Source organism: Silurus meridionalis, chromosome 1 (genome assembly GCF_014805685.1).
Source record: "Silurus meridionalis isolate SWU-2019-XX chromosome 1, ASM1480568v1, whole genome shotgun sequence".
Taxonomy (NCBI): domain Eukaryota; kingdom Metazoa; phylum Chordata; class Actinopteri; order Siluriformes; family Siluridae; genus Silurus; species Silurus meridionalis.
In genome coordinates, this window is record NC_060884.1 from 27,384,672 (window position 1) to 27,673,029 (window position 288,358).

General features: G+C 36.8%; 11 protein-coding genes across 13 annotated transcripts; 4 read left to right on the forward strand and 7 right to left on the reverse strand.

The window, feature by feature from the left end:
• Positions 1-56,850: 56,850 nt before the first annotated feature.
• LOC124382748 (tetraspanin-1) lies at positions 56,851-82,076 on the forward strand. The gene is made up of 10 exons (XM_046844959.1): positions 56,851-56,913; positions 65,689-65,921; positions 70,201-70,263; positions 77,220-77,429; positions 77,634-77,784; positions 79,032-79,117; positions 79,696-79,794; positions 80,155-80,298; positions 81,768-81,851; positions 81,955-82,076. The coding sequence occupies exons 2-10, from the start codon at positions 65,898-65,900 to the stop codon at positions 82,012-82,014; spliced, it is 921 nt and encodes a 306-aa protein (XP_046700915.1). The 5' UTR covers positions 56,851-56,913; positions 65,689-65,897; the 3' UTR covers positions 82,015-82,076.
• A 4,948-nt stretch (positions 82,077-87,024) lies between these two features.
• pomgnt1 (protein O-linked mannose N-acetylglucosaminyltransferase 1 (beta 1,2-)) lies at positions 87,025-98,236 on the reverse strand. The gene is made up of 22 exons (XM_046858543.1): positions 98,062-98,236; positions 96,510-96,660; positions 96,317-96,419; positions 95,299-95,414; positions 94,987-95,052; positions 94,195-94,308; positions 93,991-94,108; positions 93,530-93,628; positions 93,291-93,418; positions 93,084-93,154; positions 92,897-92,972; positions 91,946-92,029; positions 91,802-91,843; positions 91,649-91,707; positions 91,365-91,437; positions 90,181-90,309; positions 89,951-90,076; positions 89,248-89,312; positions 89,121-89,165; positions 88,851-88,986; positions 88,127-88,236; positions 87,025-88,046 (listed from the first exon to the last, which is right to left on the reverse strand). The coding sequence occupies exons 2-22, from the start codon at positions 96,627-96,629 to the stop codon at positions 87,965-87,967; spliced, it is 1,962 nt and encodes a 653-aa protein (XP_046714499.1). The 5' UTR covers positions 96,630-96,660; positions 98,062-98,236; the 3' UTR covers positions 87,025-87,964.
• A 2,103-nt stretch (positions 98,237-100,339) lies between these two features.
• Positions 100,340-107,068, reverse strand: prpf38a (pre-mRNA processing factor 38A). Its single transcript, XM_046851933.1, has 10 exons — positions 106,828-107,068; positions 105,259-105,418; positions 102,718-102,839; positions 102,494-102,579; positions 102,300-102,413; positions 101,776-101,882; positions 101,538-101,564; positions 100,865-100,986; positions 100,563-100,611; positions 100,340-100,452 (listed from the first exon to the last, which is right to left on the reverse strand). Exons 1-10 carry the CDS (start codon positions 106,955-106,957, stop codon positions 100,416-100,418), a joined length of 954 nt encoding a protein of 317 aa, XP_046707889.1. The 5' UTR covers positions 106,958-107,068; the 3' UTR covers positions 100,340-100,415.
• An 813-nt stretch (positions 107,069-107,881) lies between these two features.
• On the forward strand, positions 107,882-124,879 carry orc1 (origin recognition complex, subunit 1). Its single transcript, XM_046860984.1, has 19 exons — positions 107,882-108,082; positions 108,748-108,850; positions 108,961-109,088; positions 110,229-110,401; positions 110,906-111,284; positions 114,088-114,322; positions 114,663-114,785; positions 115,040-115,102; positions 115,470-115,568; positions 115,665-115,899; positions 116,488-116,594; positions 116,952-117,053; positions 117,150-117,321; positions 117,438-117,545; positions 119,084-119,233; positions 119,353-119,472; positions 119,928-120,094; positions 120,266-120,353; positions 124,346-124,879. Exons 2-19 carry the CDS (start codon positions 108,753-108,755, stop codon positions 124,538-124,540), a joined length of 2,742 nt encoding a protein of 913 aa, XP_046716940.1. The 5' UTR covers positions 107,882-108,082; positions 108,748-108,752; the 3' UTR covers positions 124,541-124,879.
• Positions 124,880-126,283: 1,404 nt separating this feature from the next.
• Positions 126,284-137,924, reverse strand: mpl (MPL proto-oncogene, thrombopoietin receptor). Its single transcript, XM_046860874.1, has 12 exons — positions 137,713-137,924; positions 136,781-136,904; positions 136,236-136,414; positions 136,008-136,162; positions 135,277-135,430; positions 129,149-129,254; positions 128,888-129,051; positions 127,677-127,819; positions 127,369-127,528; positions 127,202-127,283; positions 127,003-127,090; positions 126,284-126,750 (listed from the first exon to the last, which is right to left on the reverse strand). The coding sequence occupies exons 1-12, from the start codon at positions 137,792-137,794 to the stop codon at positions 126,307-126,309; spliced, it is 1,881 nt and encodes a 626-aa protein (XP_046716830.1). The 5' UTR covers positions 137,795-137,924; the 3' UTR covers positions 126,284-126,306.
• Positions 137,925-139,956: 2,032 nt separating this feature from the next.
• tie1 (tyrosine kinase with immunoglobulin-like and EGF-like domains 1) lies at positions 139,957-157,566 on the reverse strand. The gene is made up of 22 exons (XM_046856061.1): positions 157,294-157,566; positions 155,235-155,525; positions 155,028-155,138; positions 153,151-153,306; positions 152,920-153,051; positions 152,638-152,778; positions 152,046-152,174; positions 151,801-151,946; positions 151,479-151,623; positions 150,687-150,845; positions 150,441-150,578; positions 149,440-149,730; positions 149,072-149,262; positions 148,695-148,905; positions 148,468-148,578; positions 147,779-147,969; positions 147,444-147,557; positions 146,997-147,067; positions 144,241-144,281; positions 142,674-142,770; positions 142,470-142,569; positions 139,957-141,292 (listed from the first exon to the last, which is right to left on the reverse strand). Exons 1-22 carry the CDS (start codon positions 157,334-157,336, stop codon positions 141,221-141,223), a joined length of 3,081 nt encoding a protein of 1,026 aa, XP_046712017.1. The 5' UTR covers positions 157,337-157,566; the 3' UTR covers positions 139,957-141,220.
• Positions 157,567-174,426: 16,860 nt separating this feature from the next.
• On the forward strand, positions 174,427-182,695 carry c1h1orf210 (chromosome 1 C1orf210 homolog). Of its 2 annotated transcripts, none has more exons than XM_046851544.1 (5): positions 174,427-174,568; positions 176,921-177,038; positions 179,773-180,181; positions 180,284-180,367; positions 180,484-182,695. In XM_046851544.1, exons 2-5 carry the CDS (start codon positions 176,934-176,936, stop codon positions 180,882-180,884), a joined length of 999 nt encoding a protein of 332 aa, XP_046707500.1. In that variant the 5' UTR covers positions 174,427-174,568; positions 176,921-176,933; the 3' UTR covers positions 180,885-182,695. The 2 variants fall into 2 exon arrangements, with proteins under 2 accessions (XP_046707500.1, XP_046707585.1); XM_046851629.1 differs by lacking the exon at positions 174,427-174,568 and adding an exon at positions 174,599-175,108.
• Positions 182,696-184,412: 1,717 nt separating this feature from the next.
• On the forward strand, positions 184,413-207,902 carry ap1m3 (adaptor related protein complex 1 subunit mu 3). The gene is made up of 12 exons (XM_046857514.1): positions 184,413-184,823; positions 192,832-192,988; positions 193,093-193,160; positions 193,780-193,910; positions 195,786-195,933; positions 198,028-198,154; positions 202,878-203,020; positions 203,123-203,194; positions 203,670-203,828; positions 205,530-205,655; positions 206,821-206,896; positions 207,519-207,902. The coding sequence occupies exons 1-12, from the start codon at positions 184,782-184,784 to the stop codon at positions 207,539-207,541; spliced, it is 1,272 nt and encodes a 423-aa protein (XP_046713470.1). The 5' UTR covers positions 184,413-184,781; the 3' UTR covers positions 207,542-207,902.
• Positions 207,903-212,859: 4,957 nt separating this feature from the next.
• On the reverse strand, positions 212,860-221,613 carry LOC124391048 (transmembrane protein 125). Of its 2 annotated transcripts, none has more exons than XM_046857335.1 (3): positions 221,369-221,613; positions 216,968-217,324; positions 212,860-214,280 (listed from the first exon to the last, which is right to left on the reverse strand). In XM_046857335.1, exon 3 carries the CDS (start codon positions 214,219-214,221, stop codon positions 213,547-213,549), a length of 675 nt encoding a protein of 224 aa, XP_046713291.1. In that variant the 5' UTR covers positions 214,222-214,280; positions 216,968-217,324; positions 221,369-221,613; the 3' UTR covers positions 212,860-213,546. The 2 variants fall into 2 exon arrangements, with proteins under 2 accessions (XP_046713291.1, XP_046713302.1); XM_046857346.1 differs by lacking the exon at positions 221,369-221,613 and adding an exon at positions 221,200-221,347.
• A 9,025-nt stretch (positions 221,614-230,638) lies between these two features.
• On the reverse strand, positions 230,639-234,874 carry fam183a (family with sequence similarity 183 member A). The gene is made up of 5 exons (XM_046853792.1): positions 234,672-234,874; positions 233,822-233,881; positions 232,167-232,270; positions 231,917-232,032; positions 230,639-231,809 (listed from the first exon to the last, which is right to left on the reverse strand). Exons 1-4 carry the CDS (start codon positions 234,808-234,810, stop codon positions 231,922-231,924), a joined length of 414 nt encoding a protein of 137 aa, XP_046709748.1. The 5' UTR covers positions 234,811-234,874; the 3' UTR covers positions 230,639-231,809; positions 231,917-231,921.
• Positions 234,875-266,035: 31,161 nt separating this feature from the next.
• dmrt2b (doublesex and mab-3 related transcription factor 2b) lies at positions 266,036-268,475 on the reverse strand. Its single transcript, XM_046854163.1, has 3 exons — positions 267,779-268,475; positions 267,266-267,362; positions 266,036-266,818 (listed from the first exon to the last, which is right to left on the reverse strand). The coding sequence occupies exons 1-3, from the start codon at positions 268,115-268,117 to the stop codon at positions 266,094-266,096; spliced, it is 1,161 nt and encodes a 386-aa protein (XP_046710119.1). The 5' UTR covers positions 268,118-268,475; the 3' UTR covers positions 266,036-266,093.
• Positions 268,476-288,358: the final 19,883 nt, after the last annotated feature.

A 288,358-nucleotide genomic window follows, 5' to 3' on the forward strand; every position in this document is an offset into this window, starting at 1 on the left:
TAGCCCAATTTCCACCGGTACCCTGTCGGCTAACGATACCTGTGGCGGTCGTTGTTAACCCGGGCCTCGACCGATCCGGTATGAAATTCTCATTTGTGATCCGCATATTTGATTTGGCACGTTTTACGCTGGATGCCCTTCCTAACGCAACCCTCCCCATTTACCCGGCTTGGGACCGCACTAAGAGTGCACTGGCTTGTGCCTCCCTAATGGCTGGGTTATATATATATATATATATATATATATATATATATATATATATATATATATATATATATATATATACACACACACACACACACACACACACACACACACACACACACACACACACACACACACACACACGCACACACACACACACACAGGTTTTCTTTTTCTTATTCATCCTTCTTTATATTTTTTCTCAAGGCCACTAATTATTTTTTATTTAATGCTAACGGACTACATTTCCCAGACACGTCTTTTTTTTAGCACCTAATTTACGTTTACCAATAATTACCACTTATATACTGTATATATCTCACTGTTTAATGCACTCTTTTATTCTCATACAGTAGGTTTTTCGAATTCATTTTTGTTCCATTGTTCAGGCTATGGTCTTGGTTTCTTTGTGTAATCCTTTTGTCTTTGGGTTTAATTTTGTGTATTATCTACATTTACATTTTATTACAAAATCTCTGCACTTGAATTCGTCTAACATTTTTTTACATGACACTTGATCTGTTCTCTTGTCTGCTGCAATGCCTGAGGCTTGCATTGGGATTGAGGTGAAGTTTGATAAGTCAAGACTGAAGTAAAATTCTATTTGGAAAAGAATTCTGGTGAGTTTTTTCCTCACTGACTCTGGAGCGTACTGCACTCCCCACACAGCACTGATTTACTATATAGTATCTGCAAATGCCTAAGCTCTTAAAGCACTCACTGTGGGCTACTAAAATGCCTGAGGGACAGATCAGTGAGCAGTAATAATTTTGTTTGAAAATAGATTGAAAGTAGAGATTGCCAACTTTTAAAGTTGCTCCCAGCTATGCCTTACTATAATTCCCTTTCAATGTTTATGAACACACACGCTCAGATGAACACTGAGAATATCAGATGCATTGAGAAACACATTTCGTTTCAACTGCTTGTTTTCCTACTTTAGGTACAGTACATACTGAATGTTCTTTAATTAATCCAGTACTGTGAGAACACACTGTATCTGGAACAAGATGCCAGGGATTGGACAGCAAAATAGCACAACACCCACCCACACCCACACCCACACTAAGGACATGATGCTTGAGCAGACAGAAATGCTCAGCAAATTCACCTGCATTTTGTACACACAAGTGTGCTGATTGCTGATATCATAAATAACATTAACGTATGTGATGCAATCTACAGTGTAATAATCCTGTTTACGTATTTTCCTTGCAGTGTCCCACTTGACTGCAATTTCAATATTGTACAGGCAGTCGTTGACTTACGACCTATGCAACTTACGACCACGGCGTACGACAGTAAGAAACAAAATGGTGTAGAGATGATACAAAGGGCTTAAAATGAACAAAGAAAATGATGATAGTATAACAATAATGCAAGAAAATTATGATAAAATACTACTTAAAGATCATTTCAAAGTAATGTACATATAGCCTACTCTACTTACGACCAAATCGTGTTACGACCGGTCTGTCGGAATCAATCGTGGTTGAAAGTCGACCACCTGTATATGTTAATTTGTAATTGGTTTCTGATAACCCTCATTGACTTTTTTATATTTACACCAGCTCATTTACCATCTACTGTATCTCAGTGACATTTTGCCACTCAATCTAGCATTTCTAAAAGTTACTTTCTCTGCTTTTGTTTTTCAATTTTCCTCTTCTCTAGTGTTGTATAAACTGGCCGAGGAGCCACCGAATAGTTGGATAAGTGAAAAAAAAAAGCATTGAGGAGGAATGTAAGTAGATGTAATCAGACAAGAAAGAGAGCAAATAAATGTACTTTATTAATCAAAAAAATATTTTAGACTAGATGAAGCTAACCATACAGTCATCTGCAAATTGTGAAAACTATAAAAGAAAATACATAGCTATAAAGAAATACATAGCTTTGTGAAATAGCCATTACTTATAGGCCATAGGTTACACATGACTATCCAACATAATCTAATAACAGAGTGAGATCTGCAGTGCTTTGAAGCACAAAAAAATGCCAGACTAGCTTCTGAATGCTAAGGCTGGAGAAGAACATGAGAAGAACATATAGTATTCAGAGACATTGCTGTGGACATTACACCTATTCTAAAAAAGGTACTGATTGAAGTACAAGGACTTGCTACACTTATTTTAGTGGAGGTGCCACACTGTCCACACAAATAGCTATTGCCCTTGACAGATCTGCAAATGCAGTTTTAGCCTGTGTTCATTTAAAATGTCATTATTTGTTGCCTGTATCAGTTCATGCGTTCTTTGCTAAATCAGTTTTGGTTTTACTATGGAAATAAATATCTCAATTACTTTTCTAAACAACAAGTGAACTAGTAAAAATGAACATTCCTACAGACCTTCTATTTTACCCTTCATTTTGGATTGCCTCTCTATTGCCTCTCTATTGCACTCTTTACCTGATGTTCAGCCTTTCAGTCTTAGGCCATGGGCTTGTCTTCTGAATTGGATTGCTAATAAACACACATATCCATCTGGCTCTTCTTTTTGACATGCTATATCCACAGTGTCACCTCCTAGCATAAAAACAATATCTTCTCACAGTGTGTTGTGACTCCTCATGCTCTAATTGGAGCCCTCAGGGTGGCTTCAGATGCTGGCAGGCTTTAATCATGGGTCTTAACTAAAGTTCTGTGACAGCTAGAAGATTGGTTCAACCCAGCAGAGGTCAAGGCATCACTGGTGGGACTGGGGTATAATGTTTGAGAAATCTGAAAAGATCCTCTCTGTAGTTATAAAGAACTATAAGGTAGAGAATAGTTACATTTATGATCATTCATTTGGCAAAATTCAGAATCAGAATTAGATTTATTGGCCTGTTGACACACACAAGGAATTTGGTTAGTGACTCTCAAAAGTACGGACATAAATAACACTATACATTTAGCTTGGATTATACAAGACAAAACAGACAAGTCAGAACAGATTATACAAGACAATACAGACAATTGATAATGATATATCAATAATGGCTGCAACACAATTAGTTTGGTTTTAGGTGATTTTTCTGAACATCTCAAAGCTTGTGTCATAAACAGTAACACTGAGTAATGAGTCTATGTCTATGTGTCAATTAAATTACAAAATAAATTGCTAAAACTTTAAGTAATAATGTATATAGAATTTATAATGGAAATGCTCCAACCTGAAATGCAATAAGTAGAATTGCACACCAACTGTACTGTTTTTTTTATTTATAAAATAAGGGTAAATAAATAAAAGGTCTTGTTTATGTCTCATGGGCAAAGTTATTGAAATAAAGGTTTTATTGGGTTGTGGTGAATCTATCCAGGGAACACAGGGTGTGAGGTGGGAATGCACCTTAAATAGAACACCAGTACATCTCAGGCCACCATTCATACATACTTCCACACACATTCACACCTAGTGGCAATCCACCTACATATGAATGTTTTTGGGAGGTGGGAGAAAACCAGGAGAACCCACACAAACCCGAAGCAGACTCGTTGTGAACAGGCAAAACTCTCCACAGACACTTGCCTCGCTCAGGATTGAACATTGGCAATTTAAAATGATTTGTTTTCACTCACTTCCATGCCAGATTATGATTTTGCTCATGGCAGCTTATCCAGCTTTCTCAGAAAGGCCTGTTATTCAGAAACTGGGCCAGTGTAAATTCTCATTAGACACGTGTGTATGTCTGTGTGTATATACGGAGTAACAACGAATTAGAGCGAAAGAGAACGATTATTCATTGCCTTTCCCATCACGTACACAGCCAAGCACAGAGGGTGAACAAAAGGACAGATTGATCATAAAAATGGAGAGGAGACATAAACACTCTGTAAGAAGGGTCACCTACTGCTTACAGCTCTACCGGCAAAAAGTGGTTACCCAATCAAAATAAAGATTATAGAAAGCAATGAATTTCATGAAAGCACCAAAGAATGACTGAGGTTTCCAGGTTCAGAGGATGAAAGGGGACAGCTGGAGACTGCACATGATGTCATCGCAGATGAGAGGTAAACAAAAGGTTGTAAAGGACAGGACGTTCGACACAAGGGGACCAGCCACAGATGCTGCGCCTGTTGCTTTGAAGCAGTGCCAGGCATGTTCAGCATGCTACCTGTCACTTTACCATCCTGACATCACCACACGCAAGTCAATCCACACCAATTCTGAATATTCAACAGATAGACAACGTCCTAAATATCTTTAATGAAGTCATTGACATGCACCTATCAGGAACGTGGTCCTGCTGATAAATGGTGCACGGTCAGGATTATCATTTCATGAGCATATGTTTCTCCCAGCAAGGGAGAGAATCAAGCTATGGGCTGTCTGGTACAGAGAATAACTGGGGATTTTGAACTGGTGTCATGTACCAGAATATTTAAATATTGACACAAGTGCTACAGTCATTGTCTTAAAATTCATGCACAGTGCTGCGAAAGGTAGAGCATGGAAAGGAAAAAGCTATTTTTATGGTTCTGCTCGAAGAGGAAGAGGTGTGAGGGTGTATATATTAAAAGGGATGACTGGCAGAGTGATATGATAATTCACTTGAAATTATTGTAGAAAATTCAATGCACGTCTCACTTTTTCCAGTTGGAAAAGCAAAAATCTGCCTGAGCCAAATAAGTAAATAGGCAATCTTTATGATCCATTTGGACCTGGAGTTCACTAAAAGTACAAGTATGTGTTGAATGCAATCTGAACACTCCAGATAAGAGCCTGGTAATTACATTTAAAATAATGTATGTCCTGGCAATTAAAGTGGTACCTACCTGTGGTTTTTAAACCCTGAAGCTTTAATGTTTAGTTAAGCAAAAATTAGTCCTTGGAAAAAACTGTAAATTTGAATAGTCAGAACAACAAATTATTGGTCAGATGATTAAGCACATGCTCTCCTGTGCCACTATTTGATAGGTTAACACCTCCGGGATAAATTGGAACACTGACTGTACCCTGGGTCACATCACCTTACTTTGAGTTACCTGATTTTACAAATGCTCCATAAATCAGTGGGTATATATATATATATATATATATATATATATATATATATATATATATATATATATATATATATATATAAATGTATATGTATATATATCAGTGGTGGGCTGTCAGGGACAACAAGGCCTTCTCTGCTGGCCCAAACATTATCAGAAGCACTGACCTACGTTTACAACCTAAATATTTAGGTATAAACTGTCTAATATTTGTTACATGAAATAGTTTTAATTTATCCTCAACAGTTCATTCTCTTCATTTCGTAGCATTTCTCTTGGCTGCACTGCTTCCAGTACGTGTATTTGGATGTTAGAATTTTTGTCCAATCAGATTTCAGCCTCTATGTGCTGCCATGTCAATCTAATCTGCCCAGGGACTTCACACTCAGTAGTGCTGGCCCATGTACCTTAGTCCATATTAGCAATGTTTCTTTAACCAATCAGATTTCAAATTCGCCTCGTAGGATATAGCGTCAACATTTTTCCGTCCTCTGATTGATTGGTTAGAGGTAAACTGTTACAGCCAAGTTTGACTAGCAAAACACGTCTTTAGCGATCTGCACACATATACATCAGAGTTAGACTTTTTTTCTGACCACAATGGCTGACAATGGTCTCGGACATACTTAAAATCCATTTTCAAGGTGAGCTTTTTCAGAAAAAAAAAAATATATATATGTATATATGTATGTATATTGTCCAAAAATATATATATAAATATTGCATATTGCTCTGATATTCATTGTCAGCTGTGAGGCCTTTCCAATCAATACACTTTTCCACAAGTGAACTTTAATCAAGGTATGAAAACATCTCAGCAATGATTAGGATTATTATTATTAAGATATCAATTGGTAGGCACTTGAGCTAATTTTTAATTGTGGTTGCAAAGGGTCTGGATATTTTTGCATTTGTGATATATTGTGTAATTAAATTACAGACCCTTCTAGCATTGTGTGCAGATTAATTCGAAAAAAAATATCTATTTGAACGATTGTAGTATCAGGCTGCAGCATAACAAAATATAAAAAAGTGAAGGGGGTCTGAATACTTTCCGAATGCACTGTGCATATGTATATATGGTCACAGTTTCACAGGCTTTCTCAGGACAATAACATTAAGGTCAGTTACTCACCAGGCATATGATTAAAAAACTACTCTGAATGAATTTCAGTAATGCTAATTAGAAATGGTGTGTTGTAAAGACAATGAGGAACTTACTCCTGGGTGTTTTAAAAGGTTAAAATCTTCTCATATCCTTATCCAAGTCTTAAGTAGATCCTCACATGCACGAATATTTACATCTCGGTTGAGAGGAATGGCTGAACTCCTTTTAATTAAGAGCTTGATTTTGGTTGCTCTGCATAATACATCAGCAACCTTGTAGACCCACAACACATGTTGTGCCAGTAGTGAATTATAATTTTGTTGGAAAACAAGCTTTCATTCATGCACATATATACTGCCAGCGAACATTGACAAGTGATTCCCTTTGCTCATGCACACACATACCTACTGCTCATTAGGATAAGTGCAGCTCTCGTCATGTAGCGTTGCCAAATATTGTCACGCTACACCCACACACATGCTCCCTCTTTTTTCTCCTCCCTCGCTCTCTGATTCCTCTGCCTGACACACTTTCATCCACTGCCTCTATCTCTCATCGTGGCCAATTATACTCACAACCCAAATGCACAGCAAGAATGACAGCAGGGATAAACATAATCAAACCGAATATTCCAAGTGCTCTTTTTTTATTAATTTATGAACGACATGCATTGCCAGCAGCTCTGTGACATTTATCACAACACAAATAAATAAATAAATTCAAGAATCATTGTCAGTATACTCTGATGCACTTTATATAGCCAAATCAATATGGAAACACAAAGAAGAGCATAAAGCAGACATAAGTCCTAGAGGCATAGCTTGAGGTAATATCCGAGCAACAGCATTAGAGCTGACAGCAATAAGATAAAAAGAAAGCATCGCATCGCTTTATATTTATGTGGTGAAATGTCGGCAGTTGCCGGTATTATCGCTGAATGCGTTTTCAGGACAAAGCTTTTGTGGTATAGTCCACAGCAGTACACGAGATAATCAAATCAACGACCGGCATGAAGCCTGAGTCGTTGCGTGAACAGGGATCAATCCAAACCAAATCTAATCTTCCTATTTCTCTCTCTCTCTCTTACTCTTTCTCTCTTTGTGTCTCAGGGGAAGGTAATAAACCTGTAATCCGGGAGGTCATTCCCACCTCTATCACATCAAGCTTGCAGAAGTAGAGGCGAAAGTCGTTCTGCACTGATAGCGCTGTGATCGACATCAATGTCCCCAATGGCTCCAGACTTTCCATTTCCATTGGCTCATTTCCTAATTCAGAATGACAATATAGCAAAATCAGATGCAGCATTACTTCGATACTGTATAATGAACACTGTATTCATGTCTCACATAATTTCTCTCTCTCTCTCTCTCTCTCTCTCTCTCTCTCTCTGTCTGTCTGTCTTTCTACGCATGCTTATCCTTAAATATCAGTAGTTCTTACCCCTTTTGCTCTCCAGACCTGCCTAATCCCTCCTGATGCCCAACTTCTTGGAGTTGTCATCACTTGGAAACCTTGAAAATGGCCCAATATGGACAGCATAAAGATTCATGAGATGACTATGGATTATGCCACTCAGAAAACCATGAAGATGGATTTTTGGAATTTGCAATTCCAAGAATTTTTTGGAATTCATCAGTAAATAGTCCATTCCGCTAATGGTTATGCAAATGCACAATATAGTATAAAATATAAAAAGGAAACATTTCAATCATTCACATCTGGTATCATGCAGATAAGGCTGAGTTTCCTTTTAAGGTCTGGCTCCTCTATTTAATATGATCATTTTATTACCTTTTTAGGTTTACAGAAGAAATAAAGATAAAAAAATACTTCATAATCATAGAGAATCGGTTCCATATACAGCTCTTAACAAAGACCAAAGGAATTGCAGTAAAACAAATAAATGAATGAATGACTGGAAAAAATGTATATATGATGTATATTTCAAATGAACAAAATAAACAATGTTAGTGGCTGTTATAATACACTGCTATGCACAAGTAAATATAGATATAAACGTATAATACTTTATATTCATAAACACACATTAAAGATAGAGCAAATATGGAACACAGAATATGCCTTTATATATCTTTAAAAGCCCATTTGTTACTCCTAACATGAACATGTTAAACTGACATTTCATTTTCCCACTAGTACTTTTAATTTAGTCCCTGGAGCTGATTCCTTCAAGGTCATTAAAATGCTAAAAGTCTACATGCTATAACCATTTCCCATCATGCTACAGTTATTCACATCTCCTCCATTAATGCAATACATTTCCCCCTTTACCCATCCACTGTGCCTTTCTGCCTGCCTGCCTGCCTGTCAGCATCCACCCCAGAGACCTTCTACCCTTCTAGAGAATTCTTTAAGCCTCAGTCACTGGTGTGAAGGCCAAAGAGGGCAGATCGAGAAGACGTTCACCATCTCTCAACAGAGAGAGAGAGAGAGAGATACGTTTCAACTCATTCTCTCAGTCTTTAGAGCTTTGGCTAATGAGCAGCGATGTCACCCGCTGTGCTCATATCCCAATTAGCTTTGTCTCTGCTTCAAATAAAGAGCAATCTCTGTTTAGTGGAAACTATGAAAAGGTTCATGAAAGGTCCCTAGAAGGTTACAGAGTACTAAAGATCTCAGCTGGTGTAGAGTCTCATTATGAAAACACTAATGACCCATCACGACCAGAGAAGACGTTTTATTTCAGTTTTTATTTCAGTTTCAGGTTCAGTCAAGTGTCTCAGCAGGGATAACACCGCAAAGAATCAATAAGGTCACTAGAAACTGTCAGATAAAGGAAAACGCCATATGTGGCTTGGACTGACTGTATTTCTTTTGCCATTCTTTTCCTCTCTTTTCTCCATGTAGGAAACTTCCAAAGTGGAAGTTTTTAATGTGAACATTTGAAAGTTATTAAACGGTTCACTTTCCCTTTTTGCCCTCTTTTCGTTTTCTTTTCTAGTTCAATCCACACATTATATAAAACATATACTGTATTTAAAAAACAGGAGCTGTAATATTTTTTTAATGCTGTTGGTTCAAATTTCTCAGGAGACTTCGCTGCACCAGGAGCACAGATTAAAAACCAGCTGTGCATCGATGTTTGCAAAAATGCAATTAATCCTCATTTATCTCATTACCTCATTACTTGATTTACTTAAAGAACTGTAATGAACACGTAGCCAAATAATAAATTACCTTGTCTCCTTATGCCTGTTTATCTTACAAAAAGACTTTATTACCCTTTGTGTTTAGAAAGAAACTCGATTATTGACAAAATGTTTTTTTTCCGCATTATATTGGAGCCGATGTCAGGATGCAAAACTGACCAGAAAATGACCAATAATTGAGAAAAGATAAGCATCAGTACGCCAATGCACACAGTATGAATGGACTCTCTGGAGCTTTGATTGATGTAATGTCCTGCTACTATTCAGTGCTTGTCTTTGCAGTCACTGATCGGAAAGAGTCATTTTTAGCGATAAGGTGGAACGCATGAATTTTTTTCACCTCATGTTTCACCGCCGTTATTATTTCAGCAGAGATTTCCCGGTTGACATCATCATCTCTCACAACACAAAAGATCTCAGCTACAGATTGGGCTCTTTGGAATGTGATGATAGATGATTTGTTATGTAAGATATAGCTGAACAAGAATGAGAGAGAGAGAGATAAAGAGAGAGAGAGAGAGAGTGAGAAAGAAAGCAGATACTATCACCAGACAATTTCTCACATCACACATGACATTCTGTGACCTCAGTATTATTAGCTTTTGTTCCATGGTGCTGTTGAATTCTTAAATCTGATTGGCCAGAAGGTATTAATTTTCTATAGCTGACTGTAATTCATGCAGGATGTTCATATTAATGTGTGAGTTCTTGTACATTATACATTTCTATAGTATCAGCTAATTTAGGGGTATTTATATCACAGAAGATGTGCACAATGAAAAAACACAAAAGCTTTTTATTTCAAGCTTTTTTTTTACCTTTATAGATGGAGTCTTCAGTATCAGCATTTTTTAATAAAAGAAGAAGTGACTGTATTCTGTGTAATGAATACTGTAGCTGTTAAAAAATGCTAACAAGAACTAAATTATCCTGAAGATGTTTCCACAACATTAAACATTGCTTTCATAAATATGCATTCATTAATAATAAGGTAAATAATAATTTTATTTGGCAAATTGCAGATTTGTCTGCTTGGCAATCAACATTCAGAGTAAGTATACAACAAAAGGGGCTGTTCTAGTTCAAGTTTATTGCCTGATAATAGAAAGCAGACTCAAAGTAACTTTTAGCTGCAGATGTTTTCTTTATGTTTAATTTAAAATGTATTTAGTCCTAAATGGATTAACATATTTGTATATTTAAACTAAGGGCAGATTTCAATGTAAAATATAACACAAGTTTAATAGTATAATATGTTGTAATGTGAAATATTATGTTTAAAGTAAAATACCCTATTTTAGTATACTATAGTACAAAATTACTGGGATAACTGATTTTTCTAACCATTTTTTGGTTCTTCCCCAAAATATTAACACAACGTTGAAGGCAAAAAAACACAATTGTACAGGATAATAACAGCTTTCAGTGAAACATCTTCCCAGAAAAATTAAGGTTATTATGGTCAGGTGTCGACAGAACATTTGTCAACATAATATTAAAGCTCAACAAAAAGCTAAATTTGTAAATGATGGCAGGGTTTGTTAAACTCATTAAATAAAAAAAGCCTTCATCAAAACTGAGGGACTGTTTAATGAGAATCCACCAAATATAAACTTATCAACTCAAACAGTATGTTATTCATTTATTCATTCTCAGTAACCTCTGTATCCTGGAAATACGTTGTCTTTTTAAAATGTATTTTCTGCAGATATCTCAAACTGCCCTTTTGCCTACCTGTCATGTTAACACAGCAGCCACTGATAGGCTGTGTGTATCTACACTCAGGACTAGTAAGAAATTGTACCCAGAATCTGTCATTTGTGGGGTTTTTTGTGTTTCTTTTGTTTTTTATCAGACCACTGGTGGAAATTTTTCTTAATTGCAGTAAAGAAAATGTAATCCATACACAAACAATAGTAAGATAAAGTGGATTAAAAATATTATGCATTAAAATAATTCAATATTTTTTCTTCTAAAGTGAGGGATTAAACTCAATTATGAATATAAAATAGTATACTTACAAGATCATTTATTTTAGTGTAAATTCATATGAGATGTTATTATCTAGTAATAGCGAATTGTGTGTGTGTGTGTGTGTGTGTGTGTGTGTGCTTTTATATGACTATACTGCATACTCAATGTTTTTGATTAATCTTTACTGTAATAAATCTTAATGAGGGTTTATTTACAACCCTGTGTGTGATTATAAAGAATACATTAAGAAAAATAGAACGTATTGAAAAGCATTTTCGATCCTACTCGTGAATCAAAACAGACATTAAAATGTCTGTCTTTACTGAGCTTTCCCATAAAATATTTATTATTTGTATTTATTTTATTGAGACTGAGCGCTTGCTTGATGAGAATCCACCAAATCTAACCTTATAAAATCAAACAGTATTTCATGCATTTATTCATTCTCAGTCACTGCTTTATCCTTGAAACACTGACATTTTAAAATGGATTTTCACCCAGATATCTGATCTTTATATGTCTGTTTCATTTTATATGTACTCTGTAAATGAACAGATATAAATATTCATATGTGTCGTCTGAGATTGCGTTCATTTAACATTAAATCTAGGGTGAGAATCTGATATAGTATTAGAATAAAATTTTTTACCAATAATGAAATGTTTTGTGTTGTTGCAGGACTTATAATAACTCATTACTGTGCACCTGCACATTCAGGAAGTTATCTAATAGCCAATCATGTGTCAGCAGTACAATGCAAAAAAAAAAAAACATGCAGTTATAGAGGAATATCTTCAGTTACTGTTCACATCAAAGATCAGAATGAAGAAAATGTGTAATCCTTGTGACTGTGGATGTTGTTACCAGAAGAGCTGATCTGAGTACACTCAACCCCCGATAATTCGGAATAATTTGATAGCTCAGGAAATTTGGATTATCTAAAGATTCGCAGGAATCTGGAGCGGGACTGAATGTTCAGGAACGTGCAGGAATGTTTCCATACACATTATTGTATCAAAGTGACATAATGTCTAGATGAATTCACTGAGGTACCATAGGGGCTGCGGGGGTTCTTAGATCTTAGAACGTAACCCCCGCGAGTTCCGGAAGACCACTGTATCTCATTATCTGCTGAGCTCCTAAGATTTTTGCACACACAACAATCTCCAGAGTTTACAGATGCAAGAAACAAAACCATATTACATAAGTTCTATTGGTTCTATATGGGTTCTAACACTTTGTTAATAAGAGAAGTCAGACTTTAGTCAGACTTGTGCCTATGACAGCTCAGTTCTTTGTTCAGAGTAGAGGAACCTGATGTGGTCTTCTGCTGATGTAGTTTATCCGTCTCAAAGTTTGATCTGTTGTGCATGCTTTTCTGCTCACAATGGTCGTAAAGGAATAATATATTTTTTAAAGAAACTAAAGACTTCTTGTTGGCTCAAATTTGTCTTTCTCCTCTGACCTCTCATTATCCACACCATTCTAGAGACTATTGTGTGTGAAATTTTCATGACATCAGCAATTTCTGAAATACTCAATTCAACCTATCTGACGCCAACAACTATGCCATGATTAAGGTCACAGCGATCACACTCTTTCCCCCGTCCTGTATTTGATGTGATCAATAACTGAAGCTCTTGACCTCTATATGCATGATTTTGTACATTGTGCTGCTGCCACATGATTGGCTGATTGGATATCTGCATAAATTACTGTATATATTTATATTTATATATGTCTGGAATTTTCCATTCTCCTTTCCCCTATCTGCTCTCTAAATCATGTTCTGGGCCATGCCACCACTTCAGAGGCTGGCGCCATTACTGAAATTGGGTGTATAAATATTGCATCCATGGCGTAACACTCTGTGTGCTGTGTCTCATATGCAGTATAACCTACTTTGACGCTTCCATTAAATATTTAACTAGTTCACTTCAGGCATGTGGGTGAATGTGTAAGTGTGTGTGAGAGATAGACACATGAAGGGTGTGTAAATGTATAACTCATGAGGGGGGCAGTAGCGGCATGAGCTGTTCATCTCAGGCAGGCTGAAAAGCTTCTACACTCACATCTTATCACATGTTGGTTAGAAAATTAAAAAGAGAGGACTAGAAAATGGCAATAGGAGAGATGGGCTCATTTTTTAATCATTTTGCTGCACACATCTTGCTTCAACACACTCTCTGGCTCTTATTTAAGGTGACTAGTAATGTCCATCACACACAGGACCGGTGGATACAGGAGGGAGAATGGATAAATAAGCAAAGATAGTGCTGTTTAAATAAGCAATTGAAATGTCTGCAGTTTGGAGCAATTTATATTCAGTTTCAATTATAAACACAAGCCAGACTGGGTAAATATAGATAGTTACGGTCAGAATCCAGCATTTTGCATCTGCATACAGACGTGCAAAATTGTTATCCGTCGCATTGCTCAGTAAGAATGTCTGCACAAAGAGTCAGTGATATTTGGATTAGATTTGCTTGAATAACTAGGCTAAGTAAGTTGAGCACCATGCATAAGAAGTTAAGCTTATAAAAATGCAAATAGCTTTGCTTGACAGAAATCCTGTCATAAATAAAATATTTATACATTTCTATATATAAAAAATACTATAAAGAGCTTGGGGAGAAAAGGTTAAATCTATGACCCTTACGCTTTCTTTCCTTCAGAGTAAAATCAGCATGTGCATAAGTCAGGCAATCATAGAGTTCAAAACACAGGTAGACAATGTGTATTTTACATTTGATCAATATGCATATACAGTATATGTCAAAACACAAGTGAGTAGAAACTGAAATGAGGGAACACAAAGGTTTAGAGACGCTGAATGAGACTTTTCAATGAGACAAAGACTCAGGAGAACCTAGGCTAGATTCCCAACGAAGCACATTTCAACGTAAATAAAACAAAAGCGAGGTGCATTTGCTTTATAAGGAAATACGACACACTAAATTATGACAAACTCTTTAATAATGCCGTATTTATTTACATATTTAACCTAGAAAATGAGAAGAAATCCATGGGGAACTCCATGTTTACCTTTTGTTAGCAACAACCAGCTAACCAGCTAACCAGCTAACTGTGAGTAGGTAACACACATTGAAATACTTTATTTAAGCAACACCCTGAAGAGTCTGTGTTATATATTATTGATATGTTTATATGATGCAAGCTGTACATACAGTATTACCCATTTAATATGAAAAAGAAGTGCAACTTTGTTTACTACTGTCGATTTCGCTTGCTGAACTCAGAGTTTTTAGCAGGAATTATTGCTTTCATAGTTTTCTATATGAATAGTCTAGAGTTATGTATTTTAGTTAAACACGTGGTAAAATCTAATAAATAGGCATAAGTATTAAATATCTACAGGTTACTTTAAGATCCATTTCACACAGCTGCATTCTTGATAGTGATTTTTTTTTAAGATAGTTCTTATTGAGCCTTATTTAGCTAATTTGTGTGAATAAAAATCTCTAGTGTGTATTATTTGGCTATTATTAAAGTCATGTAATACATCAAGGTGAACTAGTTATAAGCATCTAATGGGACCTCTTTGTTCCTAACAAGAATTACTTATAAATAATAAAAAGAAAATCCCAGCACACTTCATGAAGAGTTCCTCAAACTCATTATCATGAGGTTAAGGGACCTAAAAGTAGAGAAAACTTGGAGCTGTACTGGGCAGTATGCAGGTATATAACCATTTATTAATATGAATAAGATCATCATTAAATACTTAGGTTTAAATAAATATTTATAAATATTAATAAATGAGATAAAATCACTTTTAAATGAAAGTAATGAGTATTTCTTAAGTCACTTGTGAATTGATCATTAATAATTCATTCATAACTATTTAAATATTTACTTATGAATAGTTTATAATCAAACGTTAAATGCTGAGAGCAACAGAATCGGCTACTTGACTAACGGGCTCAAAAAGCGACAAGATCTGCTTTACATAAGACACATGCTTTGCACAAATAGATAAAAATTACAAACAAGGCATGCTGTTATATGAATAATTATAAATAAATAAATAATCGAAGATATACAGTATATGAAAATTATGTTATATAAATAAATAATCAAAGACAAGGTGTTGTAATGCAGCCTGTCATGAACCGGAGGCACTCAAGTTTATTATTTTCCAAAAACTGCATGTCCCAACATATACAATTTTTCTTATACCACACCTTTTTCCGACAAAGCATTAACACTAGAGAGTGCTTCCAAAAATTAACAATGTGTTAACACAGAAATCTTCTAAGGTTAAATTATTTTTCCACACACTATAGTTTTTTAATTGATTAATTTTTAATCTAAGACCATAGTTAATATATAGGAAATATAGCCTGTATATTATAGATATGAACTTTGCTGTAGAACTCAGAATCAAGAACTCAACAATGCTATGGTATAAAAGCATGTGGTGCATATGAATTTCCATGTTAAGGTGAATTATTGCTCTAACTACAATACTTTAATTCAGGTCTCAGGTCTTATTTGACTGATCGCTAAAGTATGTTGATGTAAATGGTGAGTTCTCCACACACTCTGATGTAAAGTTTGGTGTTCTCCAAGGATCTGTCTTAGGCCCACTGCTTTTTTCTTTTTCTTTATATATGCTGCCTTTTGGTGAAATTATACATAAACATGGTTTTGGCTTTCATTGCTATGCTGATGATACACAGTTGTATAAGTCAGCAAAGCCAGATGAGAAAGATCGGCTTAACAATTTTGAGGATTGTGTAAAGGACATTAGACAGTGGATGCATGATAACTTCCTCCTACTCCACTCGGATAAGAAAGAAACTAGTTAATGCTTCTGTTACATCTAGATTAGACTACTATAATGCTTTACTGTCTGGGTGTTTGAGTAAGTGCATAAATAAGCTTCAGTTAGTTCAGAATGCAGCAGCAAGAGAAAATATGACAACATCACCACCATTTTAATCAGTCTACACTTCCGGGCTTCCCATTAGCTATTTTGCATTGATCATGAATTACTACTAATGACGTATAAATCACTTAATGGTCTCGCGCTGCAGTATCTGAGTGAACTTCTGTACCATTATGACCCCTCACACCTACTTAGATGAAAAGGTGCAGGCTATTTGTTTGTACCTCAAATAATAAAGACTACAGCATGGGGCAGATCTTTCTCTTATAAAGCCCCACAGTTATGGAACAGCCTTCCAATTAGTGTTCGGGACTCAGACACAGTCTCAGTGTTCAAGTCGAGGCTAAAACATATTTACTTAGTCAAGTCTTTTATGAGTAGGCTTTTCTTAGGTAAAGGAACAGATCTGGATGGATAATGGATATAGAGTGTTTGGTGAAGTAGGATATGCTGTTGTCTACTCACTCAGGCGTTCACTCAGGTTTGTTGACGTTGGTGTGGTGGCCTATATTATCCCAGAAATCCCTCATGTCTGTGTTACCTTCTGGCTCTCCCTTTTAGTTATACTGCCATAGCGAGTTTTGCCGGAGTCCCCAACTGCACAGTGTCCTTAACTTTCATACAACAATAAGGACACTTAATAATTCATACCTCTCTCTCTCTCTCTCTCTCTCTCTCTCTCTGCTTTGGTTGAGTTAAACATACTCCTAAGGTAGCTCCTCTCCTCAGATCTTCCCGTTTTGTCACGGCCTGCCTATTGATGGTATTCTCTTCGATTGGAGGCTGGTGATAGTTTTGCATCTATGGCCTGTGGATCCATGAAATAAGGGAGTAACAGAGGAGCTTTAAGGATGGACTTGGACTCTACTTAATCTCAACAGTCTGCTACACTGACACAGGGCTACAGTTTACATCTGATCACCATCACTGCACACCTCTACATTGTTTAGCTGTAATAAATGGACATTTGGTGCCAGCCAGATGAGGATGGGTTCCCTCTTAGATCTGTTTTTCTCAAGATTTTTTCCTTAATCCACTTCAGTGAGTTTTTCCTTGCTACAGTCACCAAACATACACTTATTAAGAAGAATCTTTTTCATTATTACTTACCACATTATCTGTGTGAAGCTGCTTTGAGACAATTGTAAAAGCTTTATATAAATAAAAATAAATTGAATTGAATAAATGTATCAAATGGTCAGAGGAAAGAGACTCCGGCTCTATAGCATTTATGGCCTTCTACAGGGCATCGCGTGATTGCTTCTGTGACATTTAGACCTGTCCTGCAAGTGATCACCCCATAGCTTATTGAACATGTGGTGCTATATATATTTTTTCTAGCTGTCCAATATTCTTACAAGAGGACAATAGAGTATATGATTCATATAAACTCAATAATATTTCACTCCCTATTGTACACTGTGCACTTAAATTACAAGGGCTTCACCTATGACAACATCCGTGACATTTCGTTTCATTGTTAGCGCACAGGTCAGAATGTTCGCCTAAGGTCAAGATAAACATTAAGGCTGACAACGGGTTTCGCTCAAAGCAGTGCTCTTCTGCAGGCCAGGGCCCTGAGGATTCATTCATCTGACAAATCTTGCCGGTTCTGTGAATGAACGATGTAAAAAGCAATAGAAAATAAAAGTGTTGGTGAAGTTTCGATGCTGTGGGAGTCGAGCGGTTTTAATAATGCATCCTTTCTGCAGAGAGCACATGTATGATAGAACAAACAGCTGAATGGCAGTAAATGCTGCTTGCAACAGCATGTGAAGTGCAGAGGAGCAAAGCAAAAAGATGGAATAACCTGAGGGGCCTTTCACACATCTCCCCTACCTCCCTTCAGCCTTTGCATTGTTCTGCACTCTCTGTGCTCAGTGCTGTGAGACGCCTTTCAAGCATTTCTTACAAAGACAAGCAGCATGATGAAAACCAGGCAATATCCGGTCTGTATTGCATTGCTTTTGGAAGCTTTAGTAATATTGTACATGAAAGAGAAGGCTGACTCCTTCAGATGTACATTAGAGCTTTCTTTATCTTATACACCCAGCCTGCTGCTGAAAAAGATTTAAAAGCCAGAGAAACTGGGTCAGGCTTGAGCTGAAAGAGTAGGAGTGAAAGTATGAATTGTCAAGCTGTCAAAAAGCAAAGAAAGACAAGGCAGGCTTCTGTCTTCATGCACAATGTGTCATAAATAAAGGAATCCTTCTTTTTATTCAAAGAATAGCTCCCAAATTCCCGAATTGTGAAACAACAAACCATGTGTAATTGTATTTTATCTACCTGTAAGGTTATTATTTCAAATGATACAAAACAATACACGTTAAAAACATATTCAGCGCATTTGTTGTTATTAACAAACTCTGGGCGTTTTGTTTAGTTTAGTGCAAAAACTTTTTTCATATATTTTTTTCCCAACCTTGATCGCTACATGGTCTCTTGACTTGCCTGTGAACCAAATGAAAACCATACACACTTCCCAGCTCAATGTTTTTTTTGCTTTTTTATTACAGAAACTCTGCACTTAGACTAGCATATGAAACCATTTACAACACCAAACGATCCACAGACAAAGTTGCTATTAAATGATAAGTGGGAAACCAGGAAAATGAAGTTTTTTTTTTTTACCCTTTCAGAGACATAATTTAGCATGACATGATTTAGTGAATTTCCTATGGTTCAGATTAGCATCCTAACATTTCTCATCGCAAAAAATTCTATGGAATCTGTTTGGCCGCATTAACAGCAGTGCTAAAACTCATGGAAAATAAACAGGAATAGCTTGGATAAATTTGCACTGGCATAGGAGGCCTCACTCTCTCACGAACACACGCATACACACACACAAGCACATAAAACAAGTCTTAATACTAAAGTGAAAACAGATGGAAGTCACTTATAAAGTGTGAGAGAGCAAGAGAGAAATTGTTTCTCCTCCTTTCTTAATAAGACTGCAAGTGGTTAATTTATTGTGTTGGCCAGGTGATGCTAATATCCTTATTTTTAAAAGATAAAATCAACTGCCCACAATCTGTAGAATTTTTGCTAAAAACAAATAAATGAACAAACAATAAATTCACTAAGTTGATTAGTTAGTTGCTATTATTATAATTATTATTATTATTATTGAGTAAAATATATAAGAATTGTTTATAAGTTGCTATAAGTCACGTGTCATTCCAGGATGTCACTTTAGTCATTTGGATGGAAATTCTAATTATAATATATTTATATTAAACGGAAGTTGAGATATGTCCAAATTCATCATGCTCCAAGTGTAGGCATGACACAAATCCTGCTATATGGCAATGGTCAGGAGCTGCATCCAATGAATGAGAGAGAGAGAGAGAGAGAGAGAGAGAGAGAGAGAGAGAGAGAGAGAGAGAGAAAGAGAGAAAGAGAGTGAGCAAATAAACTAAACAACAAGCCAAACAAGACTGTAGAAAGAACATTACTTATAATCTTATACTCCAGTACTCACTCTCCAGTGTTCTGTATTGTTTAAAGACTATAATCACACTCTTGATGTCACCCAAATGAGGATGGGTTCCCCTTTTGAGTCTGGTTCCTCTCAAGGTTTCTTCCTCATAACATCTAAGGGAGTTTTTCCTTGCCACAGTCACCACGGCTGCTCATCAGGGATAAATACACACCATTCACCTTAACTGTTGATTTCTGTAAAGCTGCTTTGAGACGATGTCTGTTGTGAAAAGCGCTATAGAAATAAACTTGACTTGACTTGACTTGACTATACAAACATATACTAAACTAAGCCTAGTAATTCACTACATAGGTATATTATAAATTGTTTATAGTAACTCAAGTATGGTTAGATATGTTTGAGCTACTTTACAGCCAGTGATCCAAAGACCATGTAAATAGCCTTACTACCTGATAAGCATATTCAACTGAGAAACTGAAATCAAGAATATTTCCAAGGAGAGCCATGGGTTACTGTACATAAGGAGAGCTTAAGTAGAATTTTGCTGCACTTTGTGACTGCAGTAAGAAGCTGATGTGCCAGCAAAGCCTGCTGGGAAGAAAAAAGTAAGCTCCTTTCCTTTGCAGCATCAGCAACTGAAGCAGGTGGATGAATTGGCTGTTCAGTCCCATGAAAGAGAAATAGTTTGTGCCTTTACTGCAATTTAATGCAGATTAGAAGGCTGGCAGCTCTTATGGGGCAAATTCAAGAGCTGGAGTTCCTGCATGGTTAACTAGAAGCAACTCTTTTTTGGTTTATGTGGCAGCATTGTCAGATTGATGACTTACTGCTCAGATTGAGTAATGTAATAAAACATTAGGACTAGCAACAGTGAATATCTTCAACCTCGATGAAAAATCCTAGTGGAAATCTGGAGATGGTGCAGTGTGCCTCATGAACCAACAGAAGATTTAGTGGCTAATAGAAGATAGGGAGTTTGGCTTCACTACAGAAAAATTGCATGTGCTATTGGTCAGCATATGGCGTCTGCTCTGGGGACAAAAGTTAAATCACGCTGTTGTCAAATCTAACATTCTTGGTTACTGAAATTGTTTTAATTATGGTTACATATTTAAGTTATATCAATAAATAACAATAAACACATCAAACAATCTATACTCGCAGGTGAGGCTGAAACAGACACATAGGAAACCAGCTGTTTGTATTCTTTGGTAAAAAGTTTAATAGGATCCATTGTCTAAAAACGTATTTATTTCTCCAAGGACTGGTGTGAATTTTCTTTTTTATCTGTTTGATCAATTGTTTTTGGCCTTCAATTGACTACCAGTTGTTATTTGACAACAATCAAGAGGTGCTATCTTCCATTAAATGTCATTCAATGTATGCCATGATTTCCTCCTGGGCCACATTTAGGGCAGTGTCACGTTTTGAAATTTATGAAGTGGCAGCATAGAGTTAACCAGATTTTTTTTACTTTATGCTGCTGCAGGTGCTCTGTGGTGAGTTTTAGTGATTCTCATCTACAATAGATTACACAATTAAGATTGTGATTTTGATTCTCAATAAAGTACAAAATGAGAAATTGGTTAATGTCATCCTTTAAAAGCCTAAAGAACAGTATCTACATTTTAAATGCCTCCCATCCTTACTAAAGTATAGTATTTACACTAGTGTGTGTGTGTGTGTGTGTGTTGTTTATTATTGTCTGTTATTGTGCATCAGAGGGATGGGATACAACCTCCCTCCTTTTGATTACTTTGATAAATCTGCCATGTAAGGAAGTAGAATGTAAAGTTTGTATTTATCTACAGCTCTATATTTGAGTGGAGGACTTCCAGGCCACTTGTGTCAATCACATTGATGGAAATTGTTATGGGGATTTTTTATAGGCTACACATAGAGGTCATGGTCACAAGGTGATCACTTTGCTTTTTATATTTAGCAAAGAAACGAGCAAACAGGTGTCCTCCACTTAATTACACTGATGGAAGTATTATTGAAATATATCACCAATGCATGCATACAAAACAGTAAAAAAATATCTAAAACATTTGTCTCTCGATCAGTATTATTTACATTAGAACATTCAGAAGAGACAGAACACATTAAAAATAAAGGCCAATGATTAGATCCCAAGAAAACGTAAGCAGTTTGAAAGTGTTAGGGGTGGATATGTGAGCAAGTATGGAGCACTATGCTCTTCTAACAGTCTTTATAGGGAATATTTTAGCATACTGGGCTGCCTAGATCACTAGTTAATCTCTGAACACTATCCTCATAAAAAATGTCTAGTTCAGCCATGAAACTTTGCCTGTGCTCTGATTGGTTCTTAATGCTTAAACGTGTTTAAGCAGCAGAAGTGTCTAGCAGAAGATCTAGTCAGCAACGCCAAGCCTATAGACAATCCATTCACAAAATGAAATCCTTTTTATTTTTTAATTTGAATAATAGTGCACACTGCGGTCTTACCAACACACATTTTAACCCCAGGAATGCTTATTATTTAAACATTTTTTTTGTTACTGAAAAGCAGAAAGCTAGTCATGCTGTGAAACTGAAGATTATGGGAAAGCTTCTGGAAAAAGCTTTCTTTGTTTATTGTGTTATACATCCCCAGTCCAAAATGTATATATGTATTATAAACATAATCAAAGTAAAAAAAAGCGTAAAAATATAAAAAAAAAAGTAAAAGGTTAATTTTACATATAACAAGTGTTTACTGGTTCAAGTTCACTAAACCATTTGAATCAAATGAGAGATATGTTTTAAAATCAAACCATATTAATGTATATAAGTCCCACTCTTTTGATAGCTAGTTAACACTTTGCTAAACAGACTAGAAAGCCTTTGGATCTGCTATAAGCTGTGAGCACATTTTGGATTACATTTTTCCATCACTGCACTGTCCTACTTGCTTCTCTGTCTGCTTCGTAAACTGGAAGATTTAGTGTATATATCTGAGACAGTGCCTGCTGGCAATGTATACCAAGAGGAATCAATATGGATCAGTGCTGGCAGATTATAGGCTAGCTACTCTTTACTTGACTGAGCACATTTTAAGGCCAACTTCCTTGTTCATATATTACAAGTAAATTCGACATATATTACAAGCATTCAAGTAGAATACTAGACAATAGGAACACATAGACTGAAAAGCATGTTCAAATAGTATATATTATTATATATTATAACATTGGATTAAATGTAAGTCACGTTGGGCTTGTGAGGGATGGTGACAGTTGATCACATATATGTGTTTTGTATAAATAATAATCATAACAGAATAGTCATAAGTCCATTCTGATCCAATGACCTTTTTTTTATCTTGCCATGTGTCCACATGAGGGTTAAGAGCGATGAAGGATTTATAGTCTGTTCCACTCCTAACTTCTTGTGCAGTATTCTACTGATTAAAGGTTTCCAGGAAACCCGGGAATTGGTTTTTAGAAGGGAGACATTATCATTATAGCGACTCTAAGGATCGTAGGAGAAGTGCCTGAAGACAAGAGAAAACTATGGGCATCTGTGTATCAATCTCTCTGTACTGTAGGATGGAAATTGTGTCCAGTGGAGCATGAAATTCTGCCTGTGAAAAGATGAAGGAATTACAGGACAATAGGGAAGAAGAAAAGAATACTGAAAGATTGAAAAAACAGCAAGAGAGTCTCCGGAGAGAAGGATAACAGTGAGCCATGGTTTACCGCCTAATAGAATGTATTTGGCAAAAAAACATTTAATTTAGGCTGAATCCAAGCCTGCGCTGGGGAAAAATAAAGTCTGATGGATCCAGTGCGGCTGTTGTATTTCACTGTCTGTCTGTTCTGTGTTCCTATTTAAAGCGGCATGAGTAATGCAGACCATTTGTCTCACCTGGTAAAGGCCTGTCACAACCTCAATCCAGTATGCAATGAGGCCTGCCTACTGACATTGCTGTTTGTTATGCAGGTCACCATCATAGATCCCTGCAGGGAGCAACAAGAGAGAGAAAGAGAAAGAAAGTCAACAAAACACCATAAACAGAGCAAAGGGGGGGACTAGTAAAATATGATGCAGTGGTCAGTGCTTGCCCTGTACTGTTGACAAAAGGTATTGCTTAATGGAGATGGATTCCAACTGGAGTGGAGATTGGAGACCTACTCAGCTGCCAATTTGATACAGTAGGGAAGCATCTGACTTTGCTTTTAAAATAGAACACCCTGCTGGGTGATGGGTGTTAACAGCTACATAGCAGCAGGAGTCCGAGCAAGGTAGTCCAGGAAAAATACAGCCTGTGTGACAGAGATAGGAATAGAGGCATGTCCATATGCAATTGTTTTAGCTTATAGGATCCTCCTGGAACACTCCCCCTTCCCATTTTGATAGTAGCACCGATCAGTGAAAGTGATGGCTGCTTGCTTGCCTGTAGAAAACTCCAGAGAAATCCCACTGAAGCTGAGGAAAACAGAGGCACTGATGATGATTGAAGATCATGAGGAACACCTGGCCAGGCCACTTTTAATCAAACTACTGCCCTGAAATGTTTTCTGCTGACACTGACGACAGTGGTGTTGAGTATGATAATAATCGTGATAATGCCCACTGGGCATGTGCATTCCCTTGGGAAATGCTGAGACAGTCTGAAAGTCCCAAGGAACACTTTGTCTCAGTGACAGGTAATGCTTGCACTCACAAGTCCTCACACAGATGGAAGAGCACATAGATTTGTCCTGTTATCCCCAGTACTCCGAACTCAAATATGTTCATGTCAGCTTTGCTTAATTACACTCAGAGTATGCTCTTCACATTCAGGAATTGAAGTCTGACACATCCCAAATGCACCAAAATAAGCATGTAGATTTGTACTCCACAAGCAATTATTGTAGGTTTGGGTCTCCAAGAAAGAGAAAATGTAATGCTAATGCATTACATTAGCATTAACATGTTCCATGTTAGGGAAGCGCCATATATATATATATATATATATATATATATATATATATATATATATATATATATATATAATTTTTTCTTTTGTAAAATGCCCCAACCTGCCCAGCCTGACCTCTCCAAGCAAACAACTACAATATCCTATAATCTCTTCTCAACATCTAACCTTTAAAAATATCATATATATTTTTCTGGACTTATAGCTTCTACTAGTGCAGAATGTTTCATAGACAAGGATTTTGATCAACCATGTTCACATTTCAGTCTGTATTTTTTTCCTTTACTTTACCATATTTCATGGTCCTCACTATCATTGTTAGACACTCCATGCAAACTTTTCATAACATAATGTATCTCTTGGCCAAAAAAAACCAAACCGATCTCATAGCATACAGGATGTTTTACTAAATACGTTATATAGTTATATAAGGTTGGTGAAAATCTGACCATCACACCCATATGTCTTTTCTGAACATCAAATTTCCGATTTAATTCTCCATTTACAGAGATAATATAACCTCTATTCTTCTGGTAGGGATTTCCACTAGATTTTGGAGTGTTGCTTTGGGGATATTTGCTCATTCAGTTTTAACAGTGTTTGTGAGATTGGGGTTGATGTCAGTGCTCTGTGTAGGTAACTTGTTTTTTTCTTTTCACACCAATCTTGTCACCAATCTTAATGTTCTTCATGGCAGAACCTGTTTAGGCACCGTAAGGATGATTATTACACCATACAAATACATTTTGTGCAACTGTGCGGTTTATTTTTGTGGCAACAGTTTGCTGAAAAAACACATCTGGGTGTAATTGCCAGATGTTAACAAACTTTTTTCCATATAGTGTATACAGAGTATATAGACTAAATTCAAACCATGTCTGAGAGGCAAATCAGTCCTAAAGAATACCAAGAGGCATTCAATAACATAAGCACCAACTGTCTAACCCTGACCCTGTGGCACTATATCCCCACTGGACTACATATAACAATAATATCTCATGTTTTAAGACATGGATGAATACATTACAGTTCTACAAGCTCAAGGCTTCCCCAAGTGGTATGGGTTTGCGCTTTGTGAATAAAAAAGACAGAGGTCTGCAACCTTTTATTGACTTCTACTAAATTCCACATCACTGTCAAATGTGGATATTCTCTCCCAGCAGTGCTTTTGGGTGTAGACAAATTGAAGGAGGACCGTCGTTTCTCCTTAATTTGAGAAATGCATAAAAAAAACATCAGAAACTGAGGGAATGATAAATGGAAAGCTGCCTGGGGGCAATAAGAAAACCTCACGTTGCCATTAAAACCCATTTAATCTTGCAAACAGTCAGCAATACATCAATAAACAGTTTACATATCAGTCTCATCATTTTTAATCGTAATATCTGAGTCTGTTCTTCAAATCTGTGTGTGAACTTTCATTTCCATTACATTTTAGGTCCATAGGGAATTGCCTGGGAAAAAACTTTTTTTCGGTGATGCCTTTAATGCTCAAGGACTCCAGATGGAATATAGCAAGATCAGTGCATGAAAACCGAGGATGAAACCCCAGAACAATAAAAATGATCAATTACTTGGCTAACCAATTACTTAATCTAAAGCTGTGTTCTAATAAATTGTTGATAGGCCCATTTTGCCCCAACACTATTTGGTAGTGTAGTCTGTTACACAACTTATATATAAAAAATAGTGCATCAGGAACTGATTCAAATGCTTCCGAAACTTCACTTTAAAATCACTTTAACCCAGTTTACAGTGTTTGTTTTTTCAGAGCTGCATCTGGAATAAAATGCATCCACTGAGATTGAGTTATTACATATATGCAGTTATAAATTGACAGCACAAGCAGTTTTTTCCCTATAAACTTAGGTAATTGCCAACAGACTAAAAGGCTTAATTAGGAAATTTCTACGCAACTACAGCAGTTCACACAAGCAAACTAGACAGATCTCATTATTGGCAGAACACAAAAATGTACAAAAGGTTCCACTTCATAAAATGAACACTATTAAATAAGGTATTGAATCTATTTGACAAAGAGAAACTAAAAAAAAAAAAGAACAAAAGCAAGATAGCATGGAACTGAAAGAGTGAACATAAAAATACATTACATAAAATGTAATACAATTCTTCCCTGCAGTGGACTAGAATATATTCTGGCCTCAACAGAGTAATCTATGAATCCACCATGACCCCAACTAAGATAAAGTGTTACTGGAAATGAATAAATGACTGAATTAATCAATATTAAATGTCAGAAAAGTAATTAATTGTAGTAAAATTCCAGGTGGACTCCATTTCACATTTAGTACTGACATCTGCCTGAAAGGAAATACTTCCTTTTTTTGCCAATATTAATTCTTAGGCTTGCATATCATTAGTCACTTTGGAGTACTGAGAGATTTTGTAGGATAGAAGAGGTCTTACCTAAAAAAAACCGAGAGAAAATCGTAATAGATCTGTTCAATAGCGAACTAAAAAAATCAAATCTATTCGAAAAATATAGACGAAGCCTGTTTCAATCCTATTTTTTACTCTGTATAGATAGAGCAAGTAAAAGCAGGCATGGCAAACTAATAAAAAGTATGTTTTCAGATTCAGATGGCACACATAGGATTGCCAGCAGGGCACATGGACTAAGCTGAAAGCCTTGAGAGTGCTTCAAACAGTGCAGACCAAAGCCCCCCAGACTTTTATTCCAGGTTCTAAAGAGCCTTTCCCATCAAGAACTAAGACAGTCCTTTCTATATAACTCAACAGAGCTGAATGTAATGAAACAGGTGGAAACGTGACAACTGGGGCTCCCATGTAAAAAGCTGCAGTAGTGTGTAAGGTGTTTTAATAAGGTTTCAGGCTACCGTGAGGCAGAAATATGCCTTTCACATGAAATATTGTAATATTTTACCTAGCATTGTATTTTCTAATGTTCTAATAAACCTAGTTAAGATAGATTATTACATTTCTAGACATTTCTATAAAGAGCATTTTAATTTTGTTTCCTTCCGTCAAGACATAAATGCTTAAACAATTTAAAATAGAACCAATAGAAAAAAATTATAATTATATATATTATAAAATTATATATATTTATATATAATCTAGAAATGGGTTGAATAAACCTTTACTTGGTTTTGTGTAAATTTAGAATAGGAAATGCTAGATTTACTAAAATACTAGACTACATTTGACTACATTAAAGACATTTTTGCATTATAATTTTTGTTCTTAAGTACTTTTTCCAAAAGATATTGAAAAGTACATGTACTCATAGTTATATGTCAGATATAACCTCTAGCATCTTATCTGTGTTCATGAGTTTCAACTTTGTGTAGTTTTGGTTTGGCCTTGCCAGAACTGAGCTTTGACTTTTCACGTTTGCTCTCATTTCACCTTCCTTTTAGGTTGTGTTTACACTTGCATTTTTTCCAGACACGGGTCCTCAGAATTTGTTTGTATGTTTGGTGAAGTGTGAAAGCAATTTTAAAGCCCAGTTACAGTCTGATCTTATGTTCTCTTGAAAAAAGTGGTCTGGGTCTTACTTTCACTGAACTGTGGCTTGGTTTATATTTGCTTTCAATTCTGTGTGGTAAGCAATTTGATTGATAGAGTCCTTGGTGTGGACAAAAATATTTGGACTAACATGATTTAGTATGTTAATGGGAAATGGTCAGTGCTTGACCTTGCTTTGACCTCTATATCTGTTTTTGGAGGTTCTGCCAAATAAACTGCACTCAAATTCTATTCCGCCCTACACAGCCCAGAAAGAATACATTATAATCTCATGCAATTGTGAGTAGGTGCAGCACTAAAAGAGGTAAAGGCAGAGAAATGCAATATTTTGGATTCTGGATCCAGTCTCAAAAGTATAACTGAAAGTGTTTCTGGGGATTGTGAAATGTGAGAGGTGTGGGCAAGCTGGTAAATCTTTCTGCTTAGCTGGCTTGAATAGGACCGATTTGGGAGAGCAGAACAAAAGCATAGTGTGTTCACATATGGAAACAGCTGGCACCCAGCACAGTTGGCATATAGGCATGTATTTTACTTTCTCACGCACACATCGACAAACACATAAAAAAAATACAAATAAATTTTATATATATATATATATATATATATATATATATATATATATATATATATATATATATATATATATATATATATAGTACACTGGAGGTGTATTTTTTGTAGTTCATATATCCAGCTGTTAAATTTTAACAATAATAAATAAATAAATCCACTGCAGCAGAAATTTGTTAAAAACTTGCTGTAATAATTCAACTCAATTGAATTTTATTACATTTTGGGATTTAATGGACATTGTTTAAAAAAAAGAAATAAGAAAAATAAAAAAGCAGCTTCACAATAAAATAATACATGTATATAGATTACAAATCTACTTTACAAATCAAATTTTAAATGTATAAATTAGTCCCTATATGTTTTCCCTAATGAGCATGCCAGTGGCAACAAGTTTTAGAAAAAAAACCTCCCTGTGAATAAACCTTGAGAGGAGCTAAACTCATCTGGGTGTAACTGAATGTCTATTCATTATAGTTCCATCAATAATGAGGTTTTATATTTTATATTGATCTTTTTTTATAAAAGTAATTTGTGAATTATACATAGCACTTCTAGCAATAGACATAATTCTGAAATTCTGATGTACATTTAGATCCCTAATAAATAAGCCAGAGGTGACAGAGGTATAGCTGAGTCAAAAGCTATTGACTCCAAAGGGAACATATCCTCTCCTGACTAACACCAGATAGTGGGATCATAAATCTTAACTCTTCTATAATGTCAAACAGGACTAATATCTCATGCACTGTTCAGCAGAGATTTGTCCATCACGCTGATATAATCTCATAGTGGATACATTAAATGACAAAGTAAGACTGAGCTTTGTGTTTGTGATGATTTAAAAAGACAAAGTGAATCAGTCTGATAGTGGAACTAAGACATGTCACTACATAGATGGATGACCTGTCCTACTCTGGTTTGATTGCTGTTTAGAGATTCTTTTTATGGAAAATTTTAAGCTAGCTCTTATCCTCAAATCAAAATCGAATCAAATCAGGTTTGTCGAATACACATTAATGCAGAGTATGTAGTCAAATGCTTTTTATTACGGTCCAATACTAAAGAATGTACATGCAAATAAATAGAATATACAAATACAAATAAAATATTTTTTAAATAAAATATTTCCTGTAACTTCTACTATTATATTGGTCATCATGGTGAGATGATATGTGGCTTCAAGGGTTCAGGCATAGCTGGTCGGGTATTGCATTTAAGTGAATGCAAGTGGCCTGTGCATTTGCACACATACACATATACACACATACACGCACACAGAGCCAACAAAATAGTAATTAAGTTAAATCTAAACCAATTTGACACAGTTCATTCTGGACTCTTAAATTGTGCTTGTCTGTGAATGTGGCGCCTTGTCTTACTTTCCCCCAAAGTCCCAAATGCTCAAAGCAAGCCTTTGTTATTATACATCCACACATGTGTACAGTGCAACAAATTTATTTCCTACACATATCCCAGTCTGAAAGGAAGCTGTTGTCAGTCATGGTACATCATCCCTGGAGCAGTTGATGGTTGAGGGTCAGGGTCCTGCAGGGGCAGCTTGGCAGTGCTCAGTGTTTTGATCAGAAACCCTGAGCCTTAAGCACCACTAATTTTTTTCTAAGCCGACTTTACTCTATTTTCTGAGCCACCACTGCACTTTTTCGGAAATTCTTTTGAACAATTAAGAAATAAAGTAAAGCTAATTTTGCTACTAGTGGTCTACACATGAGGGAAGCTGGAAAAAGAACAATAGTTGGGGCCAATGCCTAGTGAAAGATATTCATTTTGCAATATTTCAATATGCACAGTAGAAAGTGAGAAATGAACATAAATTTTTCTGTTTCCATGCACAACACGGAGCAGTAATTATGGCAATTGTTGAAACAGTTGAATTGAAATTTTCTCAATTTTATGCAAATTAGAGATGGTGCAGTGAAGTGAGAAATCCAAATGACTGTCTCAAATAATTCCTCGGATCAATTCCATGGTGCATGCAGTCCAGTGCTTCTCTCTTGTTTTCTGTTTGATGCACAAAATGGAAGGATAAATGAAAAATAATAATTAACTCGTTAATTGGAATTATGAACAAAACCAAAAGTTTACAAGCAGAAGTCAGTGAAGTACACCGTTCCTGTACATATCGCATGTTTAAAAGTAAAAGTACTTATATTTCTACTTCAGCACAAGTACTTGTTTATATCAAAAGCAATAGTAGCAAAATGAAAGACAATTGTCTATGAGAATAATATATAATGAACTCATGCTGTTCAATGTTTCATTCTCCTTTAGAACATAACTTTTTCATGGAGAGAGAGTTCTGTTTTTGCAGACACGCAGTTAGAGAACCCTAACTCCAACCAAACTCTCACCAAGACCGTGGGGTAACGCTTGTGTTCTCGCAACAGGTTATTATTTATCACAATTATGTATTCACTTCAAAGGTCCCCTGGTGGTCTAGTGGTTAAGATGCAGCGCTCTCACCACTGCGGCCCGGGTTCGATCCCCGGTCAGAGAACCATCCCCAGCCACTCTCAGTGCCGGTCCCAAGCCCGGATAAATTGGGGAGGGTTGTGTTAGGAAGGGCATCCAGAGTAAAAAAAACATGTGCCAAATCAAAACTTGCAGAGGATCCGCTGTGGCGACCCCTAACAGAAGAAGCCGAAAGAAAGTTTTTATGTATTCACTTCAAAGTAGAGAGGAATGGTTTTTTTAAATGTCGTGTAAAAAAAAAAGAGAAAATTACACAATTAAGTGCAATGTAAACATAAAATCTAGTTAAAATACTTTATTACTGTTCACTATTGCTTGTAAAGAAGTAGCAGAGATCATTAATGCCTCTATTGAATGAATATAATTAACATAGCTAATTCCCTTAGTCAGCGATGATAGCACAAAACCTGAACCATGTTCAAATGCTTCTCTTCACAGCATGCAAAATGAGTGCAAGTGAATGTACTCAGGTGTTCGCTAAATCCATCTGTACTTAGTCAATAGAGAAAAATCGGATTTGCAGGATGAGGCAAAACCCAGCTGGTGTTGTATTTTTTCCAACACACATGATGGAACACATCTGGCTATCAGGCTTTACAGTAATACGCAGTAAACTACTAGAGACAGAGAGCAAGGGAAGGTCAGTGCGTGATGGGTCACTATGTGTGTGTGCATATGCTAGGAACTGTTATGTGCCACCAGCCACAACATATGGTCATATCCAGACAGTGACTAAATGAGGATTAGTTTTCTGGGTCTACACTGAATGGACAGACATAATACCACAGTGTTCCTTCTCACAAAAGCCACACAGTAACATAGGCTTGAGATGTTTCTTAGTTCTCTGGCTAAACCCACATACATACAGCCTTTCCCTCTCAGTGTCTAGACAAAAAAGGGTTAAGACTGGTTTATGCTTCTATCCCAACAGGTTTCTGATCCATTTAAAACATAAAAAAGCACTTCACAGAGAGGATGGGTTGCTGTGGTTTGGAAAAAAATCACTTCCAAAACTTTAACCTCCAGACAGAATGTCTACCTCCAGGAGAACTAATTTGGAGATGAATACATTTGAGGAGAGGTCTAACATGATGGGTTGTAGCATCAATACAAACAATGATGCTATATTCTAATCCATTTTCAAGAAGCAATGCAGTGACACCAATCCTTTTCAAATCAAAAAGTGGAAAATGTCAATACTTTCAACACTCACAAATTCTCAAATCAGATTGGTCAGAAGGTTTAGGGGCTTGTATAATGAATTCTCATACACATCTATGTAAAATAGTATTAATTGTATGTGCATGTCAAAAATTACTTTGAAAATATATATATTTCTTTAACTTTATATATGTTATGTATAAATAAAAGTATTTAGTATTTAGAATTAGTGTTCTATCTATAGAATAGTGGAAAAAAAAAGGTATTGAAACTAGTTTCTTAAGATAAACAGCTTCAACTAGAACCTCTATCCCATTATCTTATGTTTTCTAAAACGAGGTAAAAAAGTTAAAACTGCAGCTTCCTTGTCATCACCATTTTATTTGAACGGACACCACAATTTTTACTTATTATCCCCCTTCCCCCTTCTCTTCCCTTTCCTTCCCCACACTTGCCTGTTTGAATGACGGCTAGAAAATAGCCAAGATTATAGAACTGTTACTAAAAACCTGGAACATTCCGGTCTTACAGTTTAGGCAGCTCTCCAGAGCATTCTGACAAGCATAAACCAGGCTTAAGGAGATGGAGAAGAACTATGAGCTTTAGCATGTGGGGTCTACAAGGAATCATAACAAACCCAGCCAGGACTTTCCATAAGACTTCTGCAAGGTCTATACCTTAACACATGTTAGTAAATGTGTAGACAAGGGAATTCTTTCAACAAAACAGAACAGCAATGTTTGGTTATCCCCTTAACATATTCATTCCAAGGAAAGTGTCTTAAATTGCAAGAGTTTTGTGAGAAAGGCATACTCCATTTACATTGTTATATTGTTCTAAAAGTTAATTTACCCTTATGTGTATAAATCCTCAGTGTGGGTTATTTGTGCAAATGAGAACACAGCAGTCAGATTCTGGTGTGAACAAAATGGTTCGATTGCTGTGTTAAAGTGATTTGTTTCAGAATCAATCAAGTGCAGTAAATAAATCCAATAAGCTGTGTACGATGGGTTGCTTTTCAGTTTCCTTTTTTTTTCCTTTGCTTTTTTTGTTTAACTGTGTGTAATGTGAAATCCAACCCAACCAAATAGTAAGTGAACCATATTCATTATACCAATTTCTTTCTGATTTGGATTAAAAGAAGGTACCTACAGTATGTCTGGCAAAAGTTGTTGAAGTTCTGAAGCTACAGCCTCTCTACTAGAGTCTAGATCTCTGATATGACTAAGAATGCTCTGTAATTGAATTACGCCCTGTCTCTCTCCTTCTGTTCTGTCTATCCAGGCACACTGTTGATTTCCCATGTGTATCCAGTGTTCCCACTTTTATTGTTATGGCCTATTAAATTTCATGATGGGCCAGCCAAGTTGGGGATAGCATCTGTTCAGTCAGCCGTCCCAGATCGCTATTTTCACCAAGCAAGGTGACAGCTTTTCTGTGCAACTGAATACAATTGCTGAAAAGGTCAGATCAATTTAGGAATCATTCACTGTTCATCATTCCCCCAATGTACTATTCTAGAATGCTTGCCTTTTCCTGCAATATTTTATTAGCCATTGCTAGGCCGTGTTCTGGAGATCTGGGGTGAGAAGTTGAGGCGTGAGGACTAACTGTTTGGACACAGATCGCGTTACCCTGTGCAGCCTGATTTTCTGGGAGTCTCAGCTGTCGCAATCTTTAAAAGCTCACCATGGAGGAGATAGGATGGCTGGATTTAACACTAGATCCATTGTTTGATTAGGCGTTGTGTTGAAAAGACCTCAGAATCCTGGCCATCTCTAGTTATCACTCTCCCTACCCTAAACCCTCCAGGGAGGTATAATTCATGAGTTGAATTAATGAATCTTCCATTTATATGGACCCTCTAATGAAATTAAACCATTTAGCGGCAAAACGTTCACTTTCTGACTCGCATTAACGTTTACAAAGGCTTTCATACTTTACCTACAACGTATATGCAAATGCTTCCATGCCTTTATGTTGTATTAATTCCTTGTATAATTAATTTCCACCTTCGTGACAGGCAATGACAGAGTGAACAGTAGAGCAGAACCCAGTTAATTGTTCGAATACAATGTCTGAATATTATGAATCATTCCCATTATTAACTTCACCAAATGCCAGCCACCTTTGCTATTCAATAGGCAAGTAAAGCCACATTAACGCAATACCTATTTACAAGAAGGCATTGCAGGCAGCTGGTTTAGTAGATAAAGAAGAGAATGTATGTCAGGCACCCTATTTTTTTTTTCATTGCATTTCCTCGTTAACCTCACAGCTGCCAGCTTCCTGTTCTCATGAATTTCAAATGATTAAAGCCAGATTGTAAAAGCAGTATTGTGGCACTTATCAACTCAGGGGAGTTCAGAGGTGAAGAATCAGACAGGACAGCAGGAATCCATGCAGGTACAAAAGGCACACACAGTGCTCAGGTAAAAATGTGTTTCTTAGCTGAGTTAAAGCACAGCAGGCACCTCAGTTGTTGTTTAATTTTCCGCCTAATCGTTGTGACAAATCCTGCCTTGTTTCCGTTGTTTCACATGTTGCCTTATCTAAAAAGTGACTGCAACCACCATGAGGCCTACTTTGAAAAATCCAAAGAGAAAGCAAGTTTTGATCAACTGAGCTTTTTTTTTTTTAGAATACAGCAGCTCCTCAAGCCATTCATGACTTTGTTCATGCAATGATGTCATTGTTTCAGAGAGGAAGACACACAATCGATTCAACTGATTTGTTTTTCATCTCAGCATAGTGCTCCAGTATTGATGTGCAGGCGTTACCACCAGGCTAATTGCTTATACTTTGTACTGGGCACACTTGCTCCCTAAGCAAGCCGATTGCAGAGAATGTCGCCACTCAATTCACACAGGTGAATTAATTGTCTCCAAGGCTGGCAGACTTTAATGTGGTATACACAGTGAAGACGTGAGTGAACAAATCCACTGGGAACTACAACCAGCCTAATGGATGCCAAAAGTAGCGCATTAGCAAGACTTGGTTTACATTAACGTCTTTGATGGATTATTAAGATTCCAGCTGAGGGAGATTTAAAGGTCTGAATATATGCATATATGTGATATTTATGATTCTCCAGTTACAACAGAGGACACACCTGGATGTGATACAGTAATACGACCGACAGCAGATGGGCCTTCAGAGGAACACAGTGTTATCAGTCAAACAAAAGATTCAGTATCCGGATCGCATAAAAATTGATGATTAAATAAAATGTGTCAGTCTATTTAAACAAAAGAGTTGAATGACACATCAGCTGAATTGTAGCAACCTGTCAATTTTATAAACTGTCTATAAATTGATACATTGAATGTAATAAATTTCTTTATAACCCAGCATATGCTTTCTTCTTTCAGGTGAATAAGGAGGTATTATAACAAATGCAGCTGTAAAAACAGCCACTTTACCTATAAAGATAAGAATATAGGTGTGCTTTTCTAACACAGTTGAATGTCATGCTCTGATCAAGATGGTTACTTGCCATAGCCAAATGGAGAATTCAGGGTCTGAATCAATTACACAATGCACACTGTTGCTTAAACTTTACAGCAGATTAAGTTATAACATTTGAATGCTAATAAGATCCTTTGACATTTAGCCCCCCAGAACAAAACTCACTGATTTAATCAGGGACTTGTTCAGCACCAGATAATATTTACCTCACAAGATAAGACCTGAGGGACTGTGGATAATAATCATGATTCACACTATGAATCGGTTGTTTATTGTATAGCCATTGTATTTATTACATAATAATTAAATGCAAATTAAATCAATTAGTAATTGCGGATCTTGGACAATGAATTTTGTACAATTATTCCAGTTTTTATACAACAATAGAGAACATATTGTTTTCTAAACAATATATTGAAATATGTAGAAAATTTCAGTATGTGATTCCTATGCCCCTGCTGAAATCATAAAATATATCATCTCCGTCTCATGGGAAATCACATCTCTTAAAACAATGTGGCGTTTTCCCCGGCTAAATAGCCATGACTCATTCTCATTAGAGATACTTAATAAGAATGAACTCAATAGCCTTAAGGCATAAAGATATATAGGGACACCGTTTTGACTTTAATTATGGTGGAAAACCCAGGCATACCCTAGGCTCAAGTCTAGAAGAGATTTGCTTGCAGTTATGTTTTAACAGTGTAAGGAATCATAATTAGGGCTTACTGAGCAATATTTAAAGCTGCAATTTTCAAATCTCTTAGGAATAATCTATGTGGTGGAAATGAAACCTAGAAGAACGGATAACTTGTTCTGGGTTCTTCATGTCTCAGTGGCCTAATTATCACAATATGATGTGTTTTTAGTTTTTTGTTGGAGTTATTTTTGTGTTTAACTTTTTCTGCATATGACAAAAACGAATGGTAACAGCATTAAAAACAATGTTTCATGACATAAAAAATCTGCTCTATGTGTATTAATAGATCACAGTTTCCCTGAAATTATGACATTTGTGGCAGTATTTTAAATAAATGTATGTATTCAGAGCTCTGATATATCTGTATTTATATTTGGATTTAAACCTAAAATGGGCATGGGAGTGTTTTTTCCACTTTGCTCTTGGAAAAACTGGGAACCCAGGGAAAAAATACTCATGATATAAATGACAGCAGTGTCAGGATGGTCAGGGGTGTTGACAGTTCCTCAAACTCAGATACAGAAAAGGAAGCCTTAATTTGTCACAAACATATTGCAGAACAATGAAATTCTTTTCTTTACTCTAACCCCAGCTTGTTAGGAAGCTCGGGTCAGTGGCAGGTTAGCCAGAGAGGTTTAAGGGCCTTGCTCAAGGGCCCAGTGGTGGCAGCTTGGCAGTGTTGTGGCTTAAACCCCTAGCCTTCTCAATAGTCTCAACTACAAATATTTCAAATGTGCTTACAGTTTATAACTAACCACCCACATGAAAATCTCCAATGTGTGAATATTTTTCTCGCTTTTTGGTTGCATCTCTGGTATGATCATATAGAATTGCTATGCGGGTAAGGCTGAATATGTACAGCTTTGTTTCAAAGCCACTGTCTGAACTCTCTACTTGGCTTTGCTTCTAACCCACCCACCCACTAGCCTGAAACAAAATCTTTAACATGGACCGGCAACTTTGCCATCAAGGTTGGGAAAACACAGTGGGCACTGACATAAAACAGCTTGGCAGACAATCATGGTGTAAACAGCCCAGGGTAATAGCCCCAATCAGCAATAGTTGGGGCTTGGGCTGTGCTTTGAAAATTTTAGACACAGCTGTATGTTCATACCACAATCTGTTTATTTTGCCAGAACTTTACATCTCATCTGTTGTTAGCCTTCCATCCATAAGTAGAAAGAAACAACCTAAAAGACATGGACAATCAAATATTTATAGATGACAAAATCTATGGTCGTGTACATTGTATTAGTTGAGTTATTAGAGCAAAACCTCCAGAAATGTATGTTTAGGCACAATATACACCTTTTTAAACTACTGTAAGATACAAGTATATTACTGATTGAAGTGCTGGCACAGTGGTTACAATGTTGAAGATCAGAAGGTTGTGAGTTCAAATCTACTTGATCATTGAACAAGGTACTTAACCCTAAATTGCTCAGTTGTTTAAATGAGAAAACCATCACTCTGGATAAAGGCACCTGTCAACTGAAATAAATGTAAATGTACTAATCTGTAACCTAATACTTCTTACCAGGATGCTTTAAATTTTACTCAAGCACTCAAAAACTGCTGCTGCAATTAAAAACTGTCCTGCGCTCAATCCAGGATTCACAATATCCTAAACATCCATCCAACACCTATACTGTTTAGACTTTTTGTACACCGCTATTAAAGAGTAATAGCCTCTTTATAATTTATAATCCCGCCGGCCATAAAAGAATAGGCTGCCTATTGAGTCTGCTTCCAATTAAAGTTTCCTCTTCAAGGGAGTTGAGTTCTGTTTCATTGTCACCTCAACAGGGATATAGATTTCTCCAAAGCTGCTTTCTGACAATGTCTATTGTTCGAAGACCTACATAAATTTAAATGGATTTGAATTAAGCATGATTTGTAATTATTAGCATTACTGAGTCATGTGAAAGATAACAATCCATACAATGAGCATAGAGCACAGAGTTTGTGCATTTGAAGTCATAGAGATTTGCTTTCTAAACTGAAATTACATTGGCTTTAATAATAGATCATTAAAATAAGCCATGCATGCCCTCTGCTATAGAGTTTCCTAAAATGAGGGGGTATCACAAGATGAAATGTATTTTAAGAGGGACTTTTTCTGGCAATTTGTATTGTATAGGAACAATAGATCGAGAAACATGTATCTGAAACAGACTTTTATATGCCCATTTTGAACCACATGGTGCAGTGGTTCAATAACCACATTTATTTGGTGTAATCCAATTAAAAAAAATAGGGGTAAATAGTGGAGTGAAACCATGTGAGTGTCAGTCTTGCTTCATGCTGTTGTTGTCAGTAGCAGTGGGCATCGGCAGGGAAAAAAAAAAGGTTAATTGAACTATAATTCGCTGCCAGGGATAGTGCTAGTGCAGAGGTGAGGGAGTGGATGAACAAAGGAAGAGATATGGAGGGGGAGGATTCTTGGCGGGATGACAAATGTGCACTTGCCAGCTATCTGACAGGTAACGTGTGAGTGAGAGAGAGATTGTCTGACAGAAACATTTGCAGGACAGCCTAAGGCAGGATCCAGCCAAGGTTGGAAAGATCTATCCATACACAATAGATGTCTGTATTGAAGATAACTTGAAAGTTTACTTTGTTTATAAATTTGCTGTTTCTTTCCTGACAAAACTACTACTTTATTGGGAAGTGTGTGACCTCTGACCGCTTAACACACACATGAATTATACCCAAGTCATGGTAAAAGCCATGTAGACAAATCACACAGATACTTACTTTTCAACTATTTTGAAAAATGCAGGTACTGGACGTCCTTGGCCGCACATCTGTTCTCAGGATCCTGCAAGGACAGTTATTCTTGGCTAAGAAGAGGCTCTACTAATCCAAAATCACTTGAACTTGCACCAGGAACTGACAGCCTTTGCTAAAATGAAACTTTATTGCGCTTCCCATCAAGCTATGACACACACACAGACACACACACACACACGTCTCTATTGGAATTATGGTGCAACAACTAATTTGACGTGTCAAGGCTCTATTGATGAGACTTACCTTAAATATTTGTATATGATATATTAGATATCAGATTTTACCTATAATGCATTTTTTGGTATTTCATGTTTTTTTGTTGCGTGTCAGTACTGGCTTGTGTGTCATGGTCCTAACCTTCAGCTTGCTTCAATACAGTCAAGGTTATATCCTTTTCAAAGATCAACTGAATTTTTTATTTCGCTGTATCCCCATGAAGCCCTACCCTTGCACTAACAACAAGTACATAAGGAATAAAAGATGACAAGGCATGCTGTTACAGAAAAATAATCAATAATAGGGTAGTGGGATACAAACAGACATGAAGCAGAGTTGCTGTTACCACTCTGATTTTTTATTCCCTATGACAGCATGACTTAAAGCATTCTATAATTTTATACTGCACTAATATTCAGTTATTGCATTTATGGATTACATTTATGAATATTTAATGTTATGATTTGACTGCAAAACAAGTAATTTCCTGTTATCGCTTACATTTTAGCAGCTTTAAACTGTCCCACTCTCGTCAATTTATTTTTTTAATTGAAATTAATAAGAAAATAAATACTTGCAGAAAACAGTAAGGCCTCTTTTTTTCTTTGCAAAAAAACTTGCTGATTGTAAGATAAAGCTAATGCTGGAGGTTTCTTCCATAAATCTCCTTATAGAAAGCTTCACTCTATCGATTATGCTTTTTTCAAATGTGTTTTTCGATTTGTTCTTTATTAGATCTAAGTTTTTGTAGTGCATCTACCACAAAAGTCTGCGTTAGTTTTTGTTAAAAAAACAATATCGCATTAAATGTATCCATTATAATAATCCTCTCGTTTGAATTCCAGCTGCAACTACAGTCAGAGCTGCGGTTTTAGAAACCAATCATCATCTGACCAATCAGATTTGAAATATATAGAATAATATTTAATATCATGACGGATTTTTTGTTTCTATTCAGTAGTTTTTTGCATCTTACACATAGTGTTGCTGATAATGTAAAAAATAAAAAATGAAAGAAAAAAATAGCATGTCAATGTCTTTGTCAAACATTTACCCAAAAAAGCTCACTCAGACCTGCACCAGTAGCCCCACATCTGTCAGTCAAAGATTTGATCAGGACGTCTGATAATGTCAGCAGTCACAGTGCTTCCATATCTGAATTTAAAATGAAGTTTCACGGGGTTCAAATTTACACTATACATCCATCCAGGCGTTAGCTGTTCACTTGGATGACAGGCTCATGACTGTTATTTAATCCTTTTTGTTCTTGGCAGCTCGAACCCCTGACATTTGGGAACAGTGAATTTGCTGACTTAAGAAGTTTGACTCATGTAGTTTGGACTTGCACGTTCTGGTAATGTGAACGCATTTGTCTTTCTGGTTTTCTAGTTTGTTTTTTTTACCCCAAGGTGTGCATGTGCATGAATTAGTGCTTTTTCACTTGTATTCATTTACATTCAGATTCACCTCATTTCCTAGCAGTTGGACCAGAGGTGTTGCTGCGGGAAAGGTTTCAGGTTTAAACACCCTGAAATACGTTATGATAGTTCCAGATGCGTATTCGTGGGTGGCTATCACAAAAAAAATTACAGTGCAACTGATTTTTTACATTACAGAATACCATAGTTTATTGATGTAAATAAATAGTCAATGAAAGCATCATTATCATTATCAATTCTTAAAAATTTTTTTAGCTGCTATGGTGAGAGAAACAATGAACCAATCAGGATCATGCATTCCTCATCTTTCCTTCTAGCAATTAAAGGTCTGCAAAAAAAAAAGTCCAAAATATTATACTGTTTTTATACCAGTAGTGTTTTCTGAAGAATCTAAATTTAAAGTGGGACAAAAATAAGTGGTGTGCATGGGAAGTGTTCAAGAACAGATGAGGACATTGAGGCATTAAGGTTATGTGTCTGTTTCAGTGATGGGAAATAATGTAGCACAAATACTTAATTACTGAAGATTTAATTTTATGGACTTTTTACTTTCATTCGTTACATTTTTTACACAAATATCTGTACGTTTTTTCCTTACATGTTCAAACCAGGCTTGTTACTTTAGTTTTAATATATTGGGTGACACAATCAATATTTTTTCTTCTCATTGCGCAACTTTTTCAGCCCATCAACCCATTTGTTGTTATTGTGTGGATTTTTCACCCTACCAATGGTGTATAATTTCCTGCCTCTCACACACCACAGATGTAGGCTAGTATATGAAGATAACAACAAGCAAGGCAGAAGGCAACAAGAAGTAAGGGGTTATTGTGGATGAGACAAATAGAGTCAGAGATGTAAACATGACTGCGAACAGAGACATTCCTGATCATCATCATCTTTTCTCTGCTTGTGTTCTATATTGTGGTTGTTCAGCCTGGATACATTTATTAGGTAACAACATTTTAAAATATTTTGTATTAATATGATGTGAGGTCCAGGTACCAGCGTGACACTAAAACAGGTAGTAGTAATGACTACTTTTTACTTAAGCACATGTCAGAGCCCAAACGTCTTTAATTTAACTTGAGTGGAAAAAGTGTAGTCAGTACTTCAACTCCTACCAGAGTCTTTTAAGAAATGACTATGAGTGTATTTCTACTTAGTGATGGATGTGTGTACTTTGGCCATCTCTGGTCTGTTCCCAAAAACAAAGGAAAAGGTTTTTCCAATTATTACATTTTTTGGTGAGTGAAGGAAAACAGCTTTACACCGCACTGCCAAAGACAGCATAATTGGACTCATTTATCATGTACTCATGATTAAATGACAAATTCTAGCACCACTAAAATACATGAGCACCTCATAATTACCTTTTTTGTTTTACAGATCACACAGTGATTTTATTGAGCCTAATCCACAATCTGTCACGAATTCCCTCTCAGCATGCAGCGTGACAGGTTCAGCGTTGCAGCTTGAGTGTGACAAATACTGGACATTTTATTTTGAGTGTTTTGGAGACAAGGTGAGGGAGGCACAATTGAGATGGTTTGGACATCTGCAGAGGAGGGACATGGGGTATATTGGTAGGAGAATGCTGAGAATGGAGCCACCAGGAAGGAGGAAAAAAGGAAGTCCAAGGAGGAGGTTTATGGATGTGGTGAGGGAAGACATACAGGTGGTTGATTTTAAACAGGCAGATGTAGAGGACAGGGGGGTATGGAGACGGATGATCCGCTGTGGCGACTCCTAATGGGAGAAGCCGAAAGAAGAAGAGGACGAGGAGTTATAACATGAACTTTTGGTGGGGTTTTTTTGCCTTTTTGCCCCCGACCTGTTATTCGTTTCTTACCCCTCGTTTTTGAGGTGTTCTGTGTTAAGCAAATGCAATATTTCTCCAAAAAGATCTTGCTCCTTTGTCTCTTAGCAAAGTCATATAATGTATTTATGTTATTAAAGCCAAGTTTTGCTTTTCAAGTTTGTGTATTGCATGTTTTTTACCTATGTTTTGTCCCTTGACATTGATGTGGCATATAATCCTTCCCTAATAAACAATACACACTTGAGTTTAGCATGTTACACACTACAAGAGTTAGGAAATCTAAACCGATGTTAAAATGTTCAAGAAAATTTTAAAGACGGATATTATTTCCATCTTTGCCTGTCATTCTGCCTGTATCACCAGTCTCCAAAGCCCCAATTTTACAAGTCCTTCAATCACTCATCTGTGCTAACTTGTCCCGAATCTTAAAACATGTGATATCACAGAATATCACGTTAACAAAATGTGACTTTATATAATATAAAACACAAACTGAATACAAAATAAAAGATTGTGGCAGCATGGTTTGTAGAGCTTGAGTTATGAGCTGAGACATAATTAAAAACTTCACTGTTGGTCATATAAAAAAGACTTACTGCTACATGCAAGCTGCCATGTCTGCAAATTCATCTGTATATACAGACATTCGTTCAGCTCATTGGTTTCCAGAAATCAGGGTTGTGTTTCATATGATAGCATCAGCTTTCACCACACTCATTACTTGACTGTAGGTCATAAATATTTACAATTAAAAAAAAGCAGTGGCCATGACTATACTGTGAGAAAAGTGGAAGGGTTAGTGTTTATATAATTTTATGGTGGTGATGAGATACAGGTGTCCTTAATCAGAAATCTAATCAGGTTGGGAAAGAGGATAGGTTGGCAAGGAGTCTTATGATCGTTCATGTGATTGAACTTGGTGTTAGTCAGCTGGCATAAAAGCAGACTGTGAATTGAAGGGTAGATACTTTTTTTGGGTTCTGGAGCAGGCAAAGGTACTAAAATGACATCAACTAATGATCAGGACATGTTTTGCATGAATCAAATTGATTTAAAAGGAATAAGCACAATGGAGTGAGCTGTTATAGGAAAATAATCTGTGCTTACTGTTCTTAAAATTAGTTTCTTATAACACCAGATAAAAAATGGTTTATTATACCACAGCAATCTGTCAAAAACGTCAATGTTTATTTAATTAATTAACCACATTACTTGAAAAACAAACATATCCTTATGACTCAATTTTGTAAAAAAAAATATATATATCACATTACAATTCTTATTGCTTATAGACATTTTTTTGATACATGATTTGTTTCACAATATATACGGAATAGCTTTGTAATTTTTTTTTAATCAAAATACAATAAAAAACCTGTAAAAAAAAAGTTTAATACTTTGTCCAGAGTTGTGAAGTAATGAAGTACAAAAACCTATTTAATGTACTTAAGTAGATTTTTCTGGTATCAGTACTTTACTACACTATTTAACAACTTTTACTTTAACTCATTACATTTTTACACAAATATCTGTACTTTCTACTTCTTACATTTTCAAACCAGGATAAATTCATTAGGTAACAAAATTTGAAATTATTTTATATTAATATTTTAAATATATTAATATGATGTGAGGTCTAGTTACCAGCGTGACACTAAAACAGGTAGTATTAAGGCTACCTTTTTCTTAAGTATATGTCAGAGCTCAAACTTCTTTATTTGAACTTGAGTGAAAAAGTCAGAACTTTAACTTTTACCAGAGTCTTTTAAAACATAAGTATCTGTACTTCCACGTGAGTGAAGGATGTGTTTACTTTTGCCATATCTGTCTTTGTCAACCACTTACAAACAATTACAATTGCAATTTTTAAAAAAAAAATTGTGATACCAGTCACAACTCAAATTCTCTCATATTAAATGTATATAAATAGAAAATGATTTTCTCCATTAAAAATTAGTTTATTTAGTTTATTAGCCATACATTTGCCTTACCAGCAAGCAATAACGTATTAGAATGATCACATTAATACAACACTGTGCCTTGAATTTCTGCTGGGACTATTGTCAGAACTACCATTGTAGATAATTAATCAAAACCCACTAACCAATCAGCTTCGAGAATACATCACCGCTGTGGTATAATGACCAATTTTAAAATAAATGCAGCAAATGACATTGTACAAATTACTTCATGGTATAATTCTGTACTGTAGACCTTCATCATCACCTTCTCTTACTCAGAAACTCTCAAGGTGTTCTGCTCACTGATTCTCATTTTCTAGTGATTCATATTCATTTTCAAATTCATTTTGATCATAATCAAGGTGTTCCATGGATCTTGTCCTTGGGGAAGGATACAATCTTAACAGACATTCAAACCTGTTAAGGTATCTAATTGCTGCACTTTTTCCCCCGGGCTGTTTAGTCACAGCAGAGAGCAAATTGAGCAATAAGTCATCTAAGATCAGAAACCTGTAGCAGATTTAATGTGTAAAACTGGCTCGGTTGACTTGATTTAGCAATAAATGTACGTTTAAACTTTGCATACAATTTGACATGACAGTAAAAATGTAATCCGAATAAGAAGTAGCAAATATTATTCACACACAAAAAGGAGTGTGTCAAAAAGAATGGAATGAAAACATAATGCACACCTCTATGAGAGAGTTTGAAGTAATAGCAAAGCTCCCATAAGTGGCTCAGCACAATAGTCTTTTTAGAGTCCATCAAACAATCATCGACTTTACACTTTTAAATCACAGATGTAGGAAAACAAAGTTTTATAGGAGATACATAGTGTAACCCATATCAAAAAATGGACAGATTGTAAATGTGAGCAACTCTATAGAGTGACATTTTACAAACTCCACCAATCCACCTGATGGATCCAAGTCTACCAGTATGTTCTTGGGATTGGAAAGAACTGGGGTCTGTGAGATGCTCGTTATTTGAATGCTGTCTTTACAAATCAAGCTTGTAACTAAATAAACACCCTAATACAAGGCCCCATACATGTGTTTCATGTGGTAAAACCTAAATCCACAGTCACAATTAGAAGACTAAAGATTCAATAACAGCTAATGGCCAACAATCACCCTTGCTTCGGTGGATAATCTTGCCTGGATACGGTAGATGTTTACCTAGAAACTGCTGCTATAACCACAAAACCTGTCTGGGACTCTTATTCTCATTTGTACATCATGCACATTCTTTTAACATGGTCAGTAATTTCAGAGTATACAATTGTACAGACTTTATAGCATGCAGTTGTCCATCTGGTTTTAAGCAGAAGACAATCTCTGATTGGAAAATTCATATAATAATTTGGACATTCAGATAATAATCAAGAATGTGATTGTTTAAGTATGAGGCACATTGTAATGTGTGTTCTTTATGGCTGCTACTTTGGCCAGTGCCTTCTTGTAAAAGAGAACATTGAACTCAATTCAATTGAGACTTCCTGGGAAAAAAAAATATGGTTTTCCTAATGCTATATTTTTTTTAAGTGTGTCAACAATGTAGCTTCTCATTACATCCAAATGCAAGAACATTTTCGTTTAATGTTCTGAATGTCAAACATGAACAACTGCCTTTAACACGAGGCAAGTACTATTCCATATCTGTGGATGACATCTTAATAAACATGACAACACTCAGACATTTCAATCGGGAACGATGGGATACTTAAACCTAATTTAGAAAATATGTTTATGTATGACGACTAAATGAAAGACGATAAATGAAAAATGAGGACAGCAGTTCAGAGGGAAAGCAGGGCTGAGTGTGTGCCATCACCGGGCATTAGACAAATCTCATAAGAGCCAGTGATGTGGAGCAGAGGCGATGTGCAATCAATTCCGGCACACTGGCCTGGGGCAGGCTGTTAAGGAGATGGATGGATTGATTTGACTGTCAGTGTAGCAGCTTCTTTGGGGAGACTCCGATGTACACTGTGTCATCTGTTTATGTGGCCTCACATGGCATTGGAGTCAAGTTCACATTTATATGCTCCCTAAATTAAACTGCACCTCCTCTTCCCCTTGGCTGCACACAGCACCAATCTGGGTTTATGTGCGCTGGAATCCCACAGGTCTGCTTCAGCGTGTCGGAAACCAGGCACTGCGGTCCGTTTAGCTTAGCAAGGAATGTTGAACAGCAAATTAGAGCATCATCACGCTGAGGTTGGAGAACTGTGACCCCAAATAAATCAAGCCTGCATCAGCATGAGACTCACTGCCTTAGCTACCTAAGTGAGAGCAGAAAGGACAGTGCTAGCTAAATGCTCTGGAGTCTATTTAAAGCGATTGCAAGTCAATGCAATCTCTATCCATTAACACTCTTGGTGTTCAGGCTTTATTTGAATGATGTCTGTTGCTGTTTATTTGGCAGGGACAGAATTAGCAATCTGTTAGGTTCAGTGTATCTGAATACAGAATGAGCACGGTTTCAACCCTTGAACTCCCAAAGGCTTTTTTTTTGTCCACATTGTCATTCCTCACTAACTATTCAACTACAAACCTTTCATAGGTCTTCATTGCACTTACTGAATAATTCATATAGAGTACGCTGTATAATAAGCAGGAAGTTTAAGAGGCTAAGCATATAAATTTCTGCTCCTTAAGAAGACCTTTTTTATTTATACATAAGTCTAATATGGAAGGTCAGTTGCTGGGTTTCTGTGATAATGAATGTAAAGGTACGTTGTCATGTCCCAGCACTGCTTTAGAGCCGTTAAGCAAGACTCTTTAACTTCCAGTGGGGGACAAATCATAAATTTATTAGCTAGGGCACCAGGCGAGTGCTTTCTGTTCCATGTTTTGCTTCCCTGAAACATTTGCAATGGTAAGTTTGAATCCTAATGTTGCCAGGTAGCCAAGGGCACAAGGACATCTGTAAGCTCATATATGCAGTAGAGGGCATATGGTTCTCTAAGTCCATTCCTTGAGGCTCCTTAGTGCTTTCCTCTAGGTATGAACATACTTCACTTTTGGCAACTTCGTTTTGGTTTCCGTTACATGCAGTAACGGTACAGGAGGAGCTCTGTTTCTGTCTCTCAAACTAAAGACCCTTTTAGATTACCGGATCACACTGGATCACAGTCACACTGGATCAATTTAATATGTACTTCTGTCAATATCCATCCCTTTCTGTGTAATTCGTATATATATATATGTATATGTACATATATATACTTTTATACTTTTTTTTGTTTTTATTTACTTTCTCTTATCTTTATATTCTATTTCTATCTTTCATGTTCACATGTTGGACAGTCGTAAGAAAAGCACTGAAAAACTCTGTATGAATATGTATGTGACAAATAAAATTGAATTTTAGATTAGATTACATTCACTACATGTACAAATTCAAATAAACAGTTAGCATCCAACCAGAAGTGCATAAGTGGCCTGTTTACAATACATAGCAGTAAGTTAAATGAGGGTAGGGTCCATATGTACAGGGATGTGAGTGATTACAGAGATTTCCTCACTGGAACGAATAAGTGGTAGGTAAGTAGGTGCAGTAGGTAATAAGATATGGTATGTATGTGGTATGTACATATCTGAATGTTTGTATGATACAGTATATACAGTACATAAATATGGGTGAAATATACAGTAGTGCAAAGATAAGTTATGGATGGTGCAAAATGTATAGTGGATAAAGTAGTGCAATACTGACAATGCAGTAGGGTATTTGTTGACAAAAGCATTAAATAAAATTGTGAAAAGCATTAAAAAATCTAGAAAAAAAAGTTAAGTTGGGCTTTATTTTCACTCCACAATATGTGGAGACATACAAAGGTACAAAATGTCATGAATCAGACGACCACGGTGCTACATATATAAACATACATGAACAGACATAGGCACTTGGGGGAAAAAACATATAAACAAATGACCTGTATTTTAAACATATACAGCACATCTAAAAAAATATATCATATAAAAGCATATAACCTATATAAATCAACATATACATATATATACCTATATACCAAATGGTCTTCAATAAGGCATATTACATAGTTTGATATGTGACGTTAGTTTGTTTATTCACCAGTGTCACTTTACTTCTTTCCCAATTTACGTTGGTACTGCACCATGTGGATGCATCAAGTACATTTCTGAGGACCTACAAAAGAGATGCACCAAATGAGCAAAAAATAGACACAGAGGAAGTTTTGTGTATGCATTCTTATAGTTAAAATTAGGTATAAATCAGAATGTATGTTGCACTGTGACATGAGAAGCAGGTTTAAAGTATATGGTATCAACATATAGCTAGTATAATGTGTGTTGGAGCGAGTATGTAATGCAGTTGTAGAGATGCTGGTGAGTGGGAACTGGCACATTGTAGATAAAATAGGAGTAGAAGAAAAAGTAGCATAATGTAATAAATTACAGCCAGTTAGCTATGCATACAGAGACAATAAAATTGCCTTTTCTTTAACAAAATGTCTGAGGGAGCACATGTTTGGGACTATGAAAAGTCAGCAAGTCATATATCATATTGAGTTCTTCCCTAATATCACACAAATTATATTAACAATAGGTGTCTGCGTGTCATAAGTAGAAGAGTTACACGATGGCTTAGTTTTGTGCTTTATTTAGTTTAGTTTTTTTACGATTCCACATAATTGTGCTCTTTTTTCTGTGCAACAAAACATAGTGGCATCGCACCATTTTATACAGTGCATATTTACACATGAAATATATATAACAAAAATACCTTTCACATTGCCCACATTAATCATTACAATTATTAAAGATTACTACATTCATTACTCAACCTGATGGTTTATTTGTTTTATTTCCCAATGGCTTTCTTTGTGAAAGCTTACAAAATACAACCTAGGAATGCAAGGAATGCTCTTACTTACAAATCACTGACCCCACTTATAATGTTTTTTAAGCTTCATGAAGCAGAAAAATACATTCAAGGTTAGTCTGAGGTCATTTGAACTCATTATAGCATTCTTATATTACACTGTATAATCGCATGGTTTTTAGAGGATAACATATTTAGAAAAAAATTATATTGAACAGTTTATTTAGCAGCAATACTAAACGCATTACAGTGATTATATAATGTTCCTGAATTGCACATTTCCATTTTAATCTCTTACCTTGCAGTATAAAACATTTTTATATTTTACAGTTTGTAATGTCAGTGTTAGTACATTCATAATAAAGGAGATAAAAAAAAAACATTGAGATGGTGGGAGGGTAAATGGAAAAAAAGCTGATGTAGAGGAGGGGTGAAATTGCAGGTCATTGGTGACCCATGGTATGCTTTGAAAGGTTAAATATTCATTTTTGCCCTCAGGAGTTTTATTATGTACTTCCATCCCCTATTGGCCATTAGTCCCTTGTTAACCCGGTTCCTTGAATGAAGTGAATGACAGCTGATGCTGTTTAGCTTCAGGCACACATGAATGTAGGCAGCTTGGAAAGACATCAGACAAATGTGGGGAACGATTTAAGGCCGTTTAAAGGTTTGATATTTAAAAAAGGTAACTGCAGCCTATAAAAAAAGGGGTTACTTTTTATACTCAAATTATCCTCTCCACATCGTTTTCATTTAAATGCATAATGAATTAAATGCCAATTAAGATTTGCCTACTGAGCTTTTTATTTTACAAGTATGTTTAAAGTATGCTGTGTTTTTTACTGCACACCTGACCACCTTGAGTCGTTTTTCGGTTCTTAAAGAAAGAAGTGTAAAGCTCATTAGAGAATTTTTGAAGTTGCAAATGTTCTATGTGAATGGCAGTAAAAGGCATATACAGACTATACAGTACGTACAAAAAGGTGTCATGGACTTAAAAATATTACTATGTAAACATGTCTAAATGCATTGCTTGGGGCAATTATGGGGCAATGGAGGCTCAACAGTTAGGGTTGGGGGTTTAAGCTTATTGCCAAGCTGCCACTGTTGGACCCTTGAACAAGACCCTTAACCCTATCTGCTCCAGAGGCACCATATGATGTCTGACCCTGTGCTCTGACCCTGAATTAACAAGCTGGGATATGCGAAAAAAAAAGAATTTCATATGTGAAAATATAGTCTTTGTCATCTTTAATTGTACACACATAAAACATACAAGCTTTAATACATTCCCTAACAAAAATATTTATGAGTTTGAAACACCCATGCGTTCTGGTTAGCGTTCACATTCTGTGCATTTTCCACTGGCACAAGAGAAAACAAAGTAAATGAGATTTAAGCAAAGGAGCAAAACCTGTCAGTATGCTTTAACTCGGATCTGAAGCTTTTACATTTTGGATATGGAGCCAGCAGTTTGAGCTTAAAGGCAGATTTGGTGCCCATGTTGCAAATAAACAAAAGGAAAAAGAAGTAGTTCGGAGATATTTAAAAATTTCCACTCACTTACATTCCGGCTGCTTAGCCAGAATATGACTGTATCCAGATTTTGCTCCATATAATAAAATTCCGTGTCAAACATCTAACAGCCTCATAAATACAACCAAAAGCAACATAGATTCAGCAATGCATTCATGTTTCCAGCTACATCCTGTGTTTAGATTAATGTTACTATATATTGTTAATTACTATATTGTCTAAATCAGAAGCAAGGTCAAATAGCAAAGTAGATAATATGAGAACTAAACACTATGCATTAATAATCATTAGACAGGTTTGCTATCGGTTCAGTACTGTGCATTTTAAGCTAGTAGCAAGGTAGCAAAAATTGTTTATAGGACTGTGGTGAGACCTGCGATGTTGTATGGTTTAGAGACAGTGGCATTGAGTAAAAGACAGGAGGTGGAGCTGAAGGTACAGAGGTGAAGATGTTTTCGTTGGGAGTGACGAGGATGGACAGAATTAGAAATTATTTTATTAGAGGGACAGCGCATGTAGGTCGTTTTGGAGACGAGGTGAGGGAGGTGAGATTAAGATGGTTTGGACATGTATGTGAATCCACTGTGTTGTTTTTGTTCATTTTGCTCGCATGGGGGTTTGAATTTAGCGGTAATGTATTATGTGTTAGCAGCCGGAGCAACCCCTTTAAGAAGGTAGTGGATGGAGGTAAGACATGTGACCGAGGGATCATGACATGCATCAAGAGTGAGTCATGGACAGATGTGGCGGAGATGTTCCCAAAATAAAACATCGTTCAGAATCAGATAATAAATAAAACGGTAATAATGTAAGTTATGTATTCTTTCTGTGTGGCCCGGTACCAATTGACCCGGCCCGGGGGTTGGGGATCACTGATCCAGCATCACAATTTAGCCACCGTGCAAATTCGCTCAAATTCTTATGTTTGGTCATTATTTCTGCTTCTTACACATCAACTTAAAAGACAAAATGTTCACTTGCTGCCTAATATATCCCATAAACTGAAATGAAGTCAGTAAAAAAATATGTATAATATGACCATGAGTTTGAGGCCAGTTGCAGTTTCAGATGTGCTCATCCTTTGCATCTAATCCTGTGTCCTCTGTCTTCATTGGTTTGTTACCCTACTGTGTTCATCTATTTTTTGTTAATCCTATAAATCACATTTTAAATTGTCTTCTAACCAGCTTTCTGTTTTCTATCTCCTGTAGAGGAAATACAGCCTGTGCTTTTTAAGCATATGACTTGTAGCTTACTGGCTATAAAGAGGTCACTGAACCTCTAAAAGTTGTGGCGTGTGTGGGTTGTCAGTCTATATTTGAATCTAGTTAGGAGCAGGAAATAATGTGTATGGCTATGGGCTGACCTTCTCTTCAGTGTCTCTGACCTGCCCTGCCATGTCTCATTCATATCATTTGCTATAGACTGTGTATGTATGTATGTGAGAGTGCGTGTGCATGTGTGTGTGTGTGTGTGTGTGTGTGTGTGTGTCTGCAGCTTTTATTTAATAAACTAAAAGAGTAAAAATATTTTATGAGTTGCTCAAGAGATAATGTTGGAGTTAGATTTAAGTTTAGCCTTAGTATTATTTAGCTGTATTAAAAATTAATAATAAATTGTCCTTATGAGGATAGAAAGATGAACGTGTGTTTGTGTGTGTGTGTGTGTGTGTGTGTGTGTGTGTGTGTGTGTGTGTGTGTGTGTGTGTGTGGGGGTTAGAAAGAGAGGGAAATAAAGAGAGAGAGAAGGAGAGAGAGAGAGAGAGAGAGAGAGAGAGAGAGAGAGAGAGAGAGTGATGTATTCCTTCACATCTCTCCCCACTTATTGTTTACACTGTGGCTAATTACCTTGTTTGTCTTTGTAACGCTTGCTTTAACCTGTTGTTATTCTTGCTCCGACAGCACTTTTTCTTTCTCTAGATCATATTTCATTCAATCAGCTCAGCTCCCCCAGCTGTGTGTTCACTTTCTCCTCTTTCACACTATACTATCTCTCTTTCTCTCTCTCTTTCTCAGTCTGTGTGTGGTTCAGTGAGCATGTATCTGACTGGTTCATCCGGTCGCTCACACAAATGTTGCATAACACTGCAGAGCATCTCTTTGGACCGCTCCTCACTTATCCAGTCCACAAAGACAAAGAACACACACATGCATGAATGTATATAATTTTTTTAAATGTCCAAAATATTAATGAATGTATATAATATTTTGGTCTGGATGGTACGTATGATGAACTTGATTTATAACACAGTAATCCAAAATTATTTTTTTTTTGTAGTTCAGACAGTAGTTCAACCTGTTTCACCAGAATACTGTTGCCATGAAGGGGTTTTCTTTTTCTACAACAATGGTAAGGCATGTTGTACGTCTCAAAGTAACATCCACATGAATGCTAAGGCACAAGATGTTTCAACAGAACATTGCCCAGGGCATCTCACATGTACTTCAGTTAAAGTAGAGATGCACTAGGTAAAATATTTCTGCAGCAAAAGTAAAACTGCGCTTTTTTTAAACTTTTCAATAAAAGTATAAAAATATTTGCCTTCAAATGTACTTAATTATCCAAAGTCTGATTTATAATAGCTATAAATGTCCTATTATCATTTTTGTCACAAGACACCAATCGATCAATAGCATGATATTAATGAGTCAGACACTGATTGATATCTATTAAAATTATCATGAACACAAAACCTTCTCAATCACTTTCAAAGAAATTGAGCAAATAAGGGATGTTGTGGCAAGTTAGAGTCAGGGGTTTCCTCCATCATTTATTTTTAAAATGTTCTGCTTGCTGTTGAACTGATGCTGAACTTTATTTTCGTGCTAATTAGATACCACCAAACGGCATTCAAAACAAGTTCAAAACAGACTGCTCTCTACTCTGTACTCTGATTGGTGGCTTGCTGTGTGCTTGATTTTGCAAAATGTAGTAGAGTAAAAAGTAAGATATTTGACTTTGAAATGTAGTGAAGTTAAAGTAAAATATCCCCAAATGCAAATACTCCAGTAAAGTACAAATACCCAAAGAAGCTACTTAAGGACAATAACGAATTACATTCACCGTAATTACGGACTATAAAGCACACCCATATATAAGCCACACCCACTGAATTTTACAAAGATTTTTAATTTGAACATAAATAAGCCGCACCTGTCAATAAGCCTATAAAAGCCTATAAAACTGTCTACACTAAAACTAATGAACTTTACACAGGCTTTAATAAAAGACAGTGTCTGTAACACGGTGTAACAGGTGAAATATGTTGCGCTTCCTTTAAGAGCATAGCGGTATTTTGGGAATAGCCTCCGCCGTATTTTTCCGGTATTACTGCATGTGTGCAAGACGAGGAATATGTCCTTATTATTTTCTGATGCTCATTTCTAAGTTTCTTTGACTAACCCGTAACGCTGTTGCCAAGAAAAATAAAAAAGCACGAGTTTTGGAAACCTGTCTGTGCTTATATGATTTCTGTTGCAACTGGAGTTAGCGAGCTCTCCCTTCACCCAGACTCAACGCGCTACAACGGCTTGTATCTAAACAGTAGCCTACCAAGTAAGTCATTGTTCACTGTCTTCCTCCTTCCTTTCACAACAATTTCTCTCGGGAGTTTATTTTTTGGCATCGTCATGCGTTTAAAAAAAAAAAGTTTTTTCTCCCGATGACGTGCAGCTCAGAACACAGGTGAGGTGCGTTTTTTCGTTTCCGTTCGGAAATTTCATTGGTCTAATGTTATGTCGCTCAGTTTTTTGGCTTGAAGTTTGTGAAACCGGGAAAAACCCAGGAAAAATTCATAAATAAGCCGCTTCATTGTTTAAGCCGCGGCGTTCAAAACGTGGGAAAAAAGTAGCGGCTTATAGTCCGAAAATACGGTACTTTGTTACTTTTCACCCCTGGCAACAATGTTTAGCAGAGATGGTAAAAAATTACACACATCCTTCACTTAATTAGAAGTACTTATAATCATGTTTAAAAAAAAGTACTGATTAGATTTTTCACTCGAGTTAAAGTAAAGTTTTGGCTCTGACATTTACTTAACTAAAAAATTTATAAAACGAAATGGAAAACTGAACCTCACATCATATCAATATATTAATACGAAATAATTAAAAATGTTGTTTCCTAATGAATGTATACAGGCTGAACAAGCACCATATAGAACACAAGGAGAGAAACGATTATGATGATCAGGTGATCAGGAATGTCTCGGTTTGCAGTACTCATCTCCCTCTGTCTCATCCACATTAACCCCATACTTCTTGTTGCCTTCTGCCTTGCTCGTTGTTCTTTTCATTAGCTAGCATACGTCTGTGGTGTGTGAGAGCCAGGAAAGATAAACCAGCGGAAAACGGCACTCAATGAGAAGAAAAAACATTGATCGTGCCACTGAATAGTTTTAAAACTAAAGTAACAAGCCTGGTTTTAAAATGTAAGAAGTAGAAAATACAGATATTTGTGTAAAAAAAAAATGAAAAAGTCTAAAGAAATAAATAATCTAAAATGTCTAAAGAAATAATAATAATTACCCACTCATCTCCAATGGTAAGGTATGTGGTACATCTTATAGTAACATCCACATAAATGCCAAGACAAAGACAAAGTTTTTCAACAGAACATTGCCCAGATAATCACATAGCCTCTGCCGGCACCCTGCACCCTGGCGCTATCTTGTCCCCAGGTTAGTGAAGCACATTAACATGGCTGACCACATAATATAAAAGAAAATGTGATTTATCAGACCAGGCCACATTTTTCCAGTTTTTCCAATTGAACCACAGACCAATTTGTGGCTACACAACCCCTATACACAAGCAAGCTGTAATGCATTGTGTGTTCTGACATCCATCTCACATAGCCATCATTAACTTTTTCGGCAATTTGGTGCTACAGTAGGTCTCAATGGGATTGGAATATACGGGTTAGCCTTCGCTCCCCACATGCATCAATTAACCTTGGCCATTCATGACCCTGTTGCCAGTTCACTGGTTGTTATTCCTTAAAGATGTTCTTACCCAGTAGTCTACCCAGTACAATTTGGACCTGGTTAAAGTAGCCCAAATTCTTATGCTTCCTTATTTTTCCTTTTTCCAACATCTCATCTTTAAGGAACTGACTGTTCACTGGCTGCCTAATATATCCCACCCCTTGACAGGTGCCACTGTAACCAATCAATGTTTTTCACATCAACTGTCAGTGGTTATAATGTTATGGGTGATTGGTGTATAATCACACACACACACACACACACACACACACACACACACACACATATTTGATAAAAAAATAAAATAAATACCACCTAGGCCAGCAGTTCTTTGTGCTCAATGTGCTTTATAGTCTGAGCATCAGTATCACCTTAGTATCACCTTGAGAATGTAGTAAAAATCAGCTGAGCTTTATCACCACCTTACTGGCTTTTTGGAATGGGTCCCACATGCGCCATTCCAAGATTTCCATTGTGTGTGAACACTGAAAACACACAGGGGTAAAATGCATTCTCTACAGCATTGAGAAGCTGTAAAGAAGTACGATGCACAGCGCCACTCTGTGGTCAATTGTGAAAAGGACAAAAACAACAAACAGGTGTGCAGCTCTTTTGTTCCTATCTTGTTGCTTTGGTGAGTGAAAACTGTTCCGTTCCTGACAATAATGTGAGTATGACCAAATGATCTTTAATTTTGAAACCTATATTAGTATTCAAGTATCAAAAAGACTTCTTAAAATCCAATCCTCCCTGTCACACGGCGCACTTTTAGTTAGTTTGAGCTGTTTTTACGAAGGAAAGTAATCTCAGCGGCAAGCAATACAATCTATCAAGATGGCACGATGTCCCAATATACTTCTATCATCAAAGGGTTTGTAAGTTAGAATAATGTTCCCTCTGTTTGTACTCTCGCCATCCATCCATGCTATAATAAATACAAAGCAAATTCAGGAGGGAAAAAAAAGAACAAAAAGAATCACTTCCCCGTAGAAGATCATTAAGCTTGGTTGATTAAGACTTGATTCTGTGGGAGCCCTCAATTTTACACTCAGTGCACATGCAAATTTCCCCATGGTGAAGCAGCGGGTAGGAGGTCTGCTTTCCGCGGTGTGGTCCAGCGCATTTATCAAAGGGCTGAGAGAAAGAGAGAGAGGAGAGAGAGAGAGAGCGAGAAAGAGAGAGAAAGAGAGAGAGAGAGAGAGAGAGAGAGAGAGAGAGAGATTGCAAGTGTAATGAGTCATCCATCCTGAAGATTCATCTAGGGGTAAGACTGGACCTGCAAACCTTATGGCATTGTTTACTAATTTGTCCAGTTTCCTCAGCTTCACTATTATTCTCTTTTAAATATCTGCTTTCCGGTGATTTTAACAAGGAAGTTTGTTACAGCTTCCCTGACTGAGATTAATGGGCCTCAAAAGGAAGCTATAGGATAGCTAGAGCCATAAAAGAAAACAAAGAGAAAGCTCTATCTAGTGTGAACCTTTTTTTATTTATTTTACTTTTTTTTACAGTTTGGCTCCATATGGGAATCTTTTACAGACTAGTTATAGGTAGCTCATGCCTTATTCAATGGTTCAGTGACAACATAGATTGGAAAGGTGAATATATAATAACCCGATGCACTTTGACATTTAATTTGATTTCTTCATATGATGTGTACCATGAAAGGAATTGAACCTGAAAAAAAATCCAAGGTTTGATAGCTCTACTGTGACTAATCATATGGTCTTTCGCACGTGCAGAGTCCATACAGGAAATTTTGCCTCTCTAAAGAATAACTGCATATATCAAGCAAAAAACAGTGATATTAATTCTACACTTTACTAAGAGAGGAAAAAAATGTCTATCTCACATCAGCAACTCGAGCTCAGTATCATAGTCTCCTGGAGCTGTGATGTGACAAGGGTACCTGTTAAAAACTACCGTATGTTTCGGACTATAAGCCACTACTTTTTTCCTACGCTTTGAACCCCGCGGCTTAAACAACAAAGCAGCTAATTTATGAATTTTTCCTGGGTTGTTCCCCGTATTTACAAACTTCAAGCCAAAAAACTGAGCGACAAAACATTAGACCAATGAAATTTCCGAACGGAAACGAAAAAACGCACCTCACCTGTGTTCTGAGCTGCACGACATCGGGAGAAAAAACATTTTTTTTTTAACGCACAACGATGTCAAAAGATAAACTCTTGAGAGAAATAGTTGTGGAAAGGAAGGAGGAAGACAGTGAACAATGACTTTCTTGGTAGGCTACTGTTTAGATACAAGCCGTTGTAGCGTGTTGAGTCAGGGTGAAGGGAGAGCTCGCTAACTCCAGTTGCAACAGAAATCATATAAGCACAGACAGGTTTCCAAAACTCATGCTTTTTATTTTTCTTGGCAACAGCGTTACGGGTTAGTCAAAGAAACTTAGAAATCAGCATCAGAAAATAATAATGACATATTCCTCGGTCTTGCACACATGCAGTAATACTGGAAAAATGCAGTGGCAGGCTATTCCCAAAATACCGCTATGCTCCTAAAGGAAGTGCAACATATTTCACCCGTTACACCGTGTGTAACGTGTCTTTCGTTAAAGCCTGTGTAAAGTACATTAGTGTGGACTAGTGGGTTTATAGACAGGTGTGGCTTATTTATGGTAAAATTAAAAATATTTGTAAAATTCAGTGGGTGCGGCTTATATATGGGTGCGCTTTATAGTCCAGAAATGATGGTACTATGGTCACTACTACTACTTCTACTACTAATCCTGAACCCACAGCTGCACACAAAAGAAAGAAACAACCAGACTTGTATCTGCATTTATACCATAGTCTTATTGAATTCTGAAATCTGATTGGTCAGATGTTGATTTATATTCTACAACATCAACTCATTTGACAATCATTTCAAATGGAATACGGATATCAATTGCTTGTTTTTTTTCTGTAAAACCACTTACAAAGACTTACAGAGCAAGTGGAATTGCAGATACATGTGGAATTTTATCAAATAGTTTTCTATGAGGTGATGTTCATTTCATCGTTTTGGAAGGAAAATCCAGTGTCAGTGCTTTGAATGCTGAAAGGTTTTGAGAAAAGAAAATACTTTCTGGGTTTTGTCATTTCTTGGTAACATGACAAGTTTTTTCAAAAATAAGTATAAATAGATTTCTGATAAGACGTGTAAATTGAAATCTTTGGTCAATTTGCTGTGGTGTAAGAAAACAAAAACATTGGAGCTGCTTCCTCTTTATAAAAATATTCAATTTCAGCATTGTAGCTTTAACTTCCTGCATCACATCATTTTCCTATAAAGGCATGTCCTGTCCTTTTTTACTGCTTACACATTGTCTTACCCAGGCACCCTTTTTGAACAGTAAAGATGAGATTCAAGCTGCATTTTGGCATCCTCTCCGTCTCTCCATATACAATGTTTATTTGATTTATACACTCCAAATAAACCATTCGTCTTCCTAATGACGCACGTGTCACACTAGTCACTGATCTGTTGTCTCTTCCTTAGCACCTGTTCTAGGAAAAGGCAGGACACATAAGGCACTGAGTCAGCAAACAGGCCTGGCGTAGGTCCTCATCCAGAAGGTTGTCCCATGAGTACATGGCAGCCAGACGACATCTCCAAAACACCTCATGTTTCACAGTTACAGCTCGCTCCGAGATTGACTGAGAAATCCGCACTGGCGTCAGTTTGCAAAACAAGCGTACTAATATTTGCCATAAAGCATGCTGAAGGTGTGAGGGAAAGCAGCAAATTGCAGAGCCGGCTGGTGTAATTAGGCTAGTGGGGCTGAGTCATCCCTTTGTTTGAAAGAAAAACGCACAACATGAGGCTTGATTTTGATTTGAACATTTTAATTAAAAACTTATTTAGAACCGAGAACAATAGCAACAACAATGAAACTGATTTATTTCGACAAAAAAAAACAACAACAAATATATATGTGTGATGTCAAGTGATTAATCCATTCTCCCCGATTTGGTAACTTGCCAATTCTCAACCTCCAACCAGCTCTTCCCTATCATATGAAAATGATCAAACAGAGAAGGTGAAGGCAAACACTTGCTTCCTCTGAGACATGTAAAATCCAGCCAAATGGATCATTCTGAACGGCTGCTCATGCTGTCACATGGCAGTGCAACACTCTTGTAGGAGAGCACCATCTGCCCTCTTCCACATACATGAACTGACAGATGCCCACTATTGGCTAGTGAGACAGAGTATGCCATCCTTCCCAACCTGAGTGCACGGCCTCAATCCTCATAATCTGCCAATGATGGGGTGAAGGCTTTTCTCATTACTGTCTTCCAGTAAGTATATTCCTATATGTATTCCTAATAGTTTTATACCTTTGACAAAATCACATGCTATAAGATTCAACAGTTGTAGTACACAAAGTTAGCGATATGCTGTAAAAAAATAAGCAGTATCAAATTGTTTTTTTTGTTAAATACAGTAATATTCATCGAAGAGGAAGTAATGAAGTAGAAGTCTATGGAATTTTACATGCATGTGATGGTACTCAGTATATCATTCATTTCTTTATGTGCAAGGTTGTGTGAAACAATTGGGACCCATCAAGGTCAACCCCTTATGTGTGACAGGGGGAAAAAATGAGGCATTTTCAACTGAAGTGCTAATCCCAGCTAGCACCGGCACTTATGATGAGGCTCATCGGGCTCTGCCGGTGGCATATTTCGCCTTGACGAGTCTCATTTATTAAGCGGAGAGTTTTCGTATGCACCACGTTGGCTGGCAATCACCTTTTCAGCATCCCAATTAACTCCTTCTTAATTGATGTTGGATGTATTAAAGTTAATGAGGCAGCGGTCCATCTGTTGAGTGGAGCAGCGAAGAGGAGATTATCATTGAGAGGGCATGCACACACACAATGCAGCAAAGGAAGGTGGTTTGGGGAAAACGCACAGGAGCACAGAGCACAGAAAAGACAAAGAGATGATGGCGAGCACCTGCCATTGCTCCGGTGTTTTTTCCCCTTCCATTCAAATCTCATGCATTTTTACGACTTTTTACATATCAGTGAGATGGGTCTATATAAAGAAGAGGTATATATGACATGTGATTAATGAAGCCCAGCCAGCTGAGGATGTCCAATAAATAATAAATCTCCATTTTATATACAATCTATATTTTTATAGACACACACACACACACACACACACACACACACACACACACACACACACACACACTCAGTGTGTTGCTTTATATAAAATTTTAATTTGAGATTATAGTGAGGGGAGCAGGAATGCGACCAGTGGAAGCTGTCAAAGTTCATTTCTCTCCAAAATCCACTGTGACTTATCAAAGAAAGGGATTGTAGACCAGCCTGAAGCCATGAGGTTAGTGAGAGTGTGCTTGTGTGCATGTAAGAGAGAGAGTGAGAGAGAGAGAAAGAGAGAGAGAGATAGAAATTTTGTGATAAAGGGCTCACAGCGAGGGAGAAAGAGAGAGAGAGAGAGAGAGAGAGAGAACAAATTCAGTGACTTGTGGTAGTTGTGTGTGTGTGTGTGTGTGTGTGTGTGTGTGTGTGTGTGTGTGTGTGTGTGTGTGTGTGCGCGTGCGTGTGTGTGTGCGTCATAGTGGGAGGACAGCAGAGGAAAATTTTATGATGATGGTTACATGGAGGAGAGACTGGAAGCAGGGGGTAATATAGGAAACGAGGGAGCGTGTGTGTGTGTGTGTGTGTGTGTGTGTGTGTGTGCACGTGTTTGTGTGTATCACTTGACCATGTATAACTGTACACAAAGTTTACAAAGACAGCCTCATGATTGCTGCTGTTTCCTCAGGCCATTCATACGACTTTAATAGAACTTGCAATCCTCTAAGTAGCACGACACACACACACACACACACACACACACACACACATACAAGAGAGAGAGAGAGAGAGAGAGAGAGAGAGAGAGAGAGAGAGAGAGAGAAAGGGAGAGAGAGAGAGAGAGAGAGAGAGAGAGAGAGAGAGAGAGAGAGAGAGAGAGAGAGAGAGAGAGAGAGAGAGAGAGAGAAAGGGAGAGAGAGAGAGAGAGAGAAAGAGAGAGAGAGAGAGAGAGAGAGAGAGAGAGAGAGAGAGAGAGAGAGAGAGAGAGAGAGAGAGAGAGAGAGAGAGAGAGAGAGAGAAATGTTGCTGGTAGCAGATACAGAAATTAGGTGCATATTTAATATGCAATATTTAACATGTCTCCTGACTACCAGGAGGCATCAGCAAGTCCAGGCTTATATTCTTCATTTTCATAACTACATACTTTTGGTTTTAATGTCTCTGTAGTTTTAAATAATTGATAGCTGAATAACTAAATATGTTATAGGCTGAATAACTCAACCATGACATAAAGAATAAAATAAATACCCCTTGCTATTCCAGTGAACCAGAGATGTACTGGTTATATCTGGTTTAGTAAAGTGTTTCAGAAGTAAAGTAGGTGTTTCACATATGCATTACTATTAAATGTCAATTAAGTCTTTACACGTTTCTTTACAGCAAATCACAACAATGTATGGTTGATTATATACCTCTCCCAAGCCTTTGGGTCATGAAAAGCCATTATTCTATTCACTGGTGTTTTAAAAGTCATTTTTTCCCTTCAACTCTGTCTGAACCACTGCTTAACAGAGACAAAGAAGCAGACGAATGAAAGGAATTGGAAAGAATAAAGAAGGTAGAAACGTAAGCGGGATTGCAAAAACGATCAAATTTTACGGTTCAGCTCTCCAGCGCTCTTTCTGTCCACTGAAATAGCAAAACAATTTACACTCATCCTGCACATTAACCTTTCTCAAGCTACAACCTTTCCCAAGCTATCACTTATAAAACCTGAATGAGATGCTCAATGTGCCTGATAAATACAAAATGGAGCAAAGGGCTTAGAAGGAGAGAGGCTAAGAAAAAAGTAAAGTGGAAAATTGAGGATTTAAGGAAGAATAAGGGGAAAAGTGGTCCATGCTTGAATGTGAGGTTGGTATATTTAACCTGCCGATCTGTATGAAATATGGCCACCGGCTGGCGCACCGCTTCAGTGCTCCCGAGGACGTAGTTAACATTTCCGCAGGTAAAAGGAGAGGCGTCGTTAAAGAAACCAAGGATGCTCATCTCAGCACAGCCCAAAGCCATTTATTGCATGAAAGCCTCTATATCCCCATCAATCTGCTTGCCAAGGACCAGAAGGCAATGCAAAACCTTACAGACCACCTCTGACTTAAAGAAAGACACCTGAGGGATAACCTAAAAATCATCATCAGGTTTCAGGTCAATCTTAAATACTTACAAAGGCATGTGTCAATATGACACTAGGACTTTCTAGTGAGTTACCATATCAAAAGCAAAAATTCTTCTTCTCATGATCATCAGAAAATTATATGAAGCTCATATAGAGAAATTTTACATATTTCATAAAGGTAATTGTATTGCCTGAGAAAACGTTTTTTTAACCTGTGATGAATGATTCATGAAAAACAAACCAAGAAGTAAAAAAAATGCTGTATTCATGATGTAATATTTAATATCAATATTTAATCAGTATATATCATATTCATTTGCATAGTTATTCATATGAAACGCACATGAGTTGTTTTGAAGAGAAATTTTATCTGTGTATAAAATGTACCTTTACCTTTAGCTTTCATACATATTTGTATGTTGTCTCTTTCTGTACATATACAAACGCCCTTTACCAGGGCCGTTTCTAGCCTTTTCCGCACCCTAGGCAGATTCCTGTTGTCAACCCCCAATGGTCCGTGCTCCCACCATAATGCTACACCCTCACACCTTACAAATCAATTACAACCTTCAATAAAAGGGGTTAAACACATTTTATAATCATTGCAAAATTGCCTGAGTTCATGTATGTAAGCATATACTATATATTAATCTTCAATAAAAAAATAGATAATGTAAATAGGCGAGGGCAGCGGCAGGGCAGGGCAGGGCAGGGGGCGCTCAATGGTTGCGCCCTAGGTGACCGCATACTTTGCCTATGCCTACAAACGGTGCTTTATTGTCCTCTTGCCCAGAGCTGCAAAAATGGGGTACGCGGCATATGTAGTGCATAGGTGCGCCGCACTGGGGGTGATCTTGCATACCCCTCAGCAAATGTTGCAGTTGCACCCCTGTCCTCCCCTTTATTTGCTATTCTATCTCTGGACTTCCCTAATTTACTACAGTTAATTATGTGCACAAAAAAGTGAACAAGGCATGAAATAACGCAAATAATGCGCTTACAAATTAGAGATGTTCAGATTTATCCTCATATGCATGTTTGGACAATTATTTATTATATAACTTTAAAAACCTCGGCTATTTATCTACTTCTAAAATTGAATGAACAAATGTTCAAAAGCTACAGCAGATTAAAAAAATGGAGACTACAAGGTTAGTGGGCTACCAACAGTGCAATTTGCTCGGCTGCTACAGGTTTCTGGAGATATCCTGTCTCTGTTAACCTCTGGGCAACTGCAGTGCGTGGTTGATTCAGAACTAATAGAAAACCTTATCCTTGGAGCCTTTAGTGTGACTGTAGCATTCATTAGGTATAGTAATGCAGACAAAATGTGCTGGAGTGAATACATTTTTAATGCAATAATCCAGTACTACGATGCAAAAAGATTCATTATGGTTTTTTGCCTTTTCCACGGAGGCTTGAAGTGAATCGCAACCCTGTCCCCACCAAACCTAGCAATGTAGCCATGTGTTTATGCAAATCATTAGTTCAGGATATTATCGCTGAGGATATTGGAATTTGATATAATGTGGCAAATATGCGTCTCTAGAGACTCCGTGGAAAGATTTTCATAAACAGCATTTATTGGAAACATTTACATGCGTATTTGCGAAGGCTTCGTGAAGACGGCCAACTGGCTTATCAAAGCCTTTTATCTACTGCAAGGTTCAACAGTCATCCAGTCTGACGAGCAATGCACTCAGCAAAGGCGCAAAAGCTCCATAACCAAGTATTGGGAGCAAGCCTTGTTCTGAGTTATTGACCAGGACACCTCTTGCACTAAGGAGAAGTAAAAAATTAATATGTGTTTGCTTACAGCTTCTAGTGATGAATTAAGACTCTGAGAAAGAGAACAGAGGTCATGGGGGAGCCTGGGTGATTAGGCATGGTCTCTACAGCATTTGCCTGTTACTATTGTTGCAATTTCTCACCTAAATGGGCCCAGAAGCATGACACGTGGTTACATTACATGTTTACAAACAGTTATTTTATATGATTGCTGTCCATGGCATGAACATTAGGGAGTTAATTCACTGGCACTGAGGTATCTGTGATGCATCTTTTCCCCTACAGCTATTCTTCTATAGCCTTGGATAATGTGCAATAATGAGGCCGATAGTGAGCTTGAGTCGTGATTTAGAGAACACGCTTAAAAGTGCTTCCATGTTTATGGCATCGTAACTTGGATTTTCTGTGGCTTTTTACAGGTTATTTCTTCCTATGACAGCAGGATCACGCTGCGTTGTTTATCTGCTCCGGTCAGGCTGCTTCTGTCTCCATTAAAGCATTTGCAGCTTGCTGCACAGGTTCAGGGCTTGTATCATCACACTAGGCTATAAAAAGAGCCCGGGGAAGAGGAGTTTCATGAGGTGCGGCCACTCTGGAGCTGAGACCACGAGCACGAGATGGATCACCAATGCACCTGCCCTGGAGCAAGCAGGTAATGGGCAATCTAGCCAACCTTGTTATGGCCGTCCATGTTTTACTGGCTCCATCAGCACCACGGAAGCATCGCTGCCTGTTACGGAGATGATGAAAAATGACTAACTGATCATTTCTGCCTACGAATGCACAGCTATGCGTGATTATTATTATCAACTGGTTTTAATACCCTTCTATTCTTCTCAGTGAGATTAAGGACTGGACATTTAATGATGGCATTGCTGAGATTGTCATAACTCATAAAAGGGCTATTAAAAGGTTATTATAGAGAAGGCTGGAGCTTTTATGTGTTTAACTTCAGCATGGAGGCACCAAGCAATCTATCTGAGTTTTTTCCCTGCCTAACTCCTGCCTGTAGGGCCACCACTCTGAGATGTGTGAGTCATATCAATTACTGGCCATTATTACAGGGAGGGTAAATGAGAGGGATATCAGAACAAAGAAGGGAGGGAGAGCGATTGCACATGTTGAAATGCTGCTTGGAAATGATAGAGATAGAGTAGAAGAGAAAAGGTATAGAGAAAGGGGGAATAAAGTGGTCCATAAAGAGTGGCCAATTGGTAGTCTTTTATGGTTCCTCCCAGGATTCAATTGGAGAAGCAGATCTGAGTGAGTACTGCCTGAGAGATGTCCATTTCTGAGCTGGACACAAATTGGCCTATAAATTGGTTTAAATTTGGGCCAAAGGATCTGATTTGGTGCATAAAAGAAAGCATGATTTTTTTTTTCTTTTGAACAAATTAGGCTTGACATGTTGTATATGAACTCTGGTTCGGTGAAACAGTCAGTAGTGTCCACCCCACTGTTCTGTGTATATAAAAAATCCATGTTTACATGGGTTTCCACCCCAAAAAACGTGCAGGTCTGAGGCTTGGCTATGCTTCACTGGGCTAGGGGTGTATGACTGTGCAATATGAACTTTATATGAACTCTAATAATATCAGGTCCACTATAAAAAAAAAATGTAGATGTACTGTTGCTGAATGCAGCATATCTACTGCATGCTTTTTATTTATGATATTTATGATTTTATTTATGGCCTCTGCATGGACCATTCCCTACGGTGGCCCAGAAGTGCAAAACACATTAACAAATCAGAAAACAAATGAACAAATTAGAAAACACTAACAAATCTGAAAACAAAATACCAAATGCAAAAACAAAATAACAAATCCGAAAACACAGCGACAAGTCAGACAAACCGGAAAAGGTAGGTATAGTTTGTGGATGGAACACTTACCGACAAGACACCTGTCATTCAGGATATACAGGAAGTATGAAATCTTATATCTTTGTTTCTCGTACATGGGTAAAGTTCTCCGTTTACTTTCAACTATTTTTTATTTTGATTAGTGCACCTTTAAATATAAGAAAATAACAGAAGTAAACAAAAGCAAGGAGAAAATGTAATTAATTAAAAGCTACTTTGAGGAAGGACATTGATATGCAGTGATGTTGAAGATTCTGCAGTATATCATGACATAATGATTAGTTTGTACACTTTTACACATACGTTCCAACTTTCTCCTGCGCAGACTGTTGTACTTCAGACGCTTTATGGTCTGATATCTATAACTGGCTTTACCCAAAGGTTCCCCATCTAAGAAATTTCACTGTGAAGGACATTATCTTTGCACTTGTAATGAACAATAACAAAGTTATTTGACTTTGAGTTATAAGACTTTCTTGTTAATAATATACTTCTGATGGGAAAAGTTTATATACAAAATCGAAATACTTGAAAGTGAAACCAACGTTTTTTGCTTTTTGTAATTAATTTCTTTCTTTTACAAAAGACCTTAAACTGATTAAAAAGAAAAATGCAATGAACCCTTTGTCCTTTTTAGAAAAATATGATATGTATTTATTTATCTATTTTTTCCCTCTTTCCCTTAAATATATGTGTACATATTTGTATTTTCATGCACCTGTTCTGTGTATTGTAATGTAAATTTTACTTGTTATTGTCACAGTGTTTGTATATGGCTAATTGCTTAATAAAAAAAAAAAAAAAGACTGTTGTACTTTCTGTATATCTTGAATGACAGGTGTCTCGTCCAATGATCAGTAAGTTTCCATTCACAAACTATACCTACCTTTTCCGGTTTGTCTGACTTGTGTTTGTCGTTGTGTTTTCAGATTTGTTATTTTGTTTTTGCATTTGATATTTTGTTTTCAGGTTTGTAAGTGTTTTCTAATTTGTTAATTTTTTTTCTGATTTGTTAATGTGTTTTTGCATTTATTTTGTTTTCAGATTTGTTCATTTGTGTTTGCATTTGTTATTTTGTTTTGGATTTATTTTGTTTTGGATTTATTTTGCTTTCGGATTTGTTATTTTGTTCTCAGATTTGTTATTTTGCTTTCGGATTTGTTATTTTGTTTACGGACTTGTTATTTTGTTTTCAGATTTGTTATTTTGTTCTCAGATTTGTTAATTTGTGTTTGCATTTGTTATTTTGCTTCGGATTTGTTATTTTGTTTTCTGATTTATTTTGTTTTCAGATTTGTTATTTTGTTTTCGGATTTGTTATTTTGTTCTCAGATTTGTTATTTTGCTTTCGGATTTGTTATTTTGTTTACAGACTTGTTATTTTGTTTTCGGATTTGTTATTTTGTTCTCAGATTTGTAAGTGTTTTCTAATTTGTTAATTTGTTTTCTGGTTTGATAATGTGTTTTGCACTTCTCTGCCACCGTACCATTCTTATTTATTCTATTTTTTGGGGTTCTAACACCCAAAATAAGTGCTAAAATATACAAAGATATACAGTGAATGCATTAATATAATGCATTAACATGAATTATTAATATAACAAAACTCCAACCCTTTCCACCACTACCCAGGTTATGTAATACTGTTACCTAATGCATACAAAGTACGCTAACTACTGCAACTACACTATATCAGTAGGCAGTACCAACATCTGGGGAGGGAAAAAAACAACTCTCATGTTTCAACCACAGAAGATAAGCTTGATAAAACACTATAACAACCACCACCACAATTCTGTTCATGTCCTAGAGTTATATCTATACTGGACTAGCATACTATCCAGGGTATATTCACAGCTCTCATTTAGTGTTTCTGGGAAAGTTTCTGGATCCACTGTGATCGTGACTGGAATAAATCGATACTAAAGATGAATAACAGAATCTTGTCTTTTCTAAATCTTTGGAAAGATTCATTAAAAACACGTCACATAAATTTCAGATAACCCCCCCCACAAAACTAAAAAAAAGATATTTGTCGTGCAAATGTTTCTTCTTCTAACAAATCACTGGGAAAAAATCTCTACTCTAGAGCATTCATCTGCTAACCTAAATCATAATACCAATCTTCAATAAAACCTCCAGAGCAGGCCACTTCTTAAGTCTCCCACTGGCTGAGCTGATTATCTCTTTGTTTTGTCTTGAGCATTTTTCATAGAGAAAACTGAACAAAGAAAGACAGCGTCCTACGCAGTGAGAACATCAATCAGCTCCATGAACCCTACACACCACATGAGTGAATTAGTGAAGCATATAGCGCTGTTGGATAAGCTGTACCTGAGTGCGGCAACATTGCCCTCTACAGAGGAAGTAAGAAAACATCACAGAAAGCTGTGGACAATAGAACAAAGGAGCCCCATAGGAAAGGACACAAAGGAATTGAAGGCAGCAGCAAAAAAAAAAAAAAAAAAAAAACCAAACAAAACATGACCTATTAACCATAGATGTTGCATCTAATATTTTAGGCGTAAATGTATTGTTGACAGTAATAACTATGCTTTAATTACAAGCAATCAGTGGTTGTGCATATGATATTTTGTCCTGATTATTAATTCGCATGCATCACACATCACAAATTAATTTTTAATTTTATTTATGTTACCCGTTGCTTTTAGATAGTTCCATCAGGCCATGACAGATGATGACCACTTCTTTCAATGTGGTGATTCAATAGGTGTGTCTTAGCACTGAAGCAGGAAATCAGGCCTCTGACCACTTGGGTGACCTCGATCACAACCTATACCACATCCATTCTACCTATGTTCATCTCTCTCTCTCTCTTTCTCTCTCTCTCTCCTTCTCTCTCTCTTTCTCTCTCTGTCTATTTCCTTCACCTGACTGACCTTCACTCACCTGTGCCACCCGCTGTATCATCGACAATTCCCTAAAAGTAGGTACGTTCATTTATAAAAATTTTATTACGTTTTTTTTTTCCAGTGTTTCACAAACAATCTGTTTCAGTGATTGCGAGTCTGCGCTAAACTTACCTTTATTGTTTTTTTTTTTACAGATAAAAATGGGCTTCTTTGAATTCGCCAAAGTTTTAATGGTTGTGTACAACTTGTTAATCCTGGTAAGCGTGTTGTGTTTTCTCATTAAATGTATGCATGTAAGCGTAAGATGGGAGGGGCGGTGTTGGCATTTAAAAGAGTAATTACATTTCCGTATTTATAACCCGAGATTTTTATGTGACGTGCAAAGTATTAAAGAGATTCAGTTTGTCTGGGAATATGCACACAGTAATTTACACTCCCCGTAATGCAAACATATAACAAAGGCGCTTTCAAACTAGATGTCACAGGCTTGCAGCGAAGTCTATATCGTCAACAAGGCAATTACAGTTTCTTACTTACAGCAATTTTCATCTCATTAAGTTGAAAGCTTCTAATTTTCCCAACTTGGTTTGATAGCTAATAGAGATGAAACTCTGTAATCGCTCGTAGATGCTGTAGAGCAGATGAATCTGCACTCTTACCCATTTTGTATGCTTTAGTTGTTAAGGGTGATTTCATAGAAACCGGGAAGAGGGTTTTTATTTCCCTAAATGCAATTTGTACATGCCATTTTGAGACCAGACCACTGAGCTTGCTGAGGTTTAACTTGGATGGTACTCCACAGGTTTATGTTCTATAAGTTGTCAAATACTTTTTGAATTAGCAATATGTGTATAAATAGAAAAATAGGGGAATACAATGATTTTCTATGTGCTTTATGATATATTGTGATTAGACTTCTTGAGCACTGGACTTGTTAAAAGACTCGGATGATACTGAAGCCAAGTTATTAAAAAAAGGTGCATGTTACTGTATCAATCTATCTTAAATATATTTTAGGAAACTGGAAACTATGCTAATTAGTGGTTACATTTCACATTAATATCAGCAGTGGCATCTTTGCATACCTAGCCTGAGTGCCATTCATGATTGCTGTGAGCTTCTCATAGCCTGTGAGGCCAAATCAATAACAATCTGACTGTAGGATTCTGAAATCTAGAGGTTCAAGTAGTATACGTGGTTTGCTATTATAGTTTAAATTCAATTTCGTTTTGTATACCACTTTATTTGGACATTGTCACTAAGAAGCTTCACAGAAAGATTTATATTTAGACCACTAATAGCGATAGTGCCTCAGAAAAATCTCCAGAGACGAAATGAGTCACTTCCAAATACAAGCCAAATAGCTTCTACTTTCTCAGAAAGCAACTCCCCGGTGAAATTAAGTATAAAACGCATGCCTCAATCGTGCTTTGGAGTCCAAAGATTACAAATTCTCTTTTTTTTGATGTATAGTACTTTCACTTCTATTTCCTGTCCCCTTCAAGCATGGCAGGGTTTCTATTTTTGTCCTTATCATCCAGATCCTGCCCTTTAGGGATCTTCATGGCCTTTTTTCTACTGCTCGGCAAAGGCAGTTCATTCTGTCCTCTGCATTTTGCGCTTTCGTTTTTTCTTCTTCCTTTTGCGTTTACGTTTCCTTTAAACTGATTTACATGTAATATCTTTGACGCAATTTCTCCTTGCACGGCATTCTCCACACATTGTATTTTATTAGAGGTTCGAGCCTGTTTTTCCGGAAAGAAAAGGACAATGCCAAAAAATGAATTTGACAGGCAGCAGGAAACATTTGGAGATAGGAACCTGAGAGTAATATGCCTGTCATATTTGTTTATCCGTGAGCTGTGCTGATTATCAAAAGCAGATGGGGGAAAAATGCCACGTGATATATGCATAAACTATTCTGGAAGCCATGTTAAAATTGGTGTCAGAAATAAGGTACTATGGAGTCATGTATGCTTTATTAGACATGCAGCACAATCAGAGGACCAGCTGTGACAGCTGTGATTGCCGCTGACATAAACTGTCAGGCTTTGGACATGGTTACAGTGGCATGTTTGAACTCACACACTGAGATCAACCCTCTCATTATACCGTATGCTGCTGCTGCAACAAAAATGAAGTAAAATTGATCTAGAGTTCAACATGTCATTTTTGTATATTAATAATACCCACAGAGGTCTAAGTTTGTATTTAAAAATGAGAAAATTATTTATTTAGTGCTCAGTCTTAAAAAGATAGAATGAATATATGCTGAAATTCAATTCTTGCCAGAAAAGTGATTGAGACTAAAGTGCACGATGAACCTCGAACCCTGCAAGACTCTTGAGAAAGAGGTTTTTTATTTCTCGTTTGGGCTTGTGAATGGCCAAATACAAAGCTGATGAGACAAAGGAGCATTGTGTTTATTAATGTAAACACTATGAGGACATTTACAGTTTCCATTCATTCATCCTTAGTAACTGCCTGGTCATGGTAACTGCAGTTTAAATTGGATTCCATCTTCCAGGCAACACCTATTTCAGGATTAAATCTATATACGGGTACAGACACGGATATTTGGAGCACTAATTACATAGAGATACAGATAGTGCCATTGGGTTACACTACTATTGGAAAGGTTAAACCATTATACATGATGCTCCAGGCCTATATACAGAGTGAGAGACTTGTGTGTTTGTTATGCAGGGTTTTTTTATATAAATTAATGACCATTAATTAATGACCCACATGTTGCACATTTGCCTCAGGTTTTGTGGGGAAATAGAATAAGAGAATGGGAAAATGTGAAGGATAAGAGAGGCTGATATTAATGATGATAATGAACTGGGAATGTGAAGGCATAAAATCCCAAATATAAAGAAAGTCTACTACAGACCCAGATGGGACTGTTTTTCAGCTGTGGCTTAGGCAAAATAAGGGAACAATCTGATTAATTAAATACATGTTTTTATCTTATACACTGGTTTAATGAATTACCAAAGAAGAAGGCCAAGTACCTTGAAAGTGAAGAGGAAATTTCATTTGGTTGGGGGCAAACATTTGATATAATTTTTTATATGTATCTAGTACTTGTGTAATACATTATATATTACATAATCATTAAAATATCCTTTAATAAGACATTAACAAGAGGTTTGTATTAATGTGCACATTTCATACTCAACATTTAATAATTAACATTTTTCAATTGCCATTTTTCAATACATATATATTTGCTGTACATATATACACATACAGGGAGTGCAGAATTATTAGGCAAGTTGTATTTTTGAGGATTAATTTTATTTGAGGATTTAATTTGAACAACAACCATGTTCTCAATGAACACAAAAAACTCATTAATATCAAAGCTGAATATTTTTGGAAGTAGTTTTTAGTTTTAGCTATTTTAGGGGGATATCTGTGTGTGCAGGTGACTATTACTGTGCATAATTATTAGGCAACAACAAAAACAAATTCATACCCATTTCAATTATTTATTTTACCAGTGAAACCAATATAACATCTCAACATTCACAAATATACATTTCTGACATTCAAAACCAAACAAAAACAAATCAGTGACCAATATAGCCACCTTTCTTTGCAAGGACACTCAAAAGCCTGCCATCCATGGATTCTGTCAGTGTTTTGATCTGTTCACCATCAACATTGCGTGCAGCAGCAACCACAGCCTCCCAGACACTGTTCAGAGAGGTGTACTGTTTTCCCTCCTTGTAAATCGCACATTTGATGATGGACCACAGGTTCTCAATGGGGTTCAGATCAGGTGAACAAGGAGGCCATATCATTAGATTTTCTTCTTTTATACCCTTTCTTGCCAGCCACGCTGTGGAGTACTTGGACGTGTGTGATGGAGCATTGTCCTGCATGAAAATCATGTTTTCTTGAAGGATGCAGACTTCTTCCTGTACCACTGCTTGAAGAAGGTGTCTTCCAGAAACTGGCAGTAGGACTGGGAGTTCAGCTTGACTCCATCCTCAACCCGAAAAGGCCCCACAAGCTCATCTTTGATGATACCAGCCCAAACCAGTACTCCACCTCCACCTTGCTGGCGTCTGAGTCGGACTGGAGCTCTCTGCCCTTTACCAATCCAGCCACGGGCCCATCCATCTGGCCCATCAAGACTCACTCTCATTTCATCAGTCCATAAAACCTTAGAAAAATCAGTCTTGAGATATTTCTTGGCCCAGTCTTGACGTTTCAGCTTGTGTGTCTTGTTCAGTGGTGGTCGACTTTCTGCCTTTCTTACCTTGGCCATGTCTCTGAGTATTGCACACCTTGTGCTTTTGGGCACTCAGTGATGTTGCAGCTCTGAAATATGGCCAAACTGGTGGCAAGTGGCATCTTGGCAGCTGCACGCTTGACTTTTCTCAGTTCACGGGCAGTTATTTTGCGCCTTGGTTTTCCACACGCTTCTTGCGACCCTGTCGACTATTTTGAATGAAACGCTTGATTGTTCGATGATCACGCTTCAGAAGCTTGGCTATTTTAAGACTGCTGCATCCCTCTGCAATATATCTCACTATTTTTGACTTTTCTGAGCCTGTCAAGTCCTTCTTTTGACCCATTTGCCAAAGGAAAGGAAGTTGCCTAATAATTATGCACACCTGATATAGGGTGTTGATGTCATTAGACCACACCCCTTCTCATTACAGAGATGCACATCACCTAATATGCTTAATTGGTAGTAGGCTTTCCAGCCTATACAGCTTGGAGTAAGACAACATGCATAACGAGGATGATGTGGTCAAAATACTCATTTGCCTAATAATTCTGCACTCCCTGTATATTACATGCTGTACATATTATTTACATTATTATTTGCACAATTGCTACTATTTGCACTTCTGGTAGATGCTGAACTGCATTTTTGTTGATGGGTACCCGTACTATGCAATGACAAAGTTGTCTGTCTGTCTGTCTGTCTGTCTGTCTGTCTGTCTGTCTGTCTGTCTATCTATCTATCTATCTATCTACAGTGCCCTCCACAATTATTGGCACCCCTGTTTAAGATGTGGTCGTGGACTTCTAAAAATTCTCCTTTTTTTTAAAACAACATAGAACCCAAATGCAAAAAAAGAGAAAAATCAAACCTTTCATTTAAGTACATAACTTTGGTGGTAAAAAAAATCATACATTTAGAAAGAAAAAAAAACTTGAAATCATGTGTCCCACAATTATTGGCACCCCTAACAATTCCTCTGAAAAATTTAATTTTTTTTTTTTTTATATATTTTCTGTAGTTGCTAAGGTTGGTCAGGGTATCTAGGGACTTTTAATTAGTAATTCATGATTTCCTGTTTCCCTGGGGTATAAATATGACGTGACACAGAGGCCTAATTCTCTTACCCATTTGTCAACATGGCAAAGACAAGAGAACACACCATTCAAGTAAGGCAGATGTGTGTCGACCTTCATAAGTCAGGCAATGGCTACAAGAAAATAGCCACTCGCCTTAACTTGCCGGTATCTACAGTCAGAGGAATCATTAAGAAGTTTAAAACAACTGGAACAGTGACAAACAAGGCTGGAAGAGGTCCCAAGTTTATCTTGCCACAACGCACAGTGAGGAGGATGGTAAGAGAAGTAAAAATTTCCCAAGCTCACCGTCACAGAATTGCATCAAAGAGTGGCATCTTGGGGTCACAGAGTCTCCAAAACAACCATCAGACGCTCTCTACATGCCAACAAGCTGTTTGGGAGGCATGCAAGGAAAAAGCCTTTTCTTACTAACACTCACAAAAGTAAACGTCTGGAGTTTGCTAAGCGGTACTGGGACTTCAACTGGGATCGTGTGCTTTGGTCAGATGAGACTAAGATTGAGCTTTTTGGCAACAAACACTCTAAGTGGGTCTGGCGTAAAACAAAAGATGAGTATGCCGAAAAGCACCTCATGCCCACCGTGAAGTATGGTGGAGGATCTGTGATGCTGTGGGCCTGTTTCTCTTCCAAAGGCCCTGGGAACCTTGTTAGGGTGCATGGCATTATGAACGCTTTGAAGTACCAGGATATTTTAAATAAAAACCTGATGGCCTCTGCCAGAAAGCTGAAGATGGGTCGTCATTGGGTCTTTCAGCAGGATAATGATCCAAAACATGTGGCAAAATCTACACAAAAGTGGTTCAGCAGTCACAAACTCAAGGTCCTCCCATGGCCATCTCAGTCCCCAGACCTCAACCCAATCGAAAACCTGTGGGGCGAGCTAAAGAGAAGAGTGCATAAGAGAGGACCCAGGACACTGGATGATCTAGAAAGATTGTGCAAAGAAGAATGGTCAAAATCCTCTCTCTGTGTTCTCCAATCTTGTGAAATGTTATAGGAGGAGATTAAGTGCTGTCTTGTTGGCAAAAGGAGGTTGTACAAAGTATTAACATCAGGGGTGCCAATAATTGTGGCACACATGATTTCAAGTTTTTTTTTTCTAAATGTGTGATTTTTACCACCAAAGTAATGTACTTAAATAAAGGTTGGATTTTCTCTTTTTGCATTTGGGTTCTATGTTGTTTAAAAAAAAAAGGAGAATTTTTTGAAGTCCACGACCACATCTTAAACACGGGTGCCAATAATTGTGGAGGGCACTCTATCTATCTATCTATCTATCTATCTATCTATCTATCTATCTATCTATCTATCTATCTAAAAAAAGGTGTTTATTAATATGGTAAACTTGTCTGTAAAGAGACGTTGATTTACTATTTATGGAAGACGTCTTAGCTTTTCGTAACACTCAAGCAAGTTTTTCAGTACAGAAAAGTCCTCAGGAAAGAGTTCTTTCTTTTTTTCTTTCTTTCTTTCTTTCTTTCTTTCTTTCTTTCTTTCTTTCTTTCTTTCTTTCTTTCTTATTGAATTTAAGAGGGAATAAACAAGAAGCTGTCAGATAACTATATACTAGTTAAAGGTATCTAATAATGTTAAAATAATGTATCATTCAATAATGATCAGCTTTGTGATGGTAACAATAAATCCAACTGTTTTTCCACAATTTATTTCTCACAGAACACAGAACTGAGGTTGTAAAAACAGTATCTTAGTGCAGTACAACATAAAATATAACGTCATATATTTATTCTTCATTAGGTGTTGTCCATGTTGTATAATTTGCATGATTAAAACACAATGTTTTCAGTTGCTGCTCAATATTAAAGTAAAATTGTTTAAATTAATATGAGATTTATTATTTTTTTCCCAGGTTGGTGGAGGAGGCTTGATAGCTGTTGGGTTTTGGTTGCGTTTAACTGGAGATGTACTGGGCTCAAACGCACTCGGAGTGTTTTCTATAAACGCCATAAATACCATCAAAGTTGACATATACTTCATTGTTGTTGGAATTATAATGGTCTTGCTGGGATTTTTGGGTTGCTGTGGTGCGAAAAAAGAGAGCAAATGTCTCCTGATAATGGTAATGAAAACCAATCACATGATCAAGCACTGCATATGAAGACTTGATTTTTTAATTTTAATTAAAACATTTTCATTTGGTGATTACTTTTCACCAAATGTAAAGTTCTCCTATGCATTAGCACAATGCCATATGACCTCAGATACCATTAATTACTTGATAGTACTGCCATGCTCATTATAAATCTCCACATTCCCCATACAGTTCTTTTCCATCATCGTCATTATTTTCATCTCAGAGCTGACCCTTGGAATGTTTGCGCTGGCCTATTCTACACATGTAAGTTTTGCTCTGAGGTCACGGCCTCCTCGTGTTCTTTCTGACTTTTCCTGTTACTGCCTATTTTTATTTGCATGTACATGTTTTTTTTTTAATTATTTATTTATTTTACACTATATCCATTTTTTTTCCTTCTGAGCATTATTAAATATGTGGAGTTGGCAGTGGCTCCTGTGCATTCTGCTTCTTAATGACTGTGTGATTGCTCCAAGCTGTGTGCCAGCACTCTCTCTCCCAGCAATTTATTCACCTCTACAACTCAAGTTCAAGCATTTATATGCAAAACAGTCAATTTACATATATTGCTGTGGCCATTTAGTGAAACCTATAATAATTCTGAGTGAGATATGAAAAGCGATTGAGGGAAATAATGCATTTAAATCAAGAAAATAAAACATTTTTAGGCAAATTTGAATCTCATCGGTCAAATGCGATGCTTGGTTTTATTTACGTTCTAATGTCATCAAAGCTATTACATTAAAGTTCGCCCTTTTTTTGTTGTTGTTGCTGTTGATGCAAATAATTCCTTTCCACACAGCATTTTCCCCGAATGAATGACAGCTCATCAGCATATTCAGTTATGCCAAAACTATTCATTAGGAAATGGGAAGGACCTGAGAAGGACATATGTTTGAATTATGGACAGTCTAGGGGAACAGTTACGGGGAACATTAGACATGCACAAGCTCATTTAATGTGCTGTTTGTCACCATCACTGACACCTAAATGTCCATTTATTCATTTCAGTGCCACAAGAAATTGTCGTTTTAATAATGTATGTGCTTGTCTGTAACCGGCTGCGTCTGCTGCATTTTAGATTAATATGGAACGCGAATGCATTACAATATCACTGTAATGTAAATTCGACCAGTATACGCATCTACCTGAACAATCAGTACCGGTTAGAGTGATAAGTCCTGACATGTTTGAATGTATAGTGGCACTGCTCATATTCTCTGCTGCAATCTGACGCTCGAGAATAAATCAGAAACCTAATATGTATAGACAGAGATAAGTGTGAAAAGGCAAATTGGGAACTATTTTGCTCACCTCGTGGGAGCATGCTTCAGTGAAATCGAGCAATAAATTAGCAAAAACATATCACATTGCAATCCTACATTTATATTTTTATTCAGTCTCTCCAACAAACACTATGTTTCTGTATAAGACAACACAGGAATGCAGAACTAAGTTCAAACAGCACTTCTGTATGAGTATTGATTTAATAGAGGCGTCGAGTTTTTTTTGCCTGTATTATTGTTGAATGTCTTTCTCAGCAGGTCTGAGGTATGTGCCAGTTTTGAGTTGCACTCTCCACTTTAGCGCTAGTGATCTCGGCTTTTAGCGGGCTCACTTTCCCAACAGTACTTTGTCCTGCCATCGAAGACGGTGATGGATTAGCCAAGCTGGTGCATAATAACCCTACTGATCTGTGTTCCTCTGCTTTTTTCTTGGGAAACAGAGGGGGGTCTTTTAATTGCAGCTTGTCTGCACGTCCCCCCAGGCATACAGAGGACCACTTGCGATGACCCCCCTCACTTGCTCACTCCCCCAATCCATCCATCTTTCTCACAAAAATGTCATGCATGCCCCCTCCCCATCACTTTAACCAAAGCAGAGCGAGAAACAACAAAGAAAGAGGCAGAGAATTGGCAGTGCATTTTCTGCCAGATTCTGCCTCATCAGTGTATCTGTTTGGATGGCTTTTGCTGCATGAAATGATAATTTGATCTAACATAATTGCTTGAAACCTTCCCTTCCAAATGCATCAATATATATGGAAATTTTCTATGATCGGAACCTACAGGAGATAATCAGGTGCAGTGTTATTGCATGAAGTCTTTATTTGTTTTGGCTGAATACCTATGCAGGCTCTATTGATGGCCGTATAAGAAGCACAATAAGGGAAAATGGGTTAGCATGAATTAAAACAAGCATGCACATCTAGCCTTGTCTGTTTTTTGTTTTTTTTTTACTATTCTTTTAGATTAAAACATTTTTAAGCTCATGGGGCAAACCTGTCCTGCAGGATCAATATGGAAGAGATTTTCACTTCACCAGCCTGTGGAACATGACCATGACGAAGGTAAATCAAGGCTTAATTGCAGAGCATCTTTCACTACAGTGCAGGCATGATTGCAGAGATGCCATTAAACGATCCTGTGCATCACAATGCCTAGGGCACCTCACCTAGAATATATCATTCATATATCTGTAGCACTATTAGATCACCTTTAGGTCAATGTAATGTGGGCGAAGGTAATATATGGGTTAAAAACTGGCTTACTAAATAAACTGCCGAAGGGACTTTGCAATGAGAGTGTAACAAAAATGTACATAGTGCTTTCAGATTGATACCCAGCCATGAAGCCATGAAGCGACACACAAATTAACTACATGTTCCAACTCTAAAACACGTCTTCTCTCCTGTTTTGTTACATGATAGTTGGACTGCTGTGGTTTTAATAACTACACCGACTTCATCGGCTCCTATTATTTGAAGCACTATGGTGAGATTTACCATCCCAGCTGTTGTGAAAACACAACATTCATATGTAATTTGGAGAATGCGCAGAACAGCATGATACCGGTGAGAAAGCACACTGCCAAACTAATTGTATTGCTTGAAAGTCATAATTGCAAAAGTAGCAACAATTTGCCTTATACTGTTTTTTTTTTTTTTTAATCCACACAACACTAAAGTACACTACGTGTACACTATCTTCAAGGAACGCGACATTAGACGGATACTGTTATAGAAAACTATTCAAGAAAATGGTGTGTGGTGTGCATGTTAACAGCATGTTATATCCTCATACAACTCATACAGTTTGGCAACGATTATATTTTTTATTAATTAAATAGTTAGTAATTATTGTTCATAGCTTTATTCAAAATAAACAAGTTCCTTGTTTATTTAAACCGCATACATAGTCAGCATATACTATGTACATCATATATCATACTCGATATTCAACATGGTACCTCATGGCAAAGAACACACTGATAGTTTGAGAATTAGAATTGTTGCTCTCCACAAAGATGGCCTAAGCTATAAGAAGATCAGTAACACCCTGAAACTGAGTTACAGTACAGTGGACAGGGTCATACAGAGGTTTTCACTCGGAACAGACCTCGCAAGGGTCCATCGAATAAGTTGAGTCCTCGTGCTGTGCGTCAGGTGCGAAAACTGGCTTCAAAGAACAGATGCATGAGTGCTGCCGCATTGCTTTAGAAGTTGCAGAAGCAGAAGGTCCACTTGTCAGTGCTCACACCATACGCCACACACTGCAACAAGTCGGTTTGCATAACTGTCGTCTCAGAAAGAAGCCTCTTCTGCTACTGTGAGCTGGTTTACAAGCCTACAAACAGTTTGCTGGAGAAAACCTGTCTAAGAGCATAAATTACTTGTACCATGTCCTGTGGTCTGATGAGACTAAGTTAAACCGGTTTGGCTCAGATGGTGTCCAGCATGTGTGGCAAATCTTTGGTGAGGAGCACCAAGAAAATTGTGTCTTGCCTACAGTCAAGAATGGTGGTGGTATCATCATGTTCTGGGGCTGCATTAGTGTTTATTGAGTTCATTGAGCAAAACATAGATTCCAACATGTACTATGACATAATTAAGCAGAACATGATGCCCTTCCTTTGGCCCTTCCTTTGGTTTCCAACATGAAAACGACCCCAAACACATCGCCAAGATGAACATTGCCCTGCTAAAGAAGCTGAAGGTGATTGAATGGCTAATTATGTCTCCAGACCTAAACCCTATTGAGCACTTCCTCAAGCGGAAGGTGGTGAAGATTAAGCAGCTCTGTGATGTCATTATGGAGGAGTGGAAGAGGATCCCAGCAACAACCTGTGCAGCTCTGGTGAAATGTACATATTTAGTTTTATGACAAGCTAATACACAAAGCACATTCATCACATGGAAATAATCAGAGCTGAAAATTAATAAGCACCTTTATTGTCATGAAGTAACTTTGTATCCAAAATTGTGTATATTTACAAAACTTTAAGACTGGTCATGTTTATAGAACTAGTTTTTTCTTTCTTCAGGGCTGTTTTGCATGGATTTTACGAAGCCTAGATGAAAGACTCTACATTTTGGGAGCAGTTGCAGCAGGGGTTGGTGGTATTGAGGTAAATTTAAAAGCATAATCAAAATTTCTATTAAAATCAAGATAAACAACTTCTTTAAATATACAAAATGTAACCATTGTCTGTGTTCCTTTATGTCCTTTAGACTGGAGCGATGTTTGTGTCCTTGTACCTGTTCTGTTACCTGGACAAAGATGCCAGTTGAGTGAATCAGAATTATACTTCTAGGGGGGAAAAAAAGCTTCCTCAAAAGGTTTTGAATAATTGAGTGTTCTTCACATCATAAAGACCTTTTGGAATTCTCACTGATACAGAAACACTCTGCTGCATGGTTATACAATAACAAAAAGTTCTACCTGGCAGACAAGCCAAAGTATATTTGAGGGTTCTAGATGTAGACTTTTTTCTCAACTGTGTAACTTCAGAGCTGTATAAAAAGTTTCTGTGTGTAGCAGAGTGGGAAAACAATTCAGCTGTCAGTGTAGCTGAATCTAGTCAATCAAAAAAAAATAAAAAGAAACAAAAAAGAAGCTTTCGTTACAAACGTTCTCTGCCTATAAACATACGTTGATGGATTTCCTTTTAAGAGAGCACAAAAATATTTTTTAACCTTGTCCTTTATTTATTTATTTTTAGTCTAAAACCTTGCTAGCAAGTGTGACTTTCCACTTTGATCAAATACAGAAACAGACAAAAATGTGAATTAATTGAATGACGTAAACTTGCACTTAATTGTCAAAATGCCTGTGAGGAGTCTGTACCACAAACAAACTTAAAACACTGTACGAATGTCATTCATTTTTGAGGTAAATATGAGGCCCCAATTATGAATTTCTTAGAAAGTTATATATTTTCAAAACTATATGTAGAACATGATAAAATTTCACACTATGAATGTTATTTGGAAGCTGCCAAACATTTATTAAACAAATGAGTACGAATATTTTAGAAGTCAAAGCTGGTATAAGAACTTACTGTATATATGCATACCACTGATACAATTAGGAATTCATCAAAGTAAGTAGCAATATAAACAAAAATATACACTTAAGACAAGTTTAAACAAACCGACTGAAATCAAAAGATGTGCTCCAACCATGATTTCATCAGTGACTCCACCATTTGCTGAAATTAAGTCCTCACAGACCGTCGCTGTTCTAGCAGTCAGTTTATTTAAGTAATCCAAAGTGATTTCAATTCCTGAACGTTGAATTGGACTTTCAAAATTTAGCAATTTTTTCATCAGTGTAAGATCTACTGATTGCACATCAAATCCATTACAGACAGAATTCCAGCTGATTTTTCTTGAGACATTTTCATGGCATGGTGCTGCAAAATGGAGTGATAGCCTTCCTTGTTCATAACTACTTGTACCCTGTACAAAACCTCCCACTTGCAGCCCCAACACTCCCCCAACACAATGCCATTTCATCCACCATGTTCAACAGATCATGAACTCCTCCAACATCCATCTCTTTTTCTCTGCACCTCAAATAGTCTCCTCCATGATGCGAACACCTTAAACTTAAACTGTCGAGAGAACTTTTTTTATCATGTCAATAGTGTGTTCTTTTGGTGATATAAATCATTTTCCATTATTGGCAAGTCACAGATTATTTTATTATACATTTTTTTTTCTTGTATTTCTTTGAAACTCTGCCTAGAAACAGAACATCCTGGAGTCTCCTATTCACTGTTAAAAAGTTTTGTTTTACAGGGAATATTTAATAAAGCTGCTAGCTGAGGACCTGTGAGGCATCTGTTTCTCAAACTAGCTGCTTTGATGTTTTTTTATGCTTCTGTAAATTTGTGCACGAAGGACTCCGGCTTTTCTTTTTCTCCTGGATAGGGCCAGTTTGTGCTGTTCTATGAAAGAAGTAGTGCACATCTTTGGAAGATAGCTTGAGGTCCTTGGGAATTCCTCACATGCAATAGATTTTATTTCTAAACACAACAACAGACGGGCGAGTTTCTGAGGAATGTGCTTTCTTTTCTGGCCACTGTGGACCATAATAAAAGCTACAAATGCTGATGCTTCAGATACTTGAGCTGCCCAGTGATGTCCAGTTTTATTGCTTCATTAAACAGCACAATGAGTTTCAGCTGTGCTTAAATAATTGCACAAGGGTATTTCTAATGATAACCTTTTAGCATAATGACATTAACTAACACAAAGTATCCTTAGAACACAGGAGCAATATTTCCAAAGAAATAACCTTAGTATGCCTGTGTAGATTTTATTTTATTTTTTTTAAATGAGCTTGATATATTTGAGATATAAAATGAGAATTTTGATCAATCAAATTTTTTGTACTTCAAAAGAATTGCTTTACTTTCAAAATCCAGGCCATTCCGAACTTTTGAAAAGTAATAGGTAGTTGTATATTGTGCACATAAATACATTGTAACAACAGCGAATTCCAAATGTTAAACATTCTCTGCACTTTATGTAAATTATGAACTGAATAATGTTATTGTGCCATTGCAAAATTCATGTATGTTGGAAACAGCTTTAAATGCTACTGTAAAGTTCACATTTTTGTAAAATGAAGCGTGGTATATAATAATAAATTACATTTTCAAAAGGGAACCACTGTCATAACATTATATAACGGGTGTCTGTCCTACGAGGAAACATCACCCATCACATATTTACTGCTTCGATCAATAAACTTCACGCCTGCTCATTATTTTGACATCTGAAGCTTTTTAGATTCACTCATCGAAAGAAAGTCTAGTGGCCATTAATTTTTTAGAACTGCAGTGAAGAAATGTTATATGAAGGAAAGCAGATGAATGATCATAGCTTTCAAATAGAGCAGAGAACATTTGATTTATTGTCTCTATTAGACAATGATGTGTTAAGCAAGCACATATACCGTGTTTGCAAATGACAGGCAGATGTCTAGTGCTTTAAACATAAGATTTTAGATTTAATTCAATTAAATTTGATCTGTATAGCACTTTTTTACAATGGGCATCGTCCCAAAGCAGCTTTGCAGAAATGAATTGCACCTATAAATTTTAGCATCATAAATTATTACCTATAATTTTATGCCAGTGGCGAGAGTGACATGGAAAAAATCTCAGAGATGGTATGAGAAAGACACCTTAAAGAGGAACCAAACTCAAAATGTGAAAATAGATATAAATGCATTTAAATCTGAAACTAATGAATCAAATGCAAAAAACAAAAGCGATAAAGCGCATCATGAGATGTCAATAGACTATAGAATTAGTGGGTGTTGTTCTTCTCGTACTACTGTAAGATTTTCATTTTAAAAACAAAGAATAATAAACGGTAAACTCTACTGTAAATACTAAATAAAGAAATTAAAGAGCAATTGCACAAACATAAAATAACTTTTCGGTAAATGGAAAATATAGAAAATTACTGCAGGGGATGAAATCTTTGATTTTAAATTCTTTAAAGACTCACTGCAGGAAATGCAACACTGAATACTTGCTCATCTGATCTATATCTTAAATCATACATTTTGCTTTTAAGATGGTAAAAAGTGATTTTAATCAATGGTCCTTGAAACCTCAATGCAGATAAATCCACACAACTACATTTACATCTGAAACCGAGATGAGGATGAATTTGCCTGGATTTCAATGCCCACACAATTTCCTATTCAGAACTGATTTGCTTGCGGTGCTTTGTGTTCACCAGAACTGCAATGAGTCACTCTGTTCTTCTGTGTACTCAACTTTCTCCAAACTTCATTTTCAGTATAATAACACCGCAATGAGGGCCTTCAAATAGAAACAACTACAGGAGAGTCTCTATAGAACATCTAGTTAAGTAACAATTAGGGGGAATTTACGGTGTGGAGGTGCAGTAAGTATATTAACAGAAATGTAGATGAATATCCAAAGAGTGAGATGTCATAAGATGTAACAGTGCGGCTAAAATAATGTTTCCCAAGCTAGAATTTTAAAACACAAAAATTAGTTTAATAACTTTTTTTCTTTGCTTAATTATGTTGGATCAACCAAGTAAATTATTAGATAAATAAATTGTCCTGCAATTCAGGGCAAATAAATAAACTGTGCAAAAGGACAAAAACAAAGCGTATTGTAAAACATCCAATTAAAAAAATTATAATAAATTAAAATAAGCACTACTAAACTGTTGAAGGCAAAAAGGTGTTAAATAAAATTTTTTAAAAAGGGTAAATTGTTAAAGAGTAAATAAACTTACTGTAAAAAGTATAAGTATAATAAAAAAAAAATAATAAAAAAATTCAATTTTATTTCTATAGCACTTTCAACAATGGACCTTATAGAAAAAAAAACAGCTTTATACAGATAAACAGGTTATAAAATGTGAACTTATAAATTTTAGTGCCTATAATGCCTATAAGTCTATCCCCTGATGAGCAAGCCGTTGGCGAGAGCGGCACATAAACACTTGATGGTACGAGGGGAAAAAAAAACCCTACGCAGACTAACGCTGACAAAGCTGATCAAGTGTCTTTAACTAGAAAAAATATTCAGACATAATAAAGCAAAAGCTTATAAACTTTTTATTTTATTAAGAAAGTCCACAGCAAAATACAAAACAAAATTCAGAAATATAGAAAATTCAGCAGTGAAATGTTTAAAAGACATGAGGACCAGTGACCTTGAGTCCTTATGAATAAACATATTTTGCAAATGAATATTCAGTGGTCAAACTAAAATATAAATTCAACACTTCCAGTTGTACTGTTTATAATTTAGTGATGAAATGGTTTGAAAACATTGTACAAGTCTCTTACGTTAATAAAAATAACCGTCACGATACAGAAAAACCCTATGAAAGAATTGAGAGTGAAAAGATAAAAGAACATTATCAGTGTATAGTGTTGTATAGACCTGTAGCTGAACTCATCAAAACCATAACGCAAGCTCGAGGGACCTCTGACTAATGCAAGCGTGTTCGATTCGAGATCAGAGAAGAGGTGATGTTTTCTAGCAAACAAGACATACAAGAACTTCCTTCGGTCTGTAAAAAAAAAAAAATGCCTATGGCTACAATACGCATTGATACAAAGACCTGCCAATTCTCCCGTTTGCTAGCTGAAGGCATCTAGATGCAGCCTTGAACTAGAAAACTCCACCTCAGGCAATGATTTGTACTAGATGTTCTCTCTACCAATAATCAACCTCAGGTGATTAATAAATAAAAACACACATGCACCTCTCATCTGAAATGCGGGACTGAAAATATGATTTTTTTTTTAATGCAAAAATATATGCCTATAAAAAAACCTGTAGCACTTTATTTCAGGTTCTTTATAGGTGCTTCATGAGAAATGATATGACGCTACATATGCATTTGAAATCGACAGGTATCAGCTCTCATAAATACTGCTTTCGTATTGACATGTTTGATGGCGTTTAATGACACTTGACTTTAGAATGTCGTCATGACGAGGAACTTTGTAGCGCAGCATTCTTCCAGTAAAGTGACATACTGGTGATGTAACATTGCTCATAACCTTAAATGTTTTATGAATGCAATGTGGCAATATCTTGCTCTGTATTTATTATTGTAATAAGCCCTTAACACTCCGTCACCTCAAATCAAGATGCCAACTTGACGTCAAAATTGATATAATTATCCTTTATAATAGCTGATCTCTCCGAGTATTGATTACCATGTATTTCAACTTACGCCAGTTATCACAAAAGACTTATGTAGCCTTATAAACACCATGTATTAAGTGTCAACAACTAGCTTAACATTGTCAAAATAAATAGACTTAAGTTAAAATTGACATACTGTACAACCTAAAAGTATTCAGTAGTGTTTAAAAATCAGATTCGTTTCCACACGTCTTGCCCACGTTCCTGTTCATAACTTCTATAACAAGTAACAAGGCGCTTTTCACCTAGTATTTGACATGACATGCGTCTCCCATCGCCGTTAGGACACGCAATTTCCCATTAGACAGGAAGAGCTTCTCTACTCACCATTTGCATTTTCCTCACTCGCAATATTTTCTAGTCGGCACAGGCAGCATGTTACAGAGGATGCTCCAGTAGAGAAGCTGTAGCAGCTGTTAGCAGCTTTTGCTGTGGCCTGAAGGCAGAAGGTTCTTTGAGCACAGGCCTAGTGCAAGTGGGACCCTTTGTTTAATGAGACCTGTTCAACTGCAGCTGCTCTAGAGCTGCTCCACAGGGGCCGCCTCGTCTTTAGGTGGTGGCTCCAGGTGAATAGGGGTAACATGGGCAGGCTTCCGAGTGCTGTAGGGGATAAGTAATGTTTGCGAGGTTTACAAACGCAGCTACGAAGATGCCGAAGAAGTAAAGGATGTAGGACTTACGAGTAAGGCGAGATAGGAACAGCTACAACAAGGACGTGGTTTTTCTTTCGGAAGTGCCTCCAGAGGCCTCTGTGATAGCCCCGTACGTCTAGATCCCACACGTGTAGGCACTACAGATAGAGAACACATCTCTCAATCCCCATTCCTTTGTTTGCAAAAGTAGCATGTCTGAGTCACCACTAGAGGTCAGTAAACATCATGAAATATCTGGGTGCATAGTGAAAAGATAATAAATGCAGTGTGCATGTGTGTTGCTTTTTTTCTCAGTTCATAATGTACAATTATTTCAATATACAACTCATTTATAATTTCTTGCCATCTTATTTTTTACTTTGAGTTATTTGGGTTTGTGGTACTCTTGAACAACACACAACAAAATAACTCCTTGACCATAAGTGAACAATCCACCAGTGCCTTCATCAATCATTTCTGGATTTGTTCCTAAAAGTTCATGTGGATCACTACATGCTTTTCAAAAGCAACAAAACTGTGACAGTAAACAGGAATTCAACGGATTTAATGAATGAATTTATTTAATTAAAAAATAAAAGGCAAATCACAAAATAAATAAATGAACACAACACACACAGAGTTTGTGTATTTTGTGCTTGGATTTCCGCCCTATTTTCCACACAGCTATCTATACAGGAGATCTAAATTTTCTTTATTTAGTTTCAAAACTAAAAGTAATATTTTCCACATCATTAATAAAAGAAAGTTGTACCTTGGCCAGTTCAGTCCAGGTGCTTGTGTCCGTCTCCTGCTCCATTTTGATAAACATGACGTAGGTCTTTCCTTCCGTGTCTGGGATGAACGAGTCTTCACATGGGTTCTTGCTGTGATCCAGAACTTCGGCCTCCCTGCAACAATACAAAGCTGATAGTTCAGTATGGTACACGTCATATTTCTTACATGTTTCTCTTAACAGGCCATACATTGAATACAAAAGAGAAAATAACTCGAATGCAACCTTTTATCAAGAAAGTGGATTTACCGTAACAGATTCTGGATCTCTACTTCATAGGCATCTTTCTTCAAGCTATTCATTTAAACATAGAAGCATACAATTACATTTGAGGAAATGGTTTGGCTTTATTTAAACAGCTGAATCTCATACATACCCATCAATATTTCTCATCTGAACATTTGGGACGGTGTTAAACTTGTGTTTCTTAAAATATACTTCCTGCACAGAAAAGCAATGTTACAATACGCATTATTACACATTTGAAGGGCTTTTTGGGAAATTAATAAAAAAAATAAAATAAAAAAAAAAAACACTGATTGTAGTAAATGTTAGAATATTTGGCAACAAATCTTTTACAAAATGGATAAAATATTAGCTTTTTCCCTTTTGAGATTGAATAAAACATTTAATTACAGATTAATTTAAAATAGTTAAAAAAACCTATAGTGCTTATTTATTTTGATAGCAGAATGTCAATTTTATTTATTTATTTAATTTTTTCCCCTCATTTTTGTGTGCCAACCCATTTTAAATGGTTCACATCAATGGTGCTGGGAATTACTTACAATTTTATTTTATATTGCACTGTGCCTTGAATTGTATTTTGCATTAATTGCTGCATACTGCCAATATTGTCTTTGGCATGTGATGCATATGAAAAAAAAAAATGTCATGTTGTAGAAGTTATGCATTATGATTTGTTGACAGAAGGAAATATTTTAAAATAAATGTTAGCAAATTAAAAAAAAAAAAACGAGTATTTAAAATATATACAGTATTAAGCAATTATTATAGTCATTCGTTATTATGTAATAGTTTGCTCGAGCTACAAGCCAACAGCCAAAATCATTACTCACATGGAAGTAACCGTTCATGTTGAGGCCAACGATGCCAAAGTGATACGAGCGGGAAACATCAGGAATTACGCACTCTCTCCCCTTCCTCTGCTCTGGCATGCGCATCCACATATCCCAGTCCCACAGCTACCAGAGAGGAAGCACACATGAATGTATGAAATGAGCTTAATAAGGGTATTGGTTCACTTTTATGGCTAGAACAGATCGACCAAATATGGTTATTTTTGGACCTTCTCAGGGGTAGGCCACTTGGGTTCCAGTTCATCCTTGTAGAGAGTTTTTTTGAGCACCCAGCCCAGACCAGGCATACTCTCCACCCTGTAAAGCAGTGACGGGTCCTCGGCTGTGTGCTCATAGCCCTAAAGACACAAAGGGAAAGAACAGACTGCTTTAGTGTATTATATACATTGCCTTTTAGTAGCATTCAAACAAATTTTAATCCTGATCATCTATCCTGCAAGAACAGCTCTATTCCATTGGACAGTGTGGTGTTTGGCATGGAGCATTAATAAATATCCAATCACGTGTTTTGTCGTTAATTCAAATGCTGAATTGATTCACAATGTGTCTCCATATCTGTCCTGAATTTGGTTATTGTTCTTACTAAGTCACAAAAAGCACTGAAAATGAGGAATTGTGCAACAGTGCTTCTAAAGGCAGTCATTTACATAAGACTCAAGCCCTGAGGAGAATTTGTTTTTGCATTGTAAATAGCTCCTTCTGCTTATCATTCTCGAGCTCGAGAACAGAGGTTTGAATTGCTTGAGAATGTCCTTAAATAGTTTTTTCCTAAATCATTCATAATCAAATGCAACATTCTGTGTATGGTTTTCCACAGGGATCCATACGCTGCGTTCTTCTTTGCTGGTATGTGTTTGAATCAATAACACACAGTGTTCGACATGCACGACTACATATTACACCAATCCTGGTGATATCATGTTGGTTCCAAGTTTAAAGAAGGTTTTTAGTTTATTATTACTGTTATCAGGTTTTTTTTTTTTTTTGGTATCTATACGTTTCAAATTGTTCTCTAAGACTTATGTGTTATGTCTGCAAAAAAAATAATTATTCAGAATAAAAAAAATAATTAACTGAATTAATGCAGTACCTTTTTTCTTCACTTTAAGGCTAAAGACTTATTTATATTTTAAATGCTATACATAAAAGAAATTTTTTTTTATCTATTTTCAAAATTTTTTGTTTTTATTTCTTTCTATTCTCTTGTAGTATTCAACATAACTAATTATTGCAAAGAAAAATAATCATTTTAAATAAATCTAAATAAGAAGCAAACATTGAATTTAGATTAATGTAGCACTGTATGTTTAGTACAGTGTCCAATCAAAAATTATATTTACTGCAACTTGTACACAATATATCCGAAAGACCAAACTATTACTGTTAAACTCACCTGATCATTCCAGGCTGATATGCAATAAATGCTCTCATCTTCATTAAGCAAATGAATGGTCTGACTGAGAAAACTAAAAAAAAAAGAAATTGCCACTTAAATAAAATACATTAATAAATATCAATTGGCATGGCACAGTAATCTTTTATTAATGCTTATGGTTTTTCTCACCAATTGTATAGAATTAAGCAATTTCCTAAATTCAATAGAGGTTGTAACTGTTGGAGTTTGCTGCCCTCTAGTGAGCATGACTGTGTACTACAAACATTACTATGCTTATGTACCTGTAAAAATCTATGGAAATATCCAAATCTTCCTCCAGGACAATTGCAAAATTTGCATCCTGAAATCAACAAGGATAGGTTAAAGCAACAAAACATGCCTACAACTGAACAGAATTTATGATTTGAAACCCTACTAGATAGAATGATCCTCACCGGATGGAGATTGAACGTTGCAGTCAAACTGGCTTTGTAGTGCTATAACAAAATCAATTGTGAAGAAAAATTACTACTCTAAAATTCCTTCAAGAATTCTTTCATTCTGGTATTGTATTAGCATATACAATCCTAATAAATCACCTGGGACACACGGGCATTTTTAATGCTAATGGGTGTGTGCTGAACTCCTTTAAGTCCAAACAATTCCACCACATCCATCGGCTCCTACATTTACAAAGAATTAGTGTGTGAGAACTTTGTAAAAAGTTAGAATTAATTAAAGCTTGAATAGGATCTCGGGAACAGTATAAAATATCTTTATTTATTCAAGTAGCTGTGAGGTATTTAAAAAGAATAATTTCTGAAAAACATTAAAACATCTCTATAATTATTAGATGAACTCTGTTTCGTGGATTTCATATACATTCCTAACAGATAAAATTTAAACAGAAGGTTAATGACATTACAATGACAACCACAGTTATATATCAACTACAGTATTCACTTCCTTTTTTTTTTTAAATGCAGTTTGTATTGTAGAATCAATATGATCCGCTTTGGCGACCCCTAATGGTAGAAGTAGCATATTGTAGCATCAAGAACCCAGCATTCAGGTAACATGTAATTTTATCATTTTTGTGAGACACGTGCATGTTCTTTTTATTAATATGCAATGAACCACATCATTTAACGATTTACTTTGACCGAACAAATGTAAAACTGAACAGATGTTGAGCTTTATTTATACTGAAAAATCCTTAGCGTTTTGAGAGGCACCGTATGATCAGAAATGATTCCCATACTAGCTTCTTTTTTTCAACTTTTTGCTTTAATACTTTAAGCTAACATAAGAACATAAAATCAAACTGTTAGCACTCTAAACATTGAATCCAGAAACCAGAGTTCAAGTCTAGGTATGAAGTTAGCCTTGTCCATCTCCGGGTTTCCCCTTTTGGTATTAATAAAGCTTCAGGTTATCTTTTGAAGCCGTACTCATTTATTTATGAATATTGCTTAATTTTACTCTGAATAAATGTATGTGTAAAGACATCAAATGAGTATCAAATATAAGGAAGACGGAAGAAAGCATACCTCATAATAGCCATCAATAAAAACAGTGATCATTTGTGGGTTCACGCCATGAGAGGACAGGAGAGAGCGCAGCATTCTGCAGACACAGTGCACAACAGTGCTGTTGATTTATCAGACATACATCACCTTTATATATATATAAAAAAAAAAAAAAAAAAATAAAAGCAGGATTGGACTCACTACTGACCTGTAGAGATAGTTTGGTCTGTTCCCTGCAATGACAGCAACTGGGATGTTGTAGACATTATTATTGGGAAGCTAAACAAGACACACAGGGATACATTTACTCTGTGTATATATACAAAATACAATGGGAAGATCTTTGAAATGTTGAAATTTGAACATACTAAAGAAAAAAAAAAAAAAAAAAAAGAATAATTCAGTATGTTCCTACTGGCTCTGGGTTAAATTCTATTGGTGCTGGATCCTTGCAACTGCAGATGCTTCCATAACCCTCCACTTTACTGCAGAAGAGTTTCCTCCTTCGGTTCAGCTCTGTGTCTGCCCAATGACACTCTGCCTCTATACAACACACACACACACACACACAGATGTGCTGTAAATGTACTAATAAATGTTGAACCCTAATAAACCAATGCTGATGATTATCACTGGAAAAGAGCAGGACTGTACCTTCAGGAGCTGTGAGTTGAACCTCAGTCTTCAGCAGTACAGGATCTCCCCAGGTGGAGAGAGCAGGTGATTTTGAGTGCTTTTCCCCATACACCTGACCTAAGAACACAGTTTTAACACATTGTGACTGAATGGGTTTCACTGTTGGTGTGATTTTTGACTCTCCACATTAAACATTTCCAAAAATATAACCATAGTTTTTAATGTAGTGCCCCTAAAAAAAGTAACAATATTCTGAAAAGGTTGTGAAAATCAGCCTATCCACTTTATCTTTTGTATTAAAGAGGTGTTTTACTTAGAAATTGTCTAAAAAAAAAAATTGGCAGAAGAACGTCCTAAGCATTTATGCTTAAAAAAAAGACCTCAAGGTCAACTCTTGTAATTTTTTCAAACAAAAAGTATGTAAAAAGGTTTTAGATTTTGATTCTAAAACATGTCAAGACACTTGTTTTGTGTGTTACCTCCTTTTTTCACAACCAGAGTCCACATGTCTCTCCAGCTAAGAGTAGCAGCCACCTGACTGCCCAGTCCCTTCAAAAGATTCTTGGCAGCATCTTTCAAATGGAAGGTTCCCTCATCCTGATTACAGCACACAGGGCAGCTATTACCACACTACCACACATACTACACATCCAAAAGTCAATTCATAAATATTAAAGGTTGACCTTGATTGTGAAGATTAGGACTCTGCCACGGGTGACCATGTTGAGAAAGAGGATCATGGCTTCATCCTCATGGGGAGAGTAGGTGTCAAACACTCGCTTAGCCATCACATGACCCTGTGCAGGAAGACAAAGAGATTACTGGATATTAAAATAGCTATGTAATAACCAAAAATCTGTACCAATTTAATGCTGAGTGCAAAGATTGGGGATTTTATAAACCCTGATTTTTATGTTTTAATAATTTATCAAAAGAAAGCTTTTTTGTCATTAATATTTAGCTATGTTTGCCTACCTGGATTCCTTTCCATTTTTAACTGTATTTGCTCATGAGCTGTATCTCAAATGGCTTCTTTGAGTCCAATCCATCACTGTACATGCTCATACTACATGCAATGGTTGTTTATTGTACGTTTATCATTTATTATAGTTTACAGCCACCAAGATGGTGCCTGATGGCTGCCTCGTGTGTTGGTATGCTTTGTTTTGTATTGTTTTGTTTGTTAATTATCGGGTTTTCCTAGTTTTTCATATGTTTATATTACAATCCCACCATGACAAATTCCTTTTACATGCAGCCCATGATACTTAATAATAAAGACGACTCTGAAAAACGATGTTTTGTGCCACTGAGAGTATTGCAGTTTATTAATATATGTCTATATGGGATCTAACATGCTACTTTAATTATATTTAAATGTCACTTATAAGACAAACATACAGAGAACACACTTGTTTTTTTTTGTTGTTTTTTTCTCCCCCATCACGTTAAAGAAAAATGTAAACTTTACTTACAGTAGCCTGATTGAGCACTATGACATGTATGCCTCTTCCCTGCTCACGCATCTCGTCCTCCAATACCTGAAGAAAGCAGCCGAAAAACAAATCGATCATTATCTTATACCTACCAGATCACAGCATTTGATCAGCGAGTTCATTTGCACTGTTACTCATCCAGTTACACCACTGTCACAAATTGTAGTTTCTTACTAATTTTCTGATATAACAGATTTTGGGGAAATATTATCTGAACTGAGATGTCTAAAATTCAAAAGATATATAGAGCCAAAAAACAGATAAAAATGCTCTGCAGGAAGAAAAACTCACCGTGGTACCATCCACTGCAACATACACCTTTGAGCGACTAGAGTACACCTCGATGTCTAGCACCTTGCGTCCGCTTGCTGGTCTTTTGGGCGTTTCCATGTTGGCCACGGTTTCATCTGAGGAACAAATAAAATCACAGGTGGAATAAGAAATAAATTCTCACACACACGAAAAATAAATAAATAAATAAACAACACGAAATTGGACGGCATATAGGAAGGTTGTAAAAAATACCAAAATGCACGTAACTAACAAATTTAAAACACTTGGAATAAATAAATAATAGAAATAATTATTTATATATATATAAATAAGAACAGTCATAGTTTTAATACTTTCTATTTACATTTGATGATTCCAAATGTTTTAGCTCCTGTTCTCTTGATTAAATTATAAGAAAGTGATACAGTTCTTCTGTCTATCTTATATCAGAGCTGCTGTTTGTTTACATTTTTCTGCTACTGTGCACCTTATTTTATTTTGTTAGAACAGGTTTCTGGCGGAGCTATTTTGTGTTTTGTGTATTGTCCTGCACTGTTTTGTGTTGTCTTTTTGCACTGTTTGCACCAGTTGCACACATGCACGTTATGTGGCGAGGATCTTTCTACTAGTACTTGGCCCTGTGTTTTTTCTGTTTCTGTTGTTTTATGTTGTTGTATGTAGCACCTGGGTTCTGGAGGAACGTTGTTTCATTTCACTAAGTAGTGCATCAGCTAAATATGGTTGAAATGACAATAAAAGCTTCTTGACTTGACTGTTATACAAAAATAAGTCAACACTTTCTGGCCAATTAGAATCAAGATTGTTATCAGAGCTACGCTATAAAGCTAGATAATGGCTCTGAGATTTCCATACCAACCGCGACCTGAGTTTTTCCTTCTTACCTCAGTGTAAGAAAATGTGTCAAAATCGCTGCCTGTGTTTATCACACATGGTACAGAAGAGGTACAAATTATCTCGTAACACACTGGAGTATTCATCGAAATGTCAAAAACTGACCCAAATATAGTCTACATACCATAATCTGGAGCAGAATCTTCCTCGCTTGCTGCTCTCCTCGTTTCCAAAATTAGTTTGATGTTCACAATTACAGTAATAAACAAAAATAATACAGCACCGCCCTGAGAACACACAAATCATAAAAACTCAAAGCAGAAGCACAAAATGACAATACGATATGAAATGTTTCTCATGTAAATGAAGATGTTTACCTGGCAAATCCGTCGCAGAGCCCGTTTGTTGGTAAGTTTGTATTTCCAGGTAAGGTAAAGGCTACGCTGTTGTCGAGGGATAAAGGGCTTGGCTCGGGGATTCGGGGTCCAGGAGTCCATTATCCCTGTAACTCACTGCCCACTGCTGCTGCTACAGAGGACAAAAAGCACAAAAAAACTATTATTTATGTACAAGTTAAATACTGTTCAAATTGGTGTTATAGGTGAAATGCAAATCTCAGTGGTGCTATGATTGTTTAAGTGTAAATGATGTGTAGGAAATAATACAAAACAGGGCATGCTGTCGCAGGTAAATAAAAAAAATAAAAAACGATTTCCCGATAACAGCAGCACTGCAAACGCACAATGTGGAACTACAAAGGTGAGAAAAGGGAATTGGCGACACGGCGACACTTTCCACACAACCTTTGTGCGGAAAGTGGGCACTTTTATAAATAAGACGCCAGAGAAGTCCAGAGTTTAGAGGGTGGTGCATCAGTAATAATGGTCCATGGGGAAACAGCAGCACTGCAAACGCACAATGTGGAAATACAGAAGGTGAGAAAAGGGAATTGGCGACACGGATAGCACGCACAACCTGTGTGTGGAAAGTGGGCACTTTTATAAATAAGACCCCAGAGAAGTCCATAGTTTAGAGGGCGGTGCGTCAGTAATAATGGTCCATGGGGAAACAGTGTTTCGTATTAAGTTAAATGGACTACACAAATTTTTTGTATTTGAATTGCTCGAGTTACTCGAGGAATCGTTTTAGCCATACATTATATATACACAATATACATATTTATAAATAAACATTTTTGCATTTCATTTGCATTCCTTGCTGTGTGCCTGTACTAGGCAAAACAATATATCTGTTAGAACAGATAAAAAAAACTTTACATATTGAAATCTGTTGTACTTTAAAGTACATAATACATGAAAAATTAATTTATGTAAAGTAACGAAGTAAAAACCCTTGGCTACGGTTCACCGTTGCATCTAATGCTTCTTGTGAAACAAGTTAGTCCCTATTATTGCTTATTTTAGAGTCACAATACACTGATCATCTGTCTTTAAAGTATGAAAATACTGAAGACGTTCGTGTGTATAATTTGTGTTACAAAGCAATGGAACTGGAGACTCCTTCCAGAAAAATATAAAAAACCGTCAGTTTTTAATGAAGTAAAACTTGAATGAATCCAAGTTCAAACATGCGGATTGATACAGACGTGTAATTTGGCTCGAAGCCGGAACTACAGCTGCTGAAACAAAAAACAAAAAAAACCCGACTCAACGCATTCTGACCAATCAGAATGGAGAATTCAACAGCTCCGGTTATAGCAGGATTTTACTGAAGTTCGCGTCTCTTTTTGCATGAAATATGCAAACAGGAGCAAAAAATATAACGCACAATTATTACAACATTATATATGCCACATAAAGACTTTTTCTCTTAATCCGGGTAGCTCACTGCCCCGGTGAGGGAATCTTTGCTAGCTTCCTACCCTTAGCAAGAAAGCAACCTTGTGCATGTAGTTCTAAAAGCGTTTACCTTTCCTCCAGGTTAGGTGTCATCCATCTTCAAAATTATATTTTATTACATTTATAAAGCTTGCTGTCAGCACCTGCGTGGTGCATGCACAAGAATATGGACAGCAAGCGTTATTATTAAAGCTACAATGGCGGCCACGTGTGCTGCTTCCATAATAAAAGTCTAGGAACCGTAAGAGTTCGAAGTGTATTTAATGATTTACACGTTTCTTTGTAATCTACACGTTATCCTCTCTTGGTGAAATATTTTTCGAACAATACTAAATCAGTCCTGGCGTGTGACATTATCCTTTATTATCTGAAATCATACTTGAATGAAATGATATTTGTTTGTAGTCAGTCAATTGTGTTATTGATTTCTTGTGCAATTTCTGTCCTGCTTAAACACTTCAGCTTCATTTAAACTGTAATTTATATCAACAGTCTGTTCAAATGGCTTAAGACCACAATTTGCAGTTCAGCATTTAAGCGTCAATCACTTTAACATGATAAAACTGTATTGAATGGACATTTGGTGTCACCCAGATGAGAAATTGTTCCATTTTGAATCTGGTTCCTCTCAAGGTTTCTTCCTCATACCATCTCAGGGAGTTTTTCCTTGCCACTTTCCCACTGGTTCGCTCATTAAGGTTAAACCTAGGGGCACTAACATATAAATTCATATTATACAACCTATTTATCTCTTTCGGTGATGCAGACTGATCCAAACAAGGACTGCCAGACTCCAGTGTTCTCCTGACAAACACAAAAACTCTATACACACCCTCCCAGATCCATACTGGACTTTTTTACAACTACAACACCCGTGCAATGTTTCTCTGGACAATCACTGCGATGACATAATGTCACTTTCTGACATGTAATCAATTTAGTATTCGTTTTTGTCCTGTTAGGTTCATTTAAATGTACTGTTTGCCCTAAACCAGAAATAAATCCCTTGGATGCTCAGGCAATAGATCTGATTCCAATTATAACATAGGCAATGCTACTAATGCAGCATACAAGTTATTCTTGAGAAAATAACAAACACAAAATGAAAGCAGTTAAAATCTCAAATATTCATTGATAGAATTTAAGAATATGTTTGTCCTCATTTTGTCTTCACTAAACGTTTTATCCTTCTCAGGGTTGGTGTGATGTCCCTCCCAGCAACACATAGGACATGAGAAATATACTGTGTGGACACTTTGACATGTACTTTAACCACTTCATTTAGGACTTATAACTACTGTACATTTTATACACACATACTACCATACTTGCATATTACACATTTAACAGTTGAACCTGCTAGTGAGTAATATTTTCCATACTGTTCATTCTGCACAGAACGTTCCCTTATTCAGTGTATATTGTACATTTTTTATGTAAGTTTTGTGAAGTGTACTACATCAACTATACTTCATATGTTTGGCATGTTTTTGTGAGTTGGGATAAAACCAAAGAAACACACAGACACAGGGAACACATTTAAAACATACAAAAAGACATAGCATAGGCCCAAACCCGGGACAAAACATAATTACTGATCTTTTTTCCAAGAAACCTTATTGCTCATTATTACAGATGCTTTGATAAATCTGCCACTGAACAATATTATGTGTTATGAGGGCATTTTCCCAAAAAATATTTAAAACATTGTTGTTTTAGATCAGGCTATTTCAAGTTTTAAAATACATGTATTGTATTTTCCCAGAATATTAATGCATGCATGTATGGTTATTATTTTGTATTTTTTTATATATATATTTGTTATTACTTTTTATATTACGTGTCTATATAAAAATAAAAATCAGATGCTTTATTTGAATTAGAAGTGTGTAAAATATTGCTATACATCGTTCCTTCATTTCTGGATTCTGTTTACAGTCTGGGGACTGAAAAAGAGTTTTACACACAGCCAGAACACAGCTGCTTTTCCTTAAAGGACAACTTAGATGCATTTTGCTCCATGATTTTGGGTCCATTTCAAGTTTTAAAATAGGAAAAGGGTCAGTTTTAAGGGCAGGCAAGGTCTTTTAATCAGTTTGTAGCAATTGCAATTGACCTTAAATGCAGCAGAAGGCGTTAGAAATTACAAATTGGTAGTCGTAAAAAAAATAATAAAAAAACTACCATGTAATTGATTAAAAAAAAAACGTTGTATTTGCTACTTTAAATGTAACATGAGGTAAGTGAGAATTAACATAAATCTATGCTGATTCATAATTTCACAACAGATAAACCTGAACCATCAACTGTTTGAGGAGGATAGAAATAAGAATGATGCGAATAAAAGGTCAGAATTTAAACATGAATTTTTACTGCTATATGCACTAATAATGAATTTTATTTAAAAAAAAATACAAATGGAAATCATTTCCTCTTCGACTTGTGACTTTTCTTCGATCGACTGCATAGAAAAGGAAAAAAAAACCAAGTTAAACATAAAATGGAAGGTACACAATCTGAAACAAATTGCTTCACACAAATGTATCTTACTGTGAAAGGTACTGTTTTTACCTCTCAGGTGATTTTGAGTGACTGCGGTGCCTATGGCTTCTGTGATGACCTGCCGTACCAGAGAGAATCCAGTCGATCAGACTTTCTTTACTTCATGAAATTGAGTTTACACAACAACGCTCTATACAAGAAGTAGCATCTTCATATAAATGATTAAGATGGTGGTGTAAATTAAACAGAAGGCAAATAATTAGAACTTTGAATTTAAATACTACAAAACAACCTTCTCCATTTTGAATAAATTTTGCTAAAATAAAGCTCTAAAAAGTCTCTAAAGCAGACTGTACTGAGATTTAGTGTACCTGGAGATTTTGAGCGATGCCTCCTTTCTCTGGATCGGCTACGGTGTCTGCGTGGACTCTTACTGCGATGGCGATCACGATCTCGTTCTCGTTCACGTTCACGCTCACGCCTGGGAGACGGACTACAGGAGAAGGAAGACAAAGTCTAATGTTAAACATGCCCATGTCTCTCTATAGGCTCGGTGGATAATCTCAGCCAAAGCATCTATAATCATAAAGATGGAACTCGTTACAGGACTAGTGTCCACAATTTACTTACAAATCACTGAAGCACACTTAGTGCTGCTGGTCTTTCTACACTTGCAAACACGGACTTCTAAATGACCCCATGTATCAGTCCATGTATAAGACAAAAGGTTCCCATTGAGTTTTCCCCCCCCCCAACTTATTTATCTACTTATTACCTTCCCATTTACAATAACACTAATCAATAATTAAAGTCATTCAGATGATGAAATATCCATATCAAATCATATCAAATGCAGACACTGTAATTAAAATAAGCCGTAAAACCAAAAACTGTAAAACCGTAAACTGGCTTTTACAGCCGTCTTCTAACTTTTGACTGGTACTTCATGACTTGCTGGCTTCATCAGTGCGTTTATGAAGAATTGTGTTTAAAAAAAAAAACAAACAAAAACCAGGGAGACGGAGAACACTACTGCACGTGTACCTTCGTCTCTTCGGTGATCTGCTTCGTCTGCAAACGTAGAAAGAAAAGAATCGTTAGAAATCCGAATAGCTGCTTATAAACGTGAGAAACACTCCAGCAATACACTCGCCTAATTTATTTAATTACTCCCAAATAGTCTAGTACTCTAATAAATAAACCTTGTGCACACGCCACATTACACACTACTTACATTTATTAACTGTATACTTGATTTTTGTCTCGAATGTCAATAACTGACCTTCTGGGTGAGCGGCTTCGTCTGTAGCGAGGAGATGGAGATCTGCGAGGTCTATCTAAATCTCTGTAGCTCCGTCTGTGTGGCTCTGGTGCCTGCACTCGCTCCGGCTAAATCAATCAGAAGAGAGAAAGACGTGAACATTAATGTTTGGAAGATGATCGTAGACCTTGCTTTTCTATTAGTTTTATTTCTAATTATTTTTAATGAATGACGCATCATACATCATATTTGTCATTCATTTTCAATTGAATTGTACATTCTTCTTTTAATATATGCAATTATCTAGGGAGTTAAATTTTTTTTTTAAATAAACAAATAAATAAAGCTCAAAACAAACAAAAATGCATAAAAAAAATAGAGAATCTTTTCAAAAATTTAAAACACCTTTACAATTTAGGAGCCATTTGTTTATTTTTTATTTATTTTTTTATTTTTTAAGATTTATATATCTATGATTTTGATCTTTTCCAAATTTTTTTTTTTGCTGTTTTGCAGGTGTTTCAAATGTATTTATTGCATCATACCTTCTCTTCCTCCTCCTCTTCTTCTTCTTCACTAGACTCCACTTCATCTAGGTCTTCTTCCAGGGCACTGATACGTGGATCGAGAAGCTCAGCCTCCTCCAGAACCTGCCTCTTCTACAAAAATGACTTCCATTAGCACAGATGCGTACCTTAATATTCATTCAAATTCCCAAAAAAAATCTCAACCAACCAACCTGGAGCCTTGGGAGAATGATGTCACATGCACGTTCGGCGTGAAGCAACTCGTCTATGAACTCATCCACGTGCATCAGCTCAAACTCTGAGAAAACACAGGTTCACCGGTTGTGTTTACATAATAAAAAAATATATATATTCCTGTATCCTGGGATCTATAAATGTTTCCTGAGGATCACACCGGAGCTGGTGGACTAGGGTCTAATTCTGGACCGTGTTGTACCTCCGTTTCTGTTCTGGGTTTTAACCTTCCTGTAGTCATTGTACAGCGGTTCCAGGTATTTATAGCAGTCCACCGAGGTGCCAGTCAGACGCATATACATGGCTCCAAGCAGGCGGACATATCTGTAGAGACAGTAAAACAAAGTGACCAAAAGCAATGATGAGGTGCTTTCTACAAGAAAATGACATGAAATAATATTCTCATGAATGATGGATTTCAGCTCATGCATTCTGCTTCAAGACACATCACAGAATCCTGAACATGGGGCCGAGCGATTCACTAATAAAAGAAACTCACAACCAATTCTTTTTTTTCCCCCATTCGTTACAGTATCTCAAGTTTCTACAGTACAGTGTCTCAAATTTTACGAATAAGGGAGATGTGTGAACCTGCAGTAAATACAGGGGAATAAAGTTGATCAGTAAGAGTAGTGGAAGCCAGGCTGAGAGAAAAGGTGACCATCTGTGAGCAACAGTATGGTTTCATATCGAGGAAGAGCACCACAGATGTTACCCTTTTATGTTGTATGGTGTAGAGACAGTGGCATTGAGTAAAAGACAGGAGGTGGAGCTGGAGGTAGCAGAGCTGAAGATGTTAAGGTTTTCATTGGGAGTGACGAGGATGGATAGAATAAGAAACGAGTTTATTAGAGGGAGAGCGCATGTAGGACGTTTTGGAGACAAGGTGAGGGAGGCGAGATTGAGATGGTTTGGACATGTGCAGAGGAGGGACATGGGGTATATCAGTAGGAGAATGCTGAGGATGGAGACACCAGGATGGAGAAAAAGAGGAAGACCAAAGAGGAGGTTTATGGATGTGGTGAGGGAAGACATGCAGGTATGTGGGTTGAAAGAGGCAGATGTAGAGTTCAAGGTAGTGTGTAGACGGAGGATCCGCTGTGGCGACCCCTAACGGGAGCCAACTATATTTAGTATATTTTAGTCAGTGTGCAGCTTGTATAGCAGAATAGATTTACTGTCCTCTGAAAATAACTCAACATATAGCCATTAGTGAGTACACCCTAAGTAATAACAGCTGTACATCATGTAACCATGCAAAGCCACATGTCCTATTCATCATGTTCATGTTTTCATCTGCTTGACACGACCATACAAATTTGTGTATCTTGTATTAGAGCAGAAAAATTTAGTGCTTTGAGTACAATTTTCTCATACTGACCACCGGATGTTCAACATGGTACCTCATGGTAATGACTCTCTAAAGATTTGAGAATTAGAATTGTTGCTCTCCATGAAGATGCTGAGGCTATAAGAAGATCAGTAGGACCCTGAAACTGAGTTACAGTACAGTGGACAGGGTCATACAGAGGTTTTCCTGGACGGGTTCCACTCAGGACAGGCCGCGCAATGGTCCATCAAAGAAGTTGGGTCCTAGTGCTGTGTGTCATGTGTGTGAGTGCTGCAGCATTGCTTTAGAGGTTGCAGAGGCAGAAGGTCCGCTTGTCAGTGCGCAGAACATAAAACCACACACTGCAACAGGTCGGTTTGCATGGGCGTCATCCCAGGAAGAAGCCTTTTCTGAAGCTGGTCCACTGCCTGCAAACAGTTTGCTGAAGACGACCTTTCCAAGAAAATGAATTACTGGAACCATGTCCTGTGGTCTGATGAGACTAAGATAAACTTGTTTGGCTCAGATGGTATCCAGCATTTGTACTGACTGGTGAGAAGCACCAAGAAAATTGTGTCTTGTGGGAAACATGGAATTCAACATGTACTGTGACATTCTGAAGCAGAACATGATGCCCTCCCTCCAGAAACTGGGCCGAATGGCAGTTTACACACATAAAACACACCGCCAAGGTGAGCTTCAGCATCCTGAGGAAGCTGAAGTTCAAGTAGTGGCCAGATATGTCTCCAGACCTGAACCCTACCGAGCACATGTGATGCATCCTCATGCGTGATGTCATTAAGGAGGATCCCAGCAACAACCTGTGCAGCTCTGGTGAATTCCATGCCCAGGAGGATTAAGGCAGTGCTACATAACAATGGTGCTCACACAAAATATTGACACTTTGGACACAGTTTTGACATGTTCTCTTAGGGTGTACTCACTTTAGTTGCCATCTGTTGTGACAATAATGACAATGTTGAGTTATTTATAGAGGACAGTAAATCTGTACTGCTACACAAGCTGCACACTGACTACTCTAAACTATACCCAAGTTTTATTTCTATAGTATCGTCCCTTGAGAACAAATAATAAACGGTTGCTGAAATGTGAGGGGTGCACTTACTTTTGTTAGATACTGTAACTTTTTATTTGTTATTTAATAATAACTTTTGATAATTAAATGAGAAAATCTCTCAACAAGCACACTCCAAAATCTAGTGGAACATCTTCCCAGAAGAGTGGAGGTTATTAACAGCAATTTGGGATAAAATGTAGAATGAAGAAAAGAAAAAAGAACATACTTATGGTCTTATAGACAGATGTCCACAAACTTTTGAACAAAAGTTGTCAACTTGACTATCCAGCATTTTTTTTTCACAATTGCAAAGCAAATCCCTATACAGTACATACTTGAAATCTTCGTTCTTGATGAACTCTACGATGATGTCTTTCTCCGGCTGGATCTGGAGCATCTTCAGGGTGAGGCATAAGAACGGCGTGGGTTTGATGTTGCCTCCGAACACGCCGCCGACGAATTTCAGCTCCATGGCTTTGTCCACGACGAGCTCGGCTATAGGTGGCGTAAGCAGTAACCATGTTGGAGGAGGAGCCAAAAACAAAAAGGATGAAGAAAAAAAAAGTATAACACTTTCATAAGTGAATAAAAAAAATACATGTCAAAATTATTATCTGCCTAAACATACTCCAGACAATGAGTGATTCATTTTAGATAACAAACCAGTCTGTTTAAAACCAGTCTGTCCAAGTAAAATATATTAGTCAATGCAACATAAATGAATAAATTTCCCCCCCTTTATTTAGGACATGTCTTCGAATTCATATTTGCTCCACATTTTACACGATATTTTCCCCTCTGACTTTCCCCATTTCTTATTTCGCTCAGCAGCAATGCATCGGTTTGTCTCCATTATCATTTTATCGTCTCTAGAAACGAGCTGCTGTTTATCCAGGAGCAAAGATCTTTATTTGTTTACTGTACAAACCTATTAAAAAGTCTGACCTTTATTTTGACCCTCACTCAAGACTCCACAACGACACAAAGAGACATTGTCTCCGAGCAGCTTTACCGAATTTGTGAAATAAAGTGAACGATGTGTATTTATCCCTGAAGAGCAGCCTGGGGCGACTGTGGCAAGGAAAAACTCCCTTAGATGTTATGAGGAAGAAACCTTGAGAGGAACCAGACTCAAAAGGGGAACCCATCCTCATTTGGGTTACATCAAGAGTGTGATTATAGTCTTTAAACAATACAGAACACTGGAGAGCGAGAACTAACATGAGCACTGGAGTGTGTGATGAGTATCATTTGAGATTATAGAACTAGGAGCTACTGAGCAACTCATAAAATCTCTCAACATTTGCGATCATCACAGATCCAACATCAGCTTCTCCATTTTAGAGCCTTTAAACACTCAAAAAGCAGTCCAACGTCCAAACTCCAGATGAAGTGAAATCCAGATGGTGCATCTCCAGATGGTTCTGGATGTGAGCTACAGATTCCTTCTCGCAATCTATTCATCTATCTTGCACTATATTCTACCTATCATGAGTTATATATATATTATAATGATTATAGACACCTGATAATCTCATCATTAATTAGTTTTCTGTTGTTTTTTTTTACCATTTAACACTTACTACTGGTAACTGGTAAATTTCCACTGCCTTACTTTAGATTTATACATGAAAATAAAAGAATTTCAAGCAAAATAACTCGCATTGAAGTTACAGAGAAAAAACTCTTTATCTACATTATTTATAAAAAAATAAAATAAAAAACAAATGCCTGAAAATCATATAGACTTAATTCCAAAATACTTTATATATACACTTTATAGTAACATTCTGTAGTTGTGGCTACAAACCAGGTTAGCATCATTAGCATTACTAGCATCACTAGCATTACTAGCATTACTAGCATCACTAGCATCATTAGCATCATTAGCATCATTAGCTCACCCGTAAGCCCGAAACATTCCTCCTTCCAGTATTTAGACTCATAAATGCGGGTTCGAATGATTTTCTCCACCAGATATTGTGGATTTGTTCCGTGTATACTGTTCGCATCCTTCACTGTCCTGTTTGCCATCACGGCCTAAACAACATTCACTCACTCACACACTCAATGAAATCAAACGCGCTGAAGCAGGAGACACGGAGACCAGCCGCGTCCCAAACACCGTAGGATTACACTTATAGTGTACTACTTTTAGCGGTTTTGCGTCCTATTAAGTGCACACTTTTTTAAAATAAGGCGTTGTTTGAAATACAACCAATAAATAAAAGCTTCCGGGTTATCGATAAATGTGCTGTTTCTTGTTGAATAATTAAGTGCACTAGATAGGCTGTTAAGTAATTAAAATGTTTGGCGATATAGTAAATGTACAAAATAATTTAAAATAATATCAAAAACAATGTTTTAACACGGTGTGCACTTGAAAATGTATTTGAATTTACGCCGATGAGTTAGCGCTTCCGGGTGTTAATGGCTACGTTGCAAATGGTTGATTGATAAATATTGAAGGCACCTAGGGCGCAGAAGAGATTTACTAACTAGGGCACAAATATGATCAGTTTTTTTTTGTTTTATATAGAAATTGATTTAGAATACAAAAACTTATTAATCATTAATATTTATTAATTATTAAAATTTTAAAATAATTAAAAAAAAAAATAAATAACATTATAAATATGTTTTTATAAAAATGTTTTGGGGAGATAAATCTCTGGGAAAGTTTTCTGAAAAAAAAAAAAAAAAATATATATATATATATATATATATATATATATATATATATATATATATATATATATATATATATATATATATATATATATATTAGTCCCTATAAGTCCCTATAAGATTCGAATGCATTTTACTATAAAATTGCGTTAGTAAAACCACTTCCGGGTTTGTATTCTAGCGCCCTACGTAGTGCACTTATATGTGTTTAAGACTCAGCCGACAACTCTCGGGATTCCTACGAACTGTTTCCGCCGGTCAAGTGGGCGTGTACTATGGTGACGTCATTTACGCGCGAAAAAACGCTGCGGCTTAATGCAGCGCTGGTCTCGCGCGTGTTCAGGTTGTAGAGTTATTTCTAGTTATTTTTTAGACTTTTAGAGTGAACCTTCAGTGAATGTTATAGTGTAGAGCAGTTTGACGGAATCAGATTAACGCACATTAATTAAATATAAAGGAGTCTTAATAAAGGTAAGCAGATCAGCGCAATGAAAGATTGAGTCCCAAATGTCCTTCTGCTCTCGGCAGAAGTTCACCACATCCTCTAGAATACACTGGCCTACACGTGTTATATGGTGTATTACAGTATGAAGCAGGAGGAATGATTTGAAGTTGAGCCTGACTCATAGATTGGTAGTTTGATTGGTAGTTTGATTGGTAGTTTGATCAGTAGTTTGGTCGGCGGATTGATCGGTAGTTTGGTCGGTAGTTTGTTTGTAATTTGAAGTTTGATTAGAAGTTTGATTGGGAGTTGCAATGGTTTGATCAGTAATTTAATTATTGGTTTGTGCACTATTTAGAATAGTGTTTATTTGTTTCACATACGTTACAGCACAGTATATTTTTAAGCTTAAGGGCCTTGCTCAAGGGCCCCAAGAGTGGCAGCTTGGCGATACCACTGATTGAACCCCTGACCTTTGGCTCAGTAACTCAGCACCTTAACCACTGAGCTACAGATCCCCTCATTTTCATTAGTAGTTTCTACAGTATTGGATTAGTAGTTTGATTAGTCATTTTTATTGGTAATTTGATTGATAGTTTAAATAGTAACCTTTTTTTTTTTTTCGGTTATGAAATCACTAGTTTGATGAGTTATTTAATGGGTAATTTAATCAGGGAGTGTTTTGTCATTTCAGGAAAAATGAGTCCCTATGCCACAAGACTGCGTGTGAGAAGAACTTACTCCTGGCCTGGAAAACCTATCCGTGAAGACCGAAAGCTGAAGAGACACCATCATGAGTGAGTGTGGAGATGTTGAGCTGGATCACATAATGAGCTTAGGATTCAGACCCATTGACATCCTTTTTATTTCTGACGTTTGGTTATTTTTTGTCTGAAATGCTCCTCAGGTCTTTGACTATATCTGTAGAAGGACGGCCGGATGGTGCGCAGGTGTCTGTAGGTCAGTGTATTCTGATCGAGGGAGAGGACAACGATAACCCGTACGTCGCACAGCTGCTCGAGCTGTTCTGTGATGGTAAGAGATTCTGTCTCCTTTCACACTGCCACGTTAATGATCTGGTCTTTCAGAATATACTCACATTAACATGAAGAATGGATCTGATTTTCTGCATTATTAGGTGATGAATCTGATTTTTCTGATTCAGGACTGGTTTCAAGACTTTTTCCCGTTGACATGGATATATTGCTTGTGCTCCTTCTTGCCGTCTATCTTCTAGCCTTGCTTCAGTGTTTGGCAGCAGCTTCGAGTGTGATAGTTCCTCTAAAAATCCATTAACTTGTGACAGCCTTCTGATCCAGCCATTTGAATGGTTTTGATTTGTTTTCTGCTTGTTTCTGAAGTCTATATGCAATAAATCTGCAAAGTCATTGTGCAAAAAATATCTTCATTTTCACCATATGTAAAGACTTTTGAAGGACATTGTGCTTCTTAAGCCAACTAAAGTAATGAATCCTTTAAAAGTCTCAATTCAGTTTGGAGGTTTACTGGTTTAATTTTTTTTTTCCAAACCTGTCCTTTACACACGATGCGGTTGTAGGACAGTGATGGTTTTGACTACAGCATTAATCAATTTTCTTCAGCATCATGTGAACGATGTCTTCAAATCCACCACGTTCACGTGTATCGACCTCATATCCCAAAAGTGTTTGATGTCCCTATATGTAATTCGTTCGACTTTTTATTTCCCCAACCTTAATTTCTCATCACTCTCATGTCTGCTGTACAACAGACCAAAGCATACAAGCAATTAGCACTGACTATATTTAATAGAAGGATGAAGAAATCAGTGATTTGGTTACTTCATATTTGGGAAATTTATTCTAGATAAACTGTAAAGGACCTACTGAAACCCAGGAAGATTTGAAATAGTTGGCCACAAAAATAAATATAATGGCGCTAGGTGTTCTCTTAATAAAAACAGAGATCTAGTAAAACATTAAAACGAACATTTATTCTAAAGTTTTTCCAAAGAATATTAATGCAGATGTGGTGACCAGGTCTTTTTTGGGCATATCATCTTATTTTATTTTATCCAAGCAGTTCTGGAAAAATGTGTAATTTCACTTTACTTCTAGTAATATTATTGAATGTAGTCTGTGTTCATGTGTGTGAAGGCTGTGTGCATGGTCCAAATAATGTCTGAATGTCTGTTAGATACAGGGAAGGAGAAGAGAGCGGTGGTGCAGTGGTTTGTGCGAATGTGTGAGATACCCCACAACAAAAGGAAGTTACTGGGCCGGGACCCTCATCCACAAGAAATCTTCTACTACGAGGATCGCTCCTGTGAAACCGAAGTGGACGCTCAGACTATACTGGGAACAGTTGAGGTCAGTGTGTGTTGATTTAAAAAGTGTGTGTGTGTATGTATGTATGTATGTGTATATAGTTACATGTGCATCATCAAAACCATCTAAATCAGTTAAGTCTAGCACAGGGGTAACCAACAGGTTGCCCGCAAGGACCACATGGGTCGCCTGTGGGCCTTTTCTAAAAAAAAAAAAAACAGCTCACCATAGTGTGGGTATGTATATATGTGTGTATGTATGTATATACGTGGACGAGCACCAGATTGCAAGTGAAAGATGGAGCATACGCTTCTACGTTTGCCTGCTGTGCAAAACGTAAAATATTTTTACAATTGTGTTTTTTTTTATACTCATTGTAAGATCAAAGAATTACACGTCGAACCATTGTTGTGGTTTTTCATTGATGTTTATTATTATTATTGTTTTTCATTAAATGTGTTGTAAATGGTGATGTGTGTGTGGTTCTGGGATTGTCTGTATCGCTTGTCTTTATCATACAGGTTTGTGGTTCCCTTTCTCATGTAGATTAAACACATTCCCCCTGAGGATCAATTCCCAGATGACAACAGCAAAGACACTTTGTTTGTTAAACTTATGTGGGACACTAAGAAATGTGGAGTTATGGATCCTCAGTTGATTAAGCCACCTCAAAGCCCCAAGTCTTCACCCCCAGCTCAGCATGCACATAGACTCCGTGCTCTTCCCACCCCGGACCCCTGCGTGATGAAGCGAGCCATGTCTGGTATGAACACCCGTGGCTGCATGAGCACCGGCAAGATGGGTTCCACCGAGGCTGAATCGGCACACTCCGCCTCCAAGCTGTCTGCCGCCAAACTCCTGAACGTGAAGAGGAGAGGCAGAGTCTCATCCAACTCGAACATCCGCAAGAAGCTTGACCTTTGCAGTGAGTGCTTCTGGAGTTTTCTTATGCTTCCAAAAGTTTTAAATGAATCTGTAAACTCTTATTGTACAGTATCTCTCGAAATACTAATGTATCTCACAAAAGTGAGTACACTCCTCATTTAAGCAACCATTTAAAATATCTTCTAAAGGGACAAGGCTACGGAAATTAAAGTTGGATATATTTTAAAGTCCTCTAAAAATAACTCAACATAGTCATTATTGCTGGCATAGCTGGCAGCAAAAGTGAGTACACCCTAAGAGAACATGTCAAAACTGTGTCCAAAGTGTCAATATTTTGTGTGAGCACCATTGTTATGTAGCACTGCCTTAATCCTCTTGGTCATGGAATTCACCTGAGCTGCACAGGTTGTTGTAGGAATCCTCTTCCACGCCTCCATAATGACATCACGGAGCTGCTGGATGTTAGAAACATGTCGCTTTTCCACCTTCCGCATGAGGATGCATCACAGGTGCTCAATAGGATTCAGGTCTGAAGACATACTTGGCCACTCCATTACCTTCAACTTCCTCAGCATGACAGTTGGCATCTTGGCAGTGTGTTTTGGGGTTGTTATGATGTTAGAAAACTGCCGTTCGGCCCAGTTTCTGAAGGTAGGGCATCATATTCCACCTCAGTACAAGTTGGAATTCATGTTTCCCTCAATGAACCGCAGCTCCCCAGTGCCAGCAGCACTCGTGCAGCCCCAGACATGATGCTACCACCACCATGCTTGACTGTAGGCAAGACACAAATTTCTTGTTTCTCCGCACCAGGGTGTAACCACACATGCTGGACCCAATCTGAGCCAAACAAGTTTATCTTAGTCTCAGAACTCAAGGCATGGTTGCAGTAATTCATGCTCTTGTACAGGTTGTCTTTAGCAAACTGTTCACAGATTTTCTAGTGAGCCAGCTTCAGAAGAGGCTTCCTTTTGTGTGGCATATGGTCTGAGCACTGACAAGCAGACCTTTAACGTCACCTGATCCACAGCGTGTAGACCCAACTTCTTTGATGGACCCTTGCGAGGCCTGTTTCTAGTGGAACCCGTCTTGGAAAGCCGCTGTATTACCCTGGCCACTGTACTGTAACTCTAATTTTCAAATCCTCAGAGTTCTTTGCCATGAACATCCAGTGGTCAGTACGAGAGAATTGTACTAAAAGCACCAAATTGTGACTGCTCTAATACAAGATAAACAATTTTACATGATGACTAGGACATGTGGCTTTGCAAAAAATTACACGAATGTACTGAAGGTGTCCGTTCTTATTGAACATCACATGCTTGTCACTGGTTGGACGTCAGCTTCCGGTTCAATGCAAATAATTGTATTTATAACAGTTTCTATATAAATGCAAACGAAGCAGTAACGTAAAAGTGAAATAGAATCTCACATTAAACAAAAACTCCCAGTAATATACTCTCTTTATCTCTCCACACCAATGAACACGCACCAGATACAGTATGATTTAAACGGCCTAACAAAACAGTCAATGACCCAAGGTACTTAACCCCATAAAAAATGAAGTAGGGTCAAGAGGAAATGTTATTTCTTCTATAAATCATGAGCACTGCATTTACTCAGTGCATACTTTTGAAAAGATTTTGGAGGAAGGGGCCCACAGATCCTATTAGAATTCCTTGAAAGCAAAAACCTTGTCCAATCAAAGCCTTTTATGCTTGAGGTTTGGCAATCATGTCAAACAGCCATTTTTGAATCCTAGGTGGTGATGTGAATTGGCATTTGATCAAGATTACCCACATAGCCACCACCATACTGAACAGAAGACAACTTCTGACCATTTATCAGTGCTAATGTAAAACCAGAACGTCCAAAACCAGAACTAATTCAACATCAGGACTAATCATTTTCAAAAACATGAACGGAACATTCTCCTGAAACCCGGACACTTCACCCCAAATACCAAAAAGTGCGAGCATGTGTCCCTTTCAAGCTCTTAAAGCGATCACAGAGGGGGCTACTAATGAGCAAATTATTCAGAAGTTTGACTTGAGTAATGTAACCCATGTATCTTATAAACTGTAGAAGTGTAGATCCTGTAGGCTTCAGACCCTCTTTTCCAAATGTCTTAAGATATTAAAACATTTACATACTCTAATTTCTCGAACAATGTTGACTGTGGTGCTAAACATTCACAGAAAACATATCCAAGCATGATCATTTTTTGCATGTATAAATAGATTTCCACATTCCTTCACTTCTGGAAGCTTTCGATTTTCAATGGTCTCTTGGACTTGAAGTGGTACGTTAAAATCGGCACCACCAAACTGCCACTTGAGGCCCTTGAGCAAGACCTTAACCATCAACAGTTCAGTTGTGAGTTGCTCTGGATAAGGTGTACTGTCTAGCAAAGTTGTAGCTCAGTGCTTAAGACGTTGGACCTCTAATCATAAGGTTGAGAATTCAAACACCAGCACATCAAGCAGCCACTCAATGCCTGGACCTATCAAATTGCAAGTCGCTTCGCATAAATGGAAATGTATGCTGACATGTAGAAGAAGGAGTGTTATGTTCCATGCTATCTACTTTATGTATATATATATTTTTGTTAATTAACTAAATGTTTGATCATTTGAGATATTGGAAGCTTCTAGAGGAATATAGAATTGTATTTATTTTTACAAAATATTTTACATTGCAAATTTGTGAAAGTAAAAAGCACCAGTCATATTTTGCATAGTGTCGAACATAAAATCATATGTTCGTCTTGTTAGTTCAGTATATGTATATGGCACAATAAATGACACCTTCCATGATGTGAGATTTCCCTCACCCCACTTTAGGTCCAGTGAAGATCTCTAGAGATTTTCTTGGGGAGAGATTGGATGATGACCAGGAGACGGAAGAAGTTATGGCCAGCAAACTTTGTGCTTCACCTTGTCGCATCACCATCAGACTGACTCCCCTCCCATTCGCTGTCATTAACAAAAATTCCACTGATGATGAGAATCTGTCCATCCAGCCTCTGCAAAGCCCACAGAAGCCCAGTCACTCTGCATGTGATAACACCTCCACCAGGTCAGCTTGGGTAGATGTACATGACTTTTTTTTTTTGTTTCTACCTCTAAATTAATCAGGCGCAAGACAATAATGCTTTATTTTATTTATTTATTTTTTGCTCACATTGTTACTATAGCAATCATAATGAAATCTAGTTCACAAATGATAAACCTTGCAGCTCTATAGTCAAAACAGCTGTTATGGAAAATCTATCATCCACTGGATCAGATTTTAAAATTCAACAGTTATATAATCCGATCTAGCACACATTTTCGTCAACAAAAGTCAGAGTTATGCATTTAATTCAGAGCTAATGGAGGTGTTGCTAAAAAAATCTATCTTGCTGCTGCTCTTCCAGGGACTTGCTCGGGGTCGAGCCTCTGGATGACGATGTGTTTGAGTCAGAGGCGCTCATAAGTAAAGGCAGAACTCCTCGTAGGCGAGAGGCCACTCCCAGGAGAACTGGTTTGAGGGGACATAAGTAAGTCTGTCTCCCTCACTGTAAATTGACCTGACTAACACTGTGAAGTGCACAATGTTTGAGTTAAGAGGATGTTTTCCAATTCACAAAACCTGGGTGATTTTCTTTAATTCCTTCTTTCCCTTTTTTCTTCTAACTGCTTTTTTTCCTTTTGATCTGATTTGCTTTGAGCATGAATGTGTGCAATGAGAGGAACATAGATAAGTTTTGAAGTCATGACATCAGTGGCACTTGTGCGTCTTTTCCGTTGACAGCGTGAGAACGCCATCTAGGAGGAGAGAGTCGGCTACAGCCAGAGAGCCTGCTCTTGCGGTGCTGTAAGTATATGGAGTTATGAAAATAAAATAAAGTAAATTTACCTACCTACTATGATCAATTAGCTGTGCACTCTCATTTTAGTGCTTATTGGTTACTAAGATGTGTGTGTATCTTGGAGTAACAAATATTTTGAATTTTGCCAGTAGCCGTTTAGTCTTAGAAATGGTAAGAAAAGGTGAAGTCTTGAGACTTTTGTAAATTTTCTATTTCACAATTGCTGATATACATTTTTACTTGAATTTTCATTGAGACTTTGTCAGTATAAAAATTGAACACATTGACACCCAATGATTCTTGGATTAAAGGTAAATTAGGTGTTCAGTTTGGAGGGAAATCTGCAAGTGAACACTGTTTATATGCTCTCAGGGCTGAAGAGCAGGAAGACTCACCTGTGCAAACTAATGCCACTCCACGCTCCAAGAGAAAATCTGCCCAGCTTGTGTCCTCTCTCATTCGAAAGCAGCTGTGAGTTCTCAGGCTGGAATGGTCTGCATTCTTCTCTTTTATTCACCAATATCATGCCATGGTTATACTGAGATCATGAATTGACTTGTATTGTAGGCTGACTGAATGTGGCGAGTTGCAGTCGGACGGGGAAGACGCTGATGACGACGGCTGTTTCGTACCCTCTAAGATCGATCTGGAGAGCAGCAGTGAAGATGAAGGGGAGGCGAAAATAGACAGTGAAGACGAGCTCGTGGTGAAGCGGAGTAGGCGCTCGGCAGGTCCGAGAACGCCGTTGACTGAAAAGACTCGCACTTCTGCAAGAACTCCTCGCAAAACTCCTAATAAAAAGGTACACATTGATTAAATGAGTCAAGGTATTTGTGTTGATACTAATTTCCTAATGTCCTATTGGAGAGGAATACATTTATACAATTTAGGTTTAATGCCTTAATAATCTGATTAAATAAACAAACAAACTGAACTGAATATAAAAATGATTCCTCTCAGTATTTCATTGTTTAAAAGGAAGTTGCACAGGGGCAGTCAAATCTAAGGTTATTAAAAAATATATTAATGGTAAAGAAATCTCAATTATAGCAACAAAACCTTGTGTTAGATTCTTAATTTCTTCATCAAATCCGACTGCATCAGCTACACTCCAAAATAAACCTGGTCAAATAATAATAATTAAATAGTAGTCAAATAACATAAGTTAATGTACTGATGGTGAAAAAACTAAATGCTATTGCTATTACAAAGTGCAACAAATTGCTGTTTATCCTCTGAGCATTGTATGAAGTCTCTATACATCAAGAAGAAACTTTTTGCACTTCTCTTTCTCAGGGTTTCTCACTGCTATAAAATATAATATTTATATATTTTATTAGTATTAAAATAATGTTTTTTTTGTTGTTGTTTCTTTTCCTCATGGATATAGCCTGCTCCCCCGGTTCCTCGTACACCACGTCATGCCACTCCCAGCATTCCTAGCAGGAGTTTGCCAGCCAGGAAACCTGGGAATGTATTGGAGGAAGCAAGGGCAAGGTAAGAATGTGCCATAACTCTGACTATAAACTTATTTCTGTAGGGCGTTTTACAAAACAGTGCTATCAAACCATTCACTTGGTGCTCTCTCTCCATGTTTCCCATGATTGAGTTATTTATGCGATTTCAAATTTATGTGGCAACAATTTAAGTTTATGAAGAGTCTTATGTAGACTTTTTTTTTTTTTTTGCCCTATCTGCCCTTTAAATAATTGTTTTGGGTTTCTTATCAACTTGACTTTCATTTCCCTTTTATTTAGACTGAACAAATATATTAATAGAGGTGAAAGTGTGGGGGAAAAAAAAAATATATATATATTTTTTCCTTTTTTTATCCCCATGTTCTATCCCCAATAGATTGCATGTGTCTTCGGTCCCTGAGTCTCTGCCATGTCGTGAACAGGAGTTTCAAGACATCTACAATTTTGTGGAGAGCAAGATCATGGATGGCACTGGAGGGTGTGTCCACAGCTGCACAATGTTTCCCTACTCAGTCTTGCTTATTTAAATAAAAAATGGTGTTTAATTGCATGGCGTGTGTTCAATGTGCTTCAGGTGTATGTATATCTCCGGCGTTCCTGGCACAGGAAAGACTGCCACAGTGCATGAGGTCATTAGGTCTCTGCAGCAGGCAGCAGAGCAGGAGGAGATCCCATCATTCAGCTTCATCGAGATAAATGGCATGAAGATGACGGACCCTCATCAGGCCTATGTGCAGATTCTGCAGGTGTCTTATTAGAGTTGATGTATTTCATCTATGATTCTGTCTTTTTCTGTTCATTTTAATTAGTAGGAAAATTGAGATTTTTTTTAAATTAAAATTTATGATGTGGCGCATTATAGAAACTGACCGATCAGAAAGCGACGGCAGACCACGCTGCCGCCCTGCTGGAGAAACGCTTCAGTACACCAGCACCGAAAAAGGAAACTACAGTGCTGCTAGTAGATGAGGTGAGCTTCCAGAACTGTTACATCTGTGGGATTTTTGGATAAATTAAACATAAGGATTGGTCTGAATCTAAATGGCATTGTACATGCAAAGTATGGGGGTGTCTGGATTTCTCACTATTTCTTCAATTCTCGCTCTGAGAAATGATGTATTTGCAAAAATAAAAAAAATCATTGTGAAAAAACAAAAAAATACTGAAAATGGTCTGGAAACAGCTCTGCACCTACATTCTTATTATAGAAATCAAGTTTCTTTTAAATTATTGGATATACAAATATAAAATAAATATTAAAACAAAGCCTTCATGCACCCTTCATATACCGATCACATAGCTAACTGAATTTTTACATCTGTGTGGCCATTGTGGTTGATCTCACCTTTTTATGACCGCAATTACGTGTATATGTGTGTGTGTGTGTGTGTGTGTATATGTATATGTGTATATGTGTATATGTGTATATGTGTATATGTGTATATGTGTATATGTGTATATATATATATATATATATATATATATATATATATATATATATATATATATATATATATATATATATATATATATATTTTCTCGCTCTGAGAAATGATGTATTTGCAAAAATAAAAAAATAAATCCACATACAAAAAAATATACACATACATACATACACACACACAGTGGCGATCAAAATTAGAGAACAGTGTATAAACAATTGAACAATTCTGCAATAATGTCATCTTCACTGCTCAACAGTTGAAGGAGTTTTTGTCCTGTCTATACCATACTACCAGAACACGTTTTCCACAAAATATCTAAGGCATTTAAAAAAAAAAACATTACATTGCAGAAAACTCACTGATCAAAATTAGAGAACAACAATGACTGTAGCATGGAAAAAGATTACAACATAATTTTCTGAAGGTTACAACAGTCAGCAATTAGTAGGAAGTGTACAGGCCTCTGCTCTGATTGACTTCAGCACATCTGCAGCCACAGGACAGCACCAGTCTCTCACACTGCTCTGGTGTGATTTTGGTCCACTCTTCTTCCAGTCTCCTCCACAGTTCAGTGACTGTAGTGGGTTTCTTGGCCATAACTTTGTCGCCAAGGATTGTTCAGAGGTTCTCTATTGGGTTGAGATCAGGACTCTGGGCAGGCCATGTCATTATTTCAATGTTTTCAGTTTCAAGGAACTGCTTTACCCTTTTGCTGTGTGACATGGAGCGTTGTCCTGCATGAACACTGCTGGCTGATTGGGTGATGAACGCAGGGAAGGAACCATATGTTGTTGAAGAAGGTTCTGATAAACATTTGCATTCATGCTGCCATGTAGCTGTATAAGAGGCCCAACTCCTGCTGCAGAAAACATGCCCCAAACCATGACACGGACTTCTTTGCACACTTTGGGTTCAGTCTTTCTCCAGTTTGTCGCCGAACATAATGTTTCCCATCTGACCCAAATATTAGTCCTATTAGTCGGTTGACCTCTACAAAACATATATAAAGTATATAGACATGATCATGATAATGTGATTTAATAAAAATATAAAAATTTTGCAGCTGGACCTTTTATGGACCAGGAAGCAGAACGTCATGTACAATTTATTTGACTGGCCAACGAGACGGCATGCTCGCTTGGTGGTCCTGACGATCGCTAACACTATGGACCTGCCTGAGAGGATCATGATCAACCGTGTAGCCAGTCGCCTGGTAAGACTCTTAGCAGAGATTTTACCATCAGTACAAATTGTACCATGGAATATTTCATAATGACATGAAATTATTAGTAAAATGTTTTTAAAAAAAATGTAATCTCTTTGGCTTTGTAGGGGCTGACACGCATGTCCTTCCAACCGTACACGTTTAAGCAGCTGCAGCAAATTATTACATCGCGATTGAATAAAGTAAAAGCTTTTGAGGAAGATGCTCTTCAGCTGGTCTCCAGAAAGGTAATGAGGTTGAAATGTTTGTGTCTTTTTAAAAAGACGTAGCGAATATTCACACGTTTGACCAACACAAAAGTACTACAGTGTAGAAGATTGTGACGGAATATTCCACAAAAAATTATGTAATCGCCTTTGAAAGAAATTATATCTGGGGTAAAAAGTCATTAAAAGTATTATTAGATATACAATCTTTAGACTGATTGTTACTTGATCTTTAATCATATACAAAGCTAGAGAGAATACCAATAACCACACTGCAATTGGTGTTTTTAGTGTGTTGAAAAATTTCCATTTAGGCCACATGTAATGCACTATATATGCCCAGTAAGGCACCAGGTGGGATTCTGTCATAGCAAAGCTGCCAGAAAACCACATTAAATAAACCTTCTGTTAATCAAAATCTTCAGTGCACTCTTGAATTCATTTTCCGATTGTTGCTCATCATGATGTTCTTCTAGGTTGCTGCTCTTTCCGGCGATGCACGACGCTGTCTTGATATCTGCAGGCGTGCTACGGAGATCTGTGAGCACTCCAGTCAGAAGGGTGATGTCGGACTGGTTGGAATGGGTCATGTGATGGAAGCTTTAGACGAAATGTTTTCTTCCTCGTACATCACAGCTATTAGGTGTGTAGAAACCCTGTGAACCTGGGTCTGGGTGTATGCAGAATTTTCTTGCCATTATACTTTATTATATTTTTTATATTCTAACAATTAGGTATGATTATTATTTTCTTTTTTTGGTCATTGTTCTGTTTGTAGTTCTGCACCTGGTGTTTAATTCTGGCCTTTTTTCAGGTGTGCCTCTTTGCAGGAACAGCTTTTTCTGAGGGCTGTGATCGCAGAGTTTCGCAGACTGGGACTTGAAGAGGCCACCTTTCAGCAGGTAGAGTATGACTTGATGTGTGGCTGAATTCATATCATAACCCTTGCTTGCCTTGCTCCTGTGCACTGTATATGTATGTATGTATGTATATATATGTGTATATATATATATATATATATATATATATATATATATATATATATATATATATATATATATATAAAAAAAGGATAATGGTTTTTTTTTTACGAGTGCAATTACGAGATACAATTTTACCTGGATTAAACCTGCTCGCCCATAATAAAGGGTTAATGTCAACTAAATCTCTAGGAAAATGTATCTAATGTGACACAATTTCACTCCAGCATGCCAAATTATCTAAATAAGTATTAATCTAATACATCTAATCTTTGGGATATTCTTCCAGCAATAGGTGCAAGATGTCATGACCAATCTTCTTTACAAAGAACAGACACACAACACTTAACACTCAGACAATACAGCGGCGCTAGGAACCAGGGGTATCGTAGTCTTCAAACAAAAAAAGTAATCCAGTCTCTGTTTGAATCACAATTTTTTTAAGTTGGAAGAAAAAGTAGACTAATGCCAAAATAAAATTTTAGTCGTTCCGATATTTTTTTTTTTCGGGCATACAAAAATTCTCATTGATTCTTTTGAATACTTCAGACAATATCGTCTATATTGGACAGACCATAAACGTCTTATAATCTTGCATCTTGCGTCTAAGATGAGGAAAACTTTGTCTCGACGAATTCATCCCACCAAAGGAAATTATCATTACATGAACACACGAACACGCATGCAATTTGGCTGGCGAATCGGACAAACCCCACAAGCAAGAAAGTATTAAACAACTTATCTTGATGCGTGATTTCCCTTCGGATATTGCTGGAAAGTATCCCACTTTTGACACCAAAAATGTTAGATTTTTATCATGCCAGAACAAAAAAGTAATTATTGGAGAGGTTTCCCATGTGATCTACGATGCCCATGGTGCCTTTTCTGATCAGGGAAGAATCGCACAGCACATAGAATGGCACATATGTTCTTCAGTTTCATGCAGATAAGACACACACACACACACACACACACACACACACACACACACACACACACACACACACTCTGGAAAAAACCTGACCTAAAACTGTTCCTGATTGGGTAAGAAGACACACTAACCAGAGATGTGTGAACCCAGACAAAGACTTTCTGTATACCTTACATACATCGTAAAGATCCTATAGATACTGAACAGACTACATAGGAATATGTTTAGAGAACAAGTGTAAGGCCCATCTTAATACGAACAGTAGAGTTTTTTTATTTTTCTGTATCCGAGAAAAGAGAGGATGTCGTAAATAAGCGCATGTTGGGTTGAATTTTTTTAAATTTTTTTTTGTATTGCCTCTTTTGAAAATGTAAGAAGTAGAAAGTACATATTTGTGTAAAAATGTAATGAGTAAAAGTAAAAAGTAAAAAAATAAATAGTGAAGTAAAGTACTGATACCAGGAACATCTGCTTAAGTACAGCAACGACGTATTTGAACTTCATTACTTCCCACATCTGACCACTGCTCAGTGTTGGGCAACGTTACTTTTAAAAGTAATGCGTTACAATATTGAGTTACTCCCCAAAAAAGTAACTACAGTGGAACCCGGTTATGTCGATGTCCTAGGGGGTCGCCAAAAAGCATCGAGGTAACCGATGATCAAGATAAACGAAAATCAAAATGGCGGCAATATATTAACGTGCTTGAAATGTCTTTATGTACATGATGTGCGTTAATAAATGAGAATGTGCATGCACGTGTTTTTGAAGAGGTTTTTACACAACAGCGTAGCCGCGATTTGTTTGATGAAGGCATGCTATAAAAATACACACAGTACATGTTTATCTGTCATGAATCCACCTGCCACGCCCCCTTCGGCCCCCTTAAGCGTGTCAGGTGCTTTCTCGGCCGCTTTTTCTGAAGCTCCCGGCTTCAATCGCGCACATATGATGCTCGTTTATCATCATCACCAGCTCCTATTTAAACTTCCACACTCTCACTGTCCGTTATTGTTGGTATATGTTGGTTCACGGCGGTCGTTGTTATCGCCTCGTGTATCCCGGTACGTGCCTTCCCACCGGCACTCTCTCAACGGCTACTTTTCCCAAAGCGCACCGCTGATTCCCAAGGATCCTGCTGGTGTTCATTCTATGCTTTTGCTGGTCATCACACGTTCCGTGTTTCGCCTCCCGTTCGTCGCATAACATTTAACAACAAAAGGCATATGTGCACTAACTAACAGCAGAGATTCACCAGTATACAATACAACACCTGTAGCAGCTGTAAGACTTGATTTTCCGCCACTTCATGAAGTTCTTCTGCGGCTGCACCGAGATAACCGACGTTAAATGGCAAATTTTTCCCCCCTTGTGCTCGAGATATTAGGGTTCGGCGACATAAAAAAAGTCGACATAACCGATAAAAAATGCTTAGAAAAAGCGAGAATTTGGCGGTTCCACATCAAAAACGTCGACTTAATAGGGTTGTCGAGGTAACCGAGGGCGAGATAACCGGGTTCCACTGTAATTACGTTACTTAGTTACTTTTTATGGAAAGTAATGCGTTATATTACTTTTACGTTACTTGTATCTCTTTCACGCCTTACAGGTGTAACAGGTGTAATATAGATAATTGCCATTAAGAAATCAGTTATATTAGGGCAAAATAAATTTCTTAAGCATTTAAAATGATTAATAACTTCTTAGAGAACAAAAAGATGATCGACTAAATTTTGACCACAAGGCTGAACACTTTCCAGTCGCACTTCTGTACACTGCTTTGCAACCTGCCTTCGCCGTCAGGAATGTAACTCGTTCGTGTATATACGGTTAAGGGTGTGGGCTGCACACCGGTAATGTGGAAGGAGAACATACCTTTCGCTGTCATCAAGTAAAACATTGTGCATTTCCGTAAATATGACCTCGTCCTCGTCTACATCATTCTCTGCTTCATCATCAGCTTGAAACATTCTGAATGCTTTTACAAAGTTTGCGCTATTATCAGTGACCGTGGCAGTTTATTTTCCCACAAAGAGCAAATGAGCTATGAATTTGCTCTCTATCTCCGCTGTAATGGCACCGTACATGTGTCTCATACGGAAAACTTATTTTGAGCAGTCCATAGATCTGCAGTGGTGGAAAGTCGGCAAATGTTTTCTATATTTCTGTCTCCATATATTCAACATTATACACGCACGCACACACACACACACCTGTAGTGCTGTGCTTTGCATGCAGATGTTTTTTTTTTTTTTTGAAGTGGTATTTTTTTGCAGTTGACAAGAGCTTTTCACCAACACATAATCTACACTTAACCATTATTCCTTTCTCCTTTTCCTCGACTATTTCAAAATAATAATAACACTTCCATCGCAGTAATGTAATGCTCGGGTTTGCCATCTCCGCTTCTGACCAGCTTCTATTCCCGCGGCTCGCACGTATGAGTGCGCGATTCTACGTGACTACGTTCATTTTAATTCAGTATTTATTTTTTTATGCAAAATAATTTAACTGAAAAGTAACTCGCATTACTTTTTTTAAAAAGTAACTCAGATATTAATGTGTAAATTTATAAAGTAACGCGCTACTTTACTCGTTACTCCAGAAAAGTAATATTACCTAACGCACGTTACTTGTAACGCGTTACCCCAACACTGCTTATAATTAATAATTAAGAAGCCATAAAAAGTGCCAGATGTTTGTTTTCCACTCTGCTGGATAATTATTAGCTTTATTACTAAATATTTGGCGATTTAAAAATTTTTTTAGGGTATATTTTGAAATATTTGTATTTTCCCTACCATTATATTATGTATATGGAATAAAACATTACCTCACCAGCTGGTCATGTTCTCAAGACTAGCAATTCACTGTCTAAACTTCTTTTAGAGAAAGTTAATTAACTTTTTGAACAATCTGATTAGAGATTTCAACAGCGCTGTGGTATAATTACAGTTGGTGCATTTCTGTTCCTATTTCTCAGGTCTTCATACAGCACCAGGCCCTGTGTCGGGTAGAAGGGCTGCAGCCAGTCAGTGTGTCTGAGAGCCTTGCGGTGTGTCAGAGGTTGGGAGCTTGTCGTCTGCTCCTGCTTGAGCCTAGTCGTCTGGATCTTCTGCTCCGCGTTCGCCTTAATCTCAGCCAGGATGATGTGCTGTATGCTCTGAAGGCAGACTGAGTGTGTGTGTGAGAGACATGCTAATTAACTTAAAGAAGCTTTATATTAAACCTCAGTAAGCTGAGATGGAGGTTGGTGCTGCCAGACCAGCTGATCTCTTTAGAGGTTGACAAAAGTAGTGCATTTTCTTTAATTGCACTTGATACAATATATTTAAAAAAATTTGATTTTGTTTCCTTTTTATTTTAGACCAGCATTTTTGGCTTGTAGCATTGAGCATTTAATTCTGTGTGCAACCTGTTTTTTGGTAGCAATTTGGGCTTCTGAGATAGGTAAATCATGAATTTATTGGTGTTGACCACAAAATAAACTGACTGCAAAGCAATATTTTGTTTTTAACACTGGAGAGCAAGCCTCCCCATTTCTGTGTTTACCTCTTATTGGTCAGTCTGGTTATTCTCTCTGTGTGTGTGTGTGTGTGTGTGTGTGTGTGTGTGTGTGTGTGTGTGTGTGTGTGTGTGTGTGTGTGTGTGTGTGTGTGTGTGTGTGTGTGTGAGATTATTTTTGTATTGCTTTCCTGAGCCAAGTAATATTTTATCTTTATGGTTTTAGTTGAAATATTTCCTAACTCTAAATAAAGCTATTGAAAATTATTCTGAGTATGTGATTTTTAGTTGTTGTACTTACTTGATTACATAAGTATATTGTGTTTCAGTGTGAATGTGGTTTGTGGGGAACTTCATAAGAAACTAAAACCATAGACGCTGGACTTTCTGTTCATGAAGAAGTGGTTAAACTAAAGTACTTAACGGCAAACAATAACCAACTTTTAAACGGCAAAAATGCTCATGATTGGATAAACAATATTGGTATGCCTACAATAGAAATACAGCAGAAATGCAATATTGTTTATATTCTGTGGTGCCCCAAATATTCCCACCTTAATGTTTATCCCATTTCTTAATTTTGCACATGCACTCCAAAAAGACATAACATTGTTTATTTCACAATGTTTAAATTTTAATACAAGTAGGAAAGATTTATTAAAAAAAATATTGTAAATGGAAATAGATTTAAAAAAAAGATATAAATCTAATTTTAAAAATAACATGCATCTCACTGCTAAATACATAATACATCAGCAAACTATTTTGATATACTGTATATAATGTATAAAACTCGTATCGTGTTTCTGAAGCTTGTTTGGCGATTGCACATGAATAAATGGAATAGTTGTAATGCAACACTGAACTCTTTCACTGTGAATTCTTTCCATAAAAGAAAAAATTTGAATAAAAAAAAAGAATGAGTTCATTCAGCAATATTTAAATCAGAAAAGTTTTTCGATTTTATCTTCTTTTACATTGAGGTATATTTTTTATGTATATTTCAGCCTATGTTCTGTCTTATAAAATAAGTTGTGACCGTGAGAATTAGGAGGGTATTACCACTAATGGTTTCTTCAAACTACAGAACTTACAAAAACTTTGGTATGTTTTTTTTTTAATTTGGTTCTGTTGAAACGCTGTGGCAGAGGGTTGTTTTTATATTTTCAAAATTTTACAATTGGCATGTCTTGCAGATTGAGAATATTGTCCAGATTTTTTTTGCGTAGTATACAGCATCTAGTCCAGATAAGGAGCAACAAATTGTATTTACACGACTCTCAGAGATGCAACAGCTCGGTGTCTTGTCCTATTTTAATCTTACTTAAACGCTTTCGAACCTGACTGGGTTAAACCTTGCATGTCGGATAAACCTCAAAATACTTTTATCCCTGCTTTTAATGCATTGTGTTCATTGAACGATGAAACTGCTCTTCCTTTTCACTCTTCTTTAACTGTAGCTACATTTTCCAGGTTGGTGTAACGGCCAATAATGTTGTGGAGCTCACTCCCAACCTCAGCCTGCAAATAGGATTGGTTGAGGATGTTGGTGGTGGAGGCTGGAAAAGTGTCTGAACAGAGCGAAGTATAACTGCAGACTGTTTCCTTAACCTGATTCGATGCAGCATTCACTCCATAAACATAATCATTCCCAGCCAGGCATGAGATGTCATTAGCAGGGCTGGACTTCAAGATTACATATTCTCTGGTCATTTCTAGCCCCTGCATCGCACACTCCTTGTTACTATCCACAGCCAACTGGTATTGTGGGAAATATGAGCCTTTAGATGGTTTCTTTATGGTTTGAGTATCTTTTTCAGACATGATCTCCACCACAGATGCAGGGGTGTCATCATCACACTGCTTGATGCTGATGTCGGGCTCCTATATTATTAATAAATTAGCACAGTATTAATAATTATAGTAAATGCAATTAGTAACACCAATAACATTTCTTTCATACAACATTTAAAGCAAATAAAAGCATTGATGCAATAATTATTGAATTCACTGGTTATTTGCAACATAGTGTGCTATCCAAAAAATTCAAAGATACTCTAAATGATTCACTTTCAACCACATTGGACAGTTAGCTTGCAGAATAGTATATCATTAATATACTATGATGTCATTTACCCAGTCTTGTCTGTTGATATCTTTCAAGAAACTTTCTAGCACATCATTCAGGTTTGGGACTGGTGGCCAGAGAACCTGCTTCAGCTTACTAAAGAACGATTGAAAATGAAAAAAGATTGCAAACAACACAAATCAAACACTAAACATGTTTGCCATTTTTTTACATTTTGTATAGTGTTTATGTGTTGTTTAAACTGACCTGGCATATCTGGAGAAGGAGGTTAGCAATACAACAGAAATGATGAGCATGGCAAAAGGTATACATGCGATAAACAGCAACCCTGTATTGGCATAGACATACAGATGAACATTGCGTTAATTCAAATTCGTGTATTTCTTGGATTGTGTATAAGAATGCTTGAGTACCTGAATTTGAAGTCAACTGTTTTGTGAGCGGTTTAGACCAATCACTCCAGTCCCCACTGTAGAACAATCCAATGGGTTTGGCTTTTACTTGGATGGTGTACTGGCCACTTGCTTGCACATCCAGACAGGTCCTGGTACTAGGGGTTTGCACTGTAAAAACCTGGCACAGAAAAATACGTTTTGTTTGCAACCAGAGTTTACCTTTGAAATTATGTTTTATCTCTCTAATCAAATTTCTTACTCATTCCATTGTTATTAAGCACCTCAATAATTTTATTCAATTGTGTGTGCTTGTGTGTTTTCCTTACCTTCCAATCATTCTCTCCTTTTACCTGGTACCGAACCTGATACATTAAATGCTCAGTTATTTTAGGAAAAGGAGAGCTCCATTTCAGACAAAGCCTTTCTCCGATGATCTCCTCCATTAGCCCTTCTGGAGGTACTGTTTTGACTAATCATGGAAGTGATATTGCAAACCACAAACAAATTAAGCATATTGAAATACATAATAATAAGAATAAAAAGTGTTTAAGTCAGTACTTTTCTTAAGCTTCTTCTATGCCACACCTTTTTAGTGCCAGGACTAATAGATTTTAAGTGTTTGGCTTACACATACATTTATATACAGCTTTAATAAAACACTGATAAATTAATAGATTTTTTTAGCAGCATAGTGGCTTAGGAAAACTGCCCATGAAGGCTGCTTGTTTATAGTGGCAAAAATGTAATTGATAATGGGAATTGATCAGTTTATGTTCCACATCATTAAACATAACTATACATTAAAAAAGTGTAGCATTGATTTTCAATACAGAGACGTTCAAAAGTTTGGACCTAACAGAAGAACTTCTTTAAGATGGACAACAGGAGTGAAGATGTTAGCAGACTGCCTCACCCCCATAGTCAAACATGAAGGTGAAAGCTCAATGTTTTTGTATTTTTTTGGAGCAGTGAAGGTTGGAGACTTATTCCGGAAGAAAGAAATACTAGACCAACATGGCTACCATTCCATACTTCAGCACCATGCAATTCGGCTAAATAAACAACTTCACCATACAACGAGACAAATGCACAAGCTTTAGAAGAGTTATTTATAGAGCAAACAGTCAGTTGCAGTGAACTGCTCTGTGATGAACTGCATCGCAAGGTTAAAAAGAAATATCCAACTAGCAAAGAACACCTTTGGCAAGTTCCACAAGATGCATTGCAAAGTATTTTAGCTGAATGTTAGGAGAAACATATGCCAAGAGTGTGTAAAGCTGTTATTCTTGCTAAGAGAGGATTTTTCAATAAAAATAAAGCTTAAAAAATAAACATTTGTACATTTATATATTTGTTTGTTCAAATTAAATAGTTATACCTAGTTTGTTGCATATAAACAAAAAGAACATACATTGTGCCTCTTAAAACGATAAAAGATGAGGTCTTTCCATAATTAGTAATAAATATATTCTGTAATAGGTCTGACGCCTGAAAGAAATGAATTAATTAAGTTACAGTGTGTGACAAAATGGCTTACTGCTGCTGTTCATCCAAAACTCGTCCATATAAAAAGTTTGGTTAAGGAGCCCATGTGGAGCTGTTAAGTAAAGCTGAAACATGGTCCATTCATCTCCATAGATAATACATTGACCTGCAGAGACATTACTCTGGTCACAGCTCTTCCAGTTCCCCCAAGAATTTCTGAAATAAATCACTTGTTAAACCGGAGATGTATTTTGCATTGAATAACAGAAACTGCAGTCTAATCAGTAATTGCAGGGAGTAAAAAGAATGTTACCTGTTAGTTTGTCGATAATGTAGACTCATATAGTTATAACGCTCTTTGTTCCACTGACACCAGACTTGGTGCAAATCAGAAGTGTGGCATGTAAATTCAATGTCAGCTACAACAAAAACCAAAAAAAAAATTGCTTTTGAAAGCCACATGTATATAATGTGCTGCACTGAAGGAATGTCACATTGTGAGAACGTCTCCAGGTTACGTGTGTAAGACACTGCATAAACAACACTTTGGGAATGCTTCCACGTTGTCCACGCTCTGAATCACATGTGCAATCAGTCCGTCCAATGTAAAGTCGGCGGGTGAAGTCACGACCAGGAAGCTATAAAGAACATGGAGTGGAGCGAGCGCTAGCTTCTGAAAGGGAAGGAAGTGCTGCATGGATGCAGGTAGTGGGGCTTGGAGAACCATGGTTACACACGTAACCTGGAGGCGTTCCCCTTCAGGAACTCAAGCTGCGTCAACAATGGTTTGGGAACAAGCATTCAATACCGCCATGATGACCTGTCCCTGCCTAGTGTGAAATAGCATAGCTAGGTGGAAGGACAGAGGGGCCAGAAGTGGCACTAAGGTTAAGGCTATAAAACCTGACAACGGTCAGCGAGGTGGACCAGCCTGCAGAGTTGCAGATGTCTTGGAAGGAAACTCCAGAGGACAAAGCGTTAGAGGCTGCCACATGGAGAGTAGAGAAACCCCGAAAGGAGCGGGGAGACTAGATGACTGAAAAGAGCATGAGATAGCATCCATTATTCACTTGCTGAGGGTCTGCTTGTTCGCAGGTCCTCCTCAGAGGACCATAGCAGACGAACAGCTGCTCCGACTTCCTACTCAGTTCTGTTCTGTGGACACACAGTCGGTTAAGCTTCTCCTGGTCTGGGGCCTGAAAGGGAGGAGGAAAGAATGCCTGGAGCATAACAGGTCATGGGACAGCCAAGGGTACCTTGGTAACATACCCCAAGTAAATTCCAGGAATGAGGGGGCAACAATGGGGCCTGAAGATCCCCTACTCTCTTGAGAGAGGAGATGGCCAGGAGAACACAGTCTTGACTGTGAGGAGTGTAAGAAGACTGTGAGGATACTGTGGTGGAAATGTGTCTTTAACAGGTTCTTACCCAGGGACTGCCACGTGAAGTGGGGCATGACAGGCTGCAATCGCGGACACGTAAATCTTTAAAATGGAAAGAGCCAACCCTGTGGCGAAATAGTCTCAAAGAAATTTCAGCACTGGGTCAACTGAGCAGTGATGCTGTTCACACTATGCCGTGAAAAGCTATCTTGCGGTGTACGACCCCCTCGTGGAGGGAGAGAAGATCCCTCTTAAATCTCCCAGGACGGGTGTTCGAAAAAAGGGTTACCCGTTTCAAAAACTGTCCGTCTCCAGAACTCCTGGGAGCAGCACGACAGGGGGAAAGGCGTACAGATGCGGCCTTGGCCACGCCTGTACCATGGTGTACAGCCCTAGAGGAGCTGGGGGAGTAAGACAGAGCCAGAGGGGACAGTGCGATGACTCTTGAGTTGCAAACAGGTCTGCTCGCGCTCTGTAAAATCTCTCTCAAATCTTCTACACCACAACTGGGTGGAGTTGCCATTTCCAGGGCCCCTGTCCTTGCATTGAGAGGGCAGTTGCTCTCTTGTTTAATTAACCCAGGATATATGCTGCCCTCAAGGAGAGCAGCTTCCCCTGGACCCACAGAAGGATCTGACATGCCAGCTTGTACAGGAGGTGAGATTGCAGACCTCCCTAGTGGTTGATAGGGCTGTGCAATTAATTGCAATCGCAAAAAAATCGCGATTTAAGCACATGCGATTTCTAAACCGCATAAGGCTGCGATTTTATCTATTAATTTATTTATATTTTTATTCAGAATACTTTCTTGTGCGCATGTTTTTAAGACATTAACCAATCAGAGCTCATGCAGCGCATGACGAAGCTGAGCGGAAGAACCAAATCGGCGAGCGGGAGGAAAGAACATAAAATATGGATGCGGGTCAAAATGATTTGGTGCCAAAGAGAAATTTAACGTCAGTCGTTTCGGAGTATTTTGGCTTCAGGAGAGAGGATGTGTCACAGAGCAAGGTAATTTGCAAGACTTGTGAAATGATTATTCCAATGAAACGGAGCAATACTACAAATCTGTTCCAACACTTAAAACAGTGCCATAAAAACTGCATGATCAATGCATGTCGACAAAGTCCATCGAAACAAACAAAAGCACACATCCAAGCCAGTCCAAACAGATTGAACAAGTATCCTTTGTTCAAGCATTTGCAAGCGCCATGCCTTATGAGAAAGGATCAAAACGGCACAAAGAAATTACCGACGCGGTCACCTATTATATATGCAAAGATATGATGCCTGCGCACATCTTCAGTAAAGACGGCTTTCAAAGACTAATACAAACACTCGACAAAAAATACCAGCTGCCATATCGCACTCATTTCACACGATTTGCTATTCCCGAAATGTATGAGAAATGTAAGGCAGGCGTTGAATACGAGCAGGTGAAATACTACGCCACGACCACAGATATGGTGGACATGCTGGTTTTTCTTGCAAAAAACCTTTAAGAGAGCAATCTGTTTTTTGGTTTTGATTTCTGTTAGTTTTTATTTATTGTTATGACTGGAGTTGAGGTTAGTTAATTTTAATTTATTTCATGTTGTCTGTTTTTAAGACAATTTATTACAGTTTTGTTTATCAAGCAGTTAGTACTACTGTACAGTATGTTATTTAAAAACAGTTTTGAAGTTTATTTATTATGACTGGAATTTAGTTTAGTTAATCTTAATTTATTTTATGTTGTCTGTTTTAAAATTTTTTTAAAAATTCAGTGCACTTCTTGTGCACTGAATACATTTAGAAAAAGCTTGTTTAAATAAAGTTTGAAATAGTGAAAACAATTGCCAAAATCCCAAAGAAAATCGCAATCGCAATATTCATTCAGAAAATCGCAATATGATTATTTTATCCATATTGCACAGCCCTAGTGGTTGATATAGAAAACCACAGAAGTACCGGCTGCAGTCCACCTCGATGGCCTCCTACCTCATGAGAGTATTTACTTCTTGTTCCATGACCAGAGCCTGTTCGGGCCCCACCAGGGTGGGCCTAGAGCCGGAGCTACGCCCTGGGGCAGACCCACGAGAGCGATGCGGGAGGAAGCTCCTGAAATTTGTCATCAACTGTATTGACAGTGTCGCCAAACAGGCCAGTCAACACCAGATAGGCGTTCAGCAGTACAGCCCTATCCCTGTCGGAAAGGTCTGACAGGGTGAGCCATAGGTGCCTTTCAGTCAACACTAGGGCAGACATAGACCAGCCAATGGCCCCAGTGGTCTCCTTTGTTGCCCTGAGGACCAGGTCTGTAGCACGATTAAGCTCTTGAACTTGCTGACCATCCGGGATGTCTCCCACATCCAGCTCTCAAAGCAGGTCTGCTTGGTAGGATCAAATCACAGCCATGGTGTGCAGACAGCCTGCGGCTTAAGCTGCTGAGGCTTAAGCCTTGCCCACCAGTGCCGAGTAGTACGAAGGGGCTTGGTGGGCAGTGCTGAGGTCTTTTAACTGCATTTCTTTAGGGAAACCTTAGGACCAAAGAGGCGGGCCAAGTGAGGCTTAATTCAAGACCTGGACACCTTGGTGTGTCGGCGGAGCATTCCATAGACATGCGAGCACAATCTATGCAGTCGACTACCTCGAGAACTGACCCAGCATGCTCTGCTCCCAAACAAGCTACACTCAGGCAAAAAGAGTGACTCTTTTCATGCTTATTTTTTCAGACATTTACCACTTACCATTGAACACATGCACTTTCCAAACAAACAGAAGCTAGTGCCGGCTCCACTCCATGTGCTTTCATAGCTTCCTGGTCATGACGTCACCCCGCCAGTGATGCCGCAATTTAATTTAACTGATTACACATATGACAATGTGGAAGCATTTCCAAAGCGTTGTTGATGCAGCTCGAAATCCCAAAGGGGAACCCTTTTTTGGATTTTTTCACCAATTTTCTCCTTTTTTTTTTTACTTAGTTCCCACCCACCCATCAGCTACCATTCAAGAAGGTCTCCTCCAAGACATGTGGACCCAGCCAGCCCTATCTTTTGAAAATACTGTATAATGTAACATGTATTGAGGAGTATTAAAATACACTGTGGAAAAATGTTATCCACCCCTTTTAAATGCAGCTCTCTGAAACCCACTTACACAGGTTACTAATAGGGTAAAAAGAATATGCCTTTCCTCTCCACCTCCCTAATTTTGCTTATTTGTGCTCGAGATGATAGAGGAACAATTTTTTGTTGCACAATTCGAGAACCTCTTTTATTAGATTAAAATCATCTAGCATTTCTTGACTAAGATTTTACATGATATTTATAAAATTTAAAGTTTTTTCCAATGCTAAATAATTGTTATGATTTGCCATTTGCAAATGTTTACTTTTTAAAACTTTTTTCTTGAATTGAAAAATCTGATATAATTTTATGATCAATTATATACATATTATAATACACGTTTCAGAGCAAAGTATATATTGTTAGGACAAATATTTGTTCAGTTAATGTACAAACCCGATTCCAAAAAAGTTGGGACACAGTACAAATTGAATAAAAACAGAATGCAATGATGTGGAAGTTTCAAATTTCAATATTTTATTCAGAATACAACATAGACGACATATCAAATGTTTAAACTGGGAAAATGTATAATTTTAAGGGGAAAATAAGTTATTTTCATGGCATCAACACATCTCAAAAAAGTTGACAATGACAAGGCCATGTTTACCACTGTGTGGCATCCCCTATTCTTTTTATAACAGTTTGCAAATGTCTGGGGACTGAGGAGACAAGTTGCTCAAATTTAGGAATAGGAATGTTGTCCCATTCTTGTCTAATACAGACTTTTAGTTGTTTGACTGTTTTAGGTCTTCTTTGTCGCATCTTCCTCTTTATGATGCGCCAAATGTTTTCTATGGGTGAAAGATCTGGACTGCAGGCTGGCCATTTCAGTACCCGGATCCTTCTTCCTACGCAGTCATGATGTTGTAAAAAATGCAAGGTCTTCCCTAAAAGAAACGACGTCTGGATGGAAGCATATGTTGTTCTAGAACTTGGATATACCTTTTAGCCTTGATGGTGCCTTTCCAGATGTGTAAGCTGCCCATGCCACACGCACTCATGCAACCCCATACCATCAGAGATGCAGGCTTTTGAACTGAGCGCTGATAACAACTTGGGTTATCCTTATCCTCTTTAGTCCGGATGACATGGCGTCCCAGTTTTCCAAAAAGAACGTTACATTTTGATTCGTCTGACCACAGAACAGTTTTGCACTTTGCCACTGTCCATTTTCAGGTGTTCACCAACAAATGTTTTCTGGAAGTATTCCTGAGTCCATGTTGTGATTTCCATTACAGTAGCATTCCTGTATGTGATACAGTACCGTCTAAAGGCCCGAAGATCACGGGCATTCAGTATGGTTTTCGGGCCTTGACCCTTACTCACAAAGATTGTTCCAATCTTTGCCGCAGCATTGGGGGAATTGGTGATCCTCTGCCCAGCTTGACTTATGAGAGGCTCTTTTTATGCCCAATCATGTTGCCAATTGACCTTATAAGTTGCAAATTGGTCCTCCAGCTGTTCCTTATATGTACATTTAACTTTTCCGGCCTCTTATTGCTACCTGTGCCAACTTTTTTGGAATGTGTAGCCCTCATGAAATCCAAAATGAGCCAATATTTGGCATGACATTTCAAAATGTCTCATTTTCAACTTTTGATATGTTATCTATATTCTATTGTGATTAAAATATAAGTTTATGAGATTTGTAAATTATTGCATTCCATTTTTTATTTACAATTTGTACAGTGTCCCAACTTTTTTGGAATCGGGTTGTATTTTTTAAAACATGCAACAAAATGAAATAGAATAAAAAAAAATATAAAACTGTTAATATATTATTAAATACATATAAAAGCATATGATGATGTGTTACCTGGCTCATTACTTATATAACTACAGAATCAGAGAAAAACCTATCACAATTTTATGTTTAAAAATATATATATATTGTTTGTGCAATATTTACAGATTATTGAAATCTTATTTTTTGTCACTTTTCTCACCTGCATTTTGAGGTACCAGGGCTGTAACTGGAGATGACCAGTCACTCCAGTGGCCTCCAGCATCATTAAAACTGGCCTTAACCCTGATCTGCACTGTGCATGACTGTCCTGGGACCAGTGAGAGCAACGCATGCTCACATATGGAAACTTTCTTCTACAAAAAAAGATAATAACAACAACAACAACAATAATAATAACAATAATAATAATAATAATAATAATAATAATAATAATAATTATTATTATTATTATTATTATTATTTCGGCTTCTCCTACTAGGGGTCGCCACAGCAGATCATCCGTCTCCATACTACTCTTTTCTCTACATCTGCCTCTTTCAAACCAACTACCTGCATGTCTTCCCTCACCACATTTATGAACCTCCTCCTTTGTCTTTCTCTTTTCCTCCTCTCTGGCGGCTCCATCCTCAGCATTTTCCTACCCATATACCCCATGTCCCTCCTCTGCACATGTCTAAACCATCTCAATGACACCTCCCTCACCTTATCCCCGAAATGTCCTACATGCGCTGTTTCTCTAATAAACAAGTTTTTAATCTTGTCCATCATTGTCCATCATTGTCTCGTCACTCAAAATGAAAATCTCAACATCTTTAACTCTGCTACCTCCAGCTCCACCTTCTGTCTTTTAGTCAATGTAACTGTCTCTAAACCATACTATATAGCAGGTCTCACCACAGTCCAAAAAACAATAATAATAATAGAACTCACCAGTTTAACTGTTTCCTCTAGTGCTTTAGAAGTGTAACGTAACTCATACTGCTCATGATCTTTCATTGATTGTGAAAGTGCTGTCCACTTAACCAGAATTTGCCCTGCTTTTCCAGTGGGGTGAAGAGATACATCTGATGGAGGATAAAACAGGCCTGGAAAGAGGAATTGCTTATTAATACCTTATTCATCTGCATCAATTCTGCAAAATGTGCACAATTTTCTTACAGTTGTCCTCCACATTAAGCTTGCGCGTGTAGACAGTTGTGTTGGTATCTTTATCCACCACTCTGACGTGTGTGTACTCAAGCAGGAAGACATCCAGAGGTTGAAAGAAGCAGGCATAAAGGATTTTTCCTTCTGTCGTCTCCTGCTGACTTAAATTACAGGCACGCTCTGCATTGTGACTAAATAAGAATCACTTGTAAGGACATAGCCACACACAAAAAGCAATTTAGACATAACTTAATTAAAGATAAATACATTAAAAACAGAATAATGTCAATAATGATAATAATAATATAATAATATTTATGGCAGTTAATCAAAAACGACATATTAATTAGGGGAAAAGTTCTCAGTCCTAGTCATAACCCTTGTACACATTAGTTGTCCTACTAGACATTATTGCCATGCAAGCTAATTTTATTCAAGTAATATCAGATTTTTGAATTTTTATTAAAATTCCAAAGGTTTTTGTTCCTTATATTTTCTTTTTTTTTTTTTTTTTTTTTATTATGGGGTTTTGATAGATAAGTCCATTGCATACTCACGCCTCATCTGTTTTATAAAGGAAGTCATAGGATTTTCCCACAGGTGCCTCCCAGAAGCAGGTGAAGTCTTCAAGGCTTCTCGTGAAACATGCTGGGTATGGCTCAGCAGACAGCAGTGCCAGATCTGAAAACAGAAACATGATGTTGGTGTAATATAATCAGGAACAAAGCAGAACAGGGTGTGCAACTGGCATCTAAAGAATTATTTTCCTAAAAGTGTCTGTTCCTCTTATACCACAGCTTTTTGCCTGTGATTACATTTGGGATGTAATAATAAAATAATGGCATATGATCATTTCTTATTCTTTGTAACTAAATGTTGTAGAACTTCTTTAAAACCAGCTCCTGGTATAGCAGCTTATGGCATGTTCATTACAGCAGCTATAAACTCTCCAGGAGACTTTTCCAATGTGGAAAACTTTACTATGGCTGTTACAATGGTCTGGCACTAGAGCCTTCTTTAAAAGATGCTTAATAAACATCTTTTAAAAGATAGCATTATCATACTTATGGTTATACGTTTTTGGTTTTCAATAGCAACATGATTTAAAAGTGTTTTTAGCCTTAGATTTTGTTCAGCATCTACAGTACATGCTGCTATAGATAAATCTGTTATTTTCAACTGGCACTAAAAACCAACACCTTCTCACCAGTCACCAAAGTGAAATAATACATAAATTATAAAAATAATAATGTGATAACAATGATAAATGAAATATTCATAAATAAGTAAGAAGATAATGCAATTGTTATGTAACTACTGAAAAAGTAGGCACCGTTACAAATAGATAAAAAACATTAACATCAAAAAACGTGTTTAAGTGCACAAGTCTATCTTATAACAGTTGTAAAATTTCTATTTTGTAACTTGATAATGTCATCATACTATTAACAAAGCAAGAGACAACAAACAAAACAAGCTAGCGCCCTACCTTGTTTTGACAGATAAGGGTCACAATTCATCTGCAAAGTTAGACAGGAGAACAATATTGACCAGGTGATCTGCAGATCCATTGTCTGTGAAGGATCTCTTTTAACCCATGACTATTCAGAACCGTATGAGTTAAATGTCTTGTTGCATGTGTGTATTTGTGCAACACAGCTAATGAGTGGATTCGTGTTGGGTGTTGGGTCTAAAATGAATATGGTGGGCTGGTCTAATGTGTTAGGCTTTGGCACAGAAGGAAGTCACTCAGACAAATTTTAGACACACTCAGTGTCATACAATCACATGTTTTCACACATTCACAGAATAGTGGTCACAAAGTAGTAGTTCTAACACATTTTAGCAAGCAAGATAAAAACTGACTGGTTGTTAAATGTACAGGATTTGTAGGAAAATATGTTAGAACTTTTAGTTTCATTTCTAGTATTACGCATTTAAAATAATTTTTATTCTAAAAGTATGAAATTCTGTCTTTGTATCTGAATAAACCTTTTATTCACGTACACAATGCAGGTGTTAAACAGATATGCTTTAGAAACACACACAAATGAAATCCTGGTTGTACACCCTTTAATATAGGTCATGTTACTGTGCAGTGTTCCAACAGCAATTGTATTATATTACATTAGAACATCATCAGGGGACAATGCAAATGAAAAATATTTCTATTAGCAGAAGAAAACTAAAATACCCAGGTTATACTGACACATTTTTTGTGTCAAAAATGTCAGTTGCATAGCTAATTAAAAGTTCCAAAAACTGTAAAAATCACTCTGAATTTCCATGTAAAACTTCAAATACCTATCTATTTTGGCAAAAATCCTCAGGCCCTTTATAGACAGCTGAAGATACGGCTGAAGATCCGGCTGAAGATAATTTCCCATTCCAGCAACTACTCAAGCACAAATCCATACAATTAAAGGAATGGCTTAAGAAGAAGAAGAAGTAGAAGAAGAAGTTTCTTTTAATGATTGTTTAATGTTTAATTTATATTTAATTATATTATATTTAAATCCTGTGTCATGACATAAAAAGAGGGCAACCAATGTCCGATCCTTTCACAATCTGATAGATCTAGAGCACTTCTGCAATTACAAGCAAGTTGTATTACAAACATCATGTGCTTAGATTATGTTCAATTAATTTTACTTTTGACAATGGACAAAGGCAGCTTTACAGAGATAAATAGATTATACAAATATACATTTTAAATGTATTTATTAGATCCTAGAATTTTATCCCTAATGAATGAGCAAGTGGCAACAGTGTCAAGGAAAAACTATCTGAGATTTTATGAGGAAGGAATCTTGAAAGGAATCAGACTCAACTCACCCTTATCTTGGTAACACAGAATGTCCAATTGTTGAAGTTACATGTGGTAGTTTGTAAAGTTTGTAGACACTAATACAACCAGGTATTGCAAGCATTGTTTTTGAAAGGGGGATTTCTATTCCATTTGAAATGTGACATGCAGACTTTTGATATCCAGTGTAAATGAGAACATGATAGAAGATTATTACTGAGTAAAAATAACAGGTTACTGACCATTTAAAGATATACAGTTCATTGTTTAGTGCATATGCTACTAGAGTTACACAATTACCTAAACACACATTTCTAATAGAAAACTGGAAATTCAGATACAGACATGAATATTTAGAGCACCAAACAAATGCAAAAAACACATAGAGGCATTGCATTACATTTCAATTGGACATATAATAGAACAGCAAGAAATGATCAAATTATTGTCATGCAGCATGACAATTTTAGCCATCTAAAACCATCTGATGTGTCAATAAGCAAAAATCTATTTCTCGTGTGAGAATAGCATTGATTAGAAAAAGACGAGTAGAATGAAGTGTTTTGCAAAATTATGACTTATTGACACCGATAATGTATGCGTATAAGTGCGTGTATGTGTAAGCAAGGGTTTTTGAGAGATTGTGCTAGTGGGAAGGAAACTGAGTGTCCTCAGTGTGACAAGTCCAGTGCCTGTGGTTCACTTAGAAAGGAAACCATATGACAGATCACTGTGCTGCAGAAGGCGAGAGGCCCAACCTCAATACCTCTGGTGACAGACAGACAGAGAAAAAGACAGAGAGAGCAAGTTGGAAAAAGAAAAAAAAAAAAGGGGGGGGGGGTGTCTATATAATGCATATAACCAGACATTTGGGGAACAAGTCCTTTCTGTATAAATGCTTTATTTATAAAATTAAACAAAATTTAATGGAGTTTCCAGTATTTTTATTTTTTGCTTTATAACTGTACATATAATATAAGCAGCCAGGTACAAACATGTTTGCATCTGATATCACTGCTAATATATGCATAGAGAAGCTACTTGATGAGATGTTTTCTAAGCAAACAACATAGCTTTAATATTCATACGAATACATAACACCTACATAAGCTCTTCTAGTCACCTTATACATTTACACTGAATTAAAAAATCGAAAAGTGTTACAATACCACAGCTTCTGTAGAGACAGAGAGACCTAAACTGTTAAGTGTGTGTTAAACTGGAAAGAAATATTAAGCATGAGAACCTCAAAAGATTATTTAAAAAAATATTGATTGTGAAAACATGTTGTAAAACATTGCTACATACACTAGTGAATGTTTTAGTAGTGACAGTACTACACCATAAAGCTGCTTAATGCTTACTCTAAAAGCAGAGTTGTATGTATATTTCCTCTGGCTTTTAAACTGAGTTTCATATTTCTGCTTATACAGTTTTTATGAATACTTTACAGAAGTAAAGTTTACAGAGATACAAAGTCAGTTGTCACGAAAGTAATCCAGATTGTAAAATGATATAATCTTCTGTTAGCTTAAGCTTGTTGTTATATAAAATCTGTAAGCGAAGTAAACTGTTTTATTCACTTGACATCAGATTTGATAAAAGTACTTTTTCCAGGATCTGACACTTTTTTTGAATGAAGATTAAGATTAAGTGGGGTATGTGCGCTATCAGGAAGAGTTTATAAGAGAGTCATGTAGCCATTTAAACTTTACAAGCATAGAACATCAGCAAATGTCAAATATACAGTATACATGTAGTGCTGAAATGTTTCACTTGGCTTTTTGTCACTATATTAAATGCTACATAAAACAATGTCCATCTCTATGAACTGCACTGATACGTCTTTCCATTGGAACAATGTTACAAGGCATCTCATAATAGAGAAGAATATTTTCACAGAGTTGTCAAAATCCCCACAGATCCCAGCAGGTTTAGGACAAATATGATCTCTTTTTTGAAGCCCAGTGTATAACAATGAACAATGAGATCATCCACAGTTTAACGGAAGGCAACAGGGACTCTACAAGTGTCCTTTCACAGTCTTTCCTCTACAACCCATGGTCCCGGGTGAGTGTCTCTTCTGCGAGCGATGGAATCGAACAACAGGGGGGTGGCAGTAACGTGTTGCCCTGCTGTGCTGAGCTTCTCTCGGACTGTGGAACCTGCCAGAATCTGGGGGGGCGAGTAGTCAGGCCTCTTCAGCAGTGGCATCTATTCCAGCGTAGGTAAAATTCTCAAACAGAGCCATGTTGACATAGGCCTTTACAAAACATATAAAGGAGTTATGTGTTAGATGAAGAACAGATTGCGTTTTAACAGACACATAACAGATATATACGCATTTATTTCACTTCCAAGGTTATTGAGTAGCTAGCTCCATGCCATTATGTTACTAACTTAAAGAATATTATTCGTTTTTAAAACAGATGTTCAACATCTACAGAGAATGGATCCTTCCGGTGATGAAAGCAAGACTATCGAAAACCCATGGCCATATGTTTTTTTGCACTGCATTGTGTCAGTTTATATGTACTCCCAGTTATAATTTTTACAGCTCTCCTCGCACAGTACTGTATAATCAAAGTATACAGTGGGTTTACTGGTCGGCGCTATGTTGGGTTTTGTGTCTTGTCTTGTGTTTGTCTTGTGTTGTCTGTCTGCACTGCCTGTCTGCACTGTTTTTCGTCTGCACTGTTTGCACTCGGTTGCACTCGATGCACTTTACGTAGCTTGTGTTGTGTTGTAGCTCTATGTTGTTGTTTAGTGTAGCACCAGGGTTCTGGAGAAATGTTGTCTCGTTTTTACTGTGTACTGTGTACCACTGTGTATAGTAGAAATGACAATAAAAGCCTCTTGACTTGACTTTTCATCTGTATGAGGGTAAGAGTTTTAAATTCTACCTTGTTTAAGATCTACCTTGTTTGTACATTGAGCAAAGAGGAATTAGAATTCTACTGACTCTAGCAAGTGGTTGGCAAATGATCTATTTTTGTTAATGTTGTCAGTGATCTAGCTGGTTAAGTTTATAGTGTGATCAAGAAGGAAGCATTAGGTGTTGAGTATTTTGTGTCACATTAAAGGGATAAATTAATGATTTATAACCATAGTCTTGATAAAACATAGTGTCTGACCTCAGGTATCTTTAAGTTTATCTAAGTCTATCTATCTATCTATCTATCTATCTATCTATCTATCTATCTATCTATCTATCTATCTATCTATCTATCTATCTATCTATCTATCTATCTATCTATCTATCTATTCCCAGTTTTAAAAAGTAACTAAATTTTTTAAGGTCCTGTACTGTAGCCTGCTACTTTATCAAATAGGCAGTGTTACAGTAGCTTAGCTATTTTAAATCATGAGTAGCTTGTAACATGATGAGTTACGTATGCAAAATGGCTTCCCCAACGCTGAGAGTTACAGCTGGTTCTTACCTTCCTTGCCTCCTGCATCCTGTTCAGCTGAACAGATATCTGAGAAAATGGTGGTCTTTCATAAGGCCTGTCTCGCCAACACTGTCTCATCAACTCATACCTGAAAAAAGGAAATGCTACGTATTACAGCAAATAATCACTGGTTAGCCGATAGTGCCCTTTTATTAGCTTGAAACAAGAATACTTAAAGAGCTGAATCCTTACACTTCATCATCACAGTTTCTGGGCTTCTCCATCCTATAGCCCTGAGGAAGCTTCTCGTAGAGCTCAGCACACGTCATCCCACAGTAAGGAGTTCCTCCTGTTATTACACCAGTAAATACTTTACTTAGGTCTTAAATTTGATGAATGCCTTATGGTTCATATGTAGTGAAATTTGCTTATCTGCAAAATAATTCCTCGGTATACGGTATATTATTGAGTTTGTTTCAAAACATTTTTATTTATATTTGAGCAACAAAAGAGTGACAGAATGAAATAATGTGTAGCTCTTAATGTGGCTACTTATTTAGCATATAAAGCATAACATATGAAGCAAAAAAAAAAAATGAGATGCGAGAAAGTTAAATGTAAAATTTCATTATTCACAAACACACAGTGCAGTGCAGTGTCACTGTTTTTTTTATTATTTATTATTATTAATAAACTTAAAAACATAGCACAATGCCAGGGGTACAAAAAAAAGAACAGTTAGCAGTTAGCTACTCACTCCGTACCTGAAATACGATTTGTAGATCGCTGAAATAGGATTTGTAGTGCATTTTAAAACCTAGATTTTTTGTTGCGCATGTGTGAAATCGCAGCTACCTTCTGTTTTTTATGACAGTCTAGCGATATAGATTCTTTAGCATTTGCTTCAATAATTACTGAAAGGAGAGAATTTTAAAAAAGAGAAAATCGTGACAACTCCACGTATCGAAGAAGTGAAAAGATGAAAGTTGGAATGAATGAAGACATTTGTTAAAGTAGGCTGAAATACACATACACACATACTAAAAATTTTAAACTATTTAATTAGATTTTTCCATTTATTTAATTTAATTTTTTACATTTATTTTGTGCTATTTCAAATAATAACAAAACGTGAAAGTGTATTTCAATAATTTTATTTTTTCTATTATATTTATATATAATATTCTATTATATATATATATATATATATATATATATATATATATATATATATATATATATATATATAGAGAGAGAGAGAGAGAGAGAGAGAGAGAGAGAGAGAGAGAGAGAGAGAGAAAGGGTTATTTTTTTATTATTAATTATTATTAATTCACATTATTAATTATTTGTTTTAAATAAAATATTATACAATATTATTTTACATATTATTTATCCAAGCAGGAATAATGTTAATGATTATAAGCAATTTTATGGTTTGCATTTCTTCCCCCTAACTGTACCAAAAATGAACCGAACTGTGACTGAGGTGAAAACTTTTTGTATAAAGTAATAAAATTAGTATTGCTTTGGCATGGTATGTATCATAAAGCCCAAAAACATGTGATCATAATAATGCATTCTGAAGCAACATAATACAACCCTTATAAGTTATCAACTTATAACCTTCATACAAATGAGAGATTTTCTGGGAAATTTACAACAGTATTTAAACATTAATATAAACACTTATAAACAAAACATCCAGTAGGTACACGTATTTTAATTTGTTGTAATTGTGTTATGTGTATGAAATAAAATCCTTAGAACTCTTTTTTATAGATGGAGCAGTGATTACACAAACTTAAAACAAACTTACCTAAACTTACAATCTCCCACAGGAGCACCCCAAAAGACCAGCTATAGGTGACAAAGAAATGCAGTTGAGATACAGGATCAGAATCAACAGTTCATGATTTTTCATGTTCATGATTTTTTATACATTAAAACACTGAAACTTTACTTAAAAAGTGTCTGTTTGGAACACAGACTAAGATATTACACTAAAGTGTCTGTTATGCCTTATGAGAAAAGAAGCATCTAGGGTTAGGTTTAGAATCAAATCATCTAGTAAACTGAGCGCGTCTGGTGACAGTGGTCATGATGCAGAAATGTATTTCTTTAAATACAGCACATGACAAAAATGCTGTAAAACAGCTGATGCTGGTCGGTGTTCTGTTTGTGTGCGACTTTTAGCAAATCATCTGTTGTGGTTTATCCCATTTATTTATGAAAAATTATTTGGCTGAATAAAACCATTAGAGTGGCACAAGCCAACAAAAGTTTGGAAAGTGAGAGGATGCCTGAGGAATGGAGCGATAAAAAAAAGGGGAAGATGTGCAGACCTGCATTAACTACAGGGGAATAAGGTTGATCAGTCACACCATAAAGTTATGGGAAAGAGTAGTGGAAGCCAGGCTGAGGGACAGTGGTGACCATCTGTGAGCAACAGTATGGTTTCATGCTGAGGAAGAGCACTATGGATGCATTATTTGCTTTGAGAATGTTGATGGAGAAGTAAACAGAAGGTCAATAAGATTTGCATTGTGTGTTTGTGGATTTAGAGAAAGTGTACAACAGGGTGCCAAGAGAGGAGTTGTGGTATTGTATGAGGAAGTCAGGTGTGTCAGAGAAGTATGTGAGAATGGTGCGGGACATGTATGAGGACAGTGTGACAGCAGTGAAATGTGCAATAGGAACGACAGACTGGTTTAAGGTGGAGGTTGGATTGCATCAAGGATCGGTTCTGAGTCCTTTCCTGTTTGCAGTGATGATGGACAGGTTGACGGACGAGGTCAGACAGGAGTCTCTGTTGACCATGATGTTTGCGGATGTTATTGTGATTTGTGGTGAGAGTAGGGAGCAGGTTGAGAAGAGCCTGGAGAGGTGGAGGTATGTGCTGGAGAGAAGGGGAATAAAAGTCAGTAGGAGAAGGACAGAGTACATGTGTGTGAATGAGAGGGAGGGCAGTAAAGTGGTGCAGTTGCAGGGAGAAGAGGTGAAGAAGGTGGAGGAGTTTAAGCATCTGGGTTCAACAGTGCAAAGTAATAATGATAGTGTTTTAGAGAAGTAAAGAAAAGAGTACAGACAGGGTGGAGTGGGTGGAAAAGAGTGGCAGGAGTGATTTGTGATAGAAGAGTATCTGCAAGAGTGAAAGTGAAAGTTTATAGGACTGTGGTGAGACCTGCGATGTTGTATAGTTTAGAGACAATGGCACTGAGTAAAAGACAGGTGGAGCTGGAGGTAGCAGAGCTGAAGATGTTGAGAATGGACAGGATTATAAATGAGTTTATAAGAGGGACAGCGCATGTAAGACTTTTTAAAGATAAGGTGAGAGAGGCGAGATTGAGATGATTTGGTCATTTGCAGATGAGGGACATGGGGTATATCGGTAGTAGAATGCTGAGGATGGAGTTGTCAGGAAGGAGAAAAAAAGGAAGGCCAAGGAGGAGGTTTATTGATGTGGTGAGGGAAGACATGCAGGTAGTTGGTTTTAAAAAAGCAGCTGTAGATGACAGGGGGGTATGGAGACGGATGATCCACTGTGGTGACCCATAACAGGAGCAGCCGAAAGAAGGAGATTTAGCTGAATGCAGCTCATTGGGAAGACATGACTTCTTTTTAATGGAATACTGTATGTGTTTTCTCCCCTGATGAAATTCAACAGATCTCATCAACACGATTACTGTGAAACTCCACTATGAAATAAAACCATTACAAATAGTCTTCTTGTAAGTTATAAACTAATAATGAATGGTTAAGCCTTTAATAGCAATTTGCCACCATTTTGATGCTGCAGCCTATTTATACATTTAAAATAGTAGAAATTTTAGGCATTTTTCCAGCTATAATGCATCCTTCAAGCATAATTATTTTGCAACCATTACATTATTAACTTCAACAAAATAAGAGTTGAAAACAACCAGTACTTTCTTTGTTTTTCATCTTGTCAGTACAGCAAGTTCCTTATAGTTATAAATAGGGGTTTAACACAGTCGTTGTGGCCTAGTAGCTGCTTTTGAATTTCCTGCCATGTTATCAGTTCCTCCCTTCATATTTATCAGTTGCCCAGTGACCAATGGGAGAGGGACACAAACAGGATGATCGTAGAATGATTTGCTGTTTTTCATTAAAACCACAGCATGAGATGGCACACTGCTCTCTATATTAACTGTTTAGTGTTCTTACATTAACAGAGTGTATAACAGTGAACAGTGTACAAATAAAAAACAGAAAGCAAAAATACAGCTTGACCAAACAGTAAATATTTTTGGGTTTACCACTAAACTAATTTAAACTAAACAAACATTTATAAAATAAATTAAATTAAATTAAATTAATTAAATTAATAATTAAAAAAAAAAAATATTTAATTTAATTTAATACTGTTATGGATATATTTTGTGCACATTTTTATTTTTGTTTAAAAATAAAGAATCAAGAATCCACAATGGGCACTGAGGCATGACTGTGGTTGGGAATCTCTGCTTTAAAGCACTGTAAAGATTCACTCAGGGTGATATTTATATAGACATTTGTAAACGGTTTTATATAACATTCGTAAAAGATACTTACACATCACTCTTTGTGGTGTAGACACTGTAATTGAGAGATTCAATAGCCATCCATCGTACAGGAAGTCTCCCCTAGGGAAGATGACTCGATTTTTTATTTGTGTATTGCACAATTTATTTTATCATATAAGTATTTTTACCCTTTACTTTACTTGTCTTGAAGAAATGAATGAATGAGTCCGAAGTTTGCACACTTGCTAATAAAAAATATATAAATATATAAAATAAAAAATGGCCTACCTAATTTACAAAATGAATCTAATCACTCTGGAAATCACCTGAAGACATTTTTCATAATTTCTTTAATTTCCCATTTACTGAATGACCCAAACACTTTGTAGTGGCCTTGTCATTAAAATATTTGTACTATTATAGAGTATCACATTCTCATGTTCTCACGTTTAATGAGTTCTCACTTACTTGCACAAGCCAAATAAACTTTTCTCACCATGGTCTTTTTGACATACACTTCCTCCCCACGTGAGAGTCCAAAATCAGCAATTTTTGCCACCAGATTTTCTCCAACTAGTACATTCCTGGCTGCCAGATCTCTGTGAATAAACTGACAGTATATAATAGAAATAAATTTATATCAATTATTAACAATATTATTAAACAATATTTATATGACACTATTGTAAGATCATAGATTATGGTCAATGTGACATAACATATCTATTTTGTAAATAAGCACTACAAATCTGTTCATTGTTAAGATTAAAATTTAAATCGTACATTTTCATTACTATGAACAGCATATGTGTACAGTTGTTATTTGCTTACCTGTTTGTCGCTAAGGTAATGCATGCCTGTTGCCACATCTGCAGCAAACTGCAGGAGCTGGTGTGAAGTGAGCGTAGAGGCAGTGCCATGTTCTTTTGCAAAAGCTGGATCGGTCTCCAGAACACGACTCTTCCTCAGGAAATCCAGGAGATTTCCATAGGGAGCATACTCAATAGCAATGTAAAGGTAGCCTGCAAGGGAAGAGTGACAAACAATACGTGACAACAGTTAGAAATGGTCAGAATGGCCATTTTTCTTTCCTGAGAAGCTAATTGTAATATAAAATTTAATTCTAAAAAACTGAAAGACTATTAATATTTATTGATTTTTTAATGCAGGAATTAATTCAGGAGCTAGCTTGCTGATTTATTGCAAACTCTTTTAGGAAAAAGGCAAATCCCTTTCAATGCTGAAAAACCACATGAAAAATTTAATAATAATAATAATAAAAAAATTGTTTTATTTCTATAGCTCCTCCTATGTGATCTAACTGTAAAAAACCCTAAATAAGATAAAATGATATATAAATAACTATGTACATTCATACATAATCTATTTTCTTTGTCTTAAAAATTGCTGGCATTTATTTAGCTTGAATTCTCAAGGTTGATTAGATACAGCCAGTCACAGTTGCAGTAGCTGTATACAGTATAGGAACAGCTTTCATGACCAGTAGGAAGCACTCTCACCTTTGTTTTCACAAGCTCCTAAAAGGTTAATGATGTTTGGATGCTGGCCCAGCTTGCAAAGCACTTCCAGTTCCCCAGCAAAATCCCGGTGATCATTTTCAGAGGCAAACTCTGCACAAAGAAACACGTGAATCAAAAAACAGGCATGCGAGAACACTGCTCCTATTGTATGTTTATCACGTCTCAATGTATTTTGCGATGCATGTTGGTTTAAATTTGAGCCTGACCTTTGAGCATTTTGACTGCAGCACTCATTTTAGTTCCATTCTTTTTGATCATGGCTTTAATGACTTGGCCAAAATTCCCTTCACCAATGACATCCTCAAACTTGATGTCCTCCCATTCTAGAATAGGGTAGGTTAGGGGCTCTGGGGTAGGCTTCGGTCTCCGAGTCAGTGTGAGAGTCCCGGAGTTAAACTGCAGGATGGTCTCTTCTCCCTTTGTGTGTATACATGTGTTTGGGTTGGGATGTAATAGGGTTAAGAAATATTATTAGAGAAACTCTTCTAAATTCAAAATGAACACAAAACAGATAGAATGTACAGGAAATATCTAAAGGTTGGTCTAAAGTTTTTTGGAGATAAAAGCAAAAATGTTAACTCACTGATCCAGACTGGTAGGTGAACGTGCGTCTACGTTTAACAATAGATTTGCGTATGTAGAAGAGGACCAGAAGTGCTAGCATAATAGTAACACAAGTGATAGCCACTGAGCCAATCACAGCCCAGAGCAGCTGATGCTCCTCCTTCCTAGGCTTTTTAACCCCCTGAGTGGTTGGAATGAAGCTTGCAGGTCCTGATGGACACATATTAAATAATATTGAACATCAATTACAGAATCTAACGGATATTGATATTCTGTGACAAATAAACACATCACAGTTTAACGTGTTTTTCCTTCGTGTATTTAAAGTATAATTTATTCTACACTACTGTAAATCCTATCTTTCATTTATTTAATCCAAAATCATACCATCTCCTTGGGTTCTGGCTTGCACAAACTTGCTCCACTCTCCAGGTACTTTTGAGAAAGCCCTCACACGAAACTGGTATAAGGTGCTGCCATTTAATGCTGTCACATCCTTCGTGGTCTTGTTTCCATTATCACTGTCCACCCATGGAAGTAGGCTGTCCTGGCCCACTGGCTGGTATTCAATAACGTATTTCACTATGCCGCCACTGGAATTCTCAGGGGGCTCCCAGCGAAGCTGAACGGTGCTGAGGGACAAAGGGTTTGCCTGGACATTCCGTGGAGAAGAGGGACCTTGAGTGGATATTAAAAAACCTGTAAATTAGGCTAGCATGCCACAATATAGCTCAATATTTAAATGGACTGCGAAATATTTCTCCCTTCTTTGACTTCCAAAAAAAAAAGATGATGGAGCACAAAGAAGGTGCTCATATCAAGGCCACAAAAACAAACGTACAATTACTGCTAACTCTGCTGTAATGCTTTTTTCATGAAACAACCCATATTTTACACAGTACAATAATTCTTCAAGATATCTAACCCATTAAACAACATCTATCATATCCCCAATTTATAAATGCCACTTAATGACTAGAAGGAGTTGCCTGGCTGTTAAGATGCATGGGATAAAACTTTGAGGCAGGCCAAAGTCTACTACAGCTGATCAGAGTCTAATTATTTGGTCTGTAGAGCTGTGCTAAAAAGACCATGGCCTCACCAGAGGCTCAACCACTTGACAGGTGCTAATTCACTTTAGCATTCTACCCGTCCTAAAAGCTGGAATCAATCTCCAGGCTGCTGCACCTCACAGAACAGCCTAGAATTTGGAAGCCATCCAAAATCCACAATAGATTAAAACCTGAATGACATTCTAGCCAACAAAGATCTGACTCACAAAAAGTCAAGGCCATAGATTCAGACCTGGAGCCTGTAAAATGTAAAGCTCTGTTTTTTATGAGCTAGACATCCATAAGTCTTTTGTCATAGTCCAATAATGCACTCACCTGGACAATCAGTCTCCATGATAGCTTCTGGACCAAAAGGCCCCTCTCCCCCATCTCCTGGTCGAGTAAGTTGTACACGAACTCGATATTTGGTTGTGGCCTTCAAGTTCATTAGTGTAATAGGCTCAACTCCGTACGCTAAAAATAAAATAAAATAAAAACAAACAAAGGGCTTTAATTTCTTTTCTCATGTGGAGTAACTTATAGATTTCTATAAAATTGAGCAATAAAATGACAATTTCTCACCTATAATGGAAGCCCATGGGTTTTCTGACTCCATAGGTTTATAGTGGATCTTTACAGACAAAATTGGCCCATCACCTTTGTACTTCTCCAAAGGCTTTAAAATGAGCTGTTTACTATCCTTCCCTATCAGTTTTGGAGGTGTGGTTGGACATGGGGGCTCTTGTTAAAAATATATAAAAAAATAGGAGTCATTTCATCAGTCAGCAGTCTCAGTATTATAAGAATTATATGGCATTTTGAATGAATGAAAATGAGTTAACCACATAAACGTTCATCAATAGAAAGAGTATGCCATCTCTAAAACCCAGAGAATATGGTCATATTTGCTCTCCTTTTGTCTCTGTCTCACTCTAACCCATTTATTAATGAATTATTAAAAATTGAGAGATTGTTTAATATGAAATACACATGTAGAATCTTAAAAAAAAAAAAAAATCACTGCATAAGAGCTTAATGCGGTTCTGTTTGTGATTGAACTATATAGTAACTAATCTTATTTTCTAAAAGTTTAATTTGAATAATGTACATTTAAATTCCTGCTTAGCTTCAAAAAGGGTGTTTTTTACTTGTAAAATGTACTAAACAGCACAGTGAGAATCTTTCTTCATATTTCCCGGTGATGTTAGGAAGCTGGAGATAGAGCACAGGGTCAGCCTTGATACAGTATCCCTGGTGCACAGAGGGTTAAGGGCCCAAAAGGCAGCTTTTCCCCAAAAAAGTCCTAATCTGTTTGATAACCATAACCTAAAAGTATGTATGTATGTATATCTTATATATTCCTTTATTCCTTACCTTTAACAGTCATGTTGAATTTGAAAAAATCCTGCCCACCCTTAGTCGAAACCCGACATTCCCAGAGCCCTCTATGCTCAGCAGTCAAACGTGGAATCTCGAACTGGGCTGTGCTTTTATTTGAGTCCATTGTTGTGTGGGAGGCCTGAAAAAAAGATTGGAGTTTGGAAATTACTATAATATTGGAAAAAATAAAATATGTAATACATCACAATTATCAGCTTTTATAGTAATAATAATAATAACACAAATATAATAATAATACTATACGAATAATATTTTGCTACAAGCCGACATTATATCATAATAATGTGTTTTTAACCTTAAGAACTGTGCTGTCTGGCTTGCGTAGCTCAAAGTTGGTGTGGCTGGGAAGAGGACTGCCTGTAGCAGAACATAAGATGTTTTTGCTGGAGTTGAGGTTACACTCCAGGTTTCTAGCCATGCCATGGATTTGTGGAGCATTTTCTGCAAGACAATATAAAAACATATGAATTGTTACATAAAGAAAGAGTACATTTAGTTAATGTGCAGATCAGTAAGATGAAAACACAATGAAGGCCTAACCTAATTTCTCACAATATTGTCCTCTCCAACCACTAGGACACTGGCAGCCACTGAAGCGATTACATTTGCCCTTGTTCTTACAGTTGCAGCTTAGACGGCAGTCAGCTCCATACATTCCCTCAGGACAGGCTAAAGAGCAAGATCAAGATTAGCAAGAACCATTCACGAGCTATTTATGCATCATAAGGTTCATAAATTTTTAAGTGTATTAAATTTTATTTTAAGGCAGATTTGCAAAAAAAAAAAAGTGTAGCCTTGTAAAAGAAAACTTTAATTATTATTCATTATTAATACATAATTGATAATGGTATTTTTAAGCCATTTAAATACTGCTTAAACACTGTAGGCTGATTTTAAAGATCAAAGTTTTACCAGTTTTTTTTTTACCATATTTTCTAATCATTCATTGATAAAAATGCTATTGTCTAAAAAATATCACATTTTTGCCATATCCAAAGCAGCATATTTTTTACCATTAATTTTCATTTCCCAAATGAATTGTTTATCAGAGACCGATAATGCATTATTGAGCAACTACTAAAAAACATCAGACCAATAGTGATTACTTAATGTAGTAATCTGTCAAACCTACGTTTGTTGCAGTGGTGTCCATGCCAGCCACTTGCACAGGAGCAGCCATAAGGCTCAACAAGGCAGAAGGTTTTACCCTGGCATCCATATTCTGCCTTACAGGATTCCTGGCAGTTTCGTCCAAACATACCCTCTCGACATGCTACAAGTCACAACAGCACATAAGGCATTTAATACTTTGACCTGTCAAATGATTTAGCTGAATAGCCTTTACCTAAATATTGATCATTGGCTTATAACCTTAAACAGTGAGCTGATTTCTGTGTCTCTAAAGCTGTAATACCTGTCTCACAGCGTGTTCCCATAAAGCCTGGAGGACATACGCAGTCTCCATCTTTGTCATGGCACACACCACCATTAAGACATTCAGGACATTCCTTGTCACAATTTGTGCCCCATTTGTTCTTCGTACAATCTAAATAAACAAATGTGACAAAAATGTGTAAGGCATCACAAAAACATGCACATTTTGGATTGAACATAAAATACAAAGATGAAATTGAAATGAAATTACCGCGAACAATTAGTTGCATCCAGGCTCCAAAGAGTGGGGTTTCTCCTACATAGTTTGCACTGTATATCCCTGCATTGGCTTGCTTAACGTTTTCTATGGTGAGAACTGCTGTCCGATTTTCAATATCTCCCCAGTAGGTCATGTAGTGATAATTCCCTGAAATACATAGTAATTAATTAATAAATTGTTTGATATATATATATATATATATATATATATATATATATATATATATATATATATATATATATATATATATTTTATATATATATATATATATATATATATATATATATATATATATATATATATATATATATATATATATATATATATGAGTTAGGCATGAGTTAGGATTTGAGCAAGTTTGCCAAGGGACAAATTGTGATGCAAGACGACTGGATCAGAACATCACCAAAACTGCAGCTCTTGTGGGCTGTTCCCTGTCTGCAGTATACAGTATCTGTCAAAAGTGATACTTGGAAGGAACAGTGGTGAACCGGTGACAGGGTCATGGGTGGTCAAGGCTCAGTGATGCATGTGGGGAGCAAAGGCTGGCCCGTGTGGTCCGATCCAACAGATGTTGCTGAAGAAGTTAATGCTGTTAATGCTTGACAGGTCAGGACTGTTTTGGCAGCAAAAGGAGAACAACACAATATTTGGAAGGTGGTCATATACAATATCTCACAAAAGTACACAAACAAGAGTACACCCTAAGTGATAACAGCAAAGCCACATGTCCTATTCATCATGCTCCTGTTTTTGTCCACTCGAAACTGACCTCGCAAAGGTCGATCAGAGAAGTTGTATCCTCGTGCTGTGCATCAGGTGCAGAAGCTGGCTTCCAAAAACAGACGCGAATGCTGCCAGTATTGCTTTAGGGGTTGCAGAAGTGGAAGGTCAGCTTATCAGTGCTCAGACCATATGCCACTTACTGCAACAAGTCAGTTTGCATGGTTGTCATCTTAGAAGGATGCCTCTTCTGAAGCTGGCTCACAAAAAAGCCCACAAACAGTTTGCTGAAGACACCCTGTACAAAAGCATGAAGTACTGCAACCATGCCTTGAGTTCTGAGACTAAGATAAACTTGTTTGGCTCAGATGGTGTACAGCTTGTGTGGTGAAACCCTGGTGAGAAGAACCAAGAAAAATGCGTCTTGCTTACAGTCAAACCTGGTGGTTGTAGCATCATGGTCCGGGGACTGCATGGTTGCTGCTGGTACTGGGGAGCTGCGGTTAATTCTGAAGCAGAACATGACGCCCTCCATTTAGAAACTGGGTCAAACGGCAGTTTCCAACATAATAGGGACCCCAAACACACCGCTAAGATGACAACTGCAATGCTGAGGAAGCTGAAGGTGATGGTGATGAAGTGGCCAAGTATGTCTCCAGACCTAAACCCTATTGAGCACCTGTGGGGCATGCTCAACTGGAAGGTGAAGAAGTGCCATGTATCTAACATTCAGCAGTTCTGTAATGTCATTATGGAGGAGTGGAAGAGGATCCCAGCAACAACCTGTGCAGCTTTGGTGAATTCCATGCCCAGGAGGATTAAGGCAGTGCTACATAACAATGGAGTTCACACAAAATATTGACACTTTGTACACAGTTTTGACATGTTCACTTAGGGTGTACTCACTTTAGTTGCCAGCTGTTTTGACAATAATGGCTGTGTTTTTTTGACAGTAAATCAATACTGCTACACAAGCTGCACATTGACTACTCTAAAATATATAGATTTTAATTTCTTTAGTCTGTGAGGGGTGTACTGACTTTTGTGAGATACTGCTGTTATGCCTGATCCGTGGCTATTAAGTTATGCCTGGTTGTTTATATTTGTATTTATATTGTTTATATATATGTAAGTCAATCCCTTACCATTAAATTTCCATGTGACATCTCTTTCCTCCTTGCCCACGACGTCCATTAGCAGATGTACTGTGTCTCCTTTGTTTGTCACCAGGGAGAGACTCTGTGGTCTGAAGTGAACTTAGAGAAAATAAACAATATGAGCATATATAACCTCTTTTCTTGGACTTTTAGCAAGGCTTTCTAAAATACTTGCTACTCTGTGAAAACAGTTACCTTTATTGTAGTTGTTGATGAGGGTGACAGTGGTCTGGTGATTTGAGCCCTGCTTTAAATGGCAGTAAAAGATGCCCTTCTGCTCCATGCCACTAAAACCAGAGGCCACCACTTTATTAGAGTAAGGCTGCCGCACAGTGAAACCGGGCTCGTTTGTCATACGCATTATAGTGTTGTCTTTTTTGATGTTAAGCTGAAATTCGTCAGTGTCGCGCTCCCCGGTTATGCAGTAGAGGGCAAAATGTTGTGAATTGCTCCCATTTGACGTCATGATGAGATCAATGACTGCATCTGGAGAGGGAATACACACGTTATAGGGAGTAGAACATCTGTGCATTTGTGGAGTAAATATTGACTGCAGCAGACAGACTTTGGGTCATTGTTATTTCATGATTGAATGAATTAGTTTGTTTGTTTGTTTATATATTTATTTATTACAAAAAATTCACCCCTAAAAATATTTGCTTACTGCAAGACCTCCTTACCTTCACTAAAACTTTACAGAAGACTTTTAGACAATTTTTGTCATGCTTCATACTTAAGAAAAAATAAACTGTACTTTTCCTATGGAGTACGAGTCCTCATTTATTGATTTATTGTAATTTATAAAACTTTTTATGAGAAACGTTTGACTTACAAAAGCAGGGTATATTGTGATTTTCAGCTTGATTTATTTTCCTTTAATCAGTGGATTTAGTCTAGTTTCTTCTTCTTCTTTCAGCTGCTCCCATTAGGGGGCACCACAGCGGATCATCCGTCTCCATACCACCCTGTCCTCTACACCTGTCTCTTTCACACCAACTACCTGCATGTCTTCCCTCACCACATCCATGAACCTCCTCCTTGGCCTTCTTCTTTTCCTCCTACCTGGTGGCTCCATGCTCAGCATTCTTCTACCAATATAATTCATGTCCCTCCTCTGTACATGTCCAAACCATCTCAATCTCGCCTCCCTCACCTTGTCACCAAAACATCCTACATGGGCTGTCCTTCTAATAAACTCATTTCTAATCTTGTCCATCCTCGTCAATCCTAACAAAAACCTTAACACCTTCAGCTCTGCTACCTCCAGCTCCACCTCCTGTCTTTTACTCAATGCCACTGTCTCTAAACCATACAACATCGCAGGTCTCACCACAGTCCTATAAACTTTCCCTTTCACTCTCGCAGATACTCTAAATCACTCCTGTCACTCTTCTCCACTCACTCCACCCTGCCTGCAATCTTTTCTTTACTTCTCTAACACACTCTCCATTACTTTGCACTGTTGACCCCAGGTACCTGAACTCCTTCACCTTCTCCACCTCTTCTCCCTGCAACCGCACCACTCCACTGCCCTCCCTCTCATTCACACACATGTACTCTGTCTTACTCCTACTGACTTTGATTCCCCATAGTCTAGTTTATGGTTAGCAATTTGAGTCAAATTGAACATTTAATAAAAAATATGATTTTCACATTATCAAAAAACAACAAAAATAAAAGTACATGTGTTACACTGGAGTTTTCAATGTATAAGGTCAATCTGAAGTGGGGCACTCTCATTTAAATATTTCATAGTTATTCAGATTTAATTCTTAAACAATTCTATGTACATTATCATGGAATTCCCATCACAGTTGCACTTATCAGCATCCTGCTATTTCAACACATTCCCTGTCGGTGTAGCAAGAACAATGTCAGGAAACAAGGATGAGCCACAGGCGCCAACAGCAGAGCTGGTATAGTAAATTTATTCAAGTAAAACATATTGAAGTGGCACAATGACTAAGACTAAAAGCTAAGTTATAGTTTCGTTTTATGTAGTCGTTTTTCTTTTTTTATTGTATAGTGCTTTTAACAATGGACATTTCCAGTTATATGTTATATAGGTTTTATGTCAAACACTTTTCAAAAGAATCAGAGGTAAATGACTACTCCACCCCGAGCCACATTTTTTACAATATTTCCAATATCCTTGCAATTATGTCTTGGCCATATGATAACTTTCATAATGTAATATTTACAAAATTATTCTAATGGAAATTTTCTTAGTGTGCTGGAACTTTGATCAACTTACCTGATGTCCTGGTGAAAAACAAAAGCCAGATGAGGTAAATCATTACTTAAATCCTGCTTTTCTTTTTGAAAATCCAAGCAAAATTATCCAAGTGTTTAAAATATCAGAAATAAAAGAAATCCAATAGGGTTTCCCAGTTTTGCAGGTGGAAGCGCACAGTGTGACACATTTCCAATGGAAGTTTGGAACATGTGGTAATTTTCTCTGTCACAAAACCCGTCCTTTCAGTTCGCATTTCACACACAACAAATCCCAAAGTTCTTCTTTTGGCTCACTGTCCACTCCACTCTACTCAACTCAGGGTGGGAAAGGAAGGAAAAGGCGGAGAGAAGAGAAAGAGAAGGAGAGGAAAAGATAGAGAGAGCCAGAGAGGGGGAGAGTGAGAGAGAGAGAAAGAGAGAGAGAGAGAGAGAGAGAGAGAGAGAGAGAGAGAGAGAGAGACTATAAATTGGTAATCAGACATTTCAATTGCACTAAATATTAGTAAACCAAAATAAATTTAAATTTGCAGCTACTAGTGTTATTTCTTTAACTTATTCATACTGTTCATATATTTGATATATTTTTTTACACAAAATGTTGACACCCCCTGAACCTCTGCAACCTAATAATTATTTTCTCTTGTAATCAAAATGTTTGAAATGTTTTGAAGCTTTAATATGAAGTCAGACACTTTACTAAAGCAAAATTACTAATTACTAAAGCAACTGTACTGACAAGTGCTGACAAGTTAGAATGTGTGGAAAGTCCTGAACCTCATCAACACACAATAGAGAGAATATGATAAACATCACTGGAGCTATTATTGTATGGTGTAGCAGACAAAAGCAGATTTTGCATGTGGGTGTGTTAGGAGAATTCAGAGGATCTAGAATCAAGAAGAGAATAATCTTTTTTTATCAATTTATGGTGGAGAATAATTTGTGTATTCAGGTTGTGCTGATTTAAAAGAACTCATTATTAAGTATTATGGACTAAAATGTTAAGATGTGTTGGAATATAATATGATTATCTCTGCCATTAGGCTGTTAGATGCTGATGATGCTGATGATGCTGATGACAATTATAGTAATTATTATTGTGGTGTAAAATAATAGCATTAATACATATTAATTCCATATTGATTCAAGTGCAAGCTCAGTGGTTAAGGCTCTGGGCTACCACTGTCACAGTTGGGCCCTTGAGCAAGACCCTTAACCCTTTCTAATCCAGAGGCGCTGTATTATATCTGACCCGGTGCTCTCAAAACAGCTTCCTAACAAGCTTAGATATGTGAAGAGAGACTGTCCTGTAATAAAGTAATCCAGTTTATCGCAGTTACCACATAACTAATTTGTTTGGCAGACTTTCCCGGTCTCTCGCGGATAGCACGATAGAGCAAAATACTTATAGGGAATTGTTTTTATGGAGTTTTAGGAGGAAATAATGAAATGTATTGCTAAAAATACAATTACTGTATTCTTGCAAATGTTTTCTGTGTGTGTTTAAAGTGTGTGGGAGGATGATTTACAACAATAAAAAAAAGCATTTTTGGGGTGGCATCCTTTTATTGTGGTTTTTCGTTTATCGCGGTCGGTTTTGGAACATAACCACGATAAACAGGAGATTAATGTATATATACTTATACATTAAAAACCACGATAAGAGGACGCCACCCAAAAAATGCTTTTTTTACTGGAGATGAATGTATATACATATTAATATTAATCTCCTGTTTATCGTGGTTATGTTCCAAAACCGTCCGTGATAAACGAAAAACCACGATAAAAGGACGTATATACACAGTTGACTACACTATAGTTCACTATAATCATTATACTGTAATGTATACAAGACAAGTAAAGGCCTCTTTTTTCTTTTTTACAGTTTGTAATATTAAAAGAAATTGTGGCAGAATAGTTACCTTTGATAAATATTGGAACGACTACAATGTTGTTAAAATCTTTTTTTATAAATTACAGTTCATGTAGTAAGTTCATGTTGCTCATCTTTACAATTATGTACAGTAGGCACTCAAAACATTACATGCTACATTCACAACATAGTCCTTTGTTTTTAAAAGAGCTAAAAAAACATAGAATACTTTTAAAAAATCACTTCAAATATCAGAAAAATCAGTTAATCTGTTAATTTTTTACATTCAAAATAACTTTAATAAGTGTTTTTTATAAATTATTTAATAACAGTGTGTATGTGTGTGTAATATAAATAAATACATACACTATTAAATATTCTGTAATAATTTCTAAGCATTAATTGAACATTAATATTAACCACTTTAATAAACATTCATTAAAACTCATGTAACTACTGATAGATAGATTACTTTATTCATCCCAGATAGATTTTTTCATTTAAATTAGTATTTTTGTATCATATTATGTTTGATAATTATTTATAATGTATCAAATTAAAACAATATGACTGTAATTTCTTTATTTAATGCCTGCTCATATGCAGTGTCTTTAATGCTGACACAGCTTAAAGCACAGGTGTTGAGCTTTCAACCGAGTGTTCAGTTTCTGACATTGAAAACCATGAAAATAATGCACGAACCCCAGATTTTCTCAAGTACTGTATATTCAGCTTTACTAAACACGATACTTCCCAAAAGGAAACAGGACAGAAGTGAATGTCTGTCAATGTGGCAGTCCAAGTCAGGAAAAGCAGGAACAATATGACTCTGTATGTTGTGTCTGACTGTTCACTCAAATCGACTTTAATTGCGTGGAAAAGGCCTGAGCTGCACGTGTGCCCAATCATTTATCTCCTGTTTTTCTTCAGTGAATATTAATTTTGTGCTTAGGGTGGGCGCTGATATAAGTGATTTTCTGTTTTCTTTCCGATAGCTGTTAACCTCAGATAATCACAGTTGGGGCAGACAGACATTGTTTAGTTTTTCCTGTTTTCAAGCGACCCAGAAGCTTAAGCAGGATTAATACAACATAGGTTATATGCGATGTATGCATTTTGATTTCACATGGTATGGGTTAATTCCAATGGTATTTTTAGTAACACTTACTCAAATGGACATGAGTTGCAGAATGATAGAGAGTCTCTGTAGGAAGATTAGGAAATGTATTGCATCTTGTTATCAGGGCAGCTGCAGGAGGTGTGCTGTAGACATTTAAAGATAGAAAGTCGACCCTCCTTAGGCTTTTGTTTGCAGTGTTGCATATCAGAAAAGTAAACTTGACACAGTCATAAATAACAAATCACAGTGGGGAGTTATTCCTGTTTACTGTGTATATAAAAACATTATTTTATGCGTTGTTATTATTCATAAGAGCACAGAACTTTTCTAGTGACTCTTTTTAGAAATAGCCACAAAAAAATTTTTTGGTTTTATAATGTCATGAATGTTGAGAATTTCAGTTGCATTTCTATAGTGCTTTTACAAAGCAGCCTATATGGTCAGTGCACAGTGCAAAGACAAAAACTCCTTAAGAAAACATGAAGAAGAAGCTTTTTCTCTTATATAACACAGTGTTATAAATTTATATAATAATATAAATGATATTAAATCAGAATCAGATTCAGAATCAGAAAGAGGTTTATAGCCAAGTATGTTTGCACTTACACAGATTTTGTTTTGGTGACAGAAGCTTCCAGTTTTTATTTCTATTTCTTATAAAAGAAAATGAAAATACATTAAAAGATATATATAAAAAAATACATAAATGGAATTATATTCAGTACAAACACATTTTTTAAGGATAACTTATATTGTGTCTAAAATCTTGGGATGTGCACAGGACAATATATTTGATTATAGCAACTGTTCATATGTAAATCTATAGTATCAGGTAAGATTGTCCTGTTACCCATGGGTTAGATATAAACTAAACAAACTTTTATTTGAGGAGTGCAGATCTTTAGAGTATCCATGTGGGAAACCAATAACAAGACTCTACCCAATAGACATTTCAATCAAAAGTGCTAAATAAGTTATTTTTCTGGCCTTTGCCCATTAAATATTCTGATGGAGGTTTTATGTAACTGTAGTCTGGATGTCTGTTTTTGTGTGTGTGTGTGTGTGCATGTGTGTGCGTTTGCATACAGCTGAATCAGAGTAGTAAATATTTGCAACAGGAAGCCGTTAGGGAAAGCATTTGATGCTGTGTCAATACAGACTAGGTGCTTTGAGACAGGGTGGTTGTTTCTATATAATAAAGCCGGAAAGGGGGAGGAGATTTGGCCCCCATAACTTTCCTCAGGTCTGTCGCCTATTGTCCTCAACCCTTATTTTTTCGTTACTGCAATTATCTCACATTATTGTTATGGCTTGATGATGGCTGATTCTTTTCTTTTCTTTTCTTTTCTTTTCTTTTCTTTTCTTTTCTTTTCTTTTCTTTTCTTTTCTTTTCTTTTCTTTTTTTCTCAGATAAAGTTGCATCATTATGTTTTCATGCACAGTGTGGTCACAAGATCATAAGTGCAAAGTCCATGAAAAATTATATATTATATTATATTATATAGTCCATGAGAAAGTATATTAATAATATTTATATTAAATATTAAATATTTAATTCAGAAAAATATTGACTATATTAAATAAGCTCCTCTGTGTATATTTAATCTACATCTTATCTAAAAAATATGGCATGGAGGATTTGTTGCTGTGAATTCTTCTAACGGGTTAATATTAACACACTGGTGACAAGTGCAGAAGTGTGACAGATAGTGTTTCTTAACAGTGTCATTAATGGAAAAGTTTGATTTTGTGTGAGGGTTTTAAAATGTAAAATCGACATTAAAAAATGTATGCTCTTCCCAAATGTATGATAATTGGAAGATATTTAATGAAAGATTTGTGATTTATTTAATTTATGTCAATGCAATGCACTACATTTATGATATCTCAAAAGGTTTTGATATAACATTTACATTGATCCTTGAGTGCTTGTTTAAATTAAATTAAACAATAGCAGTAACACTGTAAACACTGTATATGTGTGTATACAATATGGTTTGTACTAGCTGTGGGAATGTGTGTTAAAGTGTGCATTAAATTCCCATTTCCACCCATTGTTGTGATAGTTGGCAGGTTTCCACATGTGCCCAACACTCCTTGTGCTGCTTGGGATGTTAAAGAAAGTAAGAGCTTGAAACACATTGTCAGACTCCAGGGTTACCAGTGCTGCAGAACAAGTCCAGCATGTGACCCCAGAAGTCGCAGATGCTCTAAAAACCCTCTAATGATAACAATGAAGAGTTAAAAATAAAAGAAATGTTGCTGAAAACTATTTTTCAAGGCTCTCAAGAAAATATATCATCTCCTCAGACCATATTGAAGACCGTTTACATGAATGGCACAGACTTGAGTGACACTTAGGGAAAGCTCACACAAGTCCAGCTTCACTATAAGATTTCCACTGAAACAAATCTGTCAGTTTATTAGAACTGGCCCGGATAATTTTCCCATGCAAACATCTGCAGAATAATAAACTCAGCAGTGGACAGGAAAAGAAGATGTTTTAAAGTTTGTACTTACAGAAATGTTGCCAGATTTCCAGAGGATCTTTGACAGAATGGAGACCGGGTGAGGAAACACCATGAAGTTCCGAAAAGAGAAATTCGGAAGGATTAAGTTATTGTCATACAGTACATATTAGAAACTATGGGCAGAGATCAAAATAAGCCTCCTGATACATATATACAGTAATAGTTAGACATCATTTTAATTACAGAAAAGTCCTAATGTTGTGTCTTGAATTCAACCAGGATTTATAATTCTAAAGTATTACAGATTTTTGAGGACTAGTGTCTACACTAGGTCTGCTACAACTAATCGATAAAATAGATGATAATCGATAAAGCCATTCTTTGTCAACAAATGGCGTTATTGATTAGTTGGGAGGCTCACGTCACAGGTTAGCATGGCAACAAGATAACATAGCCATTTGCTAAACGTCAGTGAGTACAGCTCAAATGGCAGCAGGAAAAAAAAACACACTGATGTCACGGATGAAGGTGAAACATCAACACGGTAAGAAAAAAGTGAATAATCCTCATCATGTAATAATTGTATAGTTTAATGAAGTACTATTGTGTAAACTGTAAAATAGTGATGAATTCAATTAAAACGGTGCAAACAAACACTAAATCTAAAAGCTGCGTCTGGAAAGCTGCGTTTCTCCGTTCCATTCTCTCTTTATAGAATTTGTCTACTACAACAGTTAACTTATCTGTTGATTTACTGTTGATCTCATGATTTACTGCTTGTGTTCTATTTACATTTACATTTACATTTGTAGCATTTGGCAGACGCCTTATCCGGAGCGACGTACAAAAGTGCTTTGAGTCTCAGGCAATGTTCTATGTTCTATGTATATTTACTTTATGCATATATAATTTAATTGTTATACAAAATTTTATTAATTGTATATTATTAATTATATGCTTATATTTTCTCAACAAAACAAAATGTCAGTGTATTTTTTTTAGTATTGTTGTCATCTTAATTTACACAATTTACACCTGTGAGCAACAGTATGGTTTCATGCCGAGCAAGAGCACCACAGACGCCTTCGTTGCTTTGAGAATATTGATGGAGATATATAGAGAAGGTCAGAAGGAGTTGCATTGTGTGTTTTGTATGAGAAAGTCAGGTGTGTCAGAGAAGTATGTGAGGGTGGTGCAGGACATGTATGAGGACAGTGTGACAGCAGTGTGCAGTGGGAATGACAGATTAGTTCAAGGTGGAGGTTGGACTGCATCAAGGATCGGCTCTGAGCGCTTCTCTGTTTGCAGTGGTGATTGACAGGTTGACGGACGAGGTCAGACAGGAGTCTTCATGGACTTTGATGTTTACAGATGATATTGTGATTTGTGGTGAGAGTAGGGAGCAGGTTGGGAAGAGCCTGGAGAGGTGGAGATACGCGCTGTAGAGAAGGGGAATAAAAGTCAGTAGGAGTAAATGAGTTTATTAGAGGGACAGCACATGTAGGATGTTTTGGAGACAAGTTGAGGGAGGTGAGATTGAGATGGCTTGGACATGTGCAGAGGAGGTACATGGGGTATATCGGTAGGAGAATGCTGAGGATGGAGCCACCAGGAAGGAGGAAAAGAGGAAGACCAAGAAGGAGGTTCATGGATGTGATAAGGGGAAGACATGCAAGTAGTGGGTGTGAAAGAGGAAGATAGAGGACGGGGGGTATGAAGACAGATGTTCTGCTGTGGCGACCCATAATGGGAGAAGCTGAAAGAAGAAGATTTTTTTTTCTCTTTACAGAAAGAAAAATCCCCCATACACTCCTCAATATCTGGCTTTTGCATTTTTTAAGCAATTTTTATACATAAATACCCTGAATTGGGGTTTTATATAGTTATAATAAGTAAAACAGCTTCATTTCTTATTTCTTTTTTCTTTTTTTAAGCGAATAATCGGAATTAATCCTTAGTTGCAGCCCTTGTCTACAAGAACAGCATAAAGTTTTTTAGTCGTCTTGCTTTTCCCTTCCCACTACTATGCCCCTTTTTTAGGGCTTAAGGGAACTGTTAACTAAGTGGTTAAGATGTTGCACTTTAAATGTGAGTTCAAATCTCAGCACCACTAAGCTGACATTGCTGGGCCCTTGAGCAAAGCCCTTAACCTTTGACTAATCAGATGTGTAAAGGTTATTGTTGCTCTGTTTAAGGGCAAACTAAGTCTGAATGGATTTAAGAGTGTATAAAAAGAAGAATTTATGTTCACACTGTCAAAACAAAAGAAAATTGGCAGAAATATACATGCTCAGCATGCTGTTTTTTATCAACTTAATGTTTCAATGTGGAAGCCATAGGGAAATGGACAAACTATTGAAAAACTATTGAGAAACTATCGTAGCCAAAATGCAAAACAGTATTATAATGACAATAATTTAAACCATAATAAGAATGGAAGTAAGATGTTTACTTATGCAAAAATATAAAGTTTATATACTTCAACATATAATTAATATTAAGCTTTGAGGTTTGTAAACTATATATACAAAAATATTGAGTCACCTGACTTTTTCATCCATATGTGCTTCTACCCTGAATTGGTACCACAACCTTGAACACACAGAATTGTACAGGATGAATTGGGATCCTGACAGCATCCTGGGCCTTCTCCCCCTACACCAGTACTTTACTTTACTAATGTCCTTGTGGTTGAATTAATACAAATCACAGCCACACCCAAAAATCTGGTGCAGCATCTTCTTAGAAGAGTGGAGCCTTTTAATAACAGCAAATGGGGATTAAATGTGGAATGGTATGTTAAAAAAGCACATATGAATCCTATGGTCACACAAATCCTATGGTCAGGTGTCCATAAACTTTGCATAGTTTGTATAGTGAATAAGCGATCCCCACTGTCTGTCTTACAAAATAAACAACAAATTGCAGTAACCACTAAACCCCAGTATAACAAATAACTGTTACCCCAATCAAGACTCAAAGGGATAAGAATAATCTTTACACTTTAACCTGTCTTTTCTTCTCTTGAACATACCTTCTTTACTCAGAACAGTGGTAAAGCTGTGTCAAAATGCTTTGGGAACGCTTCCCTGTTGCCCACATGCTAAATCACGTGTGTAATCAGTCCAATGGGAAAGCACGACGTCACCGGTGGGGTGACGTCATGACCAGGAAGCTATAAAAGCAAATGCGACAGACATGACAGGGATAGGGCTGTGCTGCTGGATGCCCCCGTAGTTCCCACTGGTCTGTTCGCGTGTTAACCCTGATACATAAAGTTCTTCAGAACACAGCAATCTCCAGCAAGTGCCTCCTGTCATTTCCACCTTGAACCCTAGTGGACTTAGGGGGATTGGCGCCTTTTATGAGGCCTCTGGAGTAGCGCTAGGGCATTAGCCCCGCTGTTCTTAAAATGCCAAAGGCTTAAGAGACTGCCAGACATACCTCAAAGTGTCTTGCATACTGTAGATGAGGTTTTATTACCTAATTCGATTCTCCACCCGGTTCGACGGGGTACACTCCAGCTCGGGCTGGCTCTGGTATGGAACAAAAAGTAAAGTTCTCTTGAGGAAGGAGGCAATTTAGGTCCTACAGCTGGTGCTTCATGGGTCCCAAGATGGATAGGGCTATATTAAATCTGTGTCAGCTTTACTCGAATTAATCCATCCTTACCACGTTTGAGAGAGTGGAGAATGTAGTCGTTTACTAGAAGCAGTTTGAGAACTGCTGGGACTGATTGCAGCCATGTCCATCATGTTATCACTCTGCCTCCTGCACATGAGACCCCCCCAGTGGTGGTTTAGGACCCCGCATAATCAAGGTCACGTAAGCCTTGTGGTCCTTAGACATGTAGAAATAACCTGGTTCCTTGCTAAGTCCCGTGTTACAAGTTCCTCGTTGTTGTGTAGCATTAATGACAGATGCATCTTTCAAAGAATAGGGGAGAGGCGGTCATGTGTGGCCGCTCCTGCCTAGGTCCCATCTCTTGTGGCACACCCTTTGCCTGAAGATGTTGGACGTGGTTAAGTTTGCATGTCCCCTTTGGGCCTCCCTTTTTTGCCCAGTCTCTGAAGGGCTGGATACTATGGCACAGGCGTAGCCTGTACACTCTTCCCCTGTCGCTGCTCCCAGGACTTCTGGAGAGAGTTCGCCAGGATTGAGTTTGTCTCCTCTTGGTGGCCCCATGGTGGTTGGGCATACTGTGGTTGCTACCTGGTAGTCCTTCTCGAATGCCCTCCCTGGGAGCTTCCTCCAAGGAGGGATCTCCCCTCTCAGGCAGGGGCAAGCTTATTTAGCACCTGCCAGAGCCTTGGAGACTGTGGGGGCACAGCTTCTAGCCTCTAGTCTCTCCTCTATTTTGATAGAGGATATTCTCCAGTCCAGAGCTCCCTCTACGGAAGGTCATATGCGGCAAAATGGCACCTGTTTACTGGATGGTGTGAGTACCACTTGTTAGTCGCAGTTTACTGCCTGGTCGGTAATTAAATCTTTTTCAGAACAGTTTAGCGAAGGTTTGTCCTTCACTCTTAATATTATATTTCTGCCATTAAGGCTGTCATGCTTTGATGCTGAGCATTTCCTGTGTAAGAACCCGCTATCAACACATGCAAAAGCGTTTCCAAAGCGTCTCATTCCCTTAGAGAACCAGGGTTACATACATAACCTAGAGTTGGTTTCTTTTAGGGGTATCTTTGGCTGTACTGCATTTCCAGTTGACATCTATGTGACAATATATTATAATTTATAATATAACTCTATATCAGTATTTTCTAGAACAAGACAATCACAAGCCTCATTTACTTGGTGAATGTTATTACAGCAACCGCTTTTAATTTTACAACAGATGAAGAAACTTAAATAATAGTTAATTCACTGTTGGTTCACGGCATGGTGGTGGGAGCGAGGAGGAAATCCCTGTTTCGATCACAGCACGGCTTCTCAGACTTAGCATTTAATAGTATTATATACAAGCAGTGCTTTTCTCATGAAAGGAAAGACTTTTTAAATGTTTACCCTTATAAATGTGGAAGCGTGGGCTGGTTATTACAAAAGTTATTTGGTTCCTTGCTCCAGCATCAGCTCTGGCACCACTATGTATGAGTATAGGATAACTATAAGAGAATTAAGAGGCTCATGAATTCCCAGGGTTATTGATTGATATGAGAAGTGTCTCTAGATAGACAATGCAGTAACTACTGACAAAGGTATTACACAAAAATTATCTTAGAAATCCTTAGGCTATGGTAGAAATTCTTTATTTATAATTCTGTATTATCATTAAAGGGAAACATGGCTTCATGTTGTTCTACAAACTCTTATGCAGGAAGTGCAGGTTATATAAATAAACCTGTGTGAGGTGCATTTGCCTGACCGAGTTTCCTCAATCGATACCCCCAACCACTTTAACTGTTTAATACTTGTGTTTTCAGCAGCTGCAATGGCCTCTTATAATTAAAACTTATCATTACATACATAAATACAGTAACTATTAAATGTCTTAGAAAGAGACAAAAAACACATAAAGAATTACTTATTTAGTAACATTTACTTTATCATTGCAGTAGTGAGGTCAGCTTTTTGCAGGGTTGAATTCTCATCAGATGGGTTCTGTTGGATGAATGTTAACAGCTGACTCACACTTTTAATGAATACAGCTAGATCCTGTATTTCACTACAAAAAACAGCTGGTGTTTACTGGAATTAGCTGATTGGTAATGTTTTTTTGCGGAAGTAATTATGTTGAGTGGGCAGAACCCAATAAGGACCACCAGAACTGGAATGGATTACACTCGATTCAACAAGATGTTCTTGCCCTACACATGTACACCATTTTTCTATAGCCATATTATTTTAAAAGGTTATTTTAGATTTAATGCAGTTTAGTGTGAAAGGAATTAAGATCATTTGTATGTATTTTTGAATCAGAATTGTAGTAAGGCTTGTGTGAGATTTATAAAAATACTTTTAAAAAAAATCAAAGATTTTCTATAGCAGAAAATGTTTTCAATATGTAATTAGACAACAGTAAATGTTATTATACAATAAAAAAATGTTGCCCTTAAGAGCTATGAAGTAACTTGTGAAAAATGTAAAAAAAAAAAACAACCTTTAAAGCTTTTTTTTTATATCTGTGATAGAAATATATTAAACCAATTAGTGACAACAAAGACAGTAAAAATGAAATGGATGTGGATGAACAAAAAACATGCAACAGGTCATATGCTACAAATAACCTTCAACCTTGAATGTACCTTCCTGTTTCCTGTGGCCACGTGTGCATTATCTTCTCCCCTGTTGCTTCTTTTAGGCTGAATATTTCATTTCACTGTCACTGCTAATGAGACATTTTAGTGCATTATAAACCAAGAACTGATAAAAAAAAATGGGTGTCTGTAATTTTGTTTTTTTACACGAGGGGAAAACCACATAAAGAGAGAGAGTTAAACTTTAGGCGCTTTGATGAAAAGCAGCTGTTGAAAAAGAGTTGTGGAGATTCGGTGCAGGAAGCAGTGCCACGGGACCATATGGCCACGGGACGATATGTGACCAGGAAGCAAGCCAATCAGGAATCAAACAGCAGGCGAGGAGAAACAGGAAAACTGCTGGTCTCCTGTCTGCTAAGAGTGTTTGCTCAGCCAGCTACCTCTCTTTCCCATGAGGTTCTGCTGGATCACAGTTTGACTAGTGAATACTTACCCTTTACTAAACCAGGATTCAAAAAGGAGAGGAAAAAACTGTTTAGTGGGCAGATTTGTTTAGACACTCTGATGACCTGCACACAGCATGGCATAAATACAACACAGTCATAACAGTCTAGATTTTATAATTGAAATTCACTATTACATAACTATAGCTTATAATTTTGCATTCTTCATGCACACATTTAATATCAAATCTGTTGCCTAGGAACAGAAAATGATGCATACAACTAAGTACAACTGTGTTTACTAGCATTTCTTCGACTCCCCTGAGTTTGCATGCAATTTCAGGTTCGTTGTTTTTTTTTTCTTGTGTTCACACACTCAGCATGGCCAAATTAAACATTCTCCTGATATAAACCAATGATTATCATATCCTTTGGACAGATCACTTCTCTTTTACTTAGAAACCAGACTTAGCAATTCCCATTGCAAAAGGAAACAAGAGTTTTTTTAAACACTTGTTGGGAGCCAGAAAAAAAAATACTCAAATAAGACCGCCTAAGGAAGCATGGATATGTAAGAAATTGCTGTGTGAATGCAGTACTGTTCAAATGTTATACGACTTATACTATATTTTTACTTATCTATATATATTTTTTTAATATACTTATACTATATAACTATATTTTTAAATAATGAAATGTTTATGAGAAATACATTTGTTTCAGGCAACATGTTTGCATCCTTTTTTTTTTACACTTACTTAAATTTATGCAGTTCAATATCCTGGTTTGGTAATGTTCAGATTAGTTTCACTGCAATTGTGGCCACTGAATATGAGTCAGACAGGTAGCATGTACTTTATTTCACTTATGATATGCTTTATAAATGTGAAAACATTGACTGTAGAAATTCTAACATACCTGCTTTAGGGTTCCTGGTTTTAATGCTGGTCTCAGGTTACTGTTATTTTACTTATGTTTCCCCAAGTCCACATGGGTTCTCTGGGTTGTCCAGTTTCCTCCTACCTCATTAGAGCATGCTGGTAGGTGGTTTTACTATGACAAATAGTCCTTAGGTGTGAATGATTATGCAAAAAGTGTGTGTGTGTGTGTGTGTGTGTGTGTGTGTGTGTGTGTGTGTGTGTGTGTGTGTAATGACCTGCAACCCTATGCTCCCAATACAGGTAAAAAAAAAATGTTTTTATTATTATTATTATGATTAATATGCATGTCATTACATTTTTTCAAAAAAGCAAAACAAATTTCCTTCACACTGTGATAGCTGATTGGTTACACAAGCTAAATAAAAATGTACTGTTCTACTTGTGATACCAAATTTTGTGTGTGTGTGTGTGTGTGTGTGTGTGTGTGTGTGTGTGTGTGTGTGTGTGTGTGTGTGTGTGTATTTTGTGTGCTCAATAAAATGAGGCTACAGATGCTCTTGACTGCATTTACAGCAGTGTAGTGTAGCAGCCAAGCATGAATTCCTTGACCAGTTCATCTGCATCTGTCAGAAGACAAATCATCCATTGTTTTCGACCTCATGTTGTTTTTTCCCCTTTAAGACCATGAAGCCACTGCAGATGGTAAAGGATTTTCTTTCTCCTTCCTCTTATCTCAATTTTTCACACACACACACACACACACACACACACACACACACACACACACACACACACACAGAGAGACACAGAGAGAGACAGAGCTGATGTTTACAGACATATCTCCAGATTAATCTGGAGGCACCATAATGGCGCCAAAACATTGAGTCGTACAGGAAATGACCCTATTGTTTTCATGGTCTCTTCTTTACCCCTGCTCCTTCGACTCAGTTAACACCCGAAGTAGCACTGCATAGTTTTCTAGTTGCAAAATGCACTGAGTATCTAAAAAGTCTATACATACCAAAGAAAGGACATATGACAAATCCAACATTAAAAATGTCAGATGTTTTTTCACTATTCAAGTGGCATAATAAGTAACAAAATGCAAGTAAAAACAAATAGAAATAGTTTATGGGAAAATAGAACCTGTTGTGTAAGTGTACAAACCTTGTATTAATGGTTCATGTGCTCAGGATCAACCTCATTAAAGTCATTAAATTGTCCAAAAGTAATTAGCCTTTAACCTGGATCTGATATGACTTGGATTAACCATAACCATAACCATAACCATAACCATAAGCATAACCATGATAAAGTTTAATTTGTCTACTGAAGCTATGGTCTGTGAACAATATACAAATCATTAGAGGGACATTATTTAAAACAGGATGTCCCTCTAAAATGTTATGTGAGGACAAGGCGAAAACATACCAGGAATTCTGCTGAGACCTGTGGTAACATTAAATGGGCCACAGGAATATCTGCCAAGTACGGGGTCACTCCCTGAATGTGACAATAATCTTTGTGTTCTTCACATGTTTGGGCTTTGGGGTAGGGTGTCTAGACGGAAACCCTTTCTCATTAAAATCAAGGTCAACATTTTTGGAACTTTCTGGCCAAGTTTTTAAAAAAAAGAAAGGAGCTTACCACCTAAAGAACACCATAAAAATGGTGAAGCATATTTTAATGGCGTAATGGCGGCATCATTCTAAGGAGGATGCATCTTTTCAACTGGGATATTGTCAAGATAGATAAAAATCACACTTTGCTTCAAATAATATATTTATGTGTATAAAGCCTCGGTTAGCCAGCTGAATATTAAAAAAAAATTAATTTCATGCACAATATTGACCAAAGCACGAATCCAAGAAATCAAAAACCTGTGGAATGACTTGAAGAAGGGAGATCTTCTTATACACTTATGAAAGCTATGGCTGCTATATCACAATAAAGGTGTATTGTTATACATCTTCCGGTATGCTTGTATACAGCCTTACTTAGCACATGGACACGAGTAAACACCGACAGAGAGAGTAGTTTGCTATATATACTATTTGTTGTCATATAATGCTATAAAACATCAAAAACAAAAAACAACTGAGACAACATAAGCTTCGCATGAAGGATCATGAACAATAACAACCATGGAGAGCCAGCTGCAAGACAAAGAATGGAGTAAATGGTGAGACTTATATACATCTGCTAAGTACAAGATGACGTGATTTAGGTCACATGGCATGTGAGTGTTCAGCGACTGATAAAAACTGTCAAAGGTCATAATCTTGACATTTTCTTAATGACAAACAATTCAGTTGGTGTCATGGTTTTAAGTTTAATAATCGAAGTGGTATAAATCACTTTTTTGGCAGAGATGACTGACAATAAATACAGTTTCTTCTTGTGACTGTAGAGTTCTACACTTCTAAGCCAATGTGTATTGTATGATATCTTGATTTATGAATAATCACTAATACCTAAAAAGATTTCCTAAAAAAAAAGTAAAATGAGACATTAATAAATGAAAAAAAGTGTTCATATCTGTCTGACTTACATTTAGTAGCTACAAAAATAGTAATTTATTTGTTCTGATATGTTACAAATATTTAAGTTTGTTGTATCAGTGATGGATGTTTATGGTATTAGACTGAAAGGTTATGACCAAATATCTAATAATAACTTAATAATATTTCAACTATTAATTTTGAGTAATGAATTGGTATTATGTACTATGATCAATGGCACAAGTTAAAAAAAGTATATAGGTTATATGGACATAAGTACAGGTGTAGCTAGCTTTTCCCAAAACTTTTACCACAAGCTTGGAGGCACACAACAGTAAACGATTTATTCTGATGCACTAGCATTAAACATGCCTTTATTTGAACATAAGTTCCATGGTGATATGGTTTACATGGGATGGAGTGGAAGATCTTGAGTGGCCTTCTTGAGTGCTGACCTCAACCTTATTGAATATTAGTATTAAGTATGAATTGGAAGACTGACTGCACCCCTGCAAACTTTTGTCCATATGGTGTATACAGACACAGACACACACAGACACAGACACACACAGACACACACACACACACACACACACACACACACACACACACACACACACACACACACACAAAACAGACTTTCAATGCATTCATGATTTTTAATTTCATATGGCTCTGCTGGGTCCATGCCATGTTTCCTCTATGAACCAAACATAGTAGGCAAAAAGGTTTAAACAAATATTTTAAAGTAGCAGTTCTGTCATCTGTCCTTGTTATTTATACTTCGGAAAATTGTGTTTACTCTATTAGCGGCTTTACCAAATACATGAAGGGAAAAAAATGAAAGTGTAAATAATCCACCTCATTCTGTTAATGGTCAGGTGTCCCTATGTCAATGAAGCGGGTTGAAAAATATCAACCGAAGGAGATCAAATCCATGATGTGTTTCATTCTGTGTAATCACCGGACACTGTTACTATTAAATCAAAATAAATCAACAGTCTGTCTGTAAAGTAATCAGCCCAAGCATTGTTTCTCTATTCTGTTATATGTATTTAAATTAGTGTTGTTGTGCTATCTTTTTATAAATGTCCAAGAAAAAATCTTCTTAAATACATTTGTTAAAAACAAATAATGTGGTGTTCCAAAAATTATTAAATACTTATTTAGTTTTAAGCAGGGTAACCTAGGAGGGTACATAAATCCTAGGTTTGCTGCTCAGGTTTTGTGTTTTTAAGAAAACCTTATATAACCTTCAATTCTGTAACAGAGTTCGAGAACTTGACTTGACTTTCCGCTTCATTTCCATCAAAGCAGGTGTAGTCATTTCCAAGCATGAAAATAACCACTGAACAGGAAGAGTGAAGAGCATGTCAGCCAAATTACCGTAGCAATAAACCACCATTATAGCATGCATGTTTACACCTTCGAGAAAAAATGATGTACATCCTAAATTACACTTTGCATAGCACTTTGATCTAATGTTGAAGAAAATCAAAGGTGTTTCCATGAGGTTTAAATGACAAGTGAGAGTTCTGACATAATGTGATGTCTAACATATGAATCATTTTTGTGAGGGTCTAGAAACCCTTTTAGAGCTGAATGTGGTTATTTTGTTACTCATTAACTTATACCTCAGGTGACTAGTTAAAGGCACACCTCGAGCAACCTTTGCACAACATGCCTCCATTTTATTTCTTCGGAAATATCCAACTAAATGGACTTGTCCGAGTGTTAAAAATGTGATTGTTGACATTTTTCCTATTTGTTATATTTAAAGAGACTGTAGGACCAACGTTCAGGTAGGCAGCTCTTTTATATAGTTGTATTTACCTGTTAACTGATAAATGGTGAATAATAAATGGTGCTTTATTCGATATTTAAATAAGTATCTTTTACATATTAATACACCGTCTTTTTCCTTTTAACTACTAATCATAATTCATTCAATGAATACGAAGTTTGTATGTACTGTAAAATGTTAAGTAAGATAATCGACTTATTAAAAACCCTGACAACATGATGCAGGATCTCATTGTATTTTCTCATTGATTTTAACCTGCTCAAGCGTAAATTGATAAGACTGCTGAATTGGTTTGAAGTGACGGTATCACGTGTCTCACTGTATGCTGTTGTTACTCATTATGTGTTAACTATAAACACGATATGCTCAGTTTAACCAACTACTCACTAGGAGAGCTGGATTCTAATCTGGAGTTTAATAACAAGGCATATGGAAACTGGTTTACACTTATTCTGCTGGGTGTATGGACAGAATTTGTGGTATTTCCTGAATAGAAGAATTTGATGTTCTTCGCTGTGTACGGTGGAGGTGGTAAAAGGTAGGGGTCATGATTATTTTTCACCTGTAGTGTTGCTATGTGGTAAACATGATAGAGACAAGAAACAACAGAACCTCTTTAGGAGATCTCACCAATTTAGAGTGACAATGACATCGCAAAGTCCCCAATATGAACAATATAATCAGTATTGAGAGACTATTGATTAAAGCCAAGACTGCAGGAATTTCACTTGGGGGAAGGGCGATAAACTTGCTGAGTGCTGGAGAGGAGGTCAAGTGAAGGACTTTGTTATGTTGTTTGATCTAAGATGATCTAAGAGCTAATGTGTGTAAAAAAGCACTATTAGTTTGTTCAGGAGATGATATACTGAGATTACGGCGCTATTTGATTACAGTTGATCAAATAGTGCTTTCAGTCAGTGTTCCAACACTGGCAAAACCTAGTGGTCCTCATTTCTGATCATTGCATTTAAGATCTGCCAAGTTTATTTATGGCAAACTGCATTGTGAGACGGACTTTCCTAATCAAAAAACAAATGCAAAAAACACAAGGATACTCCTACACACAGGCACAACCATGCACACATGGCAGTGTTTTGGACCAAGCGTGTTTGTTGTGTTGAGGAAATCTTTAGGCAGGAAGATAAAAGTGAGCTCCTGACAAGTGTTTACAGCCAACATGCTGACATTGAATAGTGAGAGAAAAAGAGAGGAAAGGCCCTACAAACACAAGCAGAGATTGTGAACAATGGCTTCTTGGCTAAGAGAAGAAAGAGGGGAAGAACATTACAATATGCACTGGTGTGAACTCTAACACTACTAAGCCTTTATAATTTTTTCCCCAATAATGAACTGTACATAACATACAAAATGCATAGTATGCAGCTGATTTGCCTAATCAGACAACTATCTATATAAACATTGCACTCAACCTAACTAGAGGGACTATATATATATATATACAGTATATACATCCAGTCTTGCCTGACGAATTGATGCCCGATTACATGATGCCATGCATGTATGCAACTAATATTACACTATGCAAAATACATTATAGTTTAAAGACTGTACACTATAACTGATAGACATATCTTCCTGGAGCTTGCTTTGTGCACAAAGACAAAGACATGGTTGGGTCTTCTGGTTCAAGTAAAGAGAAAATTTAATGGCACTGCAACCAAAAGCATCCTATTCAGGCATCCTATACAATCCTATATCTCCAACTTTGTGCTAACAGTTAGGGGAAGATATATATATATATATATATATATATATATATATATATATATATATATATATATATATACAGTATATACAGTATATATACTATCTGTAAATACTTGAACTATTTTATTAAATCAAATGGAATGTTGCTCAATCCATATTTTATGAAGACCACTGGATAAAGAAAACGGTATTCTCTCATTCTTTTTTCCTCATAATTTGTGCAATTAACATTTGTTCTTATTATTATTATGTTTTAGTATCATTAAAAAATTTAACTAAGAGATTATGTATTTTTGTATGATTGTATTTTAAGTAAATTATTGACTGAAATGTAAATGGTTAGTTAAAAAGCAAATCATTACAATGTTTTTATATTGTTATGCCAGTAGTATGGATGCTAGTTAATCATATTTTGTGTTTACAACCATGTTACTCAACCTTGCAATAAACATTGCCTGCATAACCTTATAAAAAATTATACCTTTCCATGATATAGATGCTTTAAATATTAAAATGCACGTTTTTTATTATAAAAACACCAGACTGGTCTAGGAAAATAGACCCTTTTAGATATCTCACTAATCAGCTTTAAAGATCTTATAATGCTATTTTACTTCAACAGGAAACAGTAGAGGATGTGCTCTGTGGCTTGTACACTGTGTTTGCTCTTCAGTCTCTGGGCCTCTAGTTTATGCCACACACTTATAACTGTGGGACCCTGTGTGGGTGATACGGAGAAGGTGAGTGGAAAAACAGCTTTCCAATTCCCCCTTTTACTCACAATCCATGAAAATCTTGACCACATTAGTAACATCCTGTTTGCATTCATGGGTTTCCTGTTTTTAACAGCAGGCATTAGCTGCATTGTGGGCAGCCTGAGAAAAGTGTAGTATGCAAGGAAGAAAAAAAAACAAAAAAACAAAATAGAAACAAAATGATGACATGAGCCAAAAGTAAAACTGTATAAAAAAGTCTGGGCAATTAAAAAATATTTAATAAATGATGTCTTGAATGTTGGAGTTATTGGTTTGCAAACACCGATTACATAATTAACCTGGTTTTAAGTGGTTCAGCTGTCATGCTGCAATACAGTCATGGTCGACACGGTTAGTGCAGATACAGTGTTATGTAATAGGGAATTTTTTTTCAGCAATCTCCAAAATAAATAATAACAATAAACTCACCATTATAGCACCTGAACAAATGCAGTGTCAAGATTGCACTATTTTTAACTACCACTTTATCATTATCTAATATATATATATATATATATATATATATATATATATATATATATATATATATATATATACAGTGAGGAAAAGAGGAAAATAAGTTTTTGAACACCCTGCTATTTCGCAAGTTCTCCCACTTAGAAATCATGGAGGGGTCTGAAATTGTCATCGTAGGTGCATGTCCACTGTGGGAGACATAATCTAAAAAATAAAATCCAGAAATCACAATGTATAATTTTTTAACTATTTATTTGTATGATACAGCTGCAGATAAGTATTTGAACACCTGAGAAAGTCAATGTTAATATTTGGAACAGTAGCCTTTGTTTGCAATTACAGAGGTCAAACGTTTCCTGTAGTTTTTCACCAGGTTTGCACACACTGCAGGAGGGATTTTGGCCCACTTCTCCACACAGATCTTCTCTAGATCAGTCAGGTTTCTGGCCTGTCATTGAGAAACACAGAGTTTGAGCTCCCTCCAAAGATTCTCTATTGGATTTAGGTCTGGAGACTGGCTAGGCCACGCCAGAACCTTGATATGCTTCTTACAGAGCCACTCCTTGGTTATCCTGGCTGTGTGCTTCGGGTCATTGTCATGTTGGAAGACCCAGCCTCGACCCATCTTCAATGTTCTAACTGAGGGAAGGAGGTTGTTCCCCAAAATCTCGCAATACATGGCCCCGGTCATCCTCTCCTTAATACAGTGCAGTCGCCCTGTCCCATGTGCAGAAAAACATCCCTAAAGCATGATGCTACCACCCCCATGCTTCACAGTAGGAATGGTGTTCTTGGGATGGTACTCATCATTCTTCTTTCTCCAAACACGTTTAGTGGAATTATGACCCAAAAGTTCTATTTTGGTCTCATCTGACCACATGACTTTCTCCCATGACTCCTCTGGATCATCCAAATGGTCATTGGCAAACTTAAGACGTGCCTGGACATGTGCTGGTTTAAGCAGGGGAACCTTCCGTGCCATGCATTATTTCAAACCATGACGTCTTCGTGTATTACCAACAGTAACCATGGAAACGGTGGTCCCAGCTCTCTTCAGGTCATTGACCAGCTCCTCCTGTGTAGTTCTGGGCTGATTTCTCACCTTCCTTAGGATCATTGAGACCCCACGGTGAGATCTTGCATGGAGCCCCAGTCCGAGGAGATTGACAGTCATGTTTAGCTTCTTCCATTTTCTAATGATTACTCCAACAGTGGACCTTTTTTCACCAAGCTGCTTGGCAATTTCCCCGTAGCCCTTTCCAGCCTTGTGGAGGTGTACAATTTTGTCTCTAGTGTCTTTGGACAGCTCTTTGGTCTTGGCCATGTTAGTAGTTGGATTCTTACTGATTGTATGGGGTGGACAGGTGTCTTTATGCAGCTAACGACCTCAAACAGGTGCATCTAATTTAGGATAATAAATGTAGTGGAGGTGGACATTTTAAAGGCAGACTAACAGGTCTTTGAGGGTCAGAATTCTAGCTGATAGACAGGTGTTCAAATACTTTTTTGCAGCTGTATCAAACAAATAATTAGTTCAAAAATCATATATTGTGATTTCTGGATTTTTTTTTTTTAGATTATGTCTCTAACAGTGGACATGCACCTACGATGACAATTTCAGACCCCTCCATGATTTCTAAGTGGGAGAACTTGCAAAATAGCAGGGTGTTCAAATACTTATTTTCCTCACTGTATATATATATATATATATATATATATATATATATATATATATATATATATATATATATATATATATATATATTTTTTTTTTTTCATTTTACAGTCTTAGTTCATTTGCACAATTTCCTGAGCGGCCAATCAGGTTTACATTTCACTGCAAGTTGTGTTCTGTATATAATTATGTTTTTGACAAATAAAAATCTTGCATCTTGAAATCTTGGAAGCCACACTGAGCTAGTTAGCTATATATGAGATGGTAATCATGATGGCTTTTATGACTGTATTAGCATGAAGGTTGAATCTTTGAAACTGATCTGTTTGTTTTGAGTGAAAACATAAAGAAGAAAAAGAGCTCAAGGAAGGGCTAAAGGAAGGAAATATTAAGGAAAAAAAACATTGGGAGTAATGCAGAAAACTACAAATAGACTAATTTTATTAATGAGAAAAGATTATTTTAAAAAAAAGGTTGAATTGAAATACTGATTTTTCTAATATTTTTGCAGTACAAAGTCCAATCAAACCCTACAACCAATCTTCATGACCATTGTTATCTTCTCAGGCTACCTTAGATTGCAGCAGACGTAATTTGACATCTGTACCTCAGCAAATATGGCCAAACGTGACTGAGCTGGACCTCTCTGAGAACCACCTAAAAATATTACCCACAAAAGCCCTGAAAAAGTTGAGGCATTTTGACCATTTGATTAAGCTCAATTTATCAGGGAATTACCTCCCCCTGCTGGCAAAGCAGCACTTCCACCACGTTCCCTCTCTGAAAATACTGGACCTCACTGGATGCAAGTTGGCTGCAGTTGAGCCCGGTGCTCTTCTCAGCCTCCCCAGACTGCAAAAGCTGTTTCTCGATAACAATGATCTACAAATTGTTGAGGCTGTAGCTCGTGCTAGCAATCTTCAAGTAATTGACAGAACCCAAGACTTTGATAGATCGGAGAGAAATTCTGGTGATGGTATGTTTTTTTTCTTGTGCAGTTTATTTTTAGCATGTTTTTGAGACAATTTCAGACTTTTTGAGGTAAAGTGTAATTATATTTGTAATTCTATTGCTTCAGTCCTCAGCATGGACAATCACAGTCTATTCCTACGCAAACTGCTCTCAGAAAACTTGCAGACCTCCAAACCCAACAACAGAACAGGTTTGAATTATAGTATGAATTCATATTTAATATTAATAATATAGTACATTTTGCATAATTGTTCTGAAAAAGAACTACAGAGTAATCTCTTTTTTCATCTTGTCCTTATTGTCCAGGGTCAGAAGCGAACGATGGAAAAGGGTCTTCACACAGTATGACCTGGCAGTACCTTGTGGCAGCTCTGGTGACAGCCATCAGTCTTTCTGTGCTCATTGCCGTCGGGGCAAAGTGTAAACTCTTCCATAGGTATTTAGCCAGCTACAGGCACGCAAGGCTCAGAGAGGGGGATAGGGCGAGTCAATATGACTCTGCTAATTTTGAGGTGGGATTTTCAACATCCCAAATTCGGCCCAACATCCATAACTCAGATATGGCTAATGGGAACAGAGAGGATGATGATGATGGATTTATTGAAGACAATTATATTCCAGCAAGTGAGAGAGAAAGAGCAGCACGAGAAGCTGAACACTGGCAGGAGGATGATGATGATGATATAGAAGAGTTCAGTATTGCATAAACAAAAACATGAGCTTAGTGTGACATCTGTGTGGGACTGTTATTTTTAAATCCTATTCTCACTTGCTCCAGAAAGAATCCTGCCTGTTCTTGCAGATAATATTGCTTCCACTTGCACACAAAATTGTCTAAGGAACTTATATAAATATAATCAAATAAGTTTAGGGATAAACCAGTTACTGATGATGAATGAATGAAAGCAAAAACTACTTTCGGTGTCCAATAAGTCACATATCTGACCTCCCACTTCCAACCACAACAAATTAGAAATGTTTGTCAGATGCCTCAGCAGTACATTCCCCGTGCATCCCTTTAGCATCAGGGTTTCTATCATCAGATGAAAAATTATAACTTGCACTATGACTTGATTAATTTACAAATGACCTTTTTAAAACATCTATTTAAATGATTTTCATACTTCAATACATTTATATTTTGTTTAACGATTTAATGAAATACACTCCATTTTTTTCATGTTTGATCATTTTTTTTATTCAAAATGAATAAAAAGAATGCTGACCACTGTAAGTCCTTTCGCAATGTCTTTGAAGCATAGCCAGGGAAATCACAACTGCAATTATAAACGATATTTTTTTCTAGTTATTAAACTAATTTTTCTTAGGCATGGTCACAAAAAATAAAAAAAATAAATAGATTGAAAATTATACATTTCAGCATCATAAATTCATGCAATATTCCCTATAAGTTTATTTCTAATAAACAAGCCAGTGGCAACAATTGCAAGGAAAAACTTCCTGAGATGGTATAAGGAAGAAACCTCATGTGGAACCAGACCCAATGGAACCCTATCCTCATCTGGGTGACACTAAATGTCCATTCATTATAGTTCCATCATCATTAAGGTCCTGTTAGGTGCAAAACTATAAGTGGTACCTTATAAGTGGTAGAGGAGAAGTGGTAGCTCAGTGGTTAAGATGTTGGATTTCTGATCAGAAGCTGATCAAATCACAGCACAATTAATCTGCCATTGCTGGGCCCCTAAGCAATGCCCTTAACCCTCAAATTCTTGTATGAATGAGATAAATGTAAGTCGCTCTGGATAAGGGCATCTCCCAAATGCCAGAAATGTAAATGTAATACTGTTGCAATGCAGCCCTAAGTCACTGTAGGATTATATTGATTATAGAGTGAAACACTACAGCAGAATAATATAGTGTGTGTGAAAAAGCATGGTGACCATAATCATGTCATCACTGTGAGCAAACTTATTATTCAACATGACAAAGCATGACTCCTTTAGTAGTCTATAACAGAAACTGAAAGTGATATAATGATGTGCATCTAAAATGGGTCTGGCAGTGTTACAAGGAGGATCCAAGTCTATATCACCTCATGTTAAAGCTCTAATGTTTATGCAAGTGAAGATTAGACCAGAACAAAATCCATCTTTGTGGACAGTCTAATACAGAACTGTGTCTAAATAAGTCAGGATTAAGCCTTCACAGTTACTTGCTGGATTTGACCTGATACTTAATTTGAATGGTTTAATCAAACACATTTTTAAATTATGAGTGGAATATCTGAATCCTATCTAAATCCTAAATCCTACATACTATTTGAGTGTGTTCAAACAGGAAATTTAGTTTTACAGTTTAAATGGTGTTTTTACAAAAAAAGGTTTAAGAACCTCTGGGCTAAGCAATAGATTACGTCCAACCCAGTAAATAATTTTAATTTAGCACTGCATTTCCATGAAAAATTACTATTTTTTGAAGATGTTGGTACAAAGACTGTTTAATAATTTATTTTCTGATGTTCTATACTTTAATAAACCTTACAACATTTCTCCAACACTTTTACTTGTAGTAACATCAGCATTTTGTTTCATGTTCAGCATCAAGTGTTATTTTTTTTCCAAACACTATATACACAAAGTGCTAATGCTGTTGTATAGCAAACTATATATACGCATTTATTTGATAAAATTTCACTTTAAACTTCAGTGTTCTTTAAAAAGACACGTTTGTCTAGTTGGCACACTTCAGATTATGAGAAACAGAAGACAGGAAATGTTACTCTATAGTTAGATGTCACATGACACACTGTGGTCACTTTCACTATAACGTACTTTACAAAGCCGCCTCTTTTGAACCAAACTGTTTATATGAATCAAGCTAAGAAATTTCCAAAATGTCTGATAAGCTTCAGACAGTCTTTGCAATTTATTAGAGGCACAATACCAATTTGACACTCAAAGCAAATATATTATATTAAATTGTTATTTATTTTTCCAATGCATTTACAATAATAATAATAATAATAATTTGTGCAGTATTTGGTAAAAGAATAATGTATTTATGAACTAAATTTGGGCATTTTTTTATTTATCATTACTCGATTAGGTTTTAAGATGTTAAAGCGGGAAATATGTTGTTCATATGTAATAATAGTAATACCAATATGACTTATTAAACTAGCTAATATCCTATTAATTGCTTGTAGTTGACAACTGTTGGTAGCATATCACTTATTTACTAAATTGAAAGCTTGTATGTACCAATGCACAGACAAAATACATAAATAACAATTAATATGTAGCAGAATACCGTATGCAGATGCTACACCTTAGTTCCACTTACATTGTTCTTTTAATCGGTTTTAACAGGTTATTATTTGCAAATTGTGCATTCCTTTGGTGTAAATTGGGGGTGCGGCTGTGTTAAGAATGAACCAATCACATCCAATGCTATATTTCCAAATATTTATACAAGTAAAATAATTGTATAAACCACAACTGTTTTTTTGTTGAAAGAAACAGATCTGTTTAAAATTTACCTGTTAAAGGGACGAATAGGAGGGAGGTATAAACATAAACATAAATATAAACATAAACATGCACAAAAAACAAGTTCAACTAAATCACTCCAACCCATATGTCAAAATAGTTTATGGTCTGGTGAGACAATTTCCAAAAGCAATAATAATTTCATAATTCCAAACAAGTTCACAACATCCAAAAGAAAACTATACTGGCAGGACACCATGGTGGTGGCAGCATTATGATGATCGTCAAGGACGAGGAGTTGATTTTAGTAGAAAACCTATTGCAAATAAGCTAAAGATTTAAAAAAAAGTAAATTTCACTTTATATAATTAATAGACTTTGAAATGTTGATGTATAAAATATGTTGTTCACGTCATAATAGTAAATCTAATAATTAATTTCTAGATTTACAGGATAAATACAACTAAATGTTGTTACAAAACTAGGCTAGATCTCATAAATTGCTTGTATTTGACACATTTCTTCTAGCATATTAATTAAGTACTTAATTCTAATATACAGTATATAATACTGTATTATAGCAGAATATGTACTGTATACATGCACCATTCAGATGCCTTTATTTACACGTAGACTGCTATTTCTTTTAAAGTGATATTATGTGCAAAAGTCAGCATTTCATTCTACAATTAGATATTTTATCATTTGCAAGAAGAGACAAGAGACAAAAGTTTTTCCTCGTTGAGGAGTCGATTCCTCCGGCTGGCACGAAGAGAAACAATTCACTCGCGAGTCGACTCATCACACCTTCGTCACGTTCCGCTTCAGTATTGTGAGATTTTACACACAGGGGCTTTTTTCTGACTGCCTAAGCCTGCTGTATATGATCTTCTGTGTTGGAGCTGCGCATGTAAACTTGATGATGACAGCCTGAAAGCAAGAAAGAAGGAAAGAAAAAAAAGAAAGAAAGACTGACAGCACGCACCTTTTAGAAAGCTGTCAAACCGGCTGGACTCGCCGAGACCCCGGAAGCGTGCGAGCAAAGCGAGGGATGGAAGTGCTTCATTTGTCTTCTGGTGGTTTCCGATAAAAGCTTACATTCTTTCTCCTTTATTTCTGATACATATAGTTTAAAAGGGTTGCGTGAACAGAATGGCCGCTTCTGCTATCTTCATCCTGGACCTGAAGGGAAAGGTAAAGTGCTTTAATGATCTACTAGTGAGTTGCACCTGTCGGAAGAGGAGGATGTCTGACATGGACTGTAATTTGTCTACATTGTTTCAATACTGGATATTAGCTACAGACCAATAAATGAGATTTAATGAACTTTATTAAGGGTTTCAAGCTAGTTTCTAATAAAGTTTAAACATGTTTATTGTAGATGTTTTAGGTGTAGGTGAAAAGCAAGCTACACCCTCAGGGGAAAATTATACCTTTCCTAGTCATTGCTCTACCAGTTCAGTTCTATTTTTTCTGAATTTATTTGTATAGCAATTAACATATAATAATAAACATTGTCCCAAAGCAGCTTTACAGAGAATGTTATAAAATGTGATTCTAGATTACTGAACAAAAGGTTCAAATCCCAGTACTTCCAAGATGCCACTGTTGGGCCCTTGAGCAAGGCCCTTAACCCTTTGTTTTCCAGGGGTGCTGTATCGTCGCAAACTCTGTTCTTACTAAACTGGGGTCAGACCTTTAGTGGTGAAATGTATACGTGACAAATAGCAAGTTTGTTAAGTTATCCCAAATGAGTGTGACAGTGGCAAGGAAAAACCCCTCTGAGAAGGTATGAGGAAGAAACCTTGAGAGGAACCAGACCCAACAGCACAGATGAGGATGGGCTCCCTTCCTCATGCAGATATTAATTGTTTACAGTCAAAATCCATCCTCGTAGTTCTTGTGTTGCTCAGTAACTTAATAGATCTTTTTAAGTTGTTCCATCCTGAGGTGCACAGAGTGGTCTCTTATTGAAAAGAACTCCATCCAGATGTAAGGTGTAGGGGTGAATCAGGCGGATCTGAAAAGAAGAAAGAAATTGAAGGAGAGTAAATGGATGACTGGGAGAGAGAAACAAGCGTCATCCTTTTTGTTATTTAAAAGTTAAAGACAATGTACAGTGTGATCAGGGTCCAAGTAGGGACTCTTTAAAGACCAGCTGTAGAACCTTCAATATATTCAATTCAATAAATCTTCATTGGTGTAGCTCTTTCAACAATCAAAATTTTTTCAAAGCAGCTTTACAGGTTATAATAGAATGTATAAGTTTGTTACTTATAATTGTAAGTTTGTTCCTAATGAGCGAGCCATTGGCGAGTGTGGCAAGAAAAAACTCCTTGAGATGGCATGAGAAGAAAAGCTTGAGAGGAACCAGACTCAAAAGGGAACCCATTCTCATCTGGGTGGCAAAGAATTTCCATTCTGTGATGGGCAATTAAATGCAACCTGTGCTCCTGAGCCATTGTAGTAGACTGTTGATATTAATTACAGTCCAATTCCATCCTCAGAGTTTTTGAATATAACCTCATACACCTCTTAATAAGAAAACCAACTTCACTTTTTTCCATGACATAAAGTGAATTGGGGTGTGGCTGGGGGAATTGAGGGCGTGGTTGTGTTCAGAATGAAATATAATATCCATTAAAATAACATCCAATACATTGTTCATATATATTTATAAAACTGTCTATGAAATAATTGAGATGAAACACAACTGAAACTGAACATGACAATGACATCAACAAGAACAGGATATCCCTGCAAAATCTATTAAAGTATAAGACAGAAAATGTACCACGAAGGCTGCCAAGAGACCTACAGCAACATTAAAGGAGCTGAAAGAATATCTGAGAGGTACTGATTGCTCCCTGCATCTCTCATATTCTTCTCATCTCTCATATTCTTCTCATCTCAGATTTTTGGGGTAGGGTGGATAGAAGGAGACCCTTTCTCACACAAAAACATCAAAGTTTAACTAAATGACTCGAAATGTTTTATTGGCTGATGAGACTAATTCCAAGAACAATAATATTTTTATCAAAAAATAAAAATTCATTAAGCCATAAAGAACGTTATATTGACAGTGCAGCATGGTGGTGGCAGCATCATGATCTGGGGCTGCTTTTCTTAAGACAGAGTTACAGCTTTTGTCAAGGTGGGGAGTTGATTTTAGTGCAAAACACTGATTTTCATCTTAAAATACAACAGTGACTCAAAACATACCTTCAAATCTACAAAAATCAGAAATCAATGTTTTTGATCTAGCCAGAGCCCAGACCTGAATTGATGGATCTAGAAAGTTTTTGCAGGAAAAAATGTGTAACAAAAATCAAAAGTTGTATCAGCAAAGTATCATAGTAGTAGAATATTACTGTAAGACTTATTATTATTATTTTCCCCAGTTTTTCTTGAAATGTTTAAGATTTATACAACTTTAATGTGTAGAAATATTGCCTAAATACTGAACAAAATCAAATACACCGGTGGGAAACACCTAAACAAGGTCATTTGTGTGAATTATTGTTTTCTGTTGTTGTTCAGACTGGTCCATTTTGTCTAACTTAAAGTACTGGTATTGTCATTAATTGCAGAAGTGTAGTGTAGAGTATAAGGAAGATTACACAGGTTGATTCTATTTTATTTAAACCGTTATGGTAAAAAAACAGCCGCAGTGAATTTCTCTATTTAGATAGATAGATTTATTCAACTGAGCAGCTGAAGATTAAGGACCTGGCTCAAGGGCCCAGTGGTGACAGGTGGGTGGTACTGGGATTTAAGTCCATTTTAACCACTGAGCTACCACTTTATCATCGATAGAAAGATAGATAGATATGTACATTTGCTGTATTTTGCAGACTAACTTACAATTATTCAATTTATACACCTGAGCAGTTGAGAGTTAAGGGCCTTGGTCAAGGGCCCAGCAGTGAGAGTGGGATTTGAACTTACAACCTTCTGATTAGAAGTCCAACATCTCAACCACTGAGCTACCACTTTCCTTTTAGATATGTAATGCTAGACTGTGAATTAAATATTCACTTACCTCAAACAATATTAGTATTAAACTTCTCTGGGATTAAAGTTACAAGTATTTTAAAGTCTGATAGCCTTAAAGTCATTCTGGACATAAATAGGGTTAAGGTTATGGTTAGAATTGAGGGTTAGGTTTAGGGTCAGTTGTATTTAAGTCTACTGGTTGTGACATTGAATATAATGAGTCTTAGAACTGTGTTAAGACAACCAGTCTGTAAGTAACAATTCATAGAATGGTAGATGTGGATTAAAAAGTGATAGTAAACATCATGTAGGGTCTATTACATTAATTACTGACCAAGCCTATTCATTCTTGCATAAGTATACCTCATGAATTATTAGTCATTACAATCTGTTAGCTATAGATCGAAAATTACATTGGAACACCAAACACATGTTGAATTCTACAATATACAATATGCCTTACAGTATTGAGGTTCCCAACATTCCCTCCAAACCTCGGTGCTGAAACAACAGCAATAAAAGTTTTCATTGAACATTGTATTCATTAAACAACTGAAATATTCAACAAGAAATTGAATAGAAAATAAAGCTTCCTGCACAACATATTTCCACATAAATACCGATGATGCCGTCAACGTCTCTGTATAAACATATAAATATTATTTTATATAATTCAGGTCCACATCTGTTCTGTTTTAAACCTTATTTTATCTCTGTTTTTGCTGACCATGATAAGAGAGAGCGAGAGAGAGAGAGAGAGAGAGAGAGAGAGAGAGAGAGAGAGAGAAAGAAACAGCGAGAGAAAGAGAGAGATAACTGTGGAAACTACACACTAACTTCCTCCAAACACGTCGTTTTATTTTCACATACTCATCTTCCTTTTAGTCTATTTTGGTCTGTCTTTAGTGTTATAAAGAAAAGCCAGTGTCTGGATTTTGTATAACTCATCTTCAGTTAGTAAGGAGTAATTAACTTCTGAGAGACAGAAAGACAAAGAGAGAGAGAGAGAGAGAGAGAGAGAGAGAGAGAGAGAGAGAAATGAAGGCCAATAAGTAGTGTGTGTAGCTGGGGGGCTTTGGTTAGATGGATTAATCTATGATATGGCTGGTTTTCTAGCAGTAGTGATGGAAGCTTTCCTGTCTGTGCCCTTTAGCAATTCAGTACTTTAAAGCATTCCACATTAGATTGGCACACACTCTGATTTCCTGTACGCTTTCTTATACATGGTTTTATACTAGGATTTTTCGAATCCTAGTATCCTTCAAATCCTTTCAAATAAATTATTATTATATTAAATTTAGGTAAAAAGAAATGAAATTGGGGACAAAATCAATTTTACATGTTAAGCCCCTTTTACATTCCTCTTTGTGATACGTCTTTACTGTTTATACAGCATTTAGGCAGAAATCCTAACCATGGATGATACATGTCTGAAATGTTAGGGAAAAATGCTTTAATACATTATAATATATACAGTGAGGAAAATAAGTATTTGAACACCCTGCTATTTTGCAAGTTCTCCCACTTAGAAATCATGGAGGGGTCTGAAATTGTCATCGTAGGTGCATGTCCACTGTGAGAGACATAATCTAAAAAAAAATCCAAAAATCACAATGTATGATTTTTTTACTATTTATTTGTATGATACAGCTGCAAATAAGTATTTGAACACCTGTCTTTCAGCTAGAATTCTGACCCTCAAAGACCTGTTAGTCTGCCTTTAAAATGTCCACCTCCACTACATTTATTATCCTAAATTAGATGCACCTGTTTGAGGTCGTTAGCTGCATAAAGACACCTGTCCACCCCATACAATCAGTAAGAATCCAACTACTAACATGGCCAAGACCAAAGAGCTGTCCAAAGACACTGGAGACAAAATTGTACACCTCCACAAGGCTGGAAAGGGCTACGGGGAAATTGCCAAGCAGCTTGGTGAAAAAAGGTCCACTGTTTGAGCAATCATTAGAAAATGGAAGAAGCTAAACATGACTGTCAATCTCCCTCGGACTGGGGCTCCATGCAAGATCTCACCTCGTGGGGTCTCAATGATCCTAAGGAAGGTGAGAAATCAGCCCAGAACTACACGGAGGAGCTGGTCAATGACCTGAAAAGAGCTGGGACCACCGCTTCCAAGGTTACTGTTGGTAATACACTAAGACGTCATGGTTTGAAATCATGCATGGCACGGAAGGTTCCCCTGCTTAAACCAGCACATGTCCAGGCACGTCTTAAGTTTGCCAATGACCATTTGGATGATCCAGAGGAGTCATGGGAGAAAGTCATGTGGTCAGATGAGACCAAAATAGAACTTTTGGGTCATAATTCCACTAAACGTGTTTGGAGGAAGAAGAATGATGAGTACCATCCCAAGAACACCATCCCTACTGTGACGCATGGGGGTGGTAGCATTATGCTTTGGGGATGTTTTTCTGCACATGGGACAGGGCGACTGCACTGTATTAAGGAGAGGATGACCAGGGCCATGTATTGCAGATTTTGGGAACAACCTCCTTCCTCAGTTAGAGCATTGAAGATGGGTCGAGGCTGGGTCTTCCAACATGACAATGACCAAGCACACAGCCAGGATAACCAAGGAGTGGCTCTGTAAGAAGCATATCAAGGTTCTGGCGTGGCCTAGCCAGTCTCCAGACCTAAACCCAATAGAGAATCTTTGGAGGGAGCTAAAACTTCTGCTTCTCAGCGACAGGCCAGAAACCTGACTGATCTAGAGAAGATCTGTGTGGAGGAGGGCCAAAATCCTCCTGCAGTGTGTGCAAACCTGGTGAAAACTACAGGAAACGTTTGACCTCTGTAATTGCAAACAAAGGCTACTGTACCAAATATTAACATTGACTTTCTCAGGTGTTCAAATACTTATTTGCAGCTGTATCATACAAATAAATAGTTGAAAAATCATACATTGTGATTTCTGGATTTTTTTTTTTTAGATTATGTCTTTCACAGTGGACATGCACCTACGATGACAATTTCAGACCCCTCCATGATTTCTAAGTGGGAGAACTTGCAAAATAGCAGGGTGTTCAAATACTTATTTTCCTCACTGTATATGAAAGAAGCTTGAATCACTGACTCGAAATGTTTAGGTTCTTTATTTATAACTCATACACAAAGAATAGAAAATGTGTTCATGACAAAAATAGCAATGGAAACATGTTGGAAAACTGAGGACAATGACAGGCCTGCTTTTTTTTTGAGTTTGCATTAGCCTCTGTCACTGTTGACATTGTAGCCACTTTTAAATGCCACTTTATTCTAATCTCTGTTCAGAAAAAAATAAACACTCTCAGCAAGACCAGATAACTCTGGCGCTCGTTAAAACACTGTACTTTCAGAAACTTTAGTATAAACATTGCTAGTGAATTTCCATGATGTAGAAATGATTACCAAATGGAAAAAAGCCGGACACTAGACTGCATAAACTGTTTGAATGGCTGGATTTAGGTAACAAATTGATTTTTTAAAATCACTTAATCTAGGTAAAGCAATACTACATTTAGAAATTTCCCCACTGTGGGACGAATAAAGGTTTATCTAGGTTTATCTTATCTTATAAATCCCATGTCTAGTGCTATCTAGTAAACACCAGCTTTAAAACTCATGAGTTTAACATAAGCTCATCTTGTTACAGGGAAGGCAGTCATCCATGTCATAGCAGCGAATAAGTATGAGTGATAATGAGTATTTCAGCTTTAGCTCAGTTTAAATTGTTAGTTACTGTAGCTAATTCTACTTGCTAGCCCGTATAGTAACAGGCAACTGAAAATCCTATGAGAGCTCATTACAAAGAAAAAAGAATACACCAAAGGCACTCTTGACTATTTTCATGAATTTCAAGTAGAGTAGGTGAATGGATTAGTGAGCTATATTACAAATAAGGCTAAAATGCTGACACTAGAAGCAGGAGTGTGCACTTAAGTAACATGGTGAGACAATAAGTTGCTCTGGGTGAGTAATATGCCATAAGGTTATGGCATGCTATAAATTGACAAGCTCAATACATGGACATGTGGCAAGGGGAGATCAGTGTAGTGTAACTATCTGTTGATGCTTGACTTCCGTGATATAAACTAGTCTATAGACATGCTTTATTACCACTGGTATATAACCACTTGACCCATTTTGATTTTTGGCCAAGAATCCTGTTCAAAATAAATGGTTACAAACAATATTGAATTGGCGAAATGCCTCACACAACAACATATCTAACAATGGGAATTTACATTTATTCTTAGAATTTACTCTTCAAGAAATATATAGACAAAAGTAGTTTCACCAAAATGTTACCACAAATTTGTAGGCACACAACTGTATTGGATGTCTTTGGGTTATTAAAATGTCCCTTCACGTGAACTTGGTGGACCAAAACCTTTCAGAATGAAAATGGCCTTGTGAAAAAAGCCAGCTCCAAATCATATGTGATATTGGAGCTGGCTTTTTTCACAAGGCCATTTTCATTCTAAAAGGTTTTGGTCCACCAAGTTCACTTGAAGGGAACTATTTGAATAATCACAAATCTCCACAAGCACACTCCAGAATCTGGTAGAACATCTGCCAAGAAGAGTTATTTTAAAAGCAAATGATGACTAAATGTGGAAAGGGATGTTCATAAAGCACATACAATCTTATAATCAGGTGCCCACAAACGTTTTTTCCATATAATGTAGCAGATCAGCTACAAGAAAAATATCAACATCATATATTTTCTAATATTTACTAAAAAGCAAGCTGGATGCTGAAGACTTAATATGACTCGACCTACAGTACCCTGATGCAGTGTTCTCTGTAAAAATGAAAATATGTGATTCAAGACACAAAATCATTAAATGCAGTTCTTCGATCAATATTATTTTTATCCCTATATGACCTGTGTAGTTTTTTTCATATAAAGAAATGAAAGTTTATTTGCAAGCCCAAGTTCCTCCAAGAAGATATATATAATATTTTGCTATTGGAGGCTGTGAATATTTGACTCCTGCACTCACTCATGGTGAATCAGCTCTTTTCGTATGATCAAATAAAACTGAAACTGATACCATCTACTGCAGTGTCTGAATGTGGTCTTCATAAGTTTCCAGTATGCCACATAGATAAAAAAAATAAGTATTGCATCAGCTATTTACATAAATCTGCTTGTTATTTTTTAACTGTTTGTGTAATATGAAGTTTGCTGTCACCCCTTTAGGTGCTTATATGTCGGAATTACATGGGCAAGGTTAACATGAGTGAGATCGACCACCTCATGCCTATCATGATGAAGAGGGAAGAGGATGCAGAACTATCACCTGTAGTGTGCCATGGCTCCAATCACTTCTTGTACATCAAACATAGCAACATTTACTGTATCCTGACGAACTCATTTTTTATTCACTGATCGGTTTTGTGTGTTGTTCTCTAAATGCCTGTATAAATGTTCAAGACAAACTCTTTAACAGTCCCATTTTAGTGGTAGCAATAACTAAGAAGAATACCAATGCTGCTCTTGTGTATTCCTTCCTGTACAAGATAGTGGAGGTGAGTATGCGTTTCTCACACACCCGCCTGCTCAGCATGCTGTGATAGTTGCAATGGCGCACACTGAGGTGTATTTATTAAGACCGAGAGCTCGGGTAGGTGTTACGTGTGGAATGAAACACTGGATCCGAAGCATTGTAGTACAGTTATTGATGATGTGGTGGTGTGATGCATTTTCTACAACACTATGTTTTGTTGTTTTGTTTCCACTAACAGTTTCTATTTATTCAAGAATGGCATGGTTTTGAACCATTCGTATTGTAACAACATGTCATGGGGAACATCGGCATCATTTGAATCATCTTTCTTTCTTGAAGTTAATAAACTTAAAAAATTGCTGCTTAGAATTGAGAGGTTTATCTCTGACTGTTTGAGATCTGAATATTTTAAATAAGGATCTGCATATAGAAAACATCTCAACAGTTACTATACATTTGTGTTTTTTCTTTACATTTATTTCTTTATATCATCCAGTATTATATAAAAAAACAAACTTCTGACTAATGAAAATGTAAGAATTCATCGAAAGTCCTTCAGATTTGAAGAATGGGTTAACCTTGTCTGAACCCAGTGAGATTTTTGTCGGTATTAAGACACGATATGTCGATGTGTGTTACAGGTTTTCACTGAATATTTTAAGGTTGTGGAGGAAGAGAGCATTCGCGACAACTTCGTGACTGTCTATGAGCTAATGGATGAGGTCATGGATTTTGGGTTCCCTCAGACCACAGATAGCAAGATCTTGTTGGAGTGAGTACTGATAGAATGGCTGGTAATTCATTATTCGCCACTTAATCCAGCACCATCCGCCATTTGCTGCACACACACTGCCTGTGTTCTATTTATGCCCTGTGAGCTGGATAACATTTTGCAAACAGAGATTTACTTCATGTGGCAGACACAAAGAAGCACTATTTGATATGTGAGATATTCCTTCTTTTAACAGTTATTGACATGGAGGTGTGGTTACTGATTTTTGACTTCTCCTCACTTTTTTGCTTAATTTCCATTTTGCTTTTTAAGAAAATCGGTAAAGAACCCAATTTTTTACCAATACATTGCCTTGCATTTGATCTTCAATATTTTGTATTGTTTCAGCTTATAACCAAAATAATTATTTAAAGTTTTTGCCATTTGATTTATAAAATGTCTAACACTTGAAAAGCAGAACTAATAAAAGAGCTTTGCAACAACATGAGCACATTTTACACAACTTTTATGTATTTAATTTATAGCAGCCAATTAATCAAAAGTAAAATCATCATTAGTTAACTCACAATTAATCGCAACTTATTCGCACCTTTTTATCAGATCTAAATGTACCTTAAATTAATACTTTTCAAGTTTTTAATACTCTAATCAACATGTGCATGGACAAATATGGACGCTTTATTCAAATGTATATTCATTATTAGTGAAACCAAACCCAACATGGAGCATGAAGACAAAATACACTTGTAAATGTTTTAATGTAATTATGGTGCTTTAAATGACTGAAATCATCAGGACACCAAACGGAACAAGGTCCATGGATATATGAATATTAATGCGTGCATCATGACCATGCAGGTGACATGAATAGATAAAGAACAGGTTGTTTGCGTACCTTAGTGTCTCTATGGACGCCCTGTTCATCCCAGGAGTCTTCAGCTGCACACACACACTAACAGCAGAGTTTTGTTTACTGAGTACAACACCTTGTCCGCTGCCTTTATTGCAGTTTGTATTTTTTTACATAATCAATACCCCTTAATTAGAACCAGTTAAATAGTTTACTTTTCAGTCCGAGACTCTCAAATTGATGCTCGGGTTTTTATTTCAAGTGCTCTGCATGGATCCCCTGTTAGTTGGTGCCATAAATCATCCTACTACAGTTCTCACCTAATCGCTTAATTGTGCTATTTGTGCTGATCGCAATAATGTAGGCCAGTCATCATTTACAGTATTATTATAGACCTGAGCTGGTGAATTCACAAATCTGGTTAGAAGGTGTTAATTTTCCATTAGTGCAGTTTTGACAGTCATGGCCGGTAAAATTCAAATTACTGGTTAATATTAATGCGTACATTCACTTTATCACTTCTGCGTCATATAATATCTGAGGTGGATACAAGTGCTGAGTAGGAAAGTTTTAATATCATATAAACTAAATTGGCAGGAAACCTGAGACAGGAATAATCAGGTGATTAGCAAACATAATACTGGGGTGTAAACGAGAACTTAAAAGGAGAAACAGAAATGTGACCAAGAAAGTCATGATGCTTGAACCATGAACGGCTCGGTAGTGAACTGAATGAGTTACTTCGTGAATACAAGACAAAAAAAAGGGGTGTATATATACAGTATATATAAGTTTATGTACTACTCTGCCATTCTGTAGTATGAGATTTGTATTAATGTAATACATCAGTTTGATAATCATATTAATGATTATTAATGTTAAAAATTGCCATATATAATAATTCTTTGTTAATAATTAATGTTTATGGTAATCTTATGTATTTACCCTTGGGATTTGTCTCCTACACTATTCTGTGCAGCTTCTAAAAACATTTTGAATGGACTATTTATTACATATTATATGCAATTTATTTATTAGTAGGTTAATTTGGTTGGTGTTTATAGGTACATCACCCAGCAAGGGCATAAACTGGAGGTGGGTGCCCCACGTCCCCCGGCAACCGTCACCAATGCTGTTTCCTGGAGGTCCGAGGGCATCAAATACAGGAAGAATGAAGTGTTTATGGATGTCATTGAGTCTGTCAACCTACTGGTGAGTTCAGCAATTTTTAATATGTGTGTAATATATTAAATATACTATCTTTTCTGGCGACGATCCATCTATGAAGGTCATAAGTAATATATAATACAGTAGTTGTAGCATCCCTTGGTGCATGGACTTTATTTTTTCAGTCTATACTGATATTTCTAATGATTGTTTTTTAGAACAGAGGATTTTCATATAAGTTTAAACACAATGCAATGTCTCATTGCAGTTAAACATAGCGAGACATTTAAAGATACAAGCCAGACAAAAAAATGCTTTGCCATGCAAGAAAACAATCCCGCACGTAACACGTAACACGATATTCACTAACAGATAATCAAACAAATAATGTGCTACATCAAAACATTTAACAGGAGAAGATAGGGATTATGGATATACACACAAGGAGGCTCTTTCTCTTGGCACTAGCCTGGTGTTTGTCCTTGGAGTAATTTTTATATAATCTAATATCTAATATCTCCTAATGATGTCAGAGCTATAAATACTTTTAAATAAATAGTAAAATATACTTAAACAAATTTTAAAAAACAGTAATACTGTATACAATATTTTGTATTGAGTAAAAAAAAAATTAATTAATGAAATCGCCAATATTCCTGAATGAAGCTTTTTATATTTTTTTTAAATGTGAATATAACCCTGGAACCATCTTCTGCAAAGTACATTGAGTGGAACAGGCACTGATTGTATCAAGTTTTTGTAAGCAGTCAATGAGCTCTTGTTTGTATGTGTTGGTGGGATGCCACTGTGATGCAAAGCAAACTGATGACACATAGTGCAGTGCAGACAGAAATATACAGATTTATATATTAAAACAATAGTCCTCTTCATTACCATAGATAAAAAGAAGGAACTAGATTTCTGTTTAAACCTAAAAACAAAGAGACTCCTCTTTCTGAGCACAGTAAATATGGATTGAAAAAAATCGACATACCAATGTTAAAATGGTGGCTTTTTGTTGTGTAGAAATTTTAAAAGGTATGTCATTTGCCATTGCACAGTATGCAAATACAGTAAAAAAATGATCAGAAACATTTTAGGGGAAAAAAATCAAAATCAAAGGTTTACAATAACAGTAAATAAGTTGCACAATAAGTGTGCACAATGCTAAACTAATATTCTTTCCATCAAGCTGTAAGGGCATCGCTTGCACTCAGCCCACTTCAGGTCACCCCACAGATTTCCAGTTAGATTCGGGTTTGAGCTCTGGCTAGACCATTCCAAAACATTGATCTTCTTTTGTTTACAGCATTCCATTGATTTGGATGTATGCTTTGGGGCTTTGCTGTGCTAAAAGGTGAAATTCCTTTTCATCACCAGATACCTGAAGATTTCATATGAAAAATCCATTGCCATTTGTAACAATCTACGATTTCTTCCACTTTGATAAAAGCCTCATGGTGTTTGTTTTTCATAATGTGATTTTTGTCCTCTGGGAAGCAGTCATGACTTCTCTCTCAGTCATTTCTAGTAATGGAGGTGTTGCTTAGGAGGAGGAAGAGTCTTGGCTTTTGTGCCTATTTGTCCTCATGAAGATGTGCCTGCTGTGCCGGTTAGTCCCAGTGCAAAAGGCGTTAGATTTGTCCCAGTTATAAAGGTGTGCCTGTTAGTCCCAGGAAAGATGTGACCACTGTGCTTCTTTTATAGTTATGTTTATAGACAAAGCCAAGTTCTCCATACCTCAATGCATTGAGTCATGTAGGTCAATAAGAGTGTTTACTTTTGCTGTGAATCTGGTTTCTGCTTTGTCTTAGGCTTAATGCTCTACTGCCCTTCAGTCTGAGACGCTTAATTGCACTATTTTTCATTTCAAAAGGCCCACATCTCATTACTTTCTAATGGGGAATTACTATCCACCCATGCAGCTTTCTCCATTTGACATTTTCCTGTTTTGCTGCTGGAAATTATAGCTGATTGTGTTTTCATTTTAAATGCTTGATTTTTTTTTTGGTCTACATTGTTTTATGTATTATTTTTATTTCCACTAATGATGATGATAATAGCAATGATTATGATGATTGTGAGATTTGCACGCACTTTCATTTTCTCCCTTCTTTGTTTCTCATCTGTTCCACTCAGGTCAGTGCTACAGGCAGCGTCCTGCGCAGTGAGATTCTGGGCTGCATTAAACTGAAGGTTGTTCTCTCTGGAATGCCTGAGCTGAGGCTAGGCCTCAATGACAAAGTGCTCTTTGAAATCACAGGCAGTGAGTGCACACATTTATGAACTTTTTTTTTTTAATGGAATGCTGTAAACAAAACTGCATTTCTCTAGTCATTACCCATATAAATTACTTCTTATTTTACCCTGGAGTAATATAAAGGTGAAATATTAGAAGGTGAGACTGCATTCCATATAATTCTTTTTTTTTTTTTTTTTTACAATTTTCTATGTATTTCTATATGATTAAAGAAAACTCTAAGGGATTTTTTTTATAGTTCTCTCCTTTTTGTAAGTGATCAAAAATAATTGGACAAATAGCTGTTCTGTTATTTCTTGGACAGGTGTATGAATGTGTGTATGTGTGTATGTGTGCATGATGTGTGATGGGCTGGTGTCACATCCTGCCTTGCTCCCATTGTTCCCGGCATAGGCGCCGAACCCACAGTGACCATTATAAAGTGCTTACTGAAAATGAATGACTGACTGTTGCTAAACTCCGCGCTGCAGCTGCTGTGCCCACTCTGACCTCCGATGAATCGTCAATCGAGAGTTTGAAAAGAAATACTTTTAGAAAGACCAGTTTAAAATACTGTTAGAAAGACCACAATGTGTACCTATATTAACCCTATATTAAATAGTGACAGAGACAGTAAATTATTTCTCTATGCTGGAAAAAGACTACTCATAACACTGTGTTAGTGTTAGGAGGAGGAGATAAAAAACAAACAAACACGTTGTCTACCTACTGTATTTACGTTCCTTTCACAAATACTGTCCCATCTGTTTCTGAATCATCACTGTAGCTGACAATAACCCAAATGATCTACACCCACGTATACATTCTGACAGAGCAGAAAGCTAAATCCTTGCAAGAGCTAAAACTTATAGCATCAAGAAAATAAATTATCGAGTCACTGAATGAATTTTCTAAGAGGAATAAGCAGAGTAGAAATATTCTACAGAGAAAACGGTCATTTCAGAGTTTGGGGGAAGTGATAAAGGCAGACTGACTTCCTGATTTCCTTCCTTTAATGAGGCTTTAATGGATCACACAGCTGCTCCAGACAGATGATATTACACTCAGAGTCATCTGACCTCGAATGTGATGAAGATATGAAACCAGCGATTTACGTTCTTTAGATGAGATGAAACACTGCCCTCTTCAGGACACAACTGATATAAATCAGTAGAGGGCATGTTCAAGTTCATGCGTAATGCATACTGACGTTGTGGAATAACAAATATGCCAAGATTTATTCGTAAAACTAAACAAGATGCTAGAGATCTGTTTGGTTGAGATGGTTTAGGCTCAAGTTTCTGCTTATTATACAGGAAAATATGAGTTGCTCAAAATTATTCAGTGACTACAGAGAAGCTAAAGGACAGGTAGTTAGTTTCCAATGACTCAATATGACACTTAAAGATCTTCATGTAAGCATCATTGTTCTAATATAAAGGATATTTTAAGGAGCCATTGTGGATAAGTGCTCTGTATTTCAGTGCACTAATTAGTTTTTCTTACTTTTGCCCATGGGGAATCAATCAGGAGACATTCGAAATAGAGGCTGCTCCCTCCCCCGTGTGACCTTTAGGCAGCGTTGCTGATGACATCCAAGGCGTTCGAGTATGAGCAATGAGTGTCGGGTCTCAGCAGGCCTCCACCTCTGCAGAGGGAGCATGGAGACTGCTGAGCTCTGCCTTCCACACTGTCATTCTCACGGCCCTTTCATGTGCCTCGGTAAATGCCAATAGCCAGGAGACAGAGAGGCAGACACATCTGTGTTTATAAATCAAAATACACTCAATATGTAGGCAAAGACACCCTATTGAATATCCCTGAATACTTAGAATTCACCTGGCTTAACTGTGCAAATGCTTCTTTAGACAACTCATCAATTTATTTTGGTTCGGCGGCACACCTGATACCACACACACACACACACACACACACTCAAACACACATACAGACATTTACACAGGGTAAGCCCAGTTTTCCTGCTTCCGTAATTCAACATTCTGAAGCCTAGAGTACAGTGTTAAATTCCCGAGCTTGTTGTATTAGGGATTTAGGGAATTTTAGGACGGTAAGCTGTGCCTCGGTCTGTTCTCAGATCAAACAGGCTGAAAGAACCCACACCTGCACTCTCTCTCTCTTGGGCAGTTCAGCTCATTTTAAATGCAATTAAATTTTCAGTGTCTGGCCAAATTTCTGTAGGACAATCTGATTATTGTTTTGATGTCTTGCAGTATGAGAAGTCCCAGACTGACTTCTCATATTTATTGATGAATTTACATTTACTTCATTTGGCTGGTACCTCAACTACCAAGTGAGAAAGGGAAAAACCGAACGAAGTTGAGAATGTTGAGAATGAAGGGCTTTGCTCAAGGGTCCTGCAGCCTATTGCATCAACTATTGAGCATCTTCTCCAATTTTATTATTTATCTCAGGAACGCTGGACACACTTTTTTACACACTTAAATGCACCAAATGGCAAAGTTTCAGTTTTCATTCCTTTAAAGTCATTTATAAGGAACGACTAAGTTTTATAAGTTCTTCTCGACATAGTAATCTAGTTATTTAGGTTCTCATACTTAAAACTTAATAAATGTAGGCATAAACTTACATAAACTTAAAAACATTGTTTGCTCTTGCAGGATATGACTGTTTCATGTTGAAACTATCTGGACTTTAAATGCTGTGTAAATGCTCTAAATAAATGAGTTTGTATCCAGCACAGAGAGGAATATAGAAGGAAATATATAGTAGTCCAGTGGTTAGGATGCGGCGCTCTCACCGCTGTGGCCTGGATTTGATTCCCGGTCAGTGAACCAACCCCAGCCATTAGGGTTGCACAAGCCAGTGCACTCTTAGTGCCGGTCCCAAGCCCGGATAAATGGAAGGGTTGCGTTAGGAAGGGCATCCAGCGTAAAAACATGTGCCAAATCAAACATGCAGATCATGAATACGGATGATCCGCTGTGGCGACCCCTAATGGGAGGAGTCGAAAGAAAGAAAAGAAAAATAAGGATGGTTCGTAGATTGAATTGTTGTGTAGCAAAATATGCTATATGCTTGTATGATACTGTATGGCTATATCCTCCTGACATCACTAGGAGGAACAGGAAAAATGTTAGCAGGAGTTAAACCTGTACCGAAGGATTATTTGAAGCACCAATGTGCTGGAACAACACGGCACAATTAGCATTTGCTCGAACTGGTAACTTACAGGACTTAAAGGACTTGCTGCTGAGTTCTTAATGCCAGATTTCATCAGGCAATAGCTGTTTTGGTGACACCCAGAAGACCAATAGCATATTAGACAGTTATCTTTTCGTTCATCAGTGAGCATTACGGTTTAAAAGCTAGGGTAATTTTGTACGTTGTCTCAGCTTCAGATTTTTTGCCCATGGGATAGATTTGTGATGTCGTTTAGTAGGCTGAAGCTCTGTCTATGGAGGCATAGATTTAGCAATTTGAAATGTAATATGCAAAATGGCAATGCGATAATTCAAAATTACATGCACATTTTAAAGCTTTACAACTTGCGAAATTGAAATGAAAAATTCAGTGTGTTTTTCAAAATGTTTTCTGAGCCAAAGCTAAAGCAAAAAGGTTGCAAAACGGTGATTTAAATTTCTTTTTTTAAAGCACTGACACACACACACACACACGTTTAATAAAGGCATTCTGCTACAAATATCACATGGCGTTAAGTGTCCTAATTGTGAGTCTAAATGCATATAGGACAAATAACATTTAAATGATCATTTTGCTACCATTTCTGCTTGTACATGTTACACATATCAAATCAATTTGGGAAAAAAGTTTTTTTATTTTATTTCGCTAACAACTAGTAAGAGATAATTTACATATTAAAACTACTTTTGGAAATGGCAAATGAAAATTATATATATTTTTTTATTTTTTTATTTTGAACACATGGTAATATAAAATGTAAATTTAAATAAAGTAATACATTGCCGTTTTCAATATTGCATTGGCATTTTGCATATTACATTTAAATTACATTTTGCTATGCTTTCATAGCTGTCAAAAACATTAAACAGATATAAAATGAAAGACCATAAAATGTATCTTTTTGGTCACCAAACCAAAAAGACCAATATCCATTTTTTATCAAACTATACCAGGCTTTTTAGTAAATAACAAGATATATGTAATATATTTAATAATATTCCTATATATACATTATGCATGTCCTGGGTTGTATCATTTTATACTATGGATACAATACACTGCAGTGAGATGGATCCTGTTATAATTTACATTATAGCTGCTATAAAAAGTTTCCTCACCAGGCCTCTCTTTCTTTTTCTATATTCACATTAAATGAAATTGCACTGCTTATGGGAAACACAAAAACAAATTTCCCACAGTAGAAATCATATGGATCGTTCCAAAGCACTGGCATTGGAGACTCATATAATATATGGCTATTTTAATACATATGTGTGAATATGAAAAATATGAAATACAAATATATCTGCTCAGTGCACATAAGTTTAATGATAATCACATGCACATATATTTATATGTTCAGCAATGTGTGTTTGCCTTTCAATGTTCATCATTGCTTTATGATATATTATTATATATGTATCAAATATAAATCTATAAATATATTATAAATATATCACATGTGAAGAATATAAGATAAAATCTGATGTTATTTCAGAATTGTTTGCAACAGTGACTTTTTTTTAATGGTTTATCTGTGTGTATATGTGTGAACGCTATCCCACAGGAGAGAAGAGCAAGTCTGTGGAGTTAGAGGATGTGAAGTTTCATCAGTGTGTGCGACTCTCTCGCTTTGAGAATGACCGAACCATTTCCTTCATTCCCCCTGATGGAGAGAGCGAACTCATGTCTTACCGCCTCAATACCACCGTGAGCATCTGCATCAGAGTTTATTACTTTATGATTTGCGTTATTTAAATGATTTAGCTTACGTCCTTATGCCCAAATGAATTCTTATTGTGCTTGCTACAGGTGAAACCCCTAATATGGATTGAAAGTGTGATTGAGAAATTTTCCCATAGCCGAGTTGAGATCAAAGTTAAGGTACTAGTGCACACACACACACACACTCACACACACACACACACACACACACGTTCTCACACACACATTCTCATACACACTTACAATACATCAATTTGTTTCATTCAACTCTCAAGACTGTAACAGTAGCTTTTAGGACACAGATACTTGTCAGTGAGGTTGAAGCCTCAAGGGTACTTTTGTCATTTGGACCTTTACTTTACCTGGGAAAGTACATTTAGTGCCAATTCGGCTAATCTTGTGGTTTGATCCTGGCGTTTGATCCTGGCGTTTTTTTTTCCCTCACTGACGTTATAAAGCTTCAATAAAACAGTCATTCACATGAATACAAGTAAATTATCATGGACACCTTGTAGGTCATGCAGCTCTGGAAAGCTAATATTAACTATTGTTTGTGTGAAGTCATATTCATATTATGTGGCTTTGCTGGTGGCAGATGTATGTTTACTTCAGTGTGGTGTACGGTGTCCTGCAGGCCCGTAGCCAGTTTAAGAGCCGATCCACTGCCAACAACGTGGTTATCCTAGTGCCTGTGCCTAGTGACGCTGACTCACCCAAATTTAAGACCAGCACAGGCCATGCCAAGTGGGTACCTGAGAAGAGTGCTGTGGAGTGGACCATCAAATCCTTTCCAGTTAGTGACACTTTTACTTCACTTTAACCATCTTATTCTGTTTTGGTACTTGATAATGTGTGCATTGTTTACTCAGGGAATATAGAACACAGAATACTCTTATATAAATCACTTTTTACATTTTTACAAAATCTTATTAGTTTGACTAGACCACAATTTCTGAAATTGCTGCAATATAGATGTACTAGATGTACTAGATGTGCAAATTTTTACATTCCTGACAACTACACCACATTAACAGGCATAAATAAATGCACTTTTTGTATTGTGTTCAAGCTCTGCACTCCCACACTGTTGTTACACTTATGAGGAAACCCAAGGATCCTTCGGGAAAACAGGGCTCAGGTGTGCCACGTTAATCATTACCCCTGTTGCTCGTTCACCAATCACCACTCTCACGTTGCAGACTCGTGCTAAACCACACCTCCAGCTTTAATGTGGAGGAAGAGCTGAACCTGGCTGTGAATGCCAACGATTGTGCTCAATCCAGGAATTAAACTAGAAAAATGGTTTCGGTAACAGCAGGGCAGGGAAGAAATGTCCCAGTAGGAATAGAACACAGAAAACACGTCTCAGTAGCAGCAGGACAGGGAAAACGTGTCCCGTTTGATATTTTAATGTGGACTGTTATTTCAAAACACATTTATTTTTAGTTAGAACATAAACTTAATACAGTAAAAGGGTAATATTTCTGAAATAATAAGCAAAATCTTTTTGTCTCTTTTTTTTTTTTTTGTAAAATAAAAAAAAATTACGTTTTAATTTTGCCATTTGGATCAGTGGAAGTCCGAACAGAGGCGTGAATGGTAAACAGATGCACGTCCGATTAGCATGAAACACCCCAGACGTATGGATTTAGTCAGACGCTGACAGATCACCTGTAAAAGCCGTGACTAATGATGCGCAAGGGAACGAGCACACACACCTGCTAGTTAGAGTCTTAGTATACAGTGGAGCAATGTGAAGCAAACTCACATTAAACTGTCACGTCTTTATTACACCGTGGGGACAAACTGTGAGAATATGTGAGTCTTTGGAGTGCTGATGCACCAAATATGGCAGCTTGTTAATAAATAGGCTTTGGTATAGTATTCGAGGCAGCCAGAGGATGACACAGGGGCAAAGTGATGACAACATTACATTCCAGTTGTGTGGGGAAGACACACTATTCATGCAGCCTGACTCATCATGTCATGAAATTTTCATACTAAAGATATATTACAAGAAGAATGTCAGCCTCTCGTGTTATAAAAAAAATATGGTAATATACAGTAGGGCTACTGTTTGACTGGATATTTAATAATGCAGTGAGGATGTTTCCTGAAGGGCATTATTGTGCCAGTATATCACTAAATATGAGAAATTAGAAAACAGGCATTATTTTTTACCTGCTTTAGGTATAATGTCCATTGATAAAAGCGCTAGATGAATAAAATTGGATTGAATTGCTGCAATACGGCAATCTGCAATCTGTAGGTAATTTCACCTTCGTTTACCACGGATAGGGACGACAAGGTGCAACATAAGCTGTAGCTTATGGCTTGAGGCTTAAAACATTATTAATTAAAATAATAAAATAAAAATAGTGGAGTCTTTGTCATCCTTCTGTGTTGAAAAAATTAACAATCATTGTTTATTTGTGTGTGTGTGTGTGTGTGTGTGTGTGTGTGTGTGTGTGTGTGTGTGTGTGCGTGTGTGCAGGGAGGAAAGGAGTACATAATGAGAGCGCATTTTGAACTGCCGAGCGTGGAGAGCGATGAACAAGAGGCAAAAAGGCCAATCACAGTGAACTTTGAGATCCCTTATTTCACAGTGTCTGGTATTCAGGCGAGTATTTCATCTAGTCTGTGCCTCTGTCCTGTCATTGGTGTGTTCCAATTGTTCTCTGTTCATCCCTTGATTAGTTTGTCTTTGTACAAAATATTCTCTCGTGTGTTTGTGAAGTCTTGTTGTGCAGTCAGTTACATCCAAGCATTGTTTCATTGTTTTTTTAGTCCAGGTATAACTTCCTTTTTTAGTCTCTTACCTGTATTTTCTTTTTTAAGTATGGATTATCCTGGTCTGTTTTTGTACCTACTTGTATTGAAACCCTCTACTGCATACACACTATGATTGATAGATTGCCCCAATTGAACACTTGAAGTATATGTGCTTGTATCCTGCCATGCTACAATCACTTTAATCTACAAACTCACTATTTTAGATCGATTGAAACTTTAAAAACATCTTTATGCCCCTAAACCTTAAAGTAGAGTACATAGTGTTTTTCTGTTTTTAAAACAGAGTAAACTCTGTATTGGTTGGTTTGGACTCTGTATATTGTCACGTGCAATGACGTGCATATTATATTACTATTATACAGAATATATGATTTAATTATTCATTTAATTACGTGTATAATGAAAATTCAATTCTCACTATAATGCAGAGTCATAATGGGAGCTTCGTTTATCGATGTATAGAAAAAACTGTGACTGAAACAAGTGCAAAAAATTGGCACAGGGAAAAATAGTCATAAAAAAAAAAAAAAAATTATGCATTCCTTTTGACGCAGCTTGGAACCATATGAACTGTGGCCCGGTAGCTGTCCATTACCCAATGCTTAGGGTCCCCTGTGCTAGCAGCTTATTTCTGATCATTTTCTAATGTAAATGTCATAATGATTTGTTGAAAGACTTGCAAATCTGTATAACATTTAAACTTCACACATATATCATAATACCGAAAGACACAGAAATAAAAAATATCTAAAAATAATTATATGTATATTATGCAAACATTCTTCTCAACCTGTTTGCTTTTTATTCTGCAGGACCGCTTTTTAATTGTCAAAGGACTCCTGTTTCATAACCCACACCCCAGACTAGATTCCGATAAGCTCCAAAACCAAGTGTCAGAATCTGGATTTCGAGAGTCAGAGCGTCCGGGTGTGTTTATAAACCTCTAAGTGGCTAGTTTGTGTGTGTAACGATGTGTGTGTTCTCGTGTTCAGGTCCGATACTTAAAGATAATTGAGAAGAGTGGCTACCAGGCATTACCATGGGTGCGATATATTACGCAGAGTGGAGGTGAGCCAGACACACACACACACACACACACACACACACACACACACACACACACACACACACACACACACACACAAAAACAGAATTTAGAATTGTCTCTGTCCAAAGGCAGAGAGAGAAGAGGTGAAGCATATTTATTCTTTGTCTCTTTCTCTCTCTCACACACTCACACACAAACACACACACAATCACACAAGCAGAATTTAGAACTGTCTCTGTAAGAAGAGTAAAGGTGAGACCCATTATCTCTCTCTCTTTCTCTCTCTCTCTCACACACACACACACACACACACACACACACACACACACACACACACACACACACACACACACAGGTGTACTCATGCTATTTAGAAATGTCCTGTTTGTCTTGAAACCTTTGTATATACAAGACACAAGCACTTTCTCCCTAGTGATAGTGATAGACTGATAGTGTAGCCTATGGTTTGCCTCGGCGACACCAGAGGACAGCGAGACATGCAGACTCTTGAATCTTTTATCTCTCTTCAGTTATTCATTACCGATTTTGAATTGCACAGATCACATCTACACACCTCACCAGCACTGAGTGTGATGATATTTTATTAGAGTTGCTGACATTTCATCTGATTTTATTTGGCAGATTATCAGCTAAGGACAAACTGAACGTCTTTGTGCGAGCGGTGCAGGTTCGCACACGAAGCGTTGACCTTCTGTCTGCTTCGCCTCTGAAAAGGGGAGACAAAAAGAGACAGAGACAGTGCAGTGCTGTTCTCACACTGCAGTCAAGCAGTTATGGCCTATTTCTCTTACGCTTTGTGGGTGTGCGTGTATTTTGTGTGTGTGTGTGTGTGTGTGCTCAGGTATGTGAATGAATGAATGAATGAATGAATGTGTGAATAAATGTGTTAAAACGAATAATGAACACAAAACTAACAAAGTAGTCCACGTGATATTGTTTCATGTGGGACTGATCACTTTGTTTATTTTGTAATTTAATTCATTAATAAATGTCGACTGTTACGTTTCCTGTGTAAAGTGGGATTTTTATGTGTTAAACATCTACATTTTACAATGTAATTATAAGTTAAGTTTAAGAATTGTTTTTTTTTTTTTTTTTTTTTTCGGTATAGTTCACTATATAGACTAAAGTATTGGGACACTTGACTTATCAAGCTACACATATTTGTGGTTCTTTCTCAAACTGTTACCACACGGTTAGAACCACACAATTGTACTAGGAGACCTAAACCTGTTCCAGCACGACAATACCCCTGTGCCAGCTCGATGAAGTTATGCTTTACATGGGTTGGAATGGAAGATCTTGCTGCTGTAGAGCTCTGACCTCATCTCTTTTGAACACCTTTGAGATGAATTTTTCAGGCTGACTGCACCCCAGGCCCTACTAACACCCTTGGGGCTAAATGAGCACAAATCTCACATACAAGCACACTCAAAAGTCTAGTGGAACATCTTCCAAGGTTCATAAAACTACAAAAGGGGATTAAATGTGAAATGGAATGTTTAAAAAGCATACAAGATTTGTGATGCTCACGTGTCCACAAACATTTGTCCTAATAGTGTATATCAGATATGTATGTTAATGGTTATAATTGCTGTTACGATGTTAGAGCTTTTTTGCTTTATTTCTACAGAGCATCACCGAGCGATGAAATAAATAGCTTGTGCATGAAATCAATCATTAATAAGGTGGTTGGTGGTGTAACTCTATATATTCACTGCACAAGCACTGTAGCCTGGAGGGTTCAGTTTGCACTACTACACACATACACACACACACACACACACACACACACACACACACACACACACACACACACATACAAGCAGGCCTGACATGCATAGAAGCAACACGTGTACGAAAATACACAAATACATAAGCATATATGACACATGCAAAAAACAAACCAACAAACACAATTAAAATACACACATACATAAGCATACATGACACATACACACACACACATAGAAACACACCTACAATACACAATACACAGCAGAAAACACACAAAAGCGCAAACATGCACACACAAGCACAACACATGGAAAACACACATAATAACACATGATGGGTTTTCTAAAAATCGTGACACACACATTATGCAATACACATGAAGGAAAGAAACCAGACACACAAAGACACACAAGCCTACAAAAATACACAAACACATCACACACACACACATGCTCACACTCTGAAATGTCCTTGTAAACTCTAAAGTCTTATTGGTATGGTCAAAGAGATTTGTCTCACACACACACACATACACACAGGGACAAAAGGTAGAACAGAGAACATGGCTGCAAAGAGGTGCTGATTTTGCGTCCGGTATTGTAAGAACGCAAGTTTATCATCCAGGAAACTTTGGTAGTGGAGCTGCACACTTTTATAAAGGTTTTTATGTTGCATAACTATAAACTCTGTTAGTTCAGTTGCAATCGAATTATGTAACAGTGAAAAGGAATGAGATTCAATACTATCCTTCTTTCTGTGTCTAAAAATCTTATGATTGATCATGTTCTTTCTGCCACTGTCACTGAACTGTTATTGCAGAGAATTCAGTAATTCTCCATATTCAGCACTCAGGACATTACTTACTGTATCAGCAAGGCTGCTGGGGGTGTGGAATATTATACGCGATTTCTGCCGAGGCAGCTAAATACATATTACATACACCATACAACGCATACCATATCAATAATACATTACAGTCCTTCACCCATTTCTCTGTAGAGACCTGCGACATGCAAAGGATCATTTACTGACCTTTACTGACTCGCCTAGTTTTTATTTTTTTCGATAAGAGATCGTAAAGTGTGGAGGAAGTAAAAGAGGCCCGTTAGTGTACTTTTGGACAATTAACCTTTAGTTCTTCACCTTCATATTCAGAAACATTTATACAAGCTGATTTACAGATAGGAGAAAAGGAACAAGAGGAACAATTAGATTATGTTGTTGCTGGGTGTCTACAGGCTTCCTATAATCAAAGGCTTACTGTAAAGTACTTTTTTTACTATAAGAAGTTTTAACTATGAGACAGAGAAATAGCTACTTCATACAAGACATGATTGTCTCATGACATTGGCTGAAATGAGCATAGTGCAAGTGAAGATCCCAGAACAAAAGTTGTGGGACATGTCTTTTCTAATCATTTGGTTCTTCCCCAAACTGTTTCCACAAAGCTGGAGGCACATAATTGTGTGTGGTGAACTCTGTAGATATATGGTTTACATGGGTTGGAGTGGAAGCTCTTGCATGGCCTGCTATAGAACTCTGACCCTAATGAACACGTTTAGAATGAATTGGAACGCTGGTTGCACCCCAGGCCTCCTCATTCTACATCAGTCCCTGACTAGTAATGCCCTTATGTCTGAATAAACACAAATCTACAAAAGCACAGGACTAACTATGCAACAGGATGTTCAAAATGCACATAGAAATTACGGTCAGATGTCCTGATACTTTTGTCCATTTAGTGTGTGCATGATACATATTGTGCTACAAAAGTGTGTGCGTGTAGTGAGGACTAAGAAACAGATTTTCACTTGTAATTGCCCTAGACTTACTTTCTAAATGAAAGCCCATGCAGTAAGTTAGTATTCTTTTTTGAGTTACATGTCTATTTATGAATGTCAATGATGTAAATGAGTGTAGTGAGTGCGGGAAAACCGAGCTGTGAACAGGAGAATCACAAAAGGGCACTCAATGTCAATTTATTAAACATGTACAGGCATAAAAATGACTAAAAAGTGCTTCACTGGGGACTCATTAGAAAATGCCTGAAATAGTCTGTTTGGAGCTATACAAGGTTTCCCTGAAGATTTTCACTTCCCCAGACATTTTATGCTGAAATCTCACCTTTGCTTCAATGGATAGAATAGAACTTAAGTACTGCTGCTTTAATGATCAAGCTTGTCCTGTGCTCATCCTAGGACTCTTATTCACAATCTGCTCAGAGTTCTTATCCTCTTCACACAATCAATACTTTCTGACCTTATGTCATATTGTTAAAAATTATTCAGTGTCATACCAAAAGTAGGAACGACAGACTGGTTCAAGGTGGAGGTTGGACTGCATCAAGAATCGGCTCTGAGTCATTAAGCTCAATTTGTGCACAGGGCCATTGTAATACTAGAAACGGCTGGAGGCAAAGGGAAAATGTAATGCTACCTGATCCAAAGGTATCCCATACAACGGCGTGCCTCCAAATTTGTGGAAACAGTTTAAAGAACCACATTTGAGTGGAAAAGATCAATAGATCATCAATAGAGGACACACAATTAATAAATGTTTAGAAAAAGTCTTTAAAATAGATCTGCACATAAAATACTACAAAAATATACAAAAAACTACAATAATACTATTTATTATAATAATAATAATAAGAAGAAGAGGAACCTTTTTTTTAAATTTATAACAAACTCTTATTCCATGGAATGTAAACAGCTTTTAGGATGATGTACAGTTCACCAAACTCCTGTACCAAAGACAAATATAAAACTGAATCCCAAGCGCATGGTTGTGATTGTGTTGAGTTATTCTTTAATCTCTCAGCTGTATATAAAGTTGTAAACATGTAAAGACTTGTTCTGACAAGCTTGTAGTAGACAAGTTAAGGGCTTAAACACTGTGGGTCTCAAAATGGTTAATGTTCATATTGTGACTAAGCACAGGTTAAAAACAGTGACTTCCCTGCTGTCAAGGGCAAGAACCAACATTACTGCAGTCCCGCACACCTTCCCAACCAACACGAATGCCAACATCATGGCCTAAACTTCATTCCCTGATGTGCACTGACACGCACATATACACATGCACACACTCACACACACACACACACACACACACAGAGCAAACAGAAACAGCATATAAAACTGGCATACTTTCCCCTCTGGCTACATATATCTAAGTTGCATTCTTAACATAGTGGCCCACATTAAACAAATGCTTTTATCATTTATTTACACATAATTTATATTTCCCTAAAAAACACTTCAGAATTTTTTTTTGCTATTTTAGCTTAATTACAAGAGAACATCAAGGCCTCATGGTCTCTCAATTTTAAAAGTAAAATGTAATAAAAAATAAAAATAAATATAATACATTTAGACTACATCATTCACACGTTTCTGTAAAGGTTTTTCAAATAATGAATGTTACCATGATATACTTACTAAATCAAATGGGTGAAAATGAATAATTGATGCTTCATGTACAAGTATTGAGAGAACTTGAGAGAAATGCTATTTTAATATTTTGTGTTATGTACAGAATTTTCCTTTTTTTTTAATTTTCACAAATACTGTTATTTATGAATTAATGATTTCTTTCTTTCTTATGTAATTATATTTAAATGTAATAGATTTTTTAAAACAAGGTAAGCAGTACTGAATGCCCGCATAACACGCTCATTTATAATCACCCATTACTTTTTAAAAATAATAATAATAATAAAAACATTTCTTTTATTTAAACAGTGAAATGAATTTATTTTAAGAATCCTGAAACATTCAACACTGTATCTCAATAAAAATCATACCATTGAACATGTGTATTTTTTGAAAATTCTTCATATTTATCCATTATTCATTCATTCATTCATTTATTTATTATTTTCAAATAAGTTTTGGTAAATTCTGATTTACACTCAAGTCACTCTAAATTAAGCCACATAACATAATTACATTCTAATGATGTAACAGAATGTCCATAATCATATATACAATTTTACGTTTTGGGTTTTAAAATAAAGTGTCTTATGGAAACACCCACACTTTTGCTCGTACACAACCTTTTTCAAACACTTTCAATAGCTCTCCAGATTTATCAAGAGTTACAGTATAAACTAAAGTTTACTTTATCAGGGGCATAAAATGTGCTTGTGGTATATTAAATGACGATAAAAAGTACAGAACGCAAAAATAAACAGCAAGTCATTTCAAATACAATGAGACATAACCAGTTTCTTCACTCTTACTGGGTGAGGAGCTGGTTTTATTTGATCGACAGTGTGTACTGCTGTCTCAGAGCCACAGAGAGGTCACGGTATAAAATCACGAACATGCAAACCGACACGGCTGATACGTTCGAACACACATTACACAGCTCTGACAAGCAAGGTCCAGATGGATCTCCGTTTGGGACACGCCTCTTCGCCCACATAAATAAACGTGTGAAGGACACACAGTCAATTCCCCACAGATGGTGAATTGATGTTTGGTAAAGCTCATTAATATGTTTGGAAGGCAACGGTTGTGCTGCGAAGAGCCAACATGTTTGATCTAAAAAAGAATTCATTGTTTCGTTCAGTGTAAAACTTGACGCTGCATAACAGTAAAAGGCTTTGGGTGTCGGGGAGTGAGACCCATAAATATGGTCTCACTCATGGTTTCAGAGCACAGTGAGACCAGTACATGTGTATATTTAATAAAGAGCTAATAATACAATATGTGTTTTTGTACCACCATTGCTGTAGTTTTATACATTCATCAATCAATCTGTGCAAAATGTTCAATAGTGGCTGTGCTGCTTTATTGATCACCTCTTCTTGAGAGTAGTTACTGAAAAAAAATAAAGATTTAAACAGCCCACTTTCTATATAGTTTCTGTAAGTTTGTTCAAGCCACAAATATATATATATCCATCATTATATGAGTTGCGCCAGGCTCGACGCCGTCTCCCGCCGGGCACGCATCTGCCCAGATACAGTGAAAATTCCCAGCATTCTGTCTCTCAGGCGCCGCTCGGGTCTTATCCTCGCCAAAAAGAAAACCACAACTGAGTAAACGGTGACGGCCACCACCGTGAACCCTCCACCTGCCAACAAAACCACTCCTGATATAAACATATCGTTGAGAGCCTGGCCCGGTTTAGGCATGTGGTATCCCAGAGCTACATTGAGCAGCACGGCTCCGCAGATGAGCAAGGAAAGTCCAGTGAGGAGTACGACCAGGATGTCGGACAAGCCTCCGCTTTTCAGGACGTCTATGCGTTGCCGGCTGCGCACGCAGTTCATGTCCTGCACAGCTGAGCTGAGCAGCTGCTTCAGGACCACGGCTAATGCCAGCATGCACAGTGTCGTGCCCGCGCCCAGACGCCACTCGCTTGACAAACTGGTGGTGCTGGATAGCAGGCCGACGCCACCCACCCCGCAGCCCACCACTAGGGCCACAGAGGCGCTGTAACACAGCAGAGATTTCCGTGGCTCGCTGAACCACCACAGCTCCACCTGCTCCTCTAGGATGTCCTGCTGAATACGGGATGGATCGGCTTGCTGAAGGCCTCGAGAAGGTTGAGGTGGGAAGTCGTCTAGCTCCGACATGTTGCTTTTAATAAAGGAATTGGAATGCCGCCGATGTCAGGGAAGGGGCAGAGCAACACCTGTCACGGAGCAAGAAGAGACTCTTAATTTATTTACTCAGACATATTTGGCAAACACTATCATGCAAAGAGACATTCAAATAGAGAATGTCCAATCCAACCATAGAGCTTAGTAAAGCAGTGTTAAAAGGCTGTGAACTGGGGTGTAGACTGAAGTTTGTTGGAGTCTGAACCACCAAAATCATCACATTTGTCATAAATCTTGATGTATAATAAACACAGACCTTTAAAGCTACACAACATGCACAACATTGGGGATAAACAAATCACACAAATATTAGCTAAATCAACGAGTTAAACCTCCAGCATGCTGCTCAGTTCCATATATTGTTTGCTAATTAAAAGTATAAGCAAGAGAACTGACTGTGTTCAAAACCATTATCATTCTGAATATACAGTTTTTTGTTTAGCTAATCATATTGGCACTCCTATTATTAGTGTTATTATTACTGTTATCATTAGAGTTAAAAGTGTACGAGTGAACTTTTTGAGAAGAAGATTGAGAAGAAATTCTCAAAAGCTATGTTAATTTGTCCACCAACAGGATGTCCCTTTGGTCTCTGAACCTCAAAGCAAGGTTGTGGCACTGACAGCTTTTCATTAAAATCCTGTCAGCAGCTTTAGTGGAGCAGTCAGCAGTCAGCTTCCTGCCAGACTATCACCTCTACTTTCAAAAATAAAGACACTACGGCACACGGCGGATCTATAAGCCAGAGAAAACGAGGAAAATACTCCAGTGCTGCAAGACTTTCATTGATGCAAACACCATGTGGGGTTTTTTTTTTCTGTTTGCTATAATTGTTTTTAGAAGTGAGTGCTTGAGATGGCTGTGTGTTTCACTGAGAGCATGTGTGATACTGTTAATTAAGTCTCCATAGACTCTCGTCACCAGCGTGCAAAGCTTTGAAATAGCTTGCTGTGTTCAAAGAAAGCACACGAGCAAAGTGGGAACTGGTGAGGAATAAAGCGGAAAAAAAACAAAAACGAGTTCAGCTTGAAAATATAAGTAACGTCATTGATGGGAGGATTTATCATGAACGTTGACAGTTGCGTTGCTATGGTGAATCGCAGCGGGTGTTTTCCAGTGACTAGGATGGAAAAATACATTAAGAGTGCCTTAGAGTATTTACCGCTATTGAACTGACGTCATTTCATTATATATCATGAATCTACACAAATTAGCTCTTGCTGAAATGAAGGATGTCACTATTGTTTGCAAAATCAATTTAGAAAAAGAAGTGCTTGCTGTAAAATCCTGAAATTAGTTCTGGTAAAATCAGATGAACATAGTTAATTGAATAAAGTTGGCCTGTGTTTACAAAACAAGCTACAGGATCTCAGTATAAATGCACCTGTTCCTAGATGGCCCCAGAGACTCTTAGAGAACATACCTAAACAAAGAGTACCAAGAAGGAACACCTAGGAGCTATCAAAACAAAGTCTGGGGTAAAGTTCTTAGAAAGTACTAAGTATGACTTTATGATAAATATCCTGAGTGATGAACATTCCATAAGTCAAAAAATAAGAAGAAAAAACTAGGACATTGGTTGGATAAGACACAAAGAAGAAAATGCTGGGAGAAGATGAACAATCATAGTCTGGACACTGGTGAGTGAGCTTTGTGGAAAACTGTCAAGGTCTAATAAGACCAAAATAAATTTTGGGCTTTCTAAAAAAATGCTGTGATTGACAAAAAAAATCACCCTAATAAGAGTGTCTCCACAGTAAAGCATGGTGGTGGCAGCTTTTGGTGATTAGGATTATTTTCTTTGGCAGAGACTGGGAAAATGATTAGGGTTACAGGCAAGATAGACAGAGCCAAATACTTAAGAGTTGTTGTTCCCCAGAGGATTTCTATCAATCTAAGCTGACACAACTTAAGTCATTTTCAAGAAGAAAGGGCAAAAATATCTGGATCCCTATGTGTAGATCTGATAGAGACATCATACAAAACTTAAAGCAGTAACTGGAGCAAAAGCAGGTTTTTGCCAAATATTTACCTTTACAGAATTTGGCAGAAGCCTCATTCAAAGCAACCTACAACTAAGCAGGTGTTGAGGGCCTTGTTTAAGATGCCCCAAAGTGGCAGCTCGGTGGTGCTGGGATTTGAACTTGTGATATTCCGACCCAAAGTCCAATGCCTTAACCAATGAGCTTTCACCTCTCCAAAAGTATCAACACAGGAGATGTAGGAATATGCAACCAACAAATTTCTGCTTTAACATTTCTGTCACGACAAAAGTTTTTTTTTTGTTGCACCTTTAAAATCTAGACATTGTGCAAATCACATAGAAGAAAATCCAACGAAAAATAGTGAAAAAACCATACAAAATGCTGAAAAGCTCAAGAGGATGAAAGCTTACACAAGGTACCGTACATATGTATCTGCCAGATCCACAATGATTTATTAATTCCATAGTAAATGACAGGCTGAATGGCAGTGCAAACCTTGAATTAAATCTTTTTAATGACTGATGTCAGTGCAATGGCCTTGCAAATGAGCATTAACTGTAAAGGTAGCTACAATAATTCCTCAGATCAAGACGAAAAAGTATATGGTTGTTTATGAGTCCTGCTCAGTAATTTACAGCAATGCATGCAGATGATAACAAATGGGAGGATACTTGGGAGTAAACTTGACACAGCTATCACGTTCTCATTTGTGTGACCTATCAGTAAGCCTTTACCTGTGTGTTCCACCTTGATTAAATATCTTCTCGGGTTTCCGAACAGTTAGTATAATACATTTGAAAAAAGCAAACAGAGCTCCACCCTTTCAGACTGATTCATGCCAAACATGAAGGCTGTCTGGGTTCACAGTCTGATCCAGCGTGAAGCAGTATCCTTTGGTGTCAGGCTCTGTAGGACCACGGAAGATGTGTCTGAATAGGAAGCATTCACAAAGCACACTTTTTTTCCCTTCACTTTGGTCAGCGTGCAACAGCCGATGCCTTGTTTCTCCCCATGCTGTTTGCAGGACACAGAGCGTGACGTGAGACTCTGTGTCTTTGTCTAGGCCTGGATGAGGTGAACTTCTCACTGTCCTGAGGAAAAAAACAAAACAAAGAGCAGACATTGTAATTTCAAAACAGAAGCTGTCGATTTTAATAATAATAATTATTAGAATTAAAGTAATGCATTCTTTCCTTAGAAATCTTCAGGAGGTAATTAGCAAATCCTGAGGTGGGGGGAACAAATCAAATATACAATAACTAGCCCACCAGGCAGGTTAAGCTCCACTGTGGTGCACAAGCCCATGTTTTGGTTACTCAATCCCTGTCTGAAGCTGAAATTAACTAAAAGCTACACTGATCAGGTATAACTTTATGGCCACCAATTGGAAATAACATTATGACCACCTGCCTATTATGGTGTTGGTCCCCCATTTGCTGCTGAAACAATCCTGACCCGTTGAGCATTAACAGCATTAACTTCTTCAGCAAGTCTGAGGGTTCGGACCACACGGACCAGCCTTCGCTCCCCACATGCATCAATGATCCTCTGCCGCTAATGACCCCGTCGCTGGTTCCTTCCTTGGAACACTTTTGATAGATACTTATCACAGCAAACTAGGAAACCCCACAAGAGCTGCAGTTTTGGAGATGCTTTGACCCAGTCGTCTAGACATTACAATTTGGCCCTCGTCAAATCCTTACTCTCACCCATTTTCCTGCTTCTAACACATCGACATTGAACTTGCTGCCTAATATATCCGACCCACTAACAGGTGCCATGATGAGGAGATAATCAGTGGTATTCATAAAGTTATAATGTCATAATGTTATGCCTGATCGGTGTAATACAGACTATGGTGAATATGGCGAGCAGGTAAGCTTGTTACATGAATTAAACAGACAAGAGGAAACAGACAAGTCATTGGACAATTATTCTAGGTTTCATTTGTGTTGAGGTGATGTTCACTAGAAGTTTGCACTTTATTAAGCGAAATCAGCTTGGCGTTTCCTATCTTAATCAATCATTCTCTATCTAATAATAGCATGATGTAGCTGTAATCTAAGAATATGTTCATCATAATTGGCTTTTGAGGTCCAGTGTGGATAAACACCCTGTAATTATCAGCCTGCAAACACACAGACAGCTCTACAATGCAATGCATGTGGGGGAGCGAGTAAAACCTTCATCATGCACAGCTAAACTTAATACATATCTCCGGTTATAATCTGTCTTTGTTCCTCTTTTCCATGCTTTGCCTCACTTACTCCCTCTAAGTCGAACTATTGGCGTTTTGCTGGCTGGCAGATTAATGTGATGGAAAATCAAAGAAGGTTCTCCTCCTTTTTCTCTTTCTCTCTCCCTCGCTGCCCTCCTTTCAACAAAACTCTACTTTTATTACCCTGCGGTCTAACCACTGGTTACTGTTGTTTAGCACTGTCGCACCTCGATAGCCGCCTTTGTCACCACCTGTCTCTCTTGCTCGAACGTCCACACTATTATCAGGCCATCGTGTTTCAGCAGAAAACAAACGGAACAAAAATGGACAGCTCCATCCCACTTCCGTGCTCAGAACATTTTTTTTATATAAAGATCTATAAATTACACACGGAACGCATCTAGGAGTAAGAGCTAGTGTTTATTTTTTTTCACACTGCAGCTCTAGGTCATTTCATCCGATTTAAGTCTTTGCTGTAAGCTTGGTGTCTGAACATGCTGTTATTGAGCACAGCTGCAATATTTAAAGAACTAATTAAATCAACAATTAGCATGCACATCAGCCCAGCTCGACACTGCTGACCAAAAGAAAACTGCTTCACCTTTCCCCCTCATCTCCATCCCTCCATCCAGAACAAACCTCCAGCTATCCTCCAGGCCATGTGTGCAGCACCAAGGAATCCTTACCCGAATCTAAGGATGGCAGAGCTCCAGCTTTCCACCTGGCACCGTGCTCCATTCTAACCTTCATCAGGGTGATCATTATAAGGCCAGGTTAGACAACTTCTTCCTTTTTTTCTGCCACTGAACTTTCTGGAATCTCACCAGCTCTTTTCTGCCACGTTACGTGCTGAATATCAGGTTTTGCGTTTTGCTGTTGTCTATGTATCTAGAAAGCTGAGACTCTTAATTGCACTTTTCTTTCAGTGCAAAACTTTTATATAACAATAAGGATATGTAATAATCCTCTCCATGTCGCTCCTCTTCGCTCTTTATCTCCATGTCGAGTTAAAAATGCTCCTGAGGTACCAGCGACCAGTGATCCTGTCCCTTTCCAGACTGATTCATCCTGACGCCCTGCCTCTGGATGCAGTTCTTTTTAACTGGAGTCCACACTCAGTGCAGCTGGGGATTGTTCCACATTAACAGCCTAAAGAACCACGAAATTACTGAGCAACACAAGAACTTAGAGAATGGATTTAGACTGTAATTAATATCAAACGTCTACTACAATGGCTCAGGAACACTGTTTGCATTGGATCGCCTCTCACTGCACACCTTAAAAATGATTCACTATAATCAATGGACATTCGGTGTGGAAGATGAGGATCGGTTCCCATTTTAGTTTGGTTCCTCTCAAGGTTTCTTCCTCATGCCATCTCTGGGAGTTTTTCCTTGCCACAGTTGCCTATTAGGGACTAACTTAAAATTATAGGGAACAACTTCTTTCGGCTGCTCCCATTAGGGGTCACCACAGCGGATCATCTGTCTCCATACCCCCCTGTCCTCTACATCTGACTCTTTCAACCCAACTACCTGCATGTCTTCCCTCACCACATCCATAAACCTCCACTTTAGTCTTCCTCTTTTCCTCCTGCCTGGTGGCTCCATCCTCAGCATTCTCCTACCGATATACCTCATGTCCCTCCTCTGCACATGTCCAAACCATTACAATTATAAGGAACAAACTTGTTCATTCTTTTATAACTGATTTATCTTTGTAAAGCTGCTTTGAGACAATGTCCATTGTTAAAAGCTCTGAACAAATAAAAAATTATTGACACTGTCATATTGCTAGAACACAATAGATTATATATAGTCTTTGAAAAACAGGGCGCTAAAACCTACCATCCCTTTTCGCTCAGGTGGCACACAAGTGTTTTTATCGGGTAACACACTCAATTGTTTTATACACACGTTTTTGTTTGTATAATTTACCTAGAATCAATATCTCAACTCAAAGCTACACTAAATGTACATTTCCAGGTGAAAGGAAAGATTCAGGTACAATTGATTATGGTGTCATTTTTAAAACAGGTACTAAATATATTGAAATATATTTTAAATACACTAGTGACTGTTCGATGATGTTAAACGATTAAAGATATAGCAGGTAAGCACGTAAACGTTTATATGTCAAAAATAGACTTCATGCATATTTGAAACGTGTGTTTTCTAAGACGATACAGAAAATGGGTTTAATTCTGTATATTATAGAGATAAATAAACCTTCAGGACGAAGTCAACAAGAGCGATATCATCTTTTTGTGGGATAAATGGACATACACGGATTTCTCGGGTCGGTCTGTGATTATTGGGTGAATCTAAAACTTATCAAACCTGTGAAAGAAACTTATTAGTGAAATTTTTTATTATTTTTTTTAAGGTTATTAAGCATAGTGCACTATACCTAAGTGTTGACTAATGCTGCAATACCAATTTACAAAAGATAAATTGTGTAACACTGATAAAACTCTGTAGTAGAGTTTGTACTGTAGAATAATTTGATATCTTTTCGTTTATTGCCCTTACTTTATTTTACAGTGTATCTCATGCAGTTTATGGTTGGTCAAAGGGCCAATGTTTTTGCCACGGTGTTTGTTTCAGTATCGTCTCCTGCTTCTCCAACATGAAAATATAATATTGTTCTGCCACCAAAAACAGCAAACTAATGTAAATTAATAAATATTTTCAGTGTAGTCCAGTTACACAATTAAACAAACTTCACACTTATTGTCACTTCCTGTACCTGAGAACTTTACTGAGCTGTTGGTATTCGGATGATACGACAGTAACCCTCGCTTTTAAACGCCTTGAAGATTAGATTGAACTTGGTGTGTTTTACCGCACAGCCGCTCCGAGGTGAACGCTGCCTGACGCTCCCTCTATCCCGAGTGAACACACAGCTCGGCTCTTACCTGTGATAAAGCGGTAGCCTCCATTACTGCGCCTTAATCCCACATTCGCTCTTCTACCGGGTTTCTGGACACCACCATGACCGAGAAAGCGAACAGAGCAGCGGAGGAACAACAACAACTTCTCCCTGCGTCGAAGAACTGAAAGCGGTCCTGCCGCGCTCTCCGGGAGAACAGCCTGGCAGGTGATAGTCTCTCTCTCTCTCTCTCTCTCTCTAACTATCTACCCGCTCTCTCTCTCTCTCTCTCTCTCTCTCTCTCACATACACACTCTGTCCAACTATATTCTCTCTCTCTCTCTCTCTCTCTCTCTCTCTCTCTCTCTCTCTCTCTCTCTCTCTCTCTCTCTCTCTTTCTTTTCCCATGTATTCGGGTTCAAGGTACATGAAAAAAATTAATAAAATCGGTCTATCACACCTCTAGAAGTGCCTTCGAGTCGACTCAACCAAAGAGTCGACTCTCCTATTTTTAAGCACTAGAGATTGAAGAGTCGACTCTACTCCACACCTTGCTCAAATATCTCAGGTTATTTTCCTGGATCAGATTCTCTAATAAGGTGGATTGAGGAAGTGTGAGATTCTCACTGCTTGTTTCTATACCAGGAACACCAAATAACATACTGTGTTTTGTTTCGTAAATCCTAGAAGAATATATCAATTAGAGGAAAAAAAGCATACAGTAAATCTGCCACCATTAAATAATCCTAAAGGACCTAATATAACAGTGAAAATACATAGTACATACGTGTACAATGAATGGACGTTCGGTGTTGTGGATGAGTTACCTTTTGGGTCTGGTTTCTCTCAGTGTTCCTCTCATACTTTCTCAGGGTATTTTCCTTTCCAATGTTGAGACTGACTCATTAGGGATACACTTCTAAGGGATAAGCCTATAGGCATTAACACATAAAGCTTGTTATTATTATTGTTTAATTTAAATAGTATTTTAGTAAAAAATTAACTACTTCAGTGCTGCTAAGGAAGATAAATTGATTTAAAAAACGTGTTCAAAGCTATTCATCCTATAAAATACGTAAAATAAGACCTTAAATCATTGTTTGGTGTTTGGAAATAAACATGACTTATTTGTTTTTCTTCACATTACAGATTGGAGTGTCTGAGATAATCATTTTACTAACCTAAGCATCCCATTAGACTTCACTACAGTGTCTGTGTGTACATTCATTACCACAAATCGAGAATCGGAGGAAAAATCCACACAGCATTTTTGCAGATAAAGCCAATTCATCATTTTTATTCTAATTAACACTCTCTTTTAATTTCTTATAACCGTTTCTGAACTAGAAATATATTCGTTTGTTGTTCGGTGTCTACATTCACATGCTAATTCATCGTGATTTAACGGAGAGGCATGTATAGGTTATTGTTTTACCAATATCTCTCATTTATTTGGAGTAAAAGTGCTACAATAGAAAGATGTTTCAGTCTGAACATACAGTGTCTTAGAAGCCCAACTAGTGTAAGTAAAGTAGTGAGTAAATTGTGACATGTAATTAGATCGTGATCAATATACTGATGTATTTGAATAATATGTCCAACATATATCAATAACTCAACAGACAAATTATTAGGAATATAAAGACATTATATCCTGAGCTTTTCTGGATAGTGCATTAAGAAGACACTAGAGCAAACTATTCAATAAAAACTTTAAAACGGACAGAAAGCTGCATTTGTGATGTCTGGATTTTTTTCTAGTGTTTATTGTTACAAGTCCAATATGATTTATTGATGCAAAAATGAAGATGAGATCTACATATGTGGCTTTTCGGCTGTCCCTGTATGTGTTTTACTAATAAAATCTTCCTGTTCAAGCTTTTGTAGCAGGTCCAATCATACAGTTCGGACACATCTTTAAAATAAAAGATGTCATACATTTAGTCCTATTCACTTTATTACAGCCAAAAGCTTATGGCAGCTGCTTTTCAGTGCAAGCCTTGTGGTTGATGTTGGGCAGCTTGGATGGAGAAATGAAGGAGAGGTAATAGATGTGTTCTGTCAAAATGCAGAGAAGAAGAGAGATATGAAAAGAGACAGGCCTGTACTGAGCCATTACTGTGTGTGTGAGAGAGAGAGAGAGAGAGAGAGAGAGAGAGAGAGAGAGAGAAAGAAAGAAGGAGAATCTGAAACCGGTATGTGAAATGACTCTTTTTATGAGATGCCGCCTTTCTGCTAGAACATTACTAAGCACCTTTGCTTTATCTTACGGCAGCTCAGTGGAGGTGTAGTTAAATGTCAGACATTATTCCACCTGCAATGATGGACTCATTCATTACACATGACTATACGTGGGAGAAATACAAGCGTTGTCTTTTATTTCACATCCTCCATCCAAAACCATTTTTTTATACATACAGTATCTTAAATGCTCTCATCCTTCTCTTGGATCTAATTAGTGTGAGCATGGAACTTTTTATCCCCTAGAGATTTGATCATTGCCTTGAATTTCTCCTGTTCTGACCTCTTCTGCTTAATCTGTCATAAATCACCTTCTCAGCAATCACCTCCTGAGCACCACTGAACAGTGAGTGAATCAAAGAGATATTTCTATCTAGGCATACTGAAAGAAAAACATGAACTGAAGATGCTTGTGTAAATGGGTAATGTCAATAACTGCTATAAGTAACAAGGTTGACTTATTTTTTCTTTTTTGTATTTTTTTTAAAGCACAGAAAACAGAAATGTGACTGTAAATGTGCTGAATGTGTCAATGTAAAAACAAAGAGGCTGTTTATACCGACTTCATGCTTTTTGTGCCTGAATTATACACCAATTAGCCATAACAATAAAACTTGCCTAATACAGTGTAGATCCCACTTATGCCACTAAAACATTACCAGCAGATCCTTTAAGTCCTCTAAGTTGTCATATAGGACATCCACGGTCCGGACTTATTTCTCCTGAACATCCCACAGATGCGTGAAAGGATTAAAATCTGGGAAATTTGTAGGCAAAGTCAAAGTCTGTCATGTTCCTTAAAACATTTCTGAGTAACTTGTGCAGTCGGGCAGGGCACTCTGACCGTTCTGCAGCTACAAAGCCCCATACACAACAAGCTATGATGCATTGTGTGTTCTGATGCCTCTATATCATTAACTTTTATTAGCAATTTATGCTATAGTAGCTTTTCTGTGGGATTGGACCAGACGGGCTAGCCGTCCCTCATCACATGCATCAGTGAGCCTTGGGAGCTCAGGACCCTGTTGCCCATTTTCCTGTTGTCCTTCAATCGACCACATCCACAAAACACACCACTAGACTTGCGGTTATGGAAATACTCTGACCTTGTAGCAATTTGGCCCATGTCAAAGTGGCTTAGAGCTTTACACCTAGCCATTTTTCCTGCTTCTAACACATCAGCTTTGAGAACTAACTTTTCATTGGTGTACGTATCCCGGCTCCTTTGCACGTGCCATTGTAGCGAGACAATCAATACTAATTACTTCCCGTGTCAAAGGTTTTAATCTAATGACTGATCAGTGAATTTTCAAGATTGTTTCTGATCAGCATCCTACTATTTGGATAAAATCCTCACTCAGATGAACGAAACTACCAATTCAAAACAGGGTCAGAGTAATCCTTCATCTTTTTTTGACACAATCCTTCAAATCTATTTCTGCAAGAGAGTCCCGTCGTGTAAAGCCATTCATATCATGTTTTTTTAAGCTGGCCATATGGCGCTTTGATTAGCCTTAATCATGATCTAGAGTACATCTGCAGCAGAAGAAACTGCTGAGTCTGTGTGTCTGCGTATCATTAAAGCAAAAAAAGGTTTGAAGACATATTTCTTTGAAGCATATCTATATAATAAGGGCCATTTCTAGTTATTGAGGAACTGTCAGAAACAGAATCTATACGCCATGATGTTGCGGCATTTCGACCCCTTTGATTTTTGTTTCGTAGTTTGCAGTGTTTGCACTTCCCTTTAATTTGTGTTGTTTCTCAATTTAAAAGTTCTTTTTGAACTGACACCACTCTAGCATTAGTCTTGCAGTTCGCAAATTTTCCATATCATTGCACAGTCATCTGTTTATGTAAGTTGCTGTGCACCAAAATGTCTTGCAAATGAATAAATGTAAATGTAATACTGGTTTACATAGAGTACATAGGTATGTCCTGCATTTCCCCAACACTATGTGGGTGTTAACTAAAGGAGAAATTAAAAAAAGGAATGAAAAAGTAGTATAGACATCAACATGGATAAGAATAATTATAACTGGTCCCAATGCACAAATATGGTATATAAAGTATTTTCAATCCCAACATCCCAAAAACTGAAATGAAGTGAATAATAAAAGAAATTTAGCTAATTTTGAAGATTAAGTAAAGGTTTAAAGGATTAAAGATTAATTAAAAAACAGATGCAGGTGGCAATTATATAAGGATGGGAAAAAGTGTTATTTTTTTAATCAGAGCATGCACAACTGAACCAAATACAACAATTTTAGCTATTCTCAAATAAAGTACCATCATTTTGTCTCAAACTCATTTTCCCTGTGCAGGGTTGCCTGTCTGGCATTGCAAGCTAATAATATTAATTTACCACTGGCTAAAACGTGACATAATAAGGTGATTATGCCAAGCCCTTCATTGCTCATGCTCTCCTGCTGTTGCGGTTGATGGAGACCAACGTCGCGTTTCCTTCACCATGGCAGCAATGTCCTCGGCCACACGCCAGCGCCTCTTTGATTAATCTGTCTCCTCTCTTCTAATCATTGTCCCAGCAGGAGAGAGCCACCATGTGTTTTAAACACCAGGCCTTCACACACTGAATCTGGGCTGCTTTATGAGACTGACCTCCTACAGCCACTCAAATATAAACACACCTTTAAAATTTGACACACTCAATCAGGACTCTCCATGTTCAAGTGCTGGCCCAGATTAATCGCATTCATACTCCTTTTTTGACAAACACTAAAACATGCAAAGCAAATCCTGACTGATGAAAGTACCAGCTCTTTCTCCAGGCCTTGTGATGTTGCATGACTATTCTAACTATTCTTTGATAACTAACTGATTTAAAAAATCACTTTTTGGAGAAGACACTAAAAACAGAGAGAAGTACTAATGTAGCGAAACTGACAATACTTTATTCACCTCTGCTCAGCATGCTGCTTGCCAATGTACAATCCATAAAAAACAAGCTTGACAACATCAGAGCAAGAGTTTGTATTCGATATGGCATGAGAAACTGCAATATGCTTTGTTTCACCAAAACATGGCTTATCCCCCAAGTAAAAGGTCAGTCTGATAAGTCCTACTATATTTTTCAGATGGACAGGAAAGTGGTAGCTCAGTTGAGTTTATTTATTTATTTAATTAATTATTTATTTATTTTAAAGAATACTTTTTTGATCCCACAGGGAATTTTTTATTTCTTTATATATCCCAGCGATGTAGGAAGCTGTGGTCAGAGTACATGGTCAGCCATGATACAGTGCCTCTGGAGCACAGAGGGTTAAGGGCCTTGCTCAAGGGCCCCAAAAGTGCTAAAAACCATGCTTAGCAAAACCAGGCTTGAACCTCCGACCTGCTGATTAGTATCCCAGAGTGTACGACTGAGCTTTCACCTCCTAAGTTGTTGGAATTCTGATCTTCCAAGCTACCCCTGCTTGGCCCTTGAACAAGGCTCTCAACCCTCAACTACTCCGTTGTAGAAATCAGGTAATTTTGGTAGTTACTATGGATAAAAAAGTCCAAGAAAACTGGAGCCTGTTTAATGACCCCTTTTGTATTTCCATCCCACTTCATTCAAACATGCTCATTGCCTTATATGCAATTCATACTCCAATAAATACCATTTAGAACAAATATCTAGATGATGCCCTCATCATAACCATGGTCTTAAAAAATACCAATGTTTAGCAGGCCATGCTAAACTTTTACCAATATATCATGTGTGGTGTGGTAATGACAATGGATCACTGCTACACCAAATTCAATAGGGGTTACCAGGCCATTTCTGTTTTTCTGACTTCTGATTGGTTTGAATAAATCTCATCATTTCTTTCTCTTACTGGAATATAAGCAAAGTATGTTTCAGGTAACACACTAAGATGTCTGAAGACTTCTATAAAGTTAATTATTACCAACTGCAAGCTTTTGTTGTTGCTCTTGTTTTCTAATTAAAGATAAGAAACGAGGAAACTGATACACACATTTATTTAACCACATGTAAACACCTGGTGAATGAAATTGTGCACATATAGTGATAGTGTGTCCTATAATGTTCTTCTCTCACGTGATTTTCTGCTGGATCTGCTTGCCTTTTTTGCTTGTAGACCAAATGCAGGATCAAAGCATGACAAATTATTCCTTTTTAAAAGCAAGCATAATCTTACTTCTGCATGGTGACAATGATGTCCTTCTATGCTCCACAAATGTTGGAGTTGAAGGAAGACCCAGGCTAAACACTCTGCTGTAATAAAGCTACCCTACAACACATTATATCTTAAGGAAGGCCAGCAGTTGCAGACAGGAGATATCATAACATGGTGTTAACTTCATTAGTGGCACTTCTGGATGAAGTTGAAAGAAGTACACCATTGAAAAAAGGCCATAAACACCAAAGGGAATACTTTTGCTCAAAATGTCCACCTACTGTGATACAAGGACTTAATCAGCATTGGCTCATTTTCCAAAAGAATAAGACATAGACACATTACTGAGACCAGACCTGTAATCTAATTATTATCGAGATAGAGCTAAAAGGATAGAACCACAGAGTTGTTGTGTCAATGTGACATGCCATAGTCATGCATAGAAGTAATTTTTGTCCTCCAGGTCACATCAGATGATAAAGATCTTTTTAGTATGTCTTTTCAGCTCAATTCCTTCCTCATATTTGGGCTTCCAGATAAGCATATATCTATATCCAACCTTAAACACCGATGCTGGTTATTAATTGTTATGACCATCTAAGGACACTGGGATTTTCAGGGCTCCAGCTGACCAACAATCTCAGGAAATGTACTTGACCATGACAGGGGATGAAAGGGTTTCAAAGGTGCAGCTTTTCTGCAGTCATGATTACATGGTTTTTCTGATTGCACACTGGCTACCTTTGTACTTGGTCTGAATGAGACGGAGTGGTATAGACCATTTCAAGCGAATATATGTGACTGTTCTAACAGCGTGTACAGCATTCAGAAAAATTGCAATACACACTATAAATACTCTGCATGACTTTTTATGTGTTACTCAGTTCGGAAAATGTTATTTCCATTATCCAACAGGGAATCTTTTGCCATTTTGTTGGTGTCTAAAATGTACCAGTCATTGCTTATTAGATTTATTAGAAGGTTGCGCACTCAGGAAAATATTGTTCACTCACAGAAATAAAAAATCTGAGATTGTTTAATTCTCATGTACTTTTGCAAAGCCATTGCACATCTGAAGAAATGGTGAATGGATTACCAATGAGTTTCTACACTGAGACTAGAATTTGAAATTCCAATTAATTTTTTTCCCATATATTTGATTATTGGTAATATTTAACCAGTTGCCTGTTTTTTTAAAAGTTTATCTGAAAGATAAATCATTTTAGGTGATACGATATTTTTCCAAGGTAAACGTAATGCCTATTAAAAAATTAACAATGAAAGCTGCTTTCACTGATATAAAAGATTTTTATCCATTTTACCTCGCTGTATAAGATAATCGAAAAAAAAAAAAAAAAAAAAAAAGTTTCCTAAATAACGTTTGCCAATGTTCATGCATTTGAAATTGTTATTATTATGCTACTCGGTGCAATACTTATGTGAATAAATAGATTGCAGAAAATTGCACACACTGATGCAAGTTCAGATTAGTTTTACATTCATTCATCAAACTGCTCATTTTCATCAGCCCAGAGAATTTAATGCACCTCACACTATGTTTTCATGAGCAACACACCTGGGGAAAAAAAATTTACTGCAAAAAAAACCCCACACATAGTTCTTCTTTCATACACTTTTATCTCCAAAATTAAAATAACTCTTCACCAGGATGCAGAACGGTAAAAAATATGTTTGAAGAAAAATAATTAAAATTAAGAAATCGATCAAGAAAACTGAATAGTGAATGAATTCCCCAGACCCTAGAAAATAATTGAATGCGGATGAGGACGGGTTCCATTTCGAGTCTGGTTTCTTTTAAAGTTTCTTCCTTATACCATTTCAGGAAACTTTTACTTGCCACTATTGCCACTGACTTGGTCATTAGGGATAAACTTATAGGGACAAATTTATGAGACTAAAACGTATATTCATAATGTATTTGTTTTTGTAAAGCTGCTGTGGGAAAATGTCCATTGTTAAAAGCGCTATTCAAATACAATTTAATTGGATTAAATAATTCGATATAAACTAAAATTTTAATGTAAATGATGTGTTTTTTAAAAAGAAGTGCATGTTGATACTTGTAAATGGTTATGTAACTGGAGTCTCCAGTGTGAAAGTCCTTTAGGCAGGGAACTTTGCACTTTATGTTCCTACATTGTCTGTTCCATGATAAGCTTTTTTTATTATTTAAAAATATTGTCCTATATTGTCCTGTTGACTTAAACAGAAATGTTGCGGATCATCAACTACCTGCATGTCTTCCCTCGCCACATCCATAAACCTCCTCCTTAGACTTCCTCTTTTCTTCTTGCCTGGAGGCTCCATACTCGGCATTCTCCTACTGATATACCCCATGTCCCTCCTCTGCACATGTCCAAACCATTTCAATCTCGCCTCCCTCACCTTGTCTCCAAAATGCCCTACACGCTGCTGCCACATCTCCTTGTACTCCTTCCTACTTTTAATCATCTTTTTGCAAATCCCAATTCTGTTTTGCCAACCTCCTTCGCCTTATGCTTTCCTGCACTTCCACATTCCACCACTACGTCTCTTTGTCTTTCCCTTTTCAGATGTCACAACAAGTACCTTCCTAGCTGTCTGCCTTATCACTTCTGCAGTAGTTGCCCAATCATCCAGCACCTCTTCACCACACCTGTCTGACCTCTTCCCTGAATCTCACATTAGTCTTCCTCCTTCAGTTTTCACCATCTTATTCTTTTTTTCAGTCTTCAATCTCCTCTTCTTCATCTCCAAAACCATTCTACAGACCACCATCTGATGTTGTCTAGCTACAATGTCCCCCACCAACACCTTACATTTTCCATTCTCTTTCAGGTTGCATCCCCTACACAAAAAAAAGGATGATTTGATATACATAAATTAATAAACAAAATGAATTGCTTCCAAATTGATGTGTTACAAACGAGGAATAAATACTTCATGGCTTTATTGGAAAATACTTAACAGCAACCTTTAAAGAAAAAAAAAAAAGAAAGGCATTTTATACTTGACATATTACATCACAGTGAAAATCTTTCTGTACATATTCCAGCAATTTTAGGAGCTAGGGTCAGAGCACTGTGACTGATGTTTAGGGGCCTTGCTCAGGGGCCAAAGTGTTTGCAAAACTGTTGCTTAAACCACTGAGCTACAACCTCCCACTGCTGAGCTTTAGGTCATTACACTACTTCACTGATGATTATCTTTCTATAACAGCACACCTCCAAATGTTTTATTCCTTATTTATCTACACTTTACCTTTTACAGGATACTAAAAAGGAGCTCTATTTATTATCTAACATTATTAACTGGCAGCAGTATGTAACATTGTGTATTATATACTGCTTGAGATACACTAAATTCACAAAAGTATTGGGACACCTGACTTTTCCAGCCATATGTGGATCTTCCCCAAACTGTTACCACACTGTCAGAGGTGCACAATTGTACATGATGTCTTTGAGTGGGGTAGCATTAAATTTTAGCTTCACTTGAACTACAAGACCCAAACCCGTTTCAAAATGACCGTGTCCTTTTGCACAAAGCCAGCTTCTTGAAGATACGCTTTACATGGTTTGGGATGAATTGGAACACTTGACTTCACCTCAGGCATCTTCACTCTTCATCAGTACCTGGCTTAACGCTCTTGTGGCTGAAAGAGCACAAATCTCCACAAGCACACTAGTGAAACATCTTACGAGAAGAGTGGAGGTTATTGTAGAGCAATCGGGGATTAAATGTGGAATGGAATCTTCAAAAAGCACATGAATCTTATGGTCAAGTGTGCACAAACGTTTGTCCATATTTAACGGTCAACACTAAATTTTCTAAAATGAGTTTTAGAATGTATTTTTTAGAACTGCATGGTGGTGTATAGGTGGCACTGCCCCCTCTAAGGTCCATGGTTCAGTTCTGAGCTCAGGCTACTACTCACATATTTCCCTTGGTTTTATTACTGTCCTTCCACCATCCAAAAACACACTTGTTGGATTGGCTATGCTTAATTGCTTTTATGTGTAAATAAATGAGTGCATCTTATTCAGGGGATATTTCTGCTTAGGGAACAGTTTTCCCAGGATAAGCTGAAGATCCACTGCAAACCTGAGAATAAATAAAATAAATATAAACATTTTCCAGAGTTACTTCATTTATGCTGCTATGATCTATTGTGAAAATACAATAGATCATAAAATGCTCCAATTGCTTACTTCCATCAAAGTTTCCCAGATTGTTCCTTCAGACTCCAGGCAGCTTCCATGTATTTGGTAATTTCACAAGTCTGGCGTGGAAAGTTCAGCCTTCTGTCTGAGCGATCTGAAACAATCTGAAATGTAGAGATGTGAGAACAGTATCCTGATGACTGTATACAACATTTTCACATTTTCTGACACATTGCTACACTGACAAACTAGCACACATTTTTTAACTAATAATATCTATCATACTTTACAGCCTCACCAAAGGAGTGTAAATCCATCCAATTTCTTGAGCCTCGGTCATTGGACGAGTGTACTTCTTTGATGGTTCGGAAAGTGCTTTGCGAATGATATCCTGGAAAGCAGCTGCCATAAAAAATGACATTTACAACAGTGTAACATTATTCACCATTAAAATGACAGCAGTCTAAAAATTGTCACTTTTTATTGTATTATGTACACTTGTAAGAACCAAGTTATTATATTATTTACAAAGTTATAGCTGTGATAGAGGCTGAAATAAAAACAGCACAACTCTCAGGATTCAGGACTTGTTATTTTGTCTTTCTGCCACTATAAGTCTTTGTTGTTCCCTCATCTTGTGTTTCCTCTGAACATAACTGCAGATACAGATTTGGACAGGTTGAAAAATCCATAGTTTTTTGTTTGGGTTTTTTTTTTTAAGTGTAAAAATTTGAGTGATCCAAAAATCAGTGATCCAAAAAATACAAAGGTAAAGAAAAAGTAAAGCCATAAATAAAAAACAAGAAAACTTCTCTGGAACTCTGGGAAAAATCACAAGCAAAGTCTGGAGCGTTGGCAAGAATACGCCAAACAAAAAAACAAACCCGGAAACAATATCTTACACAGGGCTACTTTGGGAAGGGTGGAAGACACAGGAAAACAAATGTTACACAGACCACACAACTTCAACAATCAAGCAAACTAACACAAAGGGGGGATTTAAATTCACACAGGAGTGAGACACAGGTGGAAACAATAGAAACTGATGAGGTTCACAGGGATACAATAGTGACATCTAGTGGGGAAAATAGGGAAAAGCAATGGAAAAAAAAGTTTTGAAACCTAAAAGGAGCCCTGACAGCTGCTATAGCATTATACACTGCTCATCCAAGAAAAAAAGTTACCACCTGAATTTAAATTAGCTGTGTAAACCACTTATCATTGAGGCAAAAAACCCAACATCTTCAATTTGCTAGGGAGCATAAAGATTGGACTCTGGAGCAATGGAAGAAGGTCATGTGGTCTGAGTCCAGATTTACCCTGTTCCAGAGTGAGGGGCACATCAGGGTTAGAAGAGAGGTGGATGAACTGATGCACCCATCATGCCTAGTGCCTACCGAACAAGCCTGTGGGGGCAGTGTTATGATCTGGGGTTGCTGCAGTTGGTCAGGTCTCAGTTCAGCAATGTTATGTGCCTAAAGAATGAGGTCAGCTGACTACCTGAATATACTGAATGACCAGGTTATTCCATCAATGGATTTTTTCTTGTGCCTGATGGCATGGCATATTCTAAGATGACAATGCCAGGATTCATCGGGGTCAAATTGTGAAAGAGTGGTTCAGGGAGCATGAGACATCATTTTCACACATGGATTGGCCACCACAGAGTCTAGAACTTAACCCCATTGAGAATCTTTAGGATGTGCTGGAGAAGACTTTGCACAGCGGTCCGACTCTCCCATCATCAATACAAGATCTTGGTGAAACATTACTGCACCTCTGGACAGGAATAAATGTTGTGACATTGCAGAAGCTTATTAATGACCAGGTCATTGCGTGGTCCAAAATGTTAATGTGAGACTTTTCTTTGTGTAGCTTTATGACTGCTACACTGTAAATAAAACGATGTCAGATACAGATGTGTGACTGCAAATTGTGTGAAGTTGTACATACGGTCCGCTTCATCTTCTTCTTGCGTTTTTCTTGCCGTGGGTTTATCAGGTATAACATGCACTGAAAGAAAAAGTACAAGATTGTTATTAATCATTTTAAGTTTTAATACACACTACAAATAGTAAGCAGTGCACTATGCTACGTATATAGACCCCGGACCACAGAGGTCCTCAACCTGAGCTTTGGAAGAGCTGCTACCAAGTTGCAAAAACGTTCTGGGGCAAAAATCTATAGACACGGCTCTGTAGAAATCTGTAGAATATCATATGCAATATCATGCACATATGATAAAAATGTACTTCTATTACATTACAAGCAAGTTTTGATGTGAACTAATCAGTATGTATAATAAATAACATTGATTGCATCATCAATTTATGAAGTTTTTAAAACTACATTTCATCTGAAGATAATCACACTGAGGAATTAGGACAATCTCTCTAATGTGAACAGGAGATACAGAGCTGAATTTGATTTCTGATCTTTTTACAACTAGAGTACAATTTAATATATTGTCTTTTTTTTTTTATTTTAAGTTGCCATTCTTCTTCTTCTTCTTCTTCTTTATTCAACTTCTCCTATTAGGGGTTATTGAAAATTCAATCACAGCCATTCAATTGAAGTGGTTACACAATTAAGCCAATAACTTTAAGAATAATGTAGTTTTATCTAAATAAAAATCTTAAAACTAATAAATGTATCTTTTGAATGCAAAAATTATGTAACATACACAAAATAACATTGCTGATCTCTTTGCTCTTCATATATGTGTCAGTCTGGCTTTGTGTGTCTTTGAGTCTCTTCTGGCCTGGATCTCACTTCAGGGCACTACCAAGAAACATCTACTCACATTTTTTGAAGGGATTGATTTTGAACTCGGTGTAAAGCTTTTGATGTTGCTGTTCTTTCCGGATTGTCTCCATAAGGAAAGCGTTTTGGTGAACCATATCCACAGGCTCTTTCTCTATTGCTTTACTTGGCTTCGCCATTGTCGTTCGCCGACAATTTTTCCCCTTCTGACGCTCAAGTTGTTTCACACCGTCTTCAACGATGCGGATTTAGCTTCCGGTCGCTGTCGCCTGGCAACCGCAAACAAACCATTAAATTCCACTGACGTTTCGGCAGTGACGTTTTGGCTCCACTAGAGGGCGCGCTAGACTCGCGTAGTAATAATAATAATAATAATAATAATAATAATAATAATAATAATGATAATAGACAGAGTTGCCGACTAAACACGTGACCAAATAGATTAATGGATGGATGGATGGATGGATGGATGGATGGATGGATGGATGGATTAATTTCGGAGCTGCCTCAAAATAATAACTCTCTCAAATTAACATAATAGGATGCGTAAACTACACATTAAAGTGACTTCATTAACCCAAATGATGACTTTATAATACACTTACTATCTAGGAAGTGGTAGCTCAGTAGTTAAGGCTCTGGATTACTGATCAGGAGGTCAGAGGATCAAATCCCAGTCTAACTAAGCTGCTTCTTTTAGGAACCCTGAGCAAGGCCCTTAACCCTCTGTGCTCCAGAGGTGCTGTCATGGCTGACCCCAGCGTCCTCAAATTCGATGTGACGAAAGAATTTCACTGCGCTCTCAAGTACATATTGCCCCCCACAATTACTACTTCTACTACTAATAATAATAGGAAAAAAACAACAACAACAATAGCAACTTTTTATTATTTTTTTTTATAATTATTACTGATTATTTCTTAGTCTGTTTTTGATTGGTTAAAGTGATTTGTGATACAGCTTGAAACAGACTTTTAGGCTTTTTTAAAAACAGTTTTAAAAAAAAAATGTTTATACTTTTTAAAAAATTTTAATTATCAAATCCCCAGGAAAAACATAATGCATGTAGTTGGAGAAATGTCATTTTATAAGGTTAATATTGATGCTAGAGATGATGTATGTGGGCAGTGCAGCTGCAGAGAAAAGACACTTGTTTTATTGTTTTAATTGAATAATTTTCTGTCCAAATGATGTCATAATAATGGCTTTAAGAGTTAGATTAGCTCTGATAGGACACCACTGAAGGCATGTGAAATGCATGTCGCTGCACTGATAAAAATGAACAAAAAGATTCCAATTTAAAACTCCACTTCTGAAAAGTTATGAGGATGAGCGTTTCTTATTCAAATACATAAAAAAATAGATACCTTATGTAAATCCTTACATAACTTAAGATCATCTTTCTTATACCTTATTACTGTACATTGTCTATTTTTTATAGGCGTAGCTATGGATTAGAATAATAGTTCATTTACTTTTCAAAATGATAATGAATCTTATTTCTAGTACAGCACTATATGTATGGAGCCCATATGTACTGTAAGTCAAAGAGATGGTTTTAATTCCCTGAACCATACTGCTCTAATACAAATGACCAGTTGTAACATTTTAATAGAGTATTATGTGCAATACATAATCTCGATCAGCCAACTTATAAAGATAACAAATGGTTCTTTCTCTAATTAAAGTTGTATGAATCATCTTATATCATCAAACCATGTATCTCATATCGATTATTCAGCATTGCTGTGTAAAATAAAAGCATGCAATACTTATGAATATGTTATAAAAACACTAAGCAGGTCCCTTTTGAATAAAGCGAGTAGGGGAGTTGTAGCTCAGTGGTTAAGGTGCTGGGTTACTGAATCGGAAGGTCGGGTGTTTAAGCCCCAGTGTCACCAAGCTGCCACTCTTGGGCCCTTGAGCAAGGCTCTTAACCCTCTGTGCTCCAGGGGCGCCATATCATGGCTGACCCTGTGCTCTGGCCCCAGCTTCTGAGCAAGCTGGGATATGCTAGGAACGAATTTCACTGTGCTGTAATATATATGTGACAAATAAAGGGAACCAGCCCCAGCTATTAGGGTTGCACAAGCCAGGTCCCAAGCCCGGATAAATGGGGAGGGTTGCGTTAGAAAGTAAAAACGTGTGCCAAATCAAACATGTGGATCATGAATACGGATGATCCTAACGGGAGAAGCCGAAAGAAATAAAGGCTGTTCTTCTTCTTCTACGTGTTTTCACTGACTTTAGATTCTTAGCTGCATTAGATCTGGAACTCTTCTTTAAACTGAACCAATAATATTTTAGACATACAACATTTGGGTGTAAATGGAAAATCATTTTATTTTCCTTTTTTTCTTCCTCTAAACATATCTGTCAAAATTTGAGGCTTTCCTTGATTTGTATCAGAGGAAAATAGTTTGGTACAAAGCCTGTTAAATATATGTTTTTTTTTATATATTTATTTTCTTTATTCTTTATCCAATTTCAATGAGCAGTCCAATACTAAATCCAGTGTTATGCATGCATTATGTTATCTTGTTTTACATTAAAATAGATTACTGTCCCAAACCACTCGGGATTTTCAGGATTCCAGATTTTAATCTTTATTGTCATATGTACAGGAAAATATCTCTTACACCATACAATGACATTTTATATAGACAATTCTTTTATACAACTTTTACAAACCCGATTCCAAAAAAGTTGGGACACTGTACAAATTGTGAATAGAAAAAGGAATGCAATAATTTACAAATCTTGTAAACTTATATTTTATTCACAATAGAATATAGATAACATACCAAATGTTGAAAGTGAGACATTTTGAAATGTCATCTATGTTGTATTCTGAATAAAATATTGAAATTTTAAAATTCCACATCATTGCATTCTGTTTTTATTCACAATTTGTACAGTGTCCCAACTTTTTTGGAATCGGGTTTGTGTTTGTGTATATATATATATATATATATATATATATATATATATATATATATATATATATATATATATATATATATATATATATATACATATATATATATATATATACACACAGTATATAAATATAGTTCAGGAGGAAAGAAGGTTACGGCAGCATTACAATGGTACAAACAAGCATATCGAAGTGAGACTCTATGCACTATAACATGGGTGAAAGTTGGGTGTAAACCTTTTGAGAAGGGCTGATCTTTAGGATGTGCATGTGGGACCATCTACAACAGAAAGAGGCTTGCAAGTGCATAAAACTTCGAACAGTGTATGTTTGCCTTTCACTGGGTATGGCTGTTGAGAGAGAGAGAGAGAGAGAGAGAGAGAGAGAGAGAGAGAGAGAGAGAGAGAGAGAGAGAGAGAGAGAGAGAGAGAGAGAGAGAGAGAGAGAGAGAGAGAGTGTGTGTGTGTGTGTGTGTGTGTTATGGGGCTTGGAGATTTCATGTCAGATTACACAGTAGGGAATATCCTATGCCATGCCTGTGCCATGTTCAAATCACGGCGAATCACATTTTTAAATAGTTATGCTGTTGGCCATATCGTTTTTTTTTTTTTTCTTTTCTAAGTAGTTGGATACATGAGACATAATTCATGTGTGTATTTAGACATAATGAGATAATTTTGTCTTGTTTAATTATTTAATTATAAAATCTAATCCTGTGAGTTGAACTGTGCCTAAGGTGAAATGTATGTCTGGCATGTTAAAAGTGATTTAATTTAATGTATTGGGTTAATAGATTAAACCACACACATTTTTTATGAGAACACTTTTCACTACTGAAAAGAACAATCCTTATTTTTTCTGGCACAGTTTTTGAGTTATTATGGAAACAGGCAGAAATAATTTTTATTGTAAGAATTAATTTCTGTTTGATTATTTTCATTTTACAGTGTATTGAGTGTAAAATATAGTGGAAAGTACCGGTAATCATGTTTTACACATGTACACACCTGAAGTGAAATTGTATCTATTTGTGGTGTAAATCTAAATCTCAATCTGAAAATTAAATTTTTTCATTTTCAATGAATCCAACAAAATTTAAGAGGAAAAAAAAAAAAGAGTAACAAACTGAAAAAAAAACATTAAATCTTTAGTTAAATAAATGACTATAGTTAGATGATGATAATAATAATAATAATAATAATAATAATAATAATAATAATAGTAATAATAATAATAATAAACCCCAATACCTTTTATCAAATGAAAATAACAGATTTGAAAGTTGTATAGTAATAATTTTATTTAATTTTTTTGTAATTTTGCACATGACACTGTACTTTATGATTACGGGCAAAACTTTATGATTAACAATTATTTACATTTTAAAGCAGCTGACATGTTCATAACCATTTTGAACACGTGGTATCACTCTTGCAGACTGTGAGAAAATACTCAGCAAGTCTGGAACCCCCACTGTGTCTGTGACATGCAGTCATCCAAAACCGCAATCTGTTCTCAAATCCAAACACTTGCTGCCTATTGACCTGTTGTCTCCATACACAACGTGCACGTCACAGTCTCATACACAATGGAGGCCTGTGAGTCTATGAGCATGTAAGTCTTCAGATAAATGCCCCTGTTATCAAATGTACAGCGTTTGCCCACTTTGAGGGTGATTCTACCACCATAGTGCTCCCCACCCCAGACAAAGCTTTTAAAGGATGCAAAAAAGACTGGTAGACAAATTTGTTAGATAAACCCCAGTCAAACTGATAACAATCATAATTCTGAGTACACTCACCAGGGTCCAGTACGTATACCACCCAGTCATGGGGAAATGTTCCTGAGGTGTCTTTTGACATTTCTTGTATATGTCAAATATTTCATGTATATTTCATGAACATACACATCTTTCAATGTTTTATTATTAGCAGGTACATTATTTATTGATTTGTTGGTTGGTTTTGCTTTGACCTTCTATCTACGACATGAATGAAATATTTAGGATTTTTGAGGACATATTTTTTCTATCCCAGACTGTAGATTTATGCAGCCTATCAGTGATACTCATGCCATGTGACCACACAGAGAAGTTTTTTCTCATGTTGCTTCTTAGAGACATCTGCAACATGTCAGCAGTAGGGATTGAGATGGATCTGAGATGTGAAACACATTTGCGGGTGCAAATAAGTTGGAATATTTTGTGTATCGTACTGGATATTGTAGAGACAAACACATGGACCAAACTCACAAATGAAACAAAAGGACAAAGAAAAAAAACGGTATATGTACTGTTTTTTACTTGGTATGAAATTGATGGATTGCCACTATGCTATTTGTCATTTTCAGTTTTCAGAGGAAATGCACTATTAATTAGGAAATGCACCTGCCTACTGGGTTTAAATGTGCATGTGTGTGTGTGTGTGTGTGTGTGTGTGTGTGTGTGTGTGTGTGTGTGTGTGATAAAACCTCATTATATACTGTAAAAATGCACTGTATAACCCTAATAGATTTATAGATTGGCTAATGATAAACACTACACATTATCCTAACATCTAACATCTAACATCACAATCAATCCTCCTTAATAATGAGTAAAATAATATTTGGCAACATTGAGGAAATATCTTTTTTTCCCCCCCCAAATCTTTATGCTCTCAGTAGTTTCTGCATAAATCTGGGTATTTATCAGACCTAATCATCAATATCTTAACATCAAACTAACCTTTTCCCATCTCTCAGATTTCCACCATAATAAAATAATATTTGATCCAATTCCTCAACCATATAATTATAATCTTTGAAGTTCATATTCATATTCCTTCATCACACACAATACTTTATGCCACTAGAGGACAGTAGCCAGCAATTATCACCTTTCTTTCCATCTTTCCATCCCCTTTAATTTATTCTTAAATAAGCATTGTGGATTAATCATCATGCTGTTTCTTCGAATGAACGAGGGATAGATTATACTACTGGCACATTAGTAAGGATGATTAGCTAAATGTGTGTGTGGGCAATGAAATGAGGTGCCCTTACAGTCTGAAAGATCTGTCTGGCCCACGATACACATTCATTAAAGTAGTTCTGCTGCAAATATGAGTGAACAATGCTCTTTGTTTTGAATAATTTATGAATTTCTTATCGTCCCCATAAGCAGAGAATAGAATAGAAAAAAACAGAATCCCCCCACCCCCACCCAACCACCACCACTACCCCCTCCACAATAATGTATAACACTTGTATCAATGCTAAGAAAAAAGAAATTAAATTTCACTAAAATATTCATACATGCTGTTGCTTCAGGAAAGAACATCATTGGGACTGTTGTTTTTGTCCTATAAATGGTTTCGTTTTCAGTAACTGTGTGTCCTCGAGGGCTTTTCAAGTCTTCAATTTGTTTAAAGGAACATTAGTCAAATGAATTCACATTCAACACAGCAGGTCAGTTCAGGCAAACTCCAGGTCATTTTCATTTTTACACACTTCTTCAGTAAAGTTGTTAACTTAAGATCTATAGCTTTTGAATTCGCTGTGGCAGGAGGGATTCTGTCTTTTATCTGGTTCTTCATACTTTTGTGTGTGTGTTTTTTTTTAACTAGAAATTTGAGAAAGAAAAACCACATAAAAAAATGCCTTCTTCTGGATTCCCTTTCATTCTGTATATTTATTTTATTAAAGAAAAATACCACGTTTTTATTAAATAATGTATAGTGGACATATAAATATCAGGCTGTAGAAGTAAATTTAAACTTTGTACATGTTCAAACAAATAAGGGTGATGTGGTTGTATTTCAGTAAAATTATATAAGAAAAGGTACATATGGAACTAACCTTAATCTTAACATCTCACATTTCATATGGCTGAGGTCATTTACATTGTATTTTGTATATACATGTAGAAACAGTTGTGCTCAGATTTTTCACTCAATCGAGAGCTCTGTTTACTACCTGTGCAGCGTACTTCGTTGATTCTTATTATCACCTTGCAACTGACTATTGATAACTGGAATTCTTTGTATTGCAAAAAAGATCTGGATAGTGAGCGCGTATACTTAAGAGGAGAATAAATTTAGTTTAAATTCCATCAAAGAAGAATATAATATAAGGAAAGAACATAAGAAAATCAAATCAAACACTGACAAGCTGTTGCCATAACTGCTGTTTTCGCTTCTATCAGTATTTATGCTAGATATGGGTTTCTAAAGAATAAATTACACTGTTTTTTTTTTGTGTTAAAATTGTTTAGCTTTCTTCTTGGATATAATAAGATACAAAAAAGGTTCAGCTCATCATGTTACAAATAAATTTCATGGACAAAAATGCTCTGTCCTAAAGATTCTGCTGTATCAGGAACTTTAAAGTTATAGCTTTCATCTCTGACTTTTACAAATTTCTGTCATTTAAGGCTCCTTGCAATATTAAAAATAATAAATAATTAAAAAAAACCTTTCTAAACCGAAAACTTCAACAATAACACTTACAGTATTAAAATAATAATTTATGTCTAGCATCCTCTGTGCAACTCTAGAAACAATAACATATTAGAACAAATACCATTAATATAAACTTAAATACATATACACAGCCTATAGGCAGCAATTGCTAAGAATAATTCTCACTCAGGATTCTATCATTAAACAGTTAATAACTTATACAACTGATACAACTTCCTGGTCATGTTCATTAGGGATCAATCTACATAAATATTGAGACATCATTGAAACATCATTGCAAATGTTGTTTTTTTCCTATAATGGTTTTGTTTCAGTAACTGTGTGTCCTCAAGGGATTCTCAACGCTTTAATTTGTTTAGAAGAATATTAGTCAAATGAGCTCACATTTGACACAACAGGTCAGTTCAGGCAAACTTAGAGCCATTTAAGTTTTTTGCACACTTCTTCAGTAAAACCTATAGCACGTTATCACAAGGTGTTCTTTTTTTTATCTGCTTCTTCTTACTTTCATGTGTATTTTTTTTAGCCAGATCTTTACCATTCTGAGCAGCTGAAAAAACACATCAAATGCCTCTTCTGGATTCTCTTTCATTCTGTAAGTGTATATCTCTTTTATTAATGACAGATACCATGTACCATTTGTATTAAATAATATACAGTGGACATGTCAAAAGCTAAATATTAGGCTGAGCGAGTGGCTGATTCTGAACTTAGCTCGTGTTCAAACAAACCAGGGTAGTTTGGTTGTATTTCAATAATCTGATATTATAAAAAAGGTACTTTACAAATCATACTAACCCAAACCCTGTACTTTATCCCTAATCTTAACCTTTATGTATCGCATGTTTAAGGACTCCTTAATTAATCCAAAACTCTGCTTTCTACCTGTGCAGTGTTTCACATGTCCTCCCTGTGTCCACATGGGTTTCATTTTGATTCCTGTCATCGGTTTACAACTGACCAATAAAAACTGGAATGCTTTGTATTGTAAAATAAATCTGCAAACTGAACACATATACATAAAAACAGTCATTTATGAGGTATGTCTGTTGAGACCATGAATTTAGTTTACAGATTTATTTTAGAGAAGAACGTAATGTCTACCATTATTAGGTAATAACATGAAAACATAAATGAAAAACTAACTATTTAAATCTATATAAAGTAACTGCTGCATTCTCTTCGATATAAATTTGTGATTTGTTACTTTGAAATATAGTGAAGTATAGTTTAAGCCTACTGTATCAACCTGAGTTTATTAACAGTTAAATAATTGAGTGTGAACTGTTTTTTACCAATTAAAAAAATGAATCGATGTAATTAATTAAAAGTAAATTTTTATATAAAAATATTAGGTGTAATAAAACTGATAAATTATTTGTAATCAGGTGACACACTGATACATTTATCTTTCTTAGGTTTTATTTCTAATGTCATCTCAGGGAGTTTTTTACTTTTCTTTGCCGACTCATTGGGGATTAATTTATAAATTACCAATGTTCATTTCAATGCTAAATCCAAAAAGCAAAATATCGTGGACCCTGATGTAAAACAGAATACTTCACACTGAACACAAAACACTGAACTGTTTTTTTTTAAGTTATGAGCACACTGGAATTTTACATTTTAAGTTGTTTTCAGATATTAGTTTTAACATTTACATCCTTGCCTTCATTTAATTTTGGCACTATTCTTATTTCCAGACATTTAATCTGATTGGTTTAAAATGCTGTCTGGACCTTGTCAAAAGTTTCACACAATTTTAAGGAACACAGAAATATTTACAAAAAATACATATCAGTGGAGTTGGAAAATCGAACCCCATGCTGCTGCTGAGGATGTCTCCACATGGACAACCTAAAGAAATATGAACTTATTGTGAAGGTTAGAAACAATGAAGAGTTTTCCCATGAACAATTTTGCACTCAAGTTTCCCCTGATCTCCACTGCTTCTGGTTTACTCATTGTGGCTAAACTTCTAGGGACAAGTTTGTGAATTTAATATATTTACTGTATTTTGACTGGAACGAACCACTGACGATGGTTTATAAAAGCGAGTATCTTACTGAATATAAAGCAATAAAAACAAGGATAAAATCTCCTGCTTAAATGCTGAGTAATAATGCTTAAAGATTAAAAAATCAATAACAAACGAGAAAAAGAAAATACAGCATCTGTGGTATCCAGTGGCAGAAAGAAAACTTTAAAATACTACCTATTGAAATACATTACATAGAAAATTGTCCTGGAAATTCCTGTCTATGAACATGAATCAATAGATTAAATTTTGTGACTACAGTATATCACGAAATGCCATGAGACTGAGCTGGTCTGTAAAGCTGCTTTATAGAAATAGCCATTTATTAAAAGTGTCATTTGTATAAAATTGAACTACAATAATTTCACATAATTATATTTCCACTGCTCACAGAACTACATGCCACTATATTAGTTGTCAGTGGTCTATCAGCTGAAGAGGAGTCTGCACTTCAGGGAGGAAAGGTTCATTGCTTATGTCACATTCCTGTGTAAAGTGGCTTTTGTTTGGAAAAAGACTTTAAGACAGTGAGAATCACCCAGGAATGAAGTGTGAATGAAACGTGTGTTTGACAGGTGTGAAAAGATATGAGCATGAGAGCTGCTGAAAGTGAAAAGGCCACTGAATCTGCGAGCATGCCATAGACACTCGGCTCTGTCTTCTGCTTGGCAGATTTTTACCAGATTTCACTCGTGAAGGTCTGCTTATCTGATAGTTCTGCCCTACTGAGTTCTTTATATCGTGCTAAATGTCAATGGACACAGTAAGTGGCATGTTGAAAACACAGATGCTTTAATATTTATTACTTTCAATGAAGTCTTTACAAAAGGTGTTTTTACCCTTTAGAGAAGAAATGCTCATCAATGGAGTGATATAATTTAAGACTGAATTTGGGCTCTATCCTACAATAGGGGAAATACCTTTAAACCCATGTGAACAAAATGGAATTGTTCTGTTGAAATTGAAAATGTATATACACATTACACTTTCAGAAAAAATAATATTAATCCGTACCTCATCATTGTGGTTGAATCTTTTCTTTTGTACACTTTATCTATCTCAGATGAAAACACTACACTGTCATTTTTGACAATGTTAGGACATTTGTGGTACTAATGTACTTATTTTAAAAGCTCATGTATCTTTGATTTGTAAATGTGGATAAAAAGAGGACATGCTATCCCCCCCTTTACAGGCTTCGATGTTAGCTAAATGTCACATCTGTCCTCAACTACCACTTTCGCTCAAACACAAAAGAGAGATTGAGTTACCTTGGAGAAGCCCAGCAATGTTTGCAGAGTATCAATTGGGACTTGGGCCTGCTTGGGCCATGATCCAAGAGCTAGAATGAGAAGCAGAGGTGTTTCGGTGTGTTAAGAACATGAAGCAAAATGAATAGAAGGGCCAGATCGAGAAGAACTGTTTCTCAGCCAACCGCTATCGCAACAAAAGAGAAAGCTGAATGTTATCACTGGCTTCTTTATGTGCTTGTGGCAGAAGTTTGATGCAGCAGAAAAACTCATTCCATCGTCAGTTATCCATCAAATGTGCAATTTTCTTTTCTTTTTCTAGCTTGACTGAACCCATGTTTATAAAAGCAGGTTGCATTTCCATCTACTTGAGAGACCGAACGTTAGATTATTGCACTGCAAAGAAACTAATATTGTTTGAGTGTTGTTTACTGCATACATTAAAGGTTCATAGCAGAGGAGGAACAGAGCCAATACAGTTATTGCTGCCAAGGGATCATAAAGCTGAGACTGATGATCTCATTAAGTTCAAACAGAATCAAAGATGGCCTATTAAACCTTTATGATGAGCTGTTCACCTTACAGGCCAACTGTGGCACAGCTACTCTGTCAAACAAATCATAAGGTATTTTTCCTTTTATTTATTCTCACCAGTTGTTTTTTTTTTATCTTATTTTATGAAATTTTATGCAACCCAGTTCGCTTAACACAAGTAATATTGAAACAATTTCTGGACATACAGTGAATGTAAAAAGTCTACGTAACCCTGTTACAATTGCATTTGTTTGTGATGTAAAGCAATCAAACCAATATAAATCATTTGAAAAAAATTTTGTATGTAAAATAGCAAATGATGGACATTTTTCCTCTGTTTCTTTGCAAACAGGTTTTCATTTTCACGGGTTTTCATTTCACAGGCTTTAGTTTTCGTGCTCTATTTTGATTACTTTTCTACATAAAATTTGAATGTGCTTGGTTAATTCTGAAAGGGACACATTCACTTAATTTTCATACGCTCTAATTTCACATTGAGGGTGAATTAAGTTGCTTGAATTTTTTTCCACATCATAATAGAATGGTTTTCTCTCTTTTATCTTTTTGAGCATCATAAATATTTTATTGTTTTCTGTTCTATAATTAGCCAATGTTCGTTTTTTATAGCAGACGAGAAAAGCGCAAACGCTTTCCGAAATGTCAGTTCAAACTGGACACATAATTGCTTACCAGTGGTTATATATTTTTCAGATGTTTTATACAGTGTTAAAGATAGTAGGATCTTTCTAGAACCATACTATACTCATACTGTAAAAATTTCTGATTTAATGGGACTAAATTCTCAGACATGCTCCATTGATAATTCTATTATCCCTCATCTGCACATAAAATGTATCCAGTCATAATATAAAAACATAATATTTATGATTATGGGTGAGCATCAGACTGATGAGACTTTACACAGTTTAAAAGCTAAAAAAGAGGTCGCTCATTCTTGTCCTTACTGTCAGATTTAATTGGCCTTTTTAGTTGTAAAGAGTGACCCATGATGACAGTTTTTGTGTAATCTAAATCAAATCGTTTAGAGGAGATCTCTAGAGTCATTATTCTGAATATCAGAAGCAAACTGGTTAAATAATGCATGGCTCATCTGTGAGGCTGGAATTAAGTATGATTGAGCATGTCATCTAGTTGTGTTCATGCAGTGAGCAATTGCTTAAACAAGACATTTATCAGACAGTTTTTCTCAGTGGGTGAGTCTACAATCACAGTGCCATTTAGCACTAACTTTTGTATATATAAAACTTGATTTTTTTAAGTGTGTTTCAATATTGCATTTCAGAAAACCATTTGATAGATAATTTTGTTAAATGTTTTTTTAAATATTTTTTCACCGGTAATGTCGTTTTTCTGCTTTTAAATAAGTAACAATGTTACTTATTTATGTAAGAGTTTATGTAAGAAACATAAACATTATATAAAGAATTTCAAATGGTTAAATCATTTTAGTTCTGGATAAAAATATGCAGAAACATGGAAGATCAAGTCAAGTCAAGAAGCTTTTATTGTCCGATGTGCTACATCGTTATCGTATATTAAAGGGAAAATGACTATAAATCTAAATAAATATACACAAGCTGATCTTCCGCTATTCAGTCATGGTCATGTTGCTAAGTGACCATATTTACTTTCAGTTACAGTTATATCATTTCACACAAATGTTTATGATGTTCATTCTCCACTTGTAACTCATCTCATCTTCTGCTGCTTTAGATAATCCCACATAAAATTCTTAAAGATCACTCTTCCAAAAAAGGTTGATGGGGTTAATGGATACTGTTGATCTGTACCCATTAATTTCACTAGACTCTATAATGCTTATTATGTGTATGTCACATATTAATTATCCCTAAGACCCCCAGAACCCCCCCCCCCCCGCATGCCACATGACCTAATTGCATGTCAGTAATCATTTACACCTGTTCTTTATCAACTTAATTAGCACATTAATATTAAGATCCCACCTTGCTCTACACTCTTTGTTTCACCTTTATTGTCTCTAGTTTTTGTTGGTGGTTTAGCTTATGCTCTGTTTTATGATTGTCTATTTTTGTGTTTCTGGTTTTTCCATTTTGATTTTCATTGCCTTTGTTTTTATTTTTCATATATTTGCACTATAATTCGAAATGATCTGCTCTTGCATATACTTATCCAAAATCATACAATACAATACAATATAAGTTAACCTGCTTGGATGTGCATTTTACACTCAGGCCTTCAGTGGTGTCCTGTCTAAATCAATCCATCTCTTAATACTATCATTATGATTCCACAGCTATAGAAAACCTCAATATTATACAGAACACAGTATAACAGAGCGCTGCATTACAGACAGGTATCTCATGCAACGAGAATAAATTGCATGACAACAGCAAGAAACCCAATGAATACAATCCAACAATTCTCCTTTCACTGCAGCCACGACTGCACCACCCGCATATATAATCTCCATCAAAAGCATCAATATTATCCTCATAAAATGACCCTGGATTATCTGTGCATTTTTGTGCATTTTGTCTGTGCATTACAGTTTTCAAAATCAGACATAGTGTAACAGAATTTTAAACCAGACAGTTAAATAATGCAATTTATACAGAGTAAAAAAGTTGTTAAATAAATGTACAGATGTTATTTACAAGTGTACAGTTTACAAATGGACTATTTGGATTCTATGTACAAATGTGACAGTTATGATGGACACTGTGTAGTTATGAATATTTAAATTGTTCATGCTGAGTATAGCCTGTGGGGTCCAAGGTGATGAAGTGCAGATCAGAGAGGGTGGTGGGTGGTAGACTGGGCTTTTCAAACCGACAGAAGAACACATTCAGATCTTCAGCCAGTTGTTGATTCTCCACAGACTGTGGGAGGTGGTGTTTTGTACTTGGTGATGTTCCTCAGACCAGTCCATACTGACACAGGGTCGTTGGCTGAAAACTGTTTTTCAAGCTTTTTAGAGTAGGTTGTTTTTTTTTAACCATTCTGATCTCCTTTGTTAGTTTGTTCCTGGCCTAGGTCATACTAGATTTTATCCCAACTTCTGTAAGCATGCTTTCCTGGAGAATTCAAAATTAAGGCAAAGAAAGAAAGGGGAAAGAAAACACAGAAGTATAAACAAGCTAAACAACAGTATTTAACAGTTTTTTCAAATCCACACAAATATATCTCTAAGCTTGTTTAGTTTGCTGTAGATGCGGGGTGTGAGTCTGACAAGAACACACTTTGACCATCAAATCAGAGGATGTATGCTGATGTGACTGGACGCCTGCTAGGGGGCCTCAGAGTGACCAAATTGCAGCGTGATTGGTTAAAGTAGGAACAGCAGCACAAGCGGGAAACACTATGAGATGAAAAGAATGGACTATTGGGAATAATTTAACACATATTCATGGACAAAAATATATTAAAACACAAGTCAGTGATTTCTTGCTGGCCCTGTACATATCCAAGCATGAGAGTGATTGTGTACAGTATATGTTAGGCTTTTAGTGCTGCTGATTGTTGTTGTTATTATAGCTCTTCGAGGGAGGTGAAAGAGAGACAGCTAGACAGATCGCAAACTCTGCTGGCGACTCTATGTATATACAGATAAGAACACAAAGGCTCCTCTCCTTCTCCTTATCCAGTTGTAAGATGGCCGTATCTGTGGGGGAGAGAATGATGCCAATCACTGGCTTGTCACTCGTGTTAAGCTCAAACAGTGATCAGGTTACGCTGACTGAGGCCCCATCATAGTAAAGCACTTAGCTCAAGAGTCTCTCCTTTGTTCAGACATGCTGCCTCCCTACTTAGACCGCTTAAGACAATCTACGTGCTGGACGGGTATGCGAATTGGTCATGCCACTACAGGTTTCAAGGTTGGGAAAGACATGACAACTGACACGTGCTGGATATACCATGTTGCATCTATTTCTGAGAGGACACTTGAGTGTCATTTCATCTTACTCACATTATGTTTTTATACTCTTAGCGCACTTTCACACGCCTGAGTCTAAATCAAAGCTTTTGAGACTATTACTGCATTCGCTGTGTGGTTTGGCTTCATACTAAACCTAAGGTTGCAGGATATGTATATCTGTCAATGTATTAGTAAAAACCACCTGTGAACAAAAAATGAAGTTGTCTGTAATTATATGATTGCATTTTTAGTTTAGTTCAAATATTTTGTGTATTACCTCCACCTTTTATGTATTGATTTTCTTCTAAACATCTGTCTGAGTGACCTAAAAAAGAAATGATGCACTAGGAAGCAGCTGGACAAAACACTGCACATATGAAAAGACTCTTATACAGACCACCTAGCATTATTTTGAAATTTCAGTTCTCTTATTTAGTTTCATTTGGAGAGCTCCACATACCTTCACAATGTAAGAGCTTGTCTTTGCAGAATTAGCACCAGCCTTAGCCTTAAGGGAAACTTAAATCCAAACTTAAACCACTGCATGTTGCTGAGGTGAACACTTTTGGATGGAAGGTTTTATTCGTTGCTCACTTGCAGATTTCCACAAGAGACCATGCCAGGTCTCCTAATAGCTGCAGATCCCAGACAAAGACAAACAGAAGCTTATTAGTGTTAAGTTTTTTAAACCTATCAGCATTACTTTTATCATACCACATTTATTGAAGTGTCAATTCAAGTATATTTTTCTATAGTGCTTTTCACAATACACATTGTCTCAAAGCATCTTTACAGATTGTAAGAATTATAGAACAAAATTCGCTTATATTCAAATTTATGTATTTATCCGGAAAGAGCAAGCCTGAGGCAACTGTGGCAAGATGGTATGAGGAAGAAACATTTAAAGAATCCAAACTTAAAATGTGACACAAAGAGCATGATTATGAATCATTAAAACATTACAAACATCATGAAATATCATGAGCACTGGAGTGATTATCAGGATCAAGCATGGGGTTAGCTTCCACTGTTATGCTGATTATACCCAGCTATATATCTCATCAAAACCAGATGAAACATCTCAATTGGCCAGGCTAACTGAGTGTGTTAAAGAATTAAAAGATTGTATGACGTATAGCATTCTATTAATAAATTCTGATAAGATGGAAATTTTGCTAATTGGCCCAAGAAACAATACACAGAAGCTCCAGCAATTCAACCTGCATTTAGAAGGATGTACTGTAACTAGTTCAACAGTAAACGACCTGGGAGTTATTTTAGACAGCAACTTGTCTTTAAAAATCATATCAACCAAGTTACAAAAACAGCCTTCTTCCACCTTAGACATATTGCTAAGCTAAGAAACATGTTATATATATCTGATGCAGAGAAGCTCATCCATGCTTTCATGACCTCCAGAATAGACTATTGTAATGCATTACTAGGTGGTTGTCCTGCTTTATTAATAAACAAGCTTCAGTTTGTCCAGAATGCAGCAGCCAGAGTTCTCACAAGGTCAAGAAAATATGATCATATAACCCCAATCTGATCATCCCTACACTGGCTACATGTTAAGTTTCAAATAGACTACAAACTACTGCTACTTACTTACATAACACTAAAGGTTTAACTCTCATGTATCTATCCAGTCTTCTAACACGTTACAGTCCGTCACAAGATTGACAACAAAATTGAAGACAGGCTGTCATCAGCTTCTGTTTTGTTCATGAAGCGCTCTGTGTAAAATGTAATGTTTTAAAGTCATTTTAAAGTCATTTTTTTTGACAAACAGACAGAAAAACATAAAATTTTACACAGAGCGAGCAGCTACGCCTCTCTTCCTACGAGGAGGGGGGGAGCGGAGCATGCTCTTACCAACCTGATGACCTGTGACACGTGCCGTTCAGAAGCTCGATATAGCTTGGCCAGCCAGTGAGAATAAATTGATGAGTTGAAGAGACGCTAGCATGCTATCTCTCCCCGGGTGTGGCATCTTCCCTAAAACCCCTGACATTACCTACCAAGCTCCTGCGCACTACCTCGGCGCTGTTGGGTAAGGCTTACGCCTCAGAAGGTCAGGCCGCTGTGTGTTTGCACACCATGTTGGTACTGCAAGCATACCAAGCTGACCTGCTGCGGGAGCTGGATCTGGGAGATCCCTTGCGGCCAGTTTTTTTTTTTTAGATCTGCCGTACAGCGGATTTTGTGCCTTCCTGCACCCTAGAGCGGGTTACGTCCCCAAGGTGCCCTCGTCGTCCCACGACCTGTCAGGCATTCAACCCTCCTCCATCCCTGAACTTTTCATCTGCTACGGCCCTCCAAAAAGAGGCCTTCTTGCTCACAAGCAGACGCTCAGCAGGTGGGTAATTGACGATATCGCGTCTTCTTATGGGTCCTCTGGTCTCCCTGCTCCATTCGGAGTCAGGGGTCGAGTGAGCTCTGACCCCAAATGGAGCAAAGAGACCAGAGGACCCGTAAGAAGACGTCTTGGAGGGACCTTTGTGAAGCTGCGGGGTGGACCACCTTTACCAGGTTTTACAGTCGTGACCTCTGTGCCACTCCTGGCACCTCTGTCCTTTGACTCAGTTGTGCTCATTCACACTAGTCAGGGACTAGTTGGTGTAGTGTTATTGGACTCTCGTTCCCAAAGCGTTCCGACGCAGTTCGAGTTCCGGAAAGGGAATGTCTCTAGGTTTACATATGTAACCCTAGTTCCCTGAGGGAACGAGAAGCTGCGTCTCTAGCCACACCTCCAGTGCCCCTTCAGCGCTTTCTTTTACGTTTACAGAAGCTGAAGCAGTCTTCTCTCCAGGTGCGCTTTATACTCCCTGGTCATGACGTCACCCCGCCAGTGACAGCCTGTCTTCAATTTTGACTGATTAGACTCATTATTTAGAGCATGGACAACGCAATCCAAAGCGTTCCGTTTGCGTCTCATTCCCTCAGGGAACTAGGGTTACATACGTAACCCAGAGACATTTTTCCTTAACACACATCATTTACTTTAATTCTTAAATTCTATAAAGCTGCTTTGAGACAATGTCCATTGTGAAAAGCGCTAAGAAATAAAAATTTGAACTTGAACCTATTGTCCTTTTTACAGTCTTAAGTCAGTTGGAGACTTAAACTTTACTCAAGTTGAATAAAAATAAAAATAAAAAAACCACTGGGTCTCTTCATCAAACTGTTTGTAAACACATTTATTTGTACATTGAAACCTGTTATTTGTGAAACCTCCGTATTCAGTAAAATTAATTCTATGGTCCTGGCTGCATGTACATTTGGTTGAGCTCCAGTACTAGAAGAATTTTTCTTTTTATCCACCATTGTGTGGTTTTCAGATTTAATTTAAGTTCAAATTGCTCTATAAAACCATTTCCACACATCTCTATTCAAATATTTTTACAAACATGTCCCATGATAAGTAGTGCAGGACAAAGTAGTTCACTTTGTTACTACTACTCCTAAAGTAGGGTCTGAAGGGAATAGGGATATGAGAGGAAATATAGGCATACGAAGTGGACTAGATAACATGTAAGAGCCTGCTTGCTTCATGACTTAATAAGTGCTTTAAAGGACTGTATCAGATATTAAAGCAATAAATGAATAATACAGATGTACACTGGTGCACAAAAATTTCCAGTCTTGTGTTCAGAGTTTTTAAAAATGTTATTAACATTCCATCAAAATTATAGTTATATTCCTTTGTTTTCTGAGTAGTATTAAAATTTAATTATTAAATTATTCATATTCACAGTTAATGCTGCAATTATACTACAACTGAATGTTCTATTATAATGTATACCAGATAACCTATTTCAGATCATTACACCTAACAGGATTGCACACTTAAAACTGCAGACATCATGGACAAGTTTTACTGATTTATGCTTTCTGTTTCTGATACAAAAGTTTAAAGATGATACAGTCAAGCATCTTTTTTTGCCCTACTGTTTCATGGATATATGGGTTTCTTTAAACTCTCTTGATAGCATCAGGACAAACCAATGAGTGGAAAGATTCTAAAGAAGGAGTACATCAGCAAAATTGAGTGCTGGACCGCTGATTGAGATATGAGATATATGTTTAGGGTGTGAGCATGTCCGTGGAGATGTCAGACTTACACACAGGCACACACACACACTGATAATCAGGGTCTCATCAGGACTAAGAGGCTCCTCTGGTTAACACAGACTAAACCTGATAGACTCTGGCACAGACTATATCCAAGAAACCACAAACAAACAACAGACAGCTGTTCTATTGTGGCAGTTTTTCCTCAGTTCATATGATTAAATCTAGTCCAAAAAAGGTTGTTTCTCGTGTTATAGCAACATGATTTTTATATTTTCAGTTTTTGTTTTGTTTGTTTAGATCAAAGATACCCAAACTAGGGAGTGTGGTGACATTTTATTTTGCCTTCCATGCCATATAAAAAGAGGGATAAAAAGGAAAATTAGAAATTAGAATTTTAGAATTAGTGTTTCTATTTTTTTTCCCAGTATAAATAATTTAATTAAACCAGAAAATGTTAAAAATAAAAATGCGAAGCAGGTTACATAGTATGTTTATTTATTTGTTTACTTATAGATATTGTGGAATTATAAATGAGAGAAAGCATTGCTACTTTAATAATACAATACAGTTTGCTATTTGCTCTAATTTCTTTTAATTTAATTTAATTTATATAGAAAACTAATGCCGTAACAACCAGGTAAACAGGATAACTGTATATTTGTCTAGTTTAAAGTGTAAGTGATACTGATTTAATTTTGCATATCTCAAAACATTCTTTACTCACCTTGACATAAATCAAGATCTTTAAATCTGAGAGAAGACAAAATAATAGAAGGGAAGGGGTGGGGCTTTTCTTTATGTCATGTAAAATTGGAGTTCAGGACAACTGTGTAGTGATGTGGGGGTTTTTTTTCACACAAGAAAGAGACCTTTGTGTATGGCTATTCTACATTATTAGATATAACTGTAATTGGATCAAATGTGTCCTCAAATGTAAATAATGGTGAGGGGAAACACTTGTAATGTGTTGTAATTAGAAAAGAATAGTTGAGGTTTCGGGTTGTAAAAGTGGCATCAGGACACCCCTTGTGGACTATTTTCCAATAAACACTTTTTCGTGTTTTTTTTTGTCTTTATTCAAAAGTCTGAATTTACCATGTTAAACAATTTATCACATACACAAGTTATAAAGTCAGCTTGAAAAAGAAATTACACTCCAACTGCTCTTTCAGTCTGACCCAATAGACAAATTACATAAAATGATACCAGGAAACATTCCCTTGTTCTCACACCTCTATTATTGAGCATGTTTAAACTGATGTTTTACAATATGCCTTAAAAAACCTTCTAAATTACTAAGGTAGACCTTATTGCTAACATAAATGTAAACCATCCTTTGGGAGCAGATGGAATAATCTAGATTACCCTAATGGATAAGTGCGACCAATTTACCATGTTTTTCACAAAAGCTACAGCCATCAAATTGAGTCAGTTCTTGGTTTTACCAGGAATAAAATGTTACACTTATACTGCTTTAGAGCTGGCCAGGACACCTTATTTCAAGGTGTAAACATTCTCTGGGCCCACGCAGAGCTCTCAAATTGAGCTGTGTCAAAATTATGCACTGCACCTGATGGTATAATAGAACCCCGAGGAACAAAACTGTCCAATTCATCGTAAAAGGAAACTAAAAATAAACACTGGCCTGCTGTCCCAGCTCAGCCTAAAGGCCAAAGCAAACAGCAAAGTGATACGGAGGCATGCAAAACGAGCCACCACAGGAAATCAAAAATAATTATGCGGATAAAAAAACCATAGCTTGGGCCAGTTACCACAGAGTTGAACGGCACCACTTCAGCGTTCCAACCGCTGCCGGAAACACACTGGTGGGTATGAAGCTTCTGAAAACATGCTACTATAGAAGCTTCATGTGGATTACAGTGTGGGCTGTCCAAATAGTCACAGCCAGATTTTTACACATCTGTATTGGAAACAACCTCAAAAACATCAGCAAAACCTTACTAATAGGCAGTAGTCGAAGGAATACAAAACAAGTAAAAATACTGCTATAATAAAAGATTTGTTTTATAGGAATACATAGTGATATATTACTTTCCTCAAATGTCTATAATGAATATTAATCCATAACTGTTACAGCTGTTATATTTGAGAACAGCAATGAGTTAGCTGAAGTGAACACCACCTCCATTATTAACAATATATAAATAAAATGAATATTAGTTGGCTACTGTCTTCAAATTCTACTGAGGCTTTTGAAGCTTGCGGGTCTCTTTAGCTAGCTCGTGTTAATTCATGCACGGTCTTAGTTATATATTGTAATTAGCGATGTTAGACGATGTAAATAGAGGGCAAGGGATGCTCATCTCTTTCAGCTGTCTCAGACAATGCTATATCTGACTAAGCATTTGGCACCTGAATTGCATTTGTTGTTAATATTATTTAATTTGATTGAAATCTTGAAATGTAAACATATAAAATGTGCACATAACTGTCTTATATTTTGCAATTTTATTTTATATTTTTAATCCTTTTTTATTTTCTTTGTACATGTACTGTACATTATCTTTTACACTAAAATGATGATTAAAAAAATAACTGTAGGTAACTTGACCAAAATATAAAAAAAAAAATAAATGTAAATACTCAAAACACATACTGTTTAAGTGAGACATGTACCAAGTGAGCCAAGGACTATAATAATATTATGTGTATTACTTGTATGTATTAATTTCGATCCGATATTTTCAGGACTGTATAAAATAAGAATATGAGGTTATTTATGGCCCTACCGATAATGACTCAACATTTTTCAAATGAATATGAGATGCACAAATTTATAGGATGCACAACTAGCAGATTTTATCTGTTAATCCCTCTGATACATGAGGTTGATCCGTGCAGCTTCACTGCCTGGTTACAGTGGCTTGCTATCTATATTCAGGAACCCTGTAATGAGATCTTGATGCCTGCTCTAAGCAGCAGATTAGGTGAGTTCAAACTTTTTTTTCTTTTTCTTTTTTAGGACCAAAATTCACTGTCCGGTGCTGAACAATCAGTGCTGTAGTCAGCAAGTCTTGCATTCTTTACATGTTTTTACATTTGTAATTTCTTTAAAATTAAATGATTGCAGAGTGTTCATTTAACAAGTGTGTACAATATGTGCTTACATACCAAAGCTATAGAAAACAAACAAAATGGCAGGTCCGAATTCTTGATTAATTGCATGCACAAGCTTTGGTTTAAAGGAGAGATAGGTGTCGGTTTACTTGGGACTTGTACACCAAACCCCAACTTTTGGATGCACAAAAGTTCCCCACACATATTGCTGGAGGCATGCCCGGGGTCTACAGGCTGACAGAGATAAAAATGGAATTTACATTGCTGTTAACATCTTTTCACTTTAGTGTTTTCAGTTACCAAGGATATTATGGTTGATATTGTCTCTGGTGTATATATATATATATATATATATATATATATATATATATATATATATATATATATATATATATATATATATATATATATATATGTATATATATATATATATATATATATATATATATATATATATATATATATATATATATATATATATAATATAGTACAGACCAAAAGTTTGGACACACCTTTCATTCAGAGAGTTTTCTTTATTGTCATGACTATGAAAATTGTAGATTCACACTGAAGGCATCAAAACTATGAATTAACACATGTGGAATTATATATGGAATTATATACATAACAAAAAAGTGAAAAATGTCATATTCTAGGTTCTTCAAAGTAGACACCTTTTGCTTTGATTACTGCTTTGCACACTCTTGGCATTCTCTTGATGAGCTTCAAGAGGTAGTCACCTGAAATGGTCTTCCAACAGTCTTGAAGGAGTTCCCCTGAGAGATGCTTGGCACTTGTTGGCCCTTTTGCCTTCACACTGCGGTCCAGCTCACCCCTAAACCATCTCGATTGGGTTCAGGTCCGGTGACTGTGAAGGCCAGGTCATCTGGCGCAGCACCCCATCACTCTCCTTCTTGGTCAAATAGCCCTTGATGCCTTCAGTGTGACTCTACAATTTTCATAGTCATGAAAATAAAGAAAACTCTTTGAATGAGAAGGTGTGTCCAAACTTTTGGTTTATACTATATATATATATATATATATATAAATATATGACAGGACCATACAAATGTGTGTATCTTTCAGTAGAGCAGGTAAAATTTGGTGCTTTGAGTACAATTATCTGATCACTGGATGTAAAACATGGCACCTCATGGCAAAGAACTCTCTGAGGATTTGAGAATTACAATTGTTGACAAAGATGGCCGAGGCTATAAGAAGATCGATAACACACTGAAACTGAGTTACAGTACAGTGGACAGGGTCATACAGAGGTTTTCCAAGACAGGTTCCACTCAGAACAGACCTTGCAAGGGTTAATCAAACAAATTAAGTCCTCCTGCTGTGTGTCACTGAGGGAAACATGGATTCGACACATGACATTCTGATGCAGATCATGATGCCCACCCTTCAGAAGCTGGGCCAAATGGGAGTTTTCCTACATAATAACGACCCCAAACACACCACCAAGATGACAACTGCCTTGCTGAGGAAGCTGATGATGAAGGTGATGGAGTGGCCAAGAACGTCTTCACACCTGAACCCTATTGAGCACCTGTGGGGCATCCTCATGCGGAAGGTGGAGAAGGGTCATGTGTCTAACATCCACCAGCTCAGTGATGTCATTATGGAGCAGTGGAAGAGGATCCCTACAACAATCTGTGCAGCTCTGGTGAATTCCATGCCCAAGAGGCAGTGCTAGATAACAATGGTGCTCACACAAAATATATTTACATATATATAAACACACACACACACACACATATATATATATATATATGTAAATGTATGTAAATATATTTTGTGTTATATTTTTATGTTGCTAATCACAACTTATATATCATATCCTTACTTGTGTTTGTTTGTTTCTGTTATAGTTCTGCCTGTCAGTGGTCTAATTTATCATGTTTGTTACCTCACTGTGTTCACCTGTTCTGTGTTCAGTTTGGTTTTTACTTTTGGACACAAATTATTGCTTGTGTAGTTTGTCCTGTGTATTTTGTGTGGTTTGTCTTTTGTGGGCATGTAGTGATTGCTTCTGTTGATGCTGCTGGTGTCAAGTTCTAATTGTTTTGTAATGATGTTTTTTTTGCCCTTTCAGTTTTGCAGTTAATTGGAACTAACTGCACATAGGAACTAAAGATGTGGGTGGGGATTGTATCTACTATAATATTCCCAGTAATTGAAACACTGCAGTGTGACATGACGAAAAGAGTTCATCATGTGCCCAGTTTTCTAGTCTAGACTTACAGAATGATGCAGACTTTGCTTTACTGTGATGCTGCAATCCTACACTGACAGGTTCTCTTCTTTTCCTTAATAGAAATCTAACACTGTGTCACAAACGTCACAATGGCATCACCAGTTCCATCTTCACAGAGACGATCCGGGCTGTTACCATGCAGCTGTCAGAGACTTGGCCATGTACAGAATGATTCAGTCCTCATAAGAGTGTAATGGGTAGACCCATGTGTAAATGTGCATCCAAAGCAAGTATTTTAGTCTAAGATATCAAACATTTGGCAACACCCCAGTGGGTGAAACCTGGTAAAGCTGCAGACTCTAAGTCAGAGTCTCGGTAAGAGCAGTAAACCTTTGTATGTTTTTCAGACATTGAGGCTGAAATATTTCTTACCTAAATTTAGCAGACGAAGCGTCTAATCGTCTCCAGCAGCACCATCTTCCAGCAACATTTCAGACCAGTTCAGGTGCCTGGTTCCATGTTGTTAGTATTTTGTTATCCGGATTTCGTGTAATTGCGAGTGCAAATTGCGCCATATGTTAGTTCATGTGCTGTTTGGCTGTCTGGAACAGACTAGTGTTTGACGTGCACTGAGCATCTGGTGTCGCAGGTTAATTGAGGGTGATTAAGTTGATTAATAGCTTTGTTTAAAAGAAAAACACAAGACAGAAGGGTTGGTGTTGCTGGGCGAATGTTCCATAGGAGGGGACAGGCCAGAAGGTGAAGAAGGTAAAGGGCCTCTGAAACTGAGAATGGCCACAGTGAGGAAGGTGCGAGTTGCCTTAGGGCCATGGGCTGGAGGTGCAAAGCTCCTGATGCTTACATGTAATGCTTAGAAAAGTAGTGTTTTAGTGCCAAAGAAAAAGGTAATATTGACATGAAACTTCACTTTAGTAGCCAGTGTTAATATTTGTCTGTGTCTGAGTATTCCTTGCATATGTGATGTGTATGTGCCATAGAACAAGTGTGACCAGAGGAGCAACCATAGGTTTCATCTTCCATCAAGTAAATTTTAATGCTTTTTTCACATTTTGGATTTAACTCTGGTTGCATCGATTCGGAACTGAGTCCCTGAATGAGTTTCGAATGGATATAAAGCTATAAACATTTTAGGAAAAAGAAACACACCAGCCAAAGGCAAAAATTGCTAAGCAAATACACATCCAAATAACTTCTAAAAATATGTGTAAAATACAATGCATTTTGTAAACTGTCAAAATATGTAATAGTAAAGCTAATAATAGAGATTTCGTTGTTTTTACTGTTTTTTAACTACTTTTAAATAAGAACAATTACCTTAAAACTATGGAATGTAGCGGTAAAGATGTAAAATTATGCAGTGACCAAGACAAATGTTTAAATCATTTAGAAATATATCCTTTCAGTGTTGCTATTAAGGCTTCATACTTGGCAGCATCAATCAGGAGGCTTTTTCCAAGTTTTAGAAATGAATTCCTCACTGTTTCTACTCATGTTAAAAAAGAAAACTACTTGTTCAGGAAAAGCAATGTAATCTAAGGTGAACAGCACTCGGAAAGAAATTTATACATGGGCTTTAATTTCACTATTTACATTGGGACATAGAGGCAAATTCCATTCTGCTGGTCACTATGAGCAATATATTGTCCTATTTAATGCATAGAAAAAAAAATGTATGCTACATATGTTACAATTTTTGAATTTTATTGCTGTTTTTTTCTTTTCTTTCTTCATTATAATCACTGATATCATGGTACCAAAATTATTATTTTAATTATTTACTTATACCAGTGTTCTGTTAAATTAAGGTTTTGATTAGTCAGAAGATTTAAATTATATAAAGACAATTTAAAGAATTAAACTGTATATAATAACTGATATAGCAAAGCTTTCTGTGAGGAAATGTTAATTGAAGGAGTCTCAGGTTCCAGTTCATGTAACAGTCAATATGTTTTTCACATTTGACCAGATATTTAGGACAAAGACAATATATATTATTTTGTCTTATTAATTACATTTATGACTTACAATTATCTCATTTATACTGAGCAGGTAAAGTCTAAAGGCCTTGCTCCAGGGGCAAGAAGCAGCAGCTTGGTGGTGCTGGGATTTGAACTCACAACCTTGTGATCCAAAGTATAATTTCTCAACCAATCAGCTACCAGTTCCTGTGGAAAAAAAAGAGGCTATAGTGGGTATGATGGTTTATAGATGCTATAAAATGATAACAGGAATTTAAAAACAATAAACAATATTATGCAGAAGTGAAACACAAGGTAAGCTGTTATAATGCTGGGATATATGCTGTTCGCATCAGGCCTTCTGATATTATCCTATAAAAGCAAATGCAAGTGTTTTATTTTTCATACGTCACATGCTTGTTTTGATCAAAGGCCTAAACTGCACAGTAGTTTACCTCAGAGAATGGATGTGATGTATAGCTTACATCTAATGAAAATTCAAGTAGACCGAGGTCTCTTTATGTTTCACCGCCTGTACGGCCCACGCATGAAGCAAAAAGCTGATTCTGATTGTAAGCGAAACTCTATGCTGCCACCCCATACCAGAATGAGCTGCGATCCCTAATCCAACCTCTGGTCCTGTTTTCTCTGAGAATTCACAGCGCGAATTGTCATGCCTGTAATGATAATCCTGTTAGAAAAAATAACCCTAAAACATGGCGCTATTCTTGGCTGGTGTGCAGGCTGTACAACTGGGATGGATACTTCTCTACTCTATCACGCCATCTCACTTCTCCGACAATCTGCCAACTCAACTCAACTCTCTCTCTCTCTCTCTCTCTCTCTCTCTCTCTCTCTCTCTCACATTCTATCCCTGTCTCTCTCGCTCATTTACTTTCGGTCAAACAGCAGTTATTACTTCAACATCCCACATTCATTTACTCCTGGAGTTTGACATAATCAGTGGAGGTTTATGTGTCAATAACCCTTCTTTTTTTCATTCATGGGTCTGGCAGTAGTGCAATCAATCATTTAGAATAAGGTGTCAATATGCTTGTATGCCACTTTTATGGAGCAGCAACCACATAACACGCATGGGTGGGTTCTTTTTCCAGGACTGTTGGCTGTTATGGCTGTCCGGTGGTTAAGGTTACCCATAGAGGAGAAACAAACCCAGGCACAGTAAATACCTTGCTAATGGTTTCATCGGGTGGGGAACACAGCTATGTTCATCTAAATATTGCCACCTAGACTAAGAAACTCCAGAGGCATTCAGGCATCCTGTTGCTATAGCAGGTCACTTAAGCTGCACACAGTGAAGGCTAGTTGACATTACTCTGTTTCTATGGTTCTTGGTGTAAAAAGAAATTGTCAAAACATGACTATGCTAGGAAGGTGTATTTATATGGCATTGAGATGCAGCACCTTTTCGGAACAGCCCGTGTGCTCTCAGCTTCTGTAGTTTGAATCAGGAAATCTGTGGTTTATGCTTTTGGAACAGAGAAAGATGGATACCGGGAGCTGAAGGTAACTGTATAGCTACACAGCTGCAGCAGTGGGCACAGACCCCATGCTGGCTCAAAGAAATCACCACAGAAAGAAAGAAAGAGACAGTTTTAGAAGTCCTGGGTGGACAAGCCAAACCTTACAAGCAAGACGTGAAATAAATCCTCATCATTCTGCATCTGTAACATACAGACAGGTGACAAATTAAACTCAACATAAAACAACCCTAACATAAAGTGGTTTAGTAAGGTGTGGGACCCTGACAAAGCTGCCAGAAAAGCTTCACAGATTTGGACAATTTTACAGGTTTCTTCTCAGGAATAGTACTGTAGCATTAAACATCAAAATATATTTCCATGGTTGGTGTTTTAATGGTAATGGGGTAGAGACTCTAACACTACATGAAGAAATACTGCAGCAATAGCCTATGTGTATATATTTAAAATGATTGTAGATCAGACAAATGTTCCTTTCTTCTCCATTGGGATTTGTTTATTCGCTCCTTCTCAAGTTCAAAAACAAATCTGCTAAGAGTCTGTGATGCTAATTGAAAGTGTTAAAGTTTACCACAGAGAAAATCTAACCACTTTAATATCTTGTCTTATTTATAGTCGTAAACGAATCACTTAATGGCTGAGCATTAAAAGCTACTGTTATCACCTTTTAGTTAATAGAATCCCCCCAGGCCAAGACCTTTTTGACTGTTTTTCTTTTCAGGAAATAGTATCTGGCAATAATCACATGAACAGTTACCATCACATTGACACATTTTAACCAAATAAAATATTTTAAACTCATCAGCACTGTGGCCCCTTTTTATCTGGTGCAGCAGGTTAGAGACAGAACACCAAGCACACTGAAAGAGACACCTGCGCTCAGGGACTGGGCGGTGTGTGTAACCTTAGATCTGCATTTGGGGGGATTGGGATCGTATACCAGGCACAGGGGGTCAATGTGACAAATTCTGCCTGTGTAGGGAGCTGGCAGTGGGATCAAAGTGGAGCATGTGAATCCTGATACGAAACGTTGCTGATATCCTGTCAACAGAGAAGAGATACTGACGTCTAGCTTACATAAACGATTTGGGGGTGACTAAGAGCAGCATGTAAGCATAAATAAATCCATGGTGGCAACATTTTATACCATATACTACAGGGCATAAGAGTGGCTGGGTTAGCAAAGTCATGTGTCAAGTGTGGAGAGCTTAAAGAAATAATGTTACTGAAATGCAAATAAGAAAAGGAAAACTTTCACTTTAACAAAAGTACTGGCTCCGAAGTTGTTTCTTAAAGTGGGGGAAAGCAAATGCTGTGGTCGAGCCTGCTATCTGCTCCGTCAGCATGCCGAAACTTTGGAGGGAAAAGAATGCTAATGAAGTTGCATAGAATCTCTGAACAGTAGAAATGTGTACACATCCAGTATTTAGGAGCACTTTGCATTTCCTTTCATCTAGACAATTTTTTGGCAATATGAAAAGATCAGAATTCTACAAAGTTGGAGCCTTGGCAAGTAACAACTTGGATACAAGCATTTTCTTCTTTTCACATTAGTTTTTGAATCAAACAAATTGCAAACAAGTATTTATAGTTTTTTCTTATTAGTGTACAAAGTGTGTAGATACGTTTTAGCTAGCATGATCCTGTCTGGAAAATAACAGGATTGTGTTACAGCTACAAAGCTACACAGGTTGGGTTTTATAGTCATTAAAACATTCTGCAAAGGACACACATTTGTTTATAACCTATGCAAATCATAAATGAAAATACAACTGACTTTAAGCACTTATTTATGCGTAAAGGTTATGTGCCTTTGTTTTTGTTGTTGAATAGTTAGCAGTTAGGAGCTTGGCCAGAAAATGTAGCATTAGCAGTATTAGCTATTTTAAAGTATTTGCAGAGTATAACTAGACGAGTTTTATTTGAAAAATAGCTTCCTTTATACTTATAATTTCTATTAATGCTCTCATTGTGCTTCAAGTTCATTCCTTGATATAATAATTTGTCCATCACAATAGCCAGACAGAAATAAAAGGACTTTAAATGCTATACAGCTACAGCACAGCTACCATATAAAATGCTCCTATGTCTGATATATGTCAAGTGTAAAATTCATTCTGAACAAGACTCACTGCTGCCCAGAGTCTTTTTTTCACCCTTGCATGGAAATGATTAAGGTTCCACTGAAAGCGTCCTGATGTGGTGCCCCTATCTACACTCTGAGATATGCTAAGATAGAGACAGACAAAGAGGAGGGCATGGCGCTATCGCTCGTGTTGACGCCACACGGTCCAGGGATGTCAAAACTATCTTACTCCCCTATGAGAGAAATTGTAATGAAGGAAGAAGTAAAAAAGAAAAAGAAAAAAAAGAGGTGGGATACAGATCAGCTGCAGGCTAAACAAACCTGCCAAGGCTCCAGAATAAAATCAGGACCGTGTGAGAATAAAGAAAAATGTTGCTAAGGCGACTTTATCAGACGTGTATACTGAGCTGAAGTCACCCGCGTATACAATTGGTTGAAAAGGGATTATGATTGTATACAAACCCGGCGTAGAAAGATTCTGTACTTTTTTAATATGTTGTTATTTTAAGTGTGATGTTTAAACTGCGATTGTTCCAGGTCACCATTGAAATGGAACCATTGTTATACCAAAATGTTGATTATTGCTCAATTCTGATTGGTCAAAAGGTGATTATTTTTCTAGAACAGCACAGGCCTGCTTAATTTCAGCACTAACATTACATGCAACTATAAACAGAGAAAAATCAGTCTTTAATTAAGAAAAAAAAACAGCACAGGGGTATGAAGCAGCCTGTGGAGTTAATGTTATTACCCTGTTATGGAAAAAAAAATGCAGTAAAAAATTGAAGTTTCAGTAGTTTTAACTGCATGGCAGTTTAAAGGTTTTTACTGTTAAAGGAAAAAAACATCATATATACATCTTTACTCAATCCATTATGTTTTATTAATATGGAAAATTGCCATAATAAATATATACCCTTAGCAGTAGGGATTTTTTATTTGTGATTTTGTTTAAATATGACAAAAAAAAGGATTCACACACCATTAAAATGATGCCATTTAAATCATTTAAATGAATACATGATGAACATTATGTATTTTCCCATATGATGTTCATGTACCTTTATGGTATACCCTTCTCTGAAAATACAACCATATTAAATAGTACTTTTATGTATCTTAATAAGCCCAGTACAAATGTATAGTTATTATATAATTAGGGGAAAATAAAACTTAGGTGTGAACATAGAAGCTGTGGTATGAATATATGATTAACCATAAAATAAATACAAACATTTAAACATAGTATTAACTAGCACACAATATGCAACCAGAGAAATATTAAATCTAAATATTACGTTTCAGAGTATCACCTGCAGGATGGTTTCCTCTATTTAAAAAAATCTAGAAAAATAAATCACTAAAATCTATAAAAGTCAAGTCTACAGAAATTACTTATCATCTCATGAGCAAAGCCTCGACAGAAAAAGGTAAGGGTCTAACATTCTTGATCGAGTTAGGTTTAGAGGCCCAGTCCTCCTGTGTGCGTGATTCAAACCCTGAAGGTCTGCACTGCTTCTCGGGCTGCTCAATCTGTGACAGCACTTTCGCCTGGGCCAGAAGAGAAGCGTCTCGCTTTGACGTGACATTCAGTCTGTCAGCGGCACCGGTCTCTGGCATGCTGTGAGACGAGTCAGCGGGGACTCTTTCTGTCTCTGTATTTCCCCTGTTTTTGCAACAATAATAATGTGAGCTTTGAAATGAGGGCTGAGGAACAGATTCCAGACAAGACACCGTTCCACTGCAGGCGTCCAGTGATTTTCTGGATGGAAAAAAATTCTGTGTTGTGAGGATTTCCCTTGTACAGTGCTCTATAGCTCTGTTTTTTAATTCCTGTGCATGGCAGTGTAGATCACAGTCAAACACCAGTGGACTGGACTTATACATGGGCATGTAGCTGGGCACACCTGGATCAGACAATGGGCAGAAGCAAGGTGAGGGACCTGGAGACACAGTAGCCTGAAGGAGGACAATTTTACGAAGCTCTTCCATCTCTCTCTGTCTGAGCTCTCTCTCCAGCATCACGCTCTCCAGCTCTTTATCAGCAAAAGCTCTTCTTTTCCTCATCTTAACACTAATTGGAGGATAGTGGTGTCTCGACTCTGATGCAGGTGATTTATAGCCTATGAAGAAACAAAGCACATTGTACTTCTTATTACCAATTTATCTTTTGGTTTTATATCAAAATAAGAGAAAAATATATTTATTTATAACACATGCACACTAGCCTTAATATCTGAACACCATTATAATGTTTCAGAAAATACATTTTTGCATGTTTGAGGATCTCATGCAGGTTTGCATGCACACAGTGTAGTGTGAATTAATATATATATATATATATATATATATATATATATATATATATATATATATATATAAAACTTATCTTCAAAGCATCTCATTACACTGAGTAATTATCCTCACCAACCTTCATCTGCATAATTTTAATTACCTTAAATAATCACAAATAGATTCTCTTCCTGCCAGAGGGATCTGTAGTAATGCCTGAGCTAATCCAATTTCTCTCTGTGGATGGGTTAATGCGATATGTGTTAATTAACGCTTACCCTCTAGTATACTCTTGGCCAGAAGGCTAGGTGTTTTGGTGAAGCGCTGGTAGGTTTGGCGTCTCAGGAAAGGAGAACTTCTTGGAGCTTTCTTACTCTGTTAATGGAAAAGCAGCTCTGCATGAACATTGTGACTTTAGTAGCCTGTTATGCAGTTTGATCTTGCGTGAGAGTGAATGGCAAAACGAAAAATATCATTCGGATAATACTAATTTATTATATATAATATTTTTACTGTAAACAGTCATAGATTCTAAAAAGGTAAAAATGCAAACAAAAAATATATATTCAAGCATATTAAAGGCTAGTCGCAGCACATGTTTTGAGTTATTCATGCTGGAAATGACACTATTTATATAACGTGGTGCCAAAAAAAACGTGCAAAAAGTGATATATAAAGAGTTATGTGTGCGTTTCAAATCACAAACAGAGTAAATACAAAAGCATAAACATTTTACATGTTTTTGCACCTGCGCTTTGAACGAGCAGACACATGCACGCACATACACACACCTCTCCGGCCTGTTGCCTGCGGAGCGCGACCTGTGCGGCCATCACGCGCTGCCTCTCCAAAACCAGCACGCAGCTCGCGCACCGGCATTCCCTCCAGCGGCACGAGCGCTTATGGCCCTTGAGACGCGACACGACGCCGTGGTTGCGACAGCGCGCGCACTTCGGGCTGCGCACCGGCGCCCTTTGCGCACCCGGCGATCTCTGTGCGTCGGTTTCCTCCAGGGCTTCAAGCTCGGATTGGTACTGCTGCTGCCCGGATTGGTGGTGCTGCCCGTGGTGCTGCCTGTGGTGCTGCCCCTGCGGCTGCTGCTGACGGTCCGTTCCCAGTTTAGCGGCCATGTGGAAGTGACAACGCGCTCACCGTTTGCTTCTCGTTGGCGCGCATGTAGGCTGCTGTGCCGTGATTTGATTCCCTGTCCAGAGTTTAGACGCGTTAGGCTCTGATACAACAACAGACTGTTGGTGGTGGTGGTGGTTGTAAGCTTTTTCGTTGTTCCCCTGAACGCTTCAGAGCGACGTTTAGGGACGTGAAGATGACGAATGAACTTTCAAAGTGCCAAAGTCTGAGCTCATCTTCTCCACGTGTCCGTTTATAAACCTGCATCGTAGGTGACTGTGAACGTCACCCAGGTTGTGGTGTTCAAACCCAACTCCTCCTCTCCTCTCTGGTTACTGCTCATTTACAGAAACTTCTTATTAACTGCCTGCATTAAGTGTCTGTTTTACCTGTGTACTGTGTGTGTGTGTGTGTGTGTGTGTGTGTGTGTGTGTGTGTACACAGGTGAAACAAAGAACCTGATATATATATATATATATATATCTCAGGTTCTCTCCTGGCCCACATTTGTTTCAGATTATATATATTTTTATAGTTGTATTAATTTAAACTTCCTTTAAACTGCAGTCCTGTTTGTTTTTGTTAAAAGAATAAAGAATATAAAGTACAGAAAGGTGACCTGATCTTAGGATGGACTTTATTTCAGTTTCCCAGACTCCTTAAACTTATTTATCAAGGATGAAGTTCAGTTAACTTTTAAAATGGTGATATTATGCAGGTCAGGTGTTGTTCTACCACAACACAGTAGGATTATACAGTCTAAAACCAATTTTAAATAACTGAAATAAATCCGAGCTCCTCTCAGAAGCCCTAAGGGAGAGGATTAAGTGTAGCCCCCATGTGGTTGAGTTTTGTACTGTAAGTCCCTGGATGTGGGAGCTGAAATGAACATTTGAACCCTAAAGTGCGTGTAAACTTGTCTCTGTACATCAGCAGAATAGATTTGGATTGAACTAAAATACAGTACAGTTTTGAAATTAATTGGACAAACTGAGATAATAAATATGAGTTTTAATACTTGAATGCCAATCCTTTGTAGCAGATGACTGAACTCTGGAACCTATAGATCTCACCAAATGGAGATTTTCCTCCTTTGAGATGTTTTGTCAGGCCTTTACTTCTTTACCTCGTTTAATAGCTGCTTGTTTATATGCCTTTTTGAGTCAGTTTTGTCTTCAGTAAGTGAAAAGCATGCTAAACTGGGTTCTGGCAAAGGCAACTGTCTTGTCCATTTAAGAAGCTCTTGGGTTGCTTGCATAGTATCTTTATCATTATCTGTCTGTATTGTAAAGCATGTTCCTGTAAGTTTTTGACTCAGAATTTGACTGAATTGGAGCACAAGGTATATCTCTGTACACTTCCGAATATATCATGTTACTTGTGTCAGCAGAGGTGTCATCAATAATCACTAGTGACCTAGTTCCTTTGGAAGCCATACACAGCCATGCCACAACACTGCCTCTTCTATATGTTTGACAGTTGATGTGGTGTGCTTTTGATCATTAACCCTTCTTTTTCCTTCTCCACACCCCTCTCTCCCTATTCTGCTCCAAGTTCATACAAAGAGTTCCAGAGCTAAGCAAGGTTTTTCAAGATGTTTTTTTCACTGTCTAATCTGCACTTTCTCTACTTGAGCATTTAGTACCTCTTTTGTATTTACCTTCATGAAGATGTCTCCTGATTGTACACTTTGATACAGATCATGTACCTCCTCGAGAGTGTTCTTGATTCAGCTAGATCAAGGAAAGAAACTTCTTGTGCTGTTGCTGAGATCTCCAGTGTGCTCATGCTTTTTAAGAACATGCCATGTTTTTGCATTTTTATGGTCCGTTTTTCAGTCCGATGACGCCTTCATTCACTTTTTTGACACCGCTTTTGATTGGATTGCATAGTAGGAGTTCCCAAATGCAAATTCAATACTTGGAATGAAAATCCAGATATGAGTCTGTTCATATCTGTCTTTTACAGTAGTATTACAACTATTGTAATTTACTTAATTCATCAAGCAGTTAATGCATTAGTTCGGTTAAACCCCTTGAATTGAAGCTGAAAGCTTACACTTCAAATACATCTGGATTACTTCAATATATTTGGAGGTGTATAGAAGCATAATTTTACAAATGCTTATGGACGGTACAATATAAGAACAATTTATGTGTGCTGTCTCAGATTCTCTACCTGTTTTATTATCTATTCCTCTAAAGCTGTTTGGTCATTTGTGTTGTCCCTGAGTATCTGAGTATTGAGAATATCTCAATTATAATTTGCCATATAAATAATTCATTTGCCTTCCCTGCCTACTGAAGACTTGTTTTTTCTTTTTGCTTTTTTCTTGAAATAAACTTTTACTTTTCCAGGTCTATAGTGATGAGACTCTTGTTTTTCTTTTAAGAGAGAAACTCTGAAGCTATAGTATTTAACCTCTGTTGAGTAAAACTTCGCCTTCTCATCTTTCGAGAGTGCTCGAAGTTTGATTTTCAGACCGAATGTGAGCTGAATCCCAATCAAGCTTCAAAGAGAACGCAACATCACTTCGGCTCAGTTCAAAGCCTATGCTGCATTAGATTCATGACGGGTTCACCTTTGGAGAGCTTAGGACCTGATTCTTTGTGAGGTTCTTTTTAGTCATTTCTGGGTGTATGCACTGTCTCTGTTTTGTTTGCCCAGGTTCAGGAATATGTAGAATTCTGAATGTCATGTCCTGGCATTTCCATTTTGTTTACTATGTTAGCATTTACCAAAGCTGCATTTACATTTACATTTACATATAACAACTTGTGCCAGACGTCCTTATCCAGAATGACTTACAGATGCACTTTTACCATCTTCACAACAACACGTCATGCTAGTACAACAAAATCATTTTATAATTAAAGTGAAATTCAGCATACAATCAAGTGGAGACGTTTGGGCAAAATCTTGGACTCAAAGAAGCCAATGCATCTATATAAGCAGAGGCCCAAGAGTTTTGGTTGAGGGTAATAAGAAATCAACATATGCAGTGAATGAAGATAAAGTGAAGTCTACAGCTACTGGTTCAATTATCAGCAGGTAGTCAATTGGCATTGTGGGTAATGTATGAAGCTGTTAGGAAGAGAGAAAATGTCAAGGAAATAACAACTATGCTCAGATATCCATTGTAGGATGGATACTGAAGTGTTTAGTGAACAAATTAGTTCTTTCTCTTTAAGAAAGTTCAGTGGCTGTTTGAGAAAGTTAATTGGACCACCATGGATATGCCTGGACATAAGTTGCTTGTGTACCTTGCATCTTGAGCCACGTTGACTGATAGTATTATCCTGCAGTTCTCCAAAGATCCCCAAACCAGCTTCTCCTCAACGTTGTCTCTCTGGGGTTTAGATGACCACCAGGCACATAACTGTCAGAGAGGGGGGTTTAGAGTCATCAGCATAGGAATGTAACACTTACTTACACTAATACCTGGTTATCCAACTAATAATTCAAATTAGCAGTGAAGGTCTACACCCTATGAAGACAAGTTCTGTTTACTGAGCTGTGCGCTAGTGAGATGAAACATGTTTATGGTAGTCCTATTCCAGTTTAAAGGCCTTTAATTGGACACATGCCGTATGAGCAGAAAACAACCAGATGGTGAAGCAAAACAGTTGCTACATGCAATGCAGACAGAATGGAGAAAACTGTAAAACAATAAAAAGACAGATCTGTTTGATCATTGCTGCATATGTGCACGGTCCATTAACTAGTATTAATCTCAGTATTATTATTATACTTTTTGTCCAATTACTTATATGTAAATTATAGTACATATAAAATTAAAAGTTGTCTTGATGTTAATATGCGGATATGATTTAACTGGTAACTTAAGCAGCTCAATGTAACTGTTATAAATAAAATCTGCATTAGAACTATACAATATGGACAAAGGTATTGGGACACCCGTCTTTTTCAGCCATACTGTATGTGGTTCTTCTCAAAAATGTTTCCATACAGATAGAGGCACACAATTATATATGATGTCTTTCGACTTGAACTAGGAGACCCAAACCTGTTCCAGCACGACCATGCCCCTGTGCACAAAGTCAGCTCCATGAAGATCTTGAGTGGCCGGCTCAACCCTACTGAACACCTTTTTGATGAATAAGAACACGGAGGGCACCCCTGGCCTCCTCTGCCATCCTGGATGAATGAGCACAAATCTCGACAAGCACTAACACATCTAGTGGAACTTCTTCCCAGAAGAGTGGAAGTTATTATAACAGCAAACGGTAATTAAATCTTGACCAGGTGTTAATAAATTGTCTATAAAGTAGTGTATATATATATATATATATATATATATATATATATATATATATATATATATATATATATATATATATATATATATATATAAAACAAAAACATCTTATTATACAGATACTTCTAGTATAATAGTAGTATATAGTATATCTTTAATACTCGGTTTTTAATTAAATTATAAGTTTACAGGACATATAAGCATGCAATTGTGACAGTGTGACTAGTAATTATTACCTTACAAACAAATATTGCACCTATAGCATTCATTTCCATGTAAATAAAATAATATGTAACAATGTATTAGAAAAAAAAACGAAAAAAAAAATTAAAAACTGGAATAAGGCTTTTTAAAATTATATTTAAGCGCAATAAATGACAGTACTCGCTGTAATTACAAATACAAATGTACAAAATACTGCTGGCATTGAGTTTACTTGATATTATTATGAACAAAATTGGAACAGGGTAAAACCCAAAGTATGTGGACACCCGGTGATCACATTTTAGATCATTATATGTGCTTTTGGAACGTTGCGTCCTCCTTATCTTTAATAATAAATTTCACTTTTGTGAAATAGCTTTTCATTGCAAACTATTGTCAGATGAGAAGGACTGCCTTTTGCACATGGGGCGTTCTAATTGATCGCAAAATATAAAAGTAAGGCTCTGTGAAAACTTCTCCAATTCATTAACTTTGGCAGACCATGTGGTCATGGATCTCGGTTTGTGCACAGAGGTATTGACATGCTAGAACAGCTTCAGCCTTTAAGTTCCTGTAAATGAGAAATCCGTTTGCTACAGCATATTATACATATCTGTACTTCAGTACTTCAGGGGAAGTAATGACGAACAAAATACTTTGTTACTCTACTTAAGTAGATGTTTCTGGAATTAGTACTTTCTTCACTATTTATTTTTTGGACAACTTTTTACTTTCACAATTAAATTATTTACACAAATATCTGTTCTTTCTACTACTTAACATTTTTAAACCCGGCTCGTCTGAGAACAGAGACATTCCTGATCATCATCTTCTCTCTGCTTGTGTTCTATATGGTGGCTGTTCAGCCTGGATACATTCAATAGGTAACAAAATTTGAAATTATTTCATATTAATATATTAATATGAGGTGAGGTCCAGGTACCAGCGTGACACTAAAACCGGTAATAGTAATGGCTACTTTTTACTTAAGCACCTGTCAGACCCCAAACTACTTTACTTTACACGATTATTTGTACTTCTACTTGAGTGAAGGATGTGTGAACTTTTGCCACCTCTACTGTACTTACAACTTTGTGGCAAACGTTTGGAGAAGAATTATGTCTGGGTGCAATGATCCAGTGTCCACATACTTTTGTCCAGTGTATTCTGCCCGATTTACTTGAACTCTTAAGAAAAGGCTGCTAAATGCGAACTCCGCCCCTAATCCTTACTTTCACCTTTGTAAATTTGAGTCATGCAAATGTGTAACAATGTGCATGTCCGACACTATGTGTGTTTACTCTTTTATCTGTGGCTCTACACTGAAAGGAAGTTCTCCGCTCTGTAAAAGAACAAAATGGAAATATAAGTGACTTAAAAATGTAAATTGATGACGGCCGACAGTTTATGCTAGTTCAATATGTTTTTAAGTGTCTGATTTGTGTGATATCAATTGCCATATTAATCCTTTACCTACTTCTAGATTTACATCATGACGATTTCTGATTTACCGAATGGATTTGGTGTAAATACCCGCAAGAGTTCAATGTTTAAGCAATATAGAACCATATATAATATATTTATATAATTAATATATAAATGTATAAAAAATATATAATATAATATATTTATTCACTGTACATATGCTTACATATATTTCACAAGATGTAAACATGCTTCATATTTATCTGCACTATTTGCACGATGTGTACAATGAAATGACAATAAAATTCTATCTATCTATCTATCTATCTATCTATCTATCTATCTATCTATCTATCTATCTATCTATCTATCTATCTATCTATCTATCTATCTATATTAAATCAATAAGAGAAGCACAGGAACAACACATCTTTCAGATCTCATCTGAAATCACTGTGAAGTGCCATTTTGGGTCACAAAAGTGTTTCACACGTGACTGAGTTATTGTGTTTTAGACGTGATTAGCCACATTTCATTGGAATCCTACAAGAGCTAGAATTATACTTGTGCTTTTAAAGCCATAAGTGAGGCTTTTATCCTACTTCAGTGCCTGATGAGGTACGATGGTGTTCGAACTCCTATCATGTACACCAATCATTTCTAAATTGCTGATAATAAAACCATTGAAACAAACCCGTACCTCTCAGTGCCATTTCAGTTCACGCCTTTTCTTCTTGGAACAGTATGAGTTTGGGATGTGATGAAAAGAGATAAAAGGCAGGAGGGTGCAATGCATCGTGTAGCAGCAGGACTCCTCATTTCTGTCGTATTCTGTGCAGGTTAATGAGATCTGCTAAATAATGCATAGACTGCACTGCCCTCATGTGTCATAGGAAAGAACAGTTGCTGTCTGCCTTTGTTTCCTGTATTGTACGCTTTTACTAACTATTACAGAATTTCTCGAGGCACTAATTATGCAACAATAATGAAATGTTTTCTTCTCGTACCACAGCGCTTGAGCACCCATTAAAAATTTACTTATAAAAAATCTATTAATGAACAATGAACAATTAGGATATTTTTATCATGTGTAGGTTCACTTAATATTGTACAATGTTGACATTCTGTTAGCACTTGCCTCATAGCATGCCCTCACCAACTTCTCTTTTCTCTATCTCTCTCTTTATGGAAGTATCACAAATGACATTATATGGCAAAAGTATTGGGACACCTGAATTTTCCACCTTAATAAAAAGTTGCAGGCACACAATTCTATATGATGTCTTTGGGTGCATTAGCAATGAACTTTCCTTTCAATTTGATCTTGGAAACCCAAACCTGTTCCAGCATAGCAATGCTCCTGTGCACAAAGAGAGCTCCATGAAGATATGGTTTACATGGATTAGAGTTGAAGATTTTGTATGATCTACTATAGAGCCCCAACCTCAACCATATTGAACACTTTTTGGATAAACCCCAGGCCTCCTTACTTCTTAGGAACCTAAGAAGAGTGGAGTTTATTATATCACCCGAGGGGGTCTTAATGTGGAATGGGATGTTGAAAAAGCACATAGGAATCTTATTGGCAGGTGTCCACAAACTTTTAGACACCATATAGTTTACCCACAAATAACAAATCCCTATGTCTGGAAGATTGTTACCTAGTGGGAAACCTACTGACTTATTAGAAAGCATTAATAAAGACTGAAGTCTCTTTTCTTAAATTTTATATAAACATCTCCTTACAGAAAACATCTTCAGAATCAACAGTGATGTGGTATAATAGAAAATAAACCCACCAATGATGACGATTTTAATTAACCTCGATTACCATGTAGTATTATGACAGATGTGTGTGTTTTTTTATTCTTACAGTGTGAAAAAAAAACATTACATGATTGCCATGTATGACTATTTAAAGGACACAGCACTCTGGGTTTAAACAGCTTTAACGTCGTTTTATTCAAACCAGCTGCACAAACAAAACTGATAAATATAATTACAATGCCATGTCCCGAAAAAACAATGCAGCGATGCCCTGAGAACATTAATTATGCTTCTTGAGAGCTTTTTGATATAATTGAACAGATGTTTAAAGACAGCAAGGCAGACAATTAGCAGATGAATTAATATTTATGCTTTTTTTTTAATGCGAGCGCTAAATATAAACAAGAAGCCCCACTTCTATTGAACACGTGCTAATTAATTGCTTCCTCTTACTGACTTTTTCTTCTTCAACCTCTTCTTCATTTCATCTGCATGTCTGATGTTAGACAGTCTGTTTTATGGAGTGGTTCAGTGACTTGTAGCATATAGAGAACACTCAGAAAAAGGCACATTATAGTAAATGTTCTCATGCTTCAGAGTTTTGCCATTAAATCTACTCATGAATCAAATGAACTTTCTCTCTCCTGCTGTTTCGCCGTCACGCCGCATGTGTGCTGCGTAAATGGAACCGGGTCTATAATGTAATGAATAGTTCTGGCTTCGACAATTGCCTAATTAGTATCTATGGAAATTTCAGATGAAGTTTTTGGCATGTCTGTGCATTGAGATATTATTGAATCATTTTTAATGGTTAGAATATGAGTGTGATTGCTACTAAGCAAGGACTTGGGGCTGTAAAAAATATCTTGTTATTTGACACAAAAATATTTATCCTATTTTTGTAATTGCCTGACACTATTGATTAATTGGCTGGTTCATACGGAATTGCTGCACCAATCAGCAATGCCGATGTCTCAAGAAAGACGGGACTTCCAGTATTACAGATACAAAACTGTCTCGCTGTCTGATATCAAACTCGCTGTCTGATATCAACCCTAACCCTAACCCTAACCCTAACCCTGCATGTTGAAAAATATATATGTGATGAGTTGGGAGTGAGAATGTGTAGTTTTAACCTCCACATCCTGTAGTAACTTGTGCACACCATAAAAGCAATTGTCTGTCCAGCTTAAATCTCTATTAAGCCTTTTTTTGTAAATGTGTCTTGAATTGATGAATTTTCCAAAAGACACTATTTAAATTTACATATGCCATACAGGAGAAATTCAAACCTTGTGCATTTTCCATCATTGTAACCCAAACTGTAGTTTACATCAGGAAATACCGAAACCGTGCACTGTCATACTGACCACACGACTATACATGGTGAGGATCTTGTTTGTAAACAATGACAAAAGGACTTGTTATTCTAATGGCAATGATATCTAAACTGACACAAATACTTACTTTTGAGGGATGAAGCAAGGATGTTAAGAAAAGTCCAGGTTTTTGCAGGTAATAACAAAATAATAATAATAATAATAATAATAATAATAATATAATAATATAATTAATAATAATAATAATAATATAATAATAATAATAATAATAATAATAATAATAATTATTATTATTATTGTCATTATTATTAATAATGACAATAATAATAATAATTAAGGATGACAATAATAATAATAATAATAATTATTATTATTATTATTGTCATCATTATTATTATAATAATAATAATTATTATGATTACTATTATTATTAATAGACTTGATTGAAATACTGTGTTACTGTTGGTTTTTAAATCTATATCTTATGAACAGAATTCAGTCTTGTGCATTTTTGAAGGCAGTGAAGGACTTTCTGCTTCTATTTCCATAAGGACATGTGGTTCTTAATATAGAGATATGTGAACACAGGAAATTGAGACACACGTGAAATTTACCTCATAATAACTCTCTAAACTTTCAGCTTTAAACTTTCACAACCAAAATGACGTCATATAGTGTCCTGTCACACAGAAAAAAGGGTTTTTCCCTCCTGATCTATTAAAAGTGTTCACCCTCTCCTGGTTCCCCTGATTTGATTCACCTTTTCCCATGTGACACACATCTGTGTTTCATGTGTCCATCATGTTTTCTCAACCTGTCGGCACCTGTGCAGTTGCATGAAGATCAGCCGGCTGTACTCTGGAGAAAGATGTCTTTATGTGTTTGATGGTTTATACCAACTCCGTATCCATCGCTTGAAAAAACACACCTCTATTGCAAGGGTGAGAGTAGCAGAGGATAGAGTAGTCTTGAATTGGGTCTTTTTTATTACCTTTTACAAACGATACTCCACAATTCAATGTTAAAATTGTCATACTGATTTGAAACCAAACACAAACCTTTTAATGAGTTACACACTATATGAGATTTTCAGCAGTTAAAAACCTTTCTAAATCTGAGGAGAGGTTACAGTAATGGACGATGACAACTTTAGACCTTCATAAGAGGACGTTGCACAAAGCATTTTTCCCCCTCCAGCTCTGTCTTTTACTCTCACCTTCACTGTCAAGCTTCATCTGCTTCACTCTCAGTACACTCGCCTCTTTCTTTTCTCTTTAAGACTTTCTTTATTTCTTTTATTTCTCTGTCACATATGCTTTATGTGCCTGACATGATTTAATATCTTGTAGCCAAACATTTCTTTGTGTCCTTTCTTTATGCTTTTTATTTTTGCTATATTTCTAATAAAATGTCCACACTTTGGATTTTTTGTATTAATAAAGTACAATTATAAGGACCATGTATTCTAAAAAACTATGGAACGTATTATATTTTGGGTTGTATATATAAGACACTGCTCTTACATAAGGCATCCAGCAGACAGTGAAATTGAAATAAAGTCAGTTGCTGCCAGAAGTTTAGGCACCAGGAGCAAAAATGAGTGTGACACTGTCAAAAATCATACCAGTACATGCCAAGGATAGATTTTCCCTTCGGGAAAAAGAAGTGATGATCAAAATTAAGTGTCAAAACTCAGTGACAGAGATAGACAGTGACTAAAGCAGGACAGTTCCTAATACAGTGAACTTTCTCAACTTACCACATTTCCTACACTTTCTTCATTTTAAGAAATACCTTAATTAACTCAGTGCTGCAGAAATAATAAAATCTGTATATAACTTTGTAAAATATGGTAATAAGAAGTAACATATACATTACAATGGCAGAACTCAAAAGGTTAAACGCAAAACATGATCAGAATTCATTGGGGCAAATCAGGGGTAAGTATTATAAGTCGATAACATTGGACAAACACAGGTGTGCATCATCATCATCATCATCATCATCATCATCATTATCATCCAAGGCATATTGATAACCATTAACCAGATACATACACCTCAATCAGAAAACCATGATTAAGGAAAAAAACATACAAAGTTTAGAAATGCACCATACAACCGACAAGAACTTCTGCCCTGGAATATTGAACCTCAAGAGCTTAAATACACAAAAGATTAATGGAAAAAATAATAATGGCACATGGTAAATTAACCAAAATAATATGCACATAAAGCTAAGAGCTCCAGCTCACACTGAAAAGAGGAATGCATGACATATAGAAGAATTATTAATGACAACGGTGATAGGGGGATGTTTACAATACCACCCCAAAGTAGATGTTTTTACTGTGCATCCAAAACCCTTTGTTCCTTGTATACAATTGTACACTGATTGTCTAAATGAGTTCTTACTATGAGTTGTTACTAGAGTACAATATATTTGACTTAACTGCATTCAAGTAAAAGTATGATTTAAATTACTCTTGGAAAAGTTTTGGAAAATTCGATCAAATTCGAGACTTCTGCAGCGCTCCAGTATAGATATAAAAATCCCAATGCGTATTCATGTGAGATTTGCTTAATACTGTACATGGTATTAATGCCTGTAGTTAATTTATGTCTGTTGTTAATTTGGAACACTTTATACATCTCCTTCATCTTAATGTAGTGTTAAAGATCTCAGGGCCCCAGGTGCTTTGATGGGAAAAGAAAGCTGCCCACTGCGATTAGACTCTCTGTCCAGATGCCTATCCTCATTTCTGAAACCTATTTAATTCAAGCCCAATGAGTCAGTGCACAGCAGTCTTCCACTCCAAGCAGAGGGATACATTACCCTGCCATTCTGAACATAATGAATGTGACGGCCAGTCAAAAGCACAGTTTAGCACACACAAGGTCTCCGGGGTTAATTACTAGTTGGAGAAAATGCCAGTCAATGGACCTGTAGCATAAGCCGAGGAGACATTTATGCAAGACTGTGCCATTACCTGACCAATTAAGATGCTGCCTTTGAGGTCATGTGACACCATCTGAAGTGAGTATATCGTTTATACACAGCCTAGTGACCGCCAATGTCTCATGGGCTCATCTCACGCTTGGTGGTCCGTGTTAGTAAATGAGAGCTAGCTGTAATAACACTCTGTCATGCAGCTCCTTATACTCTATTATTCCCTTGTCATGGAAATGAGCAGGGCCTGCTGTAGGAGAAAGAAGGAGGAGAGGAAAGGGAAAATAAATGAGAGGCGGGTGAAGGTGGAGAAGTGCTTCTAATTATGACTGACAGCTCTGATAAGAGCGCCCACATTCTGTCTTCCTGAAGAACAGCACCATGCTTGCCTTGGTGTCTCATAGGACAAATGACTGCCAATCCAGCCCAATTCAGTGTCTCAATTGGCCATATGTCTTTGCAATATATCTTTTTATGAGTCTCATACTAAAGTATAAGAATAGATTTGTAATCTATGGAAGTGGCATCCGTATTGTCCATATTCCACTCAATCAAACCAGCACTGAATGGTATTAACTTCGCTAAATAAATCCAGCTATTGTGAAGCATGAACAGGCAAACTCATTTTCAGACGATGGCACTAATTTTTTTTTCTTCCCTAAGGCAGTCAGCGAAAGCAAATTGGATTTGGAGACAATTGTTGATTAGTGCGGTATTAGTAGGCACACTTAATTGACCCTTTACTAATCCCCACCCCCCTTGTTTACACTCACAATGTCTGTCAAGAATTTCAATTCTGAATTTTTTAATGGCAAACATTGTAGACGAAAAACACCGGGTTTTTTTTGCAACAAGATATCCAATATGCACTTAACATCACAATGTCTTCGCAATATACTGCTACAGTTTATACAAATATATATAAAATACCAATCAAGCCCAGCCCTATTCCTCCTAGGACTGTATAAAATCCAGTATAACATTTTACTGAAGTTTCATTAACCAGTGATCCATATACAGCTGATGAATTAAAGCACAGCATTATTCCTGCTCAGCAGGAAGGAAAATGTACGATTATATGCATTATGAGATTAACAATTAATTCAAATCTCCCACTGGTTCTTGTGAAATAGTTCCAGCATCAGCCAGCAAATAGTGATTAGCCTCTCACCGTTTTTCCATTTCACAGAAATTACTCATTTATTACGCATGGTACTGAAATTGTTAATTTAACAATAGCACAAAAAGGCTTAGTATAGCAGATCCGCTAGCTATCAAGGTGCATATCTAATAGCAATTTTTCTTGTTGTTTTATTATTCCTGTCAGACTTAACTTGGACTTCCACAGTGTATAATCCAGCAGCCTTTTCCTTTTAACCCTGGGGTATGAAATGTGTAATAATTTCACTACTAAACTTTACTTATCAGTACAGCATGCGCACTAGATTGGCATATTATAATTTCCCAAAGCATGTCAATGATGCTTGTGATTAGAAAATTGTTAAGGGGCAGGGTTTATGCACTTAAAACAAGTACTCTTTTTGTAAACAAACATGTAAGGAAAAGAGTGGAGGTATTTGGACATGTAATGAACACATCATATAATGAAGACAATCACTGCTACCTGGTTATGCACTTTCACTATAAACACAATTCTTGTTGCATTAAATCCTTGTATAATTAATTCAATATAATTAAATGTACTTTCCCACATTTTATTTTCACCTGTCTAGAATGTATTCCGTCACAAAACCTCTCCTCCCTTGAAGTTGTAATAAATAGTGATGATAAATAGCTGATAAAAGTGTCCAAGGATCCTTACTTAAAAAGCTACCAGGAAGATCGACTGGGCATCATAGTGGGACACAGTAATACTAATCTTGGGTATTATTTATGATGGATAGTATGTAAATTTCGATAACACAAGTACCGTATTTTCTGGACTATAAGCCGCTACTTTTTTCCCACGCTTTGAACCCCGCGGCTTAAACAACGAAGCAGCTAATTTATGGATTTTTCTTGTTTTTTTCCTGGTTTCACAAGCTTCAAGCCAAATAACTGAGCCCCAAAACATTAGACCAAAAAAATTTCCGAACGGAAACAAAAAAAAGCACCCCAACTGTGTTCTGAGCTGCACGGCATCGGGAGAAAAACTTCACTGGTGGTGATTTTTAAACGCACGATGATGCCAAAAGATAAACCCTCGAGAGAAATAGGGTGCGGCTTATATTTGGGTGCGCTTTATAGCCTGGAAATTACGGTAATTAAAAGTTATAAATGTATTTGTGATAGTGACTGGTAATATGTCAATGGAAATATTTGATTGGTCAAGTGATGTGGTATGCAGTTTGGTAGGTAGGTGGGGATCTTGAGAAATATATTTCAGTTGTTCACTTGTGTTTTCAGTTGTCTGTCATGTTACAAAGGGGGTGGGGCTACTAAAGACAACTCATCATGACATGATTTGAGATTCGTATAATACTTATTTGCATAATCTATTGAACTATAGCAAAAAATTAAATAAAATGTGGCATTTTCGTGCCATTTGTAAACTTACTGCAGTTGGCCTTTACCCATCCTCTCTCATGAATGCTCTTAAACAGAAGTAGCTGCCAGCTGTGTCTCCTCCCCTCACATTTATCCTCTGCAAATGTCAAGGAATTAGGGCAGGACAATGTGCCTAGTGGCCTGCCTCTATCACCTCTATTCACCTCCATTCAAATCAGACAGAAGAGGACAAGCACACACATACACAGGACATTCACAAACACAAAAACATCTTAGGGCATTTCTCACCAATTCACATTTGGGCTCAAACCTAAATAACCTTTTCACACAAACGGTCTCAGCCCACTTCCAAGTTTCCAAGTGGATTCTGCTGTGAGAAAAGTTTGAGCCCTGCAACTCAATACTAAACCAAGATTTTATTGTGTGCTTTTCTGTACTGTAGGAATCAAATAGACGCCAACTACAATATTTTTCCTTACTATTTTCATTGCACATGATGCTTGCAATTCCTTAAAGAAAGTTCTTTATCTGTATTAAAAGACAACAAACCTCATTTATCAAATATTTATTACATTTGTGTGGAAATGTTTACATAATCTATGCAAAATTGCATGATTTGAAGTGGATCAATGGAAGCATACATAAGTTCGTTAGTTGGCATGAATAAAACATTGACAAAGAAACAAGCAAGACACAAACAAATCTATTTGTATCCATCTTGATAAATGAGAACCAACCTTTTCAGAAAAGGCATACAGAAATCCCAGCTTCATCTTTACATGTCCATCAAACCCATCTGATCTTTGGACTGTAACAAACCCATCAATTAAAATCAATCCAATAAAATGATTATTTTGTGACTTATTATTAACCACGACATACAGACAGACAAGGCAATCTGTTTGATATATAACAACAATCTGTTTGAGGAACAATAGAAGGAACAAAAGTATGTTCTGCAAATTAGTTGTTATATTTTATAGTTTTCTAGCAGATTTGTTTCTTTATAATCATTTTCTGGCATGGTATATTTGACATAAAAAACAACATTCCCTTCTACACTACACTACACTACACTACACTACACTACACAACACTACACTACACTACACTACACTACACTACACTACATTACACTACACTACACTACACTACACATATAAATAAATATGTATTAAATCACACAGTAGCATTATATTACACATGGACTGTTTTAACATACTCAGTGAGCAGCAAAATATTTAATATTTTATTAAAAAAAATAACTATATCTAATCTATTGAACTTTTTCAGTAGTAGGGCAGAATTTACCACTGTTTATCAGTTGCAGTAATTATAGTACTAATTCCAGCTAAAAACTGCTGATAATAAATGTCCCCAGGCATCTCACATTCAGCAGTGATTGAGTGATTGATTCTTTCTTATTGATTACACTGAGAGGTAGTCGATTGTGAAAAGAATAGATATGGTTAAGGGAAGCTCTTCCTTCCAGTAAGCATAAGTGAATTATTATTTATTTACTTTTGAGTGGCTAAAAGTAGTGAAAAGTGGAAGCGGTAATATAAATCAACTAATTATTTACTAAAATTACGACTTATTACCAGGTTGCCAATCTAAAGCTAATAATTCTAATCACATGTGATTGGTCAGAATGTGTTAATTTACTTTCTATTACAGGGGATTCAAACCACTGTTTTTTATATTTATGTGCTTCTAATACATGAATGATCCTGTAATAACCAATCAGACTTGTACAGCCTTTAGACTGTAATCTATGCTTATATAATAATAGAATCTAGGCTTATATAAGTGGATATATAAGCTTGATTTCAATGTGTAGTATTATTCAACAACAACACCAACAACAACAACAACACAACTGTTACAACCTGCCATATTTTATATGACTTGTGCACGTGCCATTTTGTATTCCAGTCTGGGCCAGCCCAGTCCAGTTTAGTAATGCCATGCCCACCTCCTCTAAATAACATCACAATAAAGCGACCCTACAAAGCCGGGTCAGAAGCCAGGATCAGGAGCTCACTAGCCGATGCTTAATTTCGTTGTGGGATTCTGATTCATTGTTTCTGTAATTATGTGAAATTATTATGTGTGCCTGGTTGTGACATATGCATGTTTTTGACTTGGTTTTGCTCTGTAAGTTGTGATAAGTTTAATTGGTTGGTTATAAATACTTACTGTTATTGCAAAATATGCATAAATATTTGTATTGTTTGTGTTGAGTGTGGATTTCGTCCCTGTTTCTGGGGAGTGAGTTCAGAGAAGTTGCTTGTCTTCCGTTTTGTGTTGAATTTTGTAGGTAATACAGGCTTCAGGAACAGAGTGATTTTGTTTTGTTATTTGGATCTTGATTCACTGCGAAGTGTACCCTGGTGTGTGCTCATGCATGTACATATTCCGATAAATACCTCCTGTTTTATGCTATCCTCAGTGTTGTGCTTTATTTCTGTATTGAACAGATACCATATACTTTTTATATCCATCTTACAAAGTCTTCAAGACAGTAGCAATTGCATTGTCTGTGTCATAAAAAAAAAAGTGAGTTTAAAAAATTAGCAAAAAATTATACAATTTACTTTGTAGCTGCTATATCATAGGTAATAAGTCAAGAACCAGGAAGATGGATGTAGACTGCAATTATTTTTATTTGATTGCTACAGTGGCTTAGGGCTGCGATTAGCATGAACAGTTTTGCATTTAAGTGGCCATCAGTGATGATGACCACAACAATGATGAATCTATAAGGAATAGACATTCAGTGTCACCCCGATGATGATGTAATCCTTTTGAGTCTGTTTCCTGTAAAGATTTCTTCCCCCTACCACCATATTTCTTTGCCTCTGTCAGCACTGGCTCACTCATTAGGGGTAAACTTCTAGTTTCCAAGCTGCTCTGGGATTATATCCATTGTTCAAAGTGCTATTTAAATAAAATGTAATTGAAATTAGCTTATTGGGACAACATTTGACATAATTGAAACACTTTAATCATTAGTTAAATACATGGTTATAACATTTTATTACTGGATGTTGTATGGAGAATGATCAGGTCGTAACAACACTCACACAAGCTCATTGCTGAGTATTTTCTTTTAGCATTTCTTAAATATTCCTTGTGTTTTATTCATTACTTACAAGGCATCCTTTCTTATATTAACCCTTTTCTTCTCCTCTATATTTAATCCATTTTAAAAAAGCTTTAGGCCTTGCTTGCATCTTGAACACATCTGTCTTTCTCTTTCTTTCCACATAAATGAATACAGTATGGATTATCAAGAAGGCATCATCATGTCTGTGCTGTGGTTTTGTGGCCAAGGGGGACAAGATCTCTCGCTTATCTCTTTTTAAAAAGCTCGAACATGTAGCAGTTATTAAAGGCCCATTATAGCGCAATGCCACAAAGGACAAGCCTCTCTTGGACCACATTTATATTTTATGCCAGCATCTGTGCTAATACTATATCTTCACTTTCTTCCTTGCTGTGTTTACCTCCTCTACTTTGCTCCTTGACACACACTCATTTGTGTCTGCCAGTAGGACAGATGGTCAGAGCAGAGGAGGGACCCAGTTGTGAGGCTGATGATGGCAGGGGTAGTTACATGCTGAGTACTGAGGAGCATTTGTCCTCTACAGAATACATCCTGATACATTTCTTTAGCTATACACACACACACACACACACACACACACACACACACACACACACACACACACACACACACACACACACATTCTTGGCAGTACTTTCCACTTTGTTGCCTCCAAAACCTAAATGATATTTTGACCAAAAATATCTTTACCACTAATTCCCTTCCTTAATAAGTATTATTTGCATGACTGAATGCATTGACTGTAAATTTTAAAATCATATTTTATCCTGCCGCCACATGACATTAACAGTTACTATTTTACAGGTGACGGATGAAGTACATCATTCCTGCACGTGAGTAAAATTCCAAATAACCTGCTTCAGATATGATGCAAAATTCGTCACAAACATGCTTATATGCAGAATACAACTTGCAGTGAAATGTAATTCCGATTGGCCGCTCAGAAATTGTGTATAAATAGAGAGTCTATAAATATAAAATAAGAGAAAATATGAGAAAATAAACAAAAATTTGAGAAGATATGAGAAAATGTATGAGATATTAATAAAGTGGTATTTAATAATAGTGCAAATATAATTAGATGCGCCAAAGAGAAGTAATGAGGTATAACAAACAGTAGCAATGATAATGACAATGTAAGGTGCTGTGTGCAAATGCAGAATGAACATGAGTATAATGAAGAACTGAGGATAAGAGACTTATTTGATGTAAATGCACACATTAAGAATAAAAGTAAAATTCCGATAAAAGTAAAAATACCCCTTTTTAATTTCTACTTAAGTACTAAAAGTTCTCACTTTTAAATAGATGTAAGTATAAAAAAAGAACTCTATGTGAATGAATTATGCGATTCAGTCGTCCATTCTCATGCACATCATACATTCATAAGTTGTAGACAAACACTGAGAGAACCCTTACCCCTCACACTCTCAGCAAAATCGTCAGGTTAAGCGTATGGTATTGTACCAAGTTATCATTGAACACAATTTAGATAGTTACTTTAATGTAAAAAAAAGAGCTTCATGTTTTTCTGAAATGTAGTGGACTAACATATGTAGTAAAGTGAAAGTTTTCCAAAATTAAACGACTCAAATAAAGTAGACATACTTGTAGAAAATATAAAAACACTTTGTTGCTGCTGAACAGTAAGCTTTAAAATACTTAACAGAATAGACTTTTTCTTTTTTGCCCACTGAATGTGATTAAAACAGACATTAGGATAATAACCTGCCATAGCCCACATACACATCGTTTCAAAGTATGTTTGCACAACGGCTCATCAAAATGGCATTTAAATTCTGCCTTCATTCAATATTGTCCTTATCTTGTGTTGTCCTTTTTTTTGGCTGATCAATTCAAACCTATATCCAGAAAATATCTAGTTTACCTGCACTTTAGAGATGAACTTTATTTAAATGCAAATGTGCCTGATACATCGGAGAAGAAACACAGGTGAACTGTTTTGCGGTTTTAGATTCAGACTGGATGGAGGAAACTGTTGATGCGGGAAATGTGTATAATTAATTTTCTCTAATAAATATTTTATAATGAGACCTTCACAAAATGTAATAATGGTAATAACTGAATTGTAGTTCATTAAATAATTAATAAAGAAGTAGGTTCCCTGGTGGTCTAGTGGTCAGGATGCGGCGCTCTCACCGCTGCGGCCCGGGTTCGATCCCCGGTCAGGGAACCAACCCCAGCCATTAGGGTTGCACAAGCCTTAGTGCCGGTCCCAAGCCCAGATAAATGGGGAGGGTTGCGTTAGGAAGGGCCTCCAGCGTAAAAACATGTGCCAAATCAAACATGCGGATGGTCCGCTGTGGCGACCCCTAATGGGAGAAGCCGAAAGAAAGTTTTTAAGTTTAAATAATTAATAAAGAAGTCATTGTTCTATCTGTGAATTCAGTGCTTTTCCTAGAACAGTTGACATTGGAAATTTTGCATGTATTTTGGGAGGTTGGCGGAAAGTAGAGAACCCAGATGAAACCCAAACCCAGACATAGAGAGAGTATTTAAGAAACCCCAAAGACAAAAACTACAATCCAGGGACAATGGAGCTGGAGATAAGATAAAGATACTTCAGAAACAGTTTTTCTAAATGGATTCACTCAGAAAATATATTTATTGAACTGGCAGA

Bases quoted from the DNA above. Each gene is read 5' to 3' on its own strand.
- ap1m3 (XM_046857514.1), top strand. From the start codon at position 184,782: ATGGCCGCTTCTGCTATCTTCATCCTGGACCTGAAGGGAAAG. The intron at 198,155-202,877 runs GTGAGTGCACAC...GCTATCCCACAG, and splicing joins GCTCTTTGAAATCACAGGCA to GAGAGAAGAGCAAGTCTGTG. The intron at 203,829-205,529 runs GTTAGTGACACT...GCGTGTGTGCAG, and splicing joins GGACCATCAAATCCTTTCCA to GGAGGAAAGGAGTACATAAT.
- LOC124391048 (XM_046857335.1), bottom strand. From the start codon at position 214,221: ATGTCGGAGCTAGACGACTTCCCACCTCAACCTTCTCGAGGCCTTCAG.
- LOC124382748 (XM_046844959.1), top strand. From the start codon at position 65,898: ATGCACCTGCCCTGGAGCAAGCAG. The intron at 70,264-77,219 runs GTAAGCGTGTTG...TTTTTTTCCCAG, and splicing joins TGTACAACTTGTTAATCCTG to GTTGGTGGAGGAGGCTTGAT. The intron at 77,430-77,633 runs GTAATGAAAACC...TTCCCCATACAG, and splicing joins GCAAATGTCTCCTGATAATG to TTCTTTTCCATCATCGTCAT.
- fam183a (XM_046853792.1), bottom strand. From the start codon at position 234,810: ATGGCGAAGCCAAGTAAAGCAATAGAGAAAGAGCCTGTGGATATGGTT. The intron at 232,271-233,821 runs GTATGTACAACT...TTTTTATGGCAG, and splicing joins AGAAGAAGATGAAGCGGACC to CTGCTTTCCAGGATATCATT. The intron at 232,033-232,166 runs GTGAGGCTGTAA...TCTACATTTCAG, and splicing joins GATGGATTTACACTCCTTTG to ATTGTTTCAGATCGCTCAGA.
- tie1 (XM_046856061.1), bottom strand. From the start codon at position 157,336: ATGATTTACCTCATCTGGCTTTTGTTTTTCACCAGGACATCAG. The intron at 149,731-150,440 runs GTGAGTGCATTA...TATCCACTCAAG, and splicing joins CATGGAGACTGATTGTCCAG to GTCCCTCTTCTCCACGGAAT. The intron at 144,282-146,996 runs GTAAGTATCTTT...TGTCACCTATAG, and splicing joins TACACCACAAAGAGTGATGT to CTGGTCTTTTGGGGTGCTCC.
- mpl (XM_046860874.1), bottom strand. From the start codon at position 137,794: ATGGATCTGCAGATCACCTGGTCAATATTGTTCTCCTGTCTAACTTTG. The intron at 127,529-127,676 runs GTAAGGAAAACA...TTTCTGTGCCAG, and splicing joins AAGGAGAGAATGATTGGAAG to GTTTTTACAGTGCAAACCCC. The intron at 127,091-127,201 runs GTCAGTTTAAAC...ATCGTTCTTTAG, and splicing joins TCCTTCTCCAGATATGCCAG to TAAGCTGAAGCAGGTTCTCT.
- dmrt2b (XM_046854163.1), bottom strand. From the start codon at position 268,117: ATGGCCGCTAAACTGGGAACGGACCGTCAGCAGCAGCCGCAGGGGCAG. The intron at 267,363-267,778 runs GTGTGTGTATGT...TTCCATTAACAG, and splicing joins GCAGGCAACAGGCCGGAGAG to AGTAAGAAAGCTCCAAGAAG. The intron at 266,819-267,265 runs GTAAGCGTTAAT...GTTTCTTCATAG, and splicing joins GGCCAAGAGTATACTAGAGG to GCTATAAATCACCTGCATCA.
- orc1 (XM_046860984.1), top strand. From the start codon at position 108,753: ATGAGTCCCTATGCCACAAGACTGCGTGTGAGAAGAACTTACTCCTGG. The intron at 115,900-116,487 runs GTACACATTGAT...TCATGGATATAG, and splicing joins GCAAAACTCCTAATAAAAAG to CCTGCTCCCCCGGTTCCTCG. The intron at 120,095-120,265 runs GTGTGTAGAAAC...GCCTTTTTTCAG, and splicing joins TCGTACATCACAGCTATTAG to GTGTGCCTCTTTGCAGGAAC.
- c1h1orf210 (XM_046851544.1), top strand. From the start codon at position 176,934: ATGTGCTCTGTGGCTTGTACACTGTGTTTGCTCTTCAGTCTCTGGGCC. The intron at 177,039-179,772 runs GTGAGTGGAAAA...TTATCTTCTCAG, and splicing joins GTGTGGGTGATACGGAGAAG to GCTACCTTAGATTGCAGCAG. The intron at 180,368-180,483 runs GTTTGAATTATA...CTTATTGTCCAG, and splicing joins CAAACCCAACAACAGAACAG to GGTCAGAAGCGAACGATGGA.
- pomgnt1 (XM_046858543.1), bottom strand. From the start codon at position 96,629: ATGGACTCCTGGACCCCGAATCCCCGAGCCAAGCCCTTTATCCCTCGA. The intron at 94,309-94,986 runs GTAAGTAAAGTT...CTTCCTGCACAG, and splicing joins TAGTGCTCAATCAGGCTACT to GGTCATGTGATGGCTAAGCG. The intron at 88,047-88,126 runs GTAAGTCCTACA...TATCCCCTACAG, and splicing joins GTTCCTATCTCGCCTTACTC to CACTCGGAAGCCTGCCCATG.
- prpf38a (XM_046851933.1), bottom strand. From the start codon at position 106,957: ATGGCAAACAGGACAGTGAAGGATGCGAACAGTATACACGGAACAAAT. The intron at 105,419-106,827 runs GTGAGCTAATGA...CGCCACCTATAG, and splicing joins GGAATGTTTCGGGCTTACGG to CCGAGCTCGTCGTGGACAAA. The intron at 102,840-105,258 runs GTATGTACTGTA...CTGTCTCTACAG, and splicing joins ATCAAGAACGAAGATTTCAA to ATATGTCCGCCTGCTTGGAG.